Source organism: Ptychodera flava, chromosome 6 (genome assembly GCF_041260155.1).
Source record: "Ptychodera flava strain L36383 chromosome 6, AS_Pfla_20210202, whole genome shotgun sequence".
NCBI classification, from domain to species: Eukaryota; Metazoa; Hemichordata; class Enteropneusta; family Ptychoderidae; genus Ptychodera; species Ptychodera flava.
Window position 1 is genome coordinate 36,714,189 of NC_091933.1, and position 288,358 is coordinate 37,002,546.

Genomic DNA, 288,358 nt, shown 5'->3' on the forward strand with positions numbered 1-288,358 from the left:
CATATAAAAGTAGACTTTTCAAAGGTTTGTCAAACAGAGGACGATGAGAAGGCTACGGTACATGACAAAAAGATTTCATGTCGGATTGTGGGCACTTCTCAGAAATTGATGTCATGTATGATGAAAAGGTACATATCTTCTCTTGTACTAAATTGCTTATTCATATTATCGACCATCTGAAAGCAAACTTTGTCATTATTTAGTTAATCAAAAGTGCTCTTTGTAACCTATGTATACAACTTCAAATTGAACTCCCATTTACTCAACCAGAATAGAATATTAACCTGTCTTTATTTACACAAACGAAGGACTCGGGAATCCACGGTACAGCTGGTGCTTCACCGACTTCATTTCATTTTGCTACTTACCTTTCATTTGAACTCTTCGCCATTTGGGTTTATACATTAAATTTCTTTGTTCAGTATTTCCGATTTATCTCTGAGTATTTCAGTATTAAATACGTGAAGCTAGAATGCAAGAAATGACAGGCTTGCATGCATCAATTTTGCTAAATAATCCCCTTGGCCTATACGACGTCTCAGATTATACTTTGATACAACGGCTTCGACCGGGCTTCTTCAAACATTCATAAAGTCAAAATCAACGGTCGTTTGCAACGTAAAATCGATCGGACAAAGGCCGAATAGACACAAGATCTATCGATTTGCTAATTGACCTCAAAATGTAATCTAACAAGGGCCCTTGTCAGCCTTCTGGCCCTTGAGAGATGATTAATCGTGTCCCCGCATAGTAATACCCTTCATCATCATCCGCCATGTTGAAATACCGTCCACTTTGTATCGGCATAGGCGCATGTGCGTAAGTTTATCATAAAAAAGAAATAGTTGTAATATACAGGGTGTAACTATCTAGGGGTTTAAATTCTCCATGGTTCAAAATGAACAAAAAATAACTTGTGCATATTGCACGGAAGCCGTAATTCATGCATGATAGGGAATACAAATTAAAACTTCCTATCACCACACATTCAGGTCTCGTATATCCCATATGAAGGCAACGTGATATCTAGTATGAAGTGTCACGGGTCACTTCATTCTGAGTGAAAACTCAAGATTGTCTGAGAATAATGTTCGTTTTAAGCGTATTTACCTTATTCATTCGAAGTCACTGATAAGTAAGTCATTTACTCCAAAATGGGTCAGGAGTATCAAGAATCGATCTTGATATTTTGAGATGCAAAGGGATACGTATAATACAAGATAGATTTTTTATGTTGTGTGTTCGTCATTACATGTGTAATTACTCTCTTACCCCTCAATATCTGTAGATTCTACAGTTTAACAGTCGGGACAGCATCTTTCGGATTGCTTGACATTTGAAGAATGGATGCATATTCAGTTTCTTCATTAATTTACATTGTACAAAATTTGAACATTGTTTATTCAGTTTGCTTTATCCATTCACACGCAAGCTTTGAACCCTGCAAAATTCCCCAAAACTGGAGGCGTGCACCCACCCTGTTTGGGGTCATATAGTTTACAAGCTTCTGCAATGACCTCTTTCAACATCATGAGTACTAGTGTATGATATTTATTTAGTCTATTTTTCACATTGACATTAATTTCAATTGTTCATCCAATAATACTCTTTAACATAAAAACATAAAATTATGTGCAAAAGTTGATGACATTGAAGATTAAAGGTTACACGGAATTAAAACACTGACATTTTTGAGTACGTCACTTTGAAAACTTACATTGTTTTCAGTTGCATTGGAAAAGTTGCTGCTCCAGCACGCTTTGAAGAAACATTGCTGCCAATACATATTGACCAAAATACTATTGACTTTACTATTTCCTCCATACCCAGAAAATATAATGATTCGCCCCTACGTCTTCATTGTGTCCTACTTACTTCAAGAAAACTTAAAAACACCACCTGAACAATTAAAGGTTAAGATGAAAGAGATGTCACGAGAAAGCTGTGACAAATATTTTCACTATATACGGTAACCTAGAGCATCCTCATCACTAAATACAAACACGAGGCGACTCTTAAAGATACGTTTATAAAACTTTGCTTGCGGAGGTCTTGTGAGAAAAAAAGATGTATCATGTCTACATTGGAAAGAAGCCTTACACACATATAATGAGGTGAGCATATTTTTCATGAAAACGATATATACTGTCTTGTTATGATGAGAATCAAACATATTGTAACTATATGAAATAGAGTACATGACTCCTACATCGAACGTCGCCGGACCCCATACCCTATAGGATTAGATGGTAATTTGTTGATGACTTAGCAAGTCGTATAGTTATCATTTAAGTGAACGTGATTTGGAACTATTTCAAACTTGACAAATTCGGGTTTAAATGATCAAATAAAATGTTTGACATTTAAAAAATCCGGCGGGTTTTTTTTGGAATTTCACATTAAATATATATAAGGCGCATGACCGTGTTTCAAATAGATATCAAGAAAGCGTCATTCGATGATGAAACTGTTCTATCATTGTCTATCAGGGAAATAGGGCAGGCAATTGTCACTTGCAATTTTACTTAAGATTTTGGGGTGAAAATTTGTAAGACAGGCACGTTATAAAAGCAATATAGCCCAAGCAAGGGAATATGTACCTTCGAGGCAGGAGACCATTTGCCTCCTGACGTGGGGCAAATGACTTCCTGCCTTAAAGTGGCACTCCCACTTGGTAACATTTTTAAAACACGTTTTTTTAATGCCAACGGTCGATGTTTAACGTGGCGACTACGCGCGGATCGCGAGATATCCATAAAAATATATCCTCAAAAAAGTAAAAGTTTGAATTCCGGTGGCCCACCTAAATTCAGCTTCCGAACATCGAACGTTCGGCACTGGGGCCATTGTCAACTAAGCTATGGAGTACGAGTCTACGCTGACGGTGCTGTACGCCACAATACCTTTCGCGTCGGTGATCCTTCATGCCCTGTGGGAGAAAGCTGAGTCTTACTGACTTGGCGAAAAAACGAAAAGCAATTTTTGCTGATTCCACCAGAATTCGCATAGGTGACTAGTACAGTTATACGTGCGGTTGATACATAGCGGCTGCCGCGTGGTATTCCGTAGTCTCGACCGCGGAGTGACGTCAGTAGGTGAAACGCATACGAGCGAGGTGAATGAGAGGTTAGACGATACAGGAGAGCAAATGATACAGAAATTGTGTGGAAAAAAGCAGAACTAAAAGTTATGTCATTTCAGTATATTGAAACTTTGAATATTGTTTTGGTGGTTGAAAAATCCGGACCCCTTGTTGTGACGCAAAAATGACGTAAAAAACCGCAGGTACCGGGATGACCCGCGGTCGAGAATGCATAGACGCATACCACGCGGCGGCCACTATGTATCGAACCACGCGTATGTGTGGCAGACGACAAAATGTAGTCATCAGAGGCGGCTAATATTTTACACGTAAAAACTGATATTTATGTGGTATTGGTTAAAAATATAATACAACTGATTAAAAATAATGAAAACGACAGAAACTAAGGAGAAGTTAAAAAAAATTACCTGGGGTAAAGGCATAATGCTGTATATAGAGTCTTCGCAGTCGGAGGTAAATTAATTGCGTTGTTCGAACTTATTATGGACTCCCTAGAATATCGTCAATCAGCACAACACCAACCTTCGGGGCATTTCGGGATGTGAAAAATACGCTCGGGAAATGACATGGTTTTATCGATATCTCGCGATCCGCGCGCAGTCGCCACGTCAAATATCGACCGTTGGCATTAAAAAAAATGTTTTAAAAATGTTACCAAGTGGGAGTGCCACTTTAAGGCACATAGTCCCTCGTTTAGGCTATAATATCTAAGTTCACAACAATATCTAATATCTCGTTATCATGATATATTTTTTGAATTTCCTGAGCGAACTACAATTAGGCCCTTTTTACTACCGAACTCACTTCTAATTATTGATTGAATGAATTCCAGCAAGCTCTCTAGATTGGTGTCAACACGCACATTATACTGAATACATTGGGTATTATGCTACTTGACACATATAGCCTATTTAGTTAAATAGACCTTTGGCTTTCCGATATTTGTTTGATTCATTTCTATGTCGTTAGAAACGGCATCATTTATAATCGACTTGTCGCTGACTTTGGCGTGACCTTTGACCTTTTTATAGTAGATCAGAATACCTGCTGCAACAACAGCCAGACCTACGCAGGTGGCTACGACTATGAGAAAGATTTCCCATGATTTAAGACCACTCGAAATTATCTCAATGTAAGCCTCTGTTGTCACGACGGGTTGCGTTGATGGAGGGATTTCAGTGGTGGTTTCATCTGGAGCTGCGTAGACGATGGTAGTTTGCGCAATGAACGACGGCTGGCCGGTGTTCCCTACGCCATCCACAGCTCGAATGGAGAAATAGTATGTGATACCTACACCACTATATGGCAGTCTTACAGTAACAACTTCTCTTTGACCACTTGGAAGAGGATCCGTTAAATTTCCCTCCGTCAGAATGTCATTGCTGAGCTGAGAGCAGTTGTCAAAACGATATGCGAGATTTTCGAACTGCGTGTCATAGCGGAGGTCACTTACAGATGCTGCAATTTAAGTTAATATAAGTTAAAAGAAATCAGAATGGGTGAACCATAGAGGCTAATTGTTCTGTTGTATTCACTGAACTTTTGATATGCATAGCTTTAGTCATCGGTCAGTACGCTGCTTCACTTCGAGAACCCTCGAAAGCCAACAAATAAGTACGATTACAAAAAGCAAGAAGAATGCCATATTACCGGATGGACTGTTGCTCAAGTAATACTTGAGCAACAGTCCATCCGGTAATATGGCAATATCCTTTAGAGTTTCACAGATATGTGAAGAGTCCATTCTCGCGTAGATATAAAGCTTGATCATGCGCCGAAAAAGATACCAACCGATGACTGCTCTGCTTTGTCATACATTTGACACGAACGATATACGACAGTCCCCACCAGAGCTGAGTTTACGCATACTTATTCACGATACAAAAACGAATAGACCCTACTTTTGAAATCATGCCTTGATCTGGCGATATCACTCCCACTGTGTGTTCATCAACTGAAGATCGAAATTCAAAGAGAGGACAACTTTTTGGTGACATTTACCTGTCCCGATGTCAAAGTTGTCACCTGTTGCTGTCCAGGTCAGTGTAACCGTGGCATTGTCCACTGATGTTGCAATCACTTGCAGGTCAGAGATTCGTGATGGAGGAAATGGGTCATCATCCGGGTCACTCCAATCAACGTAAGTAACACCGTCATCGACTTGTATTACACCACCAGAAGCCACTCTGTTAAAAGCCCCAACAGGGGTACCTTCCTTCTTCTCAGGTATCACAGCTGTAATTTTTAAGACAATTATAAAGGACGGATTTAATCACTTCAGTGCAATGGATGGTTCCTATTGTTGTAACGGACTTACTCTCTTCTTAGTCGATGACACCGATCACAATTTTATAATATTCTGTTTAAATTTTCCATAACAGAATATTTCAAATGTGGACATCACTGCAACTCATAGCTTGCCAAATTAGTGATGGGCAGCTAAAGCACTGCATTTTAGAATTGTAACCTTTATTGGCTGTTGTATGTTTTCCCACCAGTAAATGCAATATACACAGACGTCTTGGAAAAAACTTCTCACAAACACAACGTCTAAATTGATTACTCACAGTAATTCCTTGGCATGGCACCTAGGCCAGCACCAGTAAACCTGGACTCAGCTCTGCCATCAGTATCATTCGCTGCCACTTTAATATTGTAACGACAAGCAGTTGTACAAGTAGCGTCGACAAAGTCAATGAAATAAGCTGAATAGACTCCATCATCCTTTGTGACGTCAGCACCTGTAGAATACAGCAACGTTCGGCTTAAGATCCTGGCTCTTTTATAACTGTTGACGTCGAGATATACACGTTAAACCTCGTCAGTTTACAATGCAAAAGTTTATTATTATTAAGCTTGTTCAGAGTGGTAGCGGGCTCGTTTGATGAGAATATGATACCGTGTGTATGGTCATGTATTGACATTCTTACTCAATTCACGCAACTAAGTCTTCGTCGCCACACCAAGAACCGACCCATCAGGGGCGTAATTTACGTCGTCTGTGAGTGATACGTTGAAAGTCAACACAAATTTGAAACTGAGCCGAAACTGCGTGTAGACTCTAGGCCCACTCGACGCTCTAACAGTTGATCTAGAGCTATGTCAATATGTCAGTGAAAGGCGAAAGATGCAAATACAGTGTGAACGCATATAGGTAGAGATTAACGCAAAAAATTGTTTGTAAACTCATTATTATTTAATAATTGATGTAAAAATATTTTATTTGATATTTCATTATGATTATTACATCGTGTATTCAAGTATTAAAACTTTATCCTGTCCTTATAAACATTTTATTATTTCATGATTTTTTATCAATAATTATTTTCATATTATATTTTGTTTCAATATTTATCATTCAATCATTCATCATTACATTCTTTTAGTACTTACTGCAGTATTATTTCCAGTATCATTTCATATTTTTTTTTAAATTCATTATTTTCTTTTTTTAGTTTTCATTTTTTTTCTGGCTATTTATTTGCCAGCTTTAATTATTTCGATCATTTAATCAATTACTTCATTGTACTAACTTCTTTATACATTTTGACCCGGTGCATGATGAAAAAGATTTTCTTAACAATAAGACCTATGGTTAAGAAAATCTTTAGTTAATTTTTGCACATGCATCACGGAATGCAAACAAGTATCGCTAGAATACCTATTCACTGTCTAAAAAGTATTTGAATTTTATCCGACTAGAACTCTGCTGTGCATCAAAGCCAAATTGATTACAATTGCGCTGGGTCCTTGTATGGACGGGAAAGCGGCGATCGCTTTCTTACAAGGTCAGCAGGTGTCACGCGTGACGTCACACATCATACACACAGCACCCTCTTCCAGACCCTGGTATGGTTTAGCTTGTACAAAAACGAAAATACATTTAAAGGAACCAGCATAGTAAGATAACGTAAACAATATTAAAGGAAGTTTTGCGGTATTTTACAGGGTGAGATTACAGCCAAAATAAAATTACTCAATTATTTTCTATCATTATTTTTGTGTCATATAATGATTTATTTCACTTTAAATTGATTATTTTCACAAACTTCATCTCAGTAATTGCGCTACCGATAACAAATGGAGTATATTGTAAACGGGGCAAGATTTCGTGTATATCAGTTCCCTTGTTGGTTTATTGCTAAACCTCGAAATGTACAGTAAAAATTCAATATCGGGCATTAAAGTTTCAATATCTCACCTAGTCCTCTGTCTAATAGGTAAAGCTCAACGTTGCTGTGAGGACGTGGTCTTTCTATCGTTGCAATAACTTCAGCGTTAAGGACAGGACTGTGACCTTGATTTAGATCAGCGTAGATAATTACCATTGGCGGAGATTCACTTATTGTACTTGGGCCTCAGCCCAAGTACATTTGTTTTCATTCCGTGGGAAAAAACTGTAAGGTATAACCATTTCTGGCTGAGACCAGGGAGGGCAAAATGTCTTGGCTTCATCTTTCTTGGCATAATAAATGGCGTAATGATGTTAACTGAATGGAAGTGCTGCTCTCAGCCAGTCTTGAATAAGTGAAATGTGAATATTAATGCTTCTCTATCTGAGTTTTTGCCACAAAATCTTCTGAATATAATCAAAATGTGCATCGAAATGCAACAATTAATGCACCCTCCGTTTCCTAGGCGATGGCACGACCCTTGCTACACCCACTGGACGAGCCAAAGTGGGAGGGGTAATTTCAGTTTGGTCGAACAAGAGGGCTCGAGACCAGAATTTAACATTAAACTTGAAACATGTTTAATCGCTGACAAGATGTGGACTAGTGTTAATCGAAGTAAATTGTGAAAAGGAAAGGTTTTATATCCCGGACACGATGAAAAACATTACGACTGGAAACTGTACCCCAGTTGAGAATAGTAATGCCCACAGCGATGGAGAACACTTATCCTTGAGCTGACAAAACCAGACCATCATTCGAAATAGAGCTGCAGATTCGAGAAGCTCGTTCAAAATAGCTGGGTACACCCCATAAAGGGGTGGTTTCGAGTTAAGAGGGCAAATTTCGCCTCCTTCATTTAGAAATCGTACGTTTGTTTTATCAGGGAACACACCATTTGACACAAAATTTGCATGTAAAGGGGTCGCCAGTAAGCACGTGGTCAAATCTGACATAAGAAACAATATGAAATGTTGGGTAAAGCCAGTCCAAAATAAACTGATTTGAACTTTTGTGTTTTGTAATTTATACCACTGCAGTAACATTACCTTTTTTGACAACATCACACAATGTAATACGTTTTGAAACTGAATACTCCGACGTATTCTGTGTCTCCTTTGCTAAAAAATACGGTATGCCGATTACCATGTAAGGAGATGTGACGTCAAGACAGATTTGTAGTGCGTTTGGTCCTGGATGGTGCACGAAGTTTTGTCAAGGCGCTTGTCATTTTAGTGTGGAGTTTCAGGGTTTGGCACACACGGATTTTTTGTTTGGCACAGCCAAGGTAGTTCGACACAAAGAAATACCAGACGAAAATGCAACATTTTATCCAAGACAGACGACACGTTTTCATTTCTGTCTTCGTCTGAGAATGCCGCACAGTGCAGTGTTGTTGCATGCAAATTTAAGCGAGTTGTTTTAACGGTCACAACTGTCGGTCTGAACAGAAAAAGACCCCCGTTTGATCGTCGTATCTTCGTATAGCTATCGCCTTGGAGTAATCTATCGAAATAATGCAAAATACACGGGGAAGAACCTACACCCGTGGAAAGGCAACCAGCAGTGATCTCCGGCAATAAGTAGTTCACGAAATAGAGGAGATAGGATAGGTGGTGATAAGGCGACTGGTTTTGTATCTCGTGGATCATATGTACAAACAGCGAAGAAATTGTGATTGGCAGCAACGACCGTATTAAAAGAAGATTTGGGTACATTTTGCAAGACCGGTTCAGTAAATCCCCCTAGAAACTATCGCCGTGGTCGACAGAGAGTGTTCCTGGACATTGAAGTTGAGTTCATAGAAGCCATCAAATCTGAGAAGCCCTCCGTTAGGGACCGTTCAGTTTTTACGGCCTTGGGGCCGGCAAAATCTTGTCGCCGGTGTTCAAAAAAATATAGACCCCCTGCATTTTTCGTGAAAAAGATGACCCCCCCCCCTTTGTCAGACGAAAAAATTGATGACCCCCCCCCCCCCCGATGAAAAATAACCAAAACACATATGTCAAATTTACCCGCACGGTTTGGATTTGTACTCCGGTACGCGGCGCACTTTATTCGTGTAGCAGAGATGCCAGTGCACAAACTTCTTAGCCACATCCATGCAAACGTCTGTTAATTAGGACTCGTGGTACGAGTCCAAAAGGGTTGTGTAAAATTGTCTGCGTTTTCCCCTGTATTGGACTTGGACTTGGTACTAGACTCATGCTTGTTTATTGCAATGAGTTCAATCTGCGCCTGCCTATCTGCGCCGCTGCTCGCTCTCAGAGAGCAAAGTTGGCGGGAACAAGTTTTCATGCAAGTTTTGATGAACACTGAATACACAGGTGGTTTCCGTTATGGAAGTCAAACCTGGCTACACTGAGTGAGTGTTACCCTTCAGGGTACAATACAAATAAATGTTTAGTCAATTTCATAACAAATAGCTTCAATTTTTGCATTTATTTTAATATTCCCGGTAAAAATCACGCCCTTTAGTGCAAATCACATCCCTTGATGTTAAATGGAATAGTCTTCCGGTGTGTTTGACCGAGACTGCGAAGGTTTGAACCAATCATACGCCTGTATCGGGAAAGATTACTGTCACTCTTAGGTAAAAGTTCTGCTACAGTGTTATAGCTCCGTAACATTCTGCATGATAAGAGAACGTGCGGCAATCGACACATCCTTTGATGTTTGTGTGTCGGAGTACAACAACTCGTACGTTACAGTCAAGAAACCCGTGTGTGCCAAACCTGAAACTCCACACTAAAAAGACAAGCGCTGTATTTCCTAAATGGGAGAATTAGGGTCGATCTAAACGAAGGCCGAAGAATGTTATGATACTCTAAGCAAGCTGAACTCTAACGAGAATGGTTGGATAATTTGGATCTCGTCTCATTAAGATTATTTGGCGGTCAGTATTGAATTTCAACTGCGTCACAAGTTTGCGAAATGAGTATTCCGTCGAACGGTCAACAAACGAGATTTTAGAAATCTGGAGACATGGCACATCGCATTTTTATTTTAGTATTTTATATTTTACAAAAGATTTAAGAAGCAATGATTTTGTCGAAAATTCTGAAAAAAATATAGGAAGATTGATCGCGAACACATTTTCACTTGGGGTCAACTAGCCCTGCGTACGATGCTGTGTGTTCCGCTACAGCTAATCGCCCCGCTCACCACAGCCCTGCAAAGACCCGTACGTACGTAGGGTCGGTGACTTCAAATCCATTTTGGGACTTGACGTAAAAAGCCAAATTACTGCCGAAATTCAGCGTTCTTGGGCCCAAGTCGTATCCCAGCCTACCTCAGCTACTCGATCGCTTCCATAAATGACAGTCTTTTATTCACTTCTCGTAAATAACCGTCGATGTCGGCAACTCTCTCGCTAGGGACCGTGGTTAGCTGTAGCACATAGCATCGTACGCAGGGCTAGGGGTCAACATGGGGTCGCAGCCATGTTGCCTCAAAACTTATTTCTGTCTGCACTCAAAACTAAAAAATGTCGGATATGAACCTAAAAATCGATGTAATTTTGTCAAACTTCGGCAAAATTTCACCCTATAGACAAAATTCATCTAGGTAAGGTAAATTTACTGAAATTTGATCGACAAATAATCCTGAGCTTGAACGTGACAGCTCGCCTTCTCCGGGAAGTCAAGCATGCAGCTGCCTTGCTGCGAAATCGAGCCCTGCCACTCCTTGACGTGTTCTGCTGGGAGTGGGGCCTACCACTCCAGTGACCAAGCTACCCGAGTGGCAGAGGCTACGGATTCGCAGCAACTAGCTGCCCATACACAATTGCCCATATGGCCAGGTTTATGAGATTGTTTGCAAGCGACGGCGACAGACCGTACGGGGATCTGGATATGAACCTACCGCCGGTGTAGCTGTAATAACTGTTGCGTTGTTTTTAGTGCCCACGGACGAAGTCCTGGGGGAGTTATAGGTTTGGTCATGTCAGTCCGTCCGTCCGTCCGTCTGTTCACGCAGATATCTCAGACATGCCCTGGTCAATTCTTTCAAACTTTGCACAAGACTAGTCCCAACCCCATACAGATGCACGTCGATTTGTTTCACAATGCGATCGAATTTGGCCGTGTTAGAGGACTTTTTTCTTTTAGTTTAAACCTCCATAGACTCCCATGTATAAGGCAGTTCTCCATAGATTTCCATGTATAAGGCCAAGAAAAATAAAAATTTAGTTTCTCATCGTATTCATATTGCCTAAAGGATGCAGTGACACAGTTTTTGTCCCCACGGATAAAGTCCAGGGGCTTATAGATTGGGTCATATCCGTCCGTGAGTCCATCAGTGAGTCCATCGGTTCACGCAGATATCTCAGACATTTTGACAAAATATCATGTGACCTTGGTGACCTTTGACCTCAAATATACATTATTGTCCATAACTCAGTAACCACAAGTGCTAAACCTTTCATATTTGGTATGATGGGACACCTTATGACACCACATATTGTACCTCATTAATTATGCACATATCTAATTTTGAGCGAGCCAATAGAGCTAGAGGTCTGATTTTTGGTATATAGGAATAACTTAGCAATACAATTATTTTGACAAAATGTCACGTGACCTCAATGACCTTTGACCTCAAATATATATATTTGTCCACAACTCAGTAACCACAAGTGCTACACCCTTCATATTTGGTATGATGGGACACCTTATGACACCACATATTATACCTCATTAATTATGCGCATATCTAATTCTGAGCAAGCCAATAGAGCTGGATGTCCAATTTTTGGTATATAGGGATAACTATAGGGTAGAAATTTTTGACAAAATGTCATGTGACCTCGATGACCTTTACCTTAAATATACGTTTATGCCAATGAATAAGTGACCACAAGTGCTATGTTCTTTATATTAAGTAGGATGGGAGACTTATGCCAACACACGCTTCACCTCATTAATTATGCACATATCTAATTCTGGCAAGCGAATAGAGCTAGAAGTCTGATTTTTGGCATATAGGGATTAATTAGCAATACAATGTTTTTTTCAAAATGTCACGTGACCTTGCACTTGGCAAAATGCTTGATATACAACAATATATATACACAAATACTGATTCTGTACATGTGTTAAATACATTAAGTATACAGTACATATGCTAATAAAATGCAAAACTACAGTGTACACTTAGTGTGCAAAGATCTGCATTACGTATACTCATGATCTTCATAGAAATACGATACGCATATCAACGTATTGGAATGTTCCATATACAAAAATATATACGCTGCATATGCAATTAGTATTGTGTTCCATATACGTCAATATACATAAATATGCTAAACGCATATCAAGCATTTTGTCCAGTGTTGATGACCTTTGACCTTGATTATACATATATATGCATAACTCAGTAACCACAAGTTCTATACCCTTCAATTTTGATAAGATATAGACCCTAATATGTCACATCTTGTACCTCATTTATTATGCACATATGTATTTCTTGGCTGGCCAATACAGCTAGAGGTCTGATCTTTTTTCCCGATTTAGAACCAGAACTTAGACATGCCTGATGTTTCAAATTGGGAACAACAACACAGACCTACGTGCCCATAGATCTCAACATGTACACTTCAGTGATACTTCTTAATGACCACATTTCCCTGCCCCATCAAGACTAACTCCTATTACAAGTGGGGACTATGTCATTGTCAGTGAATCGTTTTACAACAGCTTGCATGCATGCATGCAACCACTTCAGAATCTGCGTCTGGATACACCAAATTAGTGCTAACTCGGCCATTTTCTCGACAGTATATTAATCGGTAATCCTGCAGTGTTAAACAAAGCAAGTCTACCAATTGTAAAAATGCAGTGTCTGTTGTGGTGACATTTTGCTAATTGTAATAAAAATAACCTTAAAAGCCAATTATGTTGTGTTTTCAGTTCCTCTCATTGTTCATATAGAATGGCAAATTAACCATGTTTCACTGACAATTTCCATTCAAACAACTATTCAACTTGTATAGATAATGAATATTTTGCAGTTACCTCTCAGGGCCCTCTAACTGGCTCTAATAAAATCCTGTAATGTTTAGTTGCTTCCCAATGCCAGAACAATTCACTTAGGGACGCACCATTAGACTTTGTGAGGGGGTGGTCACGATCGGATTCTGAAATCTCCACCAAAATATAGTTAAACAAACACCATGTTATTTGTGCACATACTAATATTTATTAGACATCTACCATCGAGAACAAAAGAAATTTGCTGTAATTTGAATATTTAAGGAGTTTAAGCAATTTCCACTATAAATAAAGAACCCCTGCCTCAAACTCCACAAAAGTTGCTAGACATATTTTGCCGTTGTCATGCCATTGCTTCGTTTAATAACCAGTTAATCAAATGCCTAATTGACAGGAGGAAATTCAAGACCATATTTGAATAGTAGTATATATTGTCCTCAAAATTACTCTATCACGGCCCAAGTACTCATTGCCTTCAGCAATACTGCCTTGTTGTATTTGTATCCGGTGTGGAAGCTAGTCTGATAGGATACACTGATGAATCTGCGGCTCTCGATTGAATATATATCTGTACAGCCTGGCGTGCACTGTCTGTATTTTGAATATCATACTCCCAGGTCCCTGGCTGTTTCAATTGTAAAGATTTATATATCATTTCCAGAACAGACACAAATAAACCTACAAACGTGATCAACAACAGACGTATGCGACCAGCATACAGTCACATTGTGGGCATCAACACATTTCTCTCTCTCTCTCTCTCTCTCTCTCTCTCTCTCTCTCTCTCTCTCTCTCTCTCTCTCTCTCTCTCTCTCTCTCTCTCTCGCTTAACATTGCCATTTTGTGTCCGTCCAATTATTTTGCACATGTAAATCGCAAGTTTTGTAAAGTGCCCACATTACTGGCGTCACTTACCTCTGCTACACCATCCACTTTGATGACGATGGAGCGACCGGGAATATCGCTGAAATATTGGCTGTCACTGCTGTCGATTACTGTTCCATCAGGTCTGGTCAATGAAACCACAATTTCAGCCTTTCCAAATTCCCAGAAGAATGAGAATGTCGTATCTCTTCCTATACTTGAGTCGATGTACGCAATATTAGTATGGGCGGAATGCCCCTCAATATTCTCAGCAGTACTTGTAAGCTGAAATACGTTAAACGTAATACTATCATGTTCCCCTCTAAATCTTTGGAGAAACGCCCTCACGTTTCACAATAGGCCTACGGTTTCAAATTTCATTTTGCATGTAATAACAACAATGATCATCGTCCATATAATATATAGACTGTGTCAACTAAATACTTCATTGAGCAGACCAGTTAGTTGAAAGACGAATGAACAAAATGCTGAAAAAAATGTCAAAGGTTACAGTCAACGACCTAGGCCATGAAGCAAACTTGTGCACAACAATGCAATCAAAAATGAGAAATTGAATCATAAGAGAATGCCTATGGAAAAAATAGGAAGACCTTACTGATCAGAGACTCACTTGCCTTGCCTGACCAGGTGCGTGCTTACCTGGACTAGAGCATCTTGACCTGAACTTATCCTATCTGTAACCGAAGCAGTAAAACAGTCGTGTATAGCTGTAGACTCGCCACTCTCTGAGTACCAACAAGCTTGTCCACCAGTGTCATCGGATAGTTGAACTAAATTAGGATCCGCAGCATCGCTGAATGCAAGGGTGTCTACAATCACTTGCTTTGTCACTAATTCGTCAGTGACATCTCTGATCCAGGGTGCCATTGTTTCTTCGCCATCTGTGGTCAGAAAAATAATACCCCCAGCAGCATCTCCGAACTGACTATTTTCAAGAACCTTTCAAAATGAGAAATTCATATAAAATATCAAAACCCTGATAACGTAATTTTATGTATGTCACTATGCATGAAAATGTGAATGCATATGCGGTGTGGTTCAGATTTAAAACTCAAGACGTCGAAAGATAGAAACGTTAGCAGTGGAACTGTAACCTATAATTCCATACTCCCATAACGTTTGAAGTAAAGCGCCACAAATGCGCCCAATCAAAAATAGCCTACCTCAATCCCTGTCCTTAATCCACATCCAATACAAGTATGAAGCGCTAGATTTGTCGGTATCATATTTGTCAGATCCTGGCGACTTTGATCATCAACAATCTGCGTCAGAGGGGTGATTACCTTCGCACCATTATTGAACTCAACGATACCAACCCAGCTGTTGTTTGGAAGAGTAGAACTGATGTAAGAAGCCGCAGCCTGGCGTTGTTTCTCTACCCTTGAGTTCTGGAATAGGAAAAAGAAGATGTCGAAAAGGAAGGAGATGTGGTACTCGTGCATGGAGTCCTTTGTACAATAATTGAAGAAATACAGCTTAAACTCAATACTGTAGCAAGTTTATTCAAATGCGGGTGTACGCACCCTCAGGTTTTGGAATTTTGCCTACCTCTTCTGTTTCCAAGTACATCTACAATACATACCTTATTTTTCCTGAAAAATAATCAGTTCACCAAAAATTTGTCCATCATTTCGTAACAGATCTGACTGTTTCGAAATGAACATCATGTTACTATGTTATTGAAATGCATCGCCTAGTTTGTATAAATTAAATATTGTATTTCGTAAAAATGTCCACGGATCATTCGATGACAGTACGACAAAACTTACAATCGCCATACTGTTTGAGAGGTCCAAGACCAACACTGATCGAAATTCTGCTTCTTGAACAACTCTAAATGTTGGTTGAGTATCCATATTAGCTTGTGGTGGATTAACACTGTCGAAATCTGCCGAAGAATTCATTACATCCCACGCACTTCTGTAAGCACATTGCTTGTTTTGTTTATTCAGCGACATGGCACTGTGTCTCGATTCCGAATCTCCGTTCGGGTCATCATGACAGAAGTTGAGCACCTACAGAAGAGTAAAAATACCGCAAACTAGAAAATGCAAAGGCTGTCCAAGTTGTGTTCATGACTGATTTTGTAATATTAGACGTAATAGATAACGACTGTTACCGTGGACTTTCTTTACGTGCAAACACAGTTTCTCCAGATGATGCAGGCAGTTTCAGCTGGCTTCAAATATCTCCGCTTGAGCAACTGTAAAAATGATTATCGTTGTCAATATACTGCAGAATATACACTTACGGTGTCAAGATAGTTTGCGTACATGTAGGATCCTGTACCAACGCCGTCAGGGTGATCATTCGGATAAAACCTACAACCAGGGCCTGGCAATACTCCAGAATCAGGATCAAGATTGCAGAACCTTCCTCTATCAATATCATAAGACACGCCAGTGATCGATTCAGAACATCTGCTTGGTTCTACACGACCGTTGGTATCCAGGTAAAAATGTTCATCTTCTTCGATTGGGTATTCGTCAAAGAGGCCCCATTGTAAATGACCCCATTCGTGGACGACAACTTTACCTGTCGTGAAAGCGTATCATATAATTATGTCATTCTTTTAAGAAGTCTGATCGCAAAAGTTTCATCATAAACATACAGTATTCTTTGGCATGAAAAACTTATCCTGACAAAATGATTTGCGTGTAAATGCCATTCCTTCAGTCTTTGCTGGTACATTGAAAATTCATATCAAAAACTATTAACTGGTCACTAGGGCTACAAAGCATGTTAATCCCTCATGGCCTGACGTTTCTGGAAACATGCCTGTTTTCCGTGGCCGTAACCAGGAAAATAGCGATATATTTGTAGTATTCACTACCCTCCCCCTCCTCTGGGTAATGGAAGAACAAAGTGTTAAGTAACATAAAACATTCTTTTTAACAGTCTTAATCACAGATTTCACGAATCTAAACCCAGTATTTGAGGTGTTGCGCATAAACCCGAGTTACATAACATAGTCAAGGACAATATTATTCGTTACCCGAATCACCCCAGTATTTTACTGCGTATTCTCTGTCTGTTATCCATCTTGGTGTTAAATGTATGTATTCTGCCTTCTGTCCACACCCATAGGGCTGTTTTGTGTACGGACCATCACCGTAATCTGGATTTGCTTCGTCCACAATGACATTTGCTATGTCGTATCTTTCCGTGTTTGCCCGCTCTGATGTCACATTACGGCTCCAAGTCTTAGGTATCAGGATGGTGACGTCACTGAAACTTGCTCGCTGATTGGTGGCTTCGTACAATCGTGCCGACGCATCAGAAAAGATCTCCTAAACATGGAAAGTTCGCTTTGTGTGATACTTAAACCGATTTCTAATTCAGACCTCAGGCTTTTAATGTTGAAATGCAAAATTACGCATACAATAAACTCAATGTAGGTGACATACATTGTCGAATGCACGCAAGCAACAAGTGACAAACATTTTTTTTCATTGTCCGATATTGTTCTAGGTTTGAGAACACTATCCTGTCCAACATTATCCATGTGTGCAACCAAAAAAAAATTGAAATCATGATAATTCATACATACAACACCATCCTTAGGGGTCATTTCTAAAGGTGGATTGGTCGAAACTCAAAACAAGCTGTGTGTTGTGTTGTCGCTCAACAGCAAATGATAAGCACACTTCAAAGTTGACAAGGCTAATACTGTAGGGGGTAGTTGTTAGTAACGGTAACCATCAGATAAGAGTTTTCAAACAACGTTACCGCAGATTTTTTGTACTTGTGTGACAAGTACATGGGAATAACGATGGCTTCAAATTTAGAGTTCCGGTTATTAACAATTCGACATGATATGTTTCAAAGCCAGCACATTTTAGGGACAAAATGGTGAACTCAATGTATTTTGTGTGCCCCAAGCCGCGTTTTCCTTGTTGGTTCTTTTATTTTTGCCTAACTGGTAAAATTTCATCAAATTTTATTTGTCACTAAGATTTAATAATGAAACAATTTAACAGCAAGTGAAAAATCTTCTAATGCAAATTAGGTAAACTAATGTACTTAACGGAGAGTTAAAAAAAACAAAGGGAAATGTGCTAACTTGTACTTCGTCATTAGATTTCAATAGTGGTGCTTTGGAAGAAAACTGATTTTTAGTTCTTTTGGATAAAATAACATTTTTGAAAACTAACGGGTATGTATAATGTTTTAATGGTAAGAGTGATTAATCGGAAATTTCCTAAGAAGTTCAATATTTATTCGTTTGAAGACATAAACGGCAATTCGGCCAGATTACAACCTGAACACGATTGGAACTAATTTGGAATAATTGGATAGTGGACTAATGTCGGTTTAATCTGAAAATGTATGCGCACCTGCGATTCTATTTAAGCAAATGAATTAACTTATTTTTATGAGTAATTTGTTATATTGCAACATTCATCCATAGGGAATTCAACATTGTTGAGAAATTTGAGTTTGAAAAGTGAAAAGATCCAATGGCACTTGGAACAGCCTGATGATTGTGGTGAAGCAAGACTACACCATTATTTCTGAACAGTATTAATGGCAAGTATGAAGAGAGGCCGACTTTACCAAATACCGTAGCACAAGCCGTTATTTAGGCCTTTAAAACTGAGGAGTCTAGAGCTGACGTAAAAGGGGAAAATGCAACTGACGTTTTCTCTAGCATACATTTGATATACATCAAGAGTTGTTAACGATAAGTGTGCTACCTTTTTTTCAAAGGGACGCGTCAATTACTTGCTTAATAAGCGGTGATTTCAAATATCCATAGTGGAGCTTGAGTCATTCAGCCTCTAATAAAAGAGATGTTCCTGTACCGTGGAGTTTGTTTTAGAAACAGTATATTTTCATTCAAAGAGTCACTTTACCTTGATATAATCCAGCAAACGAAGATCTTCAGCCACATTCTCATTGATAGCGACCAAAACTGTGGAATATGTGTTTTCTGTCAGGTGAACCGGATTACGATTTGCCGAAGATGACACCTTTACGGCAATGCAAATCATTAAAGTCACAACAAAACGAAGGAGCGTTGTCATTTTGGTGCGAGGCACTGTGTTAAAAGCTCTAGCTATGTTGTCATGTGGGTCTCTTCTAATCCTTCTGTCATGTTTGTATTAGGGAGTGATGGTATCAAACGCAGTGTTACCTTGGAATGCGACAAAGATAAATCCGATGCTGTCACGACTTAGTTGTTCGATTGTCCTGGAGAATGTCATTAAAATCTTCCTCTACGATTGTCTGACATTTCTGATGAACAATAGTGGCGATTATTTTCCTTACCAAAAAGCAAGGCACCAATTTCTTCATTCAACGGAACTGTAACAGGTAATTACATTATTGTTACAGTTGTTCTGTGAAATAATATCATTGTTTTAGGTCTTAGAGATCGGGATTCCTTTCAATGGAAATGCTGGAACAGGGATGGATGTTTGACTGCTTTGAAAATATATTTTCGGTTAAAGTTCAAATGATTAAACAGTGGTACAACATAACATTTAGCAAATAAGGTCAGAGTCACTCCAACTTTGATAAAAGGACAATGTGCATTCCTTCAGTTTTGCTTGCGTCTCTGCGTGTCGTTTTATTGATTATTTTAGCGAGGAAAATTATTAAGGAAACAAATTAAAATGGATCGTTTCTTGTAAAAACCGAAGGAAAGGAATGATGTCTGTTTTATTAGTAATAATATGAGTCACTAATTTGAAAGCAAAATTATATCAGTCTCTAACCAACGCGTATCGCAGTTAAAATGTTTTCACAAGTCTGCATGAATGGGAATATAACTCCAAACGTCAGATTAGACGAAATCACATAAAACAATAGGGTCACATACATTCGATATGAAGGCAATGCAATGTGTATTAGGTGCAAACTATACAACACACAGGTCATTGTATTCGGAATTCCCCTAATTTCCCCATTTTATGTCCGATCCAGTTTGATATACTTGAATGATTTATTTGACATTCCTGATTACAGAAAGGGTTACTAGTTGGTCAGTAACTGAAGAAGAAATATGGGCTGTCAAGTTTAGGTTGTGCAAACAATGTATTTACCGTTATCCATATCCGTTTTATTCTGCAATCTTACAAACAATCTGCTGAGACAAAATCAAGCGAATTTAAATCGCATTCCTGCACCTTTCGTTAACTTCTCCAGATATTCTGATGATCCCTTTGCAGACTGCAGAGACTGACTCCAAGAGAACGGCAAACAAGTTCATTCGTAAACCAAGGGAAAATTTACATCTTACATCTCTTCAGTATGCTGGGGAGTTGTCTCTTAGGAGGAGATGTGATTGAAGTTAGCTTAGTGGCATGCCACTACAAATCAATTGATTCCCTAGACAGACTGAACAACCGCAAACGTGTCTTTTCATCTATTGTGCCAAGAGATTCGTGTGGGCCTACATTTTGGATATACTCGAAATAGGTAATTAGCACACATCGAGGCATTACCTTTCCATGGTGTCCTGCAAAGTTCAAGAAACTCGGAAAACACCTGAAGAATCATGATTAGAGGGACGACAAGGCGCTGGTAATTATTGACTAAATAAGGCAATGTGCTACCGATAAAACATTTATACAAAAACATTCTACGACTTTCCTCTGCTGTAACTAAGGCAGAGGACGTATAAAAAAATCACAGAACAAGGTCGCTCAAGTAAATAAAGAACATGTACAAATATAGCGTGATGTAGCTGTATACAACTGATTATTTTGTCGGTCTGTACCATGCATTCTAACTCTTTCATATATCTTGTTGCTCGAATTAATCATATCTTGTGAAAACCAAGATGTACCACATCCGTATTTGTAGGAAGTAAAAAACAATATTTCTTTGTAAAAAGATCGCATCTGTTTAGTAAAAACGATCTAATATGCTACTATTTTATGGCGAGAAACAAGCATATTGATTCTAACTAAACATATGCCGTTGTAACAATACATACAGTCCTATTGTAATAATAATTTTTTAAATTTCCAAAACGGAATCGGCCCTGTTCACGACAGGCACTCTCATAACTTCGATAAAATGAATTCTCATCAGTTCTCTTGGTTGGTCTCTATGATTCACCGGACACAAAGGGTGTTATATTATTTGACCCTAATAGATTATTCAGTGGTATAGTCCTGGCCCTCTTCGATATTTGTCTGATTCATTTCCAAGTCGTTCAATTTAGAAATGGCATTATTTGTACTCGAATTATCACGTACTTTGGCCTGACCTTTGACTTTTTTACAATAGATCAGAATACCTGCCGCCAAAAATGACAGACCTACACAGGTGGCTACGACTATGAGAGAGATTTCCCATGATTTAAGACCACTCGAAATTATCTCTATGTAAGTCACTGTTGTCAAGACGGGTTGTGTGGATTGAGGGATTGCGGTCGCAGTGCTAGTGTCGTCTGGTGTCGCATCGACGATGGTAGTTTGCGCAATGAACGACGGCTGGCCGGCATTCCCTACGCCATCCACAGCTCGGATGGCGAAATAGTATGTGACACCTACACCACTAGATGGCAGTCTTACAGTTACAATCTCTCTTTGACCACTTGGAAGAGGATCCGTAAATTTCCCTCCGTCAGATTGTCGTTGCTGAGCTGCGAGCAGTTGTCAAAACGATATGCGAGATTTTCGAACTGCGTCTCGTAGCGGAGGTCACTTACAGATGCTGCAATAAGATTGAATATTTTAAAAGAAGTCGGAATAGAAAAAAAGTCAGACTGCTGTTCCGTCGAATCATTGGTCAGCTTCAATCATCGAAAGTGTTCAAGAGCAAAAAAAATAAGTACTATAACAGAAAACAAGGAAAAATATCATATCGGCGGATGAACAGTGGTTCAAGTAATTATGATCTACATATCCTTCAAGGTTTCAAAATGGTGTGAAAAGTGCCTGGTTATCACATCAAATGTAATCCAAACATTGATTTACATCAGCGAAACTATCGGCATTATCCTTGAACACAAAGCTAAATAGTCAGTGTAAAAGAAGCGAATTCCAGCCGTTTTGCCTTGATATGAACTGGTATGTCTTTCCCAATGTTATAGGTGAGTTTACTTCTATCAGCACAATTTTGGGGAAATATGGTTAATTTATCATAAAAAAGACTTTTATTCAGAATTATCAACTTGATCTATAGATACCACTCATAGGTTTTGTAGTTCATATGAACATCGAACTTTAATACAGGAAAAATAACTTTTGGTGACATTTACCTGTCCCGATGTCAAAGTTGTCACCAGTCGCCGTCCACGCCAGTGTAACCGTGGCATTGTCCACGGAAGTTGCAATCACTTGCAGGTCGGAGATTCTCGATGGAGGAAATGGGTCATCATCCGGGTCACTCCAATCAACGTAAGTGACACCGTCATCTACTTGTATTACACCACCAGAAGCCACTCTGTTAAAAGCCCCAACAGGGGTGCCTTCCTTCTTCTCAGGTATTACAGCTGTAATTTTTAAGACAATTATAAAGGACGGATTTAATCACATCAGTACAATTATTGCTGACGAGGACGGTTCCCATTGTTGTAACGGACTTACTCTTGCACTTAGTCTATGACACCGATGACAAATTTAAAGTATTCTGTTTAAATTTTCCATTACAGAATATTTCATATGTTGACGTTACTGCAACTCATAGCATGCCAAATTAGTGATGGACAGCTGAAGCGTTGCACATGTTTAAATTGAAAATTGATAAACGAACCTATATTGACTATTGTATGTTTTCCCATCAGTGAATGGAATATATACAAACGTCGTGGAAAACTTCTCACAAGCAAAACGTCTAAAATGATTACTCACAATAATTCCTTGGCAAGGCACCTAGGCCAGCACCAGTCACCCTGGACTCAGCTCTGCCATCAGTATCATTCGCTGTCACTTTAATATTGTAACGACAAGCAGTTGAACAAGTAGCGTCAACAAAGTCAATGAAATAAGCTGAATAGACTCCATCATCCTTCGTGACGTCAGCACCTGTGGAATACAGATCGAAGTAATGTGCCAATATACATGGTAGAAAGTTTTGTGTGATTCATGTGTTTATTACATTTCTAAAATGTTCATACTGGATAAGACCATTTTGAGGAGGTTAGGGATCACGATTAACTAAAATTAATGAATAAAATGAACTATAATTAATAGCAATCATATCCATCCATAAAGCAAAAATGGTCAAAAGTCATATTCCATAGTCATTACATATGACAAACACAGCATACCACAGTACAGCACATGTACAACACCAACAAAGTGTACGGGTACTTTGTTCATTCATGAACAAAGTACCACACGGCCAAAGTAGTGCAAGAATAATATACTGATCGCTGGCTGAACAAGCAGGAAGTAATGTCGGGTGTTTCGGACTACAATGAACTTCAACGATCACATTGAGGAAGCGCTGCACCCAACCCAGCGTATTTTGCTAAAATTAAAACTACCCATTTTGCACAAACTGGCATACGAGTTGCTATACAAAGGTGATGGCGTCCGCGGTGGCTAGTCGCCCAAGTGTGGTCGACTAATGTCCATAGAAACAAAACATTGTTCATCTGTGTAAAATTCGCGTCGTATAAAGTATGAGCGATAGCGAATGCGTATCTGAAGGGATCTGTTTTCAATATCTCGTTATTCTTAAATCTCGAAATGTATTTGGAATCCAATATAGATGACAACTGGCATTAACGACGTTTCAAAACCTCACCTAATCCTGTATCGAATAGTTGTAACTCCATACTGCTGTGGGGACTTGGTCTTTCTATCGTTGCAATAACTTCAGCGTGCAGCACAGGACTGTGACCTTGGTTTAGATCAGTATAGATAAGTACCATCGGCGGAGATTCACTTATGGTGTTTACACTCGGTGTGGAAGTCAATCTGATAGGACTGGCTGATGAATCTGCGGCTTTCGATGAAATATATATCTGTACAGCCTGGCGCGCACTGTCTGTATTTTGAATATCATACTCCCAGGTCCCCGTCTGTTTCAATGGTAAAGGGATATCGTTATCACAAAATATATAAGTAGGCCTACATCAAACACACACAAAAATGTATATACAAATTGTATTCATTCATCAACTTGTTCGTCCGTCCACCACTAATCCATTCGTACCTGCTCAACACACATACACATGCGTAGATAGATAGATAGATAGATAGATAGATAGATAGATAGATAGATAGATAGATAGATAGATAGATGGATAGATAGACAGACATACACACAGAGACACACACATACATACATACATACATACATACATACATACATACATACATACATACATACATACATACATACATACATACATACATACATACATACATACATACATACATACATACATACATACATACATACATACATACTTACATACTTACATACTTATTTACTTACATACTAGCCCTTTACCTGTGAGTGGTGCCGTGTTTCTAACTATAGCAATAGTGGGCACGTAACTTGCGAGTGTTACTAAGTGTCAACAATACTGGCGTCACTTACCTCTGCTATACCATCCACTTTGATGACGATGGAGCGACCGGGAATATCACCGTAATATTGTCTGTCACTGCTGTCGATTACTGTTCCGTCTGGTTTCCTAAGTGACACGACAATTGCTGCTTTCCCAAATTCCCAGAAGAATGAAAATGTCGAGTCTCTACCGATACTTGAGTCGATGTTCGCAATTCCGGAATATGTGCCACTCCCTTCGATGTTTACTGATGTACTAGCAACCTGAAATACGTAGAAGATTTCAAGGAGCGTATGAAATATTATCTGCTGTTAATCTGCTGCTTACGTCTCATTATATCACTTACATGTCTTTGTTTACATCAAGAAATCTTACCATGTTCTAGATATTATTTTAGATATACCTGTCAAACGAAATAGCCATTTAGTGTTTTAGGATAACATTAATCTGTGACAGAACTGGCAGGTAAATTTGACACCTTTTACTTTCTTGTAAATGTTCTGCCATTTTCCAAAAACCTCTCATATAACAAAGACAACAAACGACGCAACACCCAAGTAGGGGACATTCAATGTATTTTGTTCCAATTAATGATAACTTTTTCCATTTATGTTCCAATGTGTATGTACCTTTGCTACCGTTTTCTTTTCAGTTTTTCTTTCTTTCCCTGTTTTATCTCCATATTTGCATGGAGGCGTTAATATTGGAAAGGACGCCCGTTTATACTTTATCTCGTTAAAAAATTTTCACATGCAGTTCTTGTCCGTGATCAAGTTTACTTCTATGGAAATCTTCAAGTAAGCACATTTCGATGAACTAATTCAAGTTAAATCATGAAAAGTAGAAAGATTCAACATCATGAGCCTTTAAATGTACTTATTAACGACAACAATGGACATCAGAAATATTATGTACATGCTGTGTCCACTGAATGATCTCAGATCTGTTGATTAGACCCAAAAACAAAATTGAACCAAACTCAAGACAAATGAAAACAAAACTCAAATGTTCAATTCGCCTACCCAGAGCCTTATCAGTGTTGTATATGCAATATAGCAAAGTCGCATCATTAAAAGCAGAATGGCGAAATGAAATCACTACCAATGAGAAAGCGTCCACGGACGGAGACCTAAGCTATTTGTGTGCCTGACCGGGTTTACCTGAACGAGAGCATCTTGACCAGAACTTATCCTGCCGGTAACCGAAGTAGTAAAACAGTCGTGCACGGCTGTAGATTCGTCACTTTCTGAGTACCAACAAGCTTGTCCACCAGTGTCATCTGATAATTGAACTAAAGTATCATCGGCAGCATCACTGAATGCGAGGGTGTCTACAATCACTTGTTTTGTCATTAATTCGTCAGTGACGTCTCTGATCCAGGGTGCCCTAGTTTCCGCGCCATCTGTTGTAAGGAATATAACACCCCCACCAGCGTCTCCGGACTGACTGGTTTCAAGAACCTGCGCGTGCCAAATGAGAAATTCATTAAAAGTATTAAAATCCTGACGACGTAACTTAACGATTATCACATTCATGTGATATGCAAATGAAAATGAACGTATATAGTGGTTTGGTTGAGATTTAAAACTCACGGCGGTGAAAGACAGAAATGTTAGCAGTGGAACTGTAACCTATAATTCCGAAGTCCTAAAACATTTGAAGTAAATCGCCACAAATGTGCCCAGTCCAAAACAGCCTACCTCTATCCCTTTCCTTAATCCACAACCAATACACGTGTGGCCCGCAAGGTTTATCGGTATCATATTTGTCAGATCCTGGCGACTTTGCTGATCAACAAGCTGTGTCAGAGGAGCAATTACATTCGCACCATTATTGAACTCAACGATACCAACCCAGCTGTTGTTTGGAAGAGTAGAACTGATATAAGAAGCCGCAGCCTGGCGTTGTTTATCTACCCTTGAGTTCGGAATAGGAAAAAGTACGTGTTCAAAAGAAAGTGACGTGGTGCTCGTGCGTGGAGTCTTTTGGCCAATAATTTAAGAAATGTGCTTTTAAGAGCAATGGCAAGTTTATTCAATGGCGGGAATACGAACACTCAAGTTTTGGAATAATGCCTACCTCTTCTGCTCCTTAATGGATCTACGGATCTTATTTTCTGAAAAAAATCAGTTCGCTAAAGAATTTTGTATATCATTTTGTATCAGATCGACTTGTGCGAAATGAACACCATGGTATACTATGTTATTGAAATGCATTGTCTAGTTAGTATAAATAGCATGCGGTATTTCGTAAAAATGTCAAAGGATCATTCGAGACATAAAAAGAAACTTACAGCTGCCATACTGATTGAGAGATCCAATACTAACACTGATCGAAATTCTGCTTCTTGAACAACTCTAAATGTTGGTTCAGTATCCATATTAGCTTGTGGTGGATTTACAGCGTCAAAATCTGCTGAAGAATTCATTACATCCCACGCACTCCTGTAAGCACATTGCTTGTTTTGTTTATTCAGCGACATAGCACTGTGTCTCGATTCCGAATCTCCGTTCGGGTCATCATGACAGAAGTTCAGCACCTACAGAAGGATAACAACAGACTAGAAATTAAAAGCATGCTCCGAATTACTGTCATCGATTTTATGAAATCGGCTGTAATTGGTTGAGACAATCACAGTAATCTTTACGTGCAAACACAGGTGTCTGGCCGAATGACGCAAACCAAAGTTTGGGATTTGCATTCGCAACAGTAGCAAGCAGTATGGCGCCAGGTCAACGAACAAAAAACTTCAGCTAGCTGCCATCATTACCGTTAAGCCCAACTTATTATAATAACAAGGTTATTATTGTCAACAAGCTGCAGAATACACTTACGGTGTCAAGATAGTTTGCGTACATGTAGGATCCTTTACCAACGCCATCTGGGAAAAACCTACAACCAGGGCCTGGCAACACTCCAGAATCAGGATCAAGATTGCAGAACCTTCCTCTATCAATATCATAAGACACGCCAGTGATCGATTCAGAACATCTGCTTGGTTCTACGCGACCGTTGATATCAAGGTAAAAATGTTCATCGTCTTCGATTGGGTATTCATCAAAGAGGCCCCATTGTAAATGACCCCATTCGTGGACGATAACTTTACCTGCCATGGAAGATAGTATTGTATGTGTTATTCTTTAAACCACTCTAATTGTATGGTGTTTATTTATTAATCGTATTCTTTCATATAAAGAACTTATGACTTTGTGTAGTTTGTTATTTCCTTTATATGTCTGGCATGGTTTGTGTCTCCGTATTTCAACAATTCATATATATACATATATATATATATATATATATATATATATATATATATATATATTATATATATATATATTATATATATATATATATATATATAAACAATTCCTTCTGTGTCAGAGGTTTCACCAAAGTATCACGTGCACGCACAAATAATTATTGTACTCTAAAAACAGATTTAAATAAAAATATCAAAAACAACATAATTCTTTACCCGAATCACCCCAGTATTTTACTGCATATTCTCTGTCTGTTATCCATCTTGGTGTTAAATGTATGTATTCTGCCTTCTGTCCACACCCATACGGCTGTTTCGTGTACGGATTATCACCGTAATCTGGATTTGCTTCGTCTACAATGACATTTGCAATGTCGTATCTTTCCGTGTTTGCCTGCTCCGATGTTATGTTATGGTTCCAAGTCTTAGGTATCAGGATTGTGACGTCACTGAAGCTTGCTCGCTGATTGGTGGCGTCATACAATCGTGCCGACGCATCGGAAAAGATATCCTAAGAAGGGAAGTTAGCGTCGTATTATATGTAAACTCACTTTAAATCCCAAAAATTCATGCTCACAGTGTTAAAATTCGCCGATCGATTGCAGGCATACAAGATATAACTTAAAGGCACATTTTCGTTCATTGCCCGGCATTCTTATCCGCCCTGTTGAACATATTTTTAGTTGATCAAATATTACTCATGCATTTTTGTATTTGATACGAATAAAAACTTTCTCTACAAACAGAGCATTATTTTGACTTCTCCTGCAAGGTTATTCAACATGAAAAGCCTCCGTATAGTAACCTTCGTGTGCCATTCACAAAACTTCGAATTACACAACACAACCTGAAGTATGCAGTTGTCAAACACTGGGATTATCTACGTTCGTCACTAAAGCAGATACTCTTCAAAATCAGACTTAAAGTCATAGTTGTTAGTTCGATAGCGTTCTTTTTTCTTTAATATTGACTGACAGGTTTTCTCTGTTCCATTACGGTATACATCTTTGATTTTGCTCGGTATATATTTTTTAATTTAACGACCGGAAATTGTAATTTTTGCACTTTTTTGATGAAATAACACTGAAGGTAGATTGGTCCAAACACAAAGCAAGTTATTTGTTTATCGTCCCTTAGCAATAATCACTTGTCAAGCACGCTGCAAAGTTGACAACTATCATCAAGGGCTGTACAAAGTAACCGTCAGATACGTCTCAAATTATCATTCCAGCTTTAAATATTGAGTTTCGGTTACTGGCAGTTAAAGACACTCAGTATGTCATGTTGTCCAATGCCTGCACATTGTAGGAACGAAAGTCGTTCAACTCAGCCAATTTCGTAAGCCCCCTGGCAGGATTTCCTGTCAACTTGGTACTTTTATTTAACAATCAATCGCAAAGCAATCTACAATCTGCGCACGGTAAAACCTCTGGAAAAGGAAGCAAATATAAATTAAAATACTTAAGTGACAGTGGAAAATAGTATCAATTGCGCACTTCCCCGGTGAGTTTAATTACGAGAAGTTCAATGACAAGGAAAAATATGAATTATGTCGAATAAAATAGAATTGTTGAAATAATATAATGCTCGATCGTTCATTCTATCCTAAACACTCCCGTTTTTTCTTCTATTACTATAAAAAATAAGGGTTAGGCCAGGAAGAAAAAATAAATTGTTCATCGGAATCGCCGCTTCTACTTTGGCATATTTGGATTTTTTTTTTTTTTTTTTTGATCGCGGCAAATTCTTACTTCCGCATTACAAATATTTTAGTACTGCCGCTGGTGGCGCCCTACACTGTGTCGGGTTTTCGCGGGCACGGGATTTTGAATGAGACTTCATTAGTGTTCGTACTGTTCGTACTTAGTTGACCGCCAACACGTTGTCGTTGCGTCTGAATTTGGCGAATCATGACGCAAAGTGGGTCGATTTGGCCAGAAATTTGCTCGTTTTGTAAAGGTTAGTACATGTCACATGAGTATTAATTTGATCGCCAACATTCGACGTGATGGCCAACAGTTAGTTCCAGAGACGCTATTCAGTGCAGTGTTTGTCCTGATATTACGTTCGGCGATTTGTTCAACAAGATCGTGACAGCAGATGGACGGTGCATCCGATTGAATGAAAATTGCATCGAAAGTATAAAAATTTACGGCAATGACAAAACACATGGTTGCGTCGATGTTAAAGTACGATCTGAATGATGACTATATAACTTCACTCCGATCACAGTACAGTGTTGTTAGACCATTATGTAAAATGTGTATATATAGGCTAGACAGTGGTAAAGAGGCCAAAACATGGGGCCAAAGTAAAATGAAAAAACTCAGATGCTAGGTCCCACCAGGACAATATTAAAGGACAATACTGAATTGTTGGATTTCAGTGATTTGCTGTACATTTCAGTTTTATTCTGAGAGAATGTTGAAATGCTAAGAATATGTTGTGCAAACACTAACTGTGAATGTAATGGCCTATGTTATTGTTGGGAAATATAGTATTGAATTCAGTTACCAGTATCAGTGTTTCTTGTCTGAGATATTTCTGGTAAAAAGGGAAACAATTATCTTGCCTTGTCTGCATCTGTGCAAAAATGCCAGAGAACCGCGTTTACCTTCGGCCTAAAAAAAAATAAAAAAAAAAATTTTCGCTCGCCGCTCCTGGGACTTGGTCCAAAAAATCCGATGAACAAGATTTTTTTTTCTCTGGCCTTACACGTTTTCGTTACTGAAGAGAATTCCGAAATTAAATTTCCTGCATATTAGATAACGGCGTGGCAAGCAGGCCAGACCACAGGCCCACGGAACGTTTCATAGATCGTCGTCGGATGGGAAGTGACTGACACTGTGAGGCCGAAGGTCGAACCTCGGTACTGTATAAGAAGCAGGCCAGACCACAGTCCCACGGAACGTTTCATAGATCGTCGTCGGATGGGAAGTGACTGACACTGTGAGGCCGAAGGCCGAACCTCGGTACTGTATAAGTACATCACTTCTTTGGAATTTGATATCAACAATAACTGTAAACGTTTTGGAGTTACATTAGAACTAAAAATAATACTCGGTCCATGTTTAGTACAGTAAGTAATGGCAATACACATGCCGATAGTTCACATTCAGCAGCGGAACTTTTTAACCAACACTTTAGTTCCGTTTTTACAAAAGATGATGATTCGGTTGAATACCCTGTCTTTAGTGATGTCATAAATGATTCACTGTCGTTCATTCCTGTATCACTGGAAGAAGTGTACAAACAGTTGACTCAAGTAAATATACATAAGGCAATTGGACCTGATACATTTCTGGTATTATCTTGAAAGAGTGTGCTGAGGAGTTATCCTACCCTTTACACACAATTTTTAATCGTTCACTTTCCGAAGGTAAATTCCCGGTTCGCTTCAAAGAAGCAAATGTAATTCCAATTCACAAATCCGGTGACAGGTCAAAAGTAACAAATTACAGACCCATTTCCCTCCTTCCACTTATAAGTAAATTATTTGAAAAGGTTGTATATCAATATTTATATTCTCACGTTAAACAGGGCCTGTGTGACTCTCAGCACGGGTTCATGAAAAAAAGATCCGTGCAAACCAACCTGGTTCAATATTCGGATTTTATTGCAGAGGTATTAAATAATAGGGACCAGGTTGATGCTATTTACACAGACTTTAGCAAAGCATTTGATAAAGTCAGTCTTAAACTTCTAACGTATAAGTTGAAACACTACGGTGTGAGTGGCACAGTTTTAAATTGGTTCAACTCATACTTGTCCAACAGACGTCAAAGGTTATCGTCGACGGATGTTCGTCTTCATGAAGCCCCGTAACTTCTGGGAGCCCACGTAACTTCTGGTGTCCCACAGGGTCACTACTGGGCCTTTACTTTTATAATTTTTATTAATGATATGGGTACAGTGTGTAGACATCGTTATGTTCTATGTACGCTGATGATGCTAAAATTTACAATATTATTAATTCAAGAGATGACTGTGTGCTGTTACAAGAGGATATTAAGCGACTTAACGAGTAGTGTTTAACCTGGAAAATAACTTTAAATAACTCTAAATGCTCAGTGATTTCTCACTCCGCTTTACAAAGATGTATGAGCACTTTAAATGAACTATGCACTTTAAACCCCGCTATTGACATTTTTCATTTTACGGAAGTTTTAGACGCTTGGTAAAACTGTCATGTTTAAATTGGTAGACTTTTTTGTTTGTTTTTCATTTCGCTTACTTTTATAATGTTCTGTACTGTGGGTTGTATATTTGTATTTTTAAATTTCTGTATTTTTAAACTTTATGTTTTGGAGCCTGTAAATGGGACTTGTTCCCGTTGTCTTCCTTGAAATAAATAAATAAATAAATAATAAATATTCTTATACAGTACCGAGGTTCGGCTTTCGGCCTCACAGTGTCAGTCACTTCCCATCCGACGACGATCTACGAAACGTTCCGTAGGCCTGTGGGCCAGACTACAGCATGACGGCAACTATTAAAAGGGGCAAAACGCAAAGTGCTGTAGTGTTGAAAAAGTCTTATCTTCTTTACAGTGTCTGAAAAGTACTAATACAAAAATTCGAGAGAAGCTGAGTGAACCTGCTTCAGCTTTCAGTGGAGATAACCCCGAAGTTGTTACAACGACCTGACATGACAAACCGAAGTACCAAGATTTTAAGTCAATTTACCTTTAAGGTGTAAAATAAGTTAAGCGGTAACAAGGAAACCGTCATCGACTATCACTCCGGCCTGTATTAAATAAACATTGAGTGTTGTTGTCAATAAATGTGTTATTTGAGTTAAAAGGCGTGTTTCATGAAATTGCCGAAGAGAGGGTGCACAAAAATACACAGAGGGACCGTCAACTCATTCAGCTACTGATGATCCTATACAGAGGGGAATATGTTTACAAACTGTGCACAGTCTTCGCTTTTCAAGTTCAAAGAGTCACTTTACCTTGATATAATCAAGCAAACGACGATCTTCAGCCACATTCTCATTGATAGCGACCAAAACAGCGGAATATCTGTTGTCTGTTAGGTGAACCATATTACGATTCTCCGATGATGAGAACTTCACAGCACTATAAATCGTTAAAGTTATCAGGAAACGTGTGAGCGCTAGCGATGCCATTTCGATGCGAGATAAAACGATCGCTACGTTCAATATTCAAACTTTGTCGTTCACTGGGACTTTTTATACTCCCTTGATATTTGTATTTTGATATGGTGACACGACATATTTCACTACATATGAAGTATCACCGAAGTAAGTCCGGTCACGACATTATGTTTACATTACCTCTCATTCCTTCGCCTTTTGTTCGATACCATTGTGTCACTTAACTCTTCTGGTATGATTTATCTAATATTTCTGATTAATGGTAGTGGGCATTCTTTCGTTACCAAAGAGCACGTTACCAATTCCTCTTTCCAATTAGAAATGTGGCTAGTAGGTAAAGAAATTTGATTTAACTTGTCCTCATTACAAATCTTGAATAAATTGAGAATAGGTATATACGTTGTTATCAAATACAAGAATAGTTTTATTTGAAGAAAAAAAAACAAAATTAAAAATGCACACTTATAATATGATGCCGTGGACCTGGTAGAAATTTTCATGCACGTTCACAATTAATTGTCAGGCTTATAACTGCATGTACATTCTATGAGAGCTCCACTTCCCCTGACACTCATATTACCAACAAAAACCGATGAAGACGGTCTATTTTCGCTCTAACGATTAAAGGCCATACGCTGATCAGAAAAATGCAGGTCAAGTGGCGACAACGTCATTGCCGCGGATAATATAATTCAAAGTGTACGCTGTTATGGTTCCATATTGACCTTTACCTGTCATACAGACCGTTCCACTACATTTTAAGAGTGGGTAATTTGCACAGCTTGCATGTAAATTAGAATTCCTTATGTTAGGTCAGCTTTTCTACAAGATGTTCGTGATAAATACTAACATGATAATATTCCATTGTTTAAAATTCCCATTTAACATTAATTGAATATCGCCAAGGTGTGTCGGCTACAGCTGCAGTACGTAATAAATCCGCTTGTCTCTTCCTGATTCGAACCGAATGAAAAATAATAAGAACTTTAACGAAACTCAAGAGGTTATAACTTATCATACATGTCATGATACTGTGGCATCAATGATACACAAAAATGTGTGTATGAAAGTTTGTTTTTTCGTCTCAGCGTCTAATTATACTAATGTCATTTTGTATACATTGTTCACTGATAAATTGAAATAAGCAAGCAGTGGGCTTGTGTAAACTAACGTGAATCCGTGATGGTCACTATCCTCTCGTTTATCATTGTCAGATCAAACGTGTCGCCAGTCCATTTTCAAAACGACATCAATTAATCAAACAAACTTAAGACATCTCGCTTGCTCTGAGGTTTAATATAACTTATCGACATGGCATGTCAACTATTGTCGCATCCGGTTTAACCTAGCTACCCGGGGAAAAATCATGCAGAAAAAATTCGCCTTCTTCTTAAAGAAACAGAACGATTCTTGCAAATGGCGTATTTGAGAGTTGACAAATATAGAAATAACTGACTCCGCGCTGACCATTAACGTTTATTTATGGGCAAGGCCGAGAGGAAAGCCAAAAATTAACGGGCGAGGCTTGCCGAGCCCATTAATTTTTACATTACATTTTTGGCTTTCCTCTCGCCCGCGCCCATAAATAAACGTTAATGGTCAGCGCGGAGTCAGTTATTTCAATTATATTATCAACGAACCCCGAAAAACCGTTAAAATTTACGAAAATTTCCCGTACGAACGACAACGGGGCACCAGAACCTGTCAGTGAGTAGTGCGAGCGCTGGAAAAATTTTGCAAATCCGAAGATTTTATTGAAAAAAGTCTAAACTTGGTCCACAAATGCTCCATTTTGTTTTGTGGTTGATTATGATCTTTGTACAAATTACAATTTTCGTTTGAGCCGTAAAGTTACTATGTTTACGATATTATTCATATTCACGGGCATGAAAAAAAAAATCGCTGTGTATTTGTGGGGAGTCACGTGGTTCAGCTCGACCAATTAAAACGCAATGGACGGGGCATGGTAATATAATAACTCACATATACGAGGTTACGCCAATACGTGCGTTTGTTGTGATCGCAAATAATTGTATGAGCAATGTGCTGAACTTTGAGTTTTACCGACTAACGGTACCATTTTATCGCACAGGTGTGTATTCAGTCTAACAGATTGTCATGTGAATGTGTCGAAAAAGCATACCCAATTTATACCCTTACACAGTATTTGCATTTATGTCATTCTGTCTTTTCGAGTTTGCCAGAGTACAGTGATTGAACTATTCTGTAGTAGAATAAATATCATGACTTTGTAAATTCATGAATTGTTTTGCTCCATTAAATTTGACATTGGACGAAGCACGACTGCCCGAAGCTCCCGCGGTTGAATAGACGTCATCGCTGAATGTCTAAGGTACTTGACACTGTATCTATGGCGACGTTAAGACATGTAACAACACAAGGAAATTTTATCTGGACTGAAATAACTTATCTGCATCATATCTATTCATAAAGAACATTGTCTATGAACCATGAATAGTATATATGTACTCATAGAATATCCTTCATGCTTTGACTGGTAGGAATACTACATAGCAAATCTCATTATACACATATTGCAATTTCAATCTCAGCCTTAAGGTAGAACGCACCTCGGGGACAGACATTCGGACTCTCAAACTTTTACAATTCTCTTCTGATATACCACATGTGGGGGTTCATTTTAAAGTTCTTGGTGAAAGAAAACTTTTCAATGGCTCAGTTTTTCGAAATTCGAAAAGTTTTACATTTCTTCATAGAGTTAACACAGGGATGGCGGCCATTTTAATATCAGTAAATCTTGGGTAATTTGTTTCTCTAGTACAAAAATTTGCACGGTGACCCCCTATTTTTATTCTTGATTTTGAAAGAGAATGATTGAAAGATCCCTCGAGGAAAGGTAAAGCAAAAGTTTAAGTCTTTCACTTTCGAGGCGTATACTACCTTAAAGAATGCTCAATCTTCTCAGCTGCGAAGACTTTTTTAGAATCATCATTTTTTAGAATCATGACTTAACCTTATTCAAAGGGAGATGAACCACAAATTCCTCACCAAAGATAAGGGATAAGCGATTTAGATATGTTCCACATGCAAGACTGCAAGTGTTCCGTGTAGCAGGTATTACATGACTTTTATTTGATCATTGATATCACGTAATAGCTGGGTAATAAGTCAATCAGAGAGTGCCTACTGCCCAGATATAGGAACTGCTGTTATGATGTTCTCGGAGTCTGTCTGATGTGCGAGATTTTACGGGAACATAATCTAGACGTGGTTATCATTATTTAGTCAATTAGTGTGCTTTTCTACTAGTACTCGGACAAAATGTTGAATTGAATTGAATTGAATTTATTTGGCAATTAAAATAAAATATATAAAATGTACATTTCACATTACTGCCGAGGATAACACAAGAAAGCAATTGATGCTTATTTCCATTGTGGTCCTCGATGTTAAAAAAAACAAAATGACGGATTTGATTTTGACAAGACGGCAATTGTTCTGCTTGATCTATTGGAATACATGGGGAAAATGTCATGACAATTATGTTTTAAAAAGTGTAGATAGATATATATCATTCATTAAAATCAGAGAAACATTCTTGACATTAAGTGGTCTTTTACTCTTTTTTTGAATACACTGATTGACTCACATTGTCTTAGTGACAAAGGTAAACTATTCCAAATTACGGAACCTGTATAATTAAAGGAATTAATGCCACAACCTTTTACCCTTGGAATCTTGAAAGATGCAACACTATTTCTTGTATTGTAACAGCTTATGTGTCTTTGTACTTGATTTCTCATGTAATCGGGAGCATGGTCATTGAAGATATTATGCATATGATTAAGTTTAAGTTGGTTTACTCTCTGTTCAACAGGCAACATACCTACTTGACGGAATTCGCCCGGCCCAATGTGAGCTCTAGGCGGGACATTCAACAGAAATCTGATAACTTTATTTTGAGCCACTTGTAGCCGTGATTTAGATCGTTTTGTAAGCCCAGAGTACCATGCAGAACAAGCATAATCGAAGTGACATTGAATTAGCGCCGAGACAAGTAGCTTCTTTATATCAAGTTTAAATCCCTTGCATTTCTGTAAAGAAATTTCACTTTTTTAGAACATTTACTGACAATATCATTTACCATGGAATCACCCGACAGCGACTGATCTAATTTTACTCCTAAATATGCAACTTGCCGCTTTGACTCAATGTCAGTTCCACAACACTTGACCTGTAGTTCGTTTGAATTTTTAACTTTCTTTTTGTTCCAAATAGAATTGACTAGGTTTTACCGAGATGCAAAGACAACTTGTTGTCAACTAACCATTCTTGAATTGTCTCCATTTCACTACTCAACGCCTCCTGTATTTCATTTATGTCTTTGCCAGATACAAACAAAGCCGAATCATCGGCGTACAATAGAATCTTACACTTAACAGCTGCTGGCATACATTTACATAAATTAAAATAAAAGCGGTCCCTGTATTGACCCTTGTGGCACACCACATGAAATACACTTTTCAGATGAGATGATTCCATTTACGTCAACCACTTGCTTGCGATCAGTTAAATAGGACTTAAACCAACTTACTGTGACACTGTCAAGACCCACTGCTCTGAGTTTATGTAATAAAACGTCATGATTTACAGTATCAAATGCTTTCTGTAGGTCAAGCATAACCATACCTGTATAATTGCCTGATCACACTCACGCTTGATAACATCATAGAGATGAATCAAACAGGTGTCAGTTGAATAATTGGGACGAAATCCAGACTGCAGCTCATATAGCAAATTGTGTTCAACAGGTAATCATTTAACTGATCAAAAACAAGCCGTTCCATGACTTTAGACATAATGTTAAGTACAGATACTGGTCTATAATTACCAACTTCAGTTTTACAATTTTTCTTAAACAGAGGAACTACTCTAGCCACTTTAAGGTCATGGGGGAAACTACCTTAGATAAAGATAAGTTAACAATATGACAAATTGGACTTGCAATGACACTGGCACCATCTTTTAAAAATTTGGCAGGGAGATTATCTAATCCTGTAGCCTTATTCACACTTATACTAGCCAGAGTTTTATACACTTTATCATGAGACACATCTGTAAAGCCGAAAGAATCGGTAGACACATTTATTTTTTGATAGAAGTCAGATATAAACCCCACACCAAACTTGCCCGTACCAACAGGTAATTTTTCTACGAGCTTTGAGGCAATGGTTGTAAAGAATACGTTAAAGTGATTTGCTAGTTTTGTTTTATCAAAGCAAAGAGTGTTTTCAATCGTAAGACCTATGTTGGAAGATTTTGTCTGGATTTTGATGACGAGCCGAGACTTTTTAAAGCCTCCCACAACTTTTTTGGTTTATGTTTGTTATTATTTACAACATTTTTATAATGGTCAGATTTGGTCTTTTTTTTGGTAATTAACTTTATGACGGTACTCAAGATACTTTTCATAATCATTTTGACTTTGTGATTTCCTAAACGCTGACAGAAATTTATCCCTACTCCTGATCAGACTGAGTATCTCACTTGTCATCCATGACATGAGTGTGTTCTTTGTTTAATACGGATTTCTTTGATAGGTGCTACAGAGTCGATGACAGACATGAATTTAGATTTAAAATTTGACCATGACTGGTCTACATCAGAACAAGTTGTTACATCCGACCAGTTTACATCCTCAAGTTTCTTAACAAATCTTCCTCACTGTACTGCTTTAAAGATCGAATACGTACAGAACTATGCTTATTATTTCGAGACCTGAAAATTTTACGTGTGCAGAATACAGGCAAATGATCACTAACACCGATTTCTAAAACACCAGATTGAACTATATTTCTTGATTAGTAACCATGATCAAATCTAAAATAGAAGTACTTGACGTTGTAACTCTAGTAGGGACTTTGATCAATTGCTTCAAACCACATACTGATGTAAAGTACGTTAAAGCATTTAGCAAAGTGTTACAAGTGCTGGCTGTTTTTTTCAATATGTTCGTATTAAAGTCCCCGAGAATAATTGCTTCACGATCGAGAAAAGCATTACCCTCATCGCAGGCTTCACCCATAAGATCGTAAAAATCCATTTGTTGTGGTGGTCTATAACATACACCGAGAGTATTGGGCGAGACTTAGGTAATAATACGTCTACCCAAATTGATTCTAAACTGCTCTTGTCCAAGTCATGGCGAGATTTAAACGCAATATCGTTACGAACATAGATGCACACGCCACCACCGGTACGTTGCCTATCTTTTCGTTGAATAATGTATCCAGGTATTTCCACTTCTGAGTCTTGTACGGAACTGTCTAACCATCATAGAGATTTCTTTGTTTTTCTAATTATATAGCACCCTCAATGATTTGTTAAATGAATTATATTTCATAGTGACTTATAAGCCCGATGGGCTGGGTAATTCATCCTGTATTTTTCTCTTTGAGTTATATACTTTGGTAATTACATGTCACTATAATAAACATACTACTACTACTACTATGTGGTGAAATCTCCGATATAGGATATTTACCTGCGATTAGACAGAATCTAGTATCGCCTAGTGTCGAAGTCAGAGTCAGTCCTTGGGAGTCGGGTTTGACCAGAACAGTAAGGTGGTGAAATCTTCGATATATATATCGGATATTTACCCGCGATTTGACAAAATCTAGTACCGGTATCGTCCAGTATCGAAGTTAGAGTAAGTCCTTGGAAGTCGGGTTTGACCAGAACTGTAAGGTGGTGCAATCTCCGATATATATCGGATATTTACCCACGATTTGACGGAATCTAGTATCGTCTAGTGTCGATATTAGAGTCCCCAAATCACCGATAAATATCTGGTAAATATCGGCGATTTCACAAACCTTGCGTGCCGAGGCACAGGGCAAGTCATTCTAGTGTCGTCTACTATCGATATAGAGTCCCCAAATTGCCTATAAACATGGAGTAAATATCGGCGATTTCACAGATCTGGCGTACCGAAGCACAGGGCAAGTCATTCTACTATCGTCTAGTATCGATATCAGAGTCCCCAAATCGACGATAAATATCGGGTAAATATCGGAGATTTCACAGATCCGGCGTACCGAGGCACAGGGCAAGTCATTCTAGTATCGTCTAGTATCGATATTAGAGTCCCCAAATCGCTGATAAATATCAGGTAAATTTCGGCGATTTCACAGACCGGCGTGCAATGGCAGAAAGCAATTACAGTGAAATACGATCAAGCTACAGAACTTCATAAAACAAGGTGTTGTGTATCAGCGATCTTTGCGACATAAACAGCTGGGCTTGATGTGGTCTTGTTTACATCTTTAATCAGCTACATGCTCTCAGTTACATAACGCACAAGGGCCACTCCATGCATGTCTGATAGATAATCATAAACAAATCAGCACACCTTGCAATGTCATGAATCTGTCTTTTTTATTCGTGATGAATAAGTGAGCGTGCATTCAGACACCTACATATAAAATTACCCGAATAGCTTCATTTATGATCCTTGACACTCACATATCAGCTGTGCGTAGACCCAGTAATTGTGCCCTGGTGGGGACCTTGTCCCGCTCTTATTCAGTCAATCACACCAGTGGCCACCCCTTAAAGCTAGTGGAACACTCCTCTAAGTACTTCCGTAGCAGTATACTTGACAACGTCACCTGGCGTACAAAAGCTGGTCGCCAAAGTTGCCTTACACAAGGGCCGAGATTAGGGTTCGTGTTAGTCTCGCTTCCAGACCGCGTCGCTTCGCCAGTGCAAAGTGCGCCGCTGGCGGTAGGAACATGAAGTTTCCACTGGCTGGGCGACGGGGTCTGGAGACTACTGACTTCCGCATTCCAAGATATTTATACCCACCAATCACATGGCTCAATCGACAACCACGACAACAGGCAAACTTTGATGCATATTCAATAGAAGGAGGGGCTTGTAAAAATATCTACCAACAACTATGAGGAACTTCTATGACTGACAACGTCAATAAGCTCGACTACGCAATGATATGAGATACATAAAAGGATTCCCTCGGATTCCCCAAACGACGCACTGGGCATTCACAGTACGCGGACGTGCGTAAATTCAACTGGCGAAAATGGGGCTGACAGCCGAACTTAGGAAAGCAATCGATTGTGGCAAAGAAAAATTAGTCATAGAATGCCTGAAAGACGAGCAAATTGAAGCAATTGCAGCTTTTCTACGGGGGGGGGGAGGGATGACGTCTTCGTAAACTTGCCAACTGGGTACGGGAAGTCTGTTGGCTGTTGTCTTCACATGCTCTCCGTATATTTTCACGGGAGTTTCAGCATGGTCACTGTCTACAGAGTACATTTGCCCCGGACATTTGCGACGAGCTCGATGTTGACTATCGCATATTGAAAACACATGCATTTGTCTTGGTTTTTCGGATTGAATATTCAAGTAGGTCAAGGGTCATATTTAAATTTGGTTCTCCGCCCGTCCTGATGCGTCATCACACAGTCTGAAAGGAGCCTATGAAATTTGCATAAAAGTTCGTGTTAGAGAGCCTCGTTTTCGTTACGCTGACCGCCACTGCAGTGAGGGATAAAATACGGCGAAAGGGTGGTCTTTAAATATCGACGTGCAGCAAAACGTACAATAGCTAGAACTATAATTTTTGCTTTCAGTTGTAGCATACATACTAATGATCTGTTTTCCTTGGGTAAACTCACAAAAGTTGAGAAGATTTTATTTAAATCGCTACAAAGTGGGTGGCGAGGTCGACCCGCCAAATGCGGAAGTAAACTTCACCTTTTTCGTAAAACAGCTCGATAACGACCTTAGAGGTCTTAGCCAAGCCGAAAATTTCAGAAAATATTCATTTAACTATTATCAACATTTGGTGAAATTTTCATGACCGTGCGACCATGGACATGTATTTGCGGCAGTGTTGAATGTTGGCAGGCAGTTACCATATCGCTGTATACGTAGATCTCGAGGGTCTATGAGTATACGAACACCCGTTACGCTACGTACACTCCACGCTGTTTACCGCGACCAAACCACTTGTAGTTCACACGGCGCGGGTGTTACACGATTAATCTTTCATTTTTTTCAAAGTTTACTCCTATAATCTCGGGTCACTGATGTTATATATAAATAAAGTATTTAATTAGTGTCACATTATGACCATCAATACTTAAAAAAATTTTTGCTAGTTACATGAGTTATAAAATGTGCCAGTCTAGTTCGAGCTAGCGGGGATGGCCGCAACGCGCAGCTGTTTACCGGCTATCATTCTAGCCCCATCTATATTCACGTACTCGTGTGCGGGATACAGAGTAGCCGTATTTATCCACGGAGATTTTTTGCAGTCGATGTTATTTCCTACAGTTTTTGTATGCTTGCCAGCTACTAGAATGCGAAAACGGAAAAAATCACAAACGAAACAGCACTGCTAGTCAGTACGACGGGTGTCTACCACTATACTACGTGTACGGCCGCAGACAGTGATAAACGTAGCCCTTCTGCATGTCACTGTACACTCAGTGTTTTTTTTCCATTTGCACTGTCCACGACTTTACCGAGAGGCCAGCCAGGCAGATTGTGTTGGCCAGTGAGGTAACACAAGCTTGCAGTCTTGCTTCCTCGTCACAATCATTGAAAACATAAACAGAACCGAAAAATCTGCCAAGTTAGCCGGTGAGGACCGAGAAAGAGCTGAAAGAGTTTACGTGTACACTCACGTTGCGCTGTAGGTCGCCATGTTAGATTTAACACATGAACGTCGCTGCATAGTCAACTTCAACGAGACTTATTTCAAAAACGGAGGCTTAAGCCACTGAGATTTTTTCAGATCGTATGGACCTACTCAAGATACGTCCCCTCCCTACTTCTCATGGAAATTTGACTTTGGATATGCTTTTGCGGCAGTGTTTAGTGAACGGCATTTTCGGTCGCTCGAAAACCATGAAAATAAGGCTAACGCAAAAACGAATCGATAAAACCCCATAAAAAATCATCGGCGAACACTAACTAAGAGTACAATTCAGCCGCTAACTGGAAACAGGACGGATGCTAAACGAAGGCTGAGATATCTGCGGATAAAATTCTGGCGAAAAATGCCATAACCGTCACTCACTGGCTAGAGGGCGCTGTTCGAATTTGAACTAAATCCCTAATTATGCATGCAAATGAAGTACCCTCCTTTCAGACTGACAGTGGAATGCAGTGGTAGTCACCAGACCCTCGTCGCTTCGCGACTCGCCATGTCCTACCGCCAGCGGCGCACTTTGCAGTGGCGAAGCGACGAGGTCTGGTAAACGAGACTAGGTTCGTGTGACTGCTAGCTGAATTTGACAGCGGGCATTGCAGTCTGTTGTGCCGTCTTTGACTTTCAAGTGTACAATATAACATACATCACTGATCGATCTTCTGACTGACGATGTTTTAAACTGCAGCCTTATGAACAGTGAGGCGACTTAACCAATCCAAATGCCTTTCGCAAACTTGAAATCGAATCGGTATGTTTGTTCTACAGAAGAAGATTTTAAGGATGAAATTACGATTTTCGCAAAATCCAATATGGCAGCCAAACCGAGTGACCGATCAAAACGCCTTTCGCAAACTTGAAAGAGATCACACTTTAGATGATAGATGTAAAATTTTAGTTCAATCGGTGAATCGGTTCTGGAGAAGATTTTTAAAGATTAAATTGTGATTTCACAAAATCCAATATGGCGGCCAAACCACGTGACCGATCGAAATGTTTTTTTGCAAACTTGAAAGAGATTACTGTAAGGATGACATGAGTAAAATTTGAGCTTAATCGGTGTTGTGGTTCTGGAGAAGAATATTTTTAAAGATTAAATAACGATTTTTTGCAAAATCCAATATGGCGGCCAAACCACGTGACGATCCAAACGCCTTTTGCAAACTTTTAAGAGATCACACTTTAGATGATAGACGTAAAATTTTAGCTCAATCGGTGAATCGGTTCTGGAGAAGAAGATTTTTAAAGATTAAATTGTGATTTCACAAAATCCAATATGGCGGCCAAACCACGTGACCGATCAAAATGCATTTGTAAACTTGAAAGAGATCACTGTTAGGATGACATGAGTGAAATTTGAGCTTAATCGGTGTTTTGGTTCTGGAGGAGAAGATTTTTAAAGATTAAATTACGATTTTTACAAAATCCAATATGGCGGCCAAACCACGTGACCGATCCAACATCTTTCGCACACTTTTAAGAGATCACACTTCAGATGATATATGTAAAATTTTGGTTTAATCGGTGAATTGGTTCTTGAGAAGAAGATTTTTAAAGATTAAATTGTGATTTCACAAAATCCAATATGGCGGCCAAACCACGTGACCAATCAAAATGCTTTTTGCAAACTTGAAAGAGATCACTGTAATGATGACATGAGTAAAATTTGAGCTCAATCGGTGTTTTGGTTCTGGAGAAGAAGATTTTTAAAGATTAAATGAGTATTTTAGAATATCCAATATGGCGGCCAAGGTCACGTGACCGCATGCAATTTTATTTGCAAATTCTAAAGACCTTAGGTCATGCTTGCTATACAAAAAATTTCAAATCGACTAGACCCCTACGTCTTCAGGAGAAGCCATCTTTAGGTTTTTGGAAAATCCAATATGGCCGCCAGGTCACGTGACCAATCAAAATTTCAAGGGTCAGGTGCACGAGTACTAATTGGCTCCTATAAGCCCTGCAAGTTTGAGAAGTTTTCGTTCAGCCGTTCGAGAGATCTAGGTGAGCAAAGAAACGGCAGAAGAAGAAGAAGAGTGTTATGTAGGTCATTCCCCCCACACTCATCATGACCTGAGTTCAATTAGTCTAGAACATTCTCAAGGTCACTGCCCTTGATGACCTCACAACCTTGAATTCAATTAGTCATGTTTGGAATGTTCTGGAAAGTTGATTAGTTGTGTAAGGGAGATAATTTTAGAACAGTAATTAGCATGTCAATAAAAGTTCTAGATTGTTCTTATATGCCTTTATAAAAGGGACGTGCACAGCTTCCAGTCAGACTTTTGGGATCGTGTCTCTTGTGTGTTACTAAACTCCAGCAGTAGTCATTCTCAAGACTTTTCAAGACCTTCACTGTCAACGCTGGATTTATACTGTGGACTTTGTGCAGCTTCAAGCCTGCAAGCCAAAGGACTGTTCATTCATCCGACTGACTGTTACAACTCTGAGACTGGAGCTTTGCCGTCCCAGCTGAGATAAGTAGTCTGTACACTTTTAAAGCTTGTACTCTGTCCTGACTTAGCAATTAGTTTTGTTTTCGTAATAAATTTTGTTTAAACGTAAACTGCTGAGTTCACCCTTTGTTCGTTTTCTCTGCACGTAACAAGAGGAAGTCAGTAGAACTTGAGCAATAACAATAGGGTCCCAGCCGGTCGGCTTGGGCCCCTTAAACAAATTTACTGAGTCCAAATATATTTTTATTTTTCTCCATTTTTAAATATTTAATCATCATCATCGTTATCGGAGATCGAGGCCCCCATGCTTCGAAGATCACAAGATGTCTACCAGCTTTGACCTCAGAGTTGTCGGAGGCAAAAAATATTTCGTGCAAAGGATCGTCTGACCTGTTAAATTTACATGTAAAATTACCAGCCAAAAATAAAATAATTTTCAAATTTTATGAGTGTTTGGAGTTTGGATAATAGACGGCGTCTGTACACTCCACTCCAGGGTCTATTCAATATTGAACCACGCCCATGTGTCAACAAACAACATCTAGGGTTGAGCGCCCTCATCCAAGAAACATTCCACACAACCTGAACACAAACTTCCGGTTCGTACAACTGAGCTGGCATGCATGTATCATTGTAACGTGTTAGATTCTCGTCTTCCCGTTGCAGCGCCGTGTAAGATTTAATGTCCATGGTAAGACCTCGACTTTAGGTTAACTTCTGTCCACATGATTTGATCCTTGTATAGACCCTGCAGGAAACAGCAGGGTCTATGATCCGTGCATCATTCTAGTGCAGGCTTCGCTGGTGACTGAAGATTACGGACAGATCAGAGGTCAGGCAATACATGTACAAGCGCTGCGAGCCAGAGATTGGATTGGTTGTGATCCATGGGTAGTCTGCTTATCCATTATAACGGGGCACGGTCCCTCCATTGTGGTGGGACCGTGAACGGGGCCTTGCGAACAGCTGAAATGTCGCAGTGAGCATTTGGCATAAGCATCATATACACAGCTTTACTATGTACTCTGTCAGGCCAGACTTCAGACTTCACTGCTGCCATGGCAGCAGCGCGCAGCGCAAGGGAAACAGCTACCCGAGTTTTGTACAACGGGGGTACTATTACGTCCATCCTCCTCTAGCAGAGATAACATCATTGTACTGTGATCTTGAGGAGTGTTAATTGTAAATTTTCAAATGTGATAAGTAAGTGTAAAGGTCATGGTCAAGGTTGCAGACCTGTGTACACCAGTTTTAAAAGAGAGCTTTCCATCAACCAACAATGAGAGATACTAGGATGGGCAACATAAAGATATTGTTTTGAATATTGACCCTTTTCCAGAATCATATGCACAGTCCAATCAAGGAATATGGTTATTCAGCCTTCAGGTCTGATAAAATGTTATCAGCCCGACACTGAATACAATTATAATATGATGTGTAATAGCAACTTTTTTGATCTTGCAGGTTTACCTCCTCCAAGTCAAACAGTGATTGTTGCCAAACACTTTCACAGCCTTTGTTGTGCAAGTAGAATTTGCTTTATCATCAATTTTAGAAGAGCGCATTTACTTCAGAACAACCATGGCAAGCAATGATGGACCTAAATTTCACTGGGAAAAACTCACTCCGATGCCCACAAAGAGAGTGTACAGTTCACCAGTAGAGTGCGACGGCATCCTGTATGTGGTCGGTGGATGTGACTCTGTAGGCGCACCTGTTGACACTCTGGAGTCGTATGATCCAAAGAAGAATAAATGGAAGAGACTCGCAAACATGCCGACTTGCCGGGCTGCGCCAGCCGTGGTTGCCACGGAGGGCGTCATCATTGCAATCGGGGGAGTGGGAAATGACCAGGTGCCGGTGAACGCTGTTGAAAAGTATGACACCAAAACTAAATCATGGACTCCCCTCAAACCATTAGCAGAGAAGGTGATGGGTGTGTCAGCACTCCTGTATGGTATGTAGAAAGGATTATAATTCCAGGCTGACGTCAAAGAACATAGAGCGGTGACCTTTTTACGAATTTACTGTTGTTAGGCCTCTGTAAGGAGGTTATGTTAGGGTTCATGATATAATCATCAAAGCATTTGCAGAAACATTTCAATAAAAAACAGTATTTTGCATTACAGTTTCCGTTGTTCTGAGATTGCATTCATTTATATGTAACAGGAATTAATTTACCTTTATTCTTTTGAGGAGTCATTTGTGAACTTCATGCATGCAGCTTTGTTCAGTGATTGTTACATCCTTCCGTAGATTCATAAATGAGTTTAGCTAAGCTGTGGTTCGGAGTAATTATGACTGATTAGCCAAGAAATTGAATGCCAATAAGAACTTGATGTAACGTTTCACTTCTGCTGAGATGCCTAAAAGTATACTTGTATAAAATCTTGGTTTTCTGTTGCACACCTACAGGGAATAAGATCATAGTCATTGGAGGAATGAAAGCTGACACCAACCCATCAGAGAAAGTCACAGTCTTAGATATTAAGGAGGATGTGTGGCAGGAATTACCCAGCATGCCTACTCCAAGGTATGCAACAGCTGCCTATCTGAAAGGCAAGAAAATATATGTTCTCGGTGAGTGCAGCTACATGTTAAGAGGAATACTTGACTTTGTATCCTATGAGGGTTGATAGACAAAACTTTTTTATTTATTTTTTTTATTTATTTATTTACTCACTTGCACCATGTTGAAGCCACTCATATTACAAATGGGATGAAAAAAATTGTGCATAAATGTAGAAAGGAGAGTTGACCTGAAGTGGAAGTATTTGAAAAATTCATGAGAACTGTTACATGTTACACATTACCAAAGACAGATATAGAAGCCTCTTGTTTATCAAGGATCATTAAAGATATTTACCCCCTGAATTTGTTCATCAGATTGGTTTAGGAATCGTAGTGTAAGCAAGGTGTGAAATTTTGTCAATGGCAGCTAGAAAATGGAAGTTCACTACAGTTACTCTCTATGCATGATGTGATTACATTCCACACTGTGACTGCATTCTTGCAGAGGTTCAGAAACCGTTGTCTGTGTTTTGGGTAATAGAATTAAAACACATGATAGCGTCAATGACATGACACTGTGCTCCTCAGTGCATTTAGCGGTAGGGATGCAAGGAGAGGGGTGTGGGGAATGTTGCTGAGAAAGATGCAAAGAAAGGGTTGAAATGTGAAACTGTAATAAAACCTATTGTTTTTTTAGCAGTGAGCGTCCAGCTTGGTAAACATGCCATCTTGTACATGAAGGCAAAAAAACATAATTTTCACATGTCCACCAAACTTGGAATTTGCATAGATCAACATAGATCATCCAAATTGATTTATCTGCAAGATTTTGTATGTTCCTTGCTACAAAATTCTGACCCAATTGAATTATAACAGGAAAACAAGCATGCATGATTGGACAGTGTGGACTGTGTATTGCATGCACTACATCTGCCATGATGATGGATTGCCAGACGACCACACTGCATCAAAGAACTGTAGTTTAAAACGAAAATATAATTCTAAACAAACTTTCTTCGTGTCATTGATAGCCTTGATTTTCTTTGGATATTGAATGGACACATTTATTAAAGACGTCACTTTTAGCTTGTCATTGATGGTGAAATGATTTTTTGCAGAAACTTGATTGGTCCAGCCAAGTACACATGCTTACTCATAACAGCTAGCTGGACTGCGATGATCACAACATTGTTTTTGATATTCCGATACAAAATTAAAATAATTTATTAATATGTCGCATTGACTATAAAGTTGCAAATGTTTCCTTGGGTGTTGAAACATGTTAGCATAGTGTGTTACAAATCAACACACCAAACAGCAATGTTCATGTAAGAACAACCTGCTTGATTTCCTGGACTTTCTGGTAAATTCTTAGTGAAATTTCAAATTCAGTCTCAAAAGTTTTGAGTAAATTTCAAATTGACTGTATTAAATTGACAGTTATCAACAAATTCCGTTTGTATGCCAATATAGCTCATCTCAGAACCGGACATACTTATATACACACAAGATTTGGCAACACCCTGACAATTAAATAATCTTCAACAGCACTGATTTACATTTACAAATTATTCTGTATGAAGTAATTCTTCAATTGCAGATACTACGATAGAAGAGTTCAGCACTGCCAAGATATGAGTATAGCACACTGAATTTTGAACCAGAGTTATGAAAATGACTGAACTGATGTGTCACTATAAGTTTCTTTATTAAATCAATCGTTTCATTTTTTCTAAGATTGTAGAAACTAAAGGTTGAAGGATATTAGTAACTCTAAACCAGGAAAAAATACCAATAAATGGAAAGGATCAAAAGAAATCAACTTATTTATTTCTTTACATGAACAAAACCAGAAAGTAACACATAATTCTAATTTAAGTGATTTAAGGCTAGTTTTACAAGCTTACTTGTCAATGTTTGATGATGAAAAGAAACAAAAAACCACGAATAAACCTCAAAAGCAACAAAATTCCAAGCATAACATTACACGATGGTTCAGAATGTTCATTTACAAAGTTCACTCAAAATGTACTTTGAAAACGATAGTATTTTGAGTGTCAAAATTTGACAGCTGTACCGCGGCTACTTACTAAAAGTCTGTTGAAAAAGAGAAGAGTACTAAATATCGTTGTTTTTCAGGTCAACAAGTGATTGAATCAGAAACATGTGTCATGAAACAGTAAAACAACAACTGATAAATAAGTAACTTTTCTCAAGAGTAACTTGAAACGCCTCGCCTGAAAGAAAATTTCATCCCGTTTCACAGAAACTGACTGCGTATTCGAGCGCCACAGCAATGAACGGTCGGGGAATCCCCGCGAAAAATCACTCACGCGTATGTACTCGTCCGAAACATTGATTGTTCACTTTTTAGCTGCATGATTCAGCCTGCCAAAATATTTTTATTTTGTAGATAAATAATTGAATTTCTTACTTTTTTATTTCGTTTGTTAATGAAAAGTAATTTTAATATTATTAGATGCTTTAAAAATTTCAAAACCCGCCAAAAAGCGACTATTTGGCCAAAATTCAAACGAAAAACAGGAAAACCAAGCTCGAATCATGGGCTATTTCTCTATGAATACTCTCAGTCTCTGTAAGCTTACGCATGTTACTCTCGCCGATGAACGATTTTTACATCGGAATTTTCACTCATTTTCGTTGGTATGACTTTGAAACTCCAGGAAGCGATTGAGAAGAAAGGGTTACCTTGAATTATTGAGTTTTTTGCTGATAATTTGCCAAATTAAATGAGAAAAAACACTACGCAAATTTCCACACGCCTTTCTGTTCGTGTGGCACAACATGTGAACATGGAGATAGTAGGAGACTGAGGTTTCTTGCACGGTCGCGCCGATGAAATGGGAAGCTGAAATTTTCGCTCGTTATTTTACAAACGAAATCGTAAATCTACTCAAAACTTCGTATTTTTTTGACATATTCGAAACCCATGAGGAACGTAATTCTTTTTCCTCTGCACAGTAAAAAGGAGATCGAAACGACATGCATGTCAGGACCAAACACACGCATGATGTCCGTCAACATCCATCAATCTCGTAATTTACACTGACAGAACAAAAACAATATGATCGAGCATGGACGTTCTAACGTAAATGCATCATCGTCTATCGCATTTTCATGTAAGCAAATACACTCACACGTACGCTAAAGTTCAATTATAATGTCAATTCAACATGATCTGGTATTTTCGCTGATAGTGAGTGTGCAACGTGAATGGTATGCCATGGAGGTATGCTCTGGTCGTTAAATAACACTGATCACGTCACGTGGTGTGACAAAATAGTTTTACGGAAGTTGTTGACGGAAATGACGTCAATTTCGCCTCTCCCAACTCTATAAGCTTCCTCAGTTACGTAACTTCGTCGCTAATAACACATGATAGCAAGGACAAGATCATAATATGTTACGTGCCCCACAGTCCCTCAGGATGGTGCTCATGACAGTGAAGATTGCATTTGGCTTTGGTATCATCAATATACTGTCCCTATACCTGAAGTCATTACTTTCTAGACCTGTGGGACAGTGCTGTAGTAGAATTCAATAGACAGTTTCTGAATCGATCCGATATGTTTGGCCTTGGCCCTTGCTATCAGATGAGAATGAAAAGTATTATGTTTTAAATTATTTGAAGTAAATTTTTCATATAAACTGTCATCAGTTGAGTGTGGCATGTTTGTTTCAAAATTCTTGCCCTCCGGTTTCTATGATTGCATCCGTAACCATTTACAGGTGGGCGACACGGCAAAAAACCAACCACAGCATTTGAAATGCTGGATCTGGGAGCTCCAGTGGAGGAAAGGAAGTGGCAGAAGTTGGCAGAAATACCCAGGAAGAGAGTCTTCCCATGCTATGCAGAGTCTGAGACGCATTTTTTCAGTCTTGGCGGACTCCATGAAAACCCACAGACTAGGGATCCTGGTGATAGGTTCAGTGATGCCATGGAGTCTTATGATATAGAAAAGGGTAAGTACGGTATTATTAGCTCCCATAGCGAAATGGTGGGGCAATACTTCTTGATTCCCTTAAAAAATCTAGTTAATTGTATTGAGTTCTCTAGCTAATAACAAATCTATAAATATTGATAGAAATTCTATAGAAAATTGTAGGGTTTTGGTCACATTTTCTGTAGTGTTCTGTAGAAAAGCAAGATTCCATAGACTATCAAGTATTTTTTGTAATGGCCCTATATGATTGTTCGTAATGGTATACTTTCTGTCTATTGTGTTTTTATTTTAAAATTCTGCGATGAGTGAAATGCAAGTTTTTTACTTGAAAAGTAGAAATCATCAGTACAGAATTAAGCAAACATGGTAGACTGTTACAAAGTTCAATCAAACTGGTGGATTTACATTAACAAAACAATACCAGTATGTGCAGTAAGGGTTCATAAAATGGCAAAGTATAGGATAAAGCCCGAGTACGAGGGCTCTTCTGGTATATAAAGTCCAACCCAACGATAAAATGTCGAGGCCGCAGGCCGAGACATTTTATCGTAGGGTTGGACTTTATATACCAGAAGAGCCCGAGTACGAGGGTTTTATCTGACTTAAAAACTATCGCCCCTAACTGATATATTTTGTTTCAGTGTGTTTACATCAACCGTCCCCTTTGTCAATGTAACATGTTTAGGATATGAATTAAAACTTTTATTTGTGAAATAGCCTTCCAATGTAATGGAACATCCTATAAATGCCCTAGGGCACATTATATAAATGCCCTAGGGCACAGCAGATTTTGTGTTGCAGCTGGTTTCCGCTGTGTTACCAAATTTGAATATTAAAACGTACCAGATGTCTACAGAATATGACATGTTCACTTTTGATTGGACAGTACTTTACTACGGCGCTGTCATTCGTTTCTGGAATTTGGTGACCAAGGCTTAACGAGTAAATAAAACACCCTGAATTGAGCACTCTGATTGGTCAATCAACAGTAGATAGTTTCAAACTTCAAGTTTTGTATTCTGCGTAATACATGTATGCTTTATCAAAGTCATGTATCCAGTATGTCTTAAATGTATTTAGAGTTGTACTCATTTCATGAAATTGCAATATACCAAATGCAAACCTAAATTAAACCTTTATACAACAACTTGACTGGTTTTGGAATCTTTGCTTTGAAGCTCATGTCATCTGAAATATTATAAGAATTTAAAGTTGAAGCATCCCCAATAAAGCATATAATTGTGATATTTCAAAAGTAATGAATCAATCATTGACATTCACACAGCCATCGAATAAATCACCTTTGCAATTGAAACTGGAAGATAGTTCAATGAGCAATTATATCAAAATTCAACACACTTTCAACCACGGTAAACTATACTCTCTTGCAGAAAAAAGGAAAATAAATTTGACCAAGAAGCTGTAGATTTGATTCGCCTGGCTATGCTGTGAATTTTATTTTAAATTCCATGAGTAGGTTTAAAAAAGGGAAGTAAAAAATTAATTGCACATTTCACAAATTACAAGAACTAGGCATGTGTATGTCAAGTTTCATATATCTATAATTTAATCCTGGTATTGATGACCGTAGTCAAACTCCGGTATGGCACTGTTATTTGAACATTTTTTAGGGCCTTGGGGTTCACAGGTCAGCCATGCACTTATGTTTTGCTGTATTATCTAATGATGGAAATCATGAAAACTTCTGTTTTACCACAGACAAATGGACAATCCACACACCAATGATTTGCAAGCGTGGTGATTTCTCAGCTGCTTACTTAGGGGGAAGAGTCATCGCTGCTGTGGGAATGGGTGAGTACATGTCATCACCCTAGCAACAGCCCGATGAGGTCGTTTCCTTGGTTACCATATTTACTGTAGGTTCTTCAGGGCAGGGGTTTCCTCAAATTGTGGTTGTTAATCAGCCGGTACCAAACAGATAATAGGTTAATCATTAATGAAAAGTTAGCAGTCAGTGTGTTATGTTCATTTTGCATGTTACAAATCCCTTGCAGTTTTGTGACCTCATGAAGATTTTGGTCGATATAGTGGAAAACAAATGTGTATGATTTGCCAACAGACCCTCCATGTAAATATTGTCAGATGTAGAACATGTGACATCCCATTTATTTAGGAGCTCAAATTTGAACAATCAAACCTGTAAATCAGAGTGTGTGAGCATATAAACCAAACAGTCCAACTACACCATCCATGCAGTGAGATAGTGCAAAATAAGTTCAAAAATTAAAAGAAAAAATTGTTGTCTTGTTGGCATGGTGTTGATTATTTACAAGTGCAATATTTGGTGTCTGTAAGATCTTTGACTTATTTTACAAGCAGAAAACAAAACGCCAGCAAACCACAATGTGGCCATACTTCAGATCAATAGCATGAGCTTGGCAACATTTCCAAATGTTTACTGATCTAATACAAGCATTTGATGACATAACATATTTACATGTATCTGGTGTAAATGTCTGTCTTTGGTTGGGTTTTCAAAGCTAGCTCCATTATTATTGCTTCAAGCATTGTGAGATCTTTACACCTGTGCGAATCTGCGTTAAACTCCATCTCAGTTTCTTTGTGAATTCATGTTATGGGGACAATTAATGACATGGACATTCATGTCAGTAGTTCTGAAATTATGAAACAAGATATGACCAGCACATTTAACAAGCAGATTAAAAAACGAGTCCATATGTGATGACGGTGTTTTCTCTGCATGTTCATTGAAAGGGGCACTTTCTGCCCCATTCATCAAAATTAGGGGGCAAACTTGACACATTAGGGGGCAGTCACTTTTGATGTTGATTTGCCTTCCTAGGAAGCGCCTCCCCGATATCATTACGATTGTCACCAAGTACGGTTGCAACGTCTATGTCTCATGCAGCACCCGTGCTAGCATCGACACCATGATGTTTGTCAGCTTGTGATGTGCTCGCCTGCTCTCTATCTTCTGTCAATTTGTCACACACAGATTTTCAGAACTCGACATATTTGTTCCATTGGACACGATTTGGTCCTAATTTTGGGGTTTAAATCCATGAAAATATGCTCCGGCCGAATGGGTCACTTTTTAACGAAAAAATCCCTAAACATAGGTCGATTTTTATCCCAAAAAACCCCTAAGCATGGGTCAAAAACAAAGCAAATGTCCTATGCTTTAGAAAAACCGTCACGTGCAACAGAATAAAGGTGAAATTCCTAAACTTTGTAAAGCACATCCCTAACAGTTGGCCATATTTTCTGAATATACATGGGTTGATGTAATTGGCAATTGGCCAGCACATCCCCGTATGAAAATATCAGGTGTAGGCCTACCCCTCCTGGGTGCCAATAAAACGATTGTGTTTTATTGTGATCGAGATCGATCGTCTAAACCTAGAATTTTATTCATAATTTCATCATTGATGATTGTTTACTGCTTTCAAACTTTAAAAACATGAACATCAAATTGCACTAGTATCCGTGGAGACTGAACCGCAAATACGTCGTTGGCTATTATTTTCGATGCGTACACTCAACGTCATGCCCGTCACCAAAGCTGAATGACAGGCGATATTTTGTCTTTTCCGAGGGAGTATTATGCCTAGAAACAACAGCAAATTCACATGACGCTACACTGTGCGCTTGGGACACCCTCAAATAACAAATGGACATCTTTGCTTACTGTGTTTTGTGCGCGATTTCCGCGCAGTCAGTAACTTTTTCAGGGCAGACAAAAGCTCGAAAAGCGCAATTTGCGCAATTGCGCAGTCGAGAGAAAACCCTCCATATGTGATGATGGTGCACTTTTCCACTGTTATATTCCATTTGACTCACAGATAGATAAATTATAAAAGCTGCTAGTAGGACATTTACAGATCTAATAGTAAATGAATGGTAGACTTCTGCTTAGCTTGATTTTGAAAGGCCTGCAGTTTTTCCTGACTTGAAGTACTTCCCTCCACAGTGGTCTAGTTTTCTAGACTCTTATACACGTAACATGTACACCCAATAAACCTTAATCAAACCAAACACTACTCATGTTAAAAGTCAGTGTATATCTGAGGGTGCTTTTAATGGTGAAAAAATACAAAGATACCCCTAAGATAATGTTGATGTGCAGTTCTCAAGCTTGACGTTGCCCCTGTATTTTTCAGTTTGACCACTAATATCCTTGCATGTCTCAAATATCCTATATTAGAAATATTCAAGTATATGTATACATGTATTACCAGACAGTCTGGCCTCAGATGTTAACATTTTACAAGACACTGTATGTGACTCATTTGTACATATTTATGCGTACACTGCAAGAACAATATAAACCCAGGCTTCCACTAGGGGATGATACAGTACATGTGTTTCTAACAATAAGCATCTTTGTGGTTTATTGGAGTGAGAATTTTATCCATTTAGTTGCAATCAATTGCACAGTTACCTAACATGAGCCATTTGATAATCTGCTCATTTCCACCAATGACCATGTCTAAACTACCATTTCAATGGATTTGATATATTGATGACATCATCAGAAAGTGTATTACAAATACAGCTGAACAGTTTCCACCTAAAATTCATGTAAGTAATCAAATATTTCAATTTTCTTTTTTAAACGTGCAGGTAACCAAGGCAATGCCCTTTCACAAGTGGAGAGTTTTGATCTTGAAACGAACACGTGGGAAAAGCTGGAACCAAGTCCCGTGCCACAGTGTTCATGCTCTTCCCTAGTATTCCAGAACCGACTGTACATCATTGGCGGTCTCTCGAACAAAGGACCCTGCAATTTCGTAGAAGCACTTGCAATGAAAAAATGAGATCTAACTGCGAGGATTGTTAGCAATATTTCATGAAGAATCTAGTACAATCCATAGCCTTGGAAAACACCGGTTTGTGCTGAATTTTAATTCCACAGGCAGGTGAGAGAATTTTTGACCACAAGAATGAAGAAATGCACAGAATAAGGTCACACTAGGTTACTTGTTAGTTTGTAGGTCACACATGGACCTTCAGTTTTTAGAGCATGACAGAATCTTTTGCGCAAATCTTCGTGTCATTTCATCAAGCAAAATAAATCAATCAGGCCATTGCTGTTATTATTTCCTAGGGTATGAAAACATGATACACTGATCATTCATGTATAATTCAACAAAGGTAGAACCATTCTGAATCTCAATATGTCAGGGTCAGATTTACAGTAATAACTGTTACATGTAACAGATCATATGTTTGTAAAATGACAACTGAAATGTAATCATACATAAAAACTTAATCTTTTTTTCAGACAAAACATATACTTACTATCATCAAATGGAAATGTATAATAATTTGAGTTATTTGGAATCCATGAGCATTACTCAGTCATAGCAATTAGCAATTTTTTTGTGTCTACCATTATTCACTATCATCAACTCATGTGCTATGCCCACTCCATTATCAGTTATATAGTATGTTCTTTGATGTTAATTCCGTAAAGCCCCATGGCTGTATCTTCATGCATTTTGCTTAAACCCCCCCCCCCCCAAAAAAAAAAAAAAATCATCCGACCTTTGGAGATCCATGTATGTTTGTGATTCCTGTTATTAAGCTCTATTGTCACTGAAAATGTAACTGTTTCAATCCTCGGCAATGGATTATGCCTCTTATTCACAGTCTTTGTGTACTTACTAGCAACAGCTGTATATCATTTGCACGTCAAAACATTTCTTTGTACACAAGTTGTTTTTCATATCAAACCATCTTATTGATGAAAAAAGTGCAAAAAGATACAGCTAATTGGGGCTTTAAAAGCCTGTTCCTTTCACTGAAATACTTTTTTCTTGTTTAATGCTACAGATTATGAGAGTCACAGACAATTGAAAAACAAATTTCCTCCTCAATTTTGTCAGAAGTGTAATTTTACTGACAGGGATCTTTTTTATCTTTCTGCTGAGAAATGGCAACAAAAAAACTTTCTGTCTGCTACATAAGTTGAATCTGAAGCAATGACATGCATCTTTTCCATGTCCAGTAAATTTAGAGTCTTCTAAACCAGACTGCAAAATATCAATGCAATTTCATTTCTGAGGAAGAGGTGTAAAGATTCATTAATTCTGGTCTGCAAAATCTTATTTCTTTTTTAAAACCAATGAACTGTATCATGAATCAAGCCTTAATCAACACATATCAATCCATACTCAGATTATGATGAAATACTCAGTATTTTAAATCTAAAGACAGCAATGTATTTAGAAAACAAATCCTTAACTGAATCAAGTCTTAAATTGAAAGGGATACATATCTATTTAAATTTAGCTGCTTGTTATTGTACAAAGTAATTTTAGTTCGAAAATTTTGAAATGTTTCATTTTTATTGAGTCCCATTACTTGATAATGTTTGTGATTATACCTGTATTTCATGTGAATTACAATTAATTAAGGTAATATGCACCTCGAAAATGAAAGACTTAAAATTTTGCTGCAACTTTCCTCAATGAGACTTTCAACTATTCTCTTATCAAAGCAAGAATAAAATACAGGGGTCACCGTGCAAACTTTGGTAATAGAGAGAGAAATAACCTAAGATTTCCTGATATTTGAAATTCAAAATAGCCACCATCCCTGTGTTACTCTATGGAGAAATATAAAATTTTCGATTTTCGAAAAACTAAGATGATTAAAACTTTTCTTTCATTAAGAGCTTTAAGATGAACCCCCCACAAGGGTTAGGTCAGAAGAGAATTGATAAAATTTGAAAGCCGGATTTTTTTCCCCAAGGCGGTTTCTGCCTTAATTAGCAAACTGAGAGAGACTTCTCATTACTTCTCCAATCTGTCTTCCTGACAATCATTACTATGTAGGGATAGTGGGTGTCAACTGCATGTACATGAAAATTGATCAAGTAAATAGATGACCTAGTCTTAGTTGTGTACTTTAAATAGATGTCATTTCCAGGAGTGTTGCTTTTATGCTTTTGATATCTTTTGGAGTAAATTTTGTAAAAATTCATTGAAAAAGTCACCTATTAGTGGAACAACATGACATACTTAATTAGAAAGTCATCCATGACAAATTTCCATATTTCCATGACCATGCTATGTAATAATATCTGTTACTTAAGTTATATATATATATATATATATATATATATATATATATATATATATATATATATATATATATATATATAACGTCTATTGTAACAGGGTGACTACTATTACAAAGTGTTGCCGTGTATATGTGTATATATATATATATATATATATATATATATATATATATATATATATATATATATATATATACAGTATATATATAACATCTATTGTAACAGGGTGACAACAGTGTTGCTGTAAGTGTGTGTGTATGTATGTATGTATATATGTGTGTATATATATATATATATATATATATATATATATATATATATATATATATATATATATATATATATATATATATATATATATATATATATGTAAAACGTCTATTGTAACAGGGTGACTATTACGAAGTGCTGCCGTGCCAGAAGTTTTGCCTCGCCTACACCGTAGGAAAGTGAGTGGAATTTCCAAACTTACCATGCACAGTTCATTGTCAATGCCTGATGCTGGTATTTGTTGCTGTTACTGGATGTAGATCACATTATCATTTGGGGAAGAGCAGTTTTTGCCACATTTAGCAAAATACAAATCCCTTTATTGTTATTTCATACGTTTTCAAAAGGATAACATGGGTCAGACATTTGAAATCAAGCTGACTGATGGCTCCTGACTTGATGTGATGGTACACTCAACATCAGTGTTGAAAATTAAAAAACAGATTTTATTTTGTAAGTGGGAAACTTCTGTATGGCATGTAAGTTTTGGCACATTCTCACTGATTATCACTGAATTTGAAAACCCTGATGTAAAGGGGTTTTACTTTCTGAGGTTACATCACATGACAGATATTTCATGATAGTTTTCATGATTAACAAACTCTTGAAATTTTGCATTTCTCTAAGGTTTTTTTTACTGAAATAAAGTCATAGCTATGAATAACACAATATAGTGTAAGGATATTTTAGTTTCATTGTGTGGTATATGGTCACAGAAAATCACAATCGTTTGTGCTTTTATGGTTTATTGAAGTTGATCGGAAGTGTCATCAAATGTAAAAACTTTTATGGGTGCTGCGCATGATGGTCTCACTGATTTGCCATTTCTTACACGTTTCGAGCAGTGATGACTCCTGGGGAAGTCTCAAAATGCCACCACAGCTGACTTGACACAGGATAGGTGCATGAAAAATACTGCATTGTGTAACAATAAGATACTTTCATATCAGAAAACTTTGGATCACAATTTCATTTACCAAATCATGATATACACCTAGCTATATACATATTTTTAACAATTTTCTTTGATGAAAACAAAGAGACGAGGAAAAGAATATTTATCATCCTCGAGCATGTCATTCCAACTCAGCCGCTTGAACCTTTATTCTCATTCGTTTGACAATAAAGAGTGAAAATTACAATGCATTATGCATTGTAGAGAACATCGATAGACTGGATCAGTAAACTCAGTGTACAGTCACCCCGTCGTTTCACTATACGCCATATATTGATATCGGGTTTTTATGGTGCAAGTATTCTACTGGGAATAGCCGAATATAGTTGAGTCGGCAGTCGGATCTTGTGAGTTCAAAAAACCAAACCCTCATAAAAAATATCACATCACCGCATCATTTGTGCATGAGACCTTGGATGAGAAATAGAAACAAAGCCATGACTTTTTCGTCTTATCTTGTGAGTTGAATTATCGATTTCAAATCTTCGTTGTTCACATCATGGAACTACCAAAATTTGTTCGTTCCATTTTCACATGTAATGGTGAAGCACAACGTTTTGGTCAACTGTAGAACTGTGGTGGGGGTCGCGGCAGTACTGTGTAGGGTGTTCGAAAGAGCGCCACCACCGCTGACGAATATCAATTAGGCCTATGCCACGCACGAATCTCATTTATTTCAAATATTCATTTATTCTATTATTTCACATCAAAAGATTATCTACTTATGGGCACAAATGAGACGACAAATATATCTAATGAGGCTATAATCTTGTATGGTCCTTGATGAATTGCAATAAATATTTTACCATTAAAAACTAAGCTTATTCGTAAAAAAAACATGGCTAGAGGGAACGTCGCGTTCTTCTTATTACGCGACACATATATATTTTAACCGCCAACCCTAATATTTTAAAGTAGATAACGTGGAAGTGAAAATAATATTAATGTGAAAGCGGGTGAGAAATGCAAATCGGCGAAAATTTCAGTGAGATATTTAAGAGGCTTTCACAGTCGTTCACGGTTGCACGTTATCAAAGAACATGGCAGTAAGCGATATAACAAATGCAAAAATTGCAGATTCTTGCATTCCAGCAAAATAAGCAAAGCATTTCAAAAAAGTAAATCAGTAAAATGATTTTAATACATTTTAGACATTAAGAATATAAATAACAACTTCAATGTTGCCTTATTTAACACCTTTCGCTGGTTTCTTTTGTCTGAAAAGTAATTTTACCGGCAATAAATTATTCATTACAATATCCCAACTTTTGCTCACCTCTCATAAAAAATACGCCCCCAACATGTCATACACACGATTTTAGTTGCCATAGACCGGTGACGTCATGTTTGGAAAAGGCTGTCTGAAGACATCTGACGTCACGTTTGCAAACGGCTGCATGTCTGAAGACAGCTTCCAAACTCACAGTCGGTCAAACTGCCACAACTTAACATATGTGACCGATTTAGCCACACTCAGGGATTATTAATTCCGTGATGGCGGTAAAGTAGGACACAGATGTACAGCCTATTCGATAATTTGATAAAAGTAGGGGAGGGGCTTGTACAAGAGCAGGTGCTCGTATTTGGACGAATACGGTTGTTATTGAGAACAAATGTCATGAGTTTTTTTCTTATTTGCATGCATGTCATAAAACTAACAATTGAGTCAGATCAATTTTGATGGCATTCAAACACATTAACGCTGAAAACATCTCTTAAATATTTGACTTAAAATATTTTTGTCGACAAAACTTCCCTGCCTCGTAATTGTACAAGTATAGACGTGTTCATAAATGCCATGTATGAATATACTTGAGTGTACATATGAAGAGAGTAAATGTTACAGACAAAATGTGCGATTTGGATGTCGCGCCCTCAAACAAAATAAAACAAAAATATACAAAATCTTTGAGTTTCAATTGTCATCTTTAGGTAATCACTCCAGTGCAATTTAGTAGAATCCGCATCCTGTCTTCTTCCCTGGTTCTCTATGAATGACCGTTTTGCTGTATCGTCATTCAGCTACATAGCCCACATTGACATCGTTCGTAACACCAACTCCGTGTCTCATATGAGTGATAGTAAGCATAATCTACATGTGAATGTCACTTGTAAAAATAGCACGCGTTATACTGCGCCAGTTGTCCGACGACCCGTTCAGTTGCCGGGTGATAAACGCCTCCAACTGTCTAAAAATTGCGTGATTGCCAACAACAAACACATCCACGGCTTTGACATGTGGCGCTTGGATAATTTGTCTGATATTTGAACTCTAAAATGCTGTTTCAAGAAACTGCCTGTTCTGGAGATAGAGCAGGTAAAATCTTTGATCGACGTCGACCTGACCTTGGATACGAGGTGCCGTGATTGACTAGCAAAGAGCGGTAAGAACTCTTCACCCCAAATGTTAATAATATCAATCATTTCTGTTTTTATGGTACATGTACATTCTACATCCTACCACAGAATGAGAAATGTCACCATATGCGACACTTTAGTGAAAACGTTGTGTGTATGTATGTATGTATGTGTGTGTGTGTGTATATATATATATATATATATATATATATATATATATATATATATATATATATATATATATATATATACATGTATATATATGTATGTATGTATATATATGTGTATGTGTGTATATATATATATATATATATATATATATATATATATATATATATATATATATATATATATATATATATATATATATATATTATATATATATGAGAGTTGGTTTCAAAATGTCGCCACCAAAACAAATATTATTTATCAAATTTTAACACCACCTACAAATAGAATATATCTATCTATCTATCTATCTATCTATCTATCTATCTATCTATATATATATATATAATATATATGTATATGTGTGTGTGTGTATATATATATATATATATATATATATATATATATATATATATATATATATATATATATGACAGTTGGTTTCAAAATGTCGCCAACAAAGATTATTTATCAAATTTTAACACCACCTACAAATAGAATGGTACGTCCCAAACATATAAATGAGTGTGTTGCTAAGAATACTTTCACGTCTGTCTGAAGATTGCAGGATGCATGAAACTTAAGTAACATATATATATATATATATATATATATATATATATATATATATATATATATATATATATATATATATATATATATATATATATATATATATATTCATTCATCATTCGCCTGATGATCGCTACAGAGGACACATGTGGCGTGAAACCTATGAGGAACGCATCATATTTTTTACATAAAATGGACTATTAATGACATTCGTTTGACAACTTCACTGATGAACTTGACGTCACTTCGACTGTTTTCATGATGACACAACATTAAAATTATAGAAATCTCGTCAGTTGACCTGAAGAGAAATTCCTGATTGGGATCGTCGTCATTATTTATTTATTTATTTATTTGTTTATTGTACTTATTTATTTATTCATTTATTTATTCAGGATCGTCGTCATTATTTATTTATTTATTTATTTGTTTATTGTACTTATTTATTTATTCATACAATAGTAAGTTATTTCGACTTCTTGACTTTTTAAACTGAGAAGAATATGCAATTTAGTTTGACAACAGGCCATTGGCAAAATTTCACTCAGCCATGCGAGACCGAAGAATAAATAAAAAAGTAGATAGAGAACGTGTATGATAAAACATTTGCCGTTCCGAATGCAAAAACCAGTATATCTTAGCCGGATTCCATTGCCCCTTGTAAAGGACCCTTGCTGACAATTCGTGACTGGTACAAAACAACAACATATTTTTGCGTTGAAGGCTAAACGGTCTGCATCTTATTAACATATGAATGTTTTCTAGTGTTGAAAGTTAAGGTAATGAAAGTGGAATAATGTAACCTTCCTTGTCGCCACTATTGTATATTCATGACATGACATAATCGGCCATAACATACGGCTCTTTCGATGAAATAAGCCATGTCACTCACTGAAGAATAAAGTGACACGTTCAGCGGTTCACACAAAAGGTTACCTTTTTTTTTGAAAAATCGCAATGTTTGTTTCCTGCACAAATGTACAAATTTCGTCAATTTCAAAAGAACCTGTCAATTTCCAAGTCACATACATCTGTCAAGTGTTCACCCCAAATTAGTGGCGTTAGGAAAATTCCGTTGTATACGGACTATTCTATGATTTCGAATAGCTGTAACACACTTCTCATAATTTTTTGTCGGCTTGTGTAATGGCAACAGGTATTTGCTCAACCAAAGCAGCGAGGCTGCAATTAAGACAATCCTGGGCCCACACAAACAAATGGACGTACAGAAAATATACAAGTAGACGCTGTCTGTCTGCTCATCTGTCTGGGTATCCATGCAGGTTGTTGTTTCTACTGTGTGACTGTCCCTCAATAAGTGCTGACACCTGTAATTTACAACAGGATGAAGGTTTTGATTGCAAATAATCATGTAATTAATACCAGGAAATGATAGTTTCACATTATGCATGTAAAACTTAATAAGCAAGATAAATGTGTCCGGGGGATATGCATAATTATATGATCTGACAATATCAAGCCGGAAACATATGTCTGAAATAACAGAGGCGTGCATCAACACTATTCAGAGAACTGTAATCCCAATCTCTGGCCAACAAACAGTACAACAAGGCAAAATCGACAGCAGAAGCATCGTAAGCCTTTTTCCAGGTAATAGTCACAACTTTCTTTTTTCTTTTTGTTGTCGCGTTTTGGTCATTTGATATCGCAAATGATCTTGTGATAGCTTCGTAACAAACCTTAATCTCGGTGCAAAGGCTGTGTGGAGTCCGATGGATAGCGTGTGGCTACGGTAAAGGTACAACCATATGGTTGTCATATACAAACAGCAACGAGTGGTGAGAATATGCTAGATGTTTATGTTGACAGCAAAGACGTGTCGGTTAAATCAAAACAAGCGCTGATATTTGCGATGTAATTTTTGTTTTCACCTGCATTAACCGTTCAGCTAAGAACATCGAAATGTGAAGTTCTGCGTCCTTTGCGAGTACGACCCACAGACTTACTTTGACGTGGTTGTCGTAACTTTGGCAGTTATTCGTTCGATCAGGATGAAAATATACACTCTTTCGTACAAAAATCGATAGTAATGGTACATGTAAAACATTTAATATCGCGGTACAGATTATCTGCTTTTCGTCTCTGTGGCCGGAGTGGGCCGTGGAGGTTCGTCTATGGTCATAGCTGATCACTTTACTTTGCTTGTAAAACATATGCGACGTGACGAAATCATACTCAGTACGCATAAATGGAATATTAAGGTTGACGCGTTAATCATGCTGACGATGAAGTATTTGTTGGATGAAACTTCTTCGCCTCAGACGCTATGCGCATCAAAACAATAGAAAATCGAGGGGGCCTTCAAAAAATGTGGGCACTGTATAGGAAAATGAGAATATGACGAGAAAGCACCGAACATGTTGTCATCCACATATTACTGCACGAATTATCCCCAACAAAGCATACATACAAGACAAGTGAACAATCTGGAACACATATGTTCTTCTACATTTTCCATTAAAATAGAATGCGTTTAATTCATTTCAGGAAATAGAAAATGTGAATCATAGTTTACGACCTCGGCCTCTTAATTTTCTAATCAAAACGGTTATTGGCATCATTCTGATCTGTCAGTATTTTCGCCTTGAAATAACCGTATGGTATTCGTGAAAAGTCTAATTTGACTATGGAGTAAAACGGGAAGGCTGGTGTAATTTAATCTGAAGTTTTCAAGACCATACTTTGGCATAGCTGCATCGGCTGTCAATGACATCGTGAAATGGAAATTATGACATGAATGTTGCGGCATTACACGCAATACCCAACGCTTTCTACTGTACAGAATGCAGACATAATACGTGCTACAGATATTGCTTCGTGATTAATTGCCGTACATCAAACATTTGCTGACGTACAAAACGATGGTTCCTTTGAACGATGGAAAGGGGCGATCAATAACAAATGTAATATAATCCTCTTTTGGCGGAAAATCTATTACTATATTTTGAGTATTATAAACACTGTTTAACCAGAAAACACATACCGCAGTAAGTGCTTTCGGCGGGAAAAGCGGACGAGGAATGACGATAATATAACCCACTAGATATTACTGTCGGTTTTTTTCAGTACTATATACAGCGTCCACGTTTAAAGCCCCTTCCGCCAACCCAAGTTTGTTGCGTCCTCTTTCTGTGTCTCCATACATCTACTAGTCTACATACGATGTATTCGGGAAGACCTTGGATAGATTCTTGATCTGTCGTCACGTAACGGCAACTGTGTCCGCTCTCCACTAGCTAAATTGCAATAGGCGAGGAAATACTTGGTATGTGGCAAGAAGATAGAACACAAATCAGCTAAATTTTCCAATAGGAAACGACGACAAAAACTGGTCGTCTCGAAAATTATCGAATTCACAAAGGTAGACGTACGCTGGTCATATTGTAGATTAGTAATAGCGTTTACATAGGATATATTTATACTAAAATCGCCAAAAAATTATACATTAATAAAAAAATTCTCCACAGAAAAAGCTTCGTATAGTCCTGAATAAATACAGATCGACTCATCGCTAGGTGCACTAATACATGCCCTTCTCTATAGTTGCGCTAGGTCCAATTGCTGTAACTTTTGGTGATTTTTAATTCGTTTTTTTTTTTTTTTTGCTTTTTTTTTTTGCTTTTTTTCATAGTATTTTCTTGTTCTACTTCCAAAATCATGACAAAATACTAAGTTTTCAGCTTGTCACCACAGTCTATTTGTGTAATACCTAATGTATAATGTGCAATGTAATTTTTTACGATCACAGTAATCCAGACTAGAATTCATCAACAATCAAATTGAGTGTTGTACATAGTGCATTATATGTAGGCAAGGCTATGAGTCTGTAAATCAACATCCTTCATGGAATTCAGGTAGAAAGGAGAGGGAGAGATGCTTGTGTTACCACATAAAAGTAGTGAAAATGATGTATATTGTCCCGATCCTTGTCAGTTATTTTATTTGTAAAACACACTGTTGGTTTTCCCTAACATTACTCCTGTGAAATCTGTGACTTTCCATTGCCCCACTCTCAGCTTGCTTCAAATACAGTCTCTCTCTCTCTCTCTCTCTCTCTCTCTCTCTCTCTCTCTCTCTCTCTCTCTCTCTCTCTCTCTTTCTCTCTCATTCTTCTCTGTTTTCTTACGTTATAATAACCAGCCCGCATATCGAACTTCCAAGTCACGAAAATAACATCCTATTCACAGTCGATTGATTTAAAAGTACACGTAGTATGACGAGATCTCAGTCAATACTATTACTGATCGTTTTTGGGCCACATTTCACTCATCATATTGTGTTTACATGAAGTTTGAGTACAACAATATTACAAGGTGACTCAAATTGTACTCAGTTTTGAAGTAAAAGCTAATGCGAGTGATGATAACCGCCACGTCGTCTTTGGATGTACTAACTCAAATGTACACATGAGCGACCCCGGCACATGACGATTGTGATAAATGTGGGATTGAGGCAAAGAACAATTAATGTAGGATTGGGCAAAGAACAGGCGGAAAGTCAATTTGCAGTAAAGTATAGCTTTATCATTAAAAGAAATTGTTCGATTGGCCGTTAAACCGAGCAGTTTTAAAGTAAAGTAAAATAATACGTTTTCAGAACGCCCTGTTCATACACTACATTTGGTCGCTCTATCGCGTGCTATTCCCGCGGGGTAGCAAAACATACAAGAATTTCACGTAAGTGATGAGGGTAGTCGGAATGACAACATACTATTTTTTCAAATTTTATTTTTTCCTGATTTTCTGCAGTCTGCATATCGTTTTTCCGCCACGACTACAACTTTTTACTGGTCGATCTTTATCGGCCACGGCCGCTATATGTTTTAGCGATTTTTGCTTTGCGGATTATTTCCAATTCTGAAAACCCTATAGGCCTACAGATTTTTTTATCACTTTTGGCCATGCATCCCTCCCTAGCTTTAATGGTCCATCCCTAAAGTTCACAGATTCTGGACTATAATTTCCTGGACAACCCATGATGGCATTATTTCGACAATAATTTACTGTCGTCATGTCGACATATGGATCCTTTGGAATACCAATCATGCAATAACAAATACTATAAAATCAGCTTGTTGCATGGCGCCTATAGTATTCGATTATTACATACACAATGGAACAATAAAATTATGTAAAACAGCCTTACATGACAACAATTGACTGCGTCTTTTCTATGGATACGTCACGTTTTCCATCTTGGACATACATCTACCAGTATGATTTAAGTGCTGAGTATACATTTTCGTTTCATTGTTAGAACACTGTTACTATATTTTAACCTCCAAACAATAGAGATGGTACAAAAAACAGCATAACAGTGTTAGAAAATATTCCACGTCACGCAATCAATTTTAGCGATGACAACCGTTCCACACGGTTCCAATGCATTTGGTTTCGACAAATTTAGTTTGCCCAGATATCATACCTCATCGAGAAGACAGATTTTAGCGCCTCTGTTGCAAGAGCATAGGGGAGAAAAAAGGATATTAGCCCGTAAATAGGATAATAATCTGTCTTACTGATAAAGTCTATATGACTACTAATTCAGAGAGAGAGAGAGAGAGAGAGAGAGAGAGAGAGAGAGAGAGAGAGAGAGAGAGAGAGAGAGAGAGAGAGAGAGAGAGAGGAGTGACAGGGAGAGACAGAGACAGAGACAGACAGAGGCACATCAGAGACAGAATGGAACATAGACATAGAGAGGAGGTGGCGAGAGAGGGGAGAAAGAGGGGGAATGAGAAAGAGAGCGGTAGAGACAGATAAAAAAAGGAAGAGGTGGCGAGAGATACAAACAGAATACAGACATGAACACAGTGAGATAGCCGAAGGGGAAGGATTAAACCCAGCAGCACAGTTTTAGACTGGTTTGATATGAATATGATAATGTAACTGTTTAACAATACGTAAAACGGAACCTGATGTCTGTGGTAAACATGATGAATCTTACCTATATCTTCCTATCCATAAAAATAAAATGAATATAAAACAATTCAAAGAAGATACATCAAACTTGTGTGTTACAGTAGCTGAACATTAATTCCCTTTTTAAACATTATGGGAACATTAAATGTGAATCATTATTATGATAATGATTAATATGATAATTCTTAATATTGAAGAATACTGATATATTCTTTGTTTTCCGTTTTGACAGAAATTATACGCTTCGATTGCGGAAGATTTCAACTACGATGAAACCTAAACAGATAAGGAGGAGAAAATGCTCCGCGGAGAGTGCGGGTTGGTTGTCATGGTCACTGCTCACGTGGATGAATCCTATTTTCAAGACGGCCTGGAAGAAAGAACTTACGGAAGAAGACCTGTTCGAGCCAGCTTCTTGTGATAGGGCAGAACATCTTGGCACGGAGTTGGCTAGAAGATGGAAACATGAAGAGAATGTCAAAGGAAGAGCTGGAAGAAGACCGAGTCTCATCAGGGCTATATTTGCCCAGTTTTGGAGGCAGTTCGCAGTAACAGGAGCGGTGGTTTTTGTCATGGATATGGTGCGCGCTATAGCTCTTCCTTTGATCACGAGAGAATTGTTATTTTTATTCAGCAGTGGACATCTTCCCGAGGAGAAGACCTATGCTTATATCTGTGCAATTCTTTTCACGGCATGCGCTTTACTGGAAGCCTTCACAAACGTCCCGTCATTACTGTGGAGTCGATCAGCAATGCAGGCTAGGATCGCTACAAGCTGTTTAATTTATCATAAAGCATTGCGTTTAAGTTCTGATTCCCTGTCAAAAATAGACACCGGGCACGTCATCAATCTACTATCGACTGACGTTGCGAGATTTGACGCTGCAATTTGGTATCTCCACTCTGTATGGACAGCGCCTCTGTCACTTATCATTATCAGCGCCCTCCTGTGGTACCATGTAGGTATTGTTGCGCTTCTGGGTGTCGCCGTACTCGTCACCGTTTCATGCCCACTACAAATTCTGTCGGCAAAACTATCAACGTCACTAACAGAACAAATCGCGGTAATAAGCGACAAAAGGATCAAATTTATGAGTGAACTCATCACTGGCATAAGAGTGATAAAATTTTACGCTTGGGAGAAGCCGTTCACAAAGTTGATGGACAAAATTCGAGCACATGAATCTGCGACAGTCAAGAAATACTCACTCACCTATTTGGCGCTGTCAGCTTTGGTCTACTGCACCGAGAAGTTTCTTTCTTTCATCACGATAGTAACGATCGTGTTGCTAGGAGACGAACTCACTCCACTGAAGTCATTTCTGGTGACAATTCTTACGTCGTTTCTATCTTGGATGGTCGGGTGGGCTCTCACTGGAGCAATCCAGCATGTGTCCGAACTAAGAATTTCGCTCAGGCGGGTAGAAGAATTTTTGATTCTCGATGAAACAGTATGTAACAGTAATAACACGAATGGAAGAAGGGCAGAGAACGAAAAGTTAGCCTTTGTATTTCAGAACGTGTCATCTTACTCGGGAGAAGGTGACAACGAAAATGTGATCAAACCTTCTGGTCGTCATGGCGAAGAAACAGAAAGAAAGTTCGTTTTACAGAACGTAACATTTAAAGTTGAGTGTGGGAAGCTAGCATGTATAGTTGGACCTGTTGGAGCCGGCAAATCGTCAATGCTGGCAGCCGCCCTTGGTGAGCTCACCCTGTCCACCGGTTCTGTCCGAGTGAACGGCAGTGTAGCCTATGCCCCACAACAGCCATGGATATTTCCTGGAACTCTCCGGGAAAATATTCTATTTGGTAAGGAATTTGATACAAAACTGTATGAAGAGGTTCTGCACGCGTGCGCCCTCAAAGAGGATCTGCAACAACTCCAGGACGGTGATGGGACTCAGTTGGTCGAGGGAGGGCGCAATCTAAGCGGTGGCCAGCGAGCTAGGATCGGACTTGCAAGGGCTGCATATCGAAATGCTCAAATATATCTCCTGGACGATCCCCTGAGTGCAGTTGACACCGTTGTCGGCAACCATATTATGAAGGAATGCATCTGTGGTTTCCTTGGTAACAAAACCCGCATTTTAGTCACACATCAGTTGCAATACCTGGAGAAAGCTGACCAACTCCTCGTCTTTAGAAAGGGCAGAATTGTTCATCGTGGCGACCAAGATGCTGTAAGGTTACTGAAAACGGAAATCGGTTTTAAAGATGTTCAATTACAGAATGATGAGGAACAACTGCACTTTAATGCTGAGATGCCTTGTGAAGTCCGCAAAATCGGAATTCTTCGGAAAACACCGAGCGTCGACGAAATCGCATGTGAGACGGATGACTATTACGAAGCTTCTGCAAACTTTGCTGATTGGTCTGTCTGTAAGGAGTTTATCTATAAAAGCGGGATCAAACTCACTTTCTTCTACTTGTCTTTAAACTTACTTGGCCAATTGGCTCTCTTTGTGAGTGATATGGCCTTGGCAGGATGGAAAAATTGGCCTGAACCAAGTAGCGCTTTTGAACCAAACAACACAGGAATTCAAATTGATGATAGCATATATATGTATGCACCCGGAGAACTTTATTGGTTGGCTACTGTCTACATCACTACAGTGTCCGTGTATTTGACAACTCTTTTAGTCCGTTCAGTAGTGCTAGGGTACCTGCTTCACACGGGCTCCGACAAAACCTACAAGGGTATGTTCACATCGGTTGTGGCGACATCTGTTGGTTTCTTTGATAGCAATCCAAACGGGAGGATTTTGAACCGATTTTCGGATGACGTCAGCGCTATGGATCAGGACCTTGTCGTTAACTTGTCCGAGTTCATCGAGAACTGTGTCTATCTGGCATCAATCGCAGTGACGTCAGTCTACATCAATGCATATATCGTCATTCCGTGTCTGCCTCTCCTATTGGCTGTTTATTACACGGGGATCAACTATACCCGAACAATTCGAGCATGTGAAAAATTGCGGGCATCTAGTCGAGACCCCATATATTCCCAGGTGTCTGTCTCTCTACAAGGGTTACATAGTATCAGGGCTTTCGATATGTTATCAACTTTCGAGAATTACTTTCACCAATATTACGATAATTACACGGCTGTTTGGTTCATATCAATGAGCGCCCCTCGTTGGCTGGCCCTGTATGTGAATAGTTTCTTTTCTCTTTCTCTCGGAGCTGTCGTCGTTCTCTGCATTGTGATGGCAGACCAGGTTTCGTCTGGGCAAGTTGCTCTGGTCATGTCTTTCTATGTTGCTACTGGTGTGCTGTCGTATGTCGTACAGCTAAGCTCGTACGTTCAAGACAATGTTAACAGCGTTGCCCGCGCATTGCAGTACACGAAACTGAAACCAGAAGAGGACCCTGGGAAGGCACTGAGAAATATTCCAGATGACTGGCCGCGAGAAGGTGCCATCGAATTCCTGGGAGTTGGCCTTTCCTACAGACACGGTTATAAAGAATTTGAAGCTCTTCGTAATGTGGAATTCGCGGTGAGACCAGGCGAGAAAATTGGTATCGTTGGCCGAACCGGTGCCGGTAAAAGCTCTTTGGTAAATGCACTATGCCGAATGACTGAGCACATCACAGGCCATATCAGGATCGATGGAATTGACACAGCTAATGTGTGCTTGCAAGAACTCAGGTCCAGAGTAGCGGTCATACCCCAGGAACCGATTCTTTTCTCCGGTACACTGCGGCATAACCTAGACCCATTCTCAAAGTACAGCTCATCCGAAATCTTGGACTCCTTGGAAAGGGTGCAGCTAACGGATCTTGTGGAAAACATGCCGAAGCAACTTGAGAGTGAAATTTCAGAGTCGGGAGCTAACCTGAGTGTAGGACAGAAGCAGCTAATCTGTTTAGCTCGTGCGATTTTGAAAAGGAACAACATTCTAGTCGTTGACGAGGCTACTGCTAATGTTGATCGATGTACAGACGAGCTGATTCAAAAGACAATTCGTCGCGAATTTTCGGACTGCACCGTTTTGACTATTGCACACCGACTGAACACCGTTATGAACTCAGATAGAATTTTAGTCATGGAAACGGGAACGGTAGTCGAGTTTGATACACCGTGTGAACTACTGCAATATGAAAACGGCATCTTCAGACGCATGGTCGCTGAAATGAACAATTCACCGTCTTGACGTTCAAAGACACTGTGTGAAAGGGTTGTGTGATCTGCTATTTAAATGACTGCGCTAAAAAACGTTCCGTCAAATTGGTCCAACTGATGTGTTCTGTTTAGACTCTCTGAAGCCGCGATACATTTTACGCTCCACCAAGATTAAAGATGACATCACACTAATGAAGGAACATATGGGAGAGCGAAATGTCGGTTTTAAGAAATGAAGATCTAGTGTTGACAAACCGATCGTTACAATCTTTGAAAAGATAGTTTTAGTTCATGAACCTGACACTTTTACTGGTAAAAGTTCTATTTGTTCGTGTTTAAAGGTTTCAAATCTGTAGTCATTAATAATGGAAAGACAGTCTCAAGACAGCATTCTGAAATTGGAAATTTCGTTATGACAGGCCTGACGCCGTAAATTACAAAGCCGTTTTCACATAATCTGCATTCTGTACTACAAAACGGCGGAAAAGCTGCCACGTCTTAGGTGAAAAAATAGTGTATCATGGAAAGTAAACTGTGTAACCTTGACAACATGAATCATTCGTTTTAATTTTTCTCTTCCTCTATTTTGCAGTCGATAAATCTCGATTTTATTCAATTGTTTGGTTTTTTTTTATTTTATTCAAGTACTCACAAGGAAGAAAGTGTTAAATAATGAGAAAATTACAAATATTTTACCATTGCCCTGTATTTAAATTTTGACCGTATTCTGTAATCGCGCGAGTGTTTTCAAGCACGCCCACCACGTTTAAGGCCCCATAAGTAATAAACTTTGATGCATTTTCCATCCTTTTTACGGTGTGTAATATAGACGTTCTTGTCCTTGTCCAGAAATCATGACGAGATGCCTTATGCCGACCCTGTTAACACAGCCTTTACGCACTTTGATGTCCATAGCACATGACTGAACCTCAGTCCGGACTAAAACTGATTCGTCATTGAACAGTGTATCACGATATAGTGCGTCGTGTTTGCAAAACGAAGGCTTTCATTGTACCCTAGGTAGAGGAAGAATTCTTGCTTGTAAATTTTCTGGAACCAAATAATTCAAAATATTATGAAGTTACACCTATTGTCCGTTTAGGGTCGATACATTCGAAGTAGGTTTGGTTGAGACGCCGGGAACAGATGGCATCTGACATATCACGGCCGAAAAGCAGTTGAAGAGACGATTTTATGATGTGCTATCCCAACCTTTTATGTATGGGATAAAGCCCAAGTACGAGGGCTCTTCTGGTATATAAAGTCCAACCCAACGCTAAAATGTCGAGGCCGCAGGATGAGACATTTTATCGTAGGGTTGGACTTTATATACCAGAAGAGCCCGAGTAATAGGGTTTTATCCGACTTAAAAACTATCGTCCCTAACTGATATATTTTCGTTTTCAATGTGTTTACGTCAACCGTCCCCTTTGTCAATGTAACATGTTTAGGATATGAATTAAAACTTTTATTTGTGAAATAGCCTTCTTATGTAATGGAACATCCTATAAATGCCCTAGGGCACATTATATAAATGCCCTAGGGCACAGCAGATTTCGTGTTGCAGCTGGTTTCCGCTATGTTACCAAATTTGAATATTAAAACGTACCAGATGTCTACAGAATATGACATGTTCACTTTTGATTGGACAGTACTTTACTACGGCGCTGTCATTCTGGAATTTGGTGACCAAGGCTTTACGAGTAAATAAAACACCCTGAATTGAGCACTCTGATTGGTCAATCAACAGTAGATAGTTGTTAATAAGTGTTCAAAGAAAGTGGTGACAATGGAAATTTAAAAACAAAAAGTTACTTTTGATTTCATAGCTTGTTGTTTGTTATGCAAGTACAGAACGATATCACGCAAAGCAATTGACACGATCGCCCTCACCCATCCTCTTGAAATGTAATCTTCCAACCATTTCCCCGGATGTGAAGCTGTTGACCTCTGGCTGGTCTGTCCATCTGGTCCATTCTCCTTTCCACAATCACTGAATCAACGTTAGTAGAGTAAAGGTAAGAGATACAATGTGTTAGCCTGTTAGATCGTTGTCATACCCTACCCTGCAATAGTTTTATAAGTTGAGTCACGGAAAAAATTAGAAAATTCCACACCATAAAATAGATTGCAACCGAGACCCTTGACAGCCTTAGCGAGACTTTTGGAAAAAAAATTTCACTTCTGAAAATTTACATCACAGCCATATGTCTCTGTCATATTTCGGTACAGGCTACGCATGTTATTCAGGAAAACGCGTGTGGAATGAAAAGGAGTCAAAATTCCTTTAAGCTTTTTAGTACCGTTGTTTACTTATTTGCCAGAGCAATAATGAGAATTAATGCAGGCAACGTTGCGTTTCTACTTGTAATTTGACGAAGAAAAACTTTGCATATATGTTGTCGTTCTTGTTAACTCTGTATTAGGTAACAGACTGATGTTGTTTTCTCAATGGCCAGACAATTTCTAAGTATAGTCTTATCGTGAATAGGCAACGTTGATGTTTTGGAGCTGAACATATCAGCCGGGACAGTTATCCTTTTAAGTTTCATTAAAATTCCATCATTCAAGTTGATCTATATTTGCCGAAAGCTGATAAAAAGTTAAATGACTTTCTTCTTTATGTTATGCAAACAATCTTGGATAGTCAATCATGAATAGTTGGCGATATGTGCTGAGCGTCACGAAGAACCACGTTGTTCGTTGTGAACATAGTGATCGACTGCCCTCCTTGCATGTGACCTCAGACCAACCAGAAATGTCTTGTAAGATGTTGCATTATTATGAGATTGTCGACGACAGCGGTCATTGCTGTATATATAATCCCAGAATTAATTTTGTCGTACCGACAATTGAATTTTTAAATATTTCCTTGAATTGTATTAATACCCGTGCACGTGAGTCCCATGAAAATTTCATGTCCAACATTATAAGGGGAGGGCCGGTGTTTTTCAGAATGATGCTGCGCGAAAAATAGTGACCCTTCAAAAGTGTTTGCGAGAAAAACAAGTCCCCAATTTTAGTGCTCAAGAAACAGTGACCCTCCCCTGCGTGACGTTTCTTCGCGTTTTCTAATATTCAAATGTCTGCTGCTGTAAGTTTTGAGTTGACAAACATATTGTTTATCTCCGCATTTTCATGTGATATTGTAGGTTCACTGGAACCCTATTGCCGAGCTGCCTTTGCCCTTTACCCCGATAAGTGAATCATTTTGTATTGTTTTTACCAACCAGCCAATTTTATTATCACCAGCTGAACCGTTGTCAATGGGGCATTCCCAACATATAATTTCTCATTCTTTGTACAGATATTGCTTGATTTTTAGGGAAAATTATTAATTGTTTGCCCAATAGACTCCAATGTATTATGATGTCCCTTCAATGCTTGCGCGTAAAATTGTGACCCATCCACAAAAACACCTTCTCCCCTGTAATTTCTGTTAACCTAATTGGTCTCGACGTTCAGAATTGGATACTTGTGACAGAACTGAAAGGTTCTAGCTATCTATTAGCACGGTTTGAAGATTTATAAGTCAGACTCTCTCTCTCTCTCTCTCTCTCTCTCTCTCTCTCTCTCTCTCTCTCTCTGTGGACAGTTTTTCGCAAGGTACTTATAGATGGTCCGTCAATCATGAAGTTGCAAGTCACTTGGAAACAACTGTGTGCAGTACTCTTCGCCCTGACCGTTTTGGCATTCGTTGTTGAAATGTATAATTTGGAAGTTTATATCAGGTAAACATTCATTAATACTGATTTGTAATTTTGTTTGGTTCTCGTATTCGATGTCGGGTAAGTTTTATCATATCCGAATTACTTTTGATATGTTCTTTAAATGAACCATAACTATTTTTGTCTGGATAATCCATGAGTTCAGCGTATGTAACAATCACTAAATTGGAACGGAAATAGCCAGGAATCAATCGTTTGATGTTCTGTGCAAAAATAGAAAAACATATGTCAGTCCGTGTATACTGTGCTTGTCTTTTGGGGATCGTTCCTTGGGGTAGTAATGCAAACAATAGCGAGAATAAAATTTTCTGGAAGTGTCAAAGACTGTAGTTGTATGTTTTTAGCAAAACTGTCATTTGTACATCAAAGATTCTTCATTGTATCGCACTCATGGACGGATATGTATTTGCTTGTCATTATAAAAATCTAACGAACGATGTCTTTTGAGCCTATTCCAACTACAGTATGGAAGCTCTTCAGCAAAACTATGAACACGACATGTACTCTTCATACACGACTAAATGTGTGTGATAAACTTAACGCTTCTGTATTCAAAATAAAGTGTGCTGAAAAATTTCATTGGTTTCAAAGGCATTATGCGACAAAAGCGTGGTAGTACTTTAAAAATGGGCCGAGGAGAATTTTCGGTTGGACGTGTAAATCGGGCAGATGGTTTGTCATGCTGTTTGGGAATGCCACATTGACTACGGTTCAACTGGTGCTGTGTTTTGTTTTAAAGCGATGATACTATTGGCTAGCTGGTAAAAAACAATACAAAATGATGCAGTTATCGGCGTAAAGGGCAAAAGACAACTCGGCAATAAGGTTCCAGTGAAGCTACGACATCACATTAAAATGTGGAGAAAAACAATATGTTTGTGCGAGTCGGACACAAAACTCAATTAAAATCGATTGAGTGTACTGATCCAGACGGAAGCAGACATTGGAATATTAGAAAACACAAAGAAACGTTACGCGATGGCAAACAATGCCGCTATCTTCAAAAGAAGAGGAGTACAGTCATTAACAATTCGATTTAGAACATATGCATTTCGAGCCGAAATAGCCGTGTAATTTTTAATCCTCTGTCATTGTATACAATCGAGTACTGTACGTGTATACAGCATACTTCTATCTGTACTATCGATATATTGTTTATTGCAGTAACAACGGTCAAACATTTTCTTTCCGTTAACAACAGAATATCATTTTATCCAGCAGTTTTTGGCAGACCAGTATTACATTTGTCCGGACAACACTCTGGTCTTGTGGACACAGTGATCACCCGAAGACAAAGATTGTATTCCTGAAGACTTACAAGACAGCCAGTACAACCGTATCATCAATTCTTATGAGATTTGGATACTACCACAACCTTTCCTTTCTCATTCCGATGAGACAGCCTGTCTTTTCGCGCGTTACTCGTTTCAGGAGAGAAATGTTGAATGACGCCGTTCCGCCGCTCAAGGCTAGCAACGGTAGCTACGACGTTTTGGCCATCCACGTGCCTTTCAACAAAAAAGAGCTTGCATTGGTCATTCCAAATGCCACGTACATAACGATAATCCGCAACCCTGTGTCCCAGTTTGAATCTACCTTCGGGCAATACAGCATGGGGACCAGAATAGTGGAACTAGCCAAAGACACCGGGGGACGTTTAGATCCTCTCAGGGTATTTCTCTCCAACCCGCATCATTACTACAGACACAACAGTCCGTACACGGATAGTCTGTTGAGAAACAGACAGATCTTTGACATTGGACTTGAAAGGGACGATTTTGACAATGCCACAAAAATTGACCAAGTGATAATGAGAGCTGAAGAAGACTTCGACCTTGTCATGATCGCGGAATACTTCGACGAATCCCTTGTTTTGTTGAAACGACTTTTATGCTGGGAGTTTGAAGATGTTGCATACATACTCCAAAATAGTAGACCGAGTTTTTTACGGTTCCAACTTGACGACTGGAAGAGAAAACGAATTCTCCAGTGGAACGCTGCCGACGATAAGCTGTATCGACATTTTAACGCTACCTTTTGGAGGAAAGTTGAGGAATATGGGCCAGAATTCCAGAACGATTTAGCCGAGTTTCGTCGACTTCTAGACAGAATGTGGTCGGATTGTCTCGATAGAGGACGATATGCCATCACGTACAAGAACAGACGTAATGACACGATGCTCAGGGAAGACGCCCCATCGTACTGTTCAGTGATGAGCTGGGATGGCAACGTTGGCACCCAAGTTTTGCGAAAAAGACAACTCAAAAATGATTTATCGTCCTCCCTTCCTAAATTCCGTCTGCAAGCGCAGTGACAACAGTGACAGAGAAGGTTTGCGCACAGATTTGTGCAATGACTTCCATTTTGTACGAAACAGTGTTCCAGAATACAGCGTCCATACAATGATATTATATATTTAGATACAAAATATTGGAAATGTGGTCCCTTGCAATGAGACTGTACCATAGCAACATTTTGAATGTTCCTCAGAAAAAAAGAGGTGACAAAACGCGCTTCTTAGTGATTCCAATAATAGACAACTTATGATTAAAAATCTTTTATATTTAATTTTTTGTAGGGAAATGAAACGGACGTGCAGATGCAAAGTTGCTGTAACTTATGGTGCAATATTTTATTTCTTTGAAACATAAATTTAGTTATTAGGAAATGTTTACCCAATGCTTGTCCACCCGTTAGACTTTTCCCGCTATTTTTTTTTTAGATTCAGCATATGCTACAGTTGCAATCAGGAAATATTTTGTGTAATAATGGTAGGATTCCTTTCTCGCTACTGTAGTATGGACATATAGAGGTTACCCACTTGATTATACCTCTTACGGACTGTTTAGAGTAAACACTACTTGTGCCGGGATGTGGGTTAGAGCTGTGCTCAAATTTTGCTCTATCATTCCTGAAAATTTGTAACATCCCTGTCTTATAATACATGTAGTCATAAAAATTGATACGATGAATGTCCATCACTTCGTCAGCACTGACTCAATGAAGATATTGAGACAGCGCCCTCATTTGCAACACTTTCCGTACTTCCCCGTGTGGCATTGAAACCTGTTTGACTCTATGAATACTGGGACCACTCGTTGAAGAACGCCTTATAGAGATCATTTTAATACTTTAATTTTTTCCTGCGAAGAGCAGACATTTTACAGTGGTCGTACGATTTATTTTCGATTTATATTATTATATGAAATGTTTTTCTCAGTATGTCGAAAAAAAGGGCCAAAAACGTGAAATCTCCATTAAATAATTTACTTGAAAATTCGAGTAGTTGCATTGGTTTAGGTTGTTTTAGACCTTTGAATTAATAAGCATACATCTGTGTTCGTACGACACCGAAATGTTTTGACAAAGATGTTCCAGTATTCCTCCCACATCCTGAGAACAGCGCCACCAATGGTAAAATGGTGAACATGGCCAGACAAAGCTAATCTTCACATTACCCAATGGCATTGCAAATACATGTTTGCTATTTTACTTCATGAAGAATACTAGTATGCATCAATAGAAAAGAAAGAAAAAATAAAAGAAATAAACTCGCTGGGTGTTAAATTTCTTTCCCTTTTATTACAAAAACACAGACAAAGCAGCAGCATATTTGTTTTGTAAATCTTGTTAAACTACTACTGTTTAATACCCTGTACTTTCTCAATGTTTCCTTAGAGGAATCTTAGTACACACATTTGACACTTTTAATTGCATTCACACAAGGTGTTGTCAAAAATTTGTACCTTTCAAATATGGCCATGCAACAAATATGCATGGATATGGCACTTTTTGGTCTGATAAATCCAAAATAATTTTTAAATGGTCTCTCTTTAACTGCCACAATCTTCCTTGTACGCTACAACAATACATGTAGTACTAATAATTTCATCTTCAAAAGATCCAAACATTAATTCAAACGTCTCTGGGATTGTCCTGTCTTTGAAGCCTCTGTTCAATTTGTTCATAATCAACAAAGTATACAAGCAGCTTTTTACTTTGGAAAATGGTATCACAGAGTAGCATGTCATACAAACACAACTTTCAGAACTTACGGAAATTGCTTTGCTATAGTGATAGATGTAACATGTGATATTACCACATATTAGCTTATTTTCCTGTGATTACACATGCATCCAAAAAATATTTTTGAAAAATAAAATAATTCAATGCCACAAAATGACTGACCTGGTTAAAGATCAATAAAACAATGTAACAGGAATCATCTAAGTTGAAATACACTGAATATACATCAATCTACACAACTTTTAAAAAAAACCGCCTAAAATTCCTATTGATGCTGAAACATTCATGAAAAGAGCTGAAAGTAACAAGGCAATAATCAAATAAAACAATTGGCGTTATAGCTTTATCTACACATTGCAAATCTGAGCTTGACGCCAACATTTAAAAAGAACTTTGTATCATATGGATAATAAAAACAAACCAAAAATTGCATCTTTTACAGTTACAGATGTGAGAACAAAATGGCCAAATTCTAAAAGCTCTCTTCTTGAAACCGCGTCACATAAACTTTATGATCAATTAAACTCATCAGTACTACATACAACCACACTCACACAGTACTGGTACCAATATGTTAATTACATGTCTCATCGCATGAGATACACAAATATATGTGTATAATTTGAGACAAACTATGACAGTTTGGTTTTGGACAGAGGAACGCTGTACAACATGTTAATAAAGCTTTAAAACTGGAGTTTAAGAAGGTACCTAATCCTGTTTTGACTCTCTTTGTAGACAAGATATTCACTCTGTGAGAAATAGCTGTCCTTCCATTTGGGTTGATTCACTGGTTTGCCTTGAGGTACAGTGACCTTGTTGCCATCAATTTCAATGGTGGTGTCCTTTGAAGGGTCTAGAAAAAGTGAAGCAGAGAATATCCATCGAATAAGAATAATACATTTATGTATTCTGTACATGCTTAGATAAATTAATGGATCAGCATCTATGACTTTTGATGATTTTTTTCACAATATTTGTTTTGTATGCATTGCAGCAAGTTCTAGTTCTATTTCCAAAAGCACGCTGAAACATACACTATGCATGTAAAGTGTACTGTTATTGTTGACATTTGAATTGTTGTCCAAAATAAAATTCACCATTGAAGAAAAATATTAATACAGTTTGTATGAGTAAAGGATGAGCTGTTGAGCTACATGTAAATGTTACGCATCTCAACATGCTTTGGAGAGTAGAACAAGAAATCAAAAACATAGTGCAAAAAAAAATCTTAAAAAGATACAGCTACTGTTCCTTTAAAGGCATTCAAAACTTTGCCAATCCTGTAAGAACACGTACCCAAAGGTCAAATACGAAAAGGTAAACTAAATATGAAAAAGCAGACTACAGTCAATATACAATACAAAAAAATCTGATTTTCATTTATCATTTCATTTATCTTACCTGGCTCTTGGCGACCTCTGGCAATGATTGAGTCATATCCTGGCGGCGCTTTCACAAGAGAACCATTGTCTCGTTTTATCTCATGTTCTTTCCCCAAAGCCACTTCATTCAAGAACATTATGCCAATGTTCTTGCCGGTTCTGCCAACTACAACAAAACAAAAAGATTCAAAAAATGCATTTTCTATAAAACAGTTGTCACTTTATAATGGAAAGAACACTGAAGTAACACATGGAAGTCGAGCAATGTTTTCATTATGCAAATCTTATTCCCTTACACAGTGTGACTTCATGAGCAAAAAATATTTAGATAAGTAACTTTTGATGGTATTCATGAAACAATGAAATTAATCATTATGAAGATTATGAATAATTGAAACATGAAAGTTATGGACAGGTTTTTTCATATAAGCCACCCAATTGTTAGGTATACATATATATTACAACACTGAACAAGACTGTGACGTACAAAAGAGAATATTGAGATTAATCATTGCACACATAAAAGTACTACCCACCATAGCCAGCTGATTTGCCATTTTCTGAAGCAAAATAAATGCCTCTTCCAACACGACCACCAGAATGAGGCATAATACGAAGTCCTGACTTCAAGATGGCTGCAACTACGGCAACATTGGTGCCGTGCCATAAGAGGCGACGATTGGAGATATCTTTGTGAGCTGAAAATCTGTCATCCTGCAAAAATAAGAACCATGAATTCATACCAATATACTGTGGATGATGAAGGAAAATTGTGATTAAATTTAAAGGTAGAACATGCCTCGGGGACAGATATTTGGACTCTTAAACTTTTACAATTCTTTTCTGATCTACCACTTGTTGGGATTCATTTATAAGCTTTTCGTGTAAAAAAACTTTTCATCAGCTTAGTTTTTTGAAATTTCTAAACTTTTATTTTTCTTCGTAGAGTTAACACAGGGATGGCGACAATTTTGAATTTTAAGTAATGGTAAATCTTGGGTTATTTGTTTCTCTAATACCATATTTTGCACAGTAACCCCCGATTTTTATTCTTGATTTTGAAAGAGAATGGTTGAAAAATTCCTTAAGGAAAGTTTGAGTAAAAGTTTAAGTCTTTCACTTTTTAGGCACCTAGGTGTGTTCTAGCTTAAGTTGAAAAGATTGGTATTCAACTTGAATGGCTTGGTAAAGAAATCATTCTTGAGAACTTAACTGTTCATGATTTTCTTAGCGACTGTGTAATAGGTTTTTTTTATTCTGGAAAAATATTGATTTGAGGCCAAGGGGACGGCAGGTATAGTGTCTGTCAAAACTTACCTCTCCGTCTCTGTCCACTTTCCAAACATCTAGAATCTTCAAACCACTGCACCAACCTTTTGTTGCATCCATATACTTCTGAATTACCTGTTTTAAAGTGATTGAAAAAAATCTCCATTAACCTTACTGATACGAAGTTAGCAAATGCGGAACTCGGTATCTCCTAATATATGCATATGATTGTAATAGTTTACAATTGAGTAGTTTATACAATGTAAAAAATCTACACAAATACATATAGGAGAGAAATATACTAAAGGGATGATTGGAGTAACTTTTGAAAAAATTTTATTGATAGTTATTTTTGTTCTCAATAACAGAACATTTATTTGTTCACCCTAAAGTATGTTTAAATACACAGATTGGACAATATACAATGCTAGTGTTGACAGATTAGCTTTCATCCCATCTCAAAATTTCAATGACAACAATAAAAATTGGAACTATATACAAATACAGCCCGTCTTGAAGAAACTGAACATGATGCATTTCATAATTATTTTGGTGCAGAATGAAAAGGTGTATTGTAGATCCCTGCTGTTCTTAATAGAGGGCGCATGTCATCTATATGCAACAAAGGAAAGACTAAGGTTACTGCAGATTATACAAATACACACCATTACAATCTGGCAGCGTGCAGATGAGTTGATTTTATTTTTATTCTATGGAATGGTTTTACTTTGCCTCCAAAACTTGTGTCACATGAGAAAATACTCCCAATTTATTTGAATTCCGTTGTACCAGTACTAGCTTATTTAATACTGAGGTCATTCTTACCTTGTAGTCGTCACTTGCAGGTTTGACATGTGTTAGACCACACATCAAGAGACCATAATTGACATCCAGTGGATGTGGAACTTCTGTTGTTGTCACTGCAGCCTGGTTTAAACAGACAATAGTGTCAAGTTGTTGAGCAGTTCAAGTTATGTACTTCTCAAAAAGTTCAGAGGATTGAAAGGTCATTGAAGAGAAACATGTCACTTGTTCATAATTAGATTCTTCTACAACTCGCTTTCCTATGATGACATTCATACCTCAGTGGTGTATTTCATATGAACTTCTTGCTAAATTAGTGATAATGTAAGGAAAATAAACTGTAGAAAGAAAGAGAAGAAAATACGACCTCGAAATATCTACCTTTGCTTTGTCCTTGTCTTTTTGCAAGCTTTGAGCAAGTTCAATGTCAGCAAGGACTAACAGCATGTCTTTCTTCTTTTGCACCATCTCTGGGTCGTTAATCACTGGTGGTATTTTTCTTCCAAAGGAATGTGGGATGAGTGTGTAGAACCTGGACGTGAGTTGCTGCAGTTCCCGTGTTCTTGATTCAGTTATGGCTTTCTCAATGTCCTCTAGTGCTTCAAAACCTTTGGCTATCTGTGTTTTGCTAAGTTTACCAAGGGGCATCTTTTTGACATCTGTTAAATAGAATGGAGACAGTACAAAAAAGTTCAGAGTCTGCTTTGATCCATCTATCACATATGAGAGTATGTTGCTTGTCAGAGATGTATATGGATCTATCACACATGACAGTATGTTGCTTGTCAGAGATTTATACATATTACTGGTATGTTATATAATACTTTTACTGCCTATGATATTGCAGTAGGTGAGTGCATGCATGGCTTGCTGTAGACTGCAGAATCTACATGCATACATCCACCCATCTATCCATCCATCAATCCCTTCATCCATCCATACACATGCATACGTATGTTATAAATGTACATATACACATACATAAAATGTAATTAGAGACAAGCTCTAAACATGGGAAAGAGACAAATTTGTGTTTCTTTGATTATGATGCAGTCATGATCAAATGGAGAAAGTCTTGATTAAGGCTACCTGTGTTTAGTGTTGATGATCATATCACAGAGGTAAATGTAACAACTCTATTATTTATCCGGTGAATGTCATTTTCCATAAGGTTACTGCCGTACGGATTTCTCAAATGCTATTTTAATGGAGTATTTAACTCATGACATTGGTATAACAGTGGTGGGTTTGCAACATATACTTGGCACAGTTCCAATGCATATGAAGAACAATTGCTTGTGGCAATAATAATAAGACCCCCCTCCCACCATGTATTTCCCTTATCAATTGAAAATCAGGTTGTAAAAAAAAAAGATACAACTGTATGGTACAGTTGCCTTACCAAGTTCAAAATTCTGCATCTGTTCTTTGAACATGTCATTATCAAAGATGAGTTGCACCAGATTTTGTGTTGGTTTGTCAAGTTGACACGCAGCTACCTTCTTGGTTACTTTGACTCCGTCTATCTCATCAAGTTGGGCCAACTGAAATATTTAAAATGAAACAGAAATTGTTTTCTCTTGTTATTTTAGCCAGCGTACAAAAATTTAAGAGCATTTCAGAGCATAAACCATCCATAGCTGTAGGATTTAGTCATGTCATGCATCTCCCTGATGGATAATGTTAGAATGTATGAAATTTGAATTTTTCAATGAGTTGCACAAATCAATTTATCCCAAAATAATATTTTTTGTACTTTGACCTATTTGTCCTCACGGTTGATATCAGAGAGTCACATTACATTCTGTGGTTAGCCTTACATTCAGAAAGTAGGTTAAGTAAAATAAATGGTTGCATTTATTTTGAAAATCTCAAGTTTTGAAAATCAAAACCTGTTATGAGAATAGTAACATTGCTGGACCATTATAATTTTGTTGAATATGATGATTTACATGAGTCATAAGGATTGAAATTGGAGTTGATATTTCATGATAATTACCTTTTTCTCTGTTTCTGCAACCTCTTCCTCAGTTTCATCTTGATCCATTTCAAGCAGCGTGTATTTGCCAGGAGATGGCTTGAAGTTGTCACGGTTGCCCCATGCATTTCTCGTCTTGTCTTTGAACTTCTTTTCAAATTCCGACTGCGCTGATTTTATGTCGGAAAAAGGTCCTTTCAGTGCATTCTGTCCCGGCTCACCCTTTGAAAACAAAAGGGAGGGCATGTTTTAATCATGCATGTTCCAAAACTGACGAGTACTTGAGTCTTGTAAAGCCAACTCACAAACTAAAACTTATTACATAGTCCCTATTTGAAACAATTTTCAGGAATGATCAAAACGAAATACAAATACAACAATGGTAAACAAAACATAAAGTTGGGTTTACCGAACCATAAGATGACGCTGGGCTTTCCAAATTTAAAGCTGAAGTAGTTTGTTTATAAATTTTGAAGGCAAATACCTTGGTAAACATCACTTTGTTTGCACATTCTTGTTCCCCCATTCTATTCATGCAGTAATAATAGGCGTCAACTGAAACGGTACATCATTTACATATCTTCCTGAACCTTATCACACTGACATCATTAACAGAAAGATGAGAGACTTACAACTCTGCCCCATCTGTTCCAGACATAATAGATAGCGCCATACTTAAGCAGCTGAATGACATAGTATTTGTTGTTGTTGTGACCTATATTGGTTTGATTCAACATACAGTCATAATCTTCAAACACCTGCAGTGAAAAGACAAAATAATCACACACAGTGAGAGGCAATTTATAATGTTCCATTATTTCCTAACGTGAACCCTATCTACACTGTCTTAAGAATGTCAGATGAAAAAATAATTATTCATGATTCTGTCTACACAAATGCAGTCACACATATGATCTCTGGTCATTGAAGTGTTGCGACTAGAAATTTGCTGCTCATACAAAGACATAACTAATGAGGGCCAGGTTGATCAAATGCATCTTTATCTGTAAATCTGTATAATATTTATAATTAGTGGTAAAGAGTGAAATTGTGTTTACATACATCGTTCATATACAAGTACGATCATAGAATAGGTGAAGAGTACAGTTACGTACCTGTGCACTATTTTTCAGACTACAATATTGGTCCACCTTGGCTGATTTTTTCTTTCCTTTATCGGCTGTTTTCAACGCTTCAATGGCCGACTTGACATCGGATGGCTCAGCGTCTTCGACAGCTTTCTTGGCTTTCTTCCCTCCGGCAGGGGCCTTCTTCGCGGCTGCTTTTCGTTTAGGTGGCATTGTATTCAGGCAGCTGATTTGTACTGGAACTTCGGTGTCTTGTACTTGCTAGCTCTGATGATAGCATAAATTAAGAGGATTGCAATAATTATTGTAGTGTTTGCGGAAAATACCGTATAGCGTAAATGAAAAGATCTACACCTGTGTGTCCTCAGCCAGTGATATCGCGTCATGTTGCTATGGCAATGTATAAACTCAAAGGATAACTTGTGCAGGCTTGCTGTGTGCTGCCTTTGTGCCGTACACATTTGTATACGTTGCAAGCAAATCGAGAAATTTGCATATGAAGCCATCGTAGTAGGACCGTTTCAGGCATTGCAGTTTAGTATGACCCATTTATGTATTAAAATTTTAATATTGATAACAATAGAACTATATGAACGTGAACGTGTAACAAATAAAACGCTGACATATTCACATAAGAGCGTTTGGTTAAAATAAACGAAAGTGCGTCATGTGTTGCTTGAGTGTTTGTGATATTATAACCTTTCGACAGCCCCTCGGCAGCTGTGCCTAACCGTGTGACGTTGAGGGATAAAATTTAAGTTGGACAAGTGGGCGTGGCTGCCCTCGCCACACGTTAACAGTTCGCGTCATTTTTGCGACAAAAGGTTTTAAAAATTGTTGTTTTGCGAACGCATGAGAAGAGGTTACTTGTAACACGGCCCAGAACGTGCTTGTACAGAACTTTGGTTTGCATGTTTGTCCATAAATACACATTCAGAGACTTGGTGGAGCACACAAGTTACACTCCGCACCCGGGCTAGCAAACAAACATCTTCTGTCAAGCAAAAATCGTTGTTGGCGTTCGAATTTTGGACAGTCCGATAGTGAAGATTGTATATCAGATCATATAACAGTCCTAACACTTACAGGCTAGGTCCGGTCTGTGCGTTGGTAACCACCGCAGTCCAAACTGACAGCTTCGTAAAAGGTCAGCTATTTATGCAATCGAGTTGTATTATAAATAGCAGAGGAAAACGACATGCCCGAACAAGTTATCACGACGCCCACCGATCGACCAATGAAAACTCGGTTGTTGAAATGACGTCACTTCTGTACAGCGCCCTCGACCGTCCATACATGTCACAACATGCTGCAATGCTGCTACTTTATAGTTGAATCGTCGTACGTCTGCCTGTTCCGTAGAAGTACACGCCGTCCAGGTTAAAACTGCCTGAACTCCCGCCTGAATTACAACTAGTATTATGTATGAAAACTCCCATCTTTTTATTGACTTTAAACGAAGTAAGTATTTTACTAAATGGCATTAGTCTGAAAGTTTTCCGTTTCACTGTACGTTTTTAACCCAAAGTACAAGGAAAGAATTCAGGAAAGAATTTCGGAAAAATATCTATAAAGAAAGGTTTACGATCTCACAATATGCTTCATCCTATGAATAATGCATAGCTTTAAACTAGACTGCATGGGAAAATATTTTTTAACCTTCGTGAAATTTCATGAAGATCAGAACGTGAGTTGAAAAAATTATACAACTGCTCAAACCACTTTTTCATGTACGTGTATAGGTTCCCGGCAAGAGTGTATCTAGACTGCAACTTTATTATACAGTACTGTGCCGTTAAATGTGAATAATTAAAGAGAGAAATTGGCGATCTAGAGAGGGATCTAGAGGGTACATAACCATCACAATTAACTGATAAGATTAGCTTTGTCGAACTTTGTATATGGTGAGTAATTTTTTCATATACTTGGGCTTTGGGGCTACACCATGCACAATCCACCATCTCCAACGAGCTATTGTCATCAATCGTATCGTTCAAATTGCCTAACGACTCACAAAAATATCCCATGTGGGTAAATTGAATGGTTTGCTTTGGGGCGTTTGCGGGAAATCTGGGCTAATTTTCAATTTTGTCACAAACTATACGTCTTATTGTGAACGTAATACATATAATACCATATGATGTTTTAATTGTAATGCCTTTGGATTCCTAAACATACTATTACAACTTACGTCTCTAGGGATACCGACAACTCTTCTGACAAATTCATGTAGATATGAACTTACTGAGTTCTCATGTATCGGATCACAGTCACTTGTGATCTATTCCGCTCTCGTACTATGCGCCCATAGACGTGTGTACATATGCTTTTTTCTCAGGCATATGTACACACGTCTACGGGCATGGGGCGCATAGTCAAAGAGCGGAATAGATCACAGGGAAAATGGTATTTTGACCATTGCAAGAACATAATGAACGAGACGATTGGCTACTAATACAAATTTTGTCACAATTTTAAAACTCTGGATGGCACCATCCCGTTAAATTTACAAAACAAATTTTACAAGTCGGACAGATAGTTCCAGAGACACTGAAGTTTTGACCAAAATAAGAAAACTGGCCCTAATAAACGTGCAGAACGGATGCAAATTCTGTTAGCGTACTCATCAAGGTGGGGCATTTTAAACTATACAGCATTCAAAATGTGGAAGCTTATCAGACGAGAGGTTATGTGGCGAAAGTGATCTTTTGACCGACAATTGAGAAAACTGAGCATATCCATAAAAAATAATATGGGCAAATTCCACCATGACCTGAACACATCTTAAGCCATTCTTAACGCCTTTATTTATGGAAACTATCGGACCAGTGGTTTCAATGGAAATATTTCGATCAAACATAAGGAAATAAATTGTGGTCATTTTAACAAACCTTTTACACTTGCAAGCTACAAAGCTATCCTGCTGAAAGTCAGACCAGTCAATGGTTATCAAGATAGGCCGACCACTCTTTCTAGTCTTTATAATCGGGAGCTACACTGTATACCAAATTTTAATTAAACATGGGTGCTTATTCACAGGCAATACGGAAAAGCGGATGGACGGACGGTGAGACATAGAGACAGGCAGCTCCCATCTGTAAACACGACAGTTGAAATGAAATGAAATGATGAATAAATGAAGATGTAAAAAACTGAATCCTGTTTTCTCATACTTTGTCATTAGCAACTGTTTGATGAGGTTAGCTGATCTACTGCCAATAGGTGCTTCTAGAGCTCTCTATATTTGAAGACACTGCAAATGACATGCACAGTGACACCACGTCACCAATAAGACTGATACAAATGACCACAACAATGGTGGCGACATTTCAGTGACAGCGCCGTCACGCGACCGAGTGAATGTCTTGCATCCGCTATTTACTTCTTTCACAAGAAACTGAAGGAATCTCAGATAATAGGTGTATAAAATTTTACCGATCGATTGAAATACACATATATGAGAACAGAGGGAGTGTGCCTATTGAATAAAGCTTCATTAAACCAGAACACGGGCAAACCGCTCAGATTCAACAGACACTGGTCATCAAGTAATATCACCCTAATGGCAACTGTACACAAGATGTTCGAACACAGGGGAGCCAGGAAAAACAAACAAATAAATAAATAAATTAATAGACAAAAAATATACAAACATACAAACAGGCATACAAATAAATAATAAACAAAATACAGATAAACATAAACAAACAAGCAAACAAACAAACAATATCATGAATAAATAAAAAACATACAAACAGATAAACATTTTTTTTATATTTATATTCTATATATCTATCTATCTATATATATATAAATAATAAAACAAGTATAGGGAAGAGTGGTACCGCCGTGGTGGAATATGTGGCATAAGCGGTTCAGTCAATTATTCCAGTCTTTTTTTTCGATATGCTGTTGTCATTAACATATATGCTGCTGTCTTTAATATATATATAATATATATAATATATATATATATATATATATATATATATATATATAATAGATGTTTATCTGTTTCTATGTTTGCTATTTATTCATGATATTGTTTGTTTGTTATATTTGTCTGTATTTTTGTTATTTATTTATGTATTTGTATGCCTGTTTGTATGTTTGTTTGTTTGTTTGTTTTTCCTAGCTTCCCTGTGGTTCGAATCGATTGAGTCCGTTATTTTTCTCTTTCCGTCTCAATTTAGGTTGATCCTAGTCTCCCTTCGAGGAAAGCAAACAAAAAAGCCATACAATACGAAGACACAGCACATCAGCTCAAGACATGGGCAGCCCAACGACTTAAAAAAGCTAAGTCCTCGCAAAAGTGGCAATCGCAAGGGATTTCTTCAACTTCAGGGCTGACAGATCGCATCAGCTGGCAGTCCGGGAAACTTTACTCTTTTGAATTGCTCAGCGACTAAAATTGCCAATTACTTGGCAGTAGAATTGCTTTACCATCGACACAAAAATCAATTTTATTAAAAAGTCAGGTGGGCAGAGAGAGGGATTCCTTTATTTGCGAGGCTCTACATAACCGATATCAAACTTGTGTGAAGAGGGCGTACTTGAACGACTCACGCCTGGAACGTTTTTTGGCCTGGAACCCACACTTATTTCAGGGACTGGTCAGTTTCTTCAGCCTGGGGGGGGGGGCGGTGGATTCATGGGGGGGGGGGTTTCACCCTGTTTTTGACTTTGGTGATAGGGGGGTCACCATGTTTTTGAAATGCCCAATAGGGGGGTCAGTGTGTTTTTGAATTTTGACACAGGCTCATCATTGCCTAAAATGCTAGTGTCAGCCACAAATTTCATCATTCAGTTGTATTTTTCGGCGCGTCCTTCGGGCGCGTAACTTTAATAATCAGTCATATTTTTTAGCACGCCCAACTTTAACATATCAAGCATACATACATCAGAGATATCTGTATGTTCAATATTTTTCAGCGTGCTCTTCAAGCTCATTACTTTAATATATCAGACATTTTTCAGCATGCCCTTCAGGTGCATGACTTTAATATACAAGGCATATATATCAGAGATATCAGGATGTTTCATATTTTTCGGGCGCCATACTTTAATAAATCAGAGATATCTTGATGTTTGCAAAGTGAAAGTGTACATTATGAAATCTGCATTTCATATGAAAAGGATGACAAATTCCTGACACTTTTCTGTTCTCTCTATGAGAATTCAGTATGAGAAAGCAACATGCACAAATATTTCACAATATATATTTGATACAGTGACTTATTTTAGAGATAGAAAAATGAAAAGATATCTTTCCTTCTCATTGATGCAATTATTTTCCTTTGTGTCACAGGTTTTCTGTAGAAAGATGCTTTTTTATGAACAAAATAACAGTTAAAAAAGGCAGTTTTTGTCATTATTAGCTGTGCTTTTATGGTTTCAATGTTACAAGAAAAGGTCCTCTCAGACACTGTACACATCAGATTTGGCTAAAAAAGCTCTCTATGGCTCCTCAGGAGATTTAATTGGATGGTTGGCAAGTCTTAACACCCATCAACGTTTTTGATTCACTGCTTTTTCCTCTTTGATATTTATGATTGACATCCATTTCTGTACAACAGTTCAGGACATCTGGTTAAGCATAGAAAGTGTGAAATACATTTACAGCTCATTCAAAATACAGCTCATTCAAAATGTACTGTATTCAAACTTTAAGATTGACACTTTGAAATTCCTATCTTACAACTGACATGTTAACAATTTCATTAAAACATAGAATGACTATTTAAAATATAAATATATATGTAAATGTAAAATATAACATATAATATATATTAAGACATATATATATATATATATATATATATATATATATATATATATATATATATATATATATATTATATATATATATATATATATATATATATAATTTATGTCCACCTTTTGTTTTACCTATGTCGCGCGCCGGGGGCTCACCCTATTTTCAAACTTTGGAATAGGGGGTCACCCTGTTTTCAAAATTTGGAATATGGGGGGGGGGTCAGCCACTTTTTGACGTCGGCAAAAAATAATCCACCGCCCCCCCCCCCAGGCCGAAGAAACTGACCAGTCCCTTATTTCAAGCATTTTAGTTGTTGACGACCGAATCTAATCCGGAATTTCCGTATGTACACATATTTTTCAGGAAAGCGTAGTATCCTTTTGAACTATTCACAATCTGAACCACCACGCTTGACTTGGCAGTTTACAATTGCTTTTTACCATCGACACAAATATATCGATTTTATTGAAATCACATGTTTTTCATCTTCACTTTCGCTGTTTTTCCAGGAGTTAGGATCGGCCCAAGGCAAAAAAAACAAGACAACGAAGAAGGAAATGAGCTCATCCTTACACCTGATTTCGGACTGTAGAACAGTTACAGATATTGCAAATTTATATCTAGCCCAGGCTATGTCAAAAAGTATGCAATGGGGAGCTTAACCGTCAGCATACGAAATTGCAATCAAACCATGATCATTGCTCACAATTAATCAAAATCTCACCCTCCCTGCCATCTCTCTCGTTTTTATTTATTTATTTATCCATCCATCCATCCATCCATCTACACACTCATACATACATACATACATACATACATACATACATACATACATACATACATACATACATACATACATACATGTACTTACGTACGTACCGTACGCCTGTCATGTGTAAGAAAATGGGGGGTTTTTTGTATTTTTACGGGCTTTTGAGCTATCGAAGCACGAGGGCCTTATTGACAAAGAGAAATGCTTCGAATTTTGCGTTTGGAAGTGTGTTGATTTCTGCAAAGATAATTGGTCTGTACATTTAGATGACACAGCACGTTGAACTTCGATAGTGGTTGTACATCGTTGTTATCTTTACGGGCCACTAGGGAACTATGGCGTTGAATGCCTGCCAAAATTAGGCTATGCCATTTGTAATTACGACATGCCTTTCGCATTTTGCACCTCATCATGGCATGTCGTAATTACGAATGTCAAGTCTGCATGTCCAAATATTCGCATTTTGCATCTCATCATGTCATGTCGTAATTGCAAAAGGCATGTCGTAATTACAGTGGCATAGCTTAATTTTGGCAGGCATTCAACGCCATAAGGGAACAGTATCACGGTGACATTTCAACGCGACACGTTCTACAATATTGTGTAGACAGCGCCTCGCGTTTCGACAATCGTGCCGGTACCTGAGCAACAAGTGCGTCTCCAACGACCAGCTATTCACGGCAAGTCATTAATGACTGAGGTGACACTGACAGCAGAGAATTGCCTTCGCTCATAAATATTCATTAGCTTCGATCTCTTAGAAACCGTATCTACATATCCATGTGTACAGCGTACGGGCAGTACGCACACATATGTCCGTGCTGGGATAATATATATACGCGGTTTGCACTTGAAGTGAATGGTGTATCGGCCGACTATATTTGCAGTGAAACCATTATTTATACCTGGAATGCGGTAGCTTTATGAAACTAACGAAGAGAACCGTCCCTTTTCCGGCTAATCAGCCGGCGAGAAGATGATTAGCCGCAAGATAAGGGGAGCTTTTTACCCAAAGTTTCGATCGACAAGTGTTTGAGTGCAAGCTAAGCAATAGAGAATGACAAGCAAAGAGGTGAGTGGTATTAGTGCCACTGTACACAACTAAGTATGTAGGGCACTGTTTTACGCTGAAACCATACCCTGAATTGTCGAATTATGGCCGTGATCGGAACACGGGACGATCGGGACAGCGGATATAACCTACCCGTGCATGAAATCACCCATATCATCAGTAGTTAAAATAACAGTAAGCACACACGTCGGCCGTATAAGCCCAATGAACGGTCAATGTACGATGAGGGTCAGCTGTTGGTTAAGATTAAACTCTGACACTACTGGTATTCAAGGTGCTTCCATAGAGACTCTAGCTGCTTAGCTCTTTCGGAATCAGCCTTCACTGAACCATTTGCCTTAAGCGTTGTACAGTGAGTCTAACGGGAAACCAATATTTGGAATTTCATATCGCCCGAGAAGGTGTCTTTAGTGATCGAATCAAGTTTGTGGAGTACGGATCAATTATAGCCCTAAGACCCTCTCCATTTGGAACACAAAAAGACGTATTCACAACAATATAAATGTTTTCTTTAGCTTGTCTGCGTGCTCCAGTAAGCAAAGTCGTACATATTGGCTGCATTTCGGCTAGAGTACAGTAGTTATAGCCACTCCGTTGTCTTGTCTTGTCTCCAGTGTATTAATTTTAGGTGTGACTACGCATTGTCGACGAACTTCAGGTAGATCCGGCTGAAGATAAAAAAAAGTGGTTGAAAGCACATACCCTCGGACTGTGCTCAAAGGCACCATCGACGTTGACATATTTCAGTCGTTGAAATCACCGTGATTGAAATTGCATTTTTCGAGGAGAGAATCGCGTGGATAGTCGTAATACTCGGAGACCTACGCATTTTCAGGATACACAGTGTTGATAAAACACAGTGGTCCATTAGATTGACACCCACTAAACCATGCAGCATACGTCAATCGATTTGGTCACCAAACTTGTTATGCAAGCGTAACACACACAATTCTAATCCCACACGTCCCTGTTGTAATCTACCAGTTCGAAGGTGGTGAAGTGCCACACTCAACAGCTTGAGTGGTATTCTTTGGGTAGATTTTAATTTCATTCCGAGGTTTCAGTCTGCCAGTATCCTGACGTAGTTTTACTTTAACAGTTATCTTTGATCATTATCTTTATTTATACAGTCTAAGCATTGTTTGTTTGGGCTTGGAAGAGGTATATCTAGGAAGTTATATTCATGAAACACGAAAATAAATTTTACGTCATAAAATACAGATAAGATTGCATGAAATACGTGGGTAGCAGTGACCCCGGGCTCGCGGAGATGTCAGCTAGACTGAACGTACAGCTAGCTTCCACTCCGATTCGCATTATCGTTTATTTCTAAAAGTATGCCCGTTATTTCGTTATTTCGGTACATACATTAAGTCTTGCTGAGACCGGGGCGCAGGTTAGCAACAGTTATGCAATGTATCTCTTGGCTTTATCTGACAGAATCTTTCGAATTCATATCCCTGTGTCTTCACTCTGTACTCTGTGCAAAGCAGCATGCAGCTGATAAATCGCGCAGCATAGCGGATTTGAGAAGTGTGTTGAACCACCTTGTCGGTGTTGGACTTACACACAATAGCCTGTGGTGTGAACGATTAATGTAAATAAATAACGGGATAAATATTGCAGAGAGGCGTTGTTCCCTTATTTGTTTACATCCCCTGGGTTAAAAAGAAAGTGCGTTCTTACAGAGTGTCTCACGGTATGTGAGCACTGGATGAAAACGCGACCGCTTCACATTTCTTTTCCTGGTATCCTTGCAGGCTTTAGACATAATCCTTCTCAGCTCAGCCTTTCTCCGAGTCCTTACACCTTTGTTCACTTATCGACGCAAGATGACTGTGAGGAGCAACCTTTTGAAATTGGCGGGTAGCAGCAAAATATATGGTACAGCCTGTTATTGATAATCGCCGGCGATGGAATGTTAAAACCACTCGTAAACTATAAGGATAAAATGTCTTGCAAGCATTGTCGACACTAGTTGTCGGGGATACGTTTCAAAATAAAGTCATCATGCCGCAGATCGTCGTGAGAAAACCTGTACACAATAATATGAAACAAATTGTGCAGCGAGTAAAAAAGACGCACCTAGTACCCGACTATTCACTTGTAATTATGTTTCTGAAGTTGATAGAAATAAATTGGATTATTGCAGTTAACAGTTACTCCGCTCCCTCGCCTGGCTTAAATGAACTGAACAAAACTCGCGACTTGAAAGAAAAATCATATTAATGAGCAGGTTTTGTTGAATTTTATGCCTTTGTACTACTCCATTTGCACATCTGTAAATTAACGAGCTCTTCAAACAGAATTTCACGCCCATTAATGGTTACATGGTGAGTTTACAATTTTAATACCTCTAGATACTGCAACCATAATCGAAATAACTATGTGAATTAGTAATAGCAGTAGATAGAACATGGAATTCCCGGTATAACTGTGTGAATTAAAACCGTAGTAGATGAACAATTATAGATTTATCGGAATACCCCAGCTACTCTGTAAACCCGTTTTCGATGCATGGACACGTGAAAAGTATAAAATGCAAGGAATATCGATATCAACCTTTTGTACTGAACGAGGTACGCACTTATCACCTCGACTGTTATCCTTGTTGAGGTCGTTGCCTTAGCAACCGCGCACGACACAATTGGCCGCGTCTACATGATCAATGAGCGCAGTGGTGAATTTGCCGACACGCATCGAATAATTTACGTTCTCCGTCTCCATTATCATGTCTTTTCACCAGACGAGTAAGTGCTCATATTTAGTTCGACCAGCTACACCTGACAAAAAACGTTGTTGTTGTCTTGTTGCTAACACACCGCCTTAAAAATACCGGTTTTATTGTTATTTTCAATAGAACTGACTTCTAAAAAACCTAAATCCACTTTATCCAACGTCGCCCCTTTGTCTTTGCTGGCTTTATGGCATCTTTGTGTTACACAGGGCCACTTAGTATCAGACCGGCACTGTCTGACATATGAGACATTGTAAAAGTCAAAATAATCACAGAACACCAGCAAAGTCCCTGTTGTTATCCAATTAATCTTTTATGTGATTAGACAGATAGGCAACTAGACATATTACCATAGACACCAAGTCTGGTTTTTAAGGACTTCATTACAAAAGAAACACGACGTTTAAAAATGTTGCATTGTATTGTATATTTTGTAGAGTAACGTGACAGAACATGGATGTCATATACGACAGAGCATATTAAAAAGTACTAGACATAAAAAGTGCATTAGCACAACAGACTGGAACCATGGTGTCTCAGCTATATTTCCTCTTTAAAGTTTGAAAGCGCTGTAAAGCTAGGACTGGCTTATCTAGACAATGATTACCATGAAGATGTTGTAGGGTTATGGAAAACTTGAGTAGTTAAGATACATGATTAAGTGTGATTTGGAGGCGAATTACGACAGGCAAATCCACATACCTCATTCCCCTAGCGCCAATGGCTAAAAAGCATAAGTAGAGCCCTTCGGCCTTAAATGCCAATAGTAATATTATAATCTATGGAGAGAGACCAAGCACCATTTGTAGTCTGTATTGTGAATCACCAGACTGTTTCATGAAATACTTTTAGTGACTTTGTCCTTCGTGTGTTGTTCCGGCTCTCACTAATACTCATTGTTACATATTGGTTACTAACACAATAAGCATTGCTCACTCTGCTGCCATTGATACAGAAACAGCAGAAATACAGTCATTGAACAGAGTGCAGTTACAGTAAAACCACACAGCAACCACCTGTTGGATTCCTCCTTCACAAAAACTACTTAATTTATGTACATTTTCATTCACACACTACTGCACAGAACAAAGGAATCAAGCACATGTGAAGATAACCAATTGCAAAGCAACTATTTATCATCAAAGTATTAATAATACACTAATCATTTTTAAATAAATGTATTTGATTATTTCATGCAAAAATGTCAAACTCCAAGTATCTCTCTCAGTCCTAATGGATTTCCAGTGTGCAGTAGAAATTCTTCAATTCCTATCGGTAGCACATATTTTTCAGGGAGATACACATATGATTGTAAGGATATCAGATTGCCATTTTTTTCAAATTGTAGAGACAGAATGCTATGCTGATGTCTGGCACTGTCGTCACAACAAACTATTAATAAATAGTCTGACCATACTACATATGTAAGTGCACTCAATGACATGCTTATCTACAAATGCAATCCATCACAGTGTCAGAATATAAGGGAAACAACAAAGTCTATGCCACTGGTACTGGTGCATGTACAGCCTGAACGTAAGGGACAAAGTACTTCTCATAAACTAAATTCCACAGTCTCTCCTAGTGAGGGACACTTGACTATGTTTTATCAAAATGAATGAACAAGTTTAATAAATTTACATGTAGTTGAAAGGAATTACCACAGATTACAGTCATGTTTTGTACAGTAGCATAAAAAAATGTACATTTAAAACAAAACAAATAATGATAGCCTGCAAAGAGTTAGGCTGTCATTAAGATTTGAAAGAGAACTCTGTAATTACGGCCAAAACACTAATTGAAAAGATAATATCACTTTACATTTAATTAAAATAACAATATAATAATGGGGTTTTTTTTGAGTTCCAATAATGTATGCCAATCACTTGGCAACAAGTCAAACACATTCCTTCCATAACAATTTCTGTTTGATGATATACCATGCAACAATAAATTCAAATGTACTGACAGAAGTACATGAAGCCATCACAGATATGGTGTATGGCATCAATAATGCAAATATTAAATGTATTGTATGCATTATTCAACAATTGGAGAACCATAAACTACTGGTGTATATGTGAAGTTCATGAACTCCTGACACAACACTGAAGTTGAAACATGCCTAGTGATTGCCTGGTCTTTTATTGTACGAATATTGAGTAAGGTTTTTTTAAACCCTCTATTTACTTGACAAAATCTTGACGGCATGGTCTTCAGAGGGTCACTAAGGTACACATTTATCAATACATGGGGAAAAATTCCAATGAATTGTTCAAGAACAAGTAGTTTCGGCATGGTTTAATGAGAAAAGCTTGTAGTATATAGTGGATGTTGGCGCAGGCAATAGGGCCTTAACAACAACTTTTTACTACCTTTGTTATGGACACTCCTGCTCAACGTCATTGTATGAAGAGTGGATCTTGGGAAAACCATATCAACCCCTGCCAAGAACACACAAAACTCCCCTGAATTGTAATTACCCCACTGCATACAATATACTGACATGGTCTTTTCAACCAGGAGTACAATGGGTCCCAGTAGAATATGGTAAACAAAACTTTCACTCCAGCCACTTCACTGTATATGATGCATCCCAGCAGGATATGGTTCAATGTAACACAACTCAGGGGTCTTTTCACCAACCAACGGCCCATTAAAATACATTTAGAATATTCCCTAAACTACTGATACCTGCTCAGGAATTCAAACGATCGCTCTAGTAATGAAATCAGTGAATGCAAGGAGTCAAATGGTGTGTACACAGTGACTGAAGAGAAATGGAAAGGATATGTTCTGCCAATTTAGTTTTTTCAGACAAAAAAAGATCATGGCCAAGAAATCCTCGGCTTAAAAACTTTGAAGTATGAATTGATCTTTTGTTTAATTTAATAACCATGAAAATCCAACTAATTTATGTATTTCCTTATGTAAATCTGATCATATTTTATTTGGGATAAAAGTAAATGCTTAGTTATAGGTACTCTGGCAGGCAGCTGTGCTTTTAACAATGTACTTCTCTGAGAGTTGTTTTCTGTTTCTAATGCAGTAAAAACATGTCTGACACTGTTTGCAATTTACAAACTCATCGCCTTCATGCTGTAAGAATCCCATCGTCCCAATGGGAAATCTTTACGTGTTCACATCTGGTTGTTGGCTTTACATTAATTCATTACTGTCTGAGCTCAAGAAAATAAGGAAAACTAATTACGATTTTCTAACAACCAAAACCCATGAGAGACTGTGTTGGATCTATTTTTGAGCACCTGTAATGTCACAAGCTTCTATATACAGATGGGAGCTAGCTTGTGAAGTACATGTACATGTACAGAATAAATTGTGAAATGACACATCACTGTTGTAAAATTGTATGCTACGAGTACTGCATTAACAACATTTTATGACTAAAATATTGATCCACTTCTCAGATTCAAAAATAGTTATTTCAAATATGAATTACATGAAGTCAATATGGTGCTAATGCTGCCTTAATATATCTCAGCTGGTCTTTCTGTGTAGTTGCAATCAGTAAAATTTTGTATTTCCACTGAGAGTTACATTGTCATATTCAGACACTTATTGTATGAGCTGTATACTGTGCTTGTTGTCATAGAAACAAGGTTTTTGTGCATGGAACATTAGGATCAATCTACTCGCATTTTGACAGCTCATATTTTCAAACTATTAATTCCACCATTCTACCTGCTTCTACAACTGTATATAAGGACACTCACATACATTTATGCAGGTTTGGCTTTGCCAACTAATAAAATATTGAAAAAAAGGATTCTCTTTTGTAAACATTGCGTGGGAAAAATAAGGATCTTGATTTTTTCAACCATGTGGAAATATAACAATGTTATTTCACTGGAAACATTTGTCCAATCATTTGCTGAGCTCTACTTATTAAAGCTATTTTTGTTTAATATCCAGAGAACTCCAGTGTGATAGTGATAAATTGTGTTTGGCCTGTGATTGCCACAATTGGATAATGTAGACCATATTCACATTCACCACTATAACCCAACAAAACACATATATAAGCTCTTGCACCCATATTACTCACACATGTCACGCACCAAAAGCTATAGACGTACATTACAAATGTAAAGACATACAAATGTAAAGACATTACAAATGTACAGAGCTGTTCAGAAAATTCAGATCACACACAGCATGATTTCTGATCACTATGATGACTTCTGACCTGAATTCATTTTTTTCATCAGAATGCAGCTGTGCATCACTTTGCTGCCAGGCCCAATGACTTTGAATTACAACACCGTCCCAGCATCATATCACACCTGCCTCCACTAAGTGCTTCACAGGTGAGTGAAATTTTTTTCCTCAAATTACTTCTTGTGGTATTTATTAATGCAGTGAGATTTCATCACAGAATTCTGCATTGCAAATAAAATAACTGTAGATGAATTGTGCTTGCATGCATTCAAGGCACTTGTACAGTTAAGTTGCCTTATTGTGTGTTCATTGTACTTGTTGCTTGACTGCTATACAGTAGTGAATAAAAACAAAATGAACTGGTATGTTTGACATGACTGAAGCAATCACTTTGTAAATGAGGATTAATTCGATAAGCTACCAGCTTCATTGCAAATGAAAGTGTGATCTATTGTCCTCATTCAAGAATGAAATAGTCAATAAATCAACACTGTAAGTGCAATGCAGAAAGAAGAGCTTAATTTATAATAGATTTTGGATTGTACAAATATCAGCTGACATGTTGATCCTAGGAATCAAATACAGCAATCCAGCTTAATGCTACTGGTTAGTGCAGCGACTCCATGAGAACATCAAATGCATAGGTTTCCTGCTGATTCACCTCCATCTTTTAACACAGAGATGTGAAAAGTCTCCCTCACCATTGTCATCTAACCAAGTAGAAACAGCCACACAATAGCTTGCTTAAAAATCAATGAAACATTTATCAGTAATGAATGGCCCAGCAGTCACCATTATTGAGCGCAGTGTGTCTCTCTTGTCTCAGACTCCCATTCTGCATATATTGTGTCCATTTAATATCTTGTTTAGGCACATAAAACAACTCTCAGTGGGAAGTCCATACCATTGTATTAAACTTTAATGATTACTTAGCCAAATTACCTTCAGGTAAAAAGTTAACTATATCCTGTTTCTGTCGGAGGCCAAATGAGTCAAAAGCTTCCCAAGGACTGTGTTTCTACTGCAATGTTACTCACTGGTAAATAATTCACAGATAGACAGGTTGTATAATTTACCTACATGCTGTCTGCACACTTTGATGAGTTGATTTGCATTGCCAGAATTGCTTTGATTTGCTTCGCCATCTTGAATAATGGCACATTTATTAAATTTTATCCTTCTGAATATTTGATTCTCCTGCTGGGCTTGTCATCTTGTGAAGTGAAGATGTAAATCATGCATTGAGAGTGTCACTTCAAATTATAGCATGTGTACGCCTTGAAGCTGGATAATGCATTGCTTTCATATTCATTAAATGGAAACATGTCATACCAATCAATCCTGATAAATGGGAGCTAAATAGATCAATGTATTAAAATAACTACTTCTAGCAAAGCTTGATAAACAAACGAAAAATAAAAGAATAAATGAATAAATTAGTATATTCAAAGTATTTTCCTGTATATAATGTAGATAATAATAAAATAGGGCTATAAATGTGTAACAGCCACTGTTTGAAGGTAATCATATGATTATAGGGAATTAATTATTTGAATATCTGAATGGCAGCCATTTGGGTTTGTAAATCTTAAAGAGCATATGAGAATTAAGAAAAGCATTGTCAGTGACAAAATAGTCAATGTACAGCGAGCTATATGAGAAACAAATTTGCAAACAGACAAAATAAAATATATGGCCTGGAGAGTCATGTCATTATTCTTTTTCAAATTTGAATTCAAAAGGAAGCAGCACTGCCTATGTTTAATAATTTTAAGTAATTGTAAATTCCAATTTAAGTAACTTGTTACTCTCAAAAATGCTCTTGATTCCCATTGAAAATGGCAGGAGTACTATATTCTGTTATGTTGACTTCGGAAAAGACAAAATGTCTCCAATTAATGTACAATACTGGATATTGAAATACAATTGTGAATTTTTTTGTTTTCTTTTCAATATTCAAAAAGCAAAACTAAACTTAAAAACTTCAACAAGTGACTCTTCGTAATAGCTGATCAGTAACTGATTTTGGAATGCCTAAAGTTGGACTCAATGGAAGGTAATCCTAACAATGCTTCCTGCAATGCTCCCACAAAGGAGGTTGCAATGATGAATAGCCCACTGCTTTGCTTTTGTCATCAATCAGGTATCAGCCCATACAATAATGCCCTGATCATCGTTGCATTGATGTTGCCCTACAGAAAAGACGCCTCCATCCATTTGCAGAAAAATGTTGGGAGATCATTATAGAATGAACATTGTGTTGACAGTACCCACCACAGTGATTGAGTGGAAACTATTCTTCCATTCAGGGAGTCTGCATGTGTTGTGTGTGTACAGTTCTATTCACACAGTATCCAAAATTTTTTCTGTGGCAGAGAATGAAAACATATTATCAAAGTCCAATAGTTCCTATTATGTTGACAACTCTTTGCCTGTCATAAGATCAAGGCAAATGACTACTTTGGTCTATCAACACTTCATTCTTGCCATAGTTGTTTGTAACTTTCAGGTATCACTAGAACCTAGGAGGTTTAAAATGCAGACTTGAGATATTTTCCTGCCATTGTTGTCCAATTCTTAGGGGCTTGCCAAAATACACTGCCCATTGAATAGGAGACAAAAACGAAAAGAGAAAACACTGCCCGGAACAACAATTGATCGAAAAACAGGTCTGCCCTTTCTGTAACTGAACCTTTCCAAAAATATCTCATGGCAAATACCAAATTACAATGAAATCTGAACTGTCCTATGTAAATGTTTGTACATTTCTTTTGGTTCTATGTTTTGAAAAATTCCACAAGAATATCAATAAGGATACAATAATAATTCTGTCCATATTTTAGAGAAAACCATAATGTGAAGCTAGTCATGCCATTCTGTTATACGATCAATTCATGCAGTAATTCTGATTGTGTTGGTCACCGTCATTTTTGCAGCACCATACGTATCTGTAAGTGAGAATCTTGCAAACCATATTGAGGATGCAGGTCTCTGAACCACTGAGTCCTCAATCATGATGATAATTGATGAAACAAAATACCACATCATTTAATTGTTCAGTCAAATACACTTACTGATATCTATGCGATGGAAATAAATTATGTAATGTCTTGAAAAAATATTGACTGTCTGCAGGGATAGCCGTGGTCAAGCTTCCAGAATCTGTCTGTGTATTGTGGTCTGTCCTTCAGTTTAAGATAAAAAATGAATGATAAAAAAAGTTTAAAAAATTAATTACATTGGCATTTGATTATAAATTGGTTCCATTTGGATTTCAGTATTACAATGTCTGTAAATTGTCACAAAGCAGAAATACTAGTAATTGTTAATTGCCATTCAGAATTCAGCATGAGTTAATTACCAAGCATCCCTTTTAAAATTAAATCATCAATTCCATTATCATCCAGACATGCGTATAATACAGCATGTCTTTATGACAAAAATACCACTGACAGTATTTCATTAAAATCAGAACTTTCCAAATAATGTTACTGCTATCACTTCCTGTGGTTCTATAAAGTATTACGGAGGTCACAATGTGTACTAGCTAATATGAAGCACAGCTAGTGTATTCTCTAAATATTTGTTGATGAAAGGTACTCGTGAGCTATTTCTTCCAATGGGTGCATATCTACTTGAATATTTGGCCCATTGTTCACTAATCTGCCAGTGATATGTGTTTCTATGGTACCTGCTGTATCTCACTGTGGTGTCTAACTATTGCAGTATCACTGTCATCGTTCTATTGCTAGGAAAAGGATTGCATTCTTTAAATCACATAATTTTTATGCCTGAACACTTGAAGGACCTCTCAGCAACAGGCCATAATGCACATTATATGTGTTGACATTTCCAAGCTTAACTTGGAGAAAAAGGTATCACCAAAAGAAGCCAATAGAAATATCACGCATATGACATATAGCAAGCAAATTAAACAATGGAATCTTTTTCAGATTAGGTGATCTTTACTGAATATTTGATGATATGTCGTATAATTGCCGGACTTCCTAGCCTTTTCTCTTGAGGTTCACAAAAATGTGGGGTTAGAGTGTACAAAATCTGACATTACACTGATACAAGAATAGCTGTGTTGTTTAACAGCGGTTGCAGAGCAACCTGTATTTGCCAAGACTTTGTGTCAACATCATGGATGTATGCCATTTACATGTGAATTGCTTGTGGCTAGTGCACAGTTGTAATGTCAACCTCAACTGTACTCCAAAAATACCTATTAGTGTGAATTTCTGGGCAACAAAGTGAACAGTATTGTTCATTACGGCATTTAGGTGATCTTGACTCCACTAGCACAATAGCAAACAATTCAGAACAAAGGCACAGTGGTGCACCATGAAAACTGTCTGATAAAAGATAAGCTTGGTGTGAAGTTACAGTCCAAAGTATTGTTACTAAATTGGTATAGTTTTTTTATTGAAGACTTCCAAAAGGGTACAACTCACTGTCCCCAATCTAACTTTGATGATCGAGCTAATGATCAAGTCTTGGCTTCCTCACCTGAGCAAGAACTTGCCACCTGTGCAAAAACTTTCCACTGAAAGTCAAAGGCTCCATTCCATAGGAACTGTGGTGTTTATGTTGCACAGCAGCAAATCTAAGTCCCCGCCCATAGCTGCCAAATGCAAACACAAAGGTCAAATATATTGAAGATAACTGTTTAATTAAGATCCTACAAAGAAAACATCAAGAAAAAGTGTGAACTTTTACCCAGTATCAGAAGCTATTCAAAATCCATTTTCAGTCTTATAATTACTGGTAAAGCAATAAAAGTCTACATTGCATATTGCATATCCTGTACCTCAGGATCTTGAATTATACTGCTTGCAGCATTAGCAGTTATTTGGCCTGCTAATCAAATATAGAAAATATAATCAGGAGTAATAATAAGGAGTGCGACTAGAGAAAAATGTAAGGTCAGTCTTATTTTACTGTAAATTGACAAGATGATAAACATCTAATGACTATTGATTTACAAAGAAGTATTTATAGATATGTTTGGATTTTCATGGGTTGTGATTAACATCGTCAAATGAGTGCACTCAAACAGATATTGCTTGCAGGTACATAAAAGAAGTTTATGAACGTGTATTTGAATGCCTCTAAACATCAAAATGTTTTACTGTGCTTTCCATTCATGAAGCCAACTAAAATAATTACTTTTATATGTGTCTACATTGTAACAATCATTTTAACAAGGATTGTTTCATAAAATTGAGAAAACTAGGTACAAGTAGGAGGTGGATGTAAACAGTCAATTGAAGAGTGTTTTCTAAATGTGTTGTTCTACTTGTTCTTTTGAAAGCCTGCATTCAGTGAAAAGCCCAAAATACTCCAGCGCGGTTCATGGACCCAAGCTGCGCCATTCAAGGAACAGAAATTTTGTCGTCATGTAAGTGATTCCATTGGAAATAATTACAGTCCAACAGCAAGAAATCTTACTACATCCTACATTTATGAGATAACCAGGAAACTTGGTAAGTCATCATTTCTGTCTCTTTTGTTTTAATTACATTGTGTTTAAAACTAACTTTCAGTGAACACACACAGGCACACTTATAACTCATATCAAACTCTGAACTCAGCATTTTCCTTTCTTGAAAACCATAAAAGTCGTTACTGTTGTAAGTTCAAGTTGTATGCACAATTCTGCTCTCGGTAAGGGCTCAATGAATACCAACGATCATATTTACTAGCAAGCTCTTAACCTTAGAGTACTAGCTTTGCTAAAAAGATCCTTTATATAAATCTCTAAAAGTTTTTATTCTATTCTGACATTTGTGTTAACTCTATCATAAGAGATTATATTCATCTATTGAAATTGCTCACATTCACACAATTAAACTTTATATTTAGTAGACAGAACAGATATCAATTCATTGCACATTAAATTCTTACTCTTCATATCAAGTCATTCAATCCCTCTAATAAAGTGGATAAAATAAAAAGGGTTACAATGGCAACCAATGCAAACACAACCTCCCTAAATGAATACATCCCCTGCAAAAATAGAGTATTATTGTAAAATAAAAGTGGTGTACACATGAACACATTTAAACTAGTGAAATGGGATTTTTTTCATAATGGACCTACAAGCTACATGTGTATTTCGGCTACGGGTTAATGCATGAAGGATGTACCAGAATTCACAACAGTTCAGTTGTTCAATTGAGATGTCGTATGAACTACATACATGGACCCTGACTGTAAAATCGAATCTTGGGTATCTTTCTTGGTGCATCCTTTCCACCGACATCGTGACCTCACCCAGCTTCCCAGCGGCCTGGCCTGAAGTTTAACTTTGATTACACTTGCTTCACTGCTATGGGATAATGGTGAATAATTAATATACCGGTACAGTACCGGTATACTGCAGCTACATTGCCTCTCATGACACACATGAGGAAATTATTGCCACCTGGGTTTGACGTGACATTCAAAATCAGTGTTTAAATGTTTGAGCAAACTATTACTTCACGTTTGACTGCCGACAGTCGTGAGCGAAAAAACAATGCAGACGACAACTTATCACATTAACTTTTCAATTCAATATTGTATAGTTTGTAGACAGCTTATTCGTCAGATGGTATTTTGTTTGCAGACACTTTTTGATTGAGTGAATGATAAAAGTTCTATTAAGTTTTATAATTATCAAATTCCCTAGCACATTGCTAATGTAAATTTTCTTACAACGGAAAGGGAGTAAAGTATGTGTAATGGTACATACATACACAAATTCGGATTCCGCCAGAGAAAGGTCAAAGGGCAATTCAAAACTTCAAACAACATCCATTCTGGTGCCGTGGTACGTGTGTGCTCTTTACAAAGAAGCAGGTAAAGTGCTTTAAAATGCTTTTTAAAGTACCTTCATGAGTGATCTGCAGCTAAATCAACTTGTAACTGTCCTCAGAAGTCTTTGGTGCTGTGTGATTCGATAATCAGACAAACCGATTATAGAGCACAACTTGAGTTTGAAAGACTACAAATGTACATAGCCTACCCTAGAGTTTCCTGAGAGCGTCCACCATGGCCCACAGATTAACGTTTAAGAAACAGATTTTTTTACAACAGGTAAACAAAAACCCTATGAAATATACACAATTACATTTGTACAGTACGAAAACCAAGCCAAGTATTCAGCTTACGAATTAGTCAGTAGAAATAAATCATTCCATGGTGCATATATAAATTGGAGATGAGTCAGTTTAAAATTTTGCACATAAATACTTATCAAGTGGCACCTGAGTTCATTGATTGATGCTGTGTTCAGTCATCTGACGAAAAGCTCTTTCTATGCTATAGCTGTTAAGCAGTGTCACTATATGGAAAAGAATCGGCAATGCTTGCATAATTTGACAAGTGGAATTAATATTGGTATTAAAGTCAAGGGATTATAGTACTTTAATTTTTTTTCTCAGCTGAAACAAGAAACAAGATATAGGTGTTATGAGTCCTCCAAGAGGGAAATGGGATATCAATATTTTGTATTTGCATAACTTTTATCAACATTTTCTCAAGCCAAGTACCACCTCTTTACAGTAACCTGTTTGCTGTCAAAGATGGCATTCACAGTTACTTAATAATTAATGCATGTTACTGTAGATTTGCAACATACATTTCTGATTCCAGCACAGGATGGTAAATTATAATCTATGTAGCTTGTATCTGCATATTGCATCAGGCAGCACAGAGACTTCCTTGCACGAACTCCTCAGTCTCTGTGTTTTAAATTATGAAATTAATAATATGATATATTCCTGATTTGTGACTCAAAAAGGATTGCAATTTACCTGATACCAAATTAGGAAATTTTAATCACACAAAGGAGACTTTCACATGTAGTACAGGTGAATAGGCCAAACCCGGAATTCGAATCGACCACGGTACAAACAAAGCCATGTGCGCAAACGCGCATAGACGTACGTGTATTTCCATACGCGTTAGTACACATGTGGGTTTGTTTGTACCGGCATCACGTGATTCTTTGGGCGTACTGAGTCTGTAGAACGCACCGCGTCTTTTTATTCCGGAGTAGAACCATTGTTTGAAGATATGCTAGATGGATGAAAAGTTGTGATAAAAACAAAATGATATGTTGATCAAAGAATGATATGAGGTATTGCTTGACAAATAAATATTCCAATGTTCTGAAAAGCTGAAATTGTACTAGGCTTGTACTAAGCTCAGTAATAATAATGTGATGTTGATATCTTTGAGCAAAAAAGGCCTGTTTTGAAATAATAACCGCAGTTCTAGAAAAAAGGGTATATGTCATTTTAGAGTCAAAAGGCTCTATCCTTCAAAGGTCCTTTCAAAGTCAGAAGTCGTCATTCTTCAAAAGCCACTTGTGCAAAGTGATGTAACCATTTTTTGAGGTGTTGAAATGAATAGATTCTTCTTATCACCTTTTGATTGTCAAATGATGAACTATTACATCAACCAACAAAGAGTGTATAGTATTGTTTTTCATCAGTCATGAAACTGCTAAAGCTCAGTGTCAGACTACAATTCAGTAACTGAACAAAGAAGTTAGACTTGTATGGAAATGCACTGATGGAAACAGTTAAGTTGAATGTACTCCTCCTGGTGTCCTCTTCAAGAATCTTGTGATGCAATTTCAGAGGACAACCCTGGATTAAATATTCATAGTTTGTATAAAAAGGGCTGTATTTTTATTATGAAAGGCTATCATGTGATCCTTATGTTATAACTTCAATATGATCACAAAGTTTTGAGCATATCATTTCTTCCCTAAGCCTTATAATAATAACTCTCCATATAACCTGTTACCTGCCAGATAGTGTCACTTCTCCATCTGCTAAGTCAGTAAAAAGCGGTGTTGAGCCAAAACTATGCATTTTCACCCACTTGGCTTGTATGTTATAGCAGCTTTAGTTTGTAAAAATCATCGGTCTTCAGGGACCGTCAAATCCTCACCATATGGGACATATGCTTTGCTTCACTAGTTTTGACCAACTTGACCTGATGATAAAACATGAACTTGGCAGGAAAAGGGTGGTACTCCATATTCTTAATGGAGGTAACATGTCTGCATATCCAGTATTGAGCAATATCCTCGGTTGGATATCTTGCATTGGTGTTTCCATGAAAACACTGACTTATAATGCAAAAATGTGAATGAGACACCATTATACCTGTTAATGCTGATACCCTGATAATGAATGAAATTTTGTTTCCTATTCAGAACATTCACATCATGAAGAGACGATACTGTCCATATCATCTCCCAGTGGTTATGTTAGCGGAACATCTCCATCCACATTGGAAAGACCCAAATCTGGAAACAGAAGCCCACCCAGAAAGAGGTGAGTGTGATTCCGTATTCAAATATAAAGAGTTGCTTTTTTACAGGGGTTTGAAACCAGTTCCAAGTCAAGGTGTGTGTTTGACATTTAGGGGGACACAAAGGTACTTGACATACTAAAGAGGCCTATTGACAGATGTCAGTTTGATGTCGATCATATTTTTATTCATACTTGGTAGCGTGCCGAGATGCCGTGGATGTTTTGATGTTATGCCATGAATAGCACTCAACACTGCATGTCAAGTTGAAATTCCTGCATATCTAACATCATTGGTTGTCAAGGAATGGATGAATGAAATGTTCTGTTGTCTGTGTGTTTCCAATCTGTTTGTTAATGAGCTCATGGCTCTAACAAGCTTTCTTAGTACAGCTACAATTGTAGATTGCATCCAAGCAAGTTTTAACATGTCGTTCCAAAGTAAGTTTTGATGCACAAGAAGTTTTAAATTGAATAAGTTGTGGTTGGTTTCACATTCTTTGTTGTTTTGAATGATCTTTTAATCTTTTAATTTAAGGATTGATGCAATGAAGTGATGTCAATTTGACTCACTTTGGTGAACAATGTTTTTTTGGAATGTGCCTCTGTCACCAAGCAATATTGAGATCTTGTGACAGACAACAACTGTATAAACAGATCAACAATTTAACTTGCCCATGTGTGAAGAGGTCTGACACATGATTAAACTCATTCATGCCATGTCCTCATACAACGTCCTAGTAACTATGTTATGATCCTTAAAATCCAGTCAATTAACACTCGTGTGTGTGTAGTTTTCTCTAGGAGGGATGCAGTCAGCTGATATTGATTTGCAATTGACTGTATCAGAGTTTTTTCGTACCTCTTGTCGACAGATCAATTGTACTTACACTTCGCTGATACAACAAGCACTGATGCAATATATTCAGTCCATGCTAATCCTTCAAACACTTTGCATATATTACAATTAGGAAGTTAATTTGCATTAAAACTGTCATGACATCTGTTTTATCCGACCATCGCTCCATTGCCAAGGCTACTCACATGAGTAATTTTAGAAACCACAGTGAATGAACAAATGAATAGATATCAATCGACATTATCATAAAAAGTCAATACATCATAACCTTTATATGCTACATCCTTCACCTTGGAAACGAACCATTACAAAGTATGATATATCATGACATCGAAGCTAACAAAGACAACAACGTTTACTTTGTTATTGTATCTTTCATCAGTATTTACCAAGCCTGGGATTTACTCAATTTAAATTCAGGCATATTAATTTGCAGATACTGTTGCTAAATTTAAAGTGGACTTTCAACGTCTTTGCTCCAATGGTATTTGCAGTGTTTGTGTTGCCTTGATTCACATGTTCACGAGACTTTATGTGTTTTATTCCTTGTTCAGACTGTTGATACTAAGAGCACATACACACAGACTTAGAGGAAGGTAACTGGAACAGTCTGACACTGTGCATGCAATGCCGTCCTTGCCTGAAGTAATCCTGGAATTTCACCTACTTTCTTCCCTGCTAATCACACCTACTTTGTAACATGAGATGATTGCACAGTGCACATATGAATGGGGAGACCCATTATGATCTTCTCACGCAACATTTCTACATGTTTACTGATGTATGCACATGCTTTATTGATTTGCCCAAAAGCTCTTTCCCTGCAGATTGATGCGAAATGAAATATATGCCTTTGTGTGAATTCCAGTTATGTTTGCAAGCTGCATATTGATCTGTTGCAGTGGTGTTACTTAAAATCGGGTCATTTTTCAATTTGCACCATGTAATTTTTTTCATGTTGAGGTTTTCATTCATATCCATAGATTTAAAACTTTTTCACCTGCAGTTTGTGTGATACCCAATTAAGAACATCTGCTCATTTCCAAATGTGTTTAATACACTCTCTATTGTATTATGACCATCCCAGACACTCTGATACATGTACAGTACACACCTGTGTTCAACACATGAGTCAATCATTCTCATAAGTAGATTATCTCATCAGTAAAAGATGACCACATGATCATATTAAAATATGCTTTAATATAAGCCATCTTCATTATCTTTTCATGTGTTGAAACAAGATTTATGATTTGAGTTCCATCGATTCTGTCAGATTTTCATGTCCTTGGTCTCCCTTCACTTACAGTTCTCTTGTTGGGATCCCCTCATATAAATCCAAGGATTCGGTCAGCAACCAGGCAACTCATGGATCAGTGATAAGTAGCAATAGTACATCAACTCAGCCCAGTTCCAGTGCTGTGCCCGACTCCTTGCCTCCTATCAATGGTGCTACCCCACTCTCCAGTCCCAGGTACACAAACGGCATCAACGGAGACCATGCTCCGCCGGTGCTCAATGGGTACCAGCGCCCGGCGAAGAGTCCGACACCCGCCACGGGTCAGTATCCTGGGTCGAGAACTGGTGGCGGTTCCACAAGGTCGGGTGCTGTCAGTTTATCTGAGGAATACGACAGTGGAGTTACATCATCGAGTGGTCATCACGTTCACTCTGGGGTGTATGCATTTCAACCTGTCAGTCACAAACCAGAAGGTATAGAAAACATCATCAAACTGCCAATTCAGAATAAAAGCGTCTTTTATATGTCAATTTGATCATGTACAAGTCACAAGTGAAGTTATGAACACGATTGGAACTAATTTGGGATAATTGGATGGTGAAGTAATGTCAGTTTCTGCTGCAAATGTAAGCTCATCTGCTTTTCTTTTTATGTTACACACTTGTTTTTATGAGTAATTTGTAATATTTCAACATTCAACTATAGGGTATCTAACACTTTTGAGAAATTTGAAAAATACGCGGATCCAATTATCCCAAATTATTTCCAATCGTGTTCATGATAACACTGAATGACATGATTCGAAATTGAAAACAAAACAATCTGATTCCAATGCAGAAACAAAGGAGTATGTCGACAGATGTTGGTACATTTGATATATATACCTAGAATATGGCATAAACACTTGTAATCAGCAGGAAATCCTCATTGGAGTGTGCATCAGAAAATGTAAATATGAACAATGAATGCTAACATTACTTTTATTGATGAAATTATGTAAAATGTTTAGTTAGATTTACTGCCGCTCTATAAAACTGTCAACTCACTAGTTAGTCATATCCAGTCAGAAAATCCCAAGCAAATAGTTTGTAAGTACCGGTAATGCAAAAGCAAGCTGTTCCAGTACCGTATATTATGTGCATATACCGGTAGATGTATGCAGATCATAAACCAATATTGAGGGAGTGAAGTCAGTGTATTTGATGTTCATTGATGTTATGAAATTCTTTATCAACAAAGTCATATCACAAATCAAATAATGCTGATCATATAACTGTATGCTCAGTTTTATATAAAACCGTGCTTAACTGTACACTGAAGTGTGCTGCTGCTAAGAGCAGCCAGTAGCTTAAATGTGCTTCTGATAAATCTGTGTACCCTGCATCAGAATTGTTTCATCATTTTCATAACCTATTCCATCTACAAGTCGGTTTTTAGGTATTTTCTGTTTACATCACTTTCAGTTTGTAGAAGGTATACGTACCTACCAATATGACTGCTTCCTCACATGGTACACTAATAAAATAAAAATTGCAAGCCTAGGTTGACTTTATTGCTGCATACGTTTGCTGTAATATCACCCCGTCATTTCAGAAATAAGAGAGATATGGAGAACATATGTTTACTTAGTGTAGGGTTGATTTCAAGTGATCAGAGATATGCCATTGATTTGCAAAATGAAATAGTTGTCTTAAGCTATTTTATGACTTCTTGGAATGATGAGTACAAGAATAGCAAAATGAACCTTTGAAATTTGTATCAGTGTTTTGATGAATACCACAAAATAAAACATCACATATACAGGGTTTTGACTGCAAATGGTAATGAACAACACTTGAAAAACAAATCAAATTTGTCCCAACTTCTGTTAAAAAAGGCCTAAGTTTTACATACAGTGGTATATTTAGCAACAAACATAGAATTCTGAAGAGCCCTTCTGTCATGCAACAAGATTAATGTTTAAAGGTCAACATTCATGGTTCTGTCTAAGAAACCTACATGCAAGACAAATGTTGAAGTTTGTTCTTGTTTGTTCAGTTTCGCCGTCACACATGTCTGCACAGAACGGAAGAAAAAGAGACTGTGATAGACTCAGAGACTATGATGATGAGGTTGAAGCAGTTCTGAGTATTGAATTTCCACCGTCTACGTTTTCAACCATCGGACTTTCCAGACCAGCAACTCCCAATGAAAAAGAGCTAGACAGGTAAGATATATGTTAATCTGCTTCTAGTGTCAGACATTGTTCAGGCGATCATGCCTGGATTAACACCCTTCCTGCACCTTGCAGCTGGTGGTATTAAAATGTTTGGCCTTCCCAAGACCGGTATGTAAATTAAAACCTAGAATTCTGTAACTCTCAAAAAGTCGGAATAAGCTTTACATTCTGTACTTATGCCGTATTTAGAAAATAGAAGATTAAGACTGTGTTTGAAATCACTGAAGCATGAAATGGCCGCTAGGTTGTTTTGTGAGACTGCATTTTCATAATGCGATTTAAGCCTTTTCATGAGAATATAAATTCACCATGCAGATCTCTTTCTTATGAAGAGAGAAATTTGACACCATCATGTACAAATAATCAAAGGCTTAAACGCTATTTTTACTATGGATTTCATGGGATAATGATTAGACAGTATGATCTGCAGGAATTGACTTATTTTATAAACCTTGAAAATTGTCCCCCATCCATTTATAGATGTCTCTGTTGGTATGTAGATGCTCAATTTTCTGTTTTTCTGTCGATTTAAGGTAGAACGCACCTCGGGGACAGATATTCGGACTCTCAAACTTTTACAATTCTCTTCTGATATATTAAATGTGGGGGTTCGTTTTAAAGCTCTTGGTGGAAGAAAACTTTTCACCGGCTTAGTTTTTCGAAATTTTAAAATTTTTATTTTTCTCCATAGAGTTAACACAGGGATCGCGGCCATTTTGAATTTCTAATATCAGTAAATATTGGGTAATTTGTTTCTCTAGTACCAGAATCTGCACGGTGACCCCCTATTTTTATTCTTGATTTTGAAAGAGAATGATTGAAAGATTCTTTGAGGAAAGTTAGAGCAAAAGTTTAAGTCTTTCACTTTCGAGGCGCATACTACCTTAACTTCCAGATGTTTTTAATGCCATTCATGATGTTTTTGATTTCATGTTTTATGGATTTGAAATTCAAAACTCTGTGAACATTTCAAAGTTACCTGTCTACCATTCAAGCTTTACATTCTTGCCTGCCATACCTACACAGGTATTATTCCTTGATTGAGCATTCCATTGAACCATACATGGTTGCCCCGCTGAGTCGAGAATGGATACAGGGGAGTTTGAACCTTGTTCCCAAGGCCTTGAAATGTGAAAGCCTCAGAGAAGCTGTGAGAAATGTCACAGAGGTAAGCCCCATCATTTTTTTTTTCCAACGACATGCATTGAAGCTGGTTTAAATGTAACTTTAGCAAAACACACTTTAAAATATAAGCTGAAGTGCCATGTTTGAACTCAAAATTAAATCAACCCACAATAATGCTTTTTATGAAATGTATTTTTAACTTAATACCATAGGCAGCCAGCCATATTAAAATTTTAAAGTTTTATGATTGGAGTATAATATTTATGATCAAAATATTATGGTATAGCAAATTATTTGTTAATGATATATTTTTTAAAAACAACTTGAAATATTGAATACAACATGTCTTTAACATGTCTTTGATTCAATTATTTGACTTCCAAACTTTTACTTTATCAAGTCCAGGTGGTTTGATGTATGTATAAAACAGTGTTTGATGATTTTTGATGCAATGCTCAGAATTTAGATGAAGAGATGCAGAAGTCTTTTGACTAAGTAAAACGAACGTGTAGTTTATAGTATGCAGAAAATTGTGCTGAAGAATAAATATGTTAACATTTGTAATTCTTAAAATTTGGAGTTTTTATATGTCGCATAACCCTGAAACATATACTATCACTTCAAATTTCAGGAGGTCAGGTTTTACTACACCCAGAGTGTGAAGAAGGCGATGTTGGACTACATACTCAAAGATGACAAGGAACAAGAGCGTCTTGGAATACACCTTCCGGAGAAAATTTCCAACTCTGCCGGCAGAGAGGGATTTCCTTGGAGCAGTGCGGTGATTGCTGCCAGACAGTTCATGGAAACAGAGTTGTACATGACCCATCCTGTTATGTCAGCCATTCTTTATATCTGGGAGACAAAGTAAGAGCTGTTTTTGTATCCAGCAACATTGATAAAGTAGATACAAGCTACTGAAAATGACTAGTCTCAGTATTGTTTACCTATATCTAGAGTGAATGGTCAGGTTTTACCAGCTTGTAAATTTAAGATTGTACTGAAGTGCGGTATTATCATTCCCCCTATCCCTATAATAAAATCTTTTAAAATATGATCAATTTTCAATATGTATGTATTGTGCTTGATGATTCATGCCATGTTTATGTGTTTCTTGTTTCCTCAAGTAATGTTTGGAAACAAAGAACAAACCTGAATATTATTTCATAATTTAATCAAATACAGTAAGGAACTCAACTAAAGTTAATTCCCTGGTGTCTGTGATGTTTATAATTTTAAGTAGATGTCTACTTTGTTTAATTAGATCAATGAGATTTGATAGACAGTTGGTTTCTGAAAAGAAACATATTTTTTTTCTCCCCTTCATTGTCAACTGTCAACTGCAAGATGTCAAAATTAGCTTGATGTGCAATGTTGAATTTTGTTCGTCATGAACCTGACCTAAATAAAGTGATAAGAAATATCAAAAAGAAATAGTGCCATCAAAAGGAACAGCAATTACTGGCAGGAAAAAAAATTACTGACAGAATGTGATATGAAAGACGGTTTTGATCTCTTCAACGTGAATAGTCTGCACAGACACGTAATCAGGATACATTGTAACTGCCATGGAGAATTCACAATCTTTACACTGAAAACTGATACATACGGTGAATACAGTATGCATGTCTCATACATCAACTGGAAACCTTTATACCTCTCTTGAATCGCAGTCTGACATGACAAATTACCGGCATCGCCAACGGTAACAGGAAAATCGATCTGCATGTAGTTATTACAGTATTTCCAATTTATTACTTAGATCAAAAATTCTCCACTCCTAATTTTTAAATCAGAAAATTTCAAATGTAGTTTTAGTCTTTAATTTCTGGTTGTTTCTTACAAGATGCAGAGCCTTATAAATCTTTCTGGATTTAGGTTATGTAGATTTGTACTAGATTACTGTTTTAGAATTTCAAATTGACAGCCTCAAATTTAACATAATGTAGAAGAATATATTTTATGAATTTTCATGCACAATATATTTAGCAGTACATGTTAATCAATGACGTACATTGCTCACATAATAATCTGTTGATAATCAATTTAGAAAAAACATCAGTACACTTTCAGTGAATCTTGTATATTTGAAATGAATCTTACTAATATTGATTGATAAGCAATCGTACATGTAGGTGAAAAAACTGTTTAGAGGATGCTCATCACAGAATAACTGCAAATTACGGTACATGTAAATTTATACGTATTACTAACATTAGCCTATTATAGGTAAGTGATACACAATACTAACATAGCAATTTTTTTCAATTTTTTTCGTTTAATTTATTTTCTGCGAGAGCTATTTGGTCAATATGCTTTGAAATAAACTGATTAGTTTTACGTGCAGTTGGTACATGCATTTGAAATACAATGTTAATTCTAATGAAAGTAGATTGCAGAATATGATGGTGTTTGAACAGAACATATCAGCCAGTCCCTGGGGCATCTACATTTTGTACAGCTGATGTATAACACTTCATTGTATTTGTTCCTGTCTCCAAGGTATGCTACCTTTAGGTTAATAGATATCGCTGGCCTGAAATCTATTATGCCTATCACTATGGAGGAATTCCATGACCATGTCAAGACTTCCAGCGCAATGGGAGCCAAGATCCTCAAACAGGAATGGTTGAAAGAGTGTGCTGGGATCATCAATGATAACAGAGAGAGTATTGAAGAATGGATGCCCAAAGATGAGGTACAAATAATTGTACTTTCATATTTTTTACAAAGTTGTTAAATATTTTTTGTGTTTCAGCAATTACATGTAGGATGAAATAACCTCCTAATTTGGTGATAATCAGTTGCCAATGACAAACAAATACCTCATCAAACTTGAACATCACTGTTTTTCATAACATGTAACTGATAAGCAAAACAAAGCATTATGAATGTTGAAGTAGTACACATATACAGCAGTCATTCAAATAACTCTGTCTGCGGTTGTATAGGGTTTGCTTGCGAGGAAATTTTAACACTCTATGTGTTTATGTACATTAAACTCTGGATTGCTTTATAGTTAAATTTCTGTGATAAAGTGAATGAATGTGGCAAATAAATAAGTGAATAAAAAATAAATAAAGAAATAAAGTTTCAGTACTCTAAAACAAATGCAGAAAATAATATTCTGCTATTTATTATTGTCAATGAGAGATCTTTGAATTCAAAGAGGATGAGTAGGTTTCAATGACCTTGCCATTTGGAAAAATTTAATTATTTTAATGTGCATGTCATGAAACATTGATATCATGGTGTACTGCCTAATGAATGTCCAATTTTCATTTAATGAATTAAAATCATCCAGTCACTGCAAATTTGCATACTGTATGTCTGTTTCTGGTAAAAGAGGCACGCAAGCTATGTTATGCACAGTACATCTGTAGAATTATGCTGTTTGGCAGTATGCCTCTGTAAGCCCATGTGCCTTCAAACACCCAAACACTCCTACACTAAAATCGACAGTTACTTCCACTCATATACAACAGTATCCTTTAAAAAACACATAATTAACACATTCTAGCTGTTTTCCCATTACTACATGTACAATTAAAAGAAAATCACAATATGTATCTGTTCATATTTTTCTATCAATGTTGTCTTTTAACAACTGTAAATTAAATGCAGTAAAGATGCTGTGTAGCATTCCAAATTTATAAGCTTTCTTGTAAAATGTTTTCCCCTAGAAGTCAACCGGACATTGAATCGGATCTTGTCCGGTGATATGCAATAAATACTCCAAAGAGACTGTACACATAGTTGTCTGATTTCATCGATTGTACAACCAGATTGTTCAGTTTCCAGGCTGTATTGACATTTATTATTTACAGTAAGGGCTAATCTGATAAACTGCTGGAAGTCATTCTCCGCCTCTGCAGTATTTGTAATGTGCCAACAAATAACCTGTACAAGACACCTGTTCCAAATTATGCAATTGTACAAAAACATATAGAACATTCAATGAACTGATATAGACTCTGTGTATACAACAACTCATACAGGTGTTCCTACTCAGGAAAATCAAATTGTTAAGTTTGTTTTTTCATGAGAAATTAAATTGATTTGACCATACAGATGAGAAAAAACCAACATTGTAGTTTCTCAAGAAGTGGAAAGACCACATGTTTTCTGTGGTACAACAGATGTGTTCAAATGATATTAATGTTGTAAAATCTGCAGTTGCTTTGCAGACGATCAAACACAAACCTGTTGGCAAAAGTAATAGATGGACACACGATTTAAAACATCTTTGTTTTAAAATTAACAAAGTTTCTGAAGATGCTGTAATTGCAATGCTATGATGACAGTACACCATTACTATAGTGTGTATTCTATAGCTTTGAAATAGATGCTTGTTCAAATGATGAGAGTCTACTTAAAAATGAAAGATCTTTCATTTCAGAGAGTAGGATGTGATTGGTAAATGATAAAATATGTTAAGAACTCCAATTCAAAAAATAGGAATCATAGATTGAAAAATGTTTTCTCATAGGGATGATACCAAAGTTTGGTGTGGGAGTTGGGGTGAAACAAAATGATTTGCTGTCTGTTTTTTTAACAGGTGGCAAGAATGAACCAGATGGACCATTTCTTTGGCTCTGTGGCCACCTTGATGTCAAACTGTCTGCGTAATGGAGTCAAGCGCTCCATGTATGACTTAGTGGAGTTGTTAGAGCAGTACTCTGAAGGAAATGACTACGGCGGTGATTACTACCAGTGTAAACACAGACTTCCAGTTGTCGATCACATTATTACCTTTTTCATGGTGAGTTTGGTATTCATCTCTTAAAAGCAGTCCTACGCACCCTTCTTTACCAATTAACTCTTTTCTTGCAAGCAGTATCTTAATCATTTCCTGCAAGTATTACTACTGTATGAAATTAACGACTCCAAAGTTAAATGTTAATGTTGCAAGTTGATTATACATGTATTCGTAGTTATGTTAAATGGTCGTAATCTTGCGTGATAGAAAATTTTAATTCTACCAAACTTTAAAAGCCCGTCATGTTTTATTATAAGCTCTTTCAAACTAAAGCCTTTGTGTCTAGCAACTGAACATCATTGTGTGTGGTTACTATGGAGTAATATACCATGAGCTTAAAAGTTGAACAATATAATGATAAAGTGCAGCTTCACTTGTTTGAAAATACGACCAAGGGGAGCTGATTCCGAGAAATTGGTAGCTTAAGGTGCAATTTTGCCAAACAAATGCAATTTTGATACCCAGTATTTTCTTGTCTCATGCTGTTCAAAACCTGACTTTGTTGACAAAATCTGCGGTTGGGACCCCTGCCAATCCCGGAGACAGAGCATTAAATAAGCTTCTCACAGGAAAACCATACTTGGGGATCTGTTACTCTGGCCACTGAGAAATGCTGAGTCATATGGATTCCAGCAGATGGGGTCAAATCCTCAACAGCCAAGAGGACCATGCCTGACTGTACATGTAACTTCCGTTCACAGCTGTGATTCTGTGAAATGTGGCATTAAATGCCTCTTACCCTGGACTGACGACTGAAACACTTACATGTGCACTGGGTTTAAGTCTTGTATCTGAATGACTGACACGTCAAATTTGTGAAGTGTTTTGTATTCATAATTAACTGGAGCCTTAGTATCCTCAGTTCACATGCCTATACTGGTCCCAAATAAGTCTGGCCTCTGCTTATGAGATGTCTTTGAACAGTGAAGTACATAATTATGTGAACCTGACAATTGTGGAAGATCATATAATGTATTGTGCAACCAAATAATTCACAGCTGTTGCCACATTACAGGTCACAAAGTGTTCCCAAAAATGAGACCAGCTTTCTTTCAGATTTTGTAGTCATGTTCATGTGATAAATTCCAGAAGATAATAAGTAATACTGTTGATTTTTATACAAAATATTTTGACAATAAAACTGAGAATTTCAATAAAGATGACAACTGTTGAAATGTTTTTGTTGTAATTTCCAATGAAAATAAGTGCAACAATTGAAAACCTAAACCGGCAGCATAAATTTGAAAGACATTCTTTAACATCCTGTCAAACCTGCACACCTTATAGTGTCTTACAGTATTAAGGGACTGGTCAGTTTCTTCGGCCTGGGGGGGCCGGTGGATTATTTTTGCCGACGTCAAAAAGTGGCTGACCCCCCCCCCCCCCCCCATTCCAAATTTTGAAAACAGGGTGACCCCCCATATTCCAAATTTTGGAAACAGGGTGACCCCCCCTTGGCACACAAAAACTGTAAAACAAAAGGTGGACATTATATATATATATATATATATATATATATATATATATATATATTATATTTTACATACATTCATATTTTAACAGTCATTCTGTGTTTTAATGAAATTGTTGACAAGTCAGTTGTAAGATAGGATTTTCAAAGTGTCAGTCTTAAAGTTTTGAATACAGTACATTTTGAATGAGCTGTGAATGTATTTCACACTTTCTATGCTTAACCAGATGTCCTGAACTGTTGTACAGAAATGGATGTCAATCATTAATATCAAAGAGGAAAAAGCAGTAAATCAAAAATTTTGATGGGTGTTAAGACTTGCCAGCCATCCAATTAAATCTCCTGAGGAGCCATAGAGAGTCTGATGTGTGCTGTGTCTGAGATGACCTTTTCTTGTAACATTGAAACCATGAAAGCACAGCTAATAATGACAAAAACTGCCTTTTTTAACTGTTATTTTGGTCATAAAAAAGCATCACTCTACAGAAAACCTGAGACACAAAGGAAAACAGTTGCATCAATGACAATGAAAGATATCTTGTCATTTTTCTATCTCTAAAATAAGTCACTGTATCAAATATATATTGTGAAATATTTGTGCATGTTGCTTTCTCATACTGAATTCTCATAGAGAGAACAGAAAAGTATCAGGAATTTGTCATGCTTTCATATGAAGTGCAGATTTCATAATGGTACACTTTCACTTAGCAAACATCAAGCTATCTCTGACATATATCTCTGATTTATCAAAGTATGGCGCCCGAAGGGCGCGCCGAAAAATATGAAACATCCTGATATCTCTGATATATATGTCTTGTATATTAAAGTCATGCACAGGAAGGGCGTGCTGAAAAATGTCTGATATATTAAAGTAATGCGCTCAAAGAGCACGCTGAAAAATATTGAACATACAGATATCTCTGATATATGTATGCCTGATATGTTAAAGTTGGGCGTGCTGAAAAATACGCCTGATTATTAAAGTTATGCGCCCAAAGGGCGCGCCGAAAAATGCAACTGAATGATGAAATTTGTGGCTGACACGATGCATTTTAAACAATGATGAGCCTGTGTCGAAATTCAAAAACACACTGACCCCCCCCCCCCCCTATTGGGCATTTCAAAACATGGTGACCCCCCCCCCCCCATCACCAAAGTCAAAAACAGGGTGACCCCCCCCCATGAATCCACCCCCCCACCCCACCCCCCACCCACCCCCGCCGAAGAAACTGACCAGTCCCTAATGTTTACGCAGAGTAAGCAAAAATTCTCATTTTCAAAAGCAAAAATATAAATGGTTCAGCATACCATATGTCCATTGTTCAAAGAGCTCAAACCATACAGTCTTAAAACATTGGAGACAGATATTCCGACTCTCAAATTTTTACATATCTCTTCTAATCTATTTATTGGGGTTCATTTCAGTGTGCTTGGCATAAGAAAACTTTTTGCCATCATAGTTTTTCGAAAATTGAAAATTTAATTATTCCCCACAGAGTTAACACTGGGATGGCGGCCATTTTGAATCACAAATATTGAGCAGTTTGTTTCTCTAGTATCAAACTTTGCACTGTGACCTCTGATTTTTATGATTAATTTGGTAAGAGAATAGTGGAAGTTTTCATGGGGAAAGTTTGAGCAAAAGTTTAACCTTTCACTTTTGAGGTACATACTATCTTAATTGTTTCAAGTACTATTATGCAAAAAGTCTTGTCTCAGTTATTAAGTTCATTTTCATTTTCTTTCGCCGCAATTTTACAGGGTCCCCACATGGATGGAGTGACCACCAAATTCACACCATCCTTTGAGAACATCATTGAGAAACTGAACCAGATCATATACACCATGGTGCACAGCGTGGAAAAGCTGCCCCACATAGAACACCAACTCTTCCAAGAAGTGGAAGATTTGCAAATAAGATACATCAGTACAGTTGAAGAAGATGAAGAAATCGTTGAAATTGCGAAGGAGAGGATTAAAGCAGTTATCTTGAAAAATAGCTGTGGACCAAAGAGGTATTAAAAACACAACCTAGTTTGAAATTTTTACCTAGAATTGCATCATTAGTTCTTGCGGATGGTGATCAAAAGAAGGAAAAAGCTTTGGAGTGAAAATTATCAAAAGATGTTTATAATAAACACACATTCTGCTTTTGCCAAAAACAAAAAAATATCCTTATAACTTGAAATTAAAAAAATATGGAATCTGGGAAAAACAAGTTTGCATGGCCCGGCAACACCGGCACCATTCTTCAAGGGAGAATAACAATGCACTTCCTTATTCTGACTATTATACCTCCACCCAAGACATTATGGGATACTGCCTACATTTTTGTTGTTCCTGATGATCTTTGACCCTTTGACCCCTGTAGCCTAGTATTAAAGGTCCAACCTCGATATTGAAAACAAGGGAATTAACCAAAATTTATTGCTGACAGGGGTACAAGTACTCATGTACCATTGATCAGTGCCCCTACTTAAGTGGACAATAGTTGCTATAGGTACTTTGAAACTGTTATAAAGCTATGTGGATTTCAGGGATTCACTGACACACTTCCAGGGCCATTTTAAAATCTGTTTTCACAGGTAAAAATCTAAAGCAAAATATTCCAGAGTGACAACCCACTAAAACAAAATATTCCAGAGTGACAATCCACTGGCACTGAAATAATGCAAACTTTTGTATAAAAAAGTAACTATATATAATATGACATAAAAGTGTTATACAGTAAAGGGGGCTGAGTGTTATATTGTCTGCTAACCAGTCAAAACATGTCTCCAAAGTTGAATGCCTGGTAATATACTCTCGGTCACTGACTTCTTCCAAGGTCAATTTCATATCATCCATTGATCTACTTTATATTGCCTCGCTGGATCTCCATCAATCTATTAGTAATTGGCCTTGTAGCTTTCATTATGACTTTAAAATTTCTGTAGAAAGCATATCTGTGGTGATAAAATATTTTTCATCATATATCATATATATTCAATGGTTAAATGTCTAATTGTTAAGTGCTATTTTTTGTCCCGAGTCATATACATGTACACTGTACATACTATGTTCCTTGTTTTGGAATAAATTGTTTGCCATGCAAAATGTCGATATATATCTTTCCAGCATAGCCCTCCCATGAAAATCTGCTTAGACCTTGATTTTTTAACATATTTAAAGCCTCATCACTTCGCTCAATGATATAGCCTATTGTATTAAGGATTGGGATCGAGATATCTGTTTTGCGGCTGTACATTGAGCGAGTGATCTCCTAAAATAGGGTGGGCGGGTGGGCTCGAGAAAACACACCAGCGCCCCGTCACCTAAGTCTGTACATACTTCATCCGACCCGCCACCTCCGTTGTTAGCGAGTGACCATGATACCTATTGTCTTAGGACTATTTATACTGTCTATATGAATATTCATGAGTGGCGTAATGATAATCGCTACGTGACTCGGCTTTGAATATTAACATATTTAAAGCCTCATCACTTCGCTCAATGATATAGCCTATTGTATTAAGGATTGGGATCGAGATATCTTTATTGCTGCCACCTTAGCTCCGCTATCTAGTCTTTTACTATAGTAAAACCACCCATACCTCCATTCCTCCAAGTTTCTGCTCTCCTAAAATAGTAGACACTGAATAAGAGGCCACTCCAAGAGACAATATACAGTTAGTGTCTTTAATACATATCCTCAAAGAAACATAGTAGATACATGTGCATATTATCACTACTATTAATATTTTATTTAATACATGAGCGCACCATACGTAATATTTATTTGTAAATAAATATATGCGTACGGAGGTGGTACACATCTTATATGAACCGCTAGCAAGGTGACTTATCTACCGCTTAAAGGGGAAAGCCGGTCGACTGGAGGCAACCATTCTTTCCAAAGCTTCATACTCACGCGTCAAATGGGCCTGGTTGGCTATTGCCTCCACTAATCTAGATGCGGGAGCCTCTGCCTTTGCTGACTTGTGCAACTGCATGTAAAGATTAGGGGATCTTTCCGACCTCCAGCCCACATGTGACATTACCTCACTGATCGTAGACCCGGCCAGCGTCAACATAATAGCGCAAGCACTCCTGAAACTATGTGGGGTTTCCCCGTCATCGAGGTTCAACTCGTGCAAATAATACTTTAATCGGGAGTATATTGCCTGTGATGTGAGCGGTTTGCATTCGATTCTTCCACTTGGGGAGGTGGGGCGGAAAAGATACCCAAGCGACAGATCGAGTCCTATTTTATCCGCCAGTTTTACATATTCCTCTATGGCTGTAACTGCACAGAGCAATTTATCGTGGCACTTTTTAATGATAAACATATTTGAGTGTTCCCCTCTCAGCGTTTTTCCAAATGTGTGGTTGAATACGAGACCAGTACCGTCCGCTAATCGAAATATTTCTTGGGTTTTGATCTGTCCCAGGTCCCCTGCTCTGTCGCCCGACATCATTAACATTTTGAACACAGTTATATCTCTAGCGTAGATGTACGTTTCTATGGGCGCTCCGGAGGATGCGATCTTGCTCAAAATATGGTCTAGGAAAACTCTAATTTTGTTAACGAATAGAGGCTTAGCTTGTTTCGGCGTGACTTGGGCCTTTGCTTGCTCTTCCCGGATTTTTTTGTATACCTGTCTACCATTACAGATACCGCCGGGTTACTCGCTGTGATACCGACCATTTGCATGGCGGAGTAAAAGGAACTTAATTTTGCCACTGCATTCTTGATTGTTCCTAGACGTAAGCGTTTTGGGCACGAGCAAACCGAGCGACTACTACCAGAAACTCCAAGAAATCGGCAGTTTGCTTCGTGCACTTGAGACCGTGCGTCAGAGTCCTTGAAGACCAGAAATCTAACTATGTCTTGGGGAGAGGCTTGGGTCAAATCTTTAGGAACCGGCAATAATTTTAAGAAAGCCTCTAGCTGCTGAACCAATCTGTCTTTTTGTGTGTCATATGCAGACTTGTCACCCAGCAAATGGTGGATACGGGCGTCAACCTCTGTAAGGTCCAGACGGGCTTGTGCTACTGAAATTTGTTGCTTCTCTTTACGAATTCTTTCAGTGGAGCACACGTGGCATTTCGAGTCGTCGGAAGGCGAACAGTTGCCAGGGGGTGGCGCACCGCATAACCAGCAACTCTGAAAAAATACAACGGGAAATATACCAGCAGCTATCAGCAGACATATTTTTTGTTTGTTGTTTGTTGTTTTTTAATTTGTTTTTTTTCGGGGGGAGGGGTTGTTTCGTTTTTGTCAACGTATAAAGTTTGACACACTAATGTCAAATGTACTATTTTTTTTAATATATACAACTATAGATATATATATATATTAGCCTATTATTTCTGATCTGCAAGTGATTAACCCTACAATTTTTTTTTTTTTTTTTATTTTGTCTACTCGTTGGTGCGGATATTAAATTGGGCGATGAAAAGAGGACCAGACGTTTGCGCATTGACGTATCCTAAGCGCGATGGAAACATAATAACATTCGTTTCACCGGCCGCGGCTATCTGGGTACAAACTGAGCTATGTTTTTTCACCAAAGGCCAACATGGCGGCGTTGATTTCTCAAATTGGAGGATGACCGTGGCTCGTAGCTTCTCTTTAACCACATGCTCGATAACGAGCGACTGGATAGGGAGAGGAGGGAAAATGTATAGATTGTCTCGCTTATTGAAGTCGTGAGAAAAGAAATTCACACCCTGCATCTTGGTTGCGGGTAAGGGGATATGAAACGCTCTAATTTCGCGTTTGATTCGGTGGCCATTGCATCTATGTCGTGAGGCCCGTATTCGGCTTGGATTTTTTGCCAAATTGATTTTGTCACAGTAACATCATTTTGACTCAGCTGTCGAGAGGGTTTGTCTGTGATGTTGTCGACTGACCCAACGTGGGACAGCATTATATGCAAATTTGCTCGACGCAGTGGTAAAAAACATCTTTAAGAATCTTGTTGAGTTTTTCTGCTTTTGAGCCCGGGAACCCGCTATTCCAAGAGTGTACCAAAACCATAGAGTCTACACTCACGTCCAGCCTGATATTGTGTAACTTGTCCTTTAAAGCGATAAGGGCGCGAAGAAGTGCCTCTGCCTCCTTGACATTAATATGCTGATGCTGCCACGACTCTTCCCACATGTCACTGATTTCTACGGGGGGAACACCCTTAGCTTGGAGTACTGCCCCCCATTTATAAGAGCTAGCATCAGTGTACAAGTTGAGATTTGAGTGACTTGTGGGTAGCCATTTAAATGGTCTAACTCTTGTGACTAACTCTCGCCATTCCAACAACTCTTCGCGCACGCCTTGCCTAATGGGAATCAAATAGGTGGCCTTCTTCTGAGCTTTAGAAATCGCTCCTGCTAACTGGCGAATGCACAACCTGGCACACGGGATAGCAAGTGAGAAAGAGCTACATTTTCCGAGTACTTTCTGTATTTGTTGTACTGGGACAGCCCGTCGATCGAGTATGTCCTCCGTTAGCTGTAAAAACTTATTCTGTTTGTCCTCGGGAATAGCAAAGGACTGAGCGAGCGAATCTACTTTGAAACCCAGCATAACAAGTGACGTGACTGGCCTTAGAACACTCTTTCTTAAGGCGATGAAATAACCGGCCAATACACACAATGCAAACAATATATACGCGGCTGATTGCGCAAGTTGTAGGGGGTACAATTTTCTTGCGGCACATTACATATAGATGACAACTGCAAAGGCCCTCCATGACGGTCGTCGATATACTGAATGCAAGGGACCCCCAACCTACGCGCGTAATTTGTGATTTCATAACCAATCGTATGGTATACATATCCAGAAAGCTTCCATCCAAAGGGCAAGGTGTTACATACGTACCACACACCCGCCCATTGGAAACCGAAATAAGTACGGTCTTGTTTTGCTATTAAAACATGGTCGTAGCCACTCTTATCGTCACATTTGTAATGGTAATCGCCCTTTTGCAGATATCTACTAACCTCGACAAGTTTGTCAAGCTTAAACGGCATATCCCGCATCCAAAGGTTAATATAACGCATGTCTATACACATCCTGGGTTTTTTTGGTTCGACAACAATGGGCATGACGATAAGAGGGGGACGATCACGTTCGACGTTACCCCATATAGAAATGGCCCCCATTACCAAACGTTCATTGATTTTTTTTTCAAATAAATGATGAGAAATCACTACTGTTAGGATAATTTTGAAATACACATGGAGGTGGAGCATCGTGGTTGTAAGTTTTCCCTTTAAATGTCCCGCTGAAGTGCTGTAAGTATTCGGATACTGAGACGCCATCAGTCAACCAGTTCATTACCAGTTTCCCGTTGAGAGAGTCGGCCGTCAGCTTTTCCCATACATTAAGATGCTGATGCAATTCTCCTGCTACAAACTCGTTTGGATTTCTAAAAGATAGACTGGTCGGGGTTCTCTTTACTAAACCTCTGGCTACCAACTGTAGGTCGTCGAAAACCTCGTCATGCAGTGCCTCTCCGGGGGTGCCCCCTAGCGTAACCCATCCAAAACAATCTCTGGGCTGAGCCTTAATATTGTCGTCGGAATCAAATTCCCATGGGTGGGAGATCTGGAGAAAGAACCAAGGTCAAACACTAAAATCAAAACTTAGAAACAGCCCAGTGGTAAAAAAAAAAAAGGAGGCACCCCCGGACAGGACCATGCGAAAGGCAGGCCGCCTGAGAGGCGGAGGGCTCTAGGAGGCCCCCCTGTCCAGGAGTAGGGGTGATTAAAACAAGACTTTTTTTTTTTTAATCAATATTTGAGGGGAATATACAAAGAATGTAAAATTTCCCAAGAAAACTGACAACTTTTATTTTAAACTTCGTATGCCACGTTCATATTATTTTATTTTATATATATATATATATATATATTTTTTTTTTTTAACTTTCTGCAATATATACTACACACAAGATAAATGGAATAACTTAAATACATCAAATTTAAATCAAGGTCAAGTCCGATGTCAGATCATTCCAAGGGTCACATTATGTATATTTATTTCATTGCTTTTTGTCAGGGCAGTCTCTGGCAACATGGCCAAGATTTCCACAAACATAGCACTTGACGTCTGGTTTCTGTTGCCGAAAGCCCTGTTGGCGAGGGCTTGGATATGGACGGGCGGATTCCTCGTATGCTTTAGGAATTTTCCGACTTTTGAGGCTATTTCCTCCTCCTCTTTGTTGCCCAGAAGGAGCACTATCAGTTTTCCCGCGTCCCGCCCAAACTCGTTTGCTTCAAATTGGGATAAAACCGCACGGAACCGGTTCAGCTTCTGGTGGTTCGCTGCTGTAGCCCTATCCACGAGCACTCTGAGGGCGTTAATAATCTGGTAACGGGTCGCCGACAGGTGTGCCAGGTCCATGACCTTCTGGAGGGCCTCATCCACATTGGCAGAGTCCGCTGCTTGCTGCAACTTTTCCACCTTATGCAGCAGCTGTTGCAAAGTATCCTGGGCAGGCACCTGTAAGGACACACAACATGTGTGTGAGACGATAGCTCAAATACCTTCACAAGACAGGATCTCAAGACTGGAAACGCCTTCAATACAATAGGTATAATTCTTTCTTTTTTTCCACCTGTGAGACCACTGTGACTTTCAAACTCAAGACAACGTCACTGCGGAACAGTGCTCAAGCTGTTGACAAATGCTTCATAACTTTTCTCAATTTTTTTTTTTTTTTTTTTTTTTTTTTTTAATCAAAGCCTTATTGACTCTCGCAAAGCAGAAGCCTCGTCGCTTCTCACAAAGAATACACCTCATCGCTTCTGACAAACAGAAGCCTCATCGCTTCTCACAAACCAGAAGCCTCATCGCTTCTGACAAACAGAAGCCTCATCGCTTCTCACAAACCAGGAGCCACATCGCTTCTCACGCGCCAGAAGCCTCATCGCTCTGGTATCCCTCGGCCACCACTTACCTGCGTACCTCACTGTACTTAGGTGTCCTCACCGCGGAAAATTTCTCTTGACCATGTAGCAGCCGTCTCAATACAGTCAAATACTATACCCAAGGTGCAAACCAAACCCACTAACACTAACAGACACTAGTTAGCACGCCACTGGGAAGCAATGCTCACACCCATGGAGCCTACAAAGAAGAGGGAAAAAAGGAAGGACAGCGAAAGGAAAGGGAGGGAGATAGAAAAAGGGAGAAAGGAAAGGGAAAGAAAGACCGTCGACAGAACCAAGCAAGGGGACAGCACACGAGCCACACTTGTTCCCCATTGTTTCAGACACGTGTTGCACCTGCGAAAGAAGACAAAAACGCGAGAAGAGGGAGGGCAGGAAGACCAGCCGTGGAACGAAACGCAAACGAAGAGAAAGAAAAGGAACACGAAAGGGGCGAGGGAAACGACGAAAAAAGGAAAACCGACACGGCACGGGAACAGCGACACAAAGGCCAACAGAAACGAACGAAAGCCAAAAAGAAGAAAAAGGAACAGGGAAGAGGGAGTTCCACGGCCGACAAAGAGCTAAAAAAGGAATAATACTCACTTTGACCGAGATCTCTGCTGCAGGTGAAGCTACCTGAAGAGGCTGGGAGGCAGAAGTCGTCCCAGGAGTGGATGCAGTAGACTTGGACGGGCCTGCACCATCAGGTTGAACGGGTGCAGGAACACTAGAACCGCTGGTGGAGCGACCGTGCGCTGCGACGAACGATTTGGCTGCATCTGAGACAGAGCGAGAATCCATGCTGCACCGGCCCAGAGCTCCGTTGTTAGCGAGTGACCATGATACCTATTGTCTTAGGACTATTTATACTGTCTATATGAATATTCATGAGTGGCGTAATGATAATCGCTACGTGACTCGGCTTTGAATATACATACCATTGTAAACATAATGTGGTGTTGGAAATTCCAGTATTTGCATTGTTAAAAGTGTTTTTTCTCCACACATCCCAAGTTCTCCTCAATGCAGAGTTTGAGCAGTCAACTCATCAGAAATCCATCTCCTTCAGTGCCACCTAATAGCATATTTGCTCATGTGTTTTCCTCTCCCATAGTTACAACTGTGATTGCATTCGCCTGTGAGACACTTAATGACATGTCCAGTTTTATCGTCAATCAACCTCTAATCTTTTCCATTCAATAAAGGGAAAACAAGAAACGCAAATAAGGCAGGCTGGCATTTGTGCACCTGAAGTTTAATTTCAATCAGGTGTTCGGGTCTAAGTTGATCTCTTTTCAATTTAAAACATCAATTTGCATGTAAATTTTTGAATTGTGTATACAGAACACGTAGCCATAAATGCACATGTTAAAATATGGAGCATACGTTATTGAGAAAGTCCGTGTAGCTTAGCAACCTCATTACTCAAAATAGCTTAGTCACTGCTTTTATGAGGAGGGCCACAAGATTAAAAGTAAGCAGCTTTATAAGAGAAATGATATTTGTTTATCAAGGAATATTGTAATGTATCATATCACAGATATTTCACAATATGAAACTTGATCATATCTGTCGTGGGAAAACAACAGGTGTTTCTTTCACTTAAAGTGGGTCAACACAACAGGGATTCTCCCTAGAATAAGAAATCTATGAGTAGGAATGTAGTTTTGCTTTGTCCACAATTTTGTGTTCCTATGATCAGTTGCAACATCGAGTCAACAATGTGCTTTCATCCATTAGCATTTGCAAATACCCATTGTATCGGTGACGTGCACTGCCGCTGTATTGTCTTTGCAACCATGGCAACTGATATTAACTGAAATGATTCAAGTCTTACTTAGGTGAATTTCAACCTTTTGTGATTCCAAATTTTGGTCAAATGCCATTGTTTTCAACTGCAGAGTTAAACCTTTTAACTCCCCTGCGAACTTGTTCCAAAAATCTAGCAACATATTTACATAACGATTGCAATTTCAAAGGAGAACAAATGACATAAACACCTCATAATCTTCCTAATACTGTAGTTAATCTCGATCCCCGGCCTTCACAAATCTTTTCAAGCAGGGGTTTAAGTTATAAGAAAATTAGGACAACATTTATTGTAGTGTACGTATAAATTGTACAATACCGTACCAATGGACGTATTGGGAATTCTACAGTTGTAAATTAATCCTGTTTTTTAGAGCCTTTTGTAATACTGGTATGTGTCAATCATGTTTTGAATGTTCAAGAGCTATTCATCTTATTTTTACTGCTATTGCAAATAGTTCACACATATGAACATTTGTAGATAGCTCTTGTCTGCAAAGATGAACAAGGCAATTTTAACCCTTTGAGAAATGCAATTTTTCCCACCAAAATTTTAGTGCAACATTTTACCAATTTTTAGGAATTTTTTGTAATTTTTTGATAATTTTTGACAGAGTTGACATCATATTTCATTTGCTGCAGTTCTTTATCAAAATTTTGGCAAAAATCTGAAAAAATTTGACTTGTGTATATTCTATAAAAGCAACAAAAATTGACTTTTTGGCATTCAAAGGGTTAATAAACTGTGTTCTGTGCTGAACCCTAACAGGTACCAGTCAGAGTATGTACCTTATCAATACCTGCTATCTAAAGATTCTGATATTCAAGTTGAGAAGTTCATCAGTAGAGATCAACATCTCAGGAACTATGTCAGGGAGATTGAGAAGCTGAAAACCATGGCTTTGGAGATTGGATCATTGCCAGTCTACGTTCCAATGCATCTGTTTTTACTGGACTGCAATGACATCAACAGTGTAAGTGTATCTCTCTTTGCACAAGGTTAATTAGTTTCCTAAAAATGTACTCCACGGTCTAGTGGTATAACTAACTTTTCTCATGTGTTTTGTAAAATTGAGGTAAAATATATAAATAAAGCCATGAGTAACTGTTTTAGAGAGAGAATTACAAAAAATTTCATCAGATTTTATCAAGTGTTTAGCTGTATCACTTTTGCTGTTATTTTCACACAATTTTATTTTGGTACAAAGGTTTCCCATTTTATTTTGCTCACCAAAAAGCATATAACTGACTGGTACTGCACATGTACTGAAGAGTCTATGTATGTATGTATGTATGTATGTATCTATCTATCTATCTATCTATCTATCTATCTATCTATCTATCTATCTATCTATCTATCTATCTATCTTGCAATTTGTATAGCGCCAAATATCCAACTTTAAACAGTGCTCAGTGGCTTAGAGTTACAGTGAAACATGCTCTCTGGAAGATGTAAGTTTTAAAGCAAGTGTACAAATAATTCCATCATTTCTTGAATGATTCTAGTGGTTGGTTGAAAGAGCCAGAGACTTGGCGGGCATCATGATCAACAAGATTGTGGTGACCAGCAGGAAATTCAACAGAAGCATTTGTGAACAGTACGATGCCATCGTGAAGAAAGTGACGTCGTATCCTGAAACAACCCAGGCCCTTGTGCATTTACAAGACTACACTGACAGTCTCCGAGTTGGTGAACTGCTGCAACTGAAAGTAAGTACAAGAGTAGAGGAAGACGTGGACTTTAGAACAGCCTGGCATAGTTTATTTTAAAGAATGATAACAATACAGTGAGGATTGAATGACAGAAAAAGAGTAGCTGATAGTGAACGTTAGATGCACTGTAATAGATAATGGCTAACCCAACAATCAGTTATGGCAACCAAATTTGCAACTTTACATATTGTAATAATATGGAGACCCGGTACTGCTCGTTATTCCTCTACGTATATCAGTTGCTTTGCATGTTTTCAGTTTCAGTTTTGAAGTGTCGACTGAAGCTCTGTACTTTTCTCCCAAGGGTGAAATATTTTCATCATCACCTTATTACTATACTTTATTCAGTTTGGACGATAAATCTGTGTTTGGTAATTGTAAACTTGATATCATAAAGCGTCACTTCAGTGTACTCCAAGTTCAACAGCAACTGATTAAAAACCTCCCTTTTTTCAGAGAATACATATTTAATTTTTAAATATTTCATTTGATTGCCTTTTGACAGGAGAAACTTGAGATAGCGGCTGAGAATTTGTTGTTCCTCATGGACTATGCTTATCTGCCAAAGGATGATATACTCCTTAATGATAACACTTTCACTTGGTCTGACAGGGTAATACCTATTATCAGAAATAGGTAAGTCTCATCACCAGGTTTTACATCGCGTTGCTGACCTCAGACTCTTGTGAGGTACATTTATATCCCTGTTTGACCGAAGTAATCAGTGAGTCATCTTCCACATGCTTTGTATTTAAGAACAACAAGTTGCTGTATTTCTATTTTCACAAACCCATTTCAAAAAATGTATTGATTTGTAGTATTTATGGTGTTCGAAAAAACAGAAAAGGGGAGTAGTTTTCTAGTTTGGTGATTTGTGTATATAGCAACAACAAATGTTCAAACTGTCCCAGTATGGGATTTCTTCAAGCTCCAGTAACATACAAGTGTGCATATCTGATTGGATCATTTCTGCATCCTATCTTTCATGTGAAAAAGATCTGTTTTAATTTTTTTCACATAAGTTTTCAATCATAATGGTTTTGATATTAGTAATAGCACCAAGCTTCATTAACACAAAGACAATAATGCAATAAATATAATGTAATGTGTAAAAAATATTGAATTAAATTCATGAAGCACCATGATTGTGTTAAATATACATTTGCATAGGGAGATGTTGTTTCCTAAGATACAAAATTGTGATACATACAAGTACTGGTAAATACAGTAAGTTTTAAGCACTGTCTTGTTTATGTCAAGAAATAGAAAAACAAATTAATGTTATTTTTATTGTTTTTTTTCCCTCATTAACAGCGAGATGAAACTCCAAAAGGAGCATGACATCGCCGTGCAGAAGCTGTTGGATTGGCAAATTAAGTTCTCATTCCGTATTGATGAAATCGCAACGCAGGTGAAAGCATTCCGTCACAAAGACAGAATGTCGGAAGCCGACAACTACCTGCAACAGTTGCATGATATTTCCAGAAAGCTGGACGACTTCTACAAAGAAGTGAGTTCCTCTCAGCGTCATCAGTTTGATTTCATTCCCTGGTGCTGCCGTCCGAGTGGTTTTCTCATGATTGGCAATGACTTTCCTAAATGGCATGCCTAGTGTACTGAGCAGGTGCATGGAGGAAAAACGTGAAATATTCAAATGCAATTTCCTGTGCAAATGTCAGTGTGTGTAATTTAGGATGCACCATTAAAATTTAACTTTGATTTGTATGCAGTGAGACATAGCAGCAATAATATTGATTCTGCATGCCGGCCAATCAAATATTTATACTGATTCAGGTTTTTTTATTGATGTTGATCTTAAATTCAGAATCAAATAAAAGTTGCAAGCAGCGTTGGCGGGGGCCCAAGCGGTTAACATGGTTGAAAAATCTTGCACTAATGATATTATGTGCAAAATTCGAGCTTGAAAAAGTAGGATTTTGAACATCATCTGCTGGTTACTGTATGTTTCACTTGGAATTTTATATTTACGGAAAATCCAATATGGCGGCCAAACCACGTGACCGATCAAAACGCCTTTCGCAAACTTGAAAGAGATCACACTTAAGATGTTACATGTCAAATTTCAGTCAAATCGGTGTGTTGGTTCTGGAGGAGAAGATTCTTAGAGATTAAATCACGATTTTAGCAAAATGCAATATGGCGGCCAAATCACGCGACCGATCGAAAATCTTTTTTGCAAACTTGAAAGAGATCACTCTAAGGATGACATGAGTAAAATTTCAGCTCAAACGGTATTTGGTTCTTGAGAAGACGATTTTTAATGATTAAATTGCGATTTTCGCAAAATCCAATATGGCGGTCAAATCACGTGACCGATCCAAATGTTTTTCGCAAACTTGAAAGAGATCACTCTAAGGATGACATGAGTAAAATTTCAGCTCAAATGGTGTTTTGATTCATGAGAAGAAGATTTTTGAAGATTAAATTGCGATTTTCGCAAAATCCAATATGGCGGCCAAATCACGTGACCGATCGAAATCTTTTTCGCAAACTTGAAAGAGATAATTCTAAGGATGACATGAGTAAAATTTCAGCTCAAACAGTGTTTTGGTTCTTGAGTAGAAGATTTTTGAAGATTAAATTGCGATTTTCGCAAAATCCAATATGGCGGCCAAATCACGTGATCGATTGAAATGATATTTGCAAACATGAAAGAGATCACTCTAAGGATGACATGAGTAAAAATTTCATTTCAAACGGTGTTTTGGTTCTTGAGAAGAAGATTTATGAAGATTAAATTGCGATTTTCGCAAAATCCAATATGGCGGCCAAATCACGTGACCGATCGAAATGTTATTCGCAAACTTGAAAGAGATCACTCTAAGGATGACAAGAGTAAAATTTCAGCTCAAACAGTGTTTTGGTTCTTGAGAAGAAGATTTTTAAAGATTAAATGGGTATTTTTCAAAAATCCAATATGGCGGCCAAAGTCACGTGACCGCACGCGATTTTATTTATCAAATCTGAAGACCTTAGATCATGCTTCCTACAGAAAAAAATTCAAATTTACCAGACCCCTAGATCATCAGGAAAAGCCGTTTTTAGGTTTTTGAAAAATCCAATATGGCCGCCAGGTCACGTGACCAATCGAAATTTGCATACCCAGGTGCACGAGATCTTATAGGTACCTATTAGCCCTGCAAGTTTTAGAAGTCTGCGGTGAGCGGTGTTTGAGTTCTAGGTCACCAAAAAAGGAGCGGAAGAACGAAAAGAAGAAGAAGAAGAATTAAAGCTGCAAGCAGCGTTGGCGGGGCCCAAGCGGTGAACATGGTTGAAAAATCTTGCAATAATGATATTATGTGCAAAATTCGAGCTTGAAAAAGTAGGATTTTGAACATCATCTAATAGTTACTGTACGTTTCACTTGGAATTTAATATTTTACGGAAAATCCAATATGGCGGCCAAACCACGAGACCGATCAAAACCTATTTCACAAACTTGAAACACATCACTTTAAAGATGGTATATGCAAAATTTCAGTCAATTCGATGTTTGTTCGGGAGAAGAAGATTTTTAAAGATTAAATCACGATTTTCGAAAAATCCAATATGGCGGCCGAACCACGTGACCGATCAAAAAGGCCTTTCGCAAACTTGAAAGAGATCACACTTAAGATGTTACATGTCCAATTTCAATCGAATCTGTGTATTGGTTCTGGAGTAGAAGATTTTTAAAGATTAAATCACGATTTTCGCAAAATCCAATATGGCGGCCAAACCATGTGACGATCAAAACGCCTTTCGCAAACTCGAAAGAGATCACACTTAAGATGTTACATGTCAAATTTCAGTCGAATCGGTGTGTTGGTTCTGGAGAATCAGATTTTCAACAATTAAATCAGATTTTTCGCAAAATCCAATATGGCGGCCAGACCAAGTGACCGATCAAAACGCGTTTCGCAAACTTGAAAGAGATCACACTTAAGATGTTATATGTAAAATTTCAGTCGAATCGGTGTGTTGGTTCTGGAGAAGAAGATTTTAAAGATTAAATCACGATTTTGGCAAAAATCCAATATGGCGGCCAGACCACGTGACCGATCAAAACGCCTTTCGCAAACTTGAAAGAGATCACACTTAAGATGCTACATGTCAAATTTCAGTCGAATCGGTGTGTTGGTTCTGGAGAAGAAGATTTTTGAAGATTAAATCACGATTTTTGCAAAATCCAATATGGCGGCCAAACCACGTGACCGATCAAAACGCCTTTCGCAAACTTGAAAGAGATCACACTTAAGATGTTACATGTGAAATTTCAGTCAAATTGGTGTTTTGGTTCTGGAGAAGAAGATTTTTAAAGATTAAATCACGATTTTCGCAAAATCCAATATGGCGGCCAAGGTCACGTGACCGCATGCGATTTTATTGGCAAATTCTTAAGACCTTAGGCCAAGCTTGCTATACAAAAAATTTCAAATCGACTAGACCCCTGGGTCTTCTGGAGAAGCCATTTTTAGGTTTTTGGAAAATCCAATATGGCCGCCAGGTCACGTGACCAATCGAAATTTGTATACCCAGGTGCACGAGATCTCATAGGTACCTATTAGCCCTGCAAGTTTCAGAAGTTTGCGGTAAGCGGTGTTCAAGTTCCAGGTCGACAAAAAAAGAGCGGAAGAAGAAGCAGTAGAAGAAGAAAGTTGAACTCCTACGAAACCAATAGGGGCCCAGCCGGTAGGCTTGGGCCCCTAAATAAGAAGATGAAGAAAGTTGAACTCCTATAAAACCAATAGGGGCCCAGCCGGTAGGCTTGGGCCCCTAATTAAAGTTGAAGGATTGTTGCACATGAGTGGGTGTGTCCGTGGGCATTTGTATGTATGTTTGTGTGGGTATGTGTCTCAGTATTAAAGTATGATTCATGTACCCTGTGTATATGCAGTATTGTTACTAGTATAAGGAAAACACAACATACATGTACACATCGGTAAATGGCTTATTATGAATCCTGTGAAAATTTTACCATCCCATTGATATCACATTTTAAATCCTTGTGGAATGACTTGAAATGCTGATAATATTTACAGCCCCACTGTCTAGTTGACAAAATCACTGAGAAAGCTATCATCTCAGTCTTATTGCAATACAGTCTGTGTTATTTATGCTTATTTTCTCAGTAAAATTTAACTCTTGTGGAAAGTTAATTTCTGAAATGCATGATAACCCTTATACATGATATACCAGTATGCAGTTACTGAACTACAAATTTAAATTAATATGTTGTTTAGCGTACATTTTTCTCATTTATCTGAAAACTGTCATTGTATCCACCCCCCAGAAAGCGGCAATCAACAGAGAGGAAATGTTACTTGACACTGGTGTCCAAAGTCCATACACCCAGCTGGAGGATATCAAAGATGCCAAGGAGCCCTATGACAAGCTATGGAACGCTGCGGTCAAGTTCCATGAAATGTACGACAAATGGATGAATGGACCTTTGCTACAAGTCAATGCTGAGGAGGTTGAAGAAGAGGTGAGAGAGAAGTTAAAATCTGCATAGAGTTTGTATTTTGTGCTTTAAATTGAGGTCTGTGAGCACCAAAGTCAGATGCCGTCCTATGTTCTCATGTTGTATGGCATTCATGGTTTTGGATAGAACTTAGCACACAGTCAGTTTGAAGTTCATGCTGTCTTTATGTCATTGCCATGATGCACTGCAGAGGTCAAGTTTGTTGGCAAGTGTGCAGCGTACATGTACTTCAAAAATGATAACCCCACACCGTAATGATAGGGTGTAATCAAAACTCTGTCAAAGTGAGTATTTGACTTTGACCACTATTTCATTTACTCATACCCTGGAATCAATCAACATCTATAAATTCATACTGATATATGAGATATCACCATGTCCCTCAAAACAAAATGTTTGCCATATTAAGCATAAGATGAAGCACCTTAGTCAATTTTAGTCATGCCAAGTTATTGTTTTTGTTCAGTCAGTTCAAATACATATGACCTATTTCTCTGCTGTAAGCATGCATTGTCCTTTGTGTCCTTTCAACGTACTCTAGGTCCAAAACCTGTGGCGTACCAGTTACAAGCTGACTAAGATCTTTGCCCATCCTGAGATGATGGGACCAATGAGGGCAGCAGCAACCATCAAGGCAAAGCTGGAGAAGTTCAAGATCAACATGCCATTGATCAACGCTCTGTGCAATCCAGGCATCAAGGAAAGGCACTGGGATGCAATGTCGGAAAAGGTGAGCCATTAGAAATTTCATGTTGGTTCCTTCTGTAACGATATTCTGTTATTAATTTTGATCAAGAACTGCAAAGTAAATAAGCATGTAACCTAAATTTAAGTTGCATACAGTATTGTTGTCCATATGAAAATGGTGGTTACATTAATAATGTGATTTTTTGATTGACCATATTGCTATGAAAAGATTCATTGCAATATTAGGGTAAACGTCAAATTTTGAAGGTCTTATTGTGACAAATTTCCTATCAGTAACAGTGCAAAGTAAAGTGTTTAAGCTTTCATAAGATATGCTGTAAGTTTTGTAATTTTATGTGAGCTTTTCGTTCATTTATTGGTATACGGTACAAATTACAATTTCTGATATAAATACACTTGGCATAGCTTAAAGAAAGATGTCAACTGATGGCAAATTGGGTTTTTTTTACCATAGGTTGGTTTCAATATGAAACCAGCAGAAGACACACCTCTCATAGACATGCTGCAAATGGATCTAGAAAAATACTTGGAAGATTTGAGTGAGATCAGCTCCCAGGCAAGCAAAGAGTATGCTCTGGAAAAGGTAGGCTTGTCCATTCACAGTCATTCTACAGACTCATGTTACAGTACTATGGTCATAAACCTGATACTATTTCCATCATTTACATTTTGTAAGTTTTGCATCGTGGATTGACAGGTAAAATATTATGTGTCTGTTGATATACATGCATTTATATGACGCTGACAGATTTTACTTAAGCCTCTGAACACCAAAGTAAACTTATGTCTCCTTTATAAATATAACCCAGCCAATTTTTTTGGGATCCAGACTTCTTTTTTTAGATTTTTCGCAGAATTTTGATCAAAAAGTGTAGCCAATGAAAAGTAATGTCAATGTTGTCCAAAATTATAAAAAAATTACAAAAAATTCATTCAAATTTGAAAATTTTGCAATAACATTCTGGTGAGGAAAATTACAGCACTCAAAGGGTTGATCTTCATTGACATTTTCCAACATTATTTGCATTATTAATGTGTGTATAGAGACCTGTATTGATTCAGGCCCAAGGTCATTCAGTTTTACATTTATAAATCTGTACAGTGAATTTCAACTACAGCACTGAACTTACTCAAACTAATCTCAGTAGTGATATATGTTTTCTAGTCATCATGCAGTGCAAAATACTATCAGAAGTAAAAATAAATATTTATTGAAAATATAAATTTTACAGTGTGTTTATAGATGTGCCCATGTAATCTTTCATAAAACTGTAAATTCTTCCATGTTTTGTTGTTTTGACCCAAAAATTGGGTAGGTATTTTGCTACGACCAAAACAGCTAATTTTAAATTAATATACATAAAAGTTTCTAAATTTTTCCAATATGCTGTGTTTCAGGGCTCAGTTTCAGTATTCTATTTGTATGAATGATATCTCCAGGATTAATCTTTTACATTGCCCATCTAATCTTCCTACTGTCTGATTCAGGCCCTGAGCAAAATGAAAGGAGACTGGGAGACTGTTCACTTCAACTTTGTGCCTTACAAAGACACTGGTCTTAGTATCCTGTCTGCCATTGATGATGTACAAGTGTTACTTGAAGACCACATAGTGAAGACAACCACTATGAGGGGTTCAACATTCATCGCACCGTTTGAAGAAGAAGTGAAGGAGTGGGAAGCAAGATTGGTAAGTTATATGAAGAAATATAATTCCTGAGCTGACTGTCTGTGGTTTGGCTTATTTAAACCCCTCTTCGAGTTCTGTTTTAGCCAAATAAATAAGTCCAAGAAATATTTTTGTCTTGATTCATAACATATTCCAGCAGTGTACATAGTGCATATGATATGATAGATGAAATATTCAGAATCAGAGAAGTAAACAAGTAGCATAACATATAAATGTTTGTAAATCTGTATATTTTCTAGTGAAAAAGCACAAATTTAAAGTAAAAGAAAGAAGCATAGCCAGTCTGATTGCTGTGTTGACTTTGGTAAGCTGATCATTTGTCATTTTATATTTCCAGCATCGTATTAAAGCAATCCTTGACTCATGGTTGAAAGTCCAGGCTGCCTGGCTGTACTTGGAACCTATCTTTGGTTCAGAGGACATACGCCGGCAGATCCCCGTAGAAGGTGCAATGTTTACCGATGTTGATGGCAATTGGTAAGTTCCTACAGCAGCATTTTTTGAACTTCATGAAATCTCTTCACATTCACTTAAGTGCAGAAATCATGGCTTTTGATTGCTGTACACATTAAAGTAATGAGAGCCTAGAGGGCAATAAAATACCACTTACTAGCTCAAGTGACCATAGAGGGATGCTTTACGAGTTTGTATGTCCACCAAAGGCTACACAAACAGGATTTATTGCTCTAACATACATGTAGTTTGGTGACATTTTGTCTTTAAAATAAGTGGATTTCCAATTTTTTCATCTCCAAAGTGTCATGAATTTGTATTTAAATATACTTTTTAAATTGCAGTTTGGTATATTATTTGAAGACCCATTATCGTGCCTATTTTGAAATATTTTGTAATGAAAGTACACAGTCATGTGTATTTTAATACCTGATATTCTTTCCAGTAAAGATACCGTAACACACCCATACCATTGATAGTGCAGTAAAGCTGACTTCATAAATTTCATTGTTGAATGATACCCAGGAAAAAAATTCAAAAACTCATATCGCTTTTTGAACATCTACAAAATATTCAGAGGGTCAAGGACATTACGATGAAACCTTGAATACAAGTGTTCATTATGCTGTATACTTCTACAGGATCAGTACAGGGTAGATCATATTCAATGGTCAGTAAAAGTTTCAATTTTCACAATACCCTGATATGGGTTTCTTGTCATTTCTTGGAGGCATCATGGGCCAGTGGCTAGAGCAGTGGACTCACGATCAAAGGATGGTGAGTTCGAGCCCTGGCATGGCTGTGGTGTTGTGTCCTTGAGCAAGGCACTTTATTCCTCATTGCTTCTCCCCACCCAGGAGTGATGGGTACCTGGTAGGACAGAGGTTGTTATGTGTGCGTTTAGCTCTGCTGCGCTTATTGGCTGCACATGTGAGCTGTTGTCTGCTCCCCAGGGAGTTGAGTGGTATCATATTAGGTCCAGTGACTAGGGGTAATAATAATTGTAAAGCGCCTTGATCACATCTACTTGTGGATATCTGCGCTATATAAGAACCAATTATTATTCATATACATCATGTTTTGTCTGTTACAGGCGAGATATTATGACTCATTCAGTGAATGATACCAAGGCACTGAAAGTAACGGCCAAACCTCAAATGCTAGAAAAACTGCAGCACGCTGAGAGTTTGTTAGAAGACATACAGAAAGGATTGAATGACTATCTGGAACAAAAAAGACTTTTCTTCCCAAGGTATGTGTGTCTGACTTTCCTGATTTTACTATCTGTAATGATGGTGTTTAATTTTGTTTTCTGATCTACAAAAAAACTGAATTCTTCAACAGATTTTCCCTTTTCTGTGTTTATTGTACAAGAAAGAGATATGCGACAGTTGTTGATGATCAGGATAAGAAAGATATCAAGACAAAGATGGATCAATATTTATGATCTTTTTCTATTCCATTATAATAATTTAATTTGTAAATCTTAAAGTTTCCAAATCAAGTCTCCAAATGAAATACTGTATGGTTTTATTCATTTTGACAAAATTGATCAGTACAAGACATATAGCTTGTCTGATGTTTTATGAACACAGCGAATAATTTGTAAACACTTCTGTTAATTCCAATCTAACCAACTTTGGTAATGAATGAAAGAATGAATAAGAATTTGGATATGAAACTCTTGTTTCAACTCTGTAAAAGTTAATCACTGTACTATTTTGACTTCAATTGACCAACTTTAACTCGTATTACTTTTGTCGTTCCAGATTCTTCTTCCTGTCCAATGATGAGCTACTTGAAATTCTCTCCGAAACCAAAGACCCACTGCGTGTGCAACCTCATCTCAAGAAATGCTTTGAGGGCATCGCTAAACTCACATTTACAGAGGACAAAGAAATCGTTGCCATGGAATCTGCTGAAAAAGAAGTTGTGCAGTTTGCAAATAAGATCATTCCAGCAGACGCGCATGGCTTGGTTGAAAAATGGCTCATTCAGGTAAAATTATGAACACCTTTAACCCTCTCTTCGGAGACAGTGCTACAAATGGAATTGGAGATTCATTAAACTTCAAGAGGATTTGGTTGTTTAAGAGAAGCTGTATTTTAAGGTTGTCATGAGAATTATAGGCTTACAAATTCTTATCATTTGAAACAGTTTCAAAATATTTATGAAAATATTTTTGATCAGATGAACTTTCAAAGTCATTGACATTTCCTGTGAACAAGTCCAACAACCCTATTTTCTATGGACGCGACAGCTTAAATATTAATGTTTGAAGAAATTAAAGTGAAAAAATTCATCAAAAAAGACACAAAATTTTGCCATGGAGGAAGTTCATAACGTGAAGAAGATAATTGTAATTCACATATTTATTTGCTGCTTGTTGTTATGTATGTGAAATTCTCTCATAGGTTTATGTGTTTAATTGTTTGTTCAAATAACATCCTAGTTATTCTTTCATTGTTCAAATGTCTTTCTGTCAGCAAGATATTTTTGAATAATGTAGTGCAAGGTTAAATACATGAAATTTTGTTTTCTAACCCTCAGGTGGAAGAGTTGATGAAAAGAAGTATACGAGAAGTGATGGCCAAAGCAGTGAAGGCGTACACTGAAACACCTCGCAAAGAATGGGTTTTAAGTTGGCCAGGTCAAGTTATCCTGGCATCAAGTAATATACACTGGACAGTAGATGTATCCAAGGTGTGTGTGTACATGTGTTATTACTGCTGTTTTGATGCACAGCTGCTGTGAAAGCTTTTTGCTACTGTGAATACAGTGTGACTACACTGCATGCGTAAAATGCTTTGTGAATCTTGTATGGAAATACACTTTCAAACCCAAATCAATATGGTGGTCTATCATTTATTTGTTCACATTTAGGTTATGAAAGAGTAAAGGAATATTTTATTACTGAGTTATGACGTTATGCTTGTAGAAACTATAAACAAATGCACAGAGCAACAATGACAAATCTGATTAAACTATGAGAAAAACTACCACTTGTGCTTGAACTTTATTATCCACGAACATCACATGAGATTGTGCACTCATTTACAAACTTCAAGTCATGAATTGATTCGCTGAAACAATTTTGCCTTGTGAAAAATTGTGATAATATATCGGTACATCTAGATGCATGTGTCCATGTGAGCTACATGTATATCATAGTAAATTGTTCTGAAATCTCTTTGCAAAATGTTTTGCAGGCAATTCCTCAAAAAGGTGGTCTACAGAGGTATTTACAAACGTGCAATAAACAGATTGATGAGATAGTTACACTGGTTAGAGGCAAACTAACAACAATGAACAGAATCACTCTAGAAGCTCTTATTGTCATTGATGTCCATGGTAAGCAAACACAGTGCATTCACATAGCTTGAATAGGAAAAATTGCAGACAAGTATTTGACTGTAACATTGATATTTTTTCTTAATACATATGAGCTTATTACAAAGTCACTTTTAAATCTTGAGAAACGAAAAGGTAATCTAAAACATTGAAATGCAATTGTCAATGACTACAAAAATATGAAGGCTTAAAAAAAGAATCATTATTGAAATGATTATTGTATTTGTTTGACCTACATCACTTTCTAATTTCACATTACCTGTGGTTAGGGTAACAGACTCACTATCGGAGGATGGGGAGTTCGAGACCTGGTTCAAGTCCAGGCAGATCCAGAGTAGTGGATTCACTGTCGGAGGACGGTGAATTCGAGACTCAGGCTCGGTGTTGTGCCTTTGAGCAAGGCACTTTACTCCTCAGTGCTCCATTGAGGTAGTGGTTTATGGGTACCTAATCCTGTAAATGGGCTAGCGCCCGTTGGATGATGGACTAAACTTTAAAAAAAATAAAAAGTTACTGTCTATGTAACATAGCAGACAAGTTTATTTTCCACCACTGTATCACCTTTTTTTGTCAAGGATGATGAGAAATCAACAATACAGTATATGTGTACAGTTTTCCTATTTGGTCTGTAGAACATAGTCACTGTGATGATAAGTAATGTACATGTGTAACAGCATCAAGTGTGTACTGAGCATCTCTTGTAATTTCACTATACAGCCAGGGATGTGGTGGCTCGCTTGGAAGAGCTGAAAGTGTCAGATCCAGCCAGCTTTCAATGGATCAGTCAACTGAGGTACTACTGGGAAGAGAACAGAGTTATGGTGAGAATGATTACAACAACGGTACCTTATGGATATGAATATCTAGGTAACACCAGTCGACTGGTCATAACGCCACTCACAGATAGATGTTACAGGTAAGTCACTTCCAATATCATTCATGCTTACTCAACTTAGTTAGGGTCGTGATGTCATTCTGTGATGACACAAGGAAATGTATGAATCTGAACTTTGGTGTGTTCTCTAACTCATACACTTTGGGTCTGTTTCTGAATGTATGAACATTTCTGTGCTCATCTCTACACCAGTACTTTTAGCATGTAGAATTTCCTTGTCCGAGAGAGAATTTCTTGAGTCAGTGGTGTGTGAGTGAGTGTAAGGTGAGGTGAGATAAGGTGATCAATATTAAATTTTGTTCTCTCCCCTGTATTTGCCAGAACTCTGATGGGTGCCTTACTGCTAAATCTTGGTGGTGCACCAGAAGGTCCGGCTGGAACAGGAAAAACAGAAACATGTAAAGATTTAGCCAAGGCTATGGCTAAACAGGTCAGTTCAAGTGTACTGTGACCCATTCAAGAAAGAGAATGGCATAATGACAAACAATGACATAAATCCCAAAACATTATCAAGTCATTCTTGTAACTTTATAGTCAATACAAGAACTGTTTATAAATTAGCAGAATTGAAATCTCATTATGTTTCTATTGTATTTTCAAAGATGTTAAAGTTAAGATTATTTTGTTGAGAGTATGTCTTTTCTGTATTAGTATCTGTTTTCATGGACAAATTGCATTGCAAGAAAATGATGGAATTATATATCATAAATTGTAAAGATTCATATTTAACATAATATCTTTCAGTGTGTTGTATTCAACTGCTCAGATGGCTTGGACTACAAAGCCATGGGAAAGTTTTTCAAAGGATTAGCACAGTCTGGAGCATGGGCTTGCTTTGATGAATTCAACAGAATTGAATTGGAGGTAAGCTTTTATAGATGAAATTTAATATACTAATAATCTTTTCTTGTTGTCATAAAGACAGTTTGATGTGAAGAAGTCGTCTGTAAGTAGGCAAGAGATGTCACATGGATTTGGAAATAACATGTTGGTATTTGTTGTAGCAAAATTATTGTTTACTGCAGAAAGTAGGGAATTTTGTACCAGATATTTTACCTGTCAGAAGTATGATGTATTGACTCATAGAAAAGTGGGTGATAGTAAATGGCAATTTGTGATAACAATCAGCCTCAAAGGAACACAGTTATTTGTGCTAGGTTCAGTATGACATGTTCCTGATTATGAACAATATCAAAGGACGTATGACTAGTCTATGGATTGAATATCTCTGAAATTCAGGCTTCCAATCTCATTGATGTTCCTTTCAATCTGTGGCTGCATAGTAATATACTGACAGCGAATTTACCATTTTATTGTATAAAATCATTTCTACAAAACATTGTAATTTTGTTTACATTACATAATATGGATATGAATCTAGGCATTTGTCCATTATTTAACTCACAAAAATGTACAGTCAAAGTTAAGGCAGCTTACTTTCATTCACTTGTGAAAATTTTTTATCACTCTCCATAGTAATATGCTATCACATGTTCTTTGATTCTATGTTGAGACCAAAGATGATAGGAGAGTCTAACATTTCATTTTGTCTCACAACTCAGGTTTTATCGGTGGTAGCACAGCAAATACAGAGCATTCAGAGAGCGATAGCGGAGCAGGTGGACACATTTGTATTTGAAGGAACAGAGATTTCCCTAGACCCGTCTTGTACCATATTTATCACAATGAACCCTGGCTATGCAGGCAGAGCCGAACTGCCAGATAATCTCAAGGTAAACTGTCTTTATATGATTTTGTAGTTCCATACACAAGTTCCATATTAGCTACTGTTTGGTTTGCTCGTTAGCAATTCTGCAATCACAAGTCTTTTACATTTTTTTTCTCAGTGATCTCTGATACCTATGACATGCAGAGACTCAAAGTGCATTGTGTCACCATCCAAATCATCTAAAACTACCCATGAAGATACATTTCCGTGCCAAAAAAGACAAAAAGCAAGATACAGTACCATTGTTTCATGTACCTGTTGTACAGAGCCTTGGTAACACAGTATCCAGAATAACACAACATTCTCACTTTCAAATACTCTTCATAATTATAATGTGTTTCATGGATATTTTTCTGTAGGTACTATTCCGTACAGTGGCCATGATGGTACCTGACTATGCACTGATTGCTGAGATCAGTCTCTACTCCATGGGATTTGTCAATGCCAGGGAATTGGCTGCTAAGATTGTGGCCACATATCGACTCTGCTCAGAACAGGTGAGCCAGAATCCCAAATTCCACATAGTCCACAATATTTGCAAAAATTACCATGACCTATTGAAGCTCAAAGTATACTATCGCACACATTCTGTCAAGATACATGTGCATGTGTCTCGCTTGGTTATACTTTTTTACATGTATGTAAACTTTGGTCAAAATGCTGACATGTAAGTCAAACAGGTGTTATTCTAAATCCAAGAAAATTCATAACTTAAAAAATGATGTCACGCTTGTTTCAAAATATGTTTAGATTATAAAATAAACGTAGTTTATTTCAAGATTGCTTTAAACTCAACCTAAGATTGCATTTCTCAATAATCCTTATCACTTTTCCAGTTGTCATCCCAACATCACTATGACTATGGAATGAGAGCAGTGAAATCTGTGCTGACAGCAGCTGGCAATCTGAAACTGAAATATCCAGACATCAGTGAAGATAAACTTGTACTCAGATCTATCAATGATGTCAACTTACCCAAGGTAGATATGCCATTCAACTCATAAAACCTTGAATTATCATCTTGTCTTTCACTCCACAGATGCAGCGATTTCATTTAACTTTCTTCTTCACATAGTAATTTGACAAAATTTATTTATAATTTGTTCATCTGGTTTTGAAACTTATAAATAGATTGTTTCTGTTTATTTCACAATAATTATTACCAGCTCGAGAGCCTTACTGATCATTTATATAGTTGTCAGTTCATTATTTAGATATTAAAGATGAAGTAAAGCTTGACTGTCCTCAGAATATTGCAACATCATCTGATAAATTCATCAACTCTACCTGTGTCATTGTGAATCACCATCAAGTTCTGTATTTGACGATTCAGAAGTATTGACTGATATAAACTTTTGTAAATTGTGACATTCCTTTTTCCTATCCCTAATTCTTTTCAACAGTTCTTGTCACAAGACATCCCGCTGTTTGAAGGTATCATATCAGACCTGTTCCCTGGTGTTGAATTACCCAAGCCTGACAGAGCCGTCTTGGAAGAAGCCCTAGTGGACAATATCACCAAAATGAAATTACAAGCTGTACCGTGGTTTATTGAGAAAATCATACAGGTCAGTTTGAGTCAAAGTTGTCATGAATGAACGTCTCTGACTCTGTGTTGGTCATGAAGCATCTTCTCACAATTAAATGTCGAATGCTTGAATAATCTGTGTATTTTTCATGCTTATGGGAATTTCCTGTAGAAACTGTTGTACATTGTTACAGGTTTGCCTCACGTTATGATTTCAATTTATAGATATACCGGTAGTATGTCAAGTGAAATTCAGACTTGTTTGATTCTACGTTTCGTTTTCCAACTTTGTACTCCTTCATGATGTAAAATGTGAATTCTACCAGCTCTTGTGGTTGATGTTGTGATCAGTACTGAATGTTTTAATCCAAAAATGAATAGCAAAAATAGAAGAAATAAAAATTACGATAAGTAAATACACTTTTTGATCACTTCACAATGGATCTTACAGCTCCATTCCAAACTGAAATCGCTTGTGTATTAATTTGATATTTTTTGCCACAGATCTATGAAATGATATTGGTTCGTCATGGTCTGATGATTGTTGGTGATACACTTGGAGGGAAGACCTCAGCCTTCAAAGCACTGGCTGCCTCCCTTGGAGACCTGGACAAAAACAACCTTATGGAGGAAAATGCTGTAAGTCATAGTTGCACCATGGAAATAAGATGGAAAAGACAAACATGAAAAAATGGAAAACTGAATTTGCTTGATAATGTCTATCCTGTCTGCTTTTGCGCTCATTTATATAATGTACTGTGTTATGTCCCTGGTGCAAAATCAAAGGGAACAATTATCCAAGCTAGGAATCAAAGTAACACGTGATATAGTTACTTTGAAACAGTACTTTATTTGTTCAGGAATATTCAGAGAAATATCTCTAATTTGATTGGACAACATCAAACACCTCAAATTTTTTTGTCATTCTGGGTGATTACTGCCCTCTAGTGGCCACTTCTAAATATTCTCCTTTACACCTGATTGATTACCTGCATGGTTTAATTGAAGGTGGAGTATCGCATCATCAACCCAAAAGCTGTGACAATGGGTCAGCTGTATGGTAGATTTGATCCTGTATCCCATGAATGGTCTGACGGAGTACTTGCCAACACTTTCCGTGAACACGCATCAAGTGTAACCAAGGATAGAAAATGGATCATCTTTGATGGTCCTGTAGATGCAGTCTGGATTGAGAACATGAACACTGTCCTTGATGATAATAAAAAGGTACTGAAACTAAGATAATCTGATCTGCACTTTAATATCATTTAATTGTCAAACATGTCTTCAAGGCAAAAGTGCCAATGATATATATACACAGGCGACTGCAACTTTTATAATCAACAAAGTTATTGGATTGGAAATGTACAATCCTTGATTTCCAAAGATTCTTATTTGGATGTAAAAGGACACTTGTTAAACATGTGCCAAGTGTTGCATGTAGCTTCACTACTAGCTATTCAATACTATTTCAAATGATATTTTACTGCTGAAATAATAGAAAAAAGAGTAAATATTTTGCTGGCAAAACTCTGTATAAATTATATTTTGTTATGTTGACAGCTTTGCTTGATGAGTGGTGAAATCATCCAGATGAATTCCAAACAAAACATGATATTTGAACCTGCAGACTTGGAACAAGCTTCTCCTGCGACAGTCAGCAGGTTGGTTTACCAATAATATGCAAATCACTCTGATTTTGTAAACACTGCTAACATGTGTAATGTGCTTGCTGATTTTGCTGATCAATAATGTGTCTTTCTTTCAAAATCTTTACATTTTTCAACAGATTTGTCAGGTAATTGACTATAACTAATTTCTAATATTTCATTGAAAGTAAATTCTGATGTGGCTAGGTGGCATTCTTTTTTGTCTTGGTTTTCCTATACGCAGTAGTAGTTGTCGACCTTGTAAAAGATCAGCCTTATTAGCTGAACAAGTTATCAACAGTAAATAAAGTTTGATAATAATAAGTGGTGCCTCTCTACTGTGTAACGTTTTTCATATTCATAAACCATCCCTATCATTCAGTGGAATCTGAAAGATACAGGTATGTTAAATCATTAAGAGCATCGTGAATTCAGTCAAATAAACGCCATTTTGAACCCAGGACTTGCTATTTTAAGAAAATGCTACCGGTCATGATAACAAAAACTGACTCGGCCAGTGTTTTGATATTTTCTGTTTTATCTACTCATAAATTCTATTATCACCTCATGCATTTTTTATTGCAACCACTTTTTGTGCTTTCCTTCAATATGTGCATAACAATAGATGCGGAATGATTTATATGGAACCAATTCAGCTAGGAACAAAACCTTTGGTGACATCCTGGATACAGCATGAACTGCCAGATTTCATCACTCCAACTCAGAAACAAATGATTGAAGTAAGTCATTGTCCATTCAACAGCTCACCACAACTCTAATTTGGTTGTGTTATTCCTAAATGGAGGCCATTGTGTGTCTTCCGGTTGATTGATCAGAAAAAATTTGTGCATTTTCAAGTTTTAAGGTTTGGTGCGCCCTTTATAGTGCGCAACGTATTCTGCGCACTATAGAGGCCAGTCAAGATGGCAGCATATGCAACAGTCTGCGTCTGCGACGGCAGGGAAAATTTGTTTCCAGAAAATCAATTATATAATAAGGCGAAATCAAGCTCAAAAAAAAATTGGAAGAATTGAACAAGGTACATAATGAACTTTATCCCGTTCATGTTTCTTTTTTGTTACGAATTCAATGGCGTACAGGCATGCTTCTTGTAAGTAGCGTAGCAGCACATCTGTATATTACAGTTTGAGATTTACGTAGGGTACGTATGTTATGTATAAACATGAACAAATTTGATGCCAAATCTAAAATCCACGAATAATATTGATTCCCAAATAACGTAAGTGAATTTAAGTTCTATATGCCTCGTAGCTGACCTATTTCATGTATTCAAGAAACATTATCCAATTCTAATCCATTTGAAAAAATGTAAACATGTACCCCGAATACAACTGCGACGTCGCGTGCTCGCCACAGTCAGTAGCCATGACCCAGCCCAAAACAAAAAAAATTATTGATTCATTGTTTGATCACTTCAGTGGTACCTAATATGATAACAATGTATTTTGAATAAAGAGAGCTTTTTCTTATACGTTACAGACTTGTCTAGTAGTTTAGTTTTCGAGATGAATAAAATTTTATTCATTCACCAATACACTGATGGTAATTCAGTCTAACAATGTTGTCTAGGAGTTTTTGAGTTCAAGATAGGAAAACACCTCACTATTACTAATGTTCCCTTGTTTTCAATCATGTTTCCATTCAACATATTCAAGCAAAGTGATACCTACATGCATGATTGTCACGGTAGAGTAACATTCAAAAGCTGAAGTAAACATGATTTAAAGGCTTTATTGATGCAATTACTTGTTATGTCACATATTTTATCGTTGTAAGTTGTCAAAAATTTCACAATTTAAGAGTATATCATGTAAATATTGCCATAAATTATGAAACATAATCTCTCATCTTTGCCTCCAGAGGGCGCACTTCAACAACAAAGTCTCCGGGTTTTAGAACTTTTGGCTATATCTAAAGAACTAAGGTGGTGACCCCCATTTTTTTTTTTTTGATATACTTTTTGGTCACTTATCCCTCGATAATCTATTGGCGGGAAATACTAAATTCTGCCCTGTTATTTCTTAATTATTCAGTCGATTGTTTTCCTATGCCTAAATATGAAAAATCATAAATTTTAATGATTGGATATCTCAAAAATTTTCATGATGACACCCTAATTTTTGTTGACAATATTAACCTATATGGGGTTTCCTGGTACTTCCAGAATTTAATTGAAATCTATTAGTGAGAAATAAAAGGCGCACCAAGTTTTAATTAATGTTCATGGAGAAGATACGTATAATATCACATGGAATTCACTCATGTTCCATGAATTTGTCAACAGTTTCAGTGTTCTAATTTGATTTTGACAATTTTTTTCAACTTTTTTGTTGTTCTGCAGTTACTGTTTGACTGGTTACTCGAGCCTTGCCTTGAGTTTGTGACTCGACATTGTAAACAATATGTAAAGATATCCAAGATGCACATGACAAAGAACATGCTGTCTTTGTACAGTACAATGATGGACGAGATACGGTAAGATCTCAGCTCTGATTTTCACATCGTAATTGTAAATAAATTAATCATGCTGCTAGAGTAATAATTAAACCTTGCAGGGAAGGATATGGTCAAAATGAAAGCAATTTATTCCAAAGTGGAAAAAGTAAAATATGTTAAGATACGAGGTAAATATCTTCAGGCTGTTGCCCATAAAAGCCTCTGCAGCCTAAAGGACTGAAAAACCTGTCCTGAAACAATTCTTTATCCAGACTCTCATGAAATGTTTTGCTATCAGTGACTTGAATAAAAATTATGATGAGCAACTGATTGTGTAATATATTTGTTTTCCTCCAAATTCATTATGGAAAAATTATAGTGGAACACTATTTATCACAAAAATCATGTATTCCATTGCCATCCTCTATTACGTATCAATTGTTTCTACAATATACCTTTGATAGACAAATTGATAAACAGACACGTCTTAATTTGATGATTGCTATGGTTTATTACTATCCCATGACTTCTGAATCATAACAGAAAGTGGGAGTCTATGTTATTCGGTGTGGTGGACATCATGATAATGTAGACTTCCTGCTGTTTTGTCAGTTTGACCAGTTCCTTCGTAATAATACTATGCAGCTAAATGCTATGTACGCTTCATACTGGCTTAATTTTTATTCAGTAATATAAATTTTTCCAGTTTTCTCATGTACGAACAGTAATTCTAAGGCTTTCTCATAAGCTTATGACAATTGAACAATTGCATCATATTTGCTCATTCTTTTCCCATATTGACACAATGTCAGATGCTGACGGTAGAATATGAACCACCAGAATAAAGTGAATAGAAAGTAGCTTGCATGAACTCACAGCACATCATCAGTCTTGTTCTGTTTTATGAAAGTTCCAAATCATCAAATTATTAATTGCCAATAGATAGTGGTGGTTTTGACTTTAGAATATCTAGCTGTCCTCAAAGAGAGCAAAGTAATGTATAACATTTTTGCGTATGGACTAGATAAATGTATATCTGAAAGATATTGATAGTTTTTACTTATATCTTTCGTTTTGAATCAGAATTCTGAATTAAACATGCATCAGACTACAGGATTACTGTTTACAGTCGTGGAAATAACTGTACATCACCAATCTTTGAAATTTGACGTCTGCTTACGAGTTTTCAAAGATACTGCAATTCTAACGTGCAACGTTCATTTCCAAATTTCTTTGAATATTACTTTGTGTCTCCTGAGAGCATGTCATAGCAATTGGATACTTTATGCATCAGGCTTTCCAAAAGATAGATCCAAGCACTCTCAAATCAAAATTTCACATAATGATAAATAATATGGCAATTGCAGTATTTTAGTGCATTGATCACGAACACAGTCATATACTTCATGCAGATTATCACACCAGCACATTTTGCACAACTAAAGACATTTGATTATACCGTAACCTTGTTTGTGCTGACATGCTGTTTGCTTTGCTTCAATGTTCTTTCCAACACGACGGCAACCTGCTCTCTATGTTACACTGCGTGTCTTCCTGCTGCACTCTACTCTTGGCTTGGACACAAAAATCCACACCTGCACTGTTGTTGTGTTTTGTGACTTGTTTGACCTCTTCCTGACCTTTGACCCTCAATGGTGAATGACCTTCCCGGCTGGATGGTGTGGCATACAACTACTATCTGTATACATATGCTGTGTGTCTCCTACTACATGTACTACAATGCATGTGAAATCATTCTCACTGTGTGTCCTTATGGCGTGTGTATCTCACTAAATAAACAGCGATATCAAGTTCCGGTAGGTGCAAGCAATACACAAGTCATCAAATTTTTATAACCATAAAATATATCCATTCATTACCTTTTTAATATTATTCATATTTTCTATGCAGATTTTATCATCTCATATGGAAACTTAGTACTTTTTCTAGCTATAACATAATTTTTTGTCTATTCATGTACTTTTTGAATTTTTTACCTATCAATATTTTTGGTAAGTTCATCCGAGAGAAGAAATATCACTGATTACCTTTTTCCATTCTTCATGATTGAATTTTTCATTCATAAATTTTGAAATATGATTCTTTCTCAGTTAATCTTTTGAAAGCTTTTTTTTTTCTTTCCAAATACTTTTTGAAAATCTTGCTTTAAAGTTTTTGACTTTTTCATGACTTTTTAGCATGTTCATCCACACACGCACAAAGATCTTGCACAAACCTCACCTAGTTATACTACAGAGTATTGTTTGTGCTTTTTATGAAACCTTGGCAGAATTCCTCTTGTGAACAACTAATGATGACTATACATGTACCTCTTGAATTTGCTGTGCATTTAAATTACAGTCTGTAAATGTTGGACAAGATGTCACAAAGATGTTTTCTTCTGTTGATCCTTCCATACATATTCTTTACATCTCAGTGAGTCAATATCGATATTGTCCTTTTTGTATCATCTTTTTCAACGTGTTAGTTTGAATCAATACTTGACCATGCCATTACGCACAAATCTTACAAAATCAATAAAAAAGTGGTGGCCGTCTTGGAGAAGTTTGCAAATCAATGGCCCGCCGATTTTTTACAATTTGAAGATTGCATATTCCTTACTTGCACTCTTGTAATCTGATCTGGGGAGTACAGAGATGTTCTCTAATGACCAAGTTGGTGTGTCACAATGTAGAGTCTTGTGCCTTGCTTCTTGTGGACTCCCTAACATAGTGTAAATCAGAACAAAAACCTTTAGTGTGCTTCCACTAAAAATCATAAACGGTCATGAAATGTCAAAACTGAGGGTAGCACTAAACCACTTTTTTTCCTCAATTTTAGCTAGGTGAGCTACTCGTTATGTCAGGGTCAAATCAGACTGAGGGCATCAAAATGAAAAGTACAAAAAATGTTACAGAAAGACAATGCCACCTTGAACTAGCAGAGAGGATTTTCTTCAAAAATGCCACTCACAGGTCAAGACATATTTCATCGGAGCAAACAGAGTTGCATTATCAGCAATAAAAAACCTAAACCTTTCCTTGTCTTTGCAAACTGTACTCTCCTTGACACCATGAAACTGACAGTAATGCTTGTTGGTTGCCTTTATTAGGTCTGCTGGTGATGACTCCGACAGCGAACTGGAGGAAGAAGCAACGTCAACATCTGTGTCCGATCAGAAATTGGAAGAGGAAAGGACCGCCATGCTAGTGTGTCAATTCCTGTTTTCACTAGTCTGGTCAGCAGGTGGCAATATTGATGCCTCATCCAAGGAAAAGTGAGTAACTAGTACTGATTTATTGTTCAGTTCAATTGTCTTGTTTAAAGCTTTCTGTCTACTAGGGATCTCCTCAAAATGAGTTTAAGCAGCCCCTCATATGTTGTTATGCATGATTTCTAGATTAACGCGGAGTCTGCTTTTGATATTGGTAATCACTATGGTAGGAAACATTTTCTGCACAGTGTCAATTAAGATTAAAGGCGACGGTTGTCATGTCAGTGGCTGCTCATTTGGAATCCATACAACAGGTCTGTTGTTTATGCTAGATTCGTTTATGCATTTCAAGGCCTCCGGCCCATATGCAAGGGGGGGGTTTATGCACAACATATCCCTACATCCATTATGCATATCCAACATTTTGAAATGGCAGTTGTAGTGAAACTTGCGACTGTGGACAAAGCAGCCTTATATCAACAAAGAGATGCTACCAAAATTTATTTGGTAAAGTCTTGCAGTGAGTGGAAATAAGCTACAAAACTATGAACACACAGCAAATTTGCTTCACATTTGCTTGACATTCATCATCAAAGTCTGGGAAGAGGCAATGTTTGTCAACAACAAAGTTGCACAGCTGCAGACGGCACGACGACTCCTCTTAACCAAGATTCCCAAATCAGTGAAAACAAAATTTGCAATATTTTCTCAAGGTTGTAATTTAACATTATAAAATTCTGCATTGTTCATCAGATATTTCATCCTCTTTGTTTTCCAGATTCAATGACTTCTTTCGACACCTGTGTGACTCGGAGACTGGACCTACAGCCAAGCATCCAAGACCCAAGGAACTGAAGTTCCCTCGGAATCTTCTGATACCCAAGAAAGGAAGCATCTTTGAGTATGTGTACATCCGCAAGATGTATGGATCATGGCATCGATGGGAAGGACTCATTGAACCAGTCAGCATTGGAGAGAAAGCCAAGGTTTGTCTTTCTTGAATAATTTCCAACATCTATTTTAAATATTCCACTACGTGTATAAAAAGCTATTGGCATGTTCAAACTTTTAGTGATATCACTGAAGCTGGTTCTAAGATGCATGGACCTCCTTGAACCTTGTGTGACCCGTTTCTTACTGTAGTGACTTCTCTGATTGTTTGATTGACTCATTTGAACCAATGATGAATGCAGCAAAATGTTTTGATCACTCAGGAAGAAATCCCCATTGTCTCCTTACATAGATCCAGCAATCTTTCTCCCTCTTAGATTTGCCTGTATACGTCACCTGCATTACCATATTGGACAATCTTATGCTTGATCTATCCACAACACTAATATCTAATTTGTCTATGACTTTATACTGTCCTTTGTCAACACTTACCTTCCCTGCTTACCGACTTTACCCTATGTTCTCTGCTGATACTTACCTGTGGTTGTCTGAAACCTTTGATATGATGACATATTGGTTTTCTAACCTAACAGAAATGCAAGGTATTGCACGATTTCTTGTTACCTTTTTTTATCCCATTGCTATATTACACTCATCCGCTTATTACAGAATACACAGGTATGCCTTCATGCTGGTGGATGGATTTCACATGACCACAATACCGCCATTCCCTGGTCTGGATATGTGACTGTTTTCTTTGTGAATGTACAGATTGAAATTCACAAAGTGCATACATACTTACATCTCATTTAGGAAACTATTTAACTATTCTATTCATCTATCATATAACGCCAAATTTGTATTTGGAAAAAATCAAGGTGGTAACATATGTATTTGTCTCAGTGACTTTTCTCCTGTAATTGACTGAATATTATATCTTGGCAAACGGAAAATGGAAAGGTTTAGATTTAATCCTCAAAAATTGCACCACAACTGTACTCTCAAAACAACACCGTTGCACTGGTGTGGGTAACTCCACTAAAATCATTATGTTTGAAAGTTGAAGAATTTCTATTGAACAAACTTTTACATTTCCAGACCAGAAAATGGAGGACATGTGCCGTAACAAACACATGGCTCAGTGAATATGCGTAAAGCCGTACCAACTTTTAAAAGAGCCTTGGTGGTGTTCACTGAGCAGCAGTGTATAATATTGGCAGTAAGTCCATCAGAAAACAAGACAACAACAAGCTTGATACACAAGGCAATACAAGTAACACTAACATAATGAATAATGTTATTAATAATTTCATAACAATGATATGCTCTGCCTTTGATGTCTTTTATTGCTGCTGTCATTGCTATACTCAGCTTATAGCACAAATGTTAAAAGAACGCTCCTCAAGGCCTCAGGATCATTATGATGACGACACCAAGGTGAAGCTTCATTTTCATACTCCTAAATCTGCTCTCTTTCTTAAAATTCTCTCTCTGGTGTTTTTCCAGATATTTCTTACTTTCTCATGAAACTTTATTTTGCTTTTATTGTAAGATAGTAAGCGTAATATTCATTTGAATTATTTAATTATAAAATTTTATTACACTTTGAAGTAATGTGTTATAATTTTTGATCGTTACAACAGTTAATTTTGTTTCTCGTCTACAAGTGTTCAGACTAGACTAGGTAGATGTTGAATTGATTTGACTTGACTGTGAAAGTTATGTGGGTTGAAAATTGAAATTACACTATTAAAACTGATGAAAACTTACAATACTTATTGCTGTAGGAGGGATCAGAGATCGAAGATCAGCCGATGGTAATAATTATATTACAGTGTGAAAGAATGTGTTGTACCCACGTTTCAGATTTTTATCGTATGGTTAAATATTATTTGACAGTTATTATGGTTACGTACATTTTTGCATTAGACATAAAGTTGATTGAAATTTTGTATGACCATGAGGTCACTGCATCTTGTGGTTTGCACTTTGCTTCTGATACCCTTTTTCTTTTCACTGATTTTGCATTTCTTTCTACTCCCCCTGCTTGTCTAACTTTGCCACCTGTACTTGAACTGACAATGCACAAATACCCAATGATTGCATGATGGTGCATGCTTTGACTCTCTTTGCCTAATTGCATTGAATAGAAACACTGGGACTTCCAGATTATGGTAAGACACATTCACACATCTGTGCACCTATCTGACATCTGGAGTGTGAGTGAGTGGGTCTAACTCAATGAGTGCTTTTTAATAACACTTACAGATAATTAGTTATGTACAGTAATACTTGTAATACTGGTAACCATAACGGGATTGCAACTCACTTTTAATCACTGGTTTTGTGGTGACTGGTTGCTTGATATACCGCATGCCTTGATACACAACTCCCATCTCTGCATTCTCAAGAAACACTAACACACATTTATCTCTAAAACTCACCCTCTCAAAAGAAATACTCTAGACATCACCAGACATCAACAAGAAAAATAACCTCTGCACTCATGCATTTCTTTGGAAACTTTCAAGAAATTGCGTGGAATCTTTAGTGTACACTGTATGTTGAAATCCCAATATCGACAAATAAAAATTCAAAAGGGATCCATCATAAATGTATGTGTTTGGATTTGATAATTTTGTACACAGGCCATTGCCTAGAGTTGGATAAATCAAACTTCTTAAAGAATGAAAAGAAAGTTCAGTCTTCATTATTTACTTGATTTACATATTTATTAGCTGTGCATGAACTGCAATGGTCATGATACAGTCAAGCAGTATTACTGCGAACTTGTTGGAAATACTGGCATTTTTTTATGACCATCAGTTTCTGTCGATCATCATTCACCACATATGGTAGCTGAATTCAGAAAGATAGCATTGATCATGAGAAAGCTTGCAACGAATGAAGTGGTCACTATTTAAATATTACACAATATTAAAGATAAGGTTAATTTGCTGGTTGAAAGAAGATCATTAGATGTAACATTTTGAAGTAAGGTACTTGTGGTGCTGTAAATTGGATTTTGCAATCTCATTGGCTTATAAGTCAGCATTGTGTAAGCAATTGTAATGTACAATACATTAATGTGATTTTTATGATTTTGAAACATTTTCAGCATCATTTATTTAAAATATGCTATAGTTTTAATACGTTTCGTACGTGTATGAAATTCAGTAATTATAATGGTCATACATGCAGTATCGGCATAAAAATCATAGATCATGCGTTGTAAACAATTCACATTTCAAAGTTGTTGTCAAACAGTAAGATAGTTACTGTATTTTATAGAAAGATCATTTTCAATTTTTCATGAGTGTACTTCAAAATCACAGTTGCCAAGTTTTCAAAAATAGAAGAATATTGACCTATGGTTTGTGTCCATCCTTTGCCCATTTAACTGTATATCTCTGACTGTAATGATTGTTAAGATCACAGTGGGAGAATTGCAGTTATTTTAAAGCCAGATGAAACAACACACCTTTGTGACGCATGAGGACGCATTTCGTAGTAAAATGAAGATAAAGTGACAATAATGATTTGATTGACCATGAGTGAATCATTCAATGATGATTGATATACTTAAGTATATATGCCAATAGCAGCAATGATTTCTTTGATCATCAAAGTTCAGTTAAACTTCCAACCACAATTTGGAGTATTTTTCATGTGTTTTTCATACTTTTTAGCACTAGTTTTTGAACTTTACCTCATTTTATTAACACTCACAACCAGAAATCAAAGACTTCCGGTTATACAATATCTACCATTCTGTTTTTCAGTTATTTTGAGTGTTTGGTTATCAGTATATTTCTCCATCCTTTATTTCAGTCATGTTTCTTATCTTTTGTTTTAATCTAAGGAACTCTGGTTACCAGAGCTCAAATGATATACCGGTATACATTTTCAACATATGCTCCTGTCCAACTGCCAACCTCACAAAGGACAACCACCCATTCATGTAATTTCTAACCACCACAAAAATATGAGACATGATTTTCAGTTACTTGTAACTGTAGATAATTATGACTGACACTTGTCACAAAAATTCATGTCTATTCAGAGAACATTAGGAATCAAAATGTGATTTAATGTACAGCAAACAATTTACATAGTAATGATCACCCCTAGTCCATGTAAACAGGTCCACATTCACCATTGATAACAATGGGTTTGGGTGAAACCATGATGGTGAAAGGATATATTACCTACACTGGCCAAAACACCAATAACATCTCATTTATTTCATCTCACATAATACATTATCTCTTACCCCGATAGGTGAATGAACTGATTATCAAGACAGTTGACACAGAGAGACAGCTGTACTTTCTGAAAAAGCTAATCCTGCAAGATAAACCGTTATTGTTTGTCGGTCCAACCGGGACCGGCAAGTCAGCGATCACCAACAATTTCCTTCTTGAATTGGCCAAGGGTGACTACATACCAAACAATGTCAACTTCTCAGCGCAGACATCTGCCAACCAAACACAAGATATAATCTTCTCCAAACTTGACAGGTATGATTGATTTATCTATAAATTTAACTTATTCACTGCTACTTGACTTTATAATAAGGAGTGCATAATTTTTTGAGACTAGGTAGTCGACTCCAGGTTTCAATAACTTTGTTTCTAGAGCAATAACACTTGATACATGTACATGTTGTCTTGCTGGGAAAAATAGGAGCAGTTGTCATATTTGTTCATGTATCTTCATTTCACTGAAATTTTGATTGTTGTCTACTTTTGAAGAGCTAGCATTTACTCTATCCTGATATGGTAATAGTCATTAACATACACACATTGATTGCTTTTACTGTTAATAGAAACCGTAGTATACACTTAAAATATTAAAATATGTTTTCATAGCAGAGAATTATGTATGGGTTTGTAACATCATAAGTAAACAAGTGAATGAAAAAGTTTAAGCAAAATATACTCTTAGGAGAAACAGATTTACCAGTAGTACTCTCATCTCAAACACTAACTGACAAATCTATGAATTCTTTGTGACAGACGAAGGAAAGGAATTTATGGCCCACCAGTTGGAAAGAGGCTGATAGTCTTTGTTGATGATTTGAATATGCCACTGAGAGAGAAATATGGAGCACAGCCTCCAATTGAACTGCTGCGACAGTGGATAGACCATGGCTTTTGGTTTGATAGGTACTTGTGACTTAATGTCTCTTTTTATTGGTATTGTATGTCAGTGACAAGTTGCACTGCAATGGTTCAAGTAGTAACCACTTACTGTGCTCAGTCCAGTAAATGAAATTATTTTTACTGTACATCTGTTTTGTTTTTCAAGTTCACTGTTTGCTTGAAATGTTTCATCCTATAAAGAGAACATAACATATATAATATTTACTTTCATGTAGCAATTTCCTCTGGATCAATTTCACTGCCAACTTCTTGATTTCACATAATTGTGAAATTTTTTGAGTTGTATGTCGGACAGTGTCAATATTATAAATTAAGGGTTTCAATGTCAAACGTTAGAATTTTCATGAACTTTTTCAAAATGCAGGATAATCAAAGAAATTTTCAAGAAAATATGATCAGTAAAATGTATGAAAGTCAAACTTTTACTTGCTGTGGCTTTATATTTACTGCCATTCATACTTCTTTGCTATTGCTATTAGTTTGTTCAAGGTGATGTGAGCCGTGTAAACTGTGCACATTGGAATATCTAAAACCACAACTTTTATGTGTTTGCAGGAAAGACACCAGCATTTTAGAATTGGTTGACATCAGCATAGTGTCTGCCATGGGACCCCCCGGAGGGGGTCGTAATCCTGTCACGCCGCGATTCCTCCGTCACTTCAACGTCATCGCTATCGATTCATTTGATGAAGAAACCATGAAGACTATTTTTGCACCCATCATGGAATGGCATTTCAATAAAGGATTTGAAACTAGTCTGAAACGGTTCTCAAGAGTAAGTCAAAGCGTGCACTTCTCTATGGATTTTTGTTTTTTGTCTTTTATGATCGCATATCATTCTTGTACGATGTATACAGCTGAGAAGAAGAGATCAATTATGTTGCCGTGAAAAGTTTTGAGTGGTGAAAGACATCACTTATAAACACATTTCATCAATTGCAATATTTTCCATTTGTTTATATGCTGTACTTGCCACAGGAAGCAGATCCTGATGAAATGAAATAAAAATCTTCATCAATTACCAAAGCATCTGGCAAGAATTTTAACCAGATATTTCCTTTCTTCTCTTCATCATTCAGATAATAATTTATGCCACCACTGAAGTCTACACACAAGCCATCACCAACTTCCTACCCACGCCGGCCAAATCACACTACCTGTTCAACTTGCGAGACTTTGCCCGTGTCATCCAAGGCATGATTCTGGTCCAACCCAAATGTGTCCCGTCTGGTACCGAGGGATCACACAAGTTGATACGTCTGTGGGTTCATGAAGTTTACCGTGTCTTCTACGACAGACTGGTAGATGAAGCTGATAGACTCAGCTTCTTCAAAATCATCAAGGTAAGTTTTGCTAATCATTAATTAAATCAGTGTTACATTTATGATCAGTGAAGTCTGCATTCAAGACAACAATTTTATCTGATATGTGTACTATTCCATCAAAGCCAAAACAACTTTCATTATGTTCAAAATATTATCCAGTGTTTAGTTTTGTTACAGTGCTATTATTTTTCAATCACAAAAGATTTACATCCCTATAGAAGAAAGACTAAAAGATTAAAAGCAGAGAAGTAAAGTTTGCAGAGTCTTTTACAGGGTTTAATAGAATATCTGCTATTAAAATGGAGTGAATTAGTATTTTGACACAAATCGTTGATTGACCCTATGAGAAAATAAACAATCAAATCAGGTGGGACGTCATTACAAATTTCCATGAAACTCACTTTGGTGTCTCTCAGAGAGAGTACAAACAACCAGAATAAGCATTGACAACACCTGTTGATTTTTGGTCTGCTCGTCACACAGCATGTAGTACAGAGCCAGTTCAAGGAGAAACTGAACAGTGTGTTTGCACATCTGTTGACACCTGGGAAGGATTTACAGGATGATAACATCAGAAGGTGAGACGATCAGTAATATTCAAATGAGGTGTGAATTTTTCATGCAAATATCACAAAAAAGTGAAAACTGTTAAGGGTATTAAACTTGCCTGTTGATACTCTACAGTGTGACAGCTCCCTTAGCCTGTCTCTTCATTAGTTGTACTGTACTTGCCAGCCAGAGATATTTTCTTACAAAGCCATAGATATTTTTCAATATACCATAAGGATAAGGTATATGTTACTTTACAAAAACAATGTTTCAACTAATCAAACTGCCAATGATGTCAAAATATGGTATAAGATTCATTACCAATATGGTTAAGAGCCATTCAATGAATACTTTTGACCATTTTTCCTGACTTTCAACCGTAGGTACTGTTGGTACATGTATCATAACATAGTTATTTCTCAGGTAAAGAAGTAATCATTAAGCTAATTCATAGAGCACACTGTACAGGGTGTTAAATTCCAACAAATACTTTCAAATGCATGTCATTGATACAAATTTGAAGCAAATTGAAATTACGTCTCTGCTGGTATTTATAGTAGTAATTCACACAATCATTGTGATAATAGCAGCAATAATTTCTGATAGAATATTTCACCTCTGAATTTTCACAAATGTGATAGGTTTAATTAGTGTTCATAGTCTTTCAACAAATAGTGTTTTGTTTCAAAACGTGTACCAATCCATTTGTCAAAATATTAATATATAAAGCTGATGAAGTGCTGTATGGCAAGTGAACACTGAAAGATTCCATCAACATTTTCATCACAGAAATCATCTTGACTCTTAGGTTTTATCAGAAAGTTCCTACATCCATTAATTTGATATTTCATACTCATTGTTCCCTCCACAGAAATGAAAGCCCTGGGTATTTACATACATTATTTTGAAGTTAGAGTTGGTTTGCACTCAGTAACACTCTTTCCTCCAAGTTTGATCTGCCAGTTCTTCTGTTTCCTGTACCTCTTGATGCTTGTGTCTCTAATCTAGCTGGTAGCAGTGTGAAACTGATAATCATTGTGACTCTCAGTTTATGGGATAAGACATTGAATAATGCGAAGTGTTTATTAGATGAAAGTTAGTGTACATCAGGTTAAAGATTACAATGTTCTATTAAATACATCAAAGGTACAGTAGTTGTAACACGCATGTTTCTCAATTTCTCAATATTGTTTTAGTTTGTGACTGCTCAAAAGAACTACTGCTACTTTGTAAAGGACATTCTACATCAGGTTGCACATGATGTAGGCCCTTCTACACAAAGCATTTACCAGTACTGGTAATTCTACTAGCAATTTTAACAGTGCATTTATGATTAGAACAACAATACCGGATCACTACAAACAACAAAATTTTACAAAAGTTACAGCTACTGTCCTTCTGAAAGTTATTCAGTTTTGAAATATACCATTTATAATTTGTAAAATACTGTATTAAATCAAAAATAGTCGTACAGAAGTCCAAACGTTGATGAATAAAATATTGCTAACTAAAGGTTGATTAGAATAATACTTGTCAATTAAGTATGTCATTGATTTCGATCTTAACCCAAGGGTAAAGTTTTTAATATTTGACAGAGAAGTTTGATTAACGACACCTTCGCTATATCTCATTTTGATCACTCATTGTGTCTGTCAACTCAGTGTGTATGATTGTTTTGAAGAGTGTTTTCTATTGTACACAATCAACTAACCCAAAAGAATAAGAGATTAATCAATTTTCAATCAATTTCAAGCTTTTGCCAACTTTTCCTATTATCTTATCATTTCCACATGTTATATTTGTTTGCACAAATACCACAGAGTATTTTGTAGCAGACACAAAAATTATGATTCATTCTATTTATAGGTTGAAATTGATCATGTGATTCATAGTACATGTATCTGCACTGGGAAATATTAGCAGGAAAAGATAGCAAAAGCACTGAGTATTTTGACTGACACATGTCAAAATACAATGTCATAAATCATCTTGGACTCATCTACTCATGCAATTCCATCCCCCAAAACTTTTCTCTGCATGCATTTCTGCTTTAGCGCAATGAAAATGTTCAAAATCGATGCAATTAAAGACGTGACGGATGAAGACATCAGAAGGTATACATTTTGTGGGCTGAGGTATTTTTGCAGATGCTGTGTATTATCTTATCATTATTTCTATTATCTTTCATGTCTTTCCTTGATATGTATATTTTATTATCATAATAGGGGTGTTTACTGGTTTTTTTCTGTGCATCACACCAGGATGTTTCACTTTTAAATGTACCACCCCCCTGTCTGCATAATGTTGGAAGAATCCACTGGCAGAATCCTACAAGCATGGATTCTCACAACAGTATGCAATGGTTACCCTTTTATTATGAGGAACTCGTAAAGAGTTCTGTATGTTAATAACATGTACATGTACTCTGTATGTCTGATGGAAAACTAACAGAAGTGTTGCAAGTGTTAACATAGAAGAAATGACAAATATAGCAGACCAACACAATACATGCAGTGAATACATATTATACACATACTCTCATTGCAGCACACACATATGCACATATGTCTCACCTCTCCACCTCTGAATTTGGCCTTTGCCTCTGCAATGGTGTGCTTTTGAAGTTCATGACTTTTTTGCTCACTGATTCTTCTTTTTGTGCCTTTTCCATTATTTGTTTGCATGATTAGGAAGTTTTGAAGTGCCTGGCAAATTTCTCTTTCTTCCCTAATCAACTAACAATTTTCAACATTTTAGAGAGCCTTGCGAGGGAAATAATGTACAGTTGCAATGCAACTCGCAAGTAACATTTCACTGCATGGCATGAATTTTTAGAGACAAAAAAGTCTATTTTCAACTATTGCATGTATGGCTCTCTGCCAGTTGCATCAGTCATGAAAAAATTGTGCAGGCATCCATCTAACTTATAGCAAACTTACACACTATCACAATCATTGTAGCTCCATGGATACCATGGAAGAGCTTATTGTGGAAAAAAGAAAAATAATGATGGACAATGGAAATAAAGAGCAGCTGCATTTTACATATTGTCATTGCCAAAAGTGGAATTCTATTGCCATCATACTGAACAAAATTTCACTTCCTGTACAATTTAACTCAAGTGGACAGGATATATGCAATCAGCAACTCTATACTGTTAATTTTTCTGAAAGATTAAGTCTGTGAGAATTGATTTATAACCTGCCAGTAACACTGGCTTCACAAATACTTTGCATGAAAATATGACAGTAGATAAATATCTCGGCTTGGATTTTGCACTGACCTTTCTTCATTTGCCATAAATTGCATGCATGGATAAATCTTACTCTATATCTCTAGCCATCTATTTATCCAACAATCTGACAAAAGATGAGACATAAAAAAGCATATTTTATCCCAATTTCTTTGTGAAATTGACTAAATTTTGACAAAACAATTAAGAGCTTGTTTATAAGTAGACTGTTAAATTTAAGGTAAAAATACGTAATAAAGGTTTAATTTTGAAATTTGCAGGTAAAGGTAAATCATGAATGCTTTCTAATACCAGAATGCTGACATTCAGTTTCTAATCTTGTTTTCAGCTTATTTTTCGGTGATTACTTACAAGCAAAAGATGAAGAAAAACTCTATGATGAAATCACTGACATGGAAGAACTTAGAGAGGTGAGGCCAACATTGTCATCTTATTATCTGTCTCTGATTCCATACAGTATACAACTTTCCTGCTGTGAATGGCTACATCTTCCATTAGAACGGAGCTCACAGTTTGGAGTTTGAAAAAGACAGCATCATTTAAGTGTAATATCCCCAGATCAAAGAACAAATTTTCATACATAAGCTTAAGTGCTTACTTAAATAAATGCCTGTTCTATAACTATCACCGATTCAGTTTGTCAAACAGGGACCTCCGAATTTGATATCCAATATGCTGGTAAATCTAAACGTTTAGTCCAAGAAAATTCTTATAATAAAACAACTACCTTCCGTAAATTCCCTTTCTGGTGTTTGAAAAAGAAGATTTATTCAAAATTTAAAGAGACCCATGCATTGTTTCCCCCCAAAATGATCTTGCAACAATTCTTGAAGGTTGTGTGATTTATATAAGATTTTGAATCAAGATGATATGGAAATTATTTCTGGGCGGAAAGGCCAATACTTTGTAATATAAGGTACTAGATGGTGAAGCATCTACCATCTCCCCTGTCATTGGCATTGGCATTGGTGGAAGACATCAATTGATTTGTGTTATTGTCATTTCAGACTATTGAGCGTTTTCTTGAGGAGCACAACTTAATGAGCAAAGCACCCATGGACTTGGTCATGTTCAGATTTGCAATTGAACACATCTCCAGAATCAGTCGTGTTCTGAAACAGCCTAACGGCCATCTTCTCCTCGTTGGTAAGTGATCATTCCTAGCAATAAACCAAGACAGTCTAAAAGCTCAATACTCACTATTCAGCACCAGGTGAATGCATCAGGTGACTATTTTTCTGTATCTATCTCAGACAGCCTGGTGTCCTCCTGGTTGTCTGAAAGTATATAATGTATGCCCGTATCTATTTATTTATTTATTTATTTATTTCAAGGAAGACCAACGGGAACAAGTCCCATTTACAGGCTCCAAAAAACATAAAGTTTAAAAATACAGAAATATAAAATACAAATATACAACCCCAGTACAGAACATTATAAAAGTAAGCGAAATGAAAAACAAACAAAAAAGTCTACAAATTTAAACATGACAGTTTTACCAAGCGTCTAAAACTTCCGTATAATGAAAAAATGTCAATAGCGGGGTTTGAAGTATCAAATCAATGTAAGATGTGCATGACCATGTGCATGACCTCACAGGCATTTCTTCTTCATAATAATGATTTACTGCCAATAATACTGCTTAAATACCATTCAGACAGTAAAATGGCTGTATTCTCATCAGTAAACATTTTTGTGTAAATAGGCAGTTAGACGGTCCTATCCTTGTTAATAAGTGGCAGTTTGCAACATGCCAACAGACAGGCACATGTCCTTCTACACTGTGCCAGTCTAGTTATTCATTGTTTCTGTGTCAGGCATTGGTGGCAGTGGCAGATCTAGTGCAACCAGACTGGCTGCTTTCATGGCAGACTACGATCTGTTCACCATAGAAATCAGTAAAAACTACACCATCAATGATTGGAAGGATGACCTAAAGGAGTTGCTACGAAGGGCTGGAGACGAAGGCAACTCGACAGTTTTCCTCTTCGGTGATCATCAAATCAAGGTATCTTGTCATTTCAGTCAGCTTTTTCTACCCACAGCTTTGTATATCAAGGTGACAGCTTCATCCAACCCATCTGTTTCAGAGGAGAAGCTGAACTCATTTGCACACGCAGTCATATTCTTGATCCTTACAGAAGTCTCCAATGAGAAAATGAATTTACTTTTTTCAAGATTTTCAAAAGAACTTAAATGTATTTTGATTCATACAAGCAGACACCCAGGTCTTATGAAACAGAAAACCTTTTTTAATTTAATAAAACTGATATTTACATTGTTGGTACATGTATGTGTTTACTGAGAAATCTGATTGGCCTATCACCAGTAAAAGAGCACTGTACCACCTTAATGTATAAGAAGAAAGGATGCTGTGTAGTGTTTGTGAAAGACAACAATTATCTCTCTATGTCTTTCCTCTAGTATTTTCGTAAATGGTGCAACCAAAGCAGCAAAAAATTTCCTAGTGTTCATTGGATATGTCAAATGTGTGAAACTTTCCAGTTTAAATAGTTGGGATTTTGTCTTTCTTTTTTTTTAGGATATATCTTTCTTAGAAGATATAAACATGCTGCTGAACACAGGCGATATTCCAAACTTGTACGAAAATGAAGAAAGACTTGAACTGATTGAAAAGGTAAATTGTTGTGAAATTATTTTGCTGTTCATAATTTTTTCACACTTTGCCTCAGTTGTACAATAGTGACATGCACCATGTTTTGCTGCATTTCACAAAGCACTGATATGTGTGCCAAGGATTGATATTGACATTGGAAAAGAGCATTTGACATTGATAAATAAGTGACCTTGACATTGGCTTCCTTTTCATCTCTTTCAGATGCAAGTGTTATCCCAAGCTGAGAATGCTAAGATTGAAGCCACTCCCCTAAACATGTACAATAAATTCATTGAGAGAGTCAGAAGACATTTACATATTGTGTTGACCTTTAGCCCCATTGGGGATGCATTCCGAAACAGACTGAGGATGTTTCCTTCACTGATCAACTGCTGTACAATAGATTGGTTTAAGGTAGGCTTATCAAGTTTATCAGTTAGCATATACAGATATACACAGATGCATAGACACATGCACACATGCAGAGACAGACTCACATACAGGTACACACCGTCAAAAATTCATAGACGCCTTATGTTGAAATAAACAATTCCAGAATATTTTGTACTTAACAATGGATGATACAACATAATTTGTGATTAACATACAATATACCGGCAAAGTATCTTTGTTTCTTTATCTTTTAACTGGTGAATGCGTACTATTTTCCCTGACAGAGTTGTTCATCTATTTTTTGTTCCTCCCTCTCATAGGCCTGGCCAGAAGATGCATTGGAGAGAGTAGCACACAAATTCCTTGATGACATAGAGATGACAGATGAAGTCAGAGCCGAAGTGGTTGTTATGTGTAAACATTTCCATGAAAGTGTTAGAGCACTTTCAGATACGTGAGTTTCATGTCAAATGGTATTATTCCAATTTTACGTACTGAAAAATTATGATAATGCTGATAAAAAGAGGAACTTCTGTTGCCCTTTGTCAGATGCAATGTACAGTTCTATACATATTTTTCAGGATCACTGCAAATTTCCGACAATTTGACCCAATTTATAAACACATAATACTGTTAACTTTCTGTAACATCATCCAAGATTTTCTGCTCAGAACTGATAAGCATGTATTTATTGATGGAAATTCATCATCAAAATTTAACTTTACGAAATAAAATGACATCCAAAAAACTGAAAAATTAAACTTCATTATAAATTCTTATATGCCCATATGTTGTTTGATTCTTGCAGTTTTTACGGTGTATTGAGAAGACGTAACTATGTAACCCCTACCTCCTACCTTGAGTTAATCAAGACATTCAAGAATTTGATGAACATGAAGAGACTGGAGATTTTGACCCAGAAGAATAGATACTCTGTAGGTTTAGAAAAATTAGACTTTGCAGCCTCACAGGTAAGTGGTGTTGTAATTTATGGTTTCAAAGGGGATCCCAGAGATTTATTGAATTGAAATATTAAAAAATAACTTAGGATATTCAAAGAAAATTAAAATATGTGGAAAGAGTAATATATAGGAACTCTGGTACATTGCATTAGTTTTGAATGTTGATAGTATATTTTGCCTCATATGCCAGCTTTTATGACAAAAAAAAATTCCATGGAAGATGTTTAGATTTTCCTGTCATCATTCTTGAACATTGACCCATGGTAGAGATTCTGAATTATCCATGGATTTTCCTTTTAGTCTGTTGGTTTTTTCCCATGGATTTTCCTGTAATCCTGTCTGTTTCTCCATGAAATGACAGATTGCAGTGATGCAGGAAGAGCTGACAGCTTTGCAGCCACAGCTCATTGAGACCAACAAAGAGACAGAAAAACTGATCAAAATCATCGCTGAGGAGACCACGGAAGTTGAGGCTGTGAAGAAAGTGGTAGAGGCTGAAGAAAAGATAGCTAATGATGCAGCTCAGGGGGCACAGGCTATCAAGGTAAAATTCTGACCTGTACACCCCTGATTCCCTGTAAACAGGGCCACAGTCACCATTGATAACAATAGGCTTGGCGTGAGCCATGGTTGTGAAAGGGTTAAACAAACCGTTATGTAGCTCATATACTGTCACTCCAACTTTCAGCGTGGTTCCATCAGTGAAAGTTCAATATAGCGAAAGTATGATCAGAAACATGTCAAAATATTGTGAGCTCACCAGGTACTGGTACTGATAGTATGTGAAGTTTACAGCAGTGGATATCATTTGCTAGGACTTTGTCAAGACCTAAAACTGATGATGTTTTGCTTCAAATTTTATCAAACTTCAACCCCAATTCAATGACAATGTATGTAGGCTTTACAACCCTTCAGAAATTAATGATTGAAAGATACAATATCAGCTGTGTTCAAAATATGGCCCATATTCACCAAAGTACATGTTGCTCAAACTCTGTATTTCTTTCTTCTTCCTTGACAGGATGAATGCGAGCAGAATCTTTCGGTAGCCATGCCGGCGTTGAATGCGGCTATTAATGCATTGAACACACTCAAGCAACAGGACATCACTATGGTGAAAGTCATGACCAATCCACCCAATGGTGTCAAGCTTGTCATGGAAGCTATCTGTATACTCCGGGTGAGTCCGTGCACTCTACACTTTCCAATCAAAGAGGGAAAATTTTATTAGTCCCCACAGACACCGTCCGGGGGGACTTATAGGTTTGGTCATGTCCGTGCGTCCGTCCGTCCGTCCGTCCGTCCGTCCGTCCACGCAGATATCTCAGAGACGCCTGGAGCGATTTCGTTCAAACTTGGTACAAGGATAGTACCATACCTCATACAGATGCACGTCGATTTGTTTCACAATGCGATCAAATTTGGCCGTGGTAGAGGACTTTTTAGTTTTCACCTCCATAGACTCCCATGTATAAGGCAGACCATAGACTCCCATGTATAAGGCAGACCATAGACTCCCATGTATAAGGCAGACCATAGACTCCCTGTATAAGGCAGACCATAGACTCCCATGTATGAGGCAGACCATGGACTCCCATATATACGGCAGTCCATAGACTCCCATGTATAAGGCAGTCCATAGAGTCCATAGACTCCCATGTATAAGGCAGTCCATAGACTCCCATGTATAAGGCAGTACATAGACTCCCATGTATAAGGCCAAGAAAAATAAAAATTTAGTTTCTCATCGTATTCATATTGCAAAAAGATGCAGTGACACAGTTTTTAGTCCCCACAGATAAAGTCCAGGGGCTCATAGATTGGGTCATGTCAGTCTGTGAGTCCATCCACGTGAGTCCATCCGTTCACGCAGATATTTCAGACACTTTGAAAAAATGTCATGTGACCTCGGTGACCTTTGACCTCGAATATACATATTTGTCCATAACTCAGTAACCACAAGTGGTAAACCTTTCATATATAATAATAATAATAATAATAATAATTTATTCATTTATAAAGCGACTAAATCCACACAAATAGTGTGATCAGAGACGCTGGGTAAAATACAATCAATTTTAAAAAGGTTACAAGAATTAAAAACAAAACAAAAACAAAAAAATACAATGAATGAGTTCAGTTAAAAGCAGAATTAAAAAGAAATGTTTTAAGACTTGATTTAAAACTTGTCAGGCTTGGGGAGCGACGAACCTCAATTGGAAGATTGTTCCATAAAAAGGGGGCGGCAATACTGAACGCACGGTCCCCATATTTCTTTGTGCGCGACCTGCTTTGACACAGTTTAAATTGGTCAGCGGACCTTAGATTACGGTTGGGACGTACAAATTAACCATGCTAGAAAGATAAGTTGGACCGAGTGAATGGATACATTTAAAGGTGAATATAAGAATCTTAAAACAATACGTTGAGACACAGGCAGCCAATGCAACTGAAACAAAATCGGGGTGATATGCTCAGTGACTCTTGAGCGAGTTACAATTCTGGCAGCTACATTCTGGATACGTTGAAGGCGATCAATTGAATATTTCGGAAGACCATAAAGAAGCGAATTACATGAATCAATGCGTGATGTCACAAAAGCATGAATCAACTGTTCCGTGTCTGATCTAGAAAGATATTTGCGAATATTTGCAATGCGTCGTAAGTGAAAAATAGCTGAGCGGCAGATATTGTTGACATGAGGGTACATTGTAAGACCAGAATCCAGGATAACTCCAAGACTTTTTGCCTGACTTTGAGCAGGAATCAGGGTGTCACCGACCCGTATCCCCTGTATTCTATCATCCGAAGCATTACTGGAAGATGCAGAGAAGTTACAAATTCAGTTTTATCATCATTCAAACAAAGGAAATTAGCAGACATCCAGGACCTAACTTGTGAAATACAAAGTTCAAGAGTATGGTATGATGGGACACCCTATGACGCCACATATTGTACCTCATTAATTATGTGCATATCTAATTTTGAGCGAGCCAATAGAGCTGGAGGTCTGATTTTTGGTATATAGGAATAACTTAGCAATACAATTTTTTTGACAAAATGTCACATGACCTTGGTGACCTTTAACCTCAAATATACACATTTGTCCATAACTCAGTAATCACTAATGCTACACCCTTCATATTTGGTATGATGGGACACCTTATGACACCACATATTGTACCTCATTAATTATGTGCATATCTAATTTTGAGCGAGCCAATAGAGCCAGAGGTCTGATTTTTGGTATGTAGGGATAACTTAGCAATACAATTTTTTGACAAAATGTCAAGTGATCTCAATGACCTTTGACCTCAAATATACATATTTGTGCATAACTCAGTAACCACAAGTGCTACACTCTTCATATTTGGTATGATGGGACACCTTATGACGCCACATATTGTACCTCATTAATTATGCGCATATCTAAGTTTGAGCGAGCCAATAGAGCTGGAGGTCTGATTTTTGGTATATAGGGATAACTTAGCAATACAATTATTTTGAAAAAATTTAATGTGACCTCAATGACCTTTGACCTCAAATACATATTCAAATTGTCAAAAACTCAGTAACCACAAGTGCTACACCCTTCATATTTGGTATGATGGGACACCTTATGACGCCACATATTGTACCTCATTAATTATGTGCATATCTAATTTTGAGTGAGCGAATAGAGCTAGAGGTCTGATTTTTGGTATATAGGGATAACTTAGCAATACAATTTTTTTGACAAAATGTCACGTGACCTTGGTGACCTTTGACCTCAAATATACATATTTGTCCATAACTCAGTAACCACAAGTGCTACAGCCTTCATATATGGCATGATGGGACACCTTATGACGCCACATATTGTACCTCATTAATTATGTGCATATCTAATTTTGAGCAAGCCAATAGAGGTAAATGTATGATTTTTAGTATATAGACAAAATGTCCTGTGACCTCGATAACCTTTTACCTAAAATACACGATTATGTCAATAAACAAGTAACCACAAGTGCATGTCCTTTATATTTAGTAGGATGGGAGACCTTATGACAACACACGCTTTACCTCGTTAATTATGCCCATATATAATTGTGGGCAAGCCAATAGAATTAGAGGTTTGAATTTTGGCATATATGGATTAATTAGCAATACAATTTTTTTTTTCAAAATGTGACGTGACCTTGATGACCTTTGACCTTGATTATGCATATATATGCATAACCAAGTAACCACAAGTTCTTTACACTTCAATTTTGATAGAATAATAGACCTTAAGATGTCACATCTTGTACCTCATTTATTATGTGCATATGTTTTTCTTGGCTGGCCAATACAGCTAGAGGTCTGATCGTTTTTCCCGATTTAGAACCATAACTTAGACATGCCTCTTGTTTCAAATTGGGAACAATAACATAGACCTATGTGTCCATAGATCTGAACATATACACTTTAGTGATACTTCTTAATGACCTCATTTCCCTGCCCCCTCAAGACTAATACTCCTATTACAAGTGGGGACTATGTCATTGTCAATTATTTATTTGTTGTTGTACTGTTCAAGTTAAAAAGTCACGAATGATTAGAATGATAAGGCTTCTTATAACCTTGACCATGTATGTCACATTTTCTGCAACTTCAAATGTAAAATGGTTTCTGAACTGTGTAGTACATGTATGCATTTTGTCATTACCTCAGAAACCTTTGAAATTTATGGCACCATGGGGTGAACATTACTTTGTGTTATGCATACAGAAAACAAAAGAAAGTTTTTTGTTAATGTCTTCCATTTGTCTGCAAAATGTATCTTCAAAATGCAGTGTGTATTTAAAATGTTTCTGTCATGTGATAGGGTATCAAGCCAGAGAAGAAAGTGAATGAGCAGGGTAAAACTATTGAAGATTATTGGCCAGCAGCTAAAAAAGTAAGTGTCTGCAATAAAAGTGCCTGTTGTACAGGTCATTTTTTCACTTCACAACTGGACAGTAACAGTGCATCAGAAACTGTTTTCAAAATTATCAGGTGGAAGTAATTACCTGTAAATTCAGTGTGTTGCATCTTTGCACTCATAGATTTTTAGGTTTCATAAAAAAACACACAGTGTATTTGAAATAGGACTTCATAGTGTAACTTTTCTGTCTGCAAATCTTTGATACATTAAATTTTGTAAAATGTACTTGAAACGCCTGCATTCTTGCAGAGTGTCACATTGAAGCATAAATAATGGAGGTGAAAAATAAGTTTGTGCTTGATTCTTGAATGGGTTTTGGAATATATTACATTGAAACAATCAAGTTACCATATAACTTGAGAGTGTAAAACTCTTACTCAGTATATGCCAACACTAAACAGTACTGTAGTCTTTTGGTTCAAGAAAGCTGCATTGTCATTGCTCGGTGTCAAGTAAAAATAACAGTTCAGTGAAACAAAAACTTTGTACATTTGCATCATGTTTTATGTTTGAAGTTGTACACATTTTATGCATGCTAACTGTAGTCAGGTGATATTTGTAAAACCAAGACATAATGCAGACTTTAAAAAATCAAATCTGTATCAAACTTGTAAGGTTTTGAATAAAATGATATGTCAAATATTTGATTTCATCCGTCTCTATATGTTTCTTCTAGATGCTGGGTGACATGAAATTCTTGGAGCATCTCAAGAATTTCGACAAAGATACCATACCTGAAAGTTACATCAAGAAGATCAGGGACAAGTACATTGATAATCCAGACTTTGATCCAGCAGTTATCAAAAATGTATCATCTGCCTGTGAAGGCATGTGCAAATGGGTGCGAGCCATGGAAGTCTATGACAGGGTTGCCAAGGTAAGGTCGAAGGTCACAAGAGAATGACTTCGCCATGTTGTCTAGACTAATTGTTAGCTTTTTGAGTTTCTCACTTTTTTCAGCTTTGAATTTCAAGTCATTATGCAAAAAAATATATATGGAATTGAGTATTATTTTGTTATCTTCTTGCAGATTGTAGCCCCAAAGAGAGCTAAGCTTCAGGAAGCTGAGTCACAACTCGGTAATCTGTTGAGTAACCTGAATGAGAAGAGAGCTGCATTGAAAGAAGTCACTGACAAATTAGATGGACTTAATGCTCACTTGACAGCAAAGAAGAAAGAGAAGAAGGTGAGACAAGCATAAGTGACTGAAATTTAAGCTTTTTGACCGTTAATACATGTACGTAGTTAACAGGATCATATTGTCCAATGCACAAGTCAGTAAGCTTCCTGCACTTTCAATGAATTTGAAACTACATCATTTTATCACAGTAACTGAAAGTTCATCATCTTTTACAACTATAATTTTAGGCTGCTCCGTCATAAGATAGTTACAGAAATTTATCCCCATATAGTATAGAGGTAGCTTGCGACATTTGCACATTTTCATGTTAATAGAGTTGTACTTTCATTGCTGATACTGAAGGTTTCTGGAACTTTATCGTGTTTAATGTCAAAAGTTGAGAAATAACATGATACACAATCAGCCGTCATGAGTATTAGATTAATTCTGTACAACTTACAAAGACCATCAAGATCTCACAGGATTGTTTCAGTTAAAACCATAGGGAGAGTGTGATGATGCTGTAGGACCTAAAAAACAAAATAATTCTTTTTTAAAACTCTCTCCTCTGTAGAACTTAGAAGACCAGATAGAACTGACCCGTCTGAAATTAATCCGTGCAGAGAAACTGATCGCTGGACTCGGTGGTGAAAGGGAAAGATGGATCCAGGTAAAGTCTTGAATTCCTTTCAGACAAAATAAGTTTGATTGGTAGACAGGAAGACAGCAGTTTCCGCAATTAAACCTAGCATGTTTAACCATAAGAAATTGTCATGTCACAATGGAGAAAACCAGTGATGATGTTGCAGTCAAAAATTAAACTCTAAAATAAGATATCACAACCAGAGCATGAGAGAGACCTCGTAGGAGATACTGCATCTACTCTGAGAATTATCAAATGCAGTATTTTTTTATTGAAATTGGAACTTGATAACCAAAAAGTTATTGAAATTAGAAGAGTCATCATAGAGTTATGATTGCTGTATCAATCATCTTTAATAGGAAGTGAAAGATGTAGTTGTGATGATACTCTTAAACTATTTAGATTGATGTTGTTTCAAAGTTTGTACTGTTATAATATTACAGTACAAATTTTTTATATTTACGTACAGTTTAGCCCTTCTGCTTGGTATTTCATTGAAAATGCATTATTCTGAGAGAGGTGATGAAATCAAGAAAACATATGAGATGCTTACATAGTGTTTGTTTTGATTATCACAGCTGACTGAAGAGTTGACAGACACGTACAACAACATAGTGGGTGATGTGCTATTGTCATCAGCCATTGTTGCTTATCTGGGAGCTTTCACGCTATCCTTCAGACAGGTATGGCTTAATGTCTAGTTTGACAGGCTTGCTTATCAAGGCTTATTTTTAATGCAGTGCAGCATTGAAAACATTTAATAGTCACTCTGTAGGTTGTTTGAGTTGGAACTGTCATTTAATCCTCTTTCTACCAGGCTCCATGGACAAATCAAATAGAATTTTGGTCAAGATATGATATGTAGTGAGTATGGAGAAAGGAAAGTGCATACATGTACACTGTATGTGTATGTACAGGATGCTTGAACAATACCAGAGATTATAGATATTGAGTCAGAGTAAGACCCACAGATATGTACACTCAAAGTGACGTACCAGTATTCCTTGACCAGGTACACCTATTGTACTGTGTGGGTACATATTTAATTAAGACTTTGCAAGCATCTTTCTTCCATTGAACTTTTCATCAGTTGAAACAATTTCTGTGACACTCATCAGGAATATGCCTCGTAATAAGAAGAGTAAAGTAAAACCGACATTGTTCGAGAGCGCCAAGGGAAGAGAGAGAGAGAGAGAGAGAGAGAGAGAGAGAGAGAGAGAGAGAGAGATCTGTAGGAAACTTAAAATATATTTCAAATGATACGATCATACAATATTATTGAAAGTAAAGATTTTTTGTTTGTTTGTTTGGGTTTTTCTTTGTAGGAATGTCTAAAACAATGGTATGCAATGTGTCAGGAGAAAGAAATCCCAGTGTCAGGTGACTTTTCACTTGTGAACACACTTGGTGACCCAGTCAAGACCAGAGATTGGACTCTAGCTGGATTACCAGTAGACAAGTAAGTGATACTATTGAGTATGATTCGGAGGAAGAAGTTGGACCAGTCTTGCTGGCTTGCTCACCAGAAATTACAGTGATTCCAAATTCAAAAAGAACGAAGTTATGATTATATTATGGTATTGCATTGGCAGTCTTTGTCTGACCACAAGTTTTTTGACAACTGATTCAGATGACATTACAAATTTGTGAAGGTAGCTTGTGGATGCCTTTTTGTGATATATGGAGTGGCGTCCATTATGAATCATATTCCATACATTTGATTTGTGTGATTTATGTATTTTTGTACTTCTGACATATATAGTCAAAAATATATATCAGTGCTGTCACAATGGTAAAATATTTGTACTGTGATATTGTGTACAATCAAGTTTGAATTGTTTATTTTTTACTGTCAAGAAAAGTGAAATTGATCTGCATTGTTTTGTTTCAGTTTTTCAATTGACAATGCCATCATAGTGAACTATGCCAATAGATGGCCACTGATGATAGATCCACAGGGACAAGCTAACAAGTGGATCAAAAACATGGAGAAACCAAACAAACTGCAGGTTATCAAACTCTCAGACCCAAACTACACAAGGATTCTCGAAAACTGTCTACAAGTAAGTACAGATGTCCCTTTGGTCAATGATAGAACCTGCCATATTTCATCAATGCAGATAATCGTGACAATATACAAAAAGACATTGAACCTGACTCATCCAAAGAGCAAGAGGACATTGAATGAAAGCATACTGTATGTGTGAGACAGTTCTGGATAGACCCCAGAGTTGTCTCATTTCATCATGTCAAACACCATACAGTCAACAAGCCAAGAGTAATCTGAAATGAATTTTGATAAAATACATGTACATGTATGCTAGAACCAGTTAGTTATATTAGTTATAATTACTTCATGCCAGGACAAGCTGTCATTTTAACATTATTAGCCATGTACTGAAGATTGCAGTTGTTTCTTGTTTTCTCCCCCAGTTTGGACAGCCATGTTTGATGGAGAACATCGGTGAGGAACTAGATGCTGTCCTAGAACCACTACTACTGAAACAAACTTTCAAACAGGTAAGGCTTTCAATATTGTAATATATTTAACAGGATTGTGTGGCTTGCTTTGTGTGGGTTTAAATTTTCAAAGTCAAAAAGTGCAGCAGCTTCTTAATTCACGGTTACTTTCTATATTCTTGCTGTCATTTAAACAAAAAATTCTTATGCCTTGATGTTTTTTATCTGTTTGACACTATATGTAAAGGTCAATGTCGTATGTTGAATTAGATTTATCTGACCTTCATTCACAAATTGCAGGGTTCAAAGCTACTTAAAATGGTAGCTGGTGTCGTCACATCCACCGACATAAAACCCAGTCAGCAGATATATTGGTACTTTGCCTTTAACACAAATGTGAGAGTTTCCCTGTGCAGCAGGAAAAATGCATATATAACCGAAGCAAGTAAATTTCTGGTATTCCTGAGCAAACTCAAAGTAAGAAAATGATCTGAGAAAGAAATCATGTAAGAAAGGAGAAAGAAAGAGCATAAAACCAAACAGTTCCAGTGGAGGTTGCCCTCTAGAACTATACCAACTCAACAAAACTAGAAATCGTGTGTGTTAGACAGGCACACTTATGCCAGGAAGAGAGACTAGAATTCAAATAGACCCAATAAGGCTTGTCAGTTTAGCTCAATAACAACAATGTACAGTAGTGTGAAATCAACGAATAACTCTCACAGTGTCTAGTACATGTGGTTTTTTTGCCTTGCACACCCTAACACACTGGAGATCTTATTCCAGGGAGCATCTAATGATGCTAATTCTCAAGATCAATCCGATGACAATAACATATTCTCTGTGAGTAGATAGTCAAAAGACTCAAGTGAAAAGTCACTAAAGTGAAATATTGGTCTACCCGTACCACATCACGTCATATCACATCCTGAGTGTATCACACAACTGAGTCACAACTTTCAAACATTGGTCTACCCTTGCCATGACATCATCACTTTGTGTGTGCATAAAGTGAAACAAGTGAAATGGTGGTGTTTATAGCTGGACCGTGACATCATCACAACACGTGTTTTGTTACTCACTTGAATATTGTTGCACTGTACTTTACATGTACATCATCCTCTTTGGGTCCAATCATTGCATATATATACACTGTCTTGCCACAGGTGAGCATACAGGCCCATCCTTTTCTTCCCCAAAATTAGCATGGCATAATAATTTCCCCATCACAAATCATGAAAGTGAAGGGTTTTATTAAGTGATAGAGAATCATTTTCAGGCTACGAGTGATGCCTATCTCAGAAGCACTGGTATTTCATCACTTTACTCAAACTATGTATGTGTACATATGTGTTTGTTCACTCAGCTGGTGTTAGTTGTTGTGAGCATGCCCATTTCACGCATTTCATGTCTGCTGAACCTATACACAGAAAGTTATAAAGCACAAAGTCATTGCCAATGGCACGACACAAATATTTTTCTGGTGCATGTCTCTGTAGTATGCAATAGTTGTACATTTTTTGCACAGAAGACATTGCAGAATGTCAGAAGCCAAATTCTGTTGCACTTTGAAAATCATATCATACACCACTGACTGACATGTCACTGATTCTTGTCAATCACAAAGTCACGCATTTCACGGCATTTGATGAGTTCACAGTCGGTGTTCACAGTTCATTGTCTCCGGTCCAACTTGTGGAATTGGTGGAGTGCTGTACAGTCCTTGTGTAGCTGTTGTGTTCTTGATTCTTGGATCCAGCAAAGCCCCCTCTCCCGACTTCCACATTTCCCCTGTGATGTGGTTTACCAAAGTGCATCATCTTGGTTTTGTCCCCATGAAGTACAGTTAAGAATTGCCCTCCCAGTGTTGAACTTTGTTGATTTATGTATCTGTACGGAATCACAGACAATCATAACAAGTCTGACCATGGCTTTCATTTGTGCATTTCACATCCTTTGCATTATCATCTGTGATATATGTGCCTAAAAATTTCTATGGACTAGTGAATCTGATAAAAATAAGCTAAATGTTGTGAGACTGTACCCAATATTGACAAAAGAATTCTGCATGACTTTTTGTACAGTTCTATATAATTCAAGCAACCAAACTGTTTAATAATTACCATACAGTCTGAAGTTTACAGCTTAGTTTGACATCAGGACCACTTGTTTTACAATTGTAATAGTTATAAATGAATGATAATCATCACAATACAAAGAATCTAGACTGGGAAACACTTTTGAGTTTCTTTATGAAATATTCCACAGGTATCATATTCATACATCACTCAATACTCGGTACAACACAAATACAGTCAATCTAATAGTTTGGTCATACAACTATAAGCCCTATAACATCTCTCATGAATTTCAATCTCTAATTTTGTTCACTTGCCTTTTCCAATAGAATGGTTTGGACTATATCAGGCTTGGAGACAATGTGATTGAATACAGCAGAGATTTCAAGTTTTACATAACGACTCGACTTCGAAATCCTCATTATCTTCCAGAGGTTTCTGTCAAGGTGAGAAAGAGCAAGATTTATTGATGTGTAAATGAATGGATTGGTAGATTAATAGTTTAAATTATGTTGTAATCTGAAGTATTATTATTTGGTCCATGGATGGACTCTAATAGACAAATTATTTCCAACTCTTAGACAAATTATTTCCCATCTAAAAGTCTGTGTAACAGTTGGATTTCCTTGCAGCCGTTCAGAATATTCTGTCTGAACTGAATGCTGTAGGAGTTGTATCAGAAATTTCAGGTACCTGTGAGCATGAGTTTCATACAGCATCTCAGGGAAAGACAATTTAGAGACATGAAGTTCTTGAATCCAAGTCCAGTGTACAGTCTTTGACTGATATCTGAGATCTTTAAAGTGTTTGTTTGAATGAATACCTGTCCTGTTTATACTGTGACTTGCAAAACTTTAATAATCCTGCTGTAGAAGATGATAGATGTCTGATCACAAAAACGTAATGCTGATATATTTCAAATATGATCGCCATTCAAAGTTTTTGTCAAATCTTTTCTCAATTGCAGGGTATCTCTTTAGGGTCTATGCAAAAATAAAAATTGAGATTGATATTTAGCAGTGAAAGTATGAGATCTGACATCTTTTATTTGTTGAATTTCTAGGTTACGTTGCTGAATTTCATGATTACTCCGCTGGGGCTGGAAGATCAGCTCCTTGGATTGGTAGCAGCCAAGGAAAAGCCGGAACTAGAAGAGAAAAAGAATCAACTGATTATTGAGAGTGCCAAGAACAAGAAACAACTCAAGGAGATTGAAGACAAGATACTGGAAGTCTTATCATCTTCTCAAGGCAACATTCTAGAGGATGAGAGTGCGATACAGATATTGTCCTCCAGCAAGCAGCTGGCTAAAGAGATCTCAGAGAAGCAGGAAGTAGCTCAGGCTACGGAGAAGCAAATCGATGAAACCAGAAATGGCTATAAACCAGTAAGACATTCGTTTGAAACTTCTGTAGAAAAGAACATGTGTCAGTAATGATATATATATTTTTATGCAAAATCTAAATTGAATGAAATATAAAGGACAGATACAGCTTAAAACAAATCCACAAGGTAGTGCAAGATGCAGCGATGGGATACTGAACTGTGGATGCTTCCATCATTCGAAAGGATTATAAGGAATTCCTTGATATTGTCAGTGACCATTTTACAAGGAAAGAGGAATGAGCAGGTACAATTATAATTTTCAATGCGTAAAAAGCAACAAACAACGTAAACAAAACAAATCATGATATGTTCTGAAGATGAGAAAGCTTGAAGATGTAAACATCTAATAATGCATCCTATGTTTTGTTTGTTTCTACAGGTGGCCAAGCATTCGTCATTGTTGTTTTTCACCATATCAGACCTGGCTAATATTGACCCCATGTACCAGTACTCACTGAACTGGTTTATCAACCTATATTTACAGGTAATGAGTGAGCCAACAAACAAACAAAGAGAACCCACTTCTCATTTGCATATCATATACTGTCATCTCATCCCTGTAAATGTGGCTGACAAACATTTCTGAGTCCATCATTGCAGCATATGTACCAACCTAGTGAATGGTAATATGTATTATTTCCTTCTCTTTCTTGCATTCTTTCATTGTGCACTCCACCATGTGAGGTCAATAATGCATGATGTGAAGTCAATAATGCACATCCCACGGTCATATACCGGTATACATTCCAGTTTCTATTCACATTCAAATGCTTTGCCATATCCTTCTTGATGGTCAACCTGCATCAAGTCATTTTCATTTGTGTAGATCACAGTGCCTCCATGTGATGGAGGGACTGTGTGTAGAAGAACATTTCAACCTCACACCTTATATGTACATTATGTGTCTTTTATTGCCTCAGTCTACTGGTATGAGTCTGATAATTCCCTGAAAATAATGTGCTTGTTTACTCCTGCAAATGTTCAAAAAATATCTGTTGATGATGTTCAGTCTGAAGTAGTCTGGAGCAATACCATTGCAGCTGTTGAATGCCAGGTCCTAGTGACCGTATTATGTTCATATCATTAGAGGAATTGATTTTTGAAATACAAAAGTCAATTTGTTTTTCTTAGTGAATAGTCACTGTATTAATATATGCAATGGATTACTCCAAGTGAAAAGAGAGTGAAATGATATCACATTTTGTAACGAACTCCCCAAGGCTTACAGTGTCTGAGACATTTCAGTTGCACAGTTGCTGATGTGTCAGTGAATTGTTTTGTGAGATAAACTACTTAAACCATAGCAGCAATCACAAATCTCTTTGCATGCATTTCACTCACTTCACACAATGCAATGTGCAGTATTACATGCAAGTGGAAATTGTTTGTTTTGTAGGCTACATCAAACACAAGATATCAACTTCTCTACATCAAGTATCTCTTTTGTAGTTACCAGGTGGTCAGAACACATCTTCATATAATTAAATGTGATTTGCTGTCAATTTAATTTCATCATGGAATAAATTCTTGTGTATTTCACTGTTCTGCGTTTGATATATAGTAATTTGATACAATTTTCTGTTCAATAGCGCTGTAATGACTGTTGAATGACATGTGGTGAAGTGTGCATCCATAACAATTGTGTTTTTATCGTGCAATTTTGAAGGATATTGTAACTTTACAGAACATTTTACCTGAAAGTGGTTCTACTTTAAATGAGACAAGCCTGCTCATATCTCCATGGTGATTGGTCCAAATATTCCACTGGACTCGTTTTCAGCTTACGTCATGCATCTGTGCATGCCTCTTCAAATTCTTCAATTAAGCACTGAGCTAGAATCAATGGCCGTTTCTGACAACATCTTATCATCATGCACAGCTCAACTCACGTCTGGCGACCACAGTTAATGCATATCAATGCCTGTATACTATAGCCACACAATGCACATAAAGTCATCATTACATCTCCTTCCATTTTTCTGCCTCCAGTCCATTCATGACACCAGGCCGCAAACAGCTTATAGGCCACAAAGTGCACATGATAAGCATGTAGATGACGTTGAGTCAGGTCAAGCTGCTGCCGCTGTAAGTTACAGACAGGAAAAAGGATTGTAATGCATGTACTGCATGGTGTTTCCTAAAAGACTAAGACACTAATCATTAACAGTCCATGGCATGTGTTCAGATTGCATCATAATAAATGACACACAGTATTATTAATATACATGTAGCCTTGATTGAGCTATGCAGTGCATGTTTGCTGTGCATAAATTTGTTGTTGTTAAAATGTACGCATTACACTAACATTTCCATCGCTCCTGCTATCATTGTAATCATCATTGTCATCATCACTGTCATTATGATTATCAGTTTTCGTAGTCAGTACCATCATCTCATCCACGTTACAATAATACACAAACATACATGTATTCATCATTAACTTAGTTACAGTGAGCATCCTCCTACTCAACATTATCATTGTCATCATGACCCACAACTACTATCACAATCACCACCACCACCACCACCATCATCATCATCATCATCATCATCATCTTAACATCTGCATCTTCATCATCATCTTCATAATCATCATCATTATCATCATCACTGCAAATGTCATCTCCATTATCATTGCAATCACCACCACCACCACCAACTGCCAGCATCATGCATCACCTTGGCTGTCATCATCAAAACATGATTGCTGTGCCTGTCGTCTTTTGCTGAAGCAATATTCATATTGATAGTCTTTGTAGAAGTAAATTTTTATGCTGTACAGTGTGAAAGTGACAATATTTATTTGTGTTTTGTGAAGACTGTCTTTGATGTGTTTGGTCTAGTTCTCCATCACCAAGTCTCCCATGAGGAAAAAACTATCATCATTTACTGGCCTGTACTGGTGTGTCAGTCTGCAATAGTGAAGGGAAAGAGAAATTTTAAATCATTGAAAATCTAACCAGAATTTGATGTTCAGGCATACATTAGTCCTGTATTGAATTATATCTATCAGTCAAATCTCTGTGTAACATGTCTCCCAAGTAAACATAATTCTTGACAATTAAATTTAATATACGTGTATGTGAGATCCCAAGAAGTATGAAACCCAAATCAGGTACAGAAGATATTTTTCAGTTCATAGACCATTCAGTCAATTTACCAAACCCTAAAACTTGTTTGGTCAGAGTATTTGTACATCAATCCTGAAAGTTTTTGAAAACTGCAATTATTATACTGGAATCAAAATTGAAAACTATAAACCATGAAGTTGATGTTTGATAGGGATTGGTCTCGAAGTACAGATGAGCGTGACACAGCTAGTGTTATCAAATACCTGTATAATGCTTGAAATTGAAAATCGAATGTGAAGCTAGAGACGGTATACTAGTCTCATTCAAATACAAAATATGCATGTCTTATAGTGTCTTTTATTATCTTGTGTGATATTCCATTTTAAAGTAATTCGTAACTTATAAGTGTTTGTGAAAATTTGAAAAATCCACCTTTTCATGGACAGTGTATCAATACTGCCTTAGATAGAGAGCATACAAATGGTTTGGATTGTTTATGCTTATGTGTCCGCATTATATATAGCTGAAACTTCAAGCATTTTGAATCTTGTCTAATATGTTTATGGAATAACAAGCAGTAGATAACGGGCCTCTTTATCTGCCTTTGTATGCTAGCTTTGAAACGCTCCACTGCACTGCTAGAATTATCAACACCATCAGGTCATAACTTGTAAATTTTTTCATTTTCTTCATCCCAGTCTCACGCACCCTTTCCAGCCCTGACTGACTACATCCACTCAATATTCTTAGACACCACAGGAACGGTATTTGCACCTCCATTTCGTGTGACACATCGTTTTCACTTCATTTGCATTTGCTGTAATTTCGGCCTCCCTGCATCTGTTTCAGCTTTGTTTCTTTGATTTCCCTGGTGTAAAGTGCTGTGGTTATTCGCATAAACCAAGCATATCACACACACACACACACACACACCCCCTAGCTGCGGCATTTCCAACCACCTGATATGCACTCATATTTCACACTCCCGAGTACTGTTCTTCATACTGTCAGTTTTATCAACAGAGGAGAGCCCAAACTTTACATTTTTTGTGTGAATTTTGAAACTGGAAACATCTTTTCTTTGATAATGTTTTATCAAAGTTTTCAGCTAGTGTGTTTTTTTCTGCAAAAACTTTGTTCCATAGGATTGAATATGAACATTTTTTCAAATGGATACTTTCTCCCTCAATATGTCTAACTCTGGTTTGGTTTGGTGACTAAGAATTTTGTGTAGTTCAAAAAGTTTCTTTGGATGTGCACTTTAGTCAGATGTGCAGTTTTTGTTGTATTTTTGCTAAAGTTTGTTAACTAAATATTACTTTTTTTTCTTGTTTCTTGTAAAAACTACAACTCAGTTCATTTCCAATTTGATACACTCCTAATTCTCAACTGATTGCTTTAGTCACTAATCTGATAATCCTTCAAGTTGTATTTTATTAACATAAATATTTTGTTTGTGGATTCTTTTACGTGATTGTTTGCGTGATTGTTTATGTGTTACCAACACAAATGATCCAAGATTGTGTGACTGCACAAGAGCAAAAGTAATTCTAATGAACCATTTTCTGTCCAGTCCATCACAAATAGCAAGCCAACTTCTGACTTGGAGGAAAGAATCACCAATCTGAATGACCACTTCACATATAGCATATATCAGAATGTCTGCAGGTCCTTGTTTGAAAAAGACAAGTTGCTATTCTCATTCCTGCTGTGTATCGGTATTGAAAAATCCAAGTAAGTTTTCCACTCAGTTTCACAATATAAAACACGAAACTCTTTCAAATTCCACATATGATTCTTGAAACAAGGCTGCACTTTTGCATAAATTTCAGGTCATAAGTTAGACCTAAAATATTATTTTGCATTTGTACAACACCTGTCCAGTTAAAAAAAAAGACAAGGTAAAATTACTCAAACTCAAGGGTACATTTCTCTGTCAATCTGCTAACTGATTCCTCTATAAGCATCATGTATATTAAAATCCAATTTCCTATTTTGACATACCCTGTTTGGCAGGGATACTTACTGAAAATGTATGATCTCAATCAAAAAATTTGAAAAAGTTCACAATGTCGTTTTTGTGGCAAAGTTTCTGGAGTAAAATGGAGAAATGTAGTGTGTCACCACAGTATTACCAAGCTCTCCATATCTAGTGACCTAAAATGGCCGACTTTCTGAAGAGTTGAATAGTTTCATTGTATGCTGACCAATTAGGGTGGTGGCCGTATTATTATATGCATGTATATCTGATTCTCCAAGCTGAATTTATGTTTCACCGTTCGTATTTCAGGGATCTTATTGATGACAGAGAGTGGAGGTTCCTCTTAACAGGGGGTGTCGCCCTTGAGAATCCGTATCCAAACCCGGCAACTGAATGGCTTTCAGAAAAATCTTGGTCTGAAATTGTCAGAGTATCAGATCTGGACAAATTTGATGGCTTCATGAAAGACTTCCGGAATAATGTAAGTATACCTCATCTATCCTGCCTGATGTCTGATGCATGGATTGCCATATTTGACTCAAACACAGTTTGATATTGTCCTGCTGTAGATATTTTGTTATAGAAACTTTTTCTACACAGAATAATTTAGTTCCAGAAACCAGCTCTGGAACTGTTAGTTTTTGCTCACTTTCCTTCTTTCTTTCTTTCTTTCTTTCTTTCTTTCTTTCTTTCTTTCTTCTTTCTCTATTTCCGGTATTACTACCATAGAACATGCTATACACAAATTTTACCTTAGTTACCCAGAATGCATTGCGTCACGCTTATGACGTCATCGCTCAGCTCGGACGGGTTTTACGGGCATTTCTTGTTTATTTATTTATTTTTCATTTTGGATTGCTCAACTATCATATTGCGTTCAGCTATTAATAATTCTAGCTTTCTTTCGCTTTGTTTTTTGTTGCTTTTTGATTTTATTTTTCTCTAAATACTCGCCGTATGTGGCGCTATACTGTTTCGCCCGAATGCTCATGGTTGAATGAGATTAAAAATGGCGGCCGCATACGATCGCCTCGCTCGCATAGAGAGAGAAAATTAGGCTTTCCATAAGTTTACAAGCGCGGCTGGGCACATCGTGTACCTAGGCGAGGTGGGTGTGCTCGGAAACGAAGATCAATGCAAAATTTTGATTCAAAATCGGCTGTTTTGGCGGAGAAACTGCCCGCCGTATTTCTGAGGAGCCACCAGCGGTTTTTCCTATATCAGTCTATGGGGCTGGGAGGCCGTTTAACGCCGGTAACACACAGCCCTGCCATGCAGAGCTAGGCATTCATAGTGAACTGTCTGTCACCGCACCGGCATGCGTTGGCTGCACGTAAAAGCAACTCAACTTTCCAAGATCAAACGGTCAGTATCTTGTGAAAACAGCGACATAGCAATGAAAATTGTTTTAGTCTGTACTTTTAATCAAATGAAAATGCATGTGGCCTCGGTTTTCAATTTCAACGGCCTAGGTCTGATGTTTCCTCTCGTCTGATCATCATCGTAAACTACGCGCCTCTTTACGGCAACAACTCAGCGCTACCCGTCAAGCGATTGATTTTTGCGTAGATCAGCGGAGCGAAAATAATTGCTCTGGCTCGCGAGAATGTCGTCTTCCGTGCGTTGTCGCCCCCGTATGTATCTGTTGCGTTTTTACCGTACATGTAGGCATTTGTAATCTGTGTACTGTAATTCCCCGGACTGCCTTGCTTTTAGTTGTATTTAATACAACTGTGTTTACTGCTATCAGCCCTAACTATAGGTACGTGCATGAGTATTAAAATCCAAAGCACTCTTTCATTCTGCACCTATCTTTGTCACACATTCTCTTGTTTCTTCCGCTGCTCTGGTCTCTGGAACTTCGCTTTTGCTTGCAAATGCTTTCTAGAATAATTTAATCCCATTCTTCACCAGTATTGCTTGACCAATACTGATACATTAAATGAGAAAGTGGGGTGATTAATAAAGGGCAAAATGTTCCAAATATTCTTTCTTTACTCTTCTTTTGTCTACTGATTTAAAATCGGAAACATCTCCATTATTACAACTATTTCAGGTAAAACAGGGCATTGTTTGTATGCTGTGTGGTTTTTGTAACTCATGAATAATTGTTTTCTTTGTCTTCTCTTTCAGTTAGAGGATTGGAAAGAGCTGTATGACTCACCAACGCCACACATTGACAAGATTCCTGAACCATGGGAACTGACGTTGAATCATATCCAAAAATTAATTGTGCTTAGAATCATAAGACCAGACAAGGTAAACTCATGTCTATGAAAAAAATTCCACTATCTCTGACTTTGTCATCATCTGATCAATACTTTCTTTACTAGCGTAGCTGCATACATGTATTGATTGATTTTGTGATGACATTCTCAACATCTCATATATATTCTTTCTTTCCTTTCTCTTCTCCGTTTCTAAATCTAACCGTCATCATGATTACATTTCTGACCACAGATCACGCCTGCTGTGCAAAACTACATAGTGAAGAAAATGGGACCATCTTACGTGGAACCACCGACCTTTGACCTCCAGCGGAGTTTCCAAGACTCCAACTTTGCCTCACCACTGATATTTGTGCTATCACCAGGTGCCGATCCCATGGCTGTACTCTTGAAATTTGCTGAGGAAAGAGGTAAGCTCGGAACCATGGGAGATATCGGGGCATTATAAGAAGTACATGTAAACATTAAACATATAACAGGCATGTTTGGTATTTCGAATAAGAGTCTGGATAAAAGATGATTTTCTGTATGATCAAAACCTGTTAGTTACCAAAGAATTTGTCAATGACGTTTTCATTAATATGATATTAACCGTCAGCCTGACTGCTTGACTGTATTTTCAATGTTCTTGATAAAATTGAATACCCAATACAATGCATAGAAATACCGTACAGGTTGGCCATGCATTGTTTTGTAGTTTCACAATAATGACAGAGCTTTTTCTACTGTGTTTTGCACTTTTCTGCACTATTGGACAGGTTTACAATTGCCAACCTTGGGTGAGCCACACCCTTGCACTTACTAGAGTTGTTGTTTTTCAATCATTAGATGTTCATTGTCACAAGCATCTTGTCAAAGGTTGTACTCTGACCTGTAAAGTCGCACATCTTACCTCTGATAAACCACGAAATGATCAATCTGGCCAACAAGAATGGATGTATAATCACAATTCATATTGTAATCAAAAGTGTTTCATATTTGTGAAAAAGCCATGATAGCATGTAAGTGTCTATCAAAATCATATATTAACATTTCTACAAGTTGGGAGAAGGTTGAAGAATATAAATTCAATTTGTAACTACATGTACAGGATATGTAATGAACGTTTGAGAAGCCTGAATTGGATGCAGTTGTTTTCCTTCTTTCTGGCTGATCAGAGTTCAAAGGTCAAAGATTATACAGATGCCTTGACATCTGTCGCTTTACAATGACTGATGACTGACCTCCTGACATTATTTCCTTGTGGAAATGTGAAAACAAATTCAGTTAAAGCAAGTAACCCTTTATGAAACATTTGTTTAACTGCACATCAGGATTTTATAACCAAGAGGCTGGCACTCTCAATGAAACAGTAAAATTAGCCATGCCTTCTCTCAGCCATAGTGCATATTAAGTTCACCACCCAAGATGTTTGACTGTGTGACCTTTTTGGCCAGAGTATGACCTCCAGGGTCATATGAGTCAGCCTGCGATATCATTTCCTTGTCTATGAGTTGCGGTGAACATTTATTATTCATATTTTGATTTCACATCAACCTTCCGTAATGATATTCAAAAAAAGAGCATGATTTCCATAATATGAAGAAGAATATTGTAGTACAGTAAATTTTGATTTAGCTTATGTTGGACCAGTTCACTGTAAATTGAATTGATAAATTTTCTTTTGACAAATTTTTCAACACCCTGGCATTGCTGAATTTTGAACTTGAGTTATTGCATGTTATTTTACAAGTATTTCATGAAAATGACAGATGTTTCTGTACATTCACTCTACATGAAAAACAATGCAAAAGTCAAATCCTGAATAGTCGATATACGATATACATATAGTACATGGTTTTTTGCTAGTGGGTTTATTTGATTTGTGCAAAAGCATCTGTCACCGATGAGTTGTGTATGACATGCAATTAAAAAAAGAAAGATGTCAAAGCTCAACATTGTCAGGGCATTTTGGACTCTTAAATTTTCATTTGTCAAACCATGAATCGGAGATGACTGCCTTTGTGTAAATGCAAAGTCAGGATTTGATGTATGCTGTATGGCATCTTTGTAGCCAAATAGAATACATTGGATCATGAGTTCGCATACAAGTCTATAACAAAATGATTTATCTGCACAAAACCGGGCACATGCTTTATCATAGTGTAGCTGCTCTTAAGCCAAAAGGACCAAAAATTATCAATATAGCTGCAAATATCATATCAGGAACTGGCAAATTTTGTTGTCTGAATGAATGCATGCCTTCCCTTCTGAGACAGGGAAACCCTTTACTGTTTCTCAGACTTCATAATCAACTCCTCTTTTGGTCCATTCTCATTTATCAAGGTCTTGATCTTGACCTTCATTGACTGCATCTATAAATCCCCTCTGTGGTTTTGCTGTCTACTCTGTCTGACCTGTTCTCACTCCTTGTCTGTTGAATCTTGCGATACCTTCACTACTATTTGTTTCCTAATCTGTTTTTTTCTTGCTGTCTATTTTTCTACTCTGTATTCTGTAAATCTCATATTCAGCTGCCAATTCTGCTAACTTCCACAGGAATAATTGAGCCTGTCTCCAGAAACAACACTCTTGATAGTACAGGCTTTGATAAACTGCGTAAAAGCAAGCCCCAGCCACCGCAAGCACAGAGTCCCGACGCTTCAGCCGAGGAGTCTTTTCCTCCCACGGAAAACGCCGTAAAAAGCGAAACCGATGCCGATTCTAAGAAAGGCAGTGAATCAGACACTGACTCTCGAAAAAGCAGCGCGGAGAGTCGCAAAAGTCGTAAGGGCTCTAGAGTTACTTTTAGCAATGTATCAGATCAGGAGGGAGGCAAAGCATCAGGAGATGAACGGGAGGAGGAGGAGAAATCAGAGCCGGATGTTGGCTCTGTAGGGGAAGATGGCAAACCTGTTGATCCCACGTCTGACTCGGTCGCACCCAGCACTACCTCCGCAACCACTCTTGTGACTGAAGAGAGTGACAGCACTGCCAATATATCAGCACGGGAACCACCCAAACCCAAGCCACATCCAAGTACTCTGCATCGCACACCCAGCAGTATGTTCTTATCACCATTGTGCACTTGACCACCAAATCAAAGAAAAGCAGACAGCAAATGCTCAGAGCATCCATGCATATTTCACAGCATTTTCACATGGGTTGTGTTAACACCTAATCCAGTACCTATTACTCTGATCAACTTCTGGTCTGTCATTTTTCACAGCACAGCACAGCACATCATAGCTTGGCACTGCACCACATATCCTTATTTCTCATCAAACTGCAGACAGTCATGCTTTACCGCCACACAATTCATAGAGAAAAACTTGACATACTTTACACATGCATTTCAAAATAACACTACATGCGTACTAAGACCATGGCTTTTTTTTCAGTCAGTGAATAGACACACTGGCTTTTCATGCACAATACATGCATATTAACAATTTTTGGTGGCCTTGTCAACTTTGTGTGTCTTTTTTGCAAAGCACGTCATTCTGTATGAGGTCCTCTCATTGTTCCTCTCATTGTTTCAGAAATGCAGACAGTGATTTAAGGATAAAGCCTGGCATCAGAATTCCAGGAAAAGATTTCATACAATTTAATCCTTTGAAACCTGTTTGTGGGGTTAATCTCTACATGATGTTATGTAGGTCATATTCTGTCGCAGATTCTGACCGAAGTGTTTAATCTAAGTCACTGACAGAAACAATGAGATGTAACTATCATGCGTGTACAGTGGTGACAGGTTTTTTGAATGCTTCACATATTTACCCGCATGCCTTTAAACTGACGTAACTTTTGTAATGATGCAAAAACTCTACCAGAAAAGAAAGTTGGTTTTGCTAATGTTGGAAAGGTGCAACTTGTTGAAGCTGTGGTTTAAAGTAATTTGAAATGCAGATGAAATATTCAAGCACTGAGGTTGTTCAATATTAGGCTTTGCATGAACTTTGCAGTGTAATGAGTTGTACAAGAGAACAATTTTAGACATATATATATGCATAATGATTGCTTGTGAATGTAATTGTGTGTTATGGACTGGGACAGATAGATCTGATAAGGCATAAAAAAATTATGAATTCAAACACTTCCAGATAATTTAAAGCATAATTCGTCAAACACTTGAAATGTGTAAAAACTTTTTCTGAAAAGAAAGTTGCAAATCAAATAATATGCATGTCATAATAACTGTTCAATGCTTTAACATTGCTTGCACTAATGTTTCAACAAATGATTACTTTGATAGATGGGTGTCACTTGCATGGCTTCTTTCCCAGAATGCAACAGTCTAATCAGCTACCACTGTCTAGTGGAGTTAGTAATCTGCAGACACTTTCAATAGTGAATAATGAAGACAATCCAGATGCAATTGCAAAATTATATGAAAATGAATCCCTGCTTACAGTCACAGCCAAGAATGAAACATGCTGGTCTTTGTCATGTGAATCAATCAAGACCATTCATGGTCTATGTCCAATTTTTCTCAGTCAAACACTTTTCATCAACCAACCACATGTTTTATCATTTACCAGTAAATGGCCAAAACAGTCATGACTACTGAGTATTCATGCCTTGTCAAAATCAACCAAAACCTAGTCCATCTGTTATCGATTATCATTTACTGTTCATTTACACTCATATTTGTTTGTCACTATGAGACAACCACCATGTCACATGACCAATCAATTTGCCAAAGTCATGACCAGTGTTCTATGCATATCATCATATGAATCACTCAGAACATCCCCCATACTACCGTATGGTTTTGTCTGATTTACATATACAGCTGTAGGTGTAGCACACCTAGCTAGTCGTACATTCTGTTGAATGTTGCAATCTAGGATATATTATCACCCATCTGCCCATCTGAATATTAACCAAATCCATCCTGCCGTAACTCCCCGCCACCTTGCATGAACTGCTGCAACACAAAGCTAGTATCTAATTGGCTTGCATGGGGGAAAATGGGATGAATTGTCCAATAGCAACAGAAGACTCAATTAAAGTTACCAGGCATAATGTAATCATAGATGCAGCATACACACATGCACATACACATACTGTATCCATTGATGAACACAGTACAAAACAGAACCTTGCATGACTGTTGCTTCCTTCACATCAGGATAGAAATTCAACTTGCATGCTAACTTACATGTTATACTGTCTTGCATGCTACTGTACTGTAATCCTGTACATAACAGGGTATCATTTATATTGTAATGCATGATTTTAGTAGGACCTAGGGATTGGAATCCATATTAGGTCCAACTCTGTTGTCATTGTAATGTCTTTGGTTTGCTTTCCTTGTAGGGATGTAAAGGACTTCATATAAGTTTTGTGTTGGGATATTGAGTGTGTTGTATCTTTTAAAGGAAATGATTTGTGTTTTAATATCAGAATGAACCTGAGTAACTTTGAGTTACAGAAAGTCTGTACATTATTTTCAATGTTAACTGGGAATGTTTCTCAGAATGCCTGATGATGACCCGTGTTACATTCTCCTGTATCAGAGTTACCACAGGTTCATTGACATGAGGTGATAAGGTCAAAGGTCAAGTTGACCAAAGGGTATTAAGGTTCAGCTTGCCTGTATGAGGCGCCGTGAATGAAGAGAGTGTTATTGACGATGTGTGTATTTCAATTCTTCCAACAATCACTCTACAGGTATGTCAGGTCCAGGACTGCAAACTATCTCACTCGGACAAGGTCAAGGGCCAATAGCTGCTGCTATGATTGACAAGGTCAGTGCCATGATGTCCATAATGTCAAAGTTATCTTGATGTTCTGTGAATAGTTCATAAAGTGATCATGTGAGCATTTAGCAAAAATTGGTCTAATTGTATGTCACAGCATAGGTACATTTGTAGGCTGATGCATGAACACATGGATTTTAGAATGACAGGAAAGAGATAAAAGAACTTGATGGAAGAACTTTCGTCTCCATTTGTGTTCTGTCAATCAACAGCCATTAGAACTGTAATTTTGCATACTATGAAAATCAAGTGTCTATTGTGAGACTTCAGGTTGTAATGAAATTGTTGCTGGAAATTTACTCGTAAAACATCACAGGTAACACGGCTTGTCACTATTTACGTACTATTCTGCCCTAGATTTATTTCAGTCTGATGTTGAAGTTCATTTTCAGATTATGTGTCTATAATGAGTTTACAAGGTTTTCAAAATTACATGAAGAGGTTTCACTGTATGTACATGTAGGATGTATCCTGTGATCACATTTTGTCTGAGTGTAATTACTACATAACATTTTGTCAACTTTGTATGAGCAGGCAATAGAACAAGGCACCTGGGTTGTACTTCAGAACTGCCATCTAGCATCATCATGGCTACCAACGCTGGAGAAGATCTGCGAGGAGGTCATCACTGATCCCGAAAGAACCAAGCCTACATTCCGACTGTGGCTGACCAGTTATCCGTCTCCGGAATTTCCGGTCTCTGTGCTGCAGAACGGAGTGAAGATGACCAACGAACCACCCAAGGGATTGAGAGCAAATCTGTTGAGATCCTATCTCAATGATCCAATCTCAGATCCACTGTTCTTCAGTGCTTGCAACAAACCTGAGGTGAGATATAATCCAATGTGAAATAGGAACTAAGTGAATGTCAATTTTATGAATATATATCAGTACATATAGTACATGCTTTCATTAAGTGGAAGAAGCTGGTAGTTTTACAGCTGTTCCCATTGCTATATCAAAAACAATAATAAAAACAATAATATGAGTAACAGCAGAAATTGTCATTCAGTTGCTTTGGCACTGGTGAATCTATGACGCTCTATGTAAAGCAATTTCACCATTTAATAGAATGTGAAAATGGAACTGAGTAAATGTACATTTTGTACTGTATTTGTATACATAGCTGGTAATTTTGACACTGTTCCCATTGCTATGGCACTGGTGAACCTTTGACGTTCTCTATATAGCAAAGTCACCTTGTACAAACTAACACAAAATGCTTCAAATCACTTGAAGAGCACCCTGCACCCACAACACACATACTGACCACAAACTTTGACAAACTCCAGGAAGGGAGCAACCCTATAGACCTTTAGTTTGTGTCTGAAAATCAGTGCCAGGCCCTGTGAAACTTTCAGTCATTGGCAAGATGTTAAAACCATACATGGCACATGTGATTTGCCTTTCGTTAGATGTGGCTTTCTAACTATGGATGCTGACCACTTATACTGTATTTTATCATTTACATTGTCCACTTCATTCCAGACATGGAAGAGATTACTCTTTGGCCTTTGCTTCTTCCATGCACTGGTTCAGGAAAGAAGGAAATTTGGTCCTCTTGGCTGGAACACCTACTATGAATTCAATGAATCAGATCTCAGGATCAGTGTCCGACAGCAACAGGTGAGCAGTCCTCTCTTAACTCTTCACTTACAGCACACAGAATAATGTCATCTTGAGGATCCTGTTTGGATTGAGGGCAGAGGATTAGGGAATGCCAGTACGCTATATTGGCATGGTGTACATATACATGTAAATGTCTACATAGTGTATGTGGCACATCTGTGTAACAGTGAGTCTCATCATCCTTATAGTAATGATTTATTTGTCCTAGAGGGCCCACCCTTTCATAATGAATAACAGTAACACACCCGTCAGATAATGTTGAAGTAAAATTCTGCTCAGAATGAACATTTGTTCCCCAATCTCGCCTTACAACAGCACATAAATGCCATGGAAAATTCCAGTGTAGCATATCTTGCATTCCAGAATCTTCTCTTTACCACAGGAATATTAAGAGAAAAAGTAGAATCTTGCACATGAATTAATTAGTACATATAAGTTTGTTCAGCCACAAGCACATGATTTCAGCCTGTGCATATAGACTCTTTGATTTAATGCTTTCACCTGTATGTGGGTCCAACCATAATTGAGATTTACCAAAGTCCAGTGTTGAAAGGATGAAACTCCATCATAAAGCTGTTAATTGTTGGAGTGCAGTAACAAATAGTCCACATCCTATAATATCATTACACTGGATATCTATGAGTAAATTGAATATGAATGTCAGTACAATTTATTAAATCTTGACTTTCACTATACACATTTTAAAACTGATTTTCCAACATCTTGTAGATGTTCCTCAATGACTATGATGACGTTCCTTTGGAAGCCTTAACATACTTGATAGGTGAATGCAATTACGGTGGCAGAGTGACAGATGAACACGACAGAAGACTTCTAAACAGTCTTCTGGAGAACTTCTACAACAAAGAGAGCATCAAGGAGAACCAGTACCAGTACTCAGAGAGTGGCAAGTACTATTGCCCTGACTCTGAGAAATATGAGGGTTACTTGGAGTATATCAGAAGTCTGCCATTCATTGTCAGTCCAGAGGTAAGTCTTCAATAGGGCTAGCACTGATTCTTGGTGACATGATGGTTCCATTATTGGTATGCAAAAATAAGTCTTTATCCGAAATTTTATAAGACTTTCAGAAATTACCTCAAATTTGTATTCAACATACCTCACATAAACAGAAGACTTTATGTCTGAGTTCATATATATACACTTTGTGTCAAATATAAATGAATTTCAGGTGAACATCTGACCAAATATTTCTAATTTGACATCAGCTATCTTACCAAAAGCACATTTTCATTTATGTTAAATATCTTGCCAAGAATGTCAAAGTATAATTATATCAAATATCTTCCCAACTCATAAATTTTACATCAATGTCTTTCCAAATATTTCTATTTTTGAGTCAGATATCTTACAAAAAAGCACATTTTCATTTAATTATATGTCAAATATACATGTACATTTTATTTTGTGCATCTTGCCAGCTGTGCACAATCTGTATCTTATATCTTACCAGTGATACACATAGCATGGCAATCAGTTATCTCACCAAGTATCTACATTTCATGTCATATCTCACCAGGTGTTTGGACTGCATGAAAATGCAGATATCACCAAAGATCAGCAGGAGACATTCCAGTTGTTTGATGGTATACTCACAACCCTACCAAGACAGGTAACCTCCTTCCATCGTATTTTCATATCAGCTGGAGACTTTACTCCCTTTCAAATCTATCAAAGATGTGTGTTATTCCTCAGAAACAAAAAATTTCAGACAAAAAATAATCGTCCTTGACTTCATTACGATACATTGTATTGTGGTATTCCTTCAAGATATTCTGTCAAGAACATCTCCACCCGGGGGCCAATTGTTTACTATTAACAGATGAAAATAAGTATTTCTTATCAGAGACAAAAATTGGAAAGGGTCATTACTCCAAAATTGTAACCTTATCAGCCTCTGTAGAAAAAGCAACAAACTTGAACTTCATTAGACATTGAAAACTATCAAGAACAAGAGACATGTCCATGAAACAAATGTAAAATAGTGCAAAAAATGTAAAAGCTATCATCCAGTTGCCATTTTGTAAACCGCACTTATTATATTAAATAACATATCATGCATGTTCATTAGTTTAAAAAAGCAAAAATATGAGTTTTTTCATTGATTGGTTTCAGATAATGTAACTTAAATTTATCATGTGCATTTTTAGTTATTTTGCAGTTTTGTGAGTATAAATGCAACAGATGTTAATTTTATTTTTCTTTCCCATTTTCTTTCCCCAACACACTGTTTCCCAATTCATCTCAATGGGTATAAAACATATTTACACGCAATAAATGTATGGCCATGGTAATTGGAATTGCGCACTTATAACTGTAGACCAAAGATTCACAGGTATTTGGTAAACCGCTGTGTGACTGTGTGTAGTGTTGACAAAAATCACAATCATTTCTCTCACAAATTAACGCTCTTCTTAGTACACATCAACACTGTCATGCACACAGACACCCTTCCTAATTTGCATGCTGCAATTTGATTGGTTTTTAGTTTGCTACACTTGGACCATGTGACACATTAGCACTCACCTAACACTATGTGGCATGGATTGTCATGGTACTGACTGCATGCAGATCACAAACACAGTATCTGTTTAACCATCCACATCTACATCTTCAAGGCTGCATGTCAATGCTACGATTTCAAAATAACACAAATCACAATACTGTTAAGGTATAATGATGTCTTTCCTTTCAACAGAGACTTTGTGCATTAAAGAAATAATTTATGTCTTTGAGTAATTTTATTGAACCAATTAGTGATATGTAGTAAATAAGGACACTATGGAACAGGTATTTGAGCATCTGATTCAGGGATAGTATCAATTCTCTTACGCTGTATTTTCAATCCAATTTTTGGAGGGCTAAATTTCTGTATGATATCTCCTTCAAGAAGTATAAGGTCATACCATTATGAACAATGTATTTGAATTCCATTTACAGATAGTATAGGTTCAGTCATGTGTTCCATTCCTAGCTTGCTTCAGTCATATCAAAATCTTTTCAGTGATTCAATGCAATTTTTCCAGTGTTTAAGTTTACCGTAGTTTTTAACAGTGCCAGAAATGCTGGATCTGGCTTGAACAGTTTAGTAAAATAGTCTAAGTTTATGTAGACATAAACTTGACACCTGTAATCACAGCGTTTTAACTTCGTAGCTAGCTTTAAAATCACAATCACAGACCACCACATGCATGGATAGATGTAACGGCACTGCACAAATGTCAGAGTCAGACACGTACACATTACAGTCACTTTCCATGGTAGATTGTCATTGTAGCTGATGGTGATGAGAGTTGTTGTCTTCAAGTTAATGTTGTAGTATCATTACACCCTAGACTTAGATAGTAGTTGACATTTTGTCTATGCCTATGGATAAGGGCAATGAAATTCTAGATTTAAGCAATGTAGAAAGAAAGAAATTTTGTGCATATCTGGTATTGAACATATAATTTCATCATAAAATACTCAATGTTCATTATCTCTGGAATATGGAAAAGCTTGCTTGATGTTTTGCCACGCCTGGTATTTTCATATGTTCTTAAAATATTTTCCACCAAGAGACCACTTAGGCTAGTGCATCCCAGTTCATTTCTATTGTAATTAGAAAAGGAAAATTGATTTGTGTGTAATAAACTGGGCTATTATGGTAATCACTGAAAGCAAACATGTCATTGGCTTATATGTTACGTGGTGGAATTCAAAGCATAAGATCTTCTCCACAGTTTCGATAAATCTAACGTTATTTTTGTGGTAAATTATTAACATGTTAAAGACGTAATTTGAGGTCTAGTATGTAGTTCTATTCAACAATTTCATTTCATAAATACATATAAGGTATAATAATTGATACAAGGACACTAAGAAATACTCCCAACCAGTAATTCATTTTTGTTCAACTAATCCTGAACAATGTCTTCATTTTGTTCTTCAAGAAGATCTGTTACATTCTCTCACACCCAGTCCGATAAATGCTTCCGAATTGCAAATTAAAACCCAGAAACCCCATACTAACCATAGTTCATCACAAGTGCTCCTGTCCTGTCCCTTATTGATGTGCTTGTTTGAATCCCATTCATTGCAATGTGACAGCCTTCATCCATCTCATTGCAAAGTTTGTGGTGAGAGTTCCAGTGTGTTTGCAATAATTGCTTTTTGAATTACAGTTTTAAAAGTTTCTTGTTCGTACTATATAGTAGTTGCTGTAATGTAAAAAGTCAAAAATTCTGTTTTCAGAGCAGCAATGTGCTTGCTCTAATCTGCTTAGCTTCATTCTTGCCAACACAAATAAAATACTTTTCAGTCAGTATATAAATTATCAAGTCCAGCACAATAAATTAATTAGTAAACAAGTAGAATTATCAAAATAAAGAGAAAATGTGTAACAATGTAAAGAGAAATTGTATGATATAAATATCATATAAATGTGTAATGGATATTAATTGTTTTGTTTTATCATAATGTGACTTACATACTGACGTAATATATTATCATGTAATGTGATAACATCCCTTTCAGAATACAGGTCTGGCAGAGTTTGTCGTGTTCAATGTGTATTTTGAGTGTTTCTTCTGTGTTGAAACATGTCATCAATGTGAAATCCTGCCGACAGACACAGGGTATATAGCTACTGGATATTTGTGTATAGGCAGTATTGCATACAGTATAGCATCTCAAACTAGTACACTTCCTAGCCAGAAAGTCTTGATTTTTGTGTACATTCTGAACTTTATAGTAAGTCAAGTCCATCTCATGCGATAATTACCTTTATCAACATGATGTGGAGGGAGAAAGATGAAATTTCGCTCTCGAAATTTTTGTGTCGGATGAGTTCATGTAGAGCAATAGAGAACCAGGGATAGCAACAATTTTATGAGAATGAGAAGTCATAATAATATCGATAATAACTCTGGCTAATTTGCTCTCCAGTTTACTGACATTCCAGTCTGAACATCAAACGAAATGCAATATCATCAACGTATGGGCATTTTTAAGGAAAGGACAGAAAAAAAACCAGCGAGAATTTTGCAAAAGTGTTCACTCTGGACAAATTTTAGTCAATACCGTACACATACAAAACATGAATTTTGTCCTGAGTCCTGTCAGCAGGATTACAAATATGATGGCATGTGTAGAATTTTATATGCTGGACAAAAAATGAAAGGGATGTTTTACTGAAGTTTTAGAAATAACAATCCTTTCTTTACAGGTGTCGGAGTTACTCTAAACTTTGTCCTTCTTTACTCTCTTTCAATCACTTTTCTCTTCCTTTTACTAACACCTTTGCTGTCTAGGTGTACTATAGCCACCTCTTTATTGACCCACTGTTACGCAAGTATGGGCAGGTACCAAAACAAAAAACAAAAAAACAAATTACTCTGGCATGGTTTTTCCCCCCGTATGCCTAGCCTGCATGTTGAATACATCTACATGTACCCTGGTGTCTAGATGCAATTTTTTATCATCCGCCCTGATAGAATTTATATTGTAGCTTTCAAAAATGTCAAAAGGTGTCATTTACGCTGTAGAAACTGAAATTGTACTTTGCAGGCATGTTGTACAGTTGCAGATTTTTTGAAAAAGTCCTGTAGTCCCAAAGTTTTCACTTTTCCTGATGTTACCAGAATTTGTCTTTTGCCCTTGTTTCTGCTCATCTTGATCAACACCCAACTCAAGTCGCAAATGCAAATGATCACCAGCGAAAGTCAACTCCAATATAAATCTCACAACCAAGTTGGCTGCTGGAAAGGTTTGTTTGTTTGCTAATCGATGTTCTCTGTTTCCTCCTGACCCTACTTGTAGGCTCAAGGCGGAGCAAGATCAACTCAACAGATCATTGAGGACCTAGCCAGTGACATCTTGTCCAAATTACCACCAGATTTTGACTTAGAAGAAGTGCAGGTAATTCGCTGAAAAAATATAATAGTTTTGTTGCTTTGTCATCTATAGAATACTCTCTCAAAGAAAACATTTTCCCTTTTTTTGTCATTGATGAATCCATCTTTCCAATACAGCACAAATTTGAGTTCCAGGGGATCAAGTTTACTTTAATCAGTGTATGTTAAGTGTGTAAAATATCATTTGCTGTGTTTTTATCATTAGAGAGATTTTTAATGTCAGTACACTGATTTATAAACATTTTTGATACATGTAACTCAGCAACTTAAAAAGAAAAGTCTACCAATATTGTAATGTATAACATGTATGCCTAGAGAAAGGCTGAATAGTCATAGAAAGTTAGCAATGCACTTAATTTTGGAAAAAAGATATATACATAAAATTATGTGAGAAGTGAAGACTATATTTCATGTGAGAACACAATGGCCATCGTGTGATAATGGAATCCAAGTGCATTTTATCTCAACCCTAACTCATCTTACACCAATTCCTTCGCATGATCCCTTCTTTAACTCTTTGAGTGCTGTAATTTTTCCCACCAAAATTTTAGTTCAACATTTTACTGATTTTTATGAATTTTAATGTGATTTTTTTTATAATTTTGAACAAATTTGACATCACATTTCATCCATTACAGCTTTTTATCAAAAGTTTGGAAAATATCTGAAAAAAATTGACTGGGGAATATTTTTAAAGGTGAAAAAAATGACTTTGGCACTCAAAGGGTTAATCCATTTTCCATGTGATTATCCCAATGCATCATGTGATTTGTTTCCCTGTCCATGTAACAGTTTACTCAAATCATGTGAATGATTTTCAAAATCATGTGTGCTGTCTGTGTTCACCTTACAGGCCAAGTATCCTGTACAGTATGAGGAATCCATGAACACAGTACTGGTGCAAGAGCTGATAAGATTCAATAGACTGACATCAGTGGTCAGGAGTAGTTTGTATGATGTCTTGAAGGCAATCAAAGGCCTGGTTGTCATGTCAGCTGAGTTAGAAGATGTCTTTGACAGTATGATGGTTGGCAAGGTATAGTATCAGCTCTCAGCATTCCAGTGTACAGCATGTGTGAAATCTGAACTGGTTTTCTGTGCTTTTCATTCGTCATATAGGAATACTGTAACTTTCTTTGACTCTTATTAAGATATTGTCAATGTTTGGTGTAAGGGGTTGTCGATCATAAAAAGTGGTGCACTAGAAACATATTTCCTTAGTTAGGTGTCAATTCCACCCTCCTCCCTCAAAACAAAATTCCTCAATGCGGAAAAGGTTTCAGGAAAATTCTGTTCTTTATTATGTGTGTATGAAGAATACCAACCTGTCTTTAACATGTAGACTTTGCAAAATCTACACATGAATATCTAAACAATCTATTTATGTGTTGATACTTTTTCAATGTACCAAAAAGAGCTGTTTGACAACAAATAGATGTAATGTTCTTCATGGCAAGACACAACCAAATATGAACTGCGGGGAGATAGTTCAGAAAGTGTTGATCTGTCATGATTTTTTCTGGTACAATGTATCAAAAAGTGTCAAAAAAGACATGTTTCCTTATTGTGTGACAGACAGGTCACTACTCGGGGTCATGACTTTTAGCAATTTCGTGTGTCACAATTAAAATATCATATATGTTATTGTTTCACAGTCTGAAAGTTTTGGTTAAAACAGAATCCTTACTGTAATTTTGATGCACTCAAAACAAATTAGGTTCTTACCCTATCCCTCCTAAACTAAGGAACTACACTTCTACTGCGTCAGCTATTATGATCAATAGCCTCCTGATGATTGCACCATGATTTCAATATGTGTTATATCTGGTAGCAAAACACTGTCATTGCCATCAAAACTGTTTTGAAACCTGCACAGGTCATGTGAGGTTGTATGACTACATAACTTGGTATATTTATTTTTCTTTTCAAACCAATGTGTGAGTTTGTACAACAGGTTTTTAAACATTATATCAATGATGCAAGTCAGGTCCACTGAAACTCTCTTTATTTCATGTTGTTGAACAGTTCAAAGGTCACATTGCAACCTCATCGTCTCTTTCTGTGTTGTTATTTTTCATTGGTCAGGTACCTGCCATGTGGGCGGCCAAGTCGTATCCATCATTGAAACCACTAGGTAGCTATGTGACTGATCTCATAGCCAGGCTGCAGTTCCTAAGGGTAGGTCACATCTTATCTTAACACTATAACCCTAATGCTAATTGGCGTCAGTGTGAATCAAATCTGTTTAGGTAATATGCACTCGAAAGTAAAAGACTTAAACTTTTGCTCTAACTTTCCTCAAGGAATCTTTTAATCATTCTCTTTCAAAATCAAGAATAAAAATAGGGGGTCACCGTGCAAATTTTGGTACTAGAGAAACAAATTACCCAAGATTTACCGATATTAGAAATTCAAAATGGCCGCCATCCCTGTGTTAACTCTATGAAGAAAAATAAAAATTTTCGAATTTCGAAAAAGTAAGCCAATGAAAAGTTTTCTTTCACCAAGAGCTTTAAAATGAACCCCCACATGTTGTATATCAGAAGAGAATTGTAAAAGTTTGAGAGTCCGAAGGTCTGCCCCTGAGGTGCGTTCTGCCTTAACCATTTTACAAGCAAATTTCAAGGCCACGCTATACTGTTAGCTGTGATAGATTTGGCCTCTAAAAAGGAAATTGGGAAGGTATTGTGCTAGAAGTCGGATGTTTTTTCATGTTTGTACAGGAATGTCAGTGGCTGACAGGCAAAGTTGAATGTTTACCATTTGAATAATATATACTTAGAACACATATATATTTATATTATTATACATCTACCATCGAGAACAATAGAACTTAGCTTGTGCTAAAAAAGCCGTACTGAACGCGCGCCCGTTCCGTAACACGTACGGTTTCAAGGCGCCCCATTCCCTGCTGCTGTATCTGCACGTTCACTGTAGAACGGTTTCAAGGGACCCCTTGGATGAGTGCCAGAACGTATGTATGTGTGTAGTGCACACACTAGCTCCAAAACTTGCAGAAGCGCGTCCGAGGTAGCGTTCCACACTGGCGCTATAAAATCGGAAGTAAAATTGTTGACATTGCACGAAAACGGTCACTACTCCGACATTTTGATGCCCCGATCAGGAATGTAAGATGTATAATAATAAGGTTATTACGAAAATACCGCAAAGGATGCACTCGGACATTGGTGCCGCGCATCGCCCTTCGCTTGCGTCGGCGATACGCTGCGCCAATGTCCTCGTGCATCCTTTGCGGTATTTTCATAATAACCTCATAATATTTCTTTTTATCCAGTGTGTAAAATTGGTAGGAAAAGAATACTGAATCAGTGACAAACAGCAGTTTGAAAGATAACTAATACAAAATATCTCTTGTAACCCAGGATGATGAAACTTGCTTTTAGGTTAACCCTTTGCCTCCTGACCCCCTGGTGACCTATGACATCATGCAGACATTTTTGTCTGAGCTGGGTTCAAGGAGTTAATATTCAATGTAACACAGGTCTTGGATTTTGAAATGTTCTTACAATACATCCCACCATATTTTGTAGCCTGACATCATATGCTTCCTTGTAGACACTGATATACTTGTGTTGTTTTCTGTAATCCAATCTTGTGCCAATTATAATTATTAATCTGATATTAATGGATTATAACTGAGAGTAATGTGATAACAGGTAACACTATATTTTGACTGATTGATTCTCACAATGTTTTGCTTTGATTAAGGAATGGATCACCAGCGGGATGCCCAACGTGTTCTGGATATCTGGATTTTACTTCACACAGTCATTCCTGACTGGATCGTTGCAGAATTATGCCAGGAAGTATAGAATACCCATTGACCATCTGGGATTTGAGTTTGAAGTCACCGACCAAGAGTCAAACATGAATTCCAAACCAGTAAGTGGTTACCATGTAGGGTGATAATTACTTGCATGAAATGTGTGTTGCCATGGAAATTTCTCAAAGTGTTATCAAAGGAACAAAGTCTCTATGTTGTCTGTGATCATGTATGGCGGCAAGAAATCTCCTTCAAATGCAATGCATAGGAATATTTTCAGTTGTATTAAAGGATTAAATAAAGCTACCATCATTTTTAGACGCTGTGTTTGTCAGAGTTGGATATAATTGTTTATTTGCTTGAAACTTACTGAAAAGAGCGATGGACAAACACCTTGACCCTGCTTCAATATGGAACAGACAATGAACACCATGACATAATTTCTTAAAGATACATGTATATTGTACTTTCAACACAAATTTCATGGTAATGAGTGAATGACTATTCCAACAAATCACAAACTGTAGTGTAAGGCATAGGAACATTCATTTGACTGAACTGAACTGAACAGGACCTCATCAGCTAGTGACATAATTTACACCATGGTTTACAAGGCCTTTGACTTTTGTGACATTAAGGTAGTGTGCACCTCGAAAGTGAAAGACTTAGACGTTTGCTCAAACTTTCCTCAAGGAATCTTTCAACCACTGTCTTTCAAAATCAAGAATAAAAATCGTGCAAATTTTTGTCCTTGAGAAACAAATTTCTCAAGATTTACCGATGTTTCAAATTCAAAATGGCCACCATCACTGTGACAACTCTATGGAGGAAATGTTTCAATTATCAAAAAACTAAGATGGTGCAAGTTCTTCTTTTTCCAAGGGCTTCAAAATGAGCCCCCACAAGTGGTAGATCAGAAAAGAATTGGAAAAGTTTGAGAGTCTGAAACTCATCACCGAAGCACATTCCAACAAAAAAGTGACTTTGTCCCTGTGAGATGACATTTCTCATATTACTTTTCTCAAGATTTCTTCAAATGTAATTCCATGGTATTTCTGTTTTGTTTGCCTGACAGAGTGACGGTGTCTATTGCAAGGGTTTGTTCATGGAAGGAGCTCGGTGGTCAAGAACAAATAAAGTGATCAGTGAATCCAATCCCAAGATACTGTTCGACCCCGTACCTGTGGTATCCTTTGCTATGTGTTCACAGACTGAACAACTGCATAATAACTAGCATCTAACATCATGGATTCATCTGGTGGTAAAATTGCCATCCAATTTGGATTCATAACATTCCAATTGGAATTTGTGTTTCAGACAGAATCATTTTGTGATATAAATATACACTGCTATAGGGTTGTCCACATTATCAGAATGACAAGACAAAATAGTAACAATAATTCACATACATGTACATACAGAAATGTTTCATACATTATTCATGTAAAAGAGAGAGAGAGAGAGAGAGACACACACACATCATAATTTATGTTAATTTTGATTAAATCCACAATCATCATAACATGATTATTTTCAAGGTACTGGTATGTTGCTATGCCTTACTACATTTTTATGCCTTTAAATATTGAATTTTTTTACAAGGCTGCATGTAAACTAGAATGACTGTGTTTGAATTCAATTCTGAAGTACTGGTATTTATGGTGTGTAAAATCAACACTTCAGTTAAGTGTACAACATCTATAATAGTTGATTTCTGTATATTCACTTTGCCATACCAGGCTGCAGGCATCAATATGCCACAAGCATAATTAAGTCAGTGTTAGAAACCTTAACCAGCATTTTATTTGTAGATTTGGTTTAAGCCAGGCGTCAAAGCTAACTTCCAGCCCAAGTCATCCTATGCATGTCCAGGTACTGTATGAAACACTGACACATTTCCTCACTCATATTCCACTTCCTGGTACACAATGCTTTCCAAGTTGCGATATACAGTGGTCAATATAAACATGTGCAGTAGCTCACCAAATGAGAAGTATATTTAGTGAACATATACCTACTTTGAACTGCCTATACTTTGAAACTTTTTAGATCCCTAATGTGTATTGCATGGTCTACAATATTCACATGTATCACACGTCTTATGATGTGCATATATGTGTAAAGCCAGACTCAGTCTTGTACCTGCATTCAAACCAATGTACATGTATACATGTAGGTATGCTTTGTCACCTAAAAGTTCAGCACCATGGTTTCAGAAGAGTGTATTTGCTATGTTTCCGGTACATACATTTGCATGTATATATTAAAGAAGTGGATGAAATTAGAATCATTAATGCAAGTTTCCATTGTCGCATCACTTTCACCATGTTTACATACAGGATTATGTAACCATTTTGATCTGTTTTCCATTTCAGTTTACAAGACAAGTGCAAGACGAGGGGTGTTATCCACCACTGGACACTCCACAAACTTTGTGTTGGATATTGATCTTCTGTCCGATAGAAATGAAAGTCACTGGATTAATAGAGGAGTAGCCATGCTCTGTCAGCTTGACGATTAAAATACAGTCTAACCATGTATGTTCAGTGTTATCAACTTCTGCATCCTGCCCGGGTTTTTTTTGTTTTCAATTTTTTTTTTATATTTGTTCAATTTTGGTGGAAAAGATACTGGAAAATTGTTTGCCTTTTACATAACAATATTGAACCACTGTCCCGGCAGGTGTGCAGGGTAGACATTGAGCATACTGTATGTGGTACTGTCAGTGCTGAGAACTCTCTACATTCACGTTCCAGCCCACAAAAATAAACATTAGCAATCACAAAGAGCTTGGCAGAGCCATAGCTACTGTCTGTCAATCCTGTGTTTAAAACCATAAAGCTGAAATGTCAATGGAATCAAACAGACACATCGCTGTATCTGTGATGTCAAGGAAGCTGATATGAGTACAGAATGGCAGATACAGTGATTGTACAATGCATGTACATGGATTTACCAAGAAGAATCAGAAATGTATAGTGTTCACTGTGTTAGTGAAAAGAGATGTAGAGTCTGTGAGTTGAAGATGCATGCACAGCTATCTTTGCAAACTGAAGGTAATACAGACTTTGTGTGCAAAGTACATATTTCCATGTAGAGAATACAAATGAATGTAAGTCATGAGAATGTAGATTTATTATATGGAGTACACTTGTAAATATGTTTCATATCAAAATGGATGTTGATTTCATATGTACAGAACATCCGTAAGATATGAAAAAGGTGAGAAAGATAGCGTAGTGCATCTGCAATAGAATATTGTTGGTTACAATGGACACGAAATTTGTTCATCTGTGACTTTCTGATTTACGTAGCAGATAGTGGAAATAGTTGACTGTAGAAATAGCTAGCGGTTCTATGCAATAGTGACTTGTCCTAGTAAACTTATATGTAGTGATGAATGTGGTATGATTGACTACAAACAAAATAATCTGTGATTTCCAATGTATAAAGTGGTATTAATGAGTTTATTCATACATGTATTTACAGTGGCAAGCTTACTTGTAGATTCTCCATTCACCTTGCTGTGTATACATCATATTTACCACACTTTGAAAATTGATGTAAAGCGTACTCATGCAGTGATAGTTTGTTTCACAGTGCATCCATCATTGAATTTTGAGGGAAGTTTTTTTAAAATTGGTTTTTTTTTTCATTGCACCAATGATTCTAATAACATTTATTCCATCCAAAGTTAATTCAGTGAAAGAATTGTATTTGATATGTGTTTTTCCATTCTTGTAGTTTTTACGTAATATGATATTATGCTTGATTCAGCTTTTAGTGGTACCAAAAGTAATAAATGATTGTATTTAAATGCCAGTTGGGAAAGGAAAATAAAGTATATCCTGGGCTCAAAGATCACTCCAAATCATAGCTGATGTCATAAGTTTGAGTGATCACATATCATGAAGTGCAAAATCTATGTGATTTTAACCATGTCATTGCAGTGAATGAAAAGTCTCCAGTTAAATATAATGGAATACTTGTTCTGTCTACGAAGACAGACAAATTTTCTCAAAAGATGTTTCCCAAAGGATGAATTTAAACTGTTTGTCCCTTTCCAAGTACTTATATCCGTTCACAGCCATTGTCATTATTGTATCTTAACAGTCTAACAAAGTACATTTATTTATCAGTACTCTAGTTTTTGTATTCATATCAGTACACAGTTAACGCTTCTTAGACTTCAACATTAAAGAATTCATGAAAACCTAAGGTGTACTGCTGTCAGGAGACCTCTATCTTTATAAACAAAACACCGTGCCTTACGAATACTGTGTTGTCATTTAGTGGTGTATAATAGTCAATAATCATGTCCAACAAGAATTTTAAACTCTTCCTCAATTTTATTTCCATCTTATCATGCAAGTATGAAAGTTATTTTCTGTACAGCCTTGAAATTTCATTGCTTTTGCAAGGAGCTTCCTCCAAACAGTGCTACCAATCTCTCTTCATTGATCAGAATGTAGAACAGTTGGTGTTGTTATGGGTCACATATATTTACATGTAATAGACTAACGGAGGTGTACGGTTTGTCACAAAGTATTAGTGGTGAGGCATAGAGAGTGCTTGTTCTACAAACAGTCCATATAAACGGGCAACAGTAATGACATTGAAACACTTCATCTTAACACAGATATTGAACCAGCTGTCTGTCTATGAAATTTTCAAAAATACTTGAAAAAAATTGAATTTTTGTCCAAGCAGACAGATATTATAGAATCTCTTTCTAGATTGTTTTGGTTCTCTGTTCCGAACTTGAAAAGATGAAAAGAAAACAGAAGTAATGAGAAAACAGCAATATACACAGTAAGTGATACCATCACTTGTTGCCAGTCGGTCAATTTTAGTTGTAGTTTGTGATGAAGAAAATTTGGTAGGGCATTGATGTTGAAAATTGACTATTCTTGATAACTTATTAAGAGGCTTCATTTATTCTGGATCAATTATCAACATTATTGTAATGGAACAGATAATCTGCAATTTCAATTTTTTTTAGCAAATTTTCTAATTTCTTGAATATTAGCAATACCATCAACCAGATCTGTAAATTTCTGTAAATATCTTCTTCGTATTATAAAGTATATTCCTCTATACCTTTGATGTCTATATCCTATATTCTATATCAAAATTAATATTTGTATAAAGACAAGATTTGTAACCATGGCTATTGTAAATGATGAATAGATTATTTTGTATGTCTTATGAAAACTTAAATACTTTGTAAGGTTTTCTTGTAAATGTCCCTTTTTGTAAATGAACTGACTTTATTGTATATTTACATGGATATGTCCTCTGGATTAATTCATTTCATGTTAAATGTCACAAAATAAATGAAAGAAAAACTGAATTGCTTGTCGTTTGTGTCTTTGGAATGGTAGGGTACTCTATCAAGCGCCCTATGATGCCTGAGTCGGGGGTATCTTTGCTAATGTCTGTGTGTCAGTCTTTGCAAAGCATGAAAACTAATACAGCTGTAAATTCTCAAACTCGCTTGTTTTGTAAAATCATAGGTCCCAGCTATGTCCCAGTAATGTATTCATCCAATTCAAGAAAAGTCATTTATCAGGAGGCCTCTGAAGTCTGGTTCCGGTTTTCTCTTTTCGTTTGTTCTGATTATGCCTCCTCAAAGCCATCTTCCAAGTCACTTATATTAAACACGTGCCATTGTCATTTAGTCAGATTGTGTAAATGTGGTCCTGTTGTTGATGCAGGTCGATAAATGTATCCGTGGCTCCTTGTGTTGAAACGTCGGAGTGATCATCCTCTTCACGCAATTGTACACTGTCCCTAAGACTTTATGTACTTATCGACTTGGCTGTTATCAGAATACAGGTATCGGGAAATGCGAGCATGTTTATAGCTTGATCTTCTGGAACTCTCAGATTTTTTGCATTACTCTCAAACCAAGTATTCGAGTAACTATTAAAGTTTTATACAAAAGAAAATATACCACGCGAATAATAAGAATTATTGCAATATCGCCTAGCAAGTAATGACCATGCAAAACAGCTTCAATTTATACCACTGTGTTATTGAGATAAATAGGGTGCCGATACTACGCTCAATGAAGATTTTGGTAACCATACCACATTTGCATGAGGAAAATGCAATTACGCGCTAATTATGGGCAAATCATCATGTCAATAGCGTAGCCCGAGGATAAGAACATCCATGTTCCACTAGGAAATGAAATTTCAATTGTTCATTACCACTCAGATATAGACAAATTAAAATACAAACTGGAAAACACTAAGAAGAGAATGTTTAAAGTGAGAGTTGAGTGATTGCTACAGAACGCACATACTGAGGCGAACGGAGTATACGTAGTTCAGAACGTTTTGGATATTACAGGAGAATGGTCAGTATGACACATGGAGGTAGGAAGAGACCTCCTTCATGTGATACAGGATATCCGGACCATGTGACCAGAGTTTAGAACAAACGATTCACTGTAACCCCTGGCCAAAAATGTCTAATTGGTGGATAGGCCACCCATCTTGTCAATAGAGCCATATTTTGCAAGATCTGGTCAAACTTACGGAAATACTATCGTTGAAGTATCAGCAAAGTTTCACAGGCTATGATAATGTTTTCGATGTGGGGGAATAGTTTTGTTTAAAACACTGAATTTCGTGACACTTTCGAATTTGATAGTATCCGTACCGAGACTGGTTTATGCTGACAAGTCATGACTGATGTAATTACACTTACGGTAAGATGTAACAGGCAGATGAACAAGAGCGTCAAACGACTACCCAACATCACCGTTTGGACCAACAGTAGCAGAGCCAACTACATAGTCTACTAGTACGGTTTGGAGGAATAATTATGGGTGACAACGCAAAGTTGGAATACTACGTGTTATCAGCTGGACGACCGTGTGATGGTCAGACTAAGATACCAGGCATTGAATTGGTGGCAAGATCATCATCAATCCAATAGCTGAATTTCAGACTTACTTGCACGATGATGACTGACCGAGTTATGCCAGTGATTTTGTTGACTTGTGTATTTTCCTTTTATATCCATAATTTTCTCAAAGAAAGTCAAAAAACGCAATTACAAACAGTAGTGTAGTGGATAGAGGCACTGTGAGTTTGCAATCTGTGATGTAATGAATCAAAAGGTACTAGTATTATTTCCATAAATTTGTACAACCTTTGATAAAATGACTGCAAGGGTTTGCATTTTTTTTATCTATGCATTGGCTGGGGATGGGGATGGGGGGATGGGATGTGGGATTGGGGTCGATTGTGTTAATGTTGCTTCATTTGGACTTTAATAAAACAATCGTTTACGTACAATTGCATAGTTATGTAGTAGAAGTCTGAGGTATAGTTCTGTAGTATGGTCTGGTGGGAAATATACACAACACGATTGGAACTAATTTTGGAGAATTGGATCTTTATATTGTTCAAATTCCTCAAACGTGTTAGGTGACCTATAGCTGAATGTTGCCATATTACAAATTACTCATGAACACAAGTGTATAACTTTAACAGAAAAGTAGATGAGCTTACATTTGCCAGATTAAACCGACATTACTTCACCATCCAATTATTCCAAATTAGTTTCAATCGATAGGTCGGGTTACTTGAAACTATTGTACAGAATTTATTTTTCTGAAATATATGATAATCACAGGTCTGCACCTCTAGATAGACTAAAGAATGGTTATTACTATGGGAACCATTCTTTTCATATTGTGAGATCGTTTATTCCAAAATTTTGCCAGGCTTCGGAAATCGATCTAGCCGTATTCATCAAGGATTGCAACGGCTAAAGAGCGACCTATAGTTCGAATATGCTCAGAATTTCCTCTTTTTGGTTGCTTTGAAGAAAGATGAGAAACGTATGATGTAAGCTACTACAACTTGTTAAATCTATGTTGGTCATCGTGTTCATAACACAATCAAAATCATCCTTCAGCGTAAAGTTTGATAATGAACAATGACGGAAGGTACGTCAGTGTCTCTCGTTTATGGTCCTATTTATATCCTTTTCAAAATTTCCAACTTCGTCAGTTTTGTAACTCACAGTCTCAAAAAGGAAAACTTACCGGTCTCGATGTCCGGAAAGGATACGAAGAATGTCTAAAATTACGATGCTTGCGATCGTTTTTTACGAATATTCTGTTTTCGGAATTTGTGCGGGGTGGGGGATACCTGACATGACACATCTTCCGATTTCCGTAGATCCTTGTTTTCATAATAAGTGGATGATAGCCCCCTCATACCGAGGAGCGGTGAAAGGAACATGCCGGTGACAACGTGTGCATCCACGTATCATCCATTGACCTTATGACCTCATGAAGATTAACAGCACTGGAACCCGATACAGAGTGCATCATTTTCAGGGAAATGCTTTGTTTGCCAACGCGGAAGTGGGATGTGGTACGGGGAAGTACCTTTTGTTGATGACGACAAAGATAGGAAGGAGGGGCGCTCTTATCACCAGGAATCAACAACGCAGCTAGTACAGCTATGCGAGGCAGATAGTTAGGCCACAGAGTTCAGACACTCTCCGTCGATTTTAGAAGGTTTCAGTTGATCACCATGCCTTATCACCACAAAACAAGAAGAGTATACTCTTGGATCATAGTTCTTGCGTGTTTCTGTATGTTAAATTCTTGTGAAGGTCAGAGCGGTGGCGATTTATACAGGATAAACGGTAAGGCCACTACATCAACCAATTCATGCTCATTTCTTCCACGGCTATTTCAGACTTATGTTCGAAGTATTATGACAAACATGCAAATGTACAAGTACGAAGATGTTGAAAAGGCAAGCTTGAAAATTCTCAGTAGTTCTTTATAATTCTGATACCCACTGTAGATAAACTTTTGTTTGGCTCTGGAGAACGAGTCCTTAAATTGAGTCCTTCAGTTGGCCTCTGTTTGCTTTAAGCATAGACCTCAGTCTATATGGAGTACTGCGGGAAGACCTATCGTCGAGGTACACTCAAGCGAGTAAATTGTATGAGCAGGTCATCATAAATGAAGAAAAACTTGCATTTCATGTTTCAAACCACTTCAGTCGTTGACTGTGTTCAAACATGAGGTGCAAGCGACTCCGTGGTTCAAACATGGACCAAGACTGAGCTCAAACCATGGAGCTAATCAAACCTAGGGCGGCATTACGTATACATAATCCGGTATATCTAAAGTCACATTTACATTTCCCTCTATCTCTTACTGAGTTTATGATTACATAAACTATTTTGAAGGAAATTCAAATCGGCGAGCAAAGCCCCACAACCATGAATGGATTATCTATTCAATCAACAAGAACAAATATACAAAATGTTTTAAGATTTCTTCGAGGTTCGCTACATAAGCTCTCGCGTATAAATCAACAAAATTTGGGCACGAAACAGAATATTTAATAAGTAAAATAAAAGCATCGGCCAGGGCGCCTACTTGCTCTCTCGAACAACGAAAATTTGATAGTAGTGGCATTCATGTAGGCGACTAGCAACCGGTGCCAAGTATAAACCTACAGCCTCTGTTGAAAGCCATACTAGCAAAAGACACCGCGTTTTGTCAAGGGTAAAGTAACCGTGTTAGGGTCTATGGTTTGTCTTTGTTTGCTATCGCCGAAGTCAGTTACATATTTCCATGCAATAGACTCTCGAAGAAAGTGTCGATGTACAAAGCTGGTATTGCAATTATGTGTCTTTCTCCTTTCACCCCGTAAGACAGGACCCGATCTGGAAGATCAGATGTGCTGTGAGGCCCGCCGCGTGTCCTCATTTGAACTTTTCCAGCTTTCAGTTCTACCACTAATCTATGGTCTCACTGCATATTTTTATTAATATTACGAGTATAACAATGGTTCTCCAATACGAGACAAAATTAATCCTTTTAATTTACTTTGTGAGTACCAAATGATTTCATCGGAAACTAACTCATACACTTTGATGCGCTGATGTACGTCTCTGTGTGACATGACATCCTAAACTACGACAGACATGTTTCATGAAGCATATCGTCATTATATTCTACTTCCTGAAGTACCGAATTTCAACTTTCATCACCTCCCACTATTTCTTAGTTTCACTGAAACCACAATGAAACTGCTGAAACTTAGGTCAAAATCTCAGTGGCATTTACTTGAAAGTGGTATGATCACGTCTCCTGCCTAATGTCAAGTTTAGTTACACAGGGTAGTTGAGGTATTATCGGAGGTTCAACTCAGTGTTGGTCGTCCGTGTTCTCCTTCAAGTCAAGCCACATCGATATCGTTGCCTGTTGTTGCCTTTTATAAACTTATAACATCACAATTAGCTTACTGATATGGAAAAGGTCGATCAAAATGAACATTGACAGATTTAGCACTAAATTAAACACTTATTCTCTGCTAGAATGGTGGTTAATATGGAAAAACATATGTACTTGCATCTTGCTGGACAATTTCTGCACATAGGAATAGATTGTATGGCGCAGCATAATACAGGGAACCACTACTTCAGTGTTTCACACAGGTAGATTATGCTACCTCGTGGAGGTGAGCGAAGAGCTCTTTTCTGCCGTGGGGTTCACGGGCTTAAAAGTAGATAGAATGCTGCGTGCGAAAGCGATTTCCTTCGGCATCATAATAGTAGAGCAGACTTTTTCTCTGCAGTCTTGACATGCTTATACTGACTGCCTTGACACACTAACGTTTACATTTTAGATGACGAAGATGACGACGATAGTTGCGGAGGTACTCGAAGCGTAAGGGAACTGCCTGGCCAAATTACGACTCCGAATTATCCAGACGCATACCCGGACAACGAGGATTGTAATTGGCTGTTGGTGGCAACACCTGGTGATCATGTCACTATTACTTTTGATGACTTTGACGTTGAGCAGGAAGATGACTGTCAGTGAGTACATTTCGGAGAATGTTATCTACGCATACCTGCGTTTTTCTTCGAGTTTAATTCCTAGTCGAAGTTTGAAATAAATTGCTGAATTGCTGAATATGACGGTGTAAGACAAAACCCAGTGAGTTCTGAAAGCTCGTAATTTGAAATGGAAAAGTGTATTTCTCATTCGCAGGTACGACAACGTCATGATTTTTGATGGCCCTGACAAAAGCTTTGACTTGATTGGTTCATTCTGTGGTAATACAATCCCAGAGGACATTGTCTCGACCAATCGCCATCTCTATATTACCTTTCATTCGGACCTATCGGAAAACGGCAGAGGATTTTCCCTAATTTACACGATCGATGACAACGATGCAGGCGATTCTGAGGAAATCCACCCTGAAGAGGAACCAGAATCAAATGAAAGAGGTAACATTGATCATATCAACTAAGGTTGATAAGACTACAATAATCCAGAATATGCCTTAATAAAGTTCATGACCCTACAACTTTTTGTAGAAAGAAATTTAAATCCTCCTTACCTGTAACTTAAGATGCATTTTTCATTCTTTTGTTCCGTATGTAAATACAGATATTCAATGCTTAACACCCAGAAATCGTGATGAAATGACTTATAGTCCAGAGCTTGTCAACAAAGACTTTTAAGAATTCATTTATCAACAATAACGTTTCCGGAGGACGACTAGTTTTGAACTCTTTGCCCCTTTCCAAGTAATTGGTATGCATTCGTCATCCATTGACATTATCGTAACTTTATAATCTTACTCCTGTGTTGAAGAAGAGGTCAATTCTCGTGCGTAAAGGACCGTGATTATTCAAATAAGGGCTATGTTTCTCCTTCAAAAATGTCAATGTTTGGAGAACGATCACGCACGGGCGCTTGCAGTTAGAGCGCTTCCCACGGCCATGCATGCGAGGGGAGTCCTTGGACGAGCCATAGTGTTCTTCTCCAGGCCATAGTGGTCTTCTCCAGCCTGGTTCTTCTCTTACCACTACGGCTCGGCCAAGGTCTCGCCTCGCATACACGGCCGTGGAAGGCGCTCTAACTGCAAGCGCCTATGGATAAGAATGTAAAGACACAGCACTACTCTCCTAGTACAACATTCAGATACTGTTCATAAACAGGACGACCTACATTGTTCGTCTTGACAAATCTGATTAGCCTTCACTGAGGGCTGTTTTCTCAACTTCCATGACCTTTTGTAAGGCTTCCTCTTCATCCTCTTGCCGGCTGAAATTGTCAAAAAAGTGACTATTTTACCCCATTCTTATAGAAAACGCTGAATGTCGGTATCTCTTCACCGAACAAGAAGGAAGTATCCAATCGCCGAATTATCCGTACAGTTACCCTAGCAACGCCGATTGTGTTTACATCATCAGTGTCGATGATGCAGCCACCATTGAGATCTCGTTCCTGGATTTAGAAACAGAAGGATACGGGTGTTCGTTTGATTACGTGGTCGTCAAAGATGGAAATAACCAAGGTATGGTACATAGAACCTAACACAAGTATATTCACATACATGCCACTTGTACCCGTTCTGAACGAGCATTGCACTATATGGATTAGTGTTTTATGATTTCCAAAAACTTATATGTCAGAAGACGCTGGCGGCAAATGAATGAAATAAGCTTACCTTCCTCTTTACACGGATGAAAAAAGGACAATATACAACAACATATTCATAGACTACGACTTGGTATCGTATCTTATTTCTTTTACATTTTAGCTGACTTCCTTTCCTTTTGTATCGCAAAGATTTTCCCCCATTTTTAAATTTCAGATGCGGACACCATCGATACGTATTGTGGAAACGGAATACCGGATCCCATTACATCAACAGGAAATGTGCTTTACATACACTTTGTATCAGATGGTTCAGACAATCGCAGAGGTTTCCATCTAGATTATAAGGCAAAAGGTACTCAAGTGTATACCTAACTTTTTATGCCAGAGATGCTACTCAAAGTGTCCTGTTTTTAACCGCAGTATTTTTTTTACTTTTGAAAGATTTTCACTTGGTTCATACTTGTTTCAGTTATATTCTAGTCTCGGTTACCCTAGACTGCTCTGCTGGACTCTCATCGGGGCGGCCGGATGAACTTCAAATCCCCGCATAGCAGTCTGGGTAATCGAGACAAGTTGGATTCAATATTTATTGCTTTCGTGTGAAGGCTTCTCCGATGTGCCGAAAATCAAGAATAGCTACTTGCGACTGTTTTTTTTGGTTAGTTTTCGTGTTTGTAAAAACTTATTGGACTATGCTTTTTGTAGAACAATCAATTTTGCTTTCTGAATGGTGCGGTGTTTTCGTGACTGTAAAGGCACATGCACATTAGGACACCGAATTACTCGAAGGCGGAATTATGGGGCGACTGAGTCAATATGTGGACGATGTATCGATTTTATAAACCATCTGACTACCAAATATGCATTTCTCTTGAAATTTTGGTGAATGTTCGTACCACGTTAAAGTCACCTTCATTCTTAACTTTTGCATCTTATTTAAACATTTTTGAAATAAATTCAAACGACCTTTCCGATATTAGCGGCGCGCTGCCCTTAATTTTGTTTCTTAGTACTTATTAAACTAAAACATATTTGAACCTTACAGGTATTGACCAGCCCGTCGCAGAACAACTCTACTTTACCGAGTCTCCCCAGAACCTGACAGTTGACATTGGACAGTCTGTAACACAACGATGCAGAGCCAATAACGATGACGTCGTCATCACGTGGTTCAAAGATGGAATATCTCTTAATCAAGGTTGGATTTTTGTACTTGTAGGCCCTATGTATTTGTTGGCTATGAGTGATTTCCACTGACGTTGTCAGGGGGTGTTAATATCGACGGTGCTAAAAAAAACCGTCGTTGTGGGACAGAGCCCCGTATTTTAGCACCGTGATGGGTCTATGAGAACTGCGACAAATATAAATTTTGAATATTTCATTATTCTATTTTTAAATTACAAAAACGCATTTTCATCAGTACTTTGCTTGAAGTTGTGCTACACAAACTATCTACAATAGACTGAGTGTGATAATTATGCCGATCTGATAAACGACTAAAACTTTAAAAACAATTCACAGAATGCGTTACAGAACTTGCTCAATGTTTTTTAGGTGTTAATGACGGCATCTACATCCTAGAAGATGGTTTATTCATCATACCTGAGATTAGGCATCTACATCCTAGAAGATGGTTTATTCATCATACCTGAGATTAGTGATCAACATTTGGACAAGTATAAATGCCGGATTCAGACCCGCCGTGGAAGTTTCATAGAAACTACTGTCTCTCTGCACACAGGTAAAGCCCATACCCTTGCTACAATCTCTGCATTTCAATTTCGCTCACGTCAACCCCAAACAAAACTTGTAATAATGCCCTTTTAATTATAAAAAGTAAAAATCGTTGGAACATGATATTGGTGATAGAGTTCCATTTCACAACGCTTACATACAAAGCATATGTATCATGGGAAATACATCCGTAAATCATTCAACAAAGCGTCTTTTTCAAGTTCCATAGTTCCTTCAAATACACTTTGCGCTCTATTTTACGTAAACCTATATACATCATCTCAGGTCTGTGAATAAAGTTCCACTATGAAGCTCACTCCTCGCAAAATGTTTACTGAAGATGAAGCGTTTAAAACACAATAAGGAAAAAATGACCGTTTACTGTCCGATAAAACCGCATGTCGACTATAATGCCACAACATGTTACAATTTTAATTCATTAATTTGTCTCTCAGCGGATTCGCTAATTGCCGGTGAAGTGTTTCAAGTCGTCCCGTCTGATGCTACAATCAACGAGGAAGACATCCATGCATTCCACTGCGAGGTGGCGCCAGGTTTAGGATACACCGTTGCCTGGGAAAAAGACGGCAACCCTATCGACTTTGACCACAGGATTTATCAGATTCAGGGCAATGACCTTTACGTCTCGATGGCGTTGCCATCACACGGTGGACAGTATACATGCGTTGCGATTGGAAATAATGACGAAAGAATAGCCACAGCCTCCGCACGGTTGACCATAGTGCCCAAGAAAACTGTGGCAGAGGGTAAGCTGGGCAAAATTGTTGCAGTCGCCGGGGGCGCTCTCTTTGTCAACGTTTCGCATGTGATTGTATTTTGGTAAGGTCGAAATTGCGTACTTTCGATCTCGCACACTTATTACAAAATATTATTTTCAACACAATGCATACGTGACTGTTATTCCGCGGAAAAACTAAAGGCACACAATCGGTTAATTTCGTTTCGGAAATCAAATTTTGCATGATCAAATTTTATGCTGGAAAATAGGGAATGTCTGACGTAGTTTTTACTTTCTTTTTTTACTTATAGTCTGTGGTAAAGTGATGGTTGGCAATGATACAACCGAAGACGCAACTCCAGCTGAAGACAATTTTCGGATTGTTGACGGGAAGACTTCGGTGAAAGGTACAGCGCCATGGATGGCCAGGCTCTGGAACGTTTATGATCGTCGTCATTTTTGTGGCGGCAGTGTTCTCAATGACTACTGGATTGTAACTGCTGCACATTGTTTCAGAAATTTGGCCGGTCCCCCTGAACAACTGGTGGAAATCCGCCTTGGAGATTACGACGACTTGCAGCCTGATCCGGAAGAACGGATTCACCCGATTGCGGAGGTTATACCGTACCCGGATTTTGACGGGAGTAATTTTGACGGCGATATCGCCTTGGTGAGACTTGTCACAAAAATTCAATTTACAGACTACATCTGTCCGATATGTTTGCCAAGCAAACTAGTTGCACAAGCCATGCTGAAAAGAAATCAGGTTGGACGTGTTCTTGGATGGGGACAAATATCAGAAGGGGGACGATATCCCCGATATTTGAACGAGGTGAACGTCCCAGTCCGGCGGAAACCAGAATGTGTGGAGTCTGCGCAGCCTTATGAAATGACATCCAATATGTTCTGTGCTGGTTACCGTGGGGCACTGACTGGAGACGCGTGTAAAGGTGACAGTGGCGGTCCTTTCGTTCAACAGAGAAATAGCACTTGGTATCTGGTCGGTATTGTCAGCTGGGGGGAGGGATGTGCAAGAGAAAATGAATTTGGCTTCTACACAAAAGTTTACAAATATTACGCTTGGATTGACGATGTTCTCAACCAGTAACAAGGACACCAAAATGTGGAATTTTCAGTGTACGCCCTCTACTGGTTGGTTGTTTTCAGGGAGGTACCGGTGGAGAGCGCTGTAAGCTCTGCCCGCAAGTCTGTACAAGGTGTTGCTAAGCGGTAATGCAGCTTTGAGAAAGCCAGTAACAAGCAAAACTATCTTAAACCATTGTAACCATGTTTCATCACCGGGGGTTGTCTACATGTTCGTCCCCAGGGGTGGGTAGGTGTTTCGTTGTATCGCTAATAAAGATATATTCTACCAACCTTTGGTGTTTCGGTCTTAACTTAGCACTGCCCTTGACAATCTTGCGTATACGTTTTATCAACATGCTGCGTCTATTATCTGATGAGTTTGAGCGCCTAATTAGCCAAAGTAATCAAGGGTAAATTACTAATCTGTGGACGCTCTCACCAGATTATCACCGGATTAAATATGACAAAGTCAATAACGAACGCACCAGCAAGGTATCTTCAGTTATACCTTGCTGGTGCGTTCGTTATTGACTTTGTCATATTTAATCCGGTGATAATCTGGTGAGAGCGTCCACAGATTAGTAATTTACCCTTGATTACTTTGGCTAATTAGGCACTCAAACTCATCAGATAATAGACGCAGCATGTTGATAAAACGTATACGCAAGATTGTCAAGGGCAGTGCTAAGTTACACCGAAGTTAGACCGAAACACCAAAGGTTGGTAGAATATATCTTTATTAGCGATACAACGAAACACCTACCCACCCCTGGGGACGGACATGTAGACAGCCCCCTGTGGTTTCATTGAAGAATTTCCATCAGTCAATATCTATTTGACAAACACATATACAGCAGCATATTCCGAAGCCTTCTGTTTTAAACCTTACAGTTTAAAACCTGATTTTATTTTCGCGGACAAGTGGTCTGTATAGCACATTTCATATTCAGCTGAGTAAAAATTTCAAAAGCCAGGAGATAATCTGTTCTGTCAACAGTCTTCCTGCAGGAGAAAACCAAGCTTTGTTTAGATAAGGAGTTCATTTTCTGTAAAAAAGAATTTCTTTTCTTTAATTTTGTAAAGAATTAAAACTTTGGCGGAGGGCGGCGTCTATTATCTGATAAGAGGAGTCACAGACTTAAACATCTGTCGTTTGAGGGCGCTGTCTACACGAACGGGGAGGGGAGCATAGAGAGTGCTCGTGAACAGTTGATTTTCAGTTTAATAGGAGAGTCACTGCTATTGATGTAGTGGTGGAGGAACTGTGATCTAATGACAACTACAACGCGTGTGTGCACAATGCACTGAACACTATATTATTCTTAGGAGAGAACATGAATTGCTCAAGTACACATCAAATAATTTTTATTCAAGATAATTTTATTCCTCTTTGTTCAATAAAGTTAAAGAATAAAGGATGTCTTAACTATGAGCTATCTTTCTTTCTTAATTTGATGACAACTATGCTGTTTTTGGCTTCTTTAAGTCGCCACCATCTTCCTAATCTGTGTTCTTGTCCGACACCAGCCACTAGGAAACTACCATCGCTAGAAAACTGCAAGGCATTCACAAAACCAACCTGCATTAGAGAAAAACAAGACAGAGGTGACAAGTAAGAAAGCTGTCTAGGATTCAAACTGTCACTTGACTGTATAGACTACCTATCATATAGTATATATGGTATGCATATTGCTTTATTTCAATTTGTCTACTCGGTCATTAAACTTTTGGATATTAATACATTTTTGCACTTTTTGTTGAACAAAAAAATTGAGTTGGAAGTGGAAAGGAACTACATTCAGTAATCTGTCTCATTCTAGCAAACTGATGTGAAAGGACAGATGAAAAGGGAAGGTGAGAAAACTATAGACGTTTTTCATTTGTAAATGAACTAATCCTACAGTCATCATAGGGGTCAAAGGTCATGTCTACTTACCACAGGTATTTGAAACAATGGCTGCAGTGACTTGAAATGTTCTCCACACTGCCAAACACGAATACTGGAATCTCTGGACCCTGCTGGAACAAAAAATGGATATGTCTTTTAAACATTTTCAATACTTTTCTAATATACCACTTGTCCGGACTCATTTTAAAGCACTTCAAGTAAGAAACATTTTTACGTTCTTATTTTTTAGAAAAATAAAATTTTGTATTTTTCTCCATACAGTTAACACACGTGTGGCAGCTATTTTGAATTTCAAATTCTCTAGTTCCAGACTTTGCATGTTGACCTTTAACTTTTATTCTTGATTTGGCAAGAGAATGGATGAAACTTTCATTCAGGAAGGTTTCAGCAAAACTTTAAGTCTTTCACTTTTGAGTAGTCGCATACTACCTTAATTGCCTGTAAAAATCTTATAACATAGCCATATCAGGCAGAATCCATTGTGGAAGGTTTTCAGATTTTCAAAATCTTTTAGTTCTCTGCTGGTCTACAGCTCAGAAGACCAATTTTCAATATTACACAGAAACTTACTGTTCTCCGCAGTTTCACATGGAGATGGGTTGGAATTACAAATATTTCAAACTTTGAGGTAATTAACTTCTCCAATCCAAACGTTTGCACAATGATCTCAAAGTTTTGGTCTTATGTAAGAAAATCATTTCAAGTTTCTTTGAGCAAAGTACCAGGACAAGTTAAAATCTTTCAGTTTCCAGGTGCACATTAGAGAAATGATGCAAATTATCCTTTACTGTGTGGCAACACGATTGGTCACACACAAATCATGCAAAGATGAAGGGATATAATACATAAGTTTTGCTATCTGGGCATACTTTATTTTGATCGCTTTGATAAAAAAGAGTTCCTTTTTTGAAAACCAATTTACAGTCCATCTAATGGATGTTGAAATTACAGTAGACACAAACCTGATGCCACCATGTCTGTACTTTTCAATGCAGCTACCGCTGAGATCCAGTTCTCATCAGGAAGTTTGCCATTGTCGGTGTTACTGTGTGCATTCTGTATCACTACTGTTGGTTTCTTCTTCATCACGCTCCACAATGCCAGTGATCTACACAGCATGGCATTTTATGAGAAAAAAGAAGTTGAATCAGTTACCGCCATGAGGAAAACTTGTCTGGTTCTGGTAAACTTCATTACAAACAGCTCTAGTGATGGTCAAAATGGCTCCATGGATTAGTGTGTTTGACTCTGTTTTGGTTATGTGTGGAATCTACCAGTGAAAGAGTGCACATACTTTTATGTTCTCATGACAGAATGCATAATGAAATAGTATGCTCTTACGGTAATACATTAACCTTTCTCTGCAGATGATGTCACAGATTGGCTCTATGTAGTAACAGTTCATGTTGTAACAAACTCCACTTATAATTTCTGTCATGATTTGTCAATTTATGGTCAGATGGACTCATTTTAGCACTGATAGATGCAAAAATTAAACTGTCCAAGAAGAAGTTTGGAAGTGCTACCATGAAAATGTCATCGGCGTGAGTACACATTCTAGAAAACATAAACAAAGACGGAGCTGAAGTCTTTGATAGAGATGAATGACAGCTGAAAAATTTCACAATTTTCAGAGTGGAAATGAATGAAGTGTGTTATACAAAATACAGACTGGCCATATTAAGGTAACAGCACACATTTGTTTCTTAAAGTCTGCAGCCTACATGTAAATCTATTGGACATCCCTATAAAAATTATGTTACCTTAGGCAACAGTGACCCACTGGTCCTTGGTGAAACCAACATTTGCTTTTGGCCAGTCAGTATTTGCATTCTACAGTGTCATTCTCACTCTTATGCCACTGTTTTTGAGATCTTACAATTGCCTGAAGTGTCCAAAACTGTTTCTGTCAGTGTTTTAATTGTGTTAGCACTGTCATGTAACTCTGTGGAATATGCACTTTTATAGTACAGTTGACATTGATGAATTGCTCTGGTTCAAGCATAGACCCTCAAGTTTTTCTCGAGGGTCTATGGTTCAAGTCATAATAGGAAATAAACTGTTTTCTTTGATGCTTTCTCACTATGGCCATAGGATATTTCTGACCCTTACCCATCATCAGCTCCAGATAAAAAGTGCCCTTCATTAATCAGCTGTATACAGTCAATACAGCCTTGGTGTCCATGGAACACTAGCTGTGATTCCTCAATCACCTTCCATATTCTGATGGTTCCATCACGTCCTCCGGAGGTTATCGCCCTCTCCCGACTCAGACTGTCAATTCCTGTGATGTCACTCTGGTGACCAAATCTGAGGACATGCGAAATAATTGAACGAAAATGAATAAAGAAGCCACATTTTCCTCACTTTAACTTCATATCTGGATGTCACTACATCTGTCATAGACAATGACAAAGAAAATGCCTCTACTTCTTTCAATGTAATCTATTTAATCTCGTGTAATTATTATCAAATTTCAGAGTAGATCCCGTAACACCAAGTGTGAATGTTCATGCTAATCAGAATTTCACAATGAACATATGTATACCTGTACATTTTTTGTACAGTACTGCATCAGAACATATAGTTAGAACAACCTAGATCAATCATGCAAGATTGGATTCAACTGGGCTGCAGCATGTAAAATCTTACAAATACACTTTCAAGAGAGTGGAAAAACAGTATTAGTACGTTGATCTTTCTGCTAAATCAATACACTAACTCATAGTAGTGTTAACAAACAGGTCTGCTCTATCAAAGTATTGCTCACAACTTCAGTAGTCTTTGTCAGATTGGGTGACAATCTTGGATGGAGTGGAAAGGCATAAAGAACACACCAAAAACTTACAATGTTTCTACATAGGCCATTTCATCCAAGTTCCATATTTTGACAGATCTGTCATGTGATGCACTGAATAGCTGGTGTGTGTTTCTTCTGAATGCAAGACCCTGACAATAGATATAGAATAATTATCATTTCACTGAAATGTCTGATGTCACAAAACACTGGAATGTGCTCCTTGCATCCCAAGAGAATGGTGCAGCCCTATTGTTTCATATGGCAATCTCAGACCTCTGTAAGGCAACTTTGTGGTACAAAACTGAGGGTTTTTTTTCAGTGAGAAGGACAATTTCGCTGTACACTGCTTTGAATACCTGGGCTTGAGTTTAGTTTCCGTTTTTCACAGGCTGGGTGAAAGCATTGTTGTAAATTCCACTGGATAAGAAAAAAATGTTTGAATTTTGCAGACCTTGTCTTCATCCACAGAAATAGTGGTATAAGCTACGCTAGTGCACAAAATAGCAATATATCAAATGCGAGCAGACGGATGTCAACTGAACTCACCGATATTGCATCTCTGTGTCCTTTGAAAGTGTGCAACAAGTCACAGGTAACTGGATCCCACACATGGATTAATTTATTCCTGCACCCTGACACCTGGAGTACATGGAAAACAATTAAGATACATGTAGATATGAAGTGCATGAAACTCAAAAAAATTACGTTTTCATTCCTGACAAACCCATTTATAAAGGTGCACATCACAGAGAATATTTGCAAAAATATCGTATGTCATTTACATCCTATTAACAAGGGTAAAATTTGGATGAGGTGTTTTTCATTTACCTGTAGATTTAAACAAAATACTAATTTTCACCAGATGATTACCGTTATTACTTACCAGAAATTTTCCGTCTGATGAAATTGCTAAACATAAAATATGTGCCGTATGGCCTTTATGTTTGCCTTCAGTTCCTTTCCTTCCACCGGGAATCACATGTTCCTTCTTTCCTGTTTCTATATTCCCTGTCAAAATAAGTTCAGACAAAGTCAGTGACTATCAGCGACAGCTAGAAATAGATGTGATATAAATAATACATAAAAAGATTACTGTTAGTGCTAGCATTTCCCAATTATCTGAGAATATACCTGACCTGTGTACAATAGGTCAATACAGTACAAGTCATTCTCATATGCTGAATATCAAACACAGGCAGGTTATTCTCTTTTCTGTGCATGTCAAAACTTGCAGTGACATTTTTGAAGCGTTTTTTTCACTATAAGACAGTTCCTCTTCATAATATATTATAACACTGTTTTCCACTTGGGTATGCAATACTGCATTACATTTGATAATAATGACATGACACCTTACTTTGAACAGACTAGTTGACGGTAGCACAGCATTCAGGATAACCAATTTATTTACACTCACATTTTATTATTGAACAATCTTTTGCAGCAGAAAATATGTACTTGTCATCAGGTGATATGACTAAGCAAGTAATTGATAACTGATGGCCACGGAGAACCCTCATGTCATCCTCTGTAGGCTCCTCATAGTCTTTGGCAACTTTCTTCTGGAGTCGACCAGCCTGTTCTAACTGAGGTACAAAAGAGATGTTGGCATTAAAAGCCCAAGTGCATCATGACATCACAAACACATCTACAAATTTAAATGAAGAGTGGCTGCTAAACTTTATGTCAATACTTGAAGATTGTTATGATATTGAACGACACTAGTGGATGGTGATTATATAGATATCACTGGGTTTTGACTCGAAACCTGAATACAACACAAACAAACCAAATTTGAAACTTGTTTTCGTCTAAATATTGTTGCTGGAGATGACTTTGACTTCAAGGTAATGTGCCAGTTCACAAAAGCAAACCATATGCATGTTTAGAAATTTTCCCACGAAAACAAAGTAATTGATTAAAATAACATTGAGGGCGCACTGAAAAATTGTATGGAACTAAACAGTCTACATGGTACAAGGTTTGGGAACTCTGATAACAATTCTACTGTTACTAATACAATTGCATTGATTTACCGTGGGGAACACAGGGTTAAATTTCCCTGGTTAACAAAACACTGAATAAATTGATTTGAAAATCAGATTTCAGAAGTACCAAACAACTTCACAAGATTAACAGACAGCAAAAATGAAGAAAACAATTGTAATATTGTACGAAAAAAAATTTTGACTTCTGAAAAAAAGGGAAAAGCTGAATGTCCGGCCAAATTTTTGTAAGTACAGATTATCAACATACGAAAGATAAACTTACAACTTCCTCTTGTAATCTGTGAGAAATTGCATCTTTAAGTAAATCTTCAGATTCTTGTTTTTCTTTCTCTGGAACATGAACATCACACAGAAACATCAACAATTTTGTACATCATCGTGGTATCATTTGAAGACTGTAGCATTTTAACTGATCAAAATGTTGGGAAATATTGCAATTGCTTGACTTCATACTGTGATGCTTTTAGAGAGCTGAATAGAATACTAATGAATCATACGAATGAATTGTTATTTTTAAGTAAGAACAACTTATTCTGGGTCTGGGTCCAAGAAGAGAACTCCTTATTATAAATTAGAATGATTCCAGTTTAAACTTTTGGCAGTTCATGATTAGGTGATAGAAGGAATTTAAATTCATAGAATACTAGAAGTTGGAAATGTATTTTTTTATATTTTCAGTTCATATGCACATGTACAGCATTCTTAATATTGTGACAAATAAATTAGATTACTTATTTTAAAACAGAGCAAGCTGAAATTACTTTAATGAAACCATCTTTCTTCATTATTTTTCCATCTTACCTTGGGATTCCAATTCTGCAAGATATTGCTTGGTAAGTCTCAATCTCTTCTCCTGGGCAGTCTCATCGTTATCTGATTCAGATTCAATAGCTGATGCCTCGTCACTGCAATACCAATGATAAAGGCAGTTGTCGTTGATGTGATTATAGTCATGAAAACTATTGTTTAACTCAAAATATGCTATAAAACATTTAATCTGTCAGATATTCACAAGCTGTCCAAATTGATGTACGGTGATAACTGATCCTTTGTAGAATAGAAAAAAAAACCATTGCCCAGCTAGGTCCAGGAAAACATGATATGCTGGCAAATTCAGTTAAATTTAGGACTCCTGAGGGCAAACTCATGTGTTTTGGCTGTCAGTGAGTAGGTCTATAAAGCTGCATTCATTGAGGGGAGTGTATGTGTCCAAAAACTTAGAAGAAGAATGTTGCTAAGAAGTGTGTGAAAAATTTTGTATATACAATAAAACCTTTAGTATTCCACAAACATGCAGTGGTGTTCAGTTTAAGTACTTAATCAAGCATACAGTAATTTCAGCAGGCTGGGCACTACCTCATTTTCTGCCCATCAACTCCCCCCCCCCCTCCAATAAACAAACCCACAAAGCCTTCATGTCTTGCAAAGGTTCAGATTTCCTAATCCTTCTCCACGGATGATATCCATGTAAACCTCTTTCTCCTGAGTGGTACCACTAATAACTGCCTGATTTTAACCTGTTGTCACCTTTACAGAATATACCTCAGTCAAATTTTTTTCAGATTTTTGCCAAAATTTTGATAAAGAACTGTAGCCAAGGAAGTATGATTTCAATTTGGTCCAAAGTTATCAAAAACATTACAGAAAAATTCATAAAATTTGGTAAAATGTTGCTCTAAAATTTTGGTGGGAGAAATGACAGCGCTCAAAGAGTAAACTTTCTTACGACTGAGATGAATATTTGATGGTTGAAACCATCTAAAACAAGTGCAGTTTGATTCTATGGATACATCATCCTTTCACTGCTAATCAAAAGGCTTCATACTGATTGGGGATTAACCAGTACATCCCACTTCTTTGTAAAACAGACCAACAACCAAATATGGTCTCGGGCCACACCATTGGTCTTGTATTACATGTATCACGAAAGTTTCTACCCTGGCATGAGTCAAAGTTTCTATAGACTAACTTACCTATCAATTTCTGATTCACTTTCAATTTCCTCATTCTTTATTCCAGGCCTTCCCTTGGTCTTGAATTTCTGTCTGTCTCCACCTGCTTCTTTGGCAGCTTTCTTTATGATTGAAGTATAAAGACATCATTAGTGATGCAAAGTCACTAACAGGATTATCAATGCATGTCTACTGTTAGTACTTTACCATGGCACTAATACTGTGTTCCCACTAGCCAAACCAACGCCGCCGGTAACTAACGGTTTTGATTGGTAAACACCTGTGGATTAACCCTTAATCTCTACTTATGTCCATACACGGAATTTCCTCCGGTGTTTTGAGGAAAACACCGGTTGTTTGCGCCCTCTACGTTCAATATATGTCTATAGTAGAAACCGAGTCTAACTTCAGCATCGTCAGGTTGGATATAAACAACAATGGCGGATGTCCAGGACGCAACTGTAGCGGCGTGTCTCCTGTATTTTCACCTTCATATGCGATCCAGACGGATTCAACAGTTCAATCGTCGCCTCAGGAATGCCCAGCAACATGGACACAACGTACTTCAGTTTGACCATGACGAGTACGCAAGAAATTTTCAAGAACGCCGTAGGCGATCGACCATGCGTTTCATGTACATGCTGCTTCAGCATTTAAACAATGCATTGACGCCAGTGGCCCGAGTCTGTCACTTCTTTAAACTTTGCTTTAAGGGCCTTCACTTTTCTGTGAATCTGATCGGCACTTCTGTTCAGTCCCTTTGCCATGGCTTTCTCTGCTAATGTACGATACACTAAGCTGTCCCTTGACGTGCCGTCCATCATCTGTTGAATCCCAGAATCTTTCCAGATGGAAATCAGGAGGGCTACTTCATCTTCCGACCAGTTATTTCCCCTGAAAGCTGGAGGGCATTGAACGGGAGCGAGAGATCTGTTGTCTTCCATGGTTCGTGTCGAGTCCAGCTATGCGTACTGTGCACTCGAGCTGATAGGTCAGAGGTAATGTTTTGGACAAAAGTCGTCGCGAGAGGGCGTTTACACCGTCGTTAACCGTTCTGACACACAATTTGCGTCGGCGCGCCGTTGCAGGTCTGACGAAATTCGACGCCGTAGATCGACGCCGTCGCAGCACCGTCGTTAACTGTTCTCACACGTGGTTTTCGTCGTTGTTTACCATAACAACGGCGTTCACAACGTTGTTAAATGCTGTGTCAGAACGGCACTTTTGTCTACCCACTACACTCAGTGTAGTGGGGAGTATGGTATTTTGTTCAAAACATAGGTCTTTTGGCCCGACCTAAGTAAATGCATCGCGAAGTCCAGGTGGACTAAATTCATGGCTCTGTTAACTTGAAATCAATATAAGCTGATAGTTACTTGTAATATGTGCAGTGCAGGGGGTGGCGTGTTCTTCTTTCCCCCGAAATGTAATGCACAGTATAGAAACCATGGTTTTTCTCGGCGATCTATGTAGAAACCATGGAGGTACCAGAAGAGTACCTCCATAGTAGAAAGGATTACAGTTAACTTGCACCTTTTCCAACCTGCCCAGAACCGACTCGCCCGATACAAACTTGCCCGATTCCAACTCACCTGAAACCAACTCACCCGATTCCAACTCACTCGAAACCAACTCGCCCGATACAAAATCTCCCATTGCTTTAGATGTTACATGTAGTAATAATATATCTTGTGTTATAGATTCCACATACTTTGTGTTGCATTGTAAAGTTTTGCAGAGTGGACAGGCGCCTGTCAAAAATTGGTTACAGACACGTAGGACATTTATTGCCAAACTTGACACCACATTTGAACGAAATTATCTGCTCTTCTTTCACTTAAAGCCCCAGTAATGCTAACTTTTGATGATTTTTTGGACATAATATTCTCCCATGTAAAAATTACAAAATAAGTTCAAACAAGTTTTATACGTAGTAGCGAAAGCAGTCATTCGCGGTATCGTATCACCCGAGCAATACCATTGTATTAGTCATGTCTCGTACATTTCTTGTACGTGTACTGTATTTTGGCCGATGGTGTTGTCGATTTAAAAGTATCTTGTGTCGTGACTATCGCGTCTCACCATGGTGGAACTAGGAGACACACAACACATGCACATGGAGGCTGTGTTCGGAGTCGCTGATTTGTCAGGGCGAGCTGGTCATAAAAATCACAAATTGATTTCGGGCAAGTTTGTATCAGGCGAGTTGGTTTCAGGCGAGTTGGAAAAGGTACGAGTTAACTGTTAGTGATACACATGTACCCTGGTAGAAACACGTGTTGTAGTGGCCACCGAGGAGCCCCAAGCTAGTGCTGCGGTTGTAGCAAGGACAAAAATGAACAAATGTGCTCGTGAAAGTGCTATACTATTAGTCCCATCATCAAAAATTCTTTCTGGCGGAAAACTAAGAGCTGAAACATATTACCTTTCGTTTCACTCCCGTCTTTGACAGCGATTTTTTGGCTGAAGCCCGATCTCCCCTAATGAAGAAGCCCGACATTTCCGGTTTACGCAGCTGTTCGGTTGGTCGACGCATGCGCCGCCACCGTGGAGTGTGCGCGCTTGGGTCAAGGGTCACTGTTTAGGTATGAAAGCCAATCATAACTTACCTTTCATATACGTACGTCCAACGCTGTTCATAAACCAATCAGTATTCGCTTTACACATGCATTTAGTTTGTGTGTCTCTAATGGCGTCCCTTTCGAAGTGCGAAGGAGTAACATCAGGCCTGGAGTAACATGTGAAAAATGACACAAATTTTCTAAACTATATTACATTTCCCGCCACAAATGGCAGCTTGAATGGTAACTGATATCAAACAGAGTAAGTATTGAATACATTGTATTCCTTTAAGATCCCACTATTGTCGCGCGCTTCTTGGGTAATCGCTCGTCGGTGACGTCAACTGTCTATTTTTTACATCCATGTTGCTACTAACAAGGCTATTTTTTACATCCGTGCTACTAATTACTTAGCCCTGCGTACGATGCTGTGTGTTCCGCTACAGCTAAGGTGAGCGGGACGATTAGCTGTAGCGGAACACACAGCATCGTACACAGGGGTACTAATTACTGCCTGTCACTGCCCGTCAGGAAATTAACCTTCCAATTACTGTAATCATTCGCTATCTCAATACCAAAGACCACCAATATTTATGAAAAGCTACAAAATAGGAGTCTCTTTTACTCCAAATGCCTGAGTCCTGTCTCGGAACTAACATCAATATCTAGATGTTAGTTCCGACGGGCAAACACGTAGATCGCATTCCGAAAACGCTGAGCATGGGGCATCCGTGTTTCGGGGAGCCGCCATTACCGGAAGTTGGTAATGGCAGCTCCCAGAAATGTATTCGGGAATCGACGTGTTTGAACAAATTCCAAACCCCATAAACGACAAGGTTAGTGTAGTATAGTGTTCAGTCTTCAGTAGTGATAAATCGGTACGACCAAATGCAGTAAATATGTACCATTTCACACCAACACACCTAGTCCAATGGGATGCGCTCATTTTATACTCCCCAGGGCCATCGTCATTGTAGCGCTACTGGTGAGCGAAGTCGCAAAAACCAAAAATCATCGACCACCTCACCGTAGCGCTACAATTTTGCAGCTATGACGGGCAGTGCTCTGACATTGAATACGATCAGCGTTGCCACTCGTTTGCAAATCAACGTTTTGGGGGTCTAGGACGACAATTTTGTTTGGTTCTTGAGTGAGTAATAATTTTGATATAAGTAATTGGAAGGTAAATTTCCTGACGGGCAGTGTGTAAGTGGCAGTGGTGATGCATATGCACATATACGATCCCCGGATACGATCACACGATTAGCGTTACTACTCCAGGGCTCGAAATTAGCGGTAGTCCCGCGTCCACAGACTACCAACTTTTCCCTGGGGCTACCAAAGTCCATGAAATGGTAGCCCACACGGACTACCAAAGCCTGGGACAGGAAATTACTTAGTGGGCGACATGATGTTGATCGCTGACGCCACTACACATGCTATACCGACGATCATACAGTCAAACCAGCTGGACACAGAAAGGACATGTCGAATTTTTTGCGACAAACTTTCAATAAAATATCATTTATATCTGAACTGATGTACTTGGATAACAGGCTCGAGAAATGATGGCCAATGAAAATTCATTTTCATATTTATTTAGTCACAATTTATCAATCACAATTGGACACAAAATTATTCAAACTGCAAAGAAAAAGCTGTCGGGCCATCCACACATTTAGCTTCCGGGGGAAATATAGTCAAAATTGCCACGAAAGTATTAGGAACATGACTGTACCAAGTTGTCATCCTGAAATTCATAGCCAATCTATTTTTAGCCATGTTATGTTACACGTGTGAGTGAAAAGTCGTTGTCATTGCGTACATCAAAGCTCTGCGTATGTGTGAATAGGTCGTCAAACTTTGAGGCGTCACCGTCGTCCACTACACATGCTATACCGTTCTCCTAAGGCCATGATCAGCAGGTATTGATGTCAAATGACTAGAAAATTCACTCACTGGATAGAATCATGAAAAATAAATCGTTCATCGTCTAGATATAAATAAAATATTCTTTACAAAAAAAACCTCTTCATTCATGCATGGGCTACCAGACCTTGTCGCTGGGCTACCAACTTCAGAAAATGGTGGCCCACTGGGACTACCAGAGTAAAAAGTTAATTTCGAGCCCTGTACTCGCTCGAAAATCAACGTTTTTTGGATCTGGAAACATTGTTTCGTTTGTTTTTACAAAGAGTAGTGTCTTTGGTATGGAGATATCGATTGATTACAGTAATTGGGAGGTTAATTTCCTGACGGGCAGTGACAGGCAGTAATTAGTAGGACCCGTTGAAGGCAAAGCACGGCCCTTTGTGGAGTGACCGTGTCTCAAAGCATAATTTATTTCTGTTGTACGTCTAGCTGCAATTGATGTGGCCCTGAACGGCATGACGAATGTTGACTGTGTTGTTGTGCAGACCAGTTTGAGTCTTATCAACAACAGCATACTACATTCTGAAAAGAAGCCATCGCACGGCCTCATTACATGTAATTTACTGCAACTAAACATATGTCTCGTCCCCCCTTTTTTCACCTCCATGGTCCAACCATAAGCTACATAGGTGTCTCAGTCTATAATGGAGAAATGATCGATATTATAGAAATAACAGGCGAAACACTGACCATTAACGTTTATTTGTGGGCAAGGGCGAGAGGAAAGCCAAAAATTAACGGGCGAGGCTTGCCGAGCCCTTGCCCACAAATAAAAATTAATGGTCAGAGCGGAGTCTGTTATTTCCATTATATTATCAGCGAACCCAAGAAAACCGTCAAAATTTCCGAAAATTTCAGGAGCGAACGACAACTGGGCCCCAGAAACTGAGCAATACGCGACGCACTTTCACGCGCTATAAAAAATTGGCAAATCCGGAAATTTTTTCAGAAAAAAAGTATCTCAACTTGACCTACAAGTGCTCCATTTTATTTTGTGATTGATTATGATTTACGTTTGAGCTATAAAGTTACGATACTTTGAGTTGTTAATCTTATTATTCATATTCACGGGCATGTAAACAAAACCATTACTGTGTATTTGTGGTCAGTCACATAGTTCAGCTCGATCAATCAAAATGCGACAAGCAGGGCATGGTAATATAATAGCTCTTGTTTCGTTATCAATATTACTGTTGTTGCATTGCTCTGAAAGGCGAGGAACAATCTTAAAACAGCAGTGAATGACGACGTCTCTGTTCGATATAATTCTTTTGATTTTCAACCCTACCTGAGTATCAGACATTTGGTAACCTGGCAAGGTGGGAAATATTTGTCTTTTTCTTTGCCAGGGGTAAATTTGCCAATGTGAGGTAGAGACAGATAGGGCTGTGGATCGCAGCAACTTTTTATCGGATTGAAGGGTACATCAGTATATTCTGATTATTCACAGCACTACCACTTTAGCAGTCCTAAATATTAAATGGAGGTAAAATTATTGAACATCTCAGTTTCTGGTGAACTACTTCCAAATTGCTTTCATCATAGACGGTAGAGGGTGAAGATGCCCCCTCTACTCTCTATGCTTTCATAATGGAGGTGGTCAGCGAGATGCTTTTAACACTACCTCCATGCTTTCAGAAAGACATTAGGGACTTTCTCAGCTTACCGCATCAGGACAACAGTAAAATGATTTTGTTTAGGGGAGAGGGTTGACATCAATGCCATCAGTGAACTTTTTTGCAGTTCTTTTTGTGACTGCATTTGTTTTCTTTTTTTTAATGAGCTCATAAAACATAAAACTGCCCACTTACAAATTTCTCACAAGTTTGCTTTACCCAAGAGTAAACTCTTTCAAGAATAATGTTGTAATCTGAATTGCTCTTCAATTTGTGAAAAAGTTACAATTTTAAGTATTCATATTACTGTATCTTCATTCTTCTATAGAAAGGAAAGTAAAATTAAAACAACACTTGTCTATGCTGAATTTGACAGTCTCTCCTTTCTCTTTATCAATTATACCATGGAGCTAAGAAACGGCTCAGTGGTAGTACACTAATTACTTGCTGATGCTATATGGCTAGGGTATACCTGTCCATCAACACTTCACAATTGAGGTTTCATTTTGTTGAAGGGTTTTGATCAAAACAAAATCAATTTCAATTGTTGGATGTATGCGACAATCTGCAACAGACCCTTACACAGTCAGCTTTGTGAAATTGTTGAATGCAGTTTTGTACTGGTGTATTTGGTAATTTAAGTTAAACTCGTCCCTGCTATCCTTTTGCTAGTCTTAATGGCCTTTGTTATTTATCTCAGTAAAATGCCTCTGAACAATTTCTGCCACACATAAAAGATATAAAAATGGAAAGGTAACAGAGAATTGAAAACACGATTGACTCCCGATTACCTCATGATCAGCAATGTATTGTTGGTGTTCAGATGTATTATTACACAATTTTTTTAAAGATTATTTGTTGTTATCTACTCACTCAAACATGTACAGGTACCCAATTGAAAAGTACATGTGCTTTTCTTCACTTGTGCAGGTTGTCAACTAAATTTAGCACATTGTCCAGTGACCAGGACAAAATGAGTAGTCCAAGGAAAGGTGGATCCCATATTCGGATCAAACAGGAAAAAAGTGATGGATTTGAAGTACATGAAGCTAGAAGCAAGTTAGATGGAGTTTTACAAACACTTGTAGACAAAGCTGAAGACAGGTAAGTGTCCAATAGTGAACCAATATTGTAGACTTTATGGACATTTTCTTGATCACAAAGCATGGCCAGCAGTGGTGAACATAACAACAGCTAAAATAATTGCAGTTTCTACCACTTTTTGAGCTTCCATGGGCCCTCAAATCCCACTGATGCAAAAGCTTGGCAGAACACTGGATGACAGGCACAGAAAATGATTGCCAATGAAAATGCATTTTCACTACATTTAGATCATAATGTATCAATCACAGTTACAAGGAAATTATTGTCTCCTCCCCTGCAATGAAAACCCATGCTCTATTGTTAGCCCTCCTGTGCTACAGTATGTCTCAGCTCACGTGGTGAGAGAAAGTCGATGTCAGGGAGACTATCAAGAATGGCATACGGTTGTCACCAAACTTTTGAGTGTTACTGCTGTCTGTTATACTGTATTACCAGTTTCCTTTAGAGGTGTGCAAAGTATTCACATCAAATGACTAGAAAATTCACTTCATGGGCAGAATCTTGAAAAATAGGTCTTTTCTTGCAAAAATATCCCTAAACTACAAAATGCATGTGCTACCAGCCATTGTCACTGGGCTACCAACTTCAGAAAATGGTAGCCCAAGTGGACTACCAGGGGAACAAGTTAATTTCGAGCCCTGCTATATACCAAGACTGAGTTTTCTAAAGCTGTAGGTAAAAATGTTGCTTCGTAAATGATTTTTGTATGAAGATTTTCAAGTACCGGTACAATGTGTTACTCTCTACCTTCTAGTAATCATGGATTTTCACAAATTATTGAAAGCAATGATTACATCATGAATTGAAACAAGGACAGTTACATATTATGTCAACACAACAATTTGAGTACTTCTGTTATGATTCACACGCTCATAGTTACAGACTGTATTAAAAGGTAATTTTATCTCAACAGTGCCGTTGTTTCTGAAGACGAGAGTATTAATATAAAGCTGTCACCAGAACAGTCTACAAGCAGGTAAAGTGTATACATTTAATGATATTCAAGGTGTAACTACAAATAGTTATTAAATTCAATGCAGCCCTATTTCTAGCAAAGTTCAAGTCCTAATCTGGAATTTTAAGTGAATAGTGGTCTTTAGTGTCTTGCATTTTCAACTATTTATACTGGTGAGAAGTAACAAGCCGAAATCATAGGGATTTGACAATATCCATACAAGAGTGTTCATTTTTTCTTCCAGTCATTTCTCATATTGGTGTACACAGTGTTGATGATCCAGTTTTAGGCTACCCCTATATGTGTGGATTTTTATCAGAACTTATTCTTTTTCATGGTTCCACAGAGAAATTCCAGGTACAAGTGCAAGTCCAAGCAAACGGGGCAGTGGTAAAAATCCAAGAAAGCGCAGGAAAAAAGACACTTCTGGAAACGAACCAGAGAAGTCTTCCATTGATACCACACGTCTACAACGTGAGTAGAAATATTTGTAAGACCAGACATATTTGTACCAGAGTTATTTGTCTGATACAAAATCAATTTTAAAACATGGTCAACGAAATTTCAAAGTTGTGATGAGGAGACTATGCCACGATTGGTTGGGCAGCTTATTTTAATCTAGCTTTAAAGGCTGCATTTATGTTTTAATATTTATGTGTTTTTCTGCTCATGATGACAGACTCAGAGTTGTCACAAGGGTGATCTACAGAAGTTGCTTTCCACTTCTGCATCTGCCCTTGGCTTTTGGAAAGCTTTTTTTTTGCAGGTACTTCAATTTCCTAATATTTTCTTCTCATTTCACAGTTGTGTGGTGTGCAACACATTGTTATATTTTATGCAAAACCAATGAGAACTCAGAAGTGTCTGAAAAGTTTCTATGAATAGCAGCTGTAATGGCACATCACCACCGGATTTGAACAAATTATTGAATATATTTTATTAATAGACAGTAGTTAAACCGTACTTACAAGTTAATTTGGTGGGAGAGCCACATTTGACTATATGAATGATAACATTCCCCCACCACCCCCAAAACTGAGTTTTTCCCAGCCAGTGTACTGGAACAGAAGTCCATTCATAGACCTTTCAAATCAGCATTTCTCCAGACATTGCAAAGAAAAATCATATATCCACCGTATAATAACATTTTTGTGCTCCAGAAACTACCTTCTAATTTCTACTTTCATCACTGTTATTTCAGACACGTATGTAATGAAGTTATTTGACCGCAGTGTTGACCTAGCTCAATTTGACAATGGAACCCAACTGTATGCCATATGTCGTGAGTGGATGCTGAATCAACCCAATACCAGACGCTCTGCCAGAAGATCACCTACACCTGATCCGTCAGTATGTGATGATGTAAGAACTATGTTTACTGTGATATAATCCCTTACAGGTTCTCTATGTGATGCAGTCTCTTTGTTCATTCATGACATTACCCACCATGGTCTACCATGTGTTATTTAATTACTGGAGTTTTCTGATGGGCCCAGGGCGTTTTTTTCAAAAAATGGGTAAATTGTCGGGGATACATAGGGGTGGGGGGCACTTCTTGAGCTTAATAAACGCCCAGCCCAGAGCGTTTATAACACCCACCAAGTACTCACAAAAGCTTGTATTTGAGTTGAAGCTTATACAGTGACAAATAATGATGTAATTATTTTGAACATCCAAGATATACCACTCATGGTCATGTGACACATTGTTCTCACCGTACGTTTATTATCGCAACACCAATTGTTCTTATGCAAATAAGTAAACCATTACGGTCCATTGATATGGAAATTAGTAAACCTTACAGTTAATTAATAGACTTCATTATCATATGAATACAGACGTAAGGTTTACTACTTTCCATATCAATGCACGCATAAAGGTTTACTTATCTACATACAAACGAAAATCAAACATCTGGCAGATTGTACACATGGCAACTTTTAATGAACTAGCGAAATTACATTTCAATGACAACTTATCACGATGTTGATTTTGAATGAAAATATGGCGTGATGAACTTGTGTACCAGGTTATTAAACGTAGTTGTATCTGACGAGCAGCACGGAGAATGGTACTCAACTTTTACATCAACTTTTGTAAAGTGTTAGACACGGTTTTCTGCAGGAAATTGCTGATACGCAGTGTACGTGCGAAATTCTTCATCAGGACGATGACCAGTGCACTCTTTAAATAGTTGTTCATCGAAGCCCTTATTCATACAAAGAAGTTGCTGCAGCAATCTGAATTTAATGGAAATTATCAATAATTGAAAAATATTGCCGTCGAAAAAGAATGACATTTGAGCGGAAAGTATTGGAATCCCACACTTGAAACTCCGTTCAAAGGACAACACTCAGCGGGCGGGTTAGACCCATTGCATCGAACGTTTCAGATATTATCATGTCACATTAAACTAGCCTTTCAAAAACACGATGGAGGAAACAATAACGATAACATTCACGCCGGGAAAATGTAAGAAAATAATTGAAACTAACCTGCCCTTATGGCCGGTATGATATCCAGATATTCCACACATCCACAAATGTGGTCGGTTCCTGAATACTTCGCTGCTTTTAACTTCAGTTGTTTTAAGTTTTTCGCGTCGGGTACGTCCCCATGCATCAGACACTGACACTCCTGACCAGGTAGACTTGCGTGTATTTTGAAGTACGCGAGATGTTTGTATTTCAGTCAATTGTACACTGTTCACGGGAGCAGGAAATCTTTGTCGTTCCTGTTTTGCCGTTAGGTTAAATCCTCTCTGTCATCCAGTGGTATCATGTCAAACTGCGAGCAAAACCTTTCCACTTCGCTTGAATACATTGTGTCGGAGATATACGAGTATGCGTCCATACTGGTGGCCTGGCCGATACACAGTGACATGCACATGCAGCATACCACGTGGCAAATTGATGTGCACCTGGATCAGTGCAGTCAGTCTTTTGAGCTATGTGAGAGGTCTGAAATCGGCAGTCTGCGCCCTAAACTGCGCTAGCGCATTTCAATTTGCGCTATCAATCTGCGCTCCCATTCTGCACTATCAAACTGCGCTCCCATGCGCTATCGATCTGCGCCCATTTTGCGCTCTCTATTTCTCCCTGGGTACTGTAACTGAAGCAGTGTATTTGACAGCCATTATTCTCATTAAACGAAACTTGCCCTGCAGCAATGCATTTGATTGGAACTATGTATTTGCAACAGCTTGAAGGTTTGACAGCTAAAATGAACGAATTGTTCAGATTTCCCTGCTGTGAAAACGACCCAACTAGCGCAAGAACGTACTACGTCGATTATGATTTTACTATTTCCATCATTTGATTTTTTGATATGACATCGATATGGCATCGGATCGAGACATGGTGCTACAGGCGCATTTAGGGAGCTGCATTTAGGACCCTGGTAGCGAGTCCTGTGTATCATCGATGGCTGCCAGGGCCTACATGGAGATAGAGTTGACCTTTCAAAATTCTGCCTTCTCGACATACACGTACGTACTTTTTTGACTTTCCAAACATGTAAACTACATGTATGAGTGTGATAGAAACGACACAACCACTTAACTTAACCACGTATCCGCGGTTTGAAACAGTCCCGACATTTACGTCCCTCGGACTGGCACTGTCGCTCTACAAACCCTCGCCCCGTCCGGCTCATTCATTGACTCGGATGTGATACATTGTGAATGAAAATTCAATTTTATGAAATATAAATATTGTAGAATCAGTAGACAGTCCCCTGTAAATCAAATAGGTGTGTACATACAGGTTCAGTAAGGTTGTACTTTCACTCGGCCGCTAGTTGACAGGTTCACAATCGATGTGATTGTGAGTGCACTGAACAGCTAGAACGTACGTGTTGTCATGCTGAACTGTGGCCCACGGTTAGTGGTTTTCAATGTTAAAAATCGTTGAAGTGCAATTATGTGCATAAAACTAGCCATTAAAGGCTGACCGGTCGATGAAAATACGAAAACTTTCCATGCAATATGCATTATTCACACCGACACGGCTTCATCAACTGTCCCCGTACTCAAGGAAGATGACACTATTCGGTAATGACGTAGCGCACGATCTCGTTCAAGTGTTTTACTAGCCAAGCCTTTTTGAATGAGCTTACTGTTCTGACTTAGAATTTAAAATAAGTTCGAACTAAATTTAACTTATTCCAACTTAAAGTCGACCGTACATCGGTAGATCCTGCACGCATGCTTGGCTGACGGATATAGATCGGAGCACGGAGGGGGGGGGGGGGGGTGGCCCTATATACCGGAAGGAAGGAAGAAAAACCAGTTCAAGTGACCTGAAAATGTACTTCCAGACGCTTACAACACGCTTGCGACGCTTGATCTCGACCAACATGCCAAGATTTTCGTTGCTCGATAATCCGGCCTACATTCTCTCCAAAACAAAACGAAAACTGCCAGGACTTTCTTTTGGGGAAAAGTGTTGGGTCACATCGTACCGGGAAATTTCTGAAATATTACTAAAATGGCAAACTATCAGCTAAAATCGGTACAAGAACGCATATAAATAAAGTTTGAAAAAATAATAGGAGTCAATCTCTCCCGTCTTAACAAAGGGCGACAGGTTTGCAGCGCGGTGCAAAAGCTATTAATTATAAGAAAATACAACAAACAGTTTATGTTGTCAAGAGTTAGATGTGTTCGTTTCATCTTGAGGTAGGAAAACTACAACCATAGACTCCGTTTTTAAAGTCTATGCTACAACCGACGTCCCGTTTGCACAGATGTCGGCGCTGATATGAACTTGACAATCATTTTTCACAAAGAACACGCATAAATTGCCGCGCAAGACAGGAAGTATAGACAGCGTGAGTCAAGAACAAGTGAATGTCCAACGCGATCGCGCGACGACAGCACACAGGTCTCGATCAGATAGACTTTTTTACACAAGTTTCGACATCTTCATCTTGACTGTGAACTCTGGTAACCAGATTGTAACTGTTGAGACAACAGTATACAGTTAATCTACTAGTTAAACGTTCGAAAATTGGATTTAAACCAGGTTTAGCAAAGATGTGGTTGCGGTTTTAAATTGCCGTCTCCGGTATAGAAATAAATACATGCATGCACCACGGTGTTTGGGTCAAGTAGGGGTAACTTTATTACTACTAGTCAAAAGTCTATATTCCACAGAGTGCCGTGACCACCCCCAAAAATGCCAGCAAGTGCGAGATACAGAGTTGTGGCTGCTGGGGGTGGCCACTGACACTACCACTATGTTTCTAATGTTTCTAATAACTATTGCTGAAAACGTCACGGTGATCTTCCATTCCGACGTCTGGTGCCCCACTTGCCAAAAATTTTGAAAACGGTTGTTCACTCGAATTTAGGCTATCGCTGGGCAGATCGTCCATGTAGCCGACACGAACACGAAGTGTCTGTTAGCGGCTACCAAAAACTATGAAAATAGTAAAGAATGAGCTACAAAATCACTATCAGTTTCGCTTGGAACATATTCGATGGCTTGTTACACAACTGTTACCAGATTTCAGGTAACACTGTTTACCACACGATGGATATTTATTTAATAAATTAACCTATAGAGATAGCTGATTGATATCTTAAATGAGACAGGTGCCTCTACGGCGGTAAAACTTAATCCGGTCCGGGCCCCCGAGAGTTGAAATGTGCGACTTCTGCATGATCACTGCGCCGTGCAGTGTAGCGACAATGATATGATTGCAATTTCGTTTGAAGTTCGTTTACATGTATGTTAACGCAAATGAGGCGAAAAATATCATTGTTTGCCAATATCTTGTTATACGGGACGAGATCGTGCTACTCTTGTACTGCATGAGCTTTGATCAAGTGCATTGGCCGTCTTTTGATTTTGAATGTCGAAAATTGCATATGTAACCTCTCCTAAAGCCTTGTGAACTGCGATATGTTTGCATTTTTTCACGATTTTACTTTCTAACAAAAATAAGTTCACGTAAATGTACTGATAGATGCGGAGGGAAGTTTTATTACTCACAAAATTTGAACTGTGTGGACAAGTTTGAACAATTAAATAATGAACGGTTGCCGCTCTCATAAAATTGCCACTGCATGGACGTGTGTCATAATCTTCCAAGAAACAAACGTGATGTAATTTACTGATATGAGTAACACTGGATTCCTATGTAGTTGATTTCCTTGATGTTCTGGTTGTAAGCTTTATTCTCTCCCTTACATGGCTAGTTTTTGAAAATGTCGGGAAATCAAAGACGATGTAAAAACTGCTCAATTCACTTGCTCATTCCGACACAAACAACAGTGTACTAGTTTATCAACGTATAATGTAGTGAGTAGAATTCAAAGAATATCCAAATGTCGAAACATTAAAATGAACACAATATGAGAAGATTCCTTTCACAAAAAGATCAACTTCAAGTGATACTTTTGAAGATTTGAAACCGAGTACGTATACCCTACTTCACACCTCGTCAGTCTTACGTCATCGACAAGTCACCCACCGCGTCGGCAGGCTTGACGTCATGGACGTAGACTTGTCAATCATCACGGAAGTCGCGAACATGTATGATCTGTCGGGTTCAAACGTTTCTGTGAACATGAACAGAAATTCTCAGTATCGACAAAGAAATCGTCAAAAAAGAAGTTGAAAATCGTGATGCTAACGTAAACATAATTTTGTATCCACTTGTGCCATTCCATGTTGCAGGGTTGCGTCGCCAGCCCTGCCACTCTGCTGTGCATTGTTGGACTCGGGGAAATAGTCGCCGTCAACTAGCAGCAACATCTAACCATGGGGATACTAACATAATTTGAGTCAGAACTTGACTTTGAGCTTAAAACTACTTGATCACTTCCCGACCTCCTTATACGAGAAAGAAAATCATCTAATTTTACTACTTCACATATCTTTTGTGTCGGATCCACTGTCCACAGAATGTATGTATGTCGTGATTGTACCGGAAATAAATTCGATCTTACGTTACTCATAACCAGTCGTCCTGACAATCCTGACATACGTCGAAGTTTTTAAAATACATTACGAAAATACTGAAAAGTTTTCTAATATTATGAACAATAGTGTTGCAAAGTGTTGGCAATGGCATGATGGTGGGAGGCAACGACAGCTATAAAGTTACAAGTAAATACAAATATATTTCGACACTGATATGTCCTACGATCTGGCTGGCAGCTTTATCAATCTGTGGCAAAGTGCAACGGATTTATATTGCATTAGTTTCTATATTTCGCAGCTACAAACTAAACTTCCAACATTCCATAGATAGCGCAGAATTGGGGCGCAGATCGATAGCGCAGAATGGGAGCGCAGTTTGATAGCGCAGAATAGGAGCGCAGATTGATAGCACAAATTGAAATGCGCTAGCGCAGTTTAGGGGCGCAGACTGCCGATTTCAGAACCTCTCACATACCTGGTTTTTTAGCCAATGAGAAAGCTGTATTATAATATGCTATTGTGTCAGAATTTCAATCCCTAATGACATCAGGTGTTTTAAGGCGCAATGCTAATTGATCATTCTGATAGCACCGCACAACTAGGCCATGATATTTTTCAAATTTTCTCTTTTTTCGTGGTATAAGTAGGTAATTGTACAGGTTCTCGTGTGTTTACAATTCTAAACCTCACGGCTTTAGCTGGCAAGTTGTAAACCGCACGAGGCCGAAAGTTTACAACATGCCAGCTAAAGCCGTGAGGTTTAGAATTGTAAACCCACTCGAACCCGTACAATTACCGATACTAAACATCCAAGATAAACTTTAAAAAGCAGCACACAAACATAATGTTTATAAACTGTTCTGTTCATCTGAAAAAGTAACATAGAAGCTAAAAGAAAGATTGGCAAGAATTATTACAAATTTCTTTCCCTTTACCTTAAAGTCTTGAAAGATAAAAATTGTTCTGTCTTTATAAAAGAGGAGAAGGAAAACATAAATATTGTTTTCTCTCCTCCCCAATTTCAAGATGTCAATTTCTTTAACAGTGAATTTTTCCTTTCACTGTATAATGTCATCGCAACTAATTTTTATCCTATTTTCAAATGGGACTCTTTCTTTTACAATTTCAAAATATCTTAAAATATAATAATCTTTGGTTGTCTCACAGAGTGATGATGAAGTGAGGAATGTTTACAGTCTACCACCACCTCGTAGCATGCCTGATGACTATGTGGATGGTAGGGATATCAGGATACCATCTCCCGTACCACAACCAGATGAAGAATTTCGCATGTACGATGTAAGTCACAACATTAACCTTTTCCGTGTAAACAGGTCCACATTAACATCAATAACAAGTGGGTTAATTTGGTTCAAGCCATGGTGGTGAAACGGTGACCACAAGATACTTCTGTTCTTTAAAAATTTAATGTTCTGAAGTTTTATAAGCACTCTGTAAAGTGACACATATATGTATGTACTGCATTCAAGACATAGTCAATTATCTATGCCAAATTTTTGTCTTGATTTCACAACCAACATTCTTTGTGGAATTGATGCACCATACAGTTTTTGCACGATCACAGTATCCGATGAATAAGTCCCTGCTTGTGCAGTGTTACCCAGGAAGATAATTCTGTAGAACAAGTGCTGACTTTTGACTTTGAGACTGCAGAATCATCCTCTTGAATCAGAACGTAGACAGAGGAAATAGACAGCATTGAGTTAATCTAAGGAGTTATGAGGCCCACCAAAATCATATCAATTGTGTGTTTCATCATTGCTCAACATCCTAATGGGCGTACACATACAAACACTGCTGTTGAATGTTCGTAAGTAGGAAATTCAGCTCGACATTACCATGGTTGCCAGGCCTATTGGAAATGATTGGTAATTAAAAGTTCTGTGTAGTTTCATAAAAAAAACATAGAGTACCAAATTGGTCTTACATGGACATTTTGTTAGAAAATTGTCATGTATTTTAGGGCTATGTTATCAAAAACAGTAATGTTTTGATTGTAGGTCAGGAGTTTAAGGTAGTGCGCTCTCCAAAGTTGAAAGACCTCCACTTAAACTTTTGCTCAAACTTTCAGTAATGTAACTTTAACTCATGAGTCATTCACTATTGAAATCAAGAATAAAAATCAGGGGTCACCGTTTAAACTTTGGTACTAGAGAAACAAATTACCCAATATTCACTGACTCTTGAAATTCAAAATGGCCGCAATCCCTGTGTTAAGTCTATGGGGAAAATCAAAATTTTTGACTTTCGAAAAAACTAAGGCTGTAAAAATATTTAAAATATTTCTCATTCAAAGAGCTTCCAAATGAAACCCCACAAGTGGTAGACCAAAAAGTATTGTAAAAGTTTGAATATCTGTTCCCAAGCACATTCTGCTTTCATGGGTGATGAACATCTAATGACAACCCCTGGTCTTTAAATACATTTTTGTAGTGGAAGTGGCTGTATAGATGATGTAAAGAGGCATTGAATTGATTCATTTTCAGGATCCTAACCAGGCACCTACAGCGTCTACTCTGCTCAGCGACCACCTCAAAAGATGGAAGAAAGTCAGACAAAAGTAAGTACAAGAGAGAAAAGACCTTGTGTTATAGATTGACATATATTCTGTTTGATGCCACATTATGTGCAGTAAATTTAATGTGTATTTTGAGATTTTAGGCGATTTCACTTTTCTGTCATTGAGTTTCACACATATGCAATGCAACATTTGCATATTTGTGTAATCATATATGCTGTAACTTTAAAAAATTATATACACTGATAGACACTGCAGAAAGTGTGTTACTTCTATCAATATTTCTCACATTTTTGTTGCAATAGGGACAAACGGCTGCATTATGATTCTATGGCCATAGAAACGAGTGAGAGTGAAAATTTTTGAGTTCAGCCTTGTATTTGACAATTTTGGTTTGTTCCATATTACGCATAAAGGCATAATAGTTAATAGTTAAGACTGTTTTCTCTCAGTTTGTGAGCTTGCAAGAGAGTACGGTAAATATTTTGTGCCCATAAATCAATCAGAACTATTGACAAATTTGATAGTCTCTGATTGCACTGAATTACAAATATCCTTACTGCACGAGGAGAGGTCATCTCTACCTTTGAAGATCACTGATGGTACCGAGGTAAATTTTGGATTTATGATTTATTTCAGATGGAAAGAATCCTCACAAGCCAATCAAGAAAGGTACGCAGAAAGTTATGCCACTCTGAAAAATATGTATGACAGACAGTGAGGGACTGTGAGTCATTTCTTAACATTACTAGTTCTTAATAGACCTATCATAGCCATACTGGGTTTACGAATGTGAAACTTTAATTTCCTATTCATGTTCAAGCGCAGACTGTTGACACTAAAATGTCCATGCAAACACACTCAAGTTCGTGTATATGTGAAGTCAACAGTGCAGTTTTTATGCTGAAAAATCATTGTAGATATTTTTATAAACCAAAATCATGGAATTTTTTAATTTAACTGCATTTTCAATTTTAATTTCCTTCGTCTTGTTATGTATTTGTTTTAATTCGTCAACTTTGTATATATTGAAAGAAGAAGTTTATACAAATTACCCAAGATGCAGTATTTCTAAGACGGCCATCTAGTATCTAGTGATGTGAAAATAATTTCTTGTATTACTGCCAATGCATTTTATAAGCATCTTTTTTAAAACCAAGACACATTGAAGAGAAGATGTTCTTTCAAGCAATTAAACTATCCTTTGTTGTTAATTCCTATATCTCAAGAAATGTTTCATTCCACTTACCAGATCCAGTCAGCATTTCTTAGCGTTTTGGGGTTTGTCGCTTGAGGGCGCTCTTTAGTAAGAATGAAAAATGGTCACATGACAGAGACACGTTTCCATATAGTGGTTAATTTATTGTGTAAGAGTTGTTTTGAAAACAGCACTAGAGAGAGACAGAGGCATCACATCTAAATTCAGCCAATGAAAGTGACTGCTCTTGACAAAAATACATACAAAAGAACAGAATAGAATGTAGCATATGTTGTAGGAACCATAACTTGTACATGAGAGTGTGTACAGACAAAAAAAACGATTTCAGAACATCAAAGGGAATGAAGGGAAAACTAAAATATGAATTGCATTATTTACCATGTATGACATGTGTATGGTGTGTCTTCTATACAACATGATATGTCGGTCATGCTGAGAAGAAATCTCTTCAGTACATATTACATGCTTTCAAGTTAACTTTAAATAACTGCAGTGGCAAAGGTATGCTGTCTTGTATGGAGGATACAGAAATTAACATGTAAAACAACTTTATACAAACAGATAAGAAAAGAAAGCGCAGGACACTGTTATAAGTATAGTGTTAAAAATACATTGTACATGACCACAGTGAGAAACATGACTTGTACACATCATATAGTAAAAAACATTTACATAAAAATGTGATCACAATATACAACTAAACATTACAACACTGACATTTTTGCATTCTTAAAATGGATCTTTAAATTATGCTTTTCTTGTGAACCATCAAATTATATTTAAACAGAGAGCTTTTTCTCTTTCTCCTTAACATGCAGAGATTGTCACCAAGATGCTCTTTCTCTGGCTTCTGAAAATTATCTTCGGAAGCTGAGACTAATACAATTTCATAAAATCAGGCAGTGAAGTGTTAAAAAAGTACCTGATACAGAGTTTGTCCAAAATCAAACAGGCTGGTATTTTTTGAGTTTTAAACTTCTTTAAATGGTTTCTTTTCATGAATTGCCATATGTATGTCTGTGATAAAAAAGTACCAACAAATATACACACCCATTATTTCTTTGTGTCGTCAGGCTGCCTGTGTCATATATGCTACAGATTCAGTGTGCCCAACATCAGAAAACGTACACAAGTTAGCACAGGGTATCATCAATGTGGAATTACTACCACAATAATTCACTTGATCATTGATGAAGGCAGTTTCCATGGCACATTTATGCAACACATCTCTTAAAATGTTTGTACAGTAATAAACAAAACAACAATTTTCAACAGTTAAACTTTCAACAGTTTAAACAAAACAACTTTCAACAGTTTAAACAATACAACAATCTTCAACAGTTTTGGTATGTTCTTTGATGACAACCAATACTTAGTAAACAACACATTTCCAAATGTGAAATCAGACGTAGAGATATGATATGGTAAAGTGAAAAATACATCAAACAGAAAAGTATATTATATTGAGATATGAAACACATTTCACCCTTATACAGGCCAATCACCAAAATTGAACATAAAAACTATCAAACTACAAATAAAATGTTAAAAATAAGCACCAACAAACACCTTACCACACACATTCTAGAATGGACTTACAATTTTTGACAACACTGTACAAAGCATTAGAACACCTTATTAAAACTATTGCTTTTGAGTATTTTAAACTGGCTGGATTTCTTTTTGTGAATAAAAATTAAGTTATGCCATGTTTGTGATTATGAAACAAATCCTAAACAAAGGAGTGTTGATTTATGAAAGACTGATAAAGCCATCTCAATAACAGCTTGGAATTTCACAAATGGTAAGTAGTATTATTAGATTAATGGACTACCTTGCATACTGGAGAAAGCTACCATAAGACCCCCTAGGTTTCCTTTGGCAAACCCAAAACAGGAAATGTTGACCTGCGTATTTTTCAGTCCACCAGAAGGAAGGCACAAATGGTTTAGAGATTGATTTCTTTCCATTGCAGACACATATTACCCCAGACATAGAACAACTAACATCATTAACACTTGTCACTAGGTCACAAGGACTCTAACTTACAAATCAAAACATTACATATTTTCACGAAATATGAATGTACCCAAACAGCATCTGGTATGTTTTTTGCTGAAAATCTGGGACAGAATAAAAATAGTCAGAATATGCATAATTTAGATGTTCTCAAAGTGAGTTCTAACCAAGTTCATAGGCATATATCATGAGGAATTGTGGCAATTTTAAAGCAATTTCTTTTGTATGATAGGTGATATTCCCCTGTCCATGGCTCTCTTAAATGTCAATACCATGGTCATGTAATACAGTCTTGATTTACAGCTTCTATTGCAGATATGCATTACCCCACATCATACTTGGATTTCATGTATCCGTGCCTGAACTGACTGAGAAAGACTATTTATGATGTTGAAATTACACTTTATGAATTCCAGCAGTAATAGCAGCAGTGGTCACGGCTTGCTAGAAAATTTATGGGAAATCAATATTCATTAGAAAATTGTTAATTCTGAAGAGCTTTGATGAATCGATTGGCTTCAACTCCACAGTTCGTCATGTATGTTGTTGACATCAGTCAGCTACACATCCGAGACAAATAATAATCAGTGTTAATATAAACATAACATAAACTTGGTCATTTTTCTGGCATATTTGTTTAGAAAAACGTATGGATGCATGTCCTTTGATTTACACTCTTTTTGAAATGTTTGTAGAAATAGAAACTAAAAAAACTAAACGCAAGTTGATGACAGTGTAACATACACGAAATCATTGTATTTCCCTAATATTACCCCAGGGTTATATACTTTAATTGCACGTAACAGTCACAAAAATGCTTACCAATCAAGTTTTGAATGATTACAAAGTTGTGAATACTGGTAATTATTTCAGTGTGGCAAGTATTGAACCAGGTTTTGCATCACACAGAACACCAATACATAAACTGCAAGATATTTCAAGTACCATATCTCTATCTCACCAACCGTTGATCATAAATTACGCCAGTGAGCTGGCCAGCTGTGATGTCACTGAGAAATACTTGACTGATTTTTTCAGTGTATGAAATCCTAGCAAGAATACCGGTACACCAGCAATGATGGAGTAATGGTTGATTTTTTCAGAAGACCAAAACAGGATACTCAAGTTCAATAGGTCATCATTACAGCCAGTGAAGCAGCTTTCCAGGACACTGCTCAGACACACATAACAGAAAAAAAATCCAAGCGGTCTCCATCTAGTGATGGAAATATTTCTGACTATAAAAATACTGTGGTAGTGATTACTAATGCCGATGTGGACGTGGAGATTATCAATTATTGCCTAACTGTGAGCATACTTCAAACTCCAGACAAAACCTCTTCAAACAGTTCACAAGGCGATAATATATTATTGAGTGTAACAGCAAATATTGATCCGATACTTCTCATTTGGCAGTTATTAGGAGCTTAATCTTTCACCTTTGACGTGGCCCCAGTCTGCTTGCCAGGTTTTCTTCACTAGTCAAACAGTGACATCGTACATCACCATGGGCAGTGGTTACAATTTGCAAGAGGCACATGCATTTTTGAAGGAAAAAAAAAGCACTGTTGCATTTTATATCTCATTCCTTTCAATGGGTTTGTGTTTTGAAAAAGTGCATGTCTGAAAATCTTCGATTCATGGCCAACACTGCAAAGAACATGTACATGAGAAATTTATTGATTTTGCTGAAGTTATCAAACTGAAGGTGAACAGTTTATACTGAAATATCTGATGGCCCCATAATATGATTGCTTTCATCTACCATCTTTCATCTTGGAACCTGTGTAAAATGCTACACTGTTCACATATGCTAGCTTAATGTCACTCACTAATTGTCAGTTCATTTTTTTCAGGCTTCCTCCAGTGTCTTATCACATGTCAGGTCCCTAAGTTGGTACAGGTTGCACGATTCTGAAGTCACTTAACACACTGTCCCCTGAACATATGAAAGATATCTTAATAAAGGCACAGCAGACATGCCACTGTAATTCCAAATTATTTACCTTGAATTTTTGCAAAAACAATGCTGCCAAAATATCCAACATCTTGTTAAAGTGCTGAACTTCAGCTCAATGAAGATGTGGTATAAGATATACATGTACGTAGGCATCTTAAACTGTCATACGGTTTATCAATTCCTGTGAATTTAGCCAGCAGTATAAAATGAAATTGAGCTGTTACATATTAAAAACTACTGGAGACAAAGAGTTTGGTTATCAGAATGGTAAAACAGTTGGAATTCAGACTCGGCTTTTCCTTGGAATAAAATGACAATATTTTCTCCAAAATGCAAAAATCTCAAAACGACATAACTAGACAACAGACAATGTACATGTATACTGGACTGTTCTCTATACAAGAGTACTTGGACAATAGCACACCAGAACAGTTCTGCCAGCTAAAAACTGGTAAAAACACATCCATACTTTCACAGTTGCGGGAGTTCATTGGGTTTAACAATCAGTGAACATTCAAATGCATAGCTTAGACACCAAAATTTAGAGTATTTTCAGCAGAAGTCAAAACCATGAAAATGAACTCTTAATTTTTCCATTAAATACAAAATTACAAAATATCAGAAACCTGAGTAGTCAGTTGTCCAAGTAAACAACTAGCAACAGACAAAACTTCTGAATCTTCTGTCCATGAAATGGGAAACTTTTGAAATACTGGAATCTGTGTAGATGAAAAGTGGACAGGTTTTCATTTTTGCGAAATATAATTCTTTGTCAACAGGTATAAAACTTTTACATCAAAAGAGTTTACTTTTAATTTCAGATTCTAATCATCATCAACAAAAATATATTTGTGTTCTATAAAATGATTATTTTCCGTATATTTGTTTTTTTCTTAAAAAAAGTTAGGGGTAGGGATTTTTAAGATTTATATTCTGCATAGATAATTGTTGTTGACAAACAATTTGAAACATACATTTGGGAAGCAATGTTACAAGTGGAAGCTCAATCCATATTAGAACTGCTATTCAGAGGATTCTGCTACACATGTTTTGAAATTTTTTTTTTTCATTTGAGTTTAGTATGAGATGAGAATATATTTGAGTGAAGACTTTCTCTTTGTTATTGTCCAGAGTATTTTGAATGAGGAATGTCTTTTCCATATTGTTCAAAGTATTTCAGATTCTAGTAAGTGAAAAGCCCGATTTGAACCTAACACACTGTCTCCCTGTCGATGCTGTAAGTGTGTAATTTTGGTCTCTCTGTAAGGCATGGTTGTGTTTTTGTGCTTTCCAGCCAGGGTATTGCCGCTGCTGTTCCACTTCCAGTTGTGGAGGACACTGATTTTGAAGTTTCATCTTTAAGTGGTGCAATTTTTTGGATCTCCATCCATGGTTCATTCTCTTTCTTGTTTTTGGATTCGGCAACTGGTACCACCTCCTTGCTGGGTTGCGTTTGTGGGTCAGACAATGTCTGCTGTTCCGCTGTATCTGTACTGATTTCTTTTCCGGAGGCATTCTGCTCAGTCGGAGCTTCTTGGCTTCCAGTTGTTGATTCAGCTTCCAATATGGCCTGTGCCTGCTCGACCAGCGTTTCAGCACAGGGCTCCATTCTCATGTTGGCGGCAGCACGCCTCGCTGCAAAGGCCTCTTGCAGCAGATCGCAGTGGATTAACTGTTTGTGCAGGCAGTTGACAAAGTTGCGGACATCGTGCTCTGCAAATGAAATCACAAAATCCAGGTGCTTTGATTCTGCACAAATAAATCTATGAGACGGACACCTGCCCTAACACCTATACTGCATTGAAACAGAGAAGAAGTTGGGAAAAAAGTATTGAAGTAAACACTATTTGTGTAATGTTAAAGTCAAAACAAACATTCCAGATTGTTCAAATAACTTCACATGTAAGGAGAACGGAAGTCCCACGAATACATCAGGACAAACGCATTGAAAGTACTTAACCCAAACTGTTTGCCCCTGCTTCAATAACTCTACACAGAGTTCTTCAAAATGTAAATTCTGGGCCCTGGTAAGTAAGCAGTAATCGTGTGTGGTGGGATGAAAGAGCAAATACTCCAAGCTTAGCCATGCTTATCCCCTTGTGAACAGTGTGTTCATACCCAGGAAGACGATAAAACCTTAACGCCCATTCCTCCTCCAACCTATTGATGATAAAGATTGTGTATGTGGAGTGGTATTTTTCAGTTGTTGAATTCAAATTGACTTCTTAAGAGATACATCATCCATGTCTGCCCGGCAAGTTGAGTGTGTACAGTAAATGACATACTTCTTTTCTCTTCATCCCAATCCGATTTTAGTCCCCATGTGTTCTAAAGATGGCAAATTTTACACGAGGTCAATTTTGGAAAAAAAAAACACAAACTAGAATTGGTACAGCTTTACCAATCTGGTGCCAAGTTTATGCCAATCAGGAGTAGCTGGTGAAATATGACAGCTGACATGGAATCGATAGCCCTAGCAGATTACTTGAGCTTACACAATATTCCTTTGTGACCTTACTATGCTTATAAGCAAGCATTAGCAACAAATCAACTAGGGTGTCCTGATATCAGAGGGCAGATGTGTATGCTTCTCTTATCCAAAAACTGAAACCCCTCTTTCCATATCCACATACCTGGTTCCATGTCCCTGTTGCCATAGTGACAGATTTCAATTGTATCCATGACGATCTTCCCAAGTGATCGGCGAGACATTTTCTGCAAGAAAATGAGAGCACAGGAATGGAATGGTCAAGACAAGTGTTTTGAAGTGCACACAGCTCAAAAGTTCACAGTTGCAGTTACAGTAAGACTTTCTTTGATACTGAAGTATGGAACACTTATAAGATGGTTTTGCTGTTTTCAAATTAAACGACATTCAGCCTAATTTAATGTGGCGATTACAGGTACCAATTCAATGTTATTCCCAACCTTCAATGAATTAAACAATCAGCGGCAGTCATGAAACTGTTTTTCTTGAAGGCCATATGCACAGATTTTCTATTGTTTCATGGACAGTTTTATGAGTTTATTCCTTGACTGTTTCTTTTATTGCCTGATGCCGAAACAACCAAGCACACTCTTGAATGCACTGGTCCGCAACAGGTCGAATGGTTATCACATGTGCAGAACAGGTCGGCCATCACACACACCCTTCCTGGCATGCAACGAAGCTCATTATTCACTCAAGTGTATTTAACCTCTGCTCCCCTCTCTACCTTCATGCTTTCCTTTAAATCATAGAAAAGCCTCATTATATTTGGTGACAAGCCTCTCCCTTGATATAGAGACAAGAGGTCACTGGGTTTGTGCCCATGTCACACATATAACCTTAAAGTATCCAAGTTGTCAAATTTGTTCCATCATATTTTGTCTCGCCAGTCTGTGATTTTGCGCAGTCTTTGTTAAACTTACTGCTGTAAACTTGTTACCTCAATTTGATCTTTGTGAGAATGATGATTGTTGTCAAGATGGTGACTGTAAACACCAGAGACCACATATTCAATTTTCACATTGTAGAATTTCTTGTTTTTTGCACCGGAAGTACAGAATGTCTGCAGGTGAAATGTTGGCTGTTCAGTATCTGACTTACCATTGTTCTCAGTTCACGGAGTAGGGCCACAATTTCCATCAGAGTCTCCTCAACCAGGGAAAGTCGCACCCGCTCGGTTTCTAGCGTTTGCAGCTCGTACTGCAACACTTCACAGTCCTGTATTCGTAACTGAATCTCTTGAAATAAGTCTGCTTTCATCTGGTAGATTTGAGTGATCAAAAAAGAGATAAGATTAATCGGATCTAAGGAATACTAGAGTCAGACTAACAGAAGGTAATAGGATGGTCACAGCTGACAGGCCGTCGTTCCAAAATTACGACATGAAATTTCATTTTATAATAGGAAAGATGCTTCACACTGGCTGAGCTATTGATGCAAGTTGATAATATCAATTTGTTTGTTCTACTAGGTCCACGTGTACTAATATTTTAAAAGCCTTCTCAAACCAGTTAATTCTGTGCCCTTTCACATCAGTTAGTTTTCCAAATGGTTGCATTTGTTGAAATGATCTTTTCTGAATCAGCCAACAGAACTTATTTATGACTTTGCTGCACTTTAAATCATTAGCTAGAAGAAATAAAAAAGGCATTTGGACCCACTTAAAAAGGTTGGGCATCAAATAATAAGTTACCTTACAACACTTTTACTCAGATTTTAGACATTCGATATAAAAAATGAACCAGTAATAATTTTGAAAAAAATTGGCTTTATCTTTGATGTTAGTTTGTGTAGTATCTTTAACAATTTGTGGAAACGCCCCACTGTTTTGGCTTGTTCTGAAGATTTTCTCAGATGCCAGTGTGTCGCTGTGAAACTCATAAATTGTACCTCAGCCAAAGACTGGACAAAGAAGCCCTATGTCAGGAGAATAAGGTCTGTCTGCAGACGCTGGGGATGATGAGGCAGAAGTAATTGCCATCTGTAAATCACCCTCGGGGCTTTCATAGTTTGGAATTCAATTTACCGTGTCATCAATAAATGATGACGCCAACTACCATGACTGAAGTACAAGTACTGAGCAATTTTCATGGGTTTTTTAGTCTCAGTTATGTGCCCAGAGACTAATTTCATTCATTTGTGACCCCGGCTTTAATAGAGAGAGAGATGGGCTAGGCTAGCCACATCCATGGAATGCAAGTTCCGGTCAGTTTCCAATGCTTCTAACCTAATTGACTGTGTAGCAGCCGTTGCGAATGAACTTTGAAACCTGATGTCTGCACTTACAAAAATAATTTGACAACGTACACTCACAGCTAAATTGATATCTCACAGACTCTAGAAAGTTCTTGCAAGAGAATTTCTCACGTGAAAGATATCTTTCCAAATTTTTACATATTTCATGTATTACTGTATAGGGTTGATGTAATGAATTTCTCAACATTCCTACATGTACAATGGACTTGAAAGTACAGAAATGTCATCAATGAGAGGAAACACTGGCCTACCAGCTTTTCAATGTCTTATCTTGTCTATTGTATCTATATACAAGATAAAAATCATGAATTTTTCAAATGAAGGAAAAATAGAACACAAAATAAAGATAATGTACCTCTTCCATTTCCTCTTCAGTTGCCAATCTGGTTTCCTCGGACTTCTCCAACTGTTCCATCAATTCCTCGTTCTGAATCTGGAGTTTCTCTAAGGTCACGTTATTCTCTGTTTTCTCAAACACTTCATCATTTTCAACGTTTTCCTGCCACTGGTTTTCTTCGTCAGATGCTTTTGTTAGAGAAATTCAAATAAAATTGGTTCAGTGAGATTCCCAAGGGGGATATGGTTCATTTGTCACAAGACTTGGCACTGTGCATTGTATATAATCTCTTTGATGACATGGAAAGTTATTTCATGATTTTCATATTGTTGGAACAAGACAGAACATAAAATCCACATCATGATGCTTGAATGATTGTCCTTTACTGAGAGGATTACGGTTCCACTGCAATTATTTTGTAACCATGTTTTTGTTAACATGTTCCCAATTGCAGTATATTGGTAAAAGAGATAAATATATCTGCTGTTAGTTTTGTGAGAAAATGTCAATATTCCCTGTCCTAAAAACAAACACATTACAAACAAACAAACAAAACTGAAGGACATTTATGCCAATAGTCAGATGATCACATTACAAAATAATAAGGAAGAACAGCCATTTGTGGCTGTACAATCCTGTTGTATATACACTTATTAACTATTTCAATGTCTGCAGTAGAGAACCTGCTCTTTTTTGTGAATCTGACCATCTTTATAACTTCAGTGTCAGAGCTGTTAGCCATGATTTCATTGTCATATTATTTGTGGTGTCACATAATTTGCATATAAATCATACAGTTTCTATATAGTGGAAAACAATCTGTGATGTCAACCTACCTGCTCTGCCTTCGACAGCACGGAACATCTGATCTTCACCTGTTGGTTCAAACAAACAGTAATTGTTGAAGGGTGAACAATACCAACTTTGCTAGTTTCATGCTTTGATTGGTTCTTTACACACTGTGTATGATACATATTCACAAATTCAAGTCAGACCAAAATTCGGTTGACAAAATATCATTGGACATACAAACAGATCACATTGATAAGAATGTGAAAACAAGGCATTTCAACATGACATGATGTCAGGAGACGAAGAAGAAGAAACTGAATCTTACAAACAGAATTAAAAACAATGGAAGACATGGAGCTTGAACTGACTTTTTAGAAAGTAATCATTTGTCAGTGTGGTGCTTCAAACAGTTCAACTTGTAAGGACAAGATCATGGACATCATAGAAATGTAGTCACCATTTATGTACAACAAAATTAAAAACATCCTTCCATCCATTCATCCTTCTATCCATCCATCCAGCCAGCCATCGATCCATCCATTTACCCATCCATCCATCCATACAAACATACATAGACACTCGCACACACAAACATTAACTTGACAATGTAGGTATCTACCAGATAAAGACCAATTAGACATTGACAAAATGACAGGTAACCAGATCAATTAAAAGCATGTTAATTTCAATTATAATCCATTATTTACAAAGTGATAGGCTGAGTACATGTATGTTGACGTCAGGGGGCAATCCAGAGTGGGTTTCTTGTACCCTTGGGAAAGAGGAGTATTCAACGTAAGTTCTTTTGCTGACTAGTGTTTTTCTTTCAGCTAAGTGCAAGGTACCTACTAAATGGAAACTTCATTGTCAAGTTGACAGGCCAAGACCACTGAATGGGATCCAAGGAGTTTCCTCTTAGGCAAAATATAAAATGCATTAGTGATTGAGATGCACTTTGCTCTAGTGTCTACATTATGCCGTGAAATTTTTGTTTCACACAATATAAATAGCAGATTGGCATTACTATCTGGAATTGAAATAAATACTATACTGGGATGAATCTAAGGCTTGACATGGGCTTTAAAATGAAAAAAAAACCAAAACAACTCATTAATATGTAAAGACACTGTCAAAATTTCCTGTACTTTGTGTACCAAAATATATTACTTCCTATGCATTGTATGTCATCACACCCTAATTGCTGTTGTTCTTTTTGCATATATCTGAAACAGGCAAATGAAATGCTATTGTTTAGATCACTTTGGGTGCACACAATTTGGGCTGATTTGTGTTGTGAAAATATCAAAAGTTGTATGATGTCCATTCATTGGAAAAAAGTGTAGGATACTCCACTCTAGGTCAGCCATGTACATTGAATACCGGTAGTTGTTATACAGCTTTATTCAGAAGTAACACATGAATGCCCAAGGATGCTCTCCTGGGAATCACGAAATAAGGGCAGGAATTTTTATGTGTGTAAAACCACACAGCTGTCCAAGGTTAGACTTGTAAGTTGTGATAAGCCTTTCATGCAAAAGATTTCTTTCTCCAGCAGAAAGTGACTCTTTCACACACACACACACACACACACACACAGTGGCTTGGGACAGCTCTTCCGGAGCAAGTTATGATTGGAGACCCTGCTGCAGTTGTCTTCAGTGAACACTGAGTGGGTGGGTGTGTGGGAGACAGTGCATTGGAAAACTTTGTACAGAGAGATTTTGAGGAATGTGTGTAAAAGTTTTGCAAGTAATTTAGAAAATGGAATCCATTAGTCAGCGACTTGATTCAGCGTCTTTTTTCTGCATGCCACTGAGAACGCTCTGGAAATAACTATTTATTGGTTGACTTTAAGGAGGTGTGTTTGATGTATGTTAAGTGAACCGTTTCACCTTGTGAAGTCAGCCGCAGACTGAACTGTATCGCTGTCTTTGTGCTGGACGCCCGTATCTGAAACTGTAGTGCACTGCTAGTCATGCAATAATTACTAAATAAACAACATGACTGTGGAAAGCCAGGTACAGGCCCCTGTTTTAACAACATACATGTCATGTCAACTCAGATTTCAAGAAATGATATCACTTACTTGTAGTGCTGCCTTCTGATTGGTTGTCCCCACCAGATGTGTCAGAATCACCTGCTGGTGAGGTGCGTTCTGATTGGTGGGAAACCTGACAGGTGTGGCTGCTCTCTTTACAGTCTTGAGGCATATCTCCGTCGCTGTTTTCCATCAAGCTGTTACGGAAAGATAAAAAACAGGAAAGCATAAAAGGATGCAGTCCATTATAAAAATAAAATTTTGGATTTCCTTTGAACTGATCTATATGCAAAAAGTCCTCCAGATAATATGCATAATTAAACCCAGACATTGTGAAATATTGCTGTTTTGCATTCAATTGCCAGATGAATAATAATCTATTCATTTCCTATAATTGTGAATGCATCACTGAGCAAATTCATTTTGCTCATAAAAAATAAGTGGTACACATGTTCATGGCATCTTGGAGATGAATGGAAAATTTGAAATTTCTGAAACAGAAAAAGACTTGATCGGTCGACCTACAATTTCACTTTTCTTAAAATGAAAATAATAAGATATATCAAGACCGGTGATCCTATATTTTTCAGTCCATGTTTGATTGCTGTATATTGATATCAAAAGTCCCCACCTCAATGTTGTGACAATATTTTCATTTTTATATGATACTTAATTCAAATACTGAATTTCAGATGATTTTATTTTTTACAAAAGGGGTATGCAAAAAAGTGATTTGACATGGTAACAAAATGGAAATGTTGAAAGGCACTGTACATTTTTCCTTGTTTTACCATCTCTGGCCAATTAATCTTGTTATGTGATGAATATCTAAATACAAAAATCATTTATATGCAAATTGCTCAAAATCACCATGTACATAGTAGATGGGAAAAAAAACGCCTTTCAAAGATTTTAGCATATAGAGGAATATACAGTGTTATCCCATGACCAAATACACAGAATTCTGTCTCAAAATATCCATGCTTTCATTACGTGAATACTTCACTGTGTATTAGAATCAAATCTATGCATTAACAACTGAAAAACAAATGAATTGTACGAGTACATTTATGCTTTCAAATACTTTGCCCTAACATTTACTCAAAGCTTCCACTGACACATGAACTTTTAAAATCTTCATTCATTAAAAGGTCGAACAAGCTGATTTAATATTAGGACATGAACTCTCATGGAAAATAAACAGAATGGAAACAATTTTCACCAGATAAATCTTATGTTTGACCTTTGATAAGGTGGTTTATGTACATATCACTATTAGCATCTATAAAAAGATAGAAGGAATTTATGAGAACTCATGGATCAATTTAGAAGTTTGCGTGACCAATCAAAATTATGTGATTAGTTTCAATAACACTGGACTGAACTGCTCCCTTGAAATCCTTGCTAGTCTTCTGTATGACCTCATAAATAGTTCACTTCTCAGATATCCTGTACTCAGTTTCACAGCAAGGGGCTATCTATGGCAGCCACAAAAATCTCCAGCACCTAGTATAGTCAGTGCTCTGTGGTTTCAGTATACAGGAAGATAAAGAAAGCTGTTTATGTCATTAGGTGAAAAATTACAATCACGGAAAATTGTGCTAAAAGAAAGGTTTAGATCACTTTTCAAGGGACCACCTGACTCTGTTTTTCTGTGTAAAGTGTGTGAAAGAACTGAATCACATTTCAGGGGGTGAGTTGGGTCACACAGGTATGCTTGTAGTTACGTGCACGGTTTAGAAACTAGGTTAGCCCGGGGATTTCTTGGATCCATTTCAGTGGCTGCTCAAGTGGAAGTGTGATAACGTCAACATGTTACACACAACCTAGTTCACGTCATAGGAAATGGCCCACATACTTTTGAACTAGCTAAACCATGTACGTAATGAAATACATGTTTTCACTGCCATGGGCCATTGTGGTCAGACGCTGAAAATTTTGATTTCTGTCACGAGAAATCTCACAACTCTCCATTTGTTTTCGTCAGCATGGCTCAACATATTGTTCAGTTTAATCATATGCGCGCATAAATTGAAGTGATTCATTCCACCGGGAGTGTCTGCTTGTCTAGACTTTAATGAGTGGGAAGCATTTCCGGACTTTGACAGTTAAAAGTGTGGTATATGTATGGGATGCCCAGCTGAGTTTCAATTGAATACAAGTGGTATGTGATAATGTTATGAATGTATTTGTCAATTTGTCATGTCTTTTTCAAGCCATAGACACTGTTGTAAAATCTCATTTCAGCTTTTGCCTTCAAATAAAACAAGGTTTGATAGTGTTGCTGGTGAAGTGTGATTTGATTTTTAGTTTCTTTTTATTAGCTGTCTCATTGGTCATCACAGATGACTAGGGTTATGGTTCAGTTTGAAAAATTTCACATTAAACAATTGATTTTAATATTCGTAATATTGCAAGATATGTATTTTCTTTACAAAGAGGTAGACAAATTGAGCCTCTATGTTTTCTCAATGTTTTTCCAAGCTTAATCACATGTGCTTCTTCACCACTCATAAATTAGGATGTACATGTGACTTTTGACCTGTCACTGCCTGAGAAAAGTAATCGGCTTTGGGAAAGCCAAAAGGCGTTCAGTTACAAAGTCTGAGACAAAGAAACTCTTTCAGTAAAGCCCTGCCAAGATGTTCATTAAAATGTTCCATTTAGAGATGCCTGTATATTGTAAAGTGCACCAGTGACATGTGTTAAATCCTCCCAAATTAACAAGCCATCACCCGGTGATATATCCACAGGGATTGTAATCCTTTAGCTCTTTAATTCACTTGCTCTGATAACTTTCAATGGAATAGCTGAGAGACTAATAATGATGATCGGAAGAATCTTGCCTTGTGTTGAAAATCCCATGTGAGTGGACAATACTTATGGTGCGTTGTCTGGTTATTGTCTTCCAAACGATGCTGCCCGCTTGGTAACTTGACATATCTGCAGTTAAACTGTCAATGAAATGTCACTGCACAAGGCTTTTGATATTTTCTTAATTAGATACAAAGGCAGGAACAGTGAAAAAGCTGCTCTTGTAAACAGGAAAAGTGTTGAGGGACTTTGGTGCGTCTTTCCTGTTTTACGCAAGTTTTTGTTGATGACACAGCACTCAAGCTGAAGGAAAGCTGCATTTATTCATGACCAACATTTATTTTCAGTCCAACACTGGTCATTTTACCATCAAGTTTGCCTTGGTTTGACTCAAGATCAGTTTGACGGTCATTTTGGTCTTTGTTTCAAAACATCAGTTCCATTTCCAGCGGTGTCTTTGAACAGCCAGCCTTGTCAGGTTGTGTCTTTTTCAATGTCAGGTACAGTACGTGGTACCTTCATACCAATGGACCGTTGGTAGAGTGAGACAGACAGATAATGGGCATTGAATAATTACACTTTCAGCTGGTCTCATTGAAAACTGTCCTTCCTTCCCTTCATCCTTCCTGCCAGACTGTATTCCCATTGTGTGTTACTGATTGTTCACTATGGCAGTATTAACAGTTGCCTGATAACTGTCAAACTAGACCAGATTTGTCAGATCGTATCAGTTCATGCATATACATGGAGTGAACTTTTCTGAATATTCTTGTGAAACACGTCTGTAAGTACTACTAAACAATGTTTTTACCAAGTAATGTATCTGTCAGAATGTAAATTCTAAGTCAAAGAGACCCTTGATTATCTAGGATACAGTGGATTCCCTGGTCCATAACCTTCTACATTCCATCATGAACATTTCCAAAAATAGGACAGGTATCATTCTGTTGACAACAACTCTGCATTCTGAATTACACATCCAGTCAGTTTCAGTATGATTTTTGCAAAAAGATTACATATTTATGTCAATTGAACTGTAGCAACACAGATACTTCCTTTCTTTTAAACTTACAGGGAGCCAAAAAAGATAAGCCTACATGGATGGCAGAAGTGTTGATTGTCAGTTACCAACAGGTACTGCAGTACCTAACCTCATTTGTATTGGGGGATAAAGACCTGTCCAGTGCTTGTGTGGTACGCTCACATTCTTGACCTTAACCCCACTAAAAGAATTTACATGTTCTCATCCAAAGTAACACAGTTTTGGTCCATAAACAGACCTGTATTTCCATATTTTTAAGCTGTGTAAATTAAACTCCCTGACAAAACATTTTCCTTTACATCAATACCACTACCACCATTTTTTTTTGTAAATTTTTTCTGAGAGTGTGATAACTTTCATTTATCATATCTTTTTTTGTTTAAAGATGTTTCCTCGCATTGATTATTTGAATTACATGCTTTGCTTATTCCATCCATACAAGCAATCCTGGGAATAAGCAACGCAACTGTACTTTCAGCAAAAGAAACTATCGTCATATCTCTTCCTGTCAAAGACTCTGACTGGTTGGTCGTGGGAACCTCTTACAAAGGTGGTTTGATTCCGTAATTCCCAGAAGATATTGCAAAGATATTGCAGAAATATGATCAGCTGTAATGTTTTGATCACCCTAATGAAATGAGAAATATGTAGACGAAATTTGCTGATGATCTGTGTCAATGGAATTTCTCGGTACTGGTAAAATGAAAACAGCCCGACAAAATTCTGACTGCGTTTTTATAAATGTTTATATCCTGCAATTTAATGGTTGAAATCTTAGTAGGACAGACTGGGTTATGGCAGCAAGTGGTGTAGGTAAGGGCTGTTGAGTCGTGAAGCAGAGAGTATTGCCTCAGCTATGTGTTGTTGAGGAAATGCCAGTGACCATGAAGTATGGTAAATCGACCAAATTCGTGGGCATTGAAGGGTGAGGCAGATTCACACATGAGTGCTCCAGCTAACCTACACAGTGCTTTGACCATGAAGATATTGCAACGGGCAACTACAAGTGAAGTACTCTCTATGAAGCATAGTTCAGTTACTCATAGAAGTCCCAGCTGTAACATTTTTCAAAGATGTATCCATGTATGGTGCCTCCTCTAGAAAACTGTATTTCAGCTCCAAATTTATACAAGCACAGAGAAGACATTGCACACACATGGACTTTCAATTTCGACAAGATTCTCTCTTTTGGCAAATTTTTGTAAAAAAATAAAGGAAACACCTTTCAATCAATGGTGAAGTCCAACAATGTTGTTCTGGGATATGATGAGAGTCAAAATACAGATCGGTATACTGTATCTGAAGGAAGGTTTTGAAATTTACTTGAGCTGTCAACGTGTTAGCATACATTTCTGAGAGACAGAAAAAATTTGACTACTTCAGCTTTCACAGTTTATGTTCTATCTGTCAGCAGGGCTGAAGGTATGTTTTGACCACAACTGCTGTTTGCATGTTAGAAACAAGCATCCAACCCTACAACATGATATAATCCACTGTTCACTTCTTCAAGATGCTGAACTAGACAGCCACTGTGTCTCAGTGACCATTTTACCTCCACGTTTTGGCCCAACCCTGTGCTGTCTTGGGCAAAGGCGGACCCATTACACAGGGCAATATGGGTGAAAGTTTGAAGAAATATCATTTTACTGTTACTCAACCATCCAAGGCGTTTAATAGCTTTCAGTAAACAACAACCTCACCCAACATGTATGCCACACACACACACACATGCACATGCACATCTATCAATCAAACCAGGCTGTAGCAGATTACAATCATTCATACATGTTTCAGTTGTTCATTTCTCAGAGGTCATGACCTGTACACATCTGTCATCTGACTCATCTGTACTTTCCTTGTAGCAAGTACATGTACTTCCTTACCAGACTTATGAATGGCCTTTCTGATCACGCTGTAACTGCCCATTTTAACTGTGGCAAACTTAAAGACACAGTTCAAATTCCCTGGTTCTCAAATTAGTTCTCGTTGATATCGACCATTTTTATGGCCGTGATGTTCTGTTTTCCTTTGAAAGTTTTATAAAGTCATTCAGTTTGCCTTAGGATAAAGTCAATGAACAGCCAGCCCCTTTATAACTGGATATGCACCGGTGTTGGCTGGAGCAGAGACACTTGAGGGAGAATATGCACTCCAGTATCTATGGTTACACTTGTACCTTGATCAGTCAATAATCAGTGGTAATAGTATATGACTGATCACTGGTAATCCACTGGCGTCTGTACATAAAGTGGTCAGACGTGTTTTAAAGCCAGGGCATGCCCTGTGTTGATTTATCTGCCTCTAAATCTATTTGGTGGATTAAAATGTCATTAGCAAACATGTGATTGTCATTGCATAAACACATCACTGTGGAGATCCCTGGATGTGAGTATACTAATGGTGGTTCTCTAAACTTTTAAAGAGCTGTTTTGTGAGTAGTTGCGACTGCCGGTGTGGTTCTCATACAGGAAACCACAAGATGTAAGATAATCAAGATCACTCACACACAAACAAACAAAAAGTGCCAATGATGGAAAGTCAAATCCCAGACAGGTTAAACACTTGTACTTGTCTATACTTGCAGTTGAAATGTGTTTTCATTGGTGGAAATGTTTCTTTTGAGGTGTTTTCATTGGTGGAAATGTTTCTTTTGAGGAAAATGCTGAGAGATGAGGTGAGCTCAGAGCCACAATGACTGACCAAATAGCCAGACTTAAGAGAAATGGAGCGATGGTATAGTGAAGGTCACAACTCGTTAATTCTAAACTTTCTTTGATGGAATAAGTCACCAAAGTTTGGACAGAGCTTAAATCAATCTTCCTCTCTTGTTCTCATAATCCATGTTAATAAGCGATTTAAAAACAGGCTTTCTGATGACTTTAACTATCTCCAATGAGAGCAATTCTCACACGACAGATGTAGTCTTGCCAATAGAGCTAATTTATCTCTAATTTCATGGGTTTATTTTTACTTTAGAAACAGCTACTTGTGATTCACATAAAAATAAGAATAACCATGCTCTTGTGATTAGAAGTTGAACTTGTGTAAAAGAATTGGAAATATATTTAAAACAAGCAGGAATCATACAGAAATCATGTGCTCTTGTTAAATGAAACCAGGTTTGGTTGTGTTTAACAAGAGGCTGTCTAAGAGTACCAGTAATTGATATTATTAACAAGAGTATTCAAGATTGCTAATCCAATTCTATGCTTTTACCGACAGAGTCCAAACTTTGACTGGCAAATCATTTGAAACCATTTGAAAAGACATGTCCTGTTACATAAATGCTGAAGTCTTCTGTACGGCAAGGTCAGTCACCTGAGGGCATCCCCTAATTTCCTCATTGTCGGCACAAAACGTTTCCCCTTTCTTTTCAAAAAAGCCATCACTGACAAGGAAAGTCAACCTTGCGGTCATTGGTGAACTAAAAACCACTAGTATCTTTCAAGCCTTTGGGGATCAAAGTTTTCCATCATTTTTAGCTCGATAAGGGATATTACAGTCTGTTGTACATACACACATATATGAATAAGTTCTGTATGTTACAGAACTTGACCTCACAATATGATTTTGACAACAGCTCTAACAAGGCCACAGGTGTCGTCTACTTCAAAGGATTGCTTCAATTTTCCCAACAATCAAAAAGGAAGCGCCAATTCTCTTTATCTGTGGCTGGACACCCATTGAGCCATTCAGAGTAAAACTTCAGACTCCACTGTCTATGCCTGCAGTACAGCCTGTTCCCAGTGGCATTGAAGAATTTAGGTTAAGGGAAAGCCATTGCAAGTTTCAGAGTGTGATATTGTAAAGGTTTCTCACTGGGCTAGATTTGACAGACTTAAAATCAATGAACGCCGTCTGCGTATATACCTTGGGAATTTGTTGAACTGCAAGACACCATGCCCTCGGGTAAAGTTTTCAATCAAGGTCATGCAGCACCGGATAAATTCAAATGTCAAAAGATTGCTTCACTTTGCTGCTGGCACTAGCTAAATGAAGTGCCCTGACTGTCATCAGCTTGATTCACACAGTGAGTAAATGCAGCAATTAATCTACACCCACTTGGAATTATCTGATCTGATATACACTACTACAGATTACCCACAAGTCTGCTTGATTGGTACCAACAGATATCCAAATTCAAACCAACTTCTTGTATTTTACTGCTGCAGATTGTATTTTAATACTTGAAAATTGTCAAAAGATAATGTTTGAGATAGTACTTGACAACCTAGTACTTTAAAAAACACTGGTATAAACCTCACTGAATACCTTGGTTTACAGATGTTATATACATCTTATAAGTTTTATCAAGGTGGAAACGGCCAAATGATCATTGTCTGTCAGAAACTAACATGTATAAATATATTGGTAAAACAGAAGACTGAAGGAACACATTTATTGCTGTAGCTGCAACAATTAACCAATGATACACATCCTTAAATGCTGTATTGGAGGTGATTTTACAATATCAGCGATCTACCTACATGGTACCTGAAGTTGTCCAACAAAATAAACCTGGCAAACAGAACTTTGAAAACTTGTTAATGCTGATTTATCAACAACAATATCTCCTAAACGTCCACTAATAAGAAAGTAACTATTCTTACAAGACCCTACTTTTAAAATATGTCTCTGGGTGACATAAATGATAGATTGTCAAAAAAAAAACTGTTTACAGTAGAGTTGCCTGAGTTGTAGACATATATTTTGCCACACATCGACACTCATACTTGTCTCTGTCTAACTCCACTATGTTAAAACAGTGATTGATGATGGTTGTAGACATAGGAGACAGAAATATGTCGGTGTTTGTTTTATCCGTCATCTCTGATAGCGTTTACTGGTGTGAAAAACAACTTGAGAGGGTAATATTTATGAAGGCAATCATGTCACAGAGGGCAGGCAAGTATTGACACGTGTTAAAAGAGCTATTTAAATTTGACAGAGTTAACAGTATGCCATTTATGAAGCTTGCTTGCCCACTTTTGACATTTACTGCCAACAGTCACTGAAATGCTCAAAAATGGCATCATGACCTGGTTGCCTGGTTACAGTTGCCCCGCCATGGTATCACTGGGCACACACAAGCTCAGCCAAGCTTTGTCCAGGTGTACATCTAGATCATGAGATGCAGTGGGCACTGAGCAAGTTCCTTCCGGAATGGGACCTTTGCAGTTGAAGACCATGACAGTGACCTTGGTGATTGAGAATGTGATGTTTCCCATTCGAGAACTATCTGACACCTTTGACACATGGATTTTGAAGATTCATGAAATTCAAAAATATGACTTTTTAAGAAAATCGACTTTTTCAGTAATTGGCCACATGTCGCAACCCGGAATTCGAATCGACCACGGTACAAACAAAGCCATGTGCGCAAACGCGCACAGACGTACGTGTATTTCCATACGCGTTCAGTACACATGTGGGTTTGTTTGTACCGGCATCACGTGATTATTTGGGCGTACTGAGTGTGTAGAACGGCGTACGCATCGCGTCCTTTTTATTCCGGAGTAGAACCATTGACCACATGTCGCCACCTGTTGATTATACTCTTCCACTGTCCCCTACAAGATTAGCAATATGTCTACACGTTTCTCCGTAGTTTTTATTTCCACTGTTTTACTCAACAGACACTGAGTCTTTCTTTCTAGCTCATTTTGCTAAGTAGTAAAACTTGTGTGGATCAGAATCAATTACTGAAATGACCCTTGACAAAAAACGGTGTATTTTTATTTTGCAATATACTGATTCAGGCCTATCATCAGGTAAATAGCCTGGGTGTTCTCTTAGATAATTGACATTAATGCATTGAGTCAAATGATAGCGTCAGTTGTCCTACTATGTCCCGTATTTATCATGCTACCCTTGGCCACAAATGTCTCTCCACATCTGCCATGTGCCATTCTGATTGCCAAAAATTAGGACAAAAAAGATTATATTGTATTGTATTGTATTACATTGTATTGTATTCATAACTACTGTTTGTTTACATTTATTTACTCCAATAATTATTTGCATCATTTTTTGTAATGTACATCATCAGCTATCCAATATTGCCACTTATGTAATGATAATCTGAGCCGCAGGTTTGTACCAGTCACTTGTTTATTTGAGATGCACTGGCACTGACTTGAGACAGTGTCTTCAAATTTCTTAGTCTAATCCCTAGCCAGAGTATCTTTGCATTCAGACATTTTTGGGCCTTTGCCCATACTCCTTCCAAACTTCTCTCTTGACATTAATTGTCCACATTTTTTAATTGACTTCTTTACAATTTTCAATTATTCATAATTTCGGTCAATTTTAAGTTTAGTAAAATTTCCTTAGGTTTATGAGTGTTGGAATTTTTTGGCCCATGTCAAATTTACCATTATTAATATCATTCTTTGTTTGTAAGTCAATTTGCCAACTTCTCTCATCAACACTTTTACAAGGAGTTTTACTTGATAATTATTGATGATATATAATGGGTAGAAACTGCAAAAAAGGATATTGTTTTTGTGCTATAAAGACAGTGCACGACATTTTTTCATATTGTTCTGGGTATTGCTTTCCCCCCCCTCTCTCTCTCTCTCTCTCTCTCTCTCTCTCTCTCTCTCTCTCTCCATTTTTGGTCTACAAACCGACAGAACAAGGATGTAAAGTGTAACGAACGCATGTAAGCTTTAATATTGCAGGCTAGCCTCTATAGTCTTATAGTCACAGCACACAACACATGTTCATCCAGGTAACAAAGACAGGCATGGAGGAATCAACATTACCAGAGTACTTGCAATGCACTGTTCACATGGCTAACATAACTGTGTGGATATCGTGAATTAGCAATTTGCATGCAGCCATCACAACGAGCTCAACATTCTTAAGATTGAACAAAGTACATATACACTTAAAAGTCTATTTTTTTTCATGACGGGAACACGTCTGTCACAACAGATAGGGATCTACGGTTAATTGTCGCTAAGCCGCTCGAGTGGTTGACTTTTTTAAGTAGCAGATGTCCAGATTAGCAGGGTGGACCAAAGAAATATAGGTCGCTTATCAGACAGCCAGTACCGTGAATACTACATGTAGAAAGTGAGCATGTCTGCAGAATGTCATTTACGCACGCGTAAGCGAACGCTGGGTGTATTGCTATTGGGTCGGATGCACGCGTGAACAAGGGAAACATGAAGCCGAAATAAAGTAACTTGGGTTTGATATAAAAGATGCTCTTTCGTTCATTCACTGTTTAGACCTCTTATTTTGCTTTTTTTTGTCTTGTTCACCTTGAGACGGGAATTGTACTTTCAAAGTAGCGCCCTGGGGAACCGTCAAACGCTACGCATGATTCGATTCATCAACGTGGTATTTTCTACTTCTGCAGAAACACGTACGTGTTAGATTTGATGTTTTTGTAACATACCTGCGATGATCTAGTTCCTGTTTGACAGAGAGAAGCTTTTGATGCTGCTTTCCTGGCGTTTGTTTCGACTGTTCTTCCAATTCCCGCACTTTGGCCAGGCTCTCCTCCACGATTTTCCTGGCCTTGGCAAGTTCCTGGTACATGGCCCGCTGGTTCGAAATCAAGACGTTATTGCCGTATTCCAGATCAAGCAGCTCTTTCCTAGACTTCAGCAGATCGATCTCCAATTGTTGGGTGAATTGCATAGCCTCTTCAAGCTGCAAGTCGCGCGATTCTCGCAAATGGTTGAGTTCGTAGATGAGAGCATCGATGCTCCGAGACGGCGTGATGGGACTTCGCGTACTGTACTTGTTTCCTTGCACCTCGCACTTTTTATGTTTCAGGTGACTTTTGCGCAGGGCAACTTGCATCGCCAGCGACCGAGCATCGCTGCTTTGCAGTGCTAGTCTCATGTCCTCGATAACTTCCCTCAAACTTTCGTTTTCCTCCTGCGCATTGGTCAGCTGTTGTTCCAACTTTTCCATCGCGAGAAGCTCATCGTGTGTTAGTGCTAGCTTAGCCCTGGCATCGCGGGTGTCAAGTCCCCTGGAAGACCGCGGATTCCGCTCGTTTTCCCCCACTGTCTCTTTAATTTCCCAGCTGCTCTTTCCGCGCGAATGCAGGAGCGATTTATAGATTTCAGTAATTGGCTTACTGCTGAAGCATTCCACGCACATGGTATGTACGGTGAGTCCCGTACGGGGGTGTCGGACCCGCACGTCACTTTCTATGTGTTCGACGTCGTGGGTACACTCAGGGACAGGGGTATAGTTTGTCTTGGCTTGCGATGCGAAATATTCGCCCAGTCGCACATGGAACTCTTTGAAACCCAAAGTTAGCGGCAAGTCTTTCAGTAAACTATGGCTCTCTCGGTCGCTGTCGGAATTCGTAAGTCCCAAAACGTCGCACAGAATTTCAAAGTCTTGCGCCTGTAATTGGCTGTTGGCGCTCGAGTCTAAGTGGTGAAATATTTCCTGCAGGTATTGGTCTAGTCCAGCGGCGAGCACGACGATTTCATTCTCGACACCGCGGTCTATACCATAATGATAGGCCAGGGAGCTGACAATCCACTGTGCTCGGCGAGCGGGAAAGATAAACGATTCGGACATCTCCATTCTGCCCCGGTGAATCCGACTTACTGACTATTCCATGGCAGCGTCAATCGTCCATGTCAACAGCAGAAGTGAACGTGAACGCGGCGGGGACACACGCACACACGTCACATTGACATGTGGAGGGAGACGCGGTGGTTTCCTCACGACGAAGGTCACTTAGGATGTACGTGGTAGAGGGGAAAGCGTCAGGAAAGCGGCTGGGAACGATTTACAGTCTACGAAAAAGGCCTCTTAAAAGGAAACAAGAGTTTACATATTCAGACCTCCCCATGAAAGGGAGACGCATGGGAAGCGAACGAGCGCGTCGATATGAGCGAGTGAGTAGAACTGTAGTGAGTGAAAGACGCTATTAGAACACAGGGTATGAATGGGAAGTGGGCGGTGCCAACGGGTTGCTGTTATATTGACAGTTAGTGGAGCCCGGTTAATAAACAAACATTAGCCAATGGCGGCGGCGTGTGATCCACTAACTGCTTGTCTCATTACAATTTTATGATTGGTTAAAAAAAGATCAAATTACAGAACGTGCTCCCATCGTTGCAAGATTCTTTTGTTCGCTGTACGTCGATATAATTTGATGTCAGCATTATATAATACTGATGAAACTGACTGCTCATATAGGACCATATGAGTCGCAGACAAGTTGAAAGTTGGATTTACATGGTATAATAAGCTGGAGTAGGTTGTTACGATAGAATGACATAATCCTGCAATTTTTTGAATGAAGAAACTTTTCTAGTAGTCAATCATCCCAGCTGAGACTTGGCGAATGGATGTACACGTAGAAACATTAAAAATATGAAGTGTAGACAGCATCGTCTGGCGTAGCCCTGCGTACGATGCTGTGTGTTCCGCTACAGCTAATAGCCCCGCTCACGTGGTGAGCGGGGCTACAGCTAATAGCCCCGCTCACGTGGTGAGCGGGGCTATTAGCTGTAGCGGAACACACAGCATCGTACGCAGGGCTACGTCTGGCGCAGTGGTACATGTACTGTAAAGCTATGGAAGTGCGGCTTCGCGGACAATAGCAGTGTCCCTCCACATTGACGGTTTCACCAAAGTGATTTGTGGTGGGAAAGAGATTGCAACCCCGTAGAGTTAGGTGTAATATTCAACATTCCCCAAGCAATGAAATGGATATGTGTCTTTGTTGGTGCAGGGGGGGGGGGGGGGGGGAGGATGTTGACTCCGAAATTAGCAAGTATGCAGAAATACCATTCGATGTTGTCACAGGTTCTCGACCAAGGGCCTATGGTGGTTGACACTCGACCAATGTATACGTGGGATGCAGAACTTTGAATTGAGTGAACCCCGGGCACAGCGTCTTTTTATGGTAGACAAGTCGTGCATGATGAGGTGTCCTATGAAAAAAAAAAGTTTGCATGCGTGTCTACGCATATTTACGTAACGCAACGAGAGTCTTTAGGCATTCGTAAGTTTAGTGCCCCGCTCTGAACAATTGTCTTTCCACTGTTGTTGATAAGAAATTTTACTGCCAAAATTCATCGTCCTGGGTACACGTAGCTCGTACATGTCGCAGTGACCAGTATTACCTACCTACCATCATAAAAACGCACAAGAACGCACTTGAGCATAATTACAATGTCAGTCACTATAGTCCGGGTCAGCTCCAAAATTGGAGACGCTATACCATAATATTTACCCCCTCTCATTAGCCAATCAGCGGCCAGCGCGCCATCAGTAAAAATTGTATTTCCTGGCAACCTCCACATGCGTCCTTCGTTACGTACGCCATACTGTGTCGAACTCCCGCGCCGTATTCTGTCATAATGTCGAACAGTTGTGTGGCCACTCTGTCAAAACACAATTTCAAAATCGCGTACCAGTTTTATTCTGGCTAAGACAACCAAACCCCATATATCGCTGTGATTCCTAGACTCTGGCTTGAAGTCCTGCGAAATATAAATCGTGTACCTACACAGATCGTTCAGAATACCCCATTTGTATCGGAGATGGCAGTGATACAAATTCTACCGTATGGGGAACAGTTGTGTGGCCACTCTGTCAACACATTTTCAAAATCGCGTACCATTTTTAGTCTGCGTTTGACAACTACAAAACAGGTATCGTTTTAAAGCTCTGACATTGCTCTTCTTTCTTGCAAAATGTTATACGCGTACCTACACAAATAACCTTTATAAGAGTATTTCTAATAGAGATGACGAACATCCACAAATGATTCTCGGTACTTGAGCGAAATCGATAAACTGGGGGTAGAAATGAATCGTCAATATTTCGAATATTTGTTCACTAATCGGACTCCTTGTTGGACATGACCTTCTGCAGAACATTTGGATTATGTTGACTGTCGAAATTCGTCGAAATTCACAAGACAGGGGCTTAATAAGCGGCCCAAAACTGCCGATCACACTTGGTGGGTAATTTGTGACCCAGCGTGACCTGTACTTTATTAATGATGTAATCTGGTCGATGATTGGCTGAATGCCGGAATATATTATCATAATGAGTCTCCAATTTTGGAGCTGACCCGGACTGCTATAGTCTCGTCAAAATGGTTCACATTTTACATTCGTAATGTTATAGAAGTTCGCAAAATTCGCAAAAGTTAGCGTGCTGCCGGTCTTACGTGACAGCATATGCCGTGTCGTGTTGGCCCACCCTAATGGTTTGGCGTTTATCACTCGCCAGAAAGTTTGGTACTAATTGAGGTATTATAACGACTTGCAAATGATTCCTTGCATATCAGTCATGTTTCGCGGCAAATGACTACTCGGGGACAAAATTGAGCCCACACAGATAGAAACACGCAAGCCACTTTGTCCGATGGGGAGATTGCAATTGCAGTGCCGCCCGACAACTCTATTTGAATTTCCCAGGTACAGGCCACGTGTGATGTGAAATTGTCGTCATTTTCAATCGTGAAAATGAGCACGTGATCGGAAAAGTTAATCTTTACTTTGCCTCATATATATAGCCGTGACAGTATTTATGGTATGTGGTCTTTATAATATTGTCTGTGGACAGTGAGCGAAAAATTTCAAGGTTATTGGCAACTTTGCACAATTAAGGTGCTGCACAATCGAACCGACATCACGCAGGTAAATTTTCAGTCATGAATTTTCAAACGAAAGGACAAAAGAAAAAGATATTTGCGAAATTACAGTGCAGATGGGTGAGTGGTTTTGAAAAGAAGCACGACTACGCATGATTTCACCATCAATTGCTTATAGTCATGTTGATTCAGATCTGGTAAATTTCTTCCATTAGAAAACCGAGATCCGGCCGGCTATTTTCATTAATGTCGAAAATGTTCATTTGGTAATGTTCCGTCGCATAACGCGGCTGTCGGGAGCTTTAGTTTAGGTCCAGCGTGTTTGCGCTGAAACTCAACACTGGCGAGATAGGCAAACAAAAAACCTACAAATTAGTGATGGCGCTGTGTACGCGGTGTGAGAAATGTACATTTGGGATTTTTGTGTTGGTTTCACCGGCAGACTTTGATATATCGGCCAGTCTGGAATTGCCGATGTTATAATGGCCAATCGAGCGTCACATGGGGATTGACTTCGACGAGTTGATAAAATTATAATTAACGCTGCATCTGCGCTTTAGTTTTGGTCGATTTATGAGGTTTTCAACAGTTTTCATTTTCCATGGCGATACCAATAACAAACCCCACGGTTATAACCGAGAGTACCGCATTACCCGGCAAAAGTTCACAAAGGGATAAATGTTCGCTGTGTGAGGCCACGTGCGTTTGTTTTCATAAGACTTCGTGCAAGAGCTATTCATATAATACTTGTTCACATTAATCGACTCCGCGAGAACCAGTCAATAACCTAACAAAGAAACCCCTGACGCTATTTCTTTTGTTGTTTCCACGTCATTCATCCATTATCAGATATTGTATTGTAATGTTCCATACGAAATCCTCACAAGCACATCGAGATGATGTTCGCACGAAAAGTCTATTTCAATATTAAAATTCATATTCTCGAATATCGACTAAATTATAATTTTTCCCTATTGTCAAACAGAATGCACGGTCGGGACGACATAGGGAACACAAAGTCGATTCCGCATGCGCACATCGTGACGCAAAGATCAAGGTATAACATTTTCATAAAATTAATGTAAAACAAATCGCGATATGCTGTATAAGCTCTAACTCCTTTAATATTGCACTATAGAAGTTACATCTTTTGTAAAGCGAATGTATTAGGGGAGGGGGATCATACAGACTTTTGTCAACAGAAACACTATCCTGGCCGGGAATGCATATGCTATTAAAGGAGACAACACGAACCAGCGCAGCAACTGCATCAAACACGATCTGGAGCACACTGATGTATCGATATGACAAGTAAATTTGTACAGCGGTGTCTCTTGGTAAAATATACTTGAAAGAGTTAACGGATCTTTGCATGTACGAAGTGAAAAAGAGAGTAATACACAAGCCAAGCACCAACAGCGTGTCAGGTTTCATATAGTATTAATGCGCTTTTGTATATTTCTTCGCCAGGCGTCAGCCAAAACGTTATTGAGTTCGAACGGACCGCCGGCTTGCCGACTTCAATTTGTGAAACACTCCTGTATTGGAGTGCTCCATGAATTTTTAACCCGTCATAAAATATGCAAGATCATGCAAAAGTTGTTAGTTTTGCACGAAATTTTAAATAAACATACGCAAATGAGAGGAACATAAGCCCCCTTCAAAGAATAAGAGGTACAGTAATACCTACTATGAACTTTGCTAGTCCTTTTGAGTGTGCTTTGACTCCGAGTCGAGTTTATTCCACTGCACACAATTGTCGTTGACCAATTTAATGGTAACACGTGGTGGTGTGGCTTGCCATTACCGTGGCAGGTTACCAAATGAACCGTGATATCACGTGATAAGGTACATTCAATGTGGTGAAAAATGTGATAAAGTTCGATAAAATGACAATGTTTCTCGTAATCTTGTCGGTTTTAGTGTCAGTCTAATTTTATAGCGTTCGAATTATGGATATTGAACAATCCAGCAATTAAAAGTAAAAGCGAAAGTCAATTGAAACTTGTAAGTCAGGCGACTTTGATAGAATTCTTTGTTTGTCATCCTCAAATTTTCAGTAAACTTACCCTCCCGCCACATAAAACAAATACAAATGAAACATGTATATACACCAATTTTTCCCTTGATATCTGTGTCCGAATACAGGAAAGTGCTATTTTTTATTTTTAATACCTTGCATAAACAAAGTGTCTATATTTATGCATTGTGCATGGAAACCCGCCTACAAGTGGACGGCAAACAAAGAATTTTATGAAAAGGCAGATTCTTAAGTTTTAAATTTGTAGATGCTTGTAGAGGCGGCAGAAAGTTACCGCGCGTACCACATCCCCATCGTTAACACACTAAACTCAGCTTCTGACCTGTTGTGTTGCATGGCCGCTAATGTCTCAGGAGACGTCGCACAGCTCGATGCAAGTTGCTCAATTTCCGTATAACTAATGCGCCAAACGTTACCGTGTTTCTAAGATGTCTAAAGCTATACGTTATTAGACTGAGATGACTCACCTTGAAACCTAATGTAATGCGTAAAATGGTCTGGTAAAGTGCATGAACATTCAGCAAGTCTCGCGATGACGCAGTGCTACTGATAACTGTCGTACTCCCTCGCAGTTCAAAGCTTGTAAGGCAAACGTGCCAGGACCTCGATCAAATCGTCTCAATGGGTTTGCACCAAGAGAGAATCTAATTCGTGTGTGCGATATAGCTACAGGCACTGTGGATCCTACCTCATTTATGGATGCTTTTCAGCGCGTGCGCATGAACGGTAAGCTCCATCGTCCACTGATGAGGAGCGATAATATTTCTATGGGGCACAAACAATTATTTGGAGCTTACACCGCCGTGGTAGTATGGTTACAAGTGAACTTTTGAACCATTTTTTCAGTCAAGTCTGACAGGAAAATGAGTGACGTGCTGAAATGGAGCGCCCTTTCACACAAATAATCGCGATTCATCATCGGTCTGTAGCCATGGTTACAAGAGATTTAAATTTTCGGCACACATAATCATTTTAATCATGATTGCCTTTTCATACTGGTTGAGGTATTGTGTTGTGCAGGTTCGCTTTCAATACCCATCGTGCGCACTTTGACAATATGATGTCAACGCCCCCCCCCCCCCTTTTGTCATTGCACCATTGCGTACGACCACAATAGCATATCGATCGGACCTGGCATTTGGTAAAGTGCGTTTCGTGATGATTTTTACGGTCGATTGGGTAACGGCGTTATCATTGGAAAATGTTGTTAGTGATGATGGACACGGGAACTTTAAACATTTACCACAAAGTAACTTTAAGGAAGTATAAATAGAGCCATGAGCTATGAAAATGGCTTGACTTAACAACACACTCGAGAAACAAAATTGTCGTCATCTCTCTCTCTCTCTCTCTCTCTCTCTCTCTCTCTCTCTCTCTCTCTCTCTCTCTCTCTCTCTCTCTCTCTCTCTCTCTCTCTCTCTCTCTCTCTCTCTCTATATATATATATATATATATATATATTGTAAATTGTGATGTCAAAATATTGTTATATTATATATGAATAGTACATCCAAAGACGGGGAGACCTAGGGGCGATACTCGTATTCAAATGCGGCAATCGTCGTTTGAACAAAGTGAGTGATGGTGTTTCCTAGGTTACGGAGCAATGCTGTATTTTCCATCGTCTGCGACAAAGGCCGCTATTGAGAGACAGCCCGACAAAGTCACCTGAAAAGGTCGACGGTTTTCCCCTCAGGTTTCGTTTATCTCTCCACGATATTATTCTAGATCTCGTTTCACACTTGTCGTGCCACTGGGTTTTGAGAATCGCTCTTTAATCTTTACAATTACTTGTGATTATCATCGTCACTCAATAGCAAAGCAATTTACATGGAAATTAAAAAAGGGAGAAATGACTTGATGAAATTGGTCATTAATGTTCGATCGAGACTTTTTACCAATGTCAATATTTGCGTGGACGTTTCAATTTTTAATTCGCTCCCTGCTTTTCGCATCAGGGGTGATTATGATAGTGCCATAAAGAAACACACAAAGACGTGACGGTGCATGCGTAATAAGGTTTATCGGCGTTGCATACTCATGAAAAGACCATTCCGTAGCGTCTATCGTTTACTGCAAAGGCTACCAAACTTCGCTAATGATTCAGAGTCGATATTTGATGACATGCTTGAATAAAGGTCGACTGGTTGTACATGTATTACGCTGTTTGTCTTCAGCTGTTGCTTACTAGTTTATGATGATATCGCGCATTTTATTTATAATTGAACAAAACTTTACGCCCCTCCGCATTTTAGCAAAAAAGCATCGAGCTAAAAGATTTTGTAAAATTGTCAATCATTTGGCACTTTTATGTAGAAAAGTCCTATCAAAAAGAACGCTCACAAATGTGTTTTTGTGCTTGCCCAATTTTTCCGACGACCACGTTGTTGGGGTTCGGTATAATCACGTGACTACCTTTTCAAGAACAACATATTCCCTGGAGAATAGCGCCAGCTATAGTTATAATAATTCTACCTGTCAGTCGGAGACAACAACGCAATCAATTAATAAACTGACATGCGAGTCTCCGCTCTTTCTCTACCCTTTTAAACGTACCGTCGCTCACAAGCGACCAACACTGCACATGGCAAAGAAAGCTATGCCAGGTGTGTGACACATCCATGATATTGTGCGATCAAAATTGCTTCTAAAACGCTGTCTGCGAGGACAAAGTGTGATCTAGATTCGGGTGACAGTATCGGGCCGTGTTGGGAGATCGAGATCATCACTGTTCCTGTTGTGAAGTACGCGTAAAGAGGAAGGAAAAGTTTGAAAATTGCGACAGCTTGCACGCTAATATTGATAATGGCTTTCTGGGTGTGTTACTATCATTCATTCTTAGTGAAGCGGAGAGAGCCGTGTTAGCGATGTTAATGAAAAATATGGACAGTCGCTTTATTGGAAGTACACACATCTAATTGGATTAGTGTGGGTCGTTACAAATGTGACCAAATAATAAGCTGCGATATTTCTAAAATGAGCCTGGCCACTTTCATTCAAAAGTGAAACAACTTTAGCGTGTAGACGCTGAAATTTTTACGACCGCAAAGTGCCAGGAATAAATTTTAATCTGCCAACTAACAGTGATCATGTGTGTCGTAACTTTTTCTTGGCAAGAAAGAAGGGTCTCATTTATACACCTACAAAGATCTGACCTAATTTATTTTTTCCAATTAAACGATAGCGAGACGGGACTGCTAATTCGATATTTTTGGAGACTATATTTAATACACAAAGAACAACGTGCAATACTTGGAACTTTAAAAATGTCAATATTTCTTGACATGTTTTTTTTTAGCCACTGTGCGCATTTATACGACGACAAGAAAAACACTTTCCTAATTTAATAATTGTTGTTACGCTTCAAACTACTCTAGTGCTTTCAATGATTCGCATGCACAATATGGAAAAATCGATCTGTTTTTGTTCGATCCGTAAAATTGCATTGCGTAAACGAAACGTCAAAAACGACTTCCTGGACAATGACCGTAATTTATTTGTCGGGGAAACTACGTCAACACCTACGGCATGATTCGTGTGTTCTCGCAATCTGCCACGATCATTATTCAATCGTTGACGAGACGGAAGGAGAGCTGCTTTTACTCACACATTTATGGCTAATAGTTAAGTTGCTGATGAAAGAAAATTTCAAATACATCTAGCCGTCTACCAAACTGATTTATTAATGAACCATTAATATTGATAACGCCGTTAGTGTGATCGGTCTAATCCGGTTGCCAGACTTCTATTGTGATGTCTTTGTACAGAATGCAATAGTGCTGAAGGCGCAGTCGCAATAGAGCGTGCTGTTATCAAGTATACGGTTCATTTTTGACTGCATTCACCAGCGTGAAAAATCGTTCCATTCCCTACCACGATATGACCCTTCAAATAATAAGTTAGTCCGAACCTCAGATCTTCACGTCACGTCGTCGAAAAATAATTAAAATCCTTATTTACTCAAGAGTCGCGAACTTTTAATTGCTGCCAGAGTTCGGTTTTATTTGCCCGTCCCTTGATAATTCAGCTCAATCGCATGGGGAACAAAGGATGTATTAGTACACAGCAATTCGCTATCAATTTGTTTAATATGTTGCTCAATCATACCACAATACAGTCTGAAACTGAGGCACACAATGGATAAGATCGGCATGATTCCATGCGATATTTGAAAAGAAAATACAATGGTATAATTGCGATAACAGCACAAAAAATGTCAGTTGAGCTAAAAGGAACAATAGCATTGATTCTAGATACAATTTTATTAGATGTGCTTGCATACATAATACAGTTCTTCTACCGTAACGGAAAGCATGTTGACATGCGATACATGAGACTTGACAGCAGAATGTTGGATCATGTACAATGACAGGTTATTGTTGACAAACGAATTCTAGTTTGGATTGAATTTCACTTGTCAACAATAACTGGCATTACTCAACATGGGCTCTATTGACAAATTCAACAGTAGGTATTTCGACCTGTCTTTCAAGTAGTACAAAGAGAACAAGACTGATGGAAAGTATATATAAAAATCTAAGCTTGTGGAAGCCCAAGTATTCGAAACTTAGTCATAATTTAAATTTCAAAACTAACTAAAGTAGTGATTTGCTACCGTAGTCTTGCAGGGACGTGTATCTATGCACGTTACAAGCCAATCGCAATTTACAGCACAGTAGCTAACGTATCTAGAGTTTTAGAAACATGGAAATAATATGTACGTTGAGTGAAATTAAACAAAATTGAAATGTATGGAGGTAGTATTGGTCAAACTC

The 288,358-nt window shown here is 37.7% G+C and overlaps 12 protein-coding genes, 1 long non-coding RNA gene and 1 pseudogene across 32 annotated transcripts; 6 read left to right on the forward strand and 8 right to left on the reverse strand.

Moving 5' to 3' along the window:
* Positions 1-3,889: 3,889 nt before the first annotated feature.
* LOC139134477 (calcium-activated chloride channel regulator 2-like) lies at positions 3,890-7,431 on the reverse strand. Its single transcript, XM_070701336.1, has 4 exons — positions 7,305-7,431; positions 5,671-5,844; positions 5,105-5,338; positions 3,890-4,561 (listed from the first exon to the last, which is right to left on the reverse strand). Exons 1-4 carry the CDS (start codon positions 7,429-7,431, stop codon positions 4,011-4,013), a joined length of 1,086 nt encoding a protein of 361 aa, XP_070557437.1. The 3' UTR covers positions 3,890-4,010.
* A 7,331-nt stretch (positions 7,432-14,762) lies between these two features.
* Positions 14,763-19,183, reverse strand: LOC139134478 (calcium-activated chloride channel regulator 1-like). The gene is made up of 6 exons (XM_070701338.1): positions 19,013-19,183; positions 17,152-17,446; positions 16,408-16,691; positions 15,926-16,171; positions 15,320-15,544; positions 14,763-15,095 (listed from the first exon to the last, which is right to left on the reverse strand). The coding sequence occupies exons 1-6, from the start codon at positions 19,181-19,183 to the stop codon at positions 14,763-14,765; spliced, it is 1,554 nt and encodes a 517-aa protein (XP_070557439.1).
* A 2,326-nt stretch (positions 19,184-21,509) lies between these two features.
* On the reverse strand, positions 21,510-23,133 carry LOC139134344 (uncharacterized). Its single transcript, XR_011552788.1, has 3 exons — positions 22,964-23,133; positions 22,372-22,605; positions 21,510-21,824 (listed from the first exon to the last, which is right to left on the reverse strand). It is a non-coding gene; the product is annotated as an uncharacterized lncRNA (long non-coding RNA).
* Positions 23,134-23,841: 708 nt separating this feature from the next.
* On the reverse strand, positions 23,842-32,944 carry LOC139134479 (calcium-activated chloride channel regulator 1-like). The gene is made up of 7 exons (XM_070701339.1): positions 32,852-32,944; positions 28,115-28,409; positions 27,471-27,742; positions 26,930-27,175; positions 25,797-26,096; positions 24,666-24,899; positions 23,842-24,141 (listed from the first exon to the last, which is right to left on the reverse strand). The coding sequence occupies exons 1-7, from the start codon at positions 32,942-32,944 to the stop codon at positions 23,842-23,844; spliced, it is 1,740 nt and encodes a 579-aa protein (XP_070557440.1).
* A 12,806-nt stretch (positions 32,945-45,750) lies between these two features.
* On the forward strand, positions 45,751-57,177 carry LOC139135645 (kelch domain-containing protein 8A-like). Its single transcript, XM_070703149.1, has 6 exons — positions 45,751-45,887; positions 46,661-47,153; positions 47,612-47,776; positions 51,458-51,691; positions 53,392-53,484; positions 56,278-57,177. The coding sequence occupies exons 2-6, from the start codon at positions 46,778-46,780 to the stop codon at positions 56,469-56,471; spliced, it is 1,062 nt and encodes a 353-aa protein (XP_070559250.1). The 5' UTR covers positions 45,751-45,887; positions 46,661-46,777; the 3' UTR covers positions 56,472-57,177.
* Positions 57,178-64,565: 7,388 nt separating this feature from the next.
* On the forward strand, positions 64,566-73,940 carry LOC139135646 (ATP-binding cassette sub-family C member 4 pseudogene; annotated as a pseudogene).
* A 1,143-nt stretch (positions 73,941-75,083) lies between these two features.
* On the forward strand, positions 75,084-80,135 carry LOC139135648 (galactosylceramide sulfotransferase-like). Of its 2 annotated transcripts, none has more exons than XM_070703152.1 (3): positions 75,084-75,148; positions 76,726-76,861; positions 78,077-80,135. In XM_070703152.1, exons 2-3 carry the CDS (start codon positions 76,761-76,763, stop codon positions 79,170-79,172), a joined length of 1,197 nt encoding a protein of 398 aa, XP_070559253.1. In that variant the 5' UTR covers positions 75,084-75,148; positions 76,726-76,760; the 3' UTR covers positions 79,173-80,135. The 2 variants fall into 2 exon arrangements, with proteins under 2 accessions (XP_070559253.1, XP_070559254.1); XM_070703153.1 differs by having other exon boundaries at positions 78,080-80,135.
* A 285-nt stretch (positions 80,136-80,420) lies between these two features.
* Positions 80,421-88,659, reverse strand: LOC139135647 (protein mono-ADP-ribosyltransferase PARP3-like). Its single transcript, XM_070703151.1, has 11 exons — positions 88,495-88,659; positions 87,436-87,675; positions 86,953-87,078; positions 86,342-86,542; positions 85,745-85,886; positions 84,724-85,001; positions 84,364-84,465; positions 83,587-83,673; positions 82,806-82,983; positions 82,289-82,435; positions 80,421-81,740 (listed from the first exon to the last, which is right to left on the reverse strand). Exons 2-11 carry the CDS (start codon positions 87,619-87,621, stop codon positions 81,571-81,573), a joined length of 1,617 nt encoding a protein of 538 aa, XP_070559252.1. The 5' UTR covers positions 87,622-87,675; positions 88,495-88,659; the 3' UTR covers positions 80,421-81,570.
* A 5,987-nt stretch (positions 88,660-94,646) lies between these two features.
* LOC139135649 (dynein axonemal heavy chain 3-like) lies at positions 94,647-216,021 on the forward strand. Of its 17 annotated transcripts, XM_070703154.1 has the most exons (88): positions 94,647-95,031; positions 101,998-102,096; positions 107,265-107,436; positions 111,165-111,285; positions 113,430-113,833; positions 115,398-115,566; positions 116,605-116,746; positions 117,335-117,570; positions 119,206-119,401; positions 121,262-121,465; positions 124,695-124,948; positions 134,428-134,632; positions 135,165-135,368; positions 135,877-136,007; positions 136,686-136,881; positions 140,665-140,859; positions 141,398-141,586; positions 142,019-142,147; positions 143,053-143,253; positions 143,591-143,730; positions 144,800-144,958; positions 145,476-145,704; positions 146,257-146,409; positions 146,916-147,057; positions 147,775-147,973; positions 148,274-148,382; positions 148,697-148,816; positions 149,515-149,685; positions 150,041-150,178; positions 150,518-150,661; positions 151,085-151,249; positions 151,714-151,848; positions 152,218-152,436; positions 152,773-152,873; positions 153,484-153,598; positions 155,221-155,354; positions 157,118-157,132; positions 158,428-158,592; positions 159,308-159,515; positions 160,792-160,857; positions 161,571-161,594; positions 163,702-163,940; positions 164,439-164,588; positions 165,141-165,360; positions 165,665-165,928; positions 166,394-166,488; positions 167,331-167,345; positions 168,514-168,573; positions 170,041-170,122; positions 170,720-170,858; positions 171,530-171,720; positions 172,255-172,350; positions 172,552-172,743; positions 173,043-173,176; positions 173,531-173,693; positions 174,046-174,228; positions 174,706-174,864; positions 178,531-178,602; positions 179,306-179,506; positions 179,660-179,815; positions 180,324-180,419; positions 180,971-181,075; positions 181,718-181,851; positions 182,284-182,455; positions 182,826-182,912; positions 185,260-185,376; positions 185,994-186,317; positions 186,696-186,800; positions 188,306-188,401; positions 190,086-190,151; positions 190,961-191,121; positions 191,678-191,849; positions 193,502-193,627; positions 193,829-194,006; positions 196,135-196,638; positions 199,252-199,328; positions 199,875-200,168; positions 200,829-200,966; positions 201,699-201,959; positions 202,510-202,602; positions 203,311-203,325; positions 206,790-206,888; positions 207,738-207,920; positions 208,970-209,062; positions 210,614-210,787; positions 211,744-211,854; positions 212,480-212,540; positions 213,044-216,021. In XM_070703154.1, exons 1-88 carry the CDS (start codon positions 95,017-95,019, stop codon positions 213,187-213,189), a joined length of 13,512 nt encoding a protein of 4,503 aa, XP_070559255.1. In that variant the 5' UTR covers positions 94,647-95,016; the 3' UTR covers positions 213,190-216,021. The 17 variants fall into 17 exon arrangements, with proteins under 17 accessions (XP_070559255.1, XP_070559256.1, XP_070559265.1 ...); XM_070703155.1 differs by lacking the exon at positions 203,311-203,325; XM_070703164.1 differs by lacking the exon at positions 196,135-196,638.
* LOC139135651 (uncharacterized) lies at positions 130,861-132,754 on the reverse strand. Its single transcript, XM_070703172.1, has 2 exons — positions 132,453-132,754; positions 130,861-131,418 (listed from the first exon to the last, which is right to left on the reverse strand). The coding sequence occupies exons 1-2, from the start codon at positions 132,648-132,650 to the stop codon at positions 130,921-130,923; spliced, it is 696 nt and encodes a 231-aa protein (XP_070559273.1). The 5' UTR covers positions 132,651-132,754; the 3' UTR covers positions 130,861-130,920.
* A 3,082-nt stretch (positions 216,022-219,103) lies between the features above and the next one.
* LOC139135652 (mannan-binding lectin serine protease 1-like) lies at positions 219,104-226,896 on the forward strand. Its single transcript, XM_070703173.1, has 10 exons — positions 219,104-219,344; positions 221,348-221,540; positions 221,716-221,954; positions 222,821-223,030; positions 223,331-223,468; positions 224,162-224,314; positions 224,671-224,718; positions 224,765-224,857; positions 225,306-225,617; positions 225,901-226,896. The coding sequence occupies exons 1-10, from the start codon at positions 219,230-219,232 to the stop codon at positions 226,695-226,697; spliced, it is 2,298 nt and encodes a 765-aa protein (XP_070559274.1). The 5' UTR covers positions 219,104-219,229; the 3' UTR covers positions 226,698-226,896.
* A 1,138-nt stretch (positions 226,897-228,034) lies between these two features.
* On the reverse strand, positions 228,035-237,927 carry LOC139135654 (U3 small nucleolar RNA-interacting protein 2-like). Of its 2 annotated transcripts, none has more exons than XM_070703177.1 (12): positions 237,771-237,927; positions 235,367-235,467; positions 234,195-234,298; positions 233,656-233,723; positions 232,802-232,970; positions 232,268-232,392; positions 231,931-232,023; positions 231,433-231,533; positions 230,697-230,894; positions 229,547-229,692; positions 228,612-228,691; positions 228,035-228,254 (listed from the first exon to the last, which is right to left on the reverse strand). In XM_070703177.1, exons 1-12 carry the CDS (start codon positions 237,879-237,881, stop codon positions 228,102-228,104), a joined length of 1,449 nt encoding a protein of 482 aa, XP_070559278.1. In that variant the 5' UTR covers positions 237,882-237,927; the 3' UTR covers positions 228,035-228,101. The 2 variants fall into 2 exon arrangements, with proteins under 2 accessions (XP_070559278.1, XP_070559277.1); XM_070703176.1 differs by having other exon boundaries at positions 228,612-228,694.
* A 79-nt stretch (positions 237,928-238,006) lies between these two features.
* On the forward strand, positions 238,007-254,195 carry LOC139135655 (protein lin-37 homolog). 2 transcript variants are annotated; one of them, XM_070703179.1, is made up of 9 exons: positions 238,076-238,168; positions 241,188-241,259; positions 242,385-242,558; positions 243,472-243,534; positions 243,860-243,987; positions 244,715-244,875; positions 251,610-251,741; positions 252,950-253,023; positions 253,621-254,195. In XM_070703179.1, the coding sequence occupies exons 3-9, from the start codon at positions 242,428-242,430 to the stop codon at positions 253,700-253,702; spliced, it is 771 nt and encodes a 256-aa protein (XP_070559280.1). In that variant the 5' UTR covers positions 238,076-238,168; positions 241,188-241,259; positions 242,385-242,427; the 3' UTR covers positions 253,703-254,195. The 2 variants fall into 2 exon arrangements, with proteins under 2 accessions (XP_070559279.1, XP_070559280.1); XM_070703178.1 differs by lacking the exon at positions 241,188-241,259 and having other exon boundaries at positions 238,007-238,168.
* Positions 254,196-254,322: 127 nt separating this feature from the next.
* Positions 254,323-278,908, reverse strand: LOC139135653 (EF-hand and coiled-coil domain-containing protein 1-like). The gene is made up of 7 exons (XM_070703174.1): positions 277,355-278,908; positions 266,139-266,287; positions 264,097-264,135; positions 263,279-263,448; positions 261,769-261,927; positions 260,813-260,894; positions 254,323-259,892 (listed from the first exon to the last, which is right to left on the reverse strand). The coding sequence occupies exons 1-7, from the start codon at positions 278,506-278,508 to the stop codon at positions 259,390-259,392; spliced, it is 2,256 nt and encodes a 751-aa protein (XP_070559275.1). The 5' UTR covers positions 278,509-278,908; the 3' UTR covers positions 254,323-259,389.
* Between the last annotated feature and the right edge of the window lie 9,450 nt (positions 278,909-288,358).

What these genes read in the sequence shown, in the direction of transcription:
- LOC139135652 (XM_070703173.1), top strand. Translation starts at nt 219,230, where the DNA reads ATGCCTTATCACCACAAAACAAGAAGAGTATACTCTTGGATCATAGTT. An exon ending in CGATTTATACAGGATAAACG is followed by an intron (nt 219,345 to 221,347) that starts GTAAGGCCACTA and finishes TTTACATTTTAG; the next exon opens with ATGACGAAGATGACGACGAT. An exon ending in CAAGAAAACTGTGGCAGAGG is followed by an intron (nt 225,618 to 225,900) that starts GTAAGCTGGGCA and finishes TTTTACTTATAG; the next exon opens with TCTGTGGTAAAGTGATGGTT.
- LOC139135648 (XM_070703152.1), top strand. Translation starts at nt 76,761, where the DNA reads ATGAAGTTGCAAGTCACTTGGAAACAACTGTGTGCAGTACTCTTCGCC. An exon ending in AATTTGGAAGTTTATATCAG is followed by an intron (nt 76,862 to 78,076) that starts GTAAACATTCAT and finishes CATTTTATCCAG; the next exon opens with CAGTTTTTGGCAGACCAGTA.
- LOC139135655 (XM_070703178.1), top strand. Translation starts at nt 242,428, where the DNA reads ATGAGTAGTCCAAGGAAAGGTGGATCCCATATTCGGATCAAACAGGAA. An exon ending in GTAGACAAAGCTGAAGACAG is followed by an intron (nt 242,559 to 243,471) that starts GTAAGTGTCCAA and finishes TTATCTCAACAG; the next exon opens with TGCCGTTGTTTCTGAAGACG. An exon ending in AAGAATTTCGCATGTACGAT is followed by an intron (nt 251,742 to 252,949) that starts GTAAGTCACAAC and finishes ATTCATTTTCAG; the next exon opens with GATCCTAACCAGGCACCTAC.
- LOC139135653 (XM_070703174.1), bottom strand. Translation starts at nt 278,508, where the DNA reads ATGGAGATGTCCGAATCGTTTATCTTTCCCGCTCGCCGAGCACAGTGG. An exon ending in ATCAGAAGGCAGCACTACAA is followed by an intron (nt 264,136 to 266,138) that starts GTAAGTGATATC and finishes TTGAACCAACAG; the next exon opens with GTGAAGATCAGATGTTCCGT. An exon ending in CTGAAGAGGAAATGGAAGAG is followed by an intron (nt 261,928 to 263,278) that starts GTACATTATCTT and finishes CAAATCTACCAG; the next exon opens with ATGAAAGCAGACTTATTTCA.
- LOC139135649 (XM_070703154.1), top strand. An exon ending in ACTGCAATGACATCAACAGT is followed by an intron (nt 134,633 to 135,164) that starts GTAAGTGTATCT and finishes GAATGATTCTAG; the next exon opens with TGGTTGGTTGAAAGAGCCAG. An exon ending in AAAAGACTTTTCTTCCCAAG is followed by an intron (nt 144,959 to 145,475) that starts GTATGTGTGTCT and finishes TTGTCGTTCCAG; the next exon opens with ATTCTTCTTCCTGTCCAATG.
- LOC139134479 (XM_070701339.1), bottom strand. Translation starts at nt 32,944, where the DNA reads ATGGTTCACCTAACAGACAACAGATATTCCGCTGTTTTGGTCGCTATC. An exon ending in ACGCAAACTATCTTGACACC is followed by an intron (nt 27,176 to 27,470) that starts GTAAGTGTATTC and finishes ATCCTTCTGTAG; the next exon opens with GTGCTGAACTTCTGTCATGA. An exon ending in TCTCAATCAGTATGGCAGCT is followed by an intron (nt 26,097 to 26,929) that starts GTAAGTTTCTTT and finishes TGGCACGCGCAG; the next exon opens with GTTCTTGAAACCAGTCAGTC.
- LOC139134477 (XM_070701336.1), bottom strand. Translation starts at nt 7,431, where the DNA reads ATGGTAATTATCTACGCTGATCTAAATCAAGGTCACAGTCCTGTCCTT. An exon ending in CCTATTAGACAGAGGACTAG is followed by an intron (nt 5,845 to 7,304) that starts GTGAGATATTGA and finishes TGTATTCTACAG; the next exon opens with GTGCTGACGTCACAAAGGAT. An exon ending in TGCCATGCCAAGGAATTACT is followed by an intron (nt 5,339 to 5,670) that starts GTGAGTAATCAA and finishes TAAAAATTACAG; the next exon opens with CTGTGATACCTGAGAAGAAG.
- LOC139134478 (XM_070701338.1), bottom strand. Translation starts at nt 19,183, where the DNA reads ATGACAACGCTCCTTCGTTTTGTTGTGACTTTAATGATTTGCATTGCC. An exon ending in GTTTGCTGGATTATATCAAG is followed by an intron (nt 17,447 to 19,012) that starts GTAAAGTGACTC and finishes TTCCATGTTTAG; the next exon opens with GAGATCTTTTCTGATGCGTC. An exon ending in GATTAAGGACAGGGATTGAG is followed by an intron (nt 15,096 to 15,319) that starts GTAGGCTATTTT and finishes TCATTTTGAAAG; the next exon opens with GTTCTTGAAAATAGTCAGTT.
- LOC139135647 (XM_070703151.1), bottom strand. Translation starts at nt 87,621, where the DNA reads ATGCCACCTAAACGAAAAGCAGCCGCGAAGAAGGCCCCTGCCGGAGGG. An exon ending in TTGCAGAAACAGAGAAAAAG is followed by an intron (nt 85,887 to 86,341) that starts GTAATTATCATG and finishes TAAATATTTCAG; the next exon opens with TTGGCCCAACTTGATGAGAT. An exon ending in CAGAGGTCGCCAAGAGCCAG is followed by an intron (nt 81,741 to 82,288) that starts GTAAGATAAATG and finishes CACTTTTTCTAG; the next exon opens with ACCCTTCAAAGGACACCACC.
- LOC139135651 (XM_070703172.1), bottom strand. Translation starts at nt 132,650, where the DNA reads ATGGATTCTCGCTCTGTCTCAGATGCAGCCAAATCGTTCGTCGCAGCG. An exon ending in CAGCAGAGATCTCGGTCAAA is followed by an intron (nt 131,419 to 132,452) that starts GTGAGTATTATT and finishes GTGTCCTTACAG; the next exon opens with GTGCCTGCCCAGGATACTTT.
- LOC139135645 (XM_070703149.1), top strand. Translation starts at nt 46,778, where the DNA reads ATGGCAAGCAATGATGGACCTAAATTTCACTGGGAAAAACTCACTCCG. An exon ending in GTCTTATGATATAGAAAAGG is followed by an intron (nt 51,692 to 53,391) that starts GTAAGTACGGTA and finishes GTTTTACCACAG; the next exon opens with ACAAATGGACAATCCACACA. An exon ending in CATCGCTGCTGTGGGAATGG is followed by an intron (nt 53,485 to 56,277) that starts GTGAGTACATGT and finishes TTAAACGTGCAG; the next exon opens with GTAACCAAGGCAATGCCCTT.
- LOC139135654 (XM_070703176.1), bottom strand. Translation starts at nt 237,881, where the DNA reads ATGCGTCGACCAACCGAACAGCTGCGTAAACCGGAAATGTCGGGCTTC. An exon ending in AGATTGTTCAATAATAAAAT is followed by an intron (nt 232,393 to 232,801) that starts GTGAGTGTAAAT and finishes TTATTTTGACAG; the next exon opens with GGAATATAGAAACAGGAAAG. An exon ending in GACACAGAGATGCAATATCG is followed by an intron (nt 231,534 to 231,930) that starts GTGAGTTCAGTT and finishes ATCTATTGTCAG; the next exon opens with GGTCTTGCATTCAGAAGAAA.